Source organism: Condylostylus longicornis, unplaced genomic scaffold (genome assembly GCF_029603195.1).
Source record: "Condylostylus longicornis isolate FDR11 unplaced genomic scaffold, ASM2960319v2 ptg000223l, whole genome shotgun sequence".
Lineage (NCBI taxonomy): Eukaryota > Metazoa > Arthropoda > Insecta > Diptera > Dolichopodidae > Condylostylus > Condylostylus longicornis.
Genome location: NW_026578190.1, coordinates 1 through 258,461, shown reverse-complemented (window position 1 = coordinate 258,461; position 258,461 = coordinate 1). Strand labels below are relative to the sequence as shown.

Below are 258,461 nucleotides of genomic sequence, written 5' to 3'. Positions count from 1 at the left end.
TATTATTATTATTATTATTATTATTATTATTATTATTATTATTATTATTATTATTATTATTATTATTATTATTATTAATTATTATTATTATTATTATTAATTATTATTATTATATTATTATTATTATTATTATTATTATTATTATTATTATTATTATTATTATTATTATTATTATTATTATTATTATTATTATTATTATTATTATTATTATTATTATTATTATTATTATTATTATTATTATTATTATTATTATTATTATTATTATTATTATTATTATTATTATTATTATTATTATTATTATTATTATTATTATTATTATTATTATTATTATTATTATTATTATTATTATTATTATTATTATTATTATTATTATTATTATTATTATTATTATTATTATTATTATTATTATTATTATTATTATTATTATTATTATTATTATTATTATTATTATTATTATTATTATTATTATTATTATTATTATTATTATTATTATTATTATTATTATTATTATTATTATTATTATTATTATTATTATTATTATTATTATTATTATTATTATTATTATTATTATTATTATTATTATTATTATTATTATTATTATTATTATTATTATTATTATTATTATTATTATTATTATTATTATTATTATTATTTATTATTATTATTATTATTATTATTATTATTATTATTATTATTATTATTATTATTATTATTATTATTATTATTATTATTATTATTATTATTATTATTATTATTATTATTATTATTATTATTATTATTATTATTATTATTATTATTATTATTATTATTATTATTATTATTATTATTATTATTATTATTATTATTATTATTATTATTATTATTATTATTATTATTATTATTATTATTATTATTATTATTATTATTATTATTATTATTATTATTATTATTATTATTATTATTATTATTATTATTATTATTATTATTATTATTATTATTATTATTATTATTATTATTATTATTATTATTATTATTATTATTATTATTATTATTATTATTATTATTATTATTATTATTATTATTATTATTATTATTATTATTATATTATTTATTATTATTATTATTATTATTATTATTATTATTATTATTATTATTATTATTATTATTATTATTATTATTATTATTATTATTATTATTAATTATTATTATTATTATTATTATTATTATTATTTATTATTATTATTATTATTATTATTATTATTATTATTATTATTATTATTATTATTATTATTATATTATTATTATTATTATTATTATTATTATTATTATTATTATTATTATTATTTATTATTATTATTATTATTATTATTATTATTAATTATTATTATTATTATTATTATTATTATTATTATTATTGATTATTATTATTATTTATTATTATTATTATTATTATTATTATTTTATTATTATTATTATTATTATTATTATTATTATTATATTATTATTATTATTATTATTATTATTATTATTATTATTATTATTATTATTATTATTATTATTATTATTATTATTATTATTATTATTATTATTATTATTATTATTATTATTATTATTATTATTATTATTATTATTATTATTATTTATTATTATTATTATTATTATTATTATTATTATTATTATTATTATTATTATTATTATTATTATTATTATTATTATTATTATTATTATTATTATTAATTATTATTATTATTATTATTATTATTATTATTATTATTATTATTATTATTATTATTATTATTATTATTATTATTATTATTATTATTATTATTATTATTATTATTATTATTATTATTATTATTATTATTATTATTATTATTATTATTATTAATTATTATTATTATTATTATTACTATTATTATTATTATTATTATTATTATTATTATTATTACTATTATTATTTATTATTATTATTATTATTATTATTATTACTATTATTATTATTATTATTATTATTATTATTATTATTATTATTATTATTATTATTATTATTATTATTATTATTATTATTATTATTAATTATTATTATTATTATTATTATTATAATTATTATGCTTGTTGTTATTGTCATTATTATGGTTATTATAATTAGTATTATTAAGATTTTTATTATTATATAATATTATTATAGTAGGTATTGGGTGTCTTTGTGCTGGGAAAAAAAATCAGCCCATATCGCACGACCCTTTCACTTTCTTATTTCCTGGTATAGGTAGATGAGCTGTTAAAGTGTTTCATGACCCATGTACATATGAATGTACGAAGCTGAGGTGGTCGCCAGGTCAATGAACTACAAAGTAGGTCAAAGGTTGCAAAGTAAGTTGTTTACTTGTCCGATTTCAGCGTACTTGAGACTTTGATTTGATTTGTTTACATGTGAGTTTCCTTTGCCGGAGTTGTCCAGCAGATAAGGAAATTTAAATTAAATATTTTAAAAATAGTATTAGGTAATCAGAAATATCAGAAAGTACGTATTTTTAATTTTACCTTGATAGTAAAAAAGGAAAAAACTTGTTATATTTACATTGAGGTACCTATAATTTTTATTTTCCATCTACCTTAGTTCTTGTTATTGTAGCTAGTTGCTTGCACACCGCATTGTTTTTGTTTTTACTAGTTGTTTACTTGTCCGAGTTCAGCGTACTTGAGACCTTGCATGATTGATGTGTAAGTATGTCATGACCCTTTGATTGTTGTTGATTCGAGGAGTTGTATGGCGTTGGTATCGTCCAGCAAGTGTTAGTTAATGGCGTAAGTTGTTTTTAAGGTCGTAGACCTAGCTTTGAAGTAAAAAGTTCAGGAAGTTGGGAATAAAGAGAATGTTTTTATAAATAATGTTAACGGAATATCATGAAAAAATTAGTATTATTTTTATATAAGTACCATGTGTAAGAACACTACTACTACAACTTTTTTATGATTTTGAAGAAGAGTGTAGAAAAATGCAATAAGATAACATTCATTTATATCTTATGATTAATTACATCTTGTGTTGCTTTTCTTGTTTTGTTTTGCTTCTGTTGTTTAATTTTTCGCATTAAAAGGTAAAAAGAAATATGAAAATATTTCAATGCATTTTATGATGCATAACATACATATGTATTCATATATATGTAGTTACTTAAGGTTAAGTTTAGGAAATAGAAGGAATGAAATTCTTGTTCGATTCTTCGTAAAACAAGAAAAAAATGTTGAAGGCTTAAAAATAATATGTAAAGAATGATCTGGTTTTGATTGTTGTTTTTATAAAAGCAGAATGAAGAAAAAAAATAAAGCATCTTTTTAACTCATATATTAAAAATGTCGTATTTTTTAAATTTTCTGAGAGCCTGGTACTAAGTATATTGGTGTTATTTGTATGTTGAAAAACAACAAAAAAATAGATTTAAATGTTGTTCTTTTTTCTTATGGAAGCAACAGATTTCATAACATAAAAAGTTGAAATAAAATACAAATCTTTCATTTTACTTATTTTTATTTTCATTTTTAAACAAAAAAAATTAAATTCCTTAAATACTTAAATAATTAAAATTATTTATATTTTTGACAATTTTAAATTTTTATTATCTGTTGTTTTTATGATGAATTTCCCTGAATTCACCAAATGTAGGTAATTTTTATTTAATTTAAAAATCTTGACGTAATTGTTAGGCATGAAAATGTAATTATTTTGGGTTACAAACACCCAATATGTTTTTTTTGTATTTCTACTCAATTTTTCTTCTATGCCTTCTAAGGCATAGTTTTCATTTCGGTCCATTTGTTGAAACGTTAAGTATTTTTTAACAACCGTTTGACTGTTAAAAATACGTATGAGATCCATATCTTGATCCTTCTTTTCTTTTTGGGCCTGAAATTCATAAAACCCAATTGAAAAACAATCCAAAATTTGGATGCTGTCTTGTTGTTGTTGTTGATGATATTTTTGCTGTTGCTGTTTTTGTTGCGGTTGTTGTTGTTGTTGTTGATGATATTGTTGTTGTTGTTGTTGCGGTTTTTTTTGCTGTTGTTGTTGTTGATTCAGCTCTGCCTTTTGGTGACTCAACCTTTTCCGTTTTGGAGTATCATCAAAATTTGGCTTTCTTCATAGGTCAAGTCAAGCGATTCCATTTCTATTAGGTATTGATATATATTTTTTCTTGATAATAGAAATGCGACTGTTGAATATTTAGAAAATTCTGAGAGTATTTATACAAAAACTGAGTATATAAAATCTTCTATAATCAAATACAATTATATGCATTACAGTTTTTCAATTAGAAATCATAATTAATTTTATTACAAAATGACAGGATAATTTTTTTAAGATGATTAAAAATACAATGTTGCAAGTTTTCCTATTTTTAAAATAGTTTCAATACAAAGTTGTTAAAGGATTTTTCTTTAAATAGGATCTAAAGCCGAAAAAAAATTCTTAAACCATAATTTATGTATCACGATTAAACTATAATTTTGAAGTGTACAATGCCATTGATTGCACCGCATTTGGTGTTAATCTTTTCAATTAGAAATCATCATTTATTTTTATACATTTCAGATGATTAAACCTGAATATTTCCATTTTTAATGGATTCTAAGTCTAAGGTTTTGTTAGTCTTTGTCTAAGGTTTGATTTTGCTACAATGTAACAATTAGTTTATTTTATTATTAATATAATAAATTTGAATCCGTTTACAGCCAGTATACTTTTGTATTTTCGAATATGCGCGCAAATTTGTTTTAAAAAAATTTCTACAATCTTTTCAAGAAAATTTAAAGGCGTATACCATCGAAAGTGAAAACATATCCGTCATAAAATGGTTCAATATTCAAGGTCGCGTAATAAAATTTAAAGTTAAAGCAGCACCATCACAGCTAGAGCCAATTGATTGGTTCAAAAACGCAATTAAACAAGTTTTGAAATACATTCTTGAAGGAGTTGACCCCACAGATCAAATAGGATTGACATTTTGCGATGAAAGTTTTGAACACAGAGGACCGGGATGGGTGAAATTCCAGAAGGCGAGAGAGCTTAAATTTGAAGACGTGTGGAACATCATATCAAATATTTTTCAGAGTAACTCTGAAGGTTTAAGCTCTGATAAATTTTGTATAATAGCAACATGTGTTAAATTACCACAAGGAACCGGTAAAACTTTAAAACACACAAATTTGAATGACGAATGCAAACACCGTAGAGGAGTTATTACAATTTCAAACAGAGATAATTTATGCTTGCCTCGAGCTTTAATTGTAGCGATTCATCAAGTCGAAAAATCTGTAGATTATAAACAAATAATAAAAACTAATTCAAAATTGCAAACGAAAAAAGCCACAGAACTTATTGAAAATGCAGGTCTTACAATTCCTAGCAAAGGCTGCGGGGTCATCGAACTAAGCAAATTTCAAAAACATCTATCTAATTATAAAATAATAGTATATAAATATGGTACAAAAAGGAAAGATGTAATATTTGAAGGATTAGGATCTGGGAAAAAATTAAATCTTTTATTTCACAAAAACCATTACAACGTGATTACGTCACTTACAGCAGCATTCAGTTGTATATATTATTGTGAAGATTGTCATGTAGCGTATAATAACAAAAATGGACATAGATGTACTGGATCATGTCCGTGTTGTCAAAAATCACCACCATGTGATAAAAGTTTAAAAAATATTATGTGTAATGATTGTAACAGAAAACTTAATGGTCAAGAATGTTTTGATAACCACAAAAGTTCTAGTTCAACTACAATAAGTATTTGCGAACTAATACATAAATGTTTCAAATGTTTAAAGGTCTACAAAAAAGATAGACAACACATTTGTGGTGAATATTTTTGTAAAATATGCAATAAGTACGTGGAAAGTAACCATTTATGTTATATCCAACCAAATAAAAATCAACTAAATTTAAAAAATTTCTTGTTCATTTTTTATGATTTAGAAACAAAACAAGAAAAGATTTTTGAAGAAAAACTTGTAAAAAATAATAAAACAGTTATTAAACAACATGAAACAACTTTATGTGTTTTTGAGCAAAGGTGCGATCAGTGTATTGATATTGTATCTTTATATTTATGCGCAAATTGCAAAATTAGAAGAAAAATAATTGAAAAAGGAAATATTATAGAAACTTTTCTTAACTACATATTGGAAATGAAAAAAAAATTTAAAAATATTATAGTAACTGCACACAATGGACAAGCTTTCGATCATCAGTTTATTTTGAATTTTATTTTAGAAAAAACATCCTTACAAACTAAACTGGTAATGAGGGGTACAAAAGTAATAATGATGCTAATGGGAAATATAAAATTTATAGATTCGTTAAATTATTTTCCAATGGCTTTGTCGAAATTACCAAAAGCTTTTGATCTACAATTTAATATAAAAAAAGGGTATTTTCCGCATCTTTTTAACACAGCGAAAAATGAAAATTATATTGGGCAATTACTCTCTGTAGAATATTACAATCCAAACGACATGAAAGTAGATGAGCGTGAAACCTTCTTAAAATGGTATGAAGAAAATAAAAATGAAATGTTTAACATTAAAAAAGAAATTATTGAATACTGTGTCAATGATGTTACCATTTTAACACAATCTTGTTTAAAAGTCAGAGAAATGTTCTTGAAGCAGTGTAATGTTGAACCATTTCTAGAAGCAACAACAATTGCATCTGCATGCAATCTTGCATTTAGAAGAAATTTTTTAAAAGAGGACACAATTAGTTTAATTCCTAAACATGGATACAGAAACTCAGACAATCAATCAAAAGTGGCTATTCAATGGTTAGTATGGGATGAAGAATATCTGACCATTGGTGCAGTGGTTATGGCACCGGTCCTTTAACGGAAGGGTCTCGGGTTCAAACCCCAATCAGGTCACTATGAAAATTATATTCAATATTATTATAACTTAATATACAATACTAATAAATATTATACAGGTAATTTTCAAATATTCGTAATATTCGATATTAAAAAAAACTAAGAAAAATAAACAGTAGATATTAATAACCTCAAATAATTAATATAAATAAAACTACGGCAGGCTAGTCACCTACCTAGTTAAACTCTATGACGCTATGAAACTAGTGCATGAGAAATCATGCACTAGCCCTATGCTCCTTCTAGGAGTGAATAAGAAAAAAAAAAAAAAAATGGGAAGAAGAAAAAAGAAATATTAACATCAGACATACAGCAAAACAGAAAGAATCATTTGTTAACGGTATAAAAGTGGACGGTTTTTGTTCAGAAACTAATCAAGTTTTTTAATTTTACAGTTGTTATTATCATGGACACCCTACTTGTATACCACATAACCGAAATAACAGTTTGCAAGACGATTCAAATGATACAAAGAACACGAGGTATGAAAGAACTATTAAAAAAGCTGAAAGATTACGAAAATTAGGTTACGATGTTATTGAAATGCGGCAATGTGAATTTAATTCATTAATTAGTAAAGAAGAAGCAAGTTATTTAAAAAATCATCCGTTAGTGCAACATGCACCATTGAATCCTCGAGATGCTTTTTATAGAGGACGAACAGGAAATGTCTACAACTATTATAAATGTAAAGAGGAAGAAAAAATAAAATATATAGACATTTGCTCGTTATACCCTTGGGTTTGCAAGTACGGAAAATTTCCTATTGGTCACCCGCAAATTTATGTCGGGGAAAGTATTTGTTCTACTCTAAAACTAAATAACATGGACGGAATTCTTAAATGTAAAATTTTACCACCAACGAACTTACTACATCCCGTTCTCTCACTAAAACAAAACAACACGCTAATGTTTTCATTATGTCGAAGTTGTAGTGAAGAAAAATGGCTTGAAGAATGTTGTCCACATTCAGATGAAGAAAGAGCTTTAATAGGAACATGGGTAATTGACGAAGTTGTAAAAGCTATTCAAAAAGGTTATAAAATGTTAGAAATTTATGAAGTTTGGGAATACCAAACTACAAAATATGATAAAAACATGAATACACAGGGCTTATTTGCAAATATGATGAACAAATTTATTAAAATTAAACAAGAAGCTTCAGGCTGGCCATCTAAATGTGTCACTAATAACGAAAAAGAAAACTATGTTAAAGATTTTTTTGATAAAGAAGATATTCAAATGGAGCATGAAAAGGTTTCCAACAATCCTGGCTTAAGATCATTTGCCAAATTAATGTTAAATTCATTTCGGGGCAAATTTGGTCAAAGAGAAAATTTACAAAAAACATCAATCATTAACCAGCCTAGAGAATTGTACAACCTGTTAACAAACCCATCTATAGAAGTTTGTTATATTTTTCCGGTAAATGAAGAAAACATTATAGTTAATTGGCAGTACAAGGAAGAAGTAATGGATTCCTTACCGACAGTTAATGTGTGTATTGCTGCTTACACAACAACTCAGGCGCGATTAAAACTGTACAGTTACTTAGAAAAACTTCAAGAGAGAATCTTATATTACGATACTGATTCCGTAGTGTATATCAGTCGTGAAGGGGACTATGAACCTTCAGTAGGAGATTTTATTGGTGACATGACAGATGAGTTAGAATGTTATGGTGAAGATAGCTACATAACAGAATTTGTAAGCGGTGGCCCCAAAAATTACTCATTTAAAGTATATAGTACAAAAGATAAAGAAGAAAAAATTATATGTAAAGTTAAGGGTTTTTGTTTAAATTATGAAGCTTCCCAAAAAATTAATTTGAACACAATCAAAGAATCTGTGTTAAACCCGAAAGCAGACAACGAAATTTATATATTATCACAAAATATTGGGCGCAACAAAGAACACAAAGTACTATCGGTTCCGCAAATAAAAGTATATCAACCGAAATCAAAAAAACGCAACTTTGCTGTAGATGGTAGCTCCCTTCCTTACGGATATAAGAGGTTAAAACAAAACTAAATTTGTAAAAAAATAAAAATATAAAAATAAACTAAAAAATAAAAAACAAACAAAAGAATTACTTTCTCCAATTTTTATTATTGTACAAAGGTCGAAAAATAAAACTATGTATATAATATGTACTATGTTTTAAATAACACTATCCTTATTGATCCATGTATTATGATCGTCGCTGAACCCCAACCATTTTACGAAAACTTTATTTCCCTGTTTTTTAATAATTTTTCTACTAGGTAAGCATCAGGATATTTAACAGGAGTAAGTTCTTCCTTATAGAAACCACCAGAAATAGTATTGTCTTTATAGTCAACTAATAGATATGTAATGGGATATGTTTTATTTACTTTAGCGATTTTAAAAATCTCAGTAGACCAGTTAGGTTGATAACCTTTTTCAAAATGCTTTTTGTATTTATTTATCCTTACATAATCACCAATTTTATATTTACTTTTTTGTAAAATTTTAGGTTCTATATAGATATTTCTTAATAAATATTGTTCATTTTTCTTTGTAACTTCTTCAGGCGAAATTTTTATTTTCTTATGTTTTGTTGAATTATACTTCTGTATTAATGATGATAAAATATGTAACCATTTATAATTTCCATTTAAACTAAAGGTTTTCCACATCATATTTTTTAATGTTCTATTAAATCTTTCGACAATTGATGCTTTCATTTCGCTGAATGTGTGATAATGATTAATTGCTTTTTTTTTCATATAATTTTGGAATTTTGAATTAAAAAACTCCTTGCCTTCGTCAGATTGAATATTTTTGGGAATTGATTTTGATCTTTTAATTATTAATTTTAAAGAGTTTAAAACATTTTCAGCATTTTTTGTTTTTACAGGTTCTGCGTAAGCGTATTTTAAAAATATATCTATAGCTGTTAACATGTATTTATATCCTCTATTGAATTTAGCGTAGGGTATCATTTCAACTAAATCTTTTTGTCATGTATCATTTATTCCCTTTTGCTTGAATTTTCTTCTGAGATATCGTTTTCTAGCTGGTCTATGTATCTCCGATACTATTTGAGATTTTGACATTTTTTTTATACCAATCAATCAATTTTGCAACTTTAATTTTGTATTTTTTTCATTGTATAGCATTCACAAGTATCTGGTCCAGATGTAGTATCGTCGTACGCCCAAGGGCAAATAGTAAATTGTAATTTATATTTAAATGTTTTTAAGTAATTATTTAAATATAAAATTTGATTCTTATGTTCTTCCAAAATAAGAGAATCATATACATTTAAAAACTCGTTGACATCCATTTTTAAAATAAGAAAAATAAAAAGGATTCGATTATTTATATAAGCCGTTGCAGCTCAATAAAATGAACAAAGTCAGTATTTTTATATTTAAGCATGATTCAAATAAAAAACTTTAGTTTACATCAATTTATAATCGTAGCAGCATAACTGTAACGAATTTTCCAGTTTTACTAAAGAAATAAAATGGATACTCAATCACCTAGAGGGGATGGGGTTTCAATTATGTTCAATAATGAAGAAGAACCAATTCAGATACCAAATTCATTTTGCTGGAATTGCTATAAATGTCTTATGTTGTATATGGTACTTTTATGTTTGCTTTTTATTATTTTTACAATTACTCATGTTTTAAATAACACAAAAATAATGTAAATAAAAGAAATAATAAAATAAAATACAAGTAACATATTAGTCTAGTAGCATAGTGTTTTTATTTATTTCTAAATATTTTTTTATCTTTAATTTTTAAGTAAAAACGGAATTTCATAAAACAATCTAGAATAATTACATTGAAAGTTAAATCGATCTAATGGTATATAAATTTCACTTTTTAGTATGATTTCATTGTTTTCTACACATTGTCTTATATATTTCCTTACATAGTCTTTTACACCTTCTTCAGCCTTGTGGTTGTAATCCATTACCAAATGAATAAAATCAATTAGGATATGAAATTCATCCATCTCTTCGCTCCTTAACACGAAAGTTTGTACATTTTTTGTTTTTATTCCAAATTGTAGACAAGAGACCTTGTTATTTATAAATTTTTTTTTATACTTTGTTTGAAATTGCTGATAAAATTCCACCCAATCTCTATAATTTACAAAAATTTCCTTTTTTCCAATACGGTGTATTGAAATGGTTGCTTCTAATAATTCTACGTGGAATCCTATTACTACTTTTACAGTATGTGTTTGGTTTAAAAAATAGGTATACGCCAACAACATGTTTTAAGAAACACTGATTAAGTAGTGCTGATCTAGCTATCTGTTTTTAAACTGCATTTTAATTGAGACATTTCATCTTTTATATAACATGATTTCTAGAAACACATCTGTGAATATTCTGCTTTCCAAATATTTTGTGAAATTTTCTTAAAACTATTTGATCATTTTTAATATGGTTGCGTTTCTTAAATTCACGTAAAAAATTATTCATACTTATACCAAAACATCTATACCATGCATACACGCAACAGTATTCTCCACAAACTTCTGAAAAGGTGCTTTGTAATTGTTTGTCATTGAAAACAATACATTTATCTTTTAAAAAACTTAAAATTTCCTTTTTATTTGGTAAACCTCCATAAGAATCAAAGTATTCAACACAACCATATTTTGGAATATATATGACTAACCAATGTTCGCCAGGATCTTTTGCTTTATCAGTATTTATAATTATAAGGGAAGATCTTTCAAGGTTTTTTGGTATTTGATCTAAAGCAAATACACCTCTAAACTTTTTTCTTGTATATTTGTTGCAATTTAAATATTTTATAATATCTAAAGTATTCATAAATTTAATTCACTTAAATCATAAACTGTACTGTTTTCTTTAATGTAATGCGAAATAAAATCTTTTTTGATTTTTCCGTTGGGCAATATCACATTGAATTTTTTTAATATTTCTTTAAGTTCATAGCTTATATTGTCATTAATCAAAGTTCCAAACGAATAGTTTTCAAAATTTTCATATATTAATTCCTTAGTTGGAAATTTGTAAGAAAACTCCTTTACAATTTTTTTGCATTTTTCTTGAATCCCAACTAAGCAAATATCATTTACAAATAAGGTATTCTTGTCGTCACAACAAAACGTTATATCAACAAGTGCATAAGACGATGACATCATCTTGAATATTAAAACCATTTATGTAATTATTGTTTACATTTATTTCTATTTTTGTCAATTTCAACACTTGCATCAAATTCTCCATAGACAATAGCAGTCAATACAGATGATTGCGCTTTGGATAACCTTGAATCAATTCTAATTGTACCTTGATTAAATAGACCCTGACATATCTCATTTCCTGATGCATCTAGTGTCAAATCGAAAGCCAAGATGAAAAATCCACTACTAAACATAGATTTTGATATTTGATGTCCTTTGTCATTATGATAAATTCCTGTACCAGAAAGAAGTGTATGGTATGCACGAGTATGACAATTATTTTCATCTGAAAAACTTGTTTCAATTGCTGTGTTTGGTACTTGTACACCATTTACATACAATACAAACTGGGACATATCAAAATGTCGAAAATTATATGGATTTTTTGATCTTTTTCCAGAGTAGCCAACATTTTCTGTAAGGCAAAAAATTATGGTGTTGGGTAATTGCCCTATGAAGACATTATCAAGTGAAATAGTTGATGTATTAGAAGGAATTGTAAAACTTTTTACTTCAACACACTTGTAATTGTTAGATTTTTCTAGAACAGCATTATGGGCTAGTAGCACACTTGGGTTTATTGTTACGTGCTTCATAAATAATGTAGCTTCCAAAATTTTTAACTGAAATTCATCGTTAACTGAAGCGTCGTCTGCAAAAATATAAAAATCTGGTTTTTCAAGTGTTAAAGTAATTCTCACATCAACGTTGTTTATTAAAAGAGTCGATTGGTTAAACATATCCAAATGTAGTTTACCCATTAGCTCTACGATATTGCTGTTGTGATAAAGTTTTTGACGTTCTTTTGATTCATTATTATCTGGTTTTGCTATGTTTGGTTTATCTAAACACCATCCAGCACACTCTAAATGAGTAGTAGCGGCATCCGTACCATAATTTAATAATGATTCAATGTATGCTCTGTAATGATAATTTCCATCTGATGGGGTAATACTTTTTCCGTTGAATTGAACATTACACTGTTTTATTATTGAGTGTAGAAGATTATTCACTACACTTGGTTGGGGCAATGTTTTTCCGTCGGCACTTTTGTCGTTATTCCAATGGTTTCCATCTTTTTTAACAATTTGTACCTTTAATCTAAGATATGTAGAAGATAAATCTCTGTATGTATCACCATGACCTAATGAGACAAATTCAATAGTTGATGGATTTTCTAAAGAAGCAATAGGATTGTATGAAACTTCTTCAGATCTTAAAATACGAGATTGAATTGGCTTTGTTCTAAAAATATCCAATTCTGATTTCATACATTCAATCATAATTAATCAAAAATATCAACATTTTTTCTTTTGCTATTAACTTTTCGTCGCTTTGAAGCAAAATAGTTGATTTTTTTAATGAGGCGCCTTTTTATAGTTTTTCTTTTTCTTTTTCCAGATCCATACATTTCGTTTAATTTACGATCTGCTCCACGTCTCACATTTCTTAAAATTTCTTTACCCAGATCCTGAACTACTTCTCTTATATTTGCTCCAGTTGCAATATGAGATAGAGCATTCATACTGGAATTAATTGCTTCATTTTTCAATATATTAGCTCCGGAGACAAACAAAGGTTTCAAATATTTAAAAAGCCCCCCAAAAAAACTTAAGGGGCCGATATCATCAAGCCCTTTACCAGATTGATAATATAATAGAAAAGTAATATAATTTTTGCTTAATACCTTTTATTTATACTTTTTTATATATAAATGTAATACAATTTTTGTAGGAATATTACTATTGGAAAAATTTATTTCTTTACCATATTTATCACATAACATAATAGAAATATTATCAAAAAATTTATTTTAAACTGGAAATATTTTAACCACTTCACCAGTGTATTCAGTTGGTTCTCCAGATTTTATGTAACTTGAGTTCCTTGTAATATAATAAAAAATTTTCCATATAAGTTGAAGTTCACATTCCTTTTTTGTATATCCTGCATCCGGTTCTATATTTTGTATGAATGTAGGTAAAACAAAAGTTTTCTAATCACAATTGATTTGTTCTTTCCTATATGGAATATAAGTTGTACCTATGTTTTCATATTTTTTTTCTGTACTTCCAATTGTAATTGCAATTCTTTTTTCGACGTTTTCTCCGTAAATGGATGATACATAATCATTTACATACACTTGCGAAATTCCAACTTTCCGTTTTTCATCAAGGGCAAATTGTTTATTTAATTTATTAGTAAAAGCTGACAATGTGTTTTCAGGATAGTAGTTAATGGACGAGTCACTTATTAAAGTTACATAAAATTCATCATTTACCTGTAAGTTGTCCATGTGCTTGTCGATTTACTTTTACGTATGGGAAAATCAAACTGTGTTTGTGTGTCACCTGTTTTAGTAGATCGTAAAACACGTCTTTGAGAATTCCTTAAGTTTTCGGTATTTATAGTTTTTTCTTTTTTCAGAGGGGGACTAGGACTGTCTAAAGGAACTGTTATAATATCTCCATTTTCTGTTTCATACATCTGAAAATTTTGATTTCTGATAGACTTACGTTTTCTAAGACGTTCACCAGCTGATGCAGGAGAAAGCGCTGTCGTAAAAACATTTTCATGCAATTCATTATCAAATACATCGTCTGGTTCTTTTTCGAATATTTCCTCCTCGGGGAACTGTATTTTAGCATCCTCAAATTCCACAAAATTTGTTTGGGTGTCTGTGTTTTTAAAAGCAGTTTTTGGACGAGTTTGAGTACTCTTTGTTTCCGCAAGTTTGGGCACGTACGACTGTGCTGTAATGTTTTGGGGAACAGTTCTATTTTTGTTCCTTGTTTTAAACAGGTTTTGACGATATAAATACCACTTTTGCATATCAGTCAAATTTTTATTCAGTAGAATATTTTTCATCTTTTTATTTAACTCATTTAGCTCGACACCAGAATTTTGTTTTAGTTTTTCATAAATTTCAGGTTTTATTATTACCATTTTATTAAACATTGCGCTATTCATTTTAAGAAACTTCCTATTATTCCAGACAATATGGCTCCAAGAAGGCTTGGTAAAAATCCCTCTTTTTGAATAATTATTTTTCGTTTATTATTTATAGATTTTTTATTTGGAGGTTAACGCCCGTAACTCTTTTTTATACTTCCTTAGTTCATTCGTTATTTTTTTATTAAGATTGCAATTTCCTTTTAATATATTCAAAGCTATTTCACAAAATGTTTTTATTACTTCTGGTTCACAATGCTTAATTATTATTTTTTGAAACCTTGGTTTAGAATTTTTTAATAGGTGCAATATATGTCGATTGGTTTTCAAACGTCTCATATTCTTGTGCTAATTGCTCTAACTGATCTTTTGTACAAAAACATGAATTTAGACCAAATAAATCACTTCTTAATCTAAAAAGATCGTTGACTTCTTGAGTGAGATCTAATAATATATATACATATGGTTGTGATGTTACCTCATTATATACTTTTTCGAATTCTTTAACCTGATTCGGATATATTTGTCTGACCAAAGGTAATATTTGTGATTAATCTCTAGGGTTTTTGAAAAGTACTAAATATTTACAATTTAATGAAATATCTTTTGAAAATTTTCCTTGATGAAATAGATTTTGTGTTACAAAAATTACAGACAAATTTCTGTGATGTGAACCTCTAGTAAATAACTCACATATTCGTTTGTCCTGTGTACTTAACATCATATCGTCTAATACTATTAATATAGGTTCATGATTCTATATTTTTGGGAACAGCATTTTTATCAGGATTACACCAAATTATTTTTTCAACACAAGGTTTTATATTGTCTTTATTATTTTTTAATAGATTATGTATAAAAGTGGTTTTCCCACAGCACGATGGACAGGCCACCATCATTGTAAATGGGTGAAAAAACATAATGAAAATAAAAATTGATCTTGTAACCTACATATATTTATAACATAAACCATGTCAATTGGTCAAAATATTATATAAACCTAGTAACCTCTTCAGTAATTTTATTTTCATTTAAACTTTCATTGAGGACAGGCACTTGCTTTCAATATTAGCGGACAGATTTTTATTGTCGACCTTCAATTTGTACAAGGAAATGAAAAACACTATTTTATAAAAGAATTAGCTTTACTTGAAAAAGGAAGCATGATCCCAATGGTGTATTATTTTAAATCTCCATACTCTGAACACGAACTTACCCAAAAATCAAAATATAATGTTCAATATTGTGAAGATAATATAAATGGATTAAAGTGGAATAGCGGAAATATAGAATATTCACAAGTACCACATATTATTAAGCAAATTTTACAATCAGCTGAAAAGATTTATGTAAAGGGCATTCAAAAAAAGGTATTCTTACAACAGTTCATTGACAACTCCAAAATAGAATATTTAACAGAAAGTATGCCATCATTATTACAAATTGAAAACTATAAGTCTTTGCGCCCTATTGCTGCACATAATGGAATTAAAAAATTAAGATGTGCTGTAAAAAATGCAATAAACATTTACATACATTTGATAAAGGAAAAAATACTGAATTAACTACATAATAAAAATATGAAAACAAAAGTTCACTTTAACTTGAAATTAAAAATTCATTATATGTATGCATTGGATTTTGCTTACAGAATTGCTCGAAAAGGAATATACGAAAAGCTTGCACGAGATAGGAACCGGTTTCAAAGACGTATACAAATATTTGTATCTGCAATTCTAACCTGTAGTCATCGAAAAAAAATATTTAAAGAAAGATTCCAAGAACAAATACATATGTACTATATATAATTATATTAAACAAAAAGTAAAAAAAACGAGAAAAAAAATAGAGTTGTCCTTGTCAACTCTGTGATACCCGTACGAATTTGTTATCCTATGTGCGAATAACTAATGTGCCATAACTAACTATGGGGCAGACTATGACTTTAAGTTGTCGTATTACCATATTAATCTATGCAAAATTTCAGTACTTTGTGTTTTTCAAAATATTGGTTGTGCCAAACTACTCTGTTGTATGATGTTGTATGGCAGCTACCAGAAAGAGCCAAGAAATTTTAGCGAATTTTATCAAGCACATCGGCCCTACTAATATACTCACTTGTGTGAAATCTCAATATCACAGCTTTTATAGTTTCTGAGATATAGCTAAATAACTTTTGAAGTTGTATGGCAGGTACCAGAAGGAGCCAAGTAATTTCAACGAATTTTATGGGGCATATTGGCCCTACTAATATATTCGTTTGTGTGAAATTTCAATACCATAACTTTTATAGTTTCTGAGATATAGCCAAATAAATTTTGAAGTTGTATGGCAGCTACCCGAACCGGTACCCCGATCATGTCCAATTTAAATAGGGTTCTGGCACATACTACAATAAATCATTTGTGAAAATTTGGTGAACTTAGCTTAATTAGTTTTTGAGTTATCGTTCGGACGGAGGGACGGACGGACGGACAGACAAAGCTAAATCAACTCAGAATTTGACGCTGATCAAAAATATACACTTGAGTCTATATCTAACACCGTTATTTCTTAGCGTTACAAACGGTATGGCAAATTTAGTATACCCTTCGAACATACGTTCGTACGGGTATAAAAATGTGTTTTGTAATTTATAGGTATATACGTTCTATAGAACATTCTACTTTAAGAAAAATACAAATGCGTAATGTATTAACAACTAGACTTTTTTTTGGTTAACCAGTTTTTTTTTTTGTTTTTTTTTTTTTTTGTATTTAAGTACAATCAAAGAAAATGAAAACAAGAATTTGTTTTTATTTTCAACGCAACTATTTGCATCAACAACAACAAATTTCATGCATCTTGTTTTTCTTATGCAAAAGTAAGCAATAACACATTCCTTCTATTTCTTAATTATGCATAGTAAAACCAAAAACAATGCGGTGCGCAAGTAACTAGCTACAATAACAAGAACTAAGGTAGAAGGAAAATAACAATTATAGGTACCTCAATGTAAATATAACAATTTTTTTCCTTTTTTACTATCAAGGTAAAATTAAAAATACGTACTGATATTTCTGATTACCTAATACTATTTTTAAAATATTTAATTTAAATTTCTTTATCTGCTGGACAACTCCGGCAAAGGAAACTCACATGTAAACAAATCAAATCAAAGTCTCAAGTACGCTGAAATCGGACAAGTAAACAACTTGCTTTGCAACCTTTGACCTACTTTATAGTTCATTGACCTGGCGACCACCTCAGCTTCGTACATTCATATGTACATGGGTCATGACACACTTAAACAAGTCATCTACCTATACCAGGAAATAAACGACCCGTTATACAGGTCATGACACACTTTAACAGGTCATCTACCTATACCAGGAAATAAGAAAGTGAAAGTGGGTCGTGCGATATGGGCTGATTTTTTCCCAGCACAAAGACACCCAATACCTACTTATTATTATTGCTATTATTATTGTCATCACTATCATTATTATTATTGTTGTTGTTATTTTAATTATTATCGCCATTATTACTATTTTTATTATTGTTATTATCACTACTATTATTATTATTATTATTATTATTATTATTATTATCACTATTATTATTATCATGATTATAATTATTATATTTGTTGTTATTGTTATTATTATTTTTTGTTATTATGATTATTATTATTATTAATATTATCATTATTATTATTATTATCACTATTATTATTATTATCATTATTATTATTATATCAATATTATTCTTATTATTATCATTATTATAATTATTATTATTTTCATTATTATTATTATTAATATTATTATTATTTTTATTAATATTATTACTATTATTTTTATTATTATTATTATTATTATTATTATTATTATTATTATCATTATTATTATGATGTTTATCATTGTTATTATTATTTTTATTATTAATATTATTATTCTCATTATTATTTTTATTGTTATTATTGTTGTTATTATTATTATTATAATTATTATTATTGTTACTGTCATTATTATTGTTATTATAGTTACTATTATTAAAATTTTTATTAATATTATTTAATATTATTATTATTGCAAATTATTATTATCATCACTATCATTATTATTATTGTTGTTGTTATTTTTATTATTATCGCAATTATTACTATTATTATTATTATTATTATTATTATTATTATTATTACTATTATTATTATTATTGTTATTATTATTATTATTATTATTATTATTATTATTATTATCACTACTATTATTATTATTATTATTATTATTATTATTATTATTATTATTATTGTTAGCACTGTTATTATTATCATGATTATAATTATTATTTTTATTATTAAAATAAAAATTGGAAGATTGGAAAAAAATATATTTCTCTGGTGCATCCCATCAGGGATATCGCGGTGTATCGCGGCTTGTATCAGGGATGGCATGCCCCCATAGGAAGCTCGCAGATATGAGAAGGAAAGGCTAGAAAGGCTGAGGGCCTGCGGATCGGGTGTTGTGGCCAACTATCCCCAGAAGAGGAAGAGATAAGGAAGCAACACTCCTGATGCAGGGCCTTCACAAAAGAGGTCGATGAAGGACAATGTTAAGGGAAAGGTCCCTAGGAACATTCCACAACAAAACCCGAAAATGGTTTCTTACCGGGATGCAGTAGCACAGGTCAAGGTGACCATCACTCATAGATAGCACCCAGAGGAAAGACTATCTGAAGTTCAGATAGGGAAAATCAAAGCATCCATCATGGATGACATGGACAAAGTTGTGGATTTTCATCCACAATTCACTGCAACGTTGCAAAGGGATGGATGGATATCCGTAACATGCAATAATCAAAACACCAGGGAGTGGATAACCAGTGTCTGCAGGAAGATAAAGCTTTGGGACGGCTGCAACATCGTGGTACTGCATGGCGACGACATGCCCAAACAGCATGTCTGCTTCACCTAGGTGCCAAAGGACGAGACAACCGTCAGTCTCTCCAGGGACAAATTTCTAAGCAGGATTGGGAAGCGCAATCTCAGCCCCAAGATGAGTTCCTGGAGAGTGCTGAGGATGAATAAGGGAAAGTACGGGGGCTGCTCCATTACCTTCTCCGTGGATAATTCCTGATTGGAAAATCTACGGAAAGAGTTCCACCTTTTCCTGAACTCCTTCCGTGTTACCGTTCGGATTAAAGGAAGGAAATCTTCTCAAGGTGCTGGCGGCAGGACAGAACAATATAAAAAACCAACGCCCACCGCGACAACAACGAGCACTTCAGGCCAACCAAAAGAGTCAAAACTCATTGTTAAGTCTTACGTCGCTCCGAAGATGGCGGCAAGAGAAACGGAAGGACCGTCGACCAGCACGTCAAATGCAGGCATCCCGGGTGAACCAAAAAGGCTCATGCCCATTGGGAAGTCCGAAAGTGCTTCCCAATGAGCTTCAGCCTTTACATGAGTTAGGCCAAAGCCCATAGACAAAAGCCGGAGGAAATGATGTGGCTCTGAGGTGCATCCAAATAAACCTACAGCATGCTAGGGTATCTACTGATTTTCTAGCTCATAGATTTATGAAGAATCACCTCGATATCGCCCTTATCCAAGAGCCTTACATAGTGAAAGATCAAATTAAGGCTAACGTATCTTCCCATTGCAGATTACTGTTCTAAGGATCAAATAGCTGCGTTGGTGAAGTTGAAGTCTTCCGGGGGTTGGACAGAATTTATTGTGTGCTCATCCTATTATTAACATTTTCACTATTATTATTATTATTATTATTATTATTATTATTATTATTATTATTATTATTATTATTATCATTATTATTATTATCACTCCTATTATTATTATTATTATTATTACCACTATTATTATTATTATTTGTATTATCATCATTGTTGTTACTATTATTATCATTATTATATTATTATTATTATTATTTTTATTATTATTATTATAACTACTATTATTATTATTATTATTATTATCACTACTATTATTATTATTATTATTACCACTAATATTATTATTATTTGTATTATCATTATTATTATCACTCTTACTATTATTATTATTATTATTATTATTATTATTATTTTTATTATCACCGTTATCATAATTATTATTTATGTTATTGTCACTATCATTATTATTATTATTATTATTATTATTATTATTATTATTATTATTGTTATTATTTTTATTAGTTATATTATTATTATTACTATCACTATTATTATTATTGTTATTATTATTATCACTATTATTATTTAAGTTAATAAATCCGTTTCGGGGATATATTAAAAAAAATTACTTATTTTTATTTTTTTAAATTTTATTTCAAGTGACGTTAATTCGTCTTACAAAATTTGAGACTTAAACTAAATTTTAATTACAGACTATTTATATTATAAAATTCTTAATACTAATCCAACACGTTCCGTTGTGTCAGCGCTTTATTCCTGAGAAAATATTCGTTATATGATACACTTGTTTTCTTTCTGTCTGGTGAAAAGACGATGAGTCGGCGGTATACTTGATCGAAGCTTCTTTTATTCGATTTCATAATTTGATGTTTTTTATGTACACGCACAGTTTTTATGAAGGTACAATAATGTTGCGTGTACGGTGCAACGTGATTTTAGTATGGTAGTGTAATATGATACCTTCGTAACTCCTCCCCCTTTAAAGATCTGCATCCCGTAGATCAAAATTGGATGACAGTACAGGTGGGAGCTGCACTTGTAAGGTTGGAATTGTTACTTGCTTTGTTCGTTTCCTTGCTTGTAAGGTTATGAAAACACCGATGATACTGATGATTATAACGATGATAAGATCTGATGCGATGACATTTGGTCTCCTAAGAAAAGCTATTGCATCAATTGTGTGTTGTTAAGTTGAAGTTCATGCACGTAGTCCAGGTTGAGTTTTATGCCTTTTGTGGATATGTTGTGTTGGAATAGGGCAGGTAACACTTGTTTTGTTGTTACTGATGTGCTCACGAAGGTTCTGTCTTTGATTTGAATGCTCTCACTTTGGTGTTCTATGATGAAACTACCTTCCATATATCTGCTTATGGTGTTGCTTTTTAACAGGCCTTTGAAATTTGATAGGAATATTGTGTTTTCGTCTAGTTTCTCAATAACTTCTTCGTTGTTGAATAAGAGATCACATTCTGCGTCTTCTCCTTTTAGGAGTTAGTATATGCAAAATTTGTCATCTAATATACGGAGATTTTCTTGTTCACATATAGTTGCGTTGTTTAAGTTGTTGCATTTGCCTGTGATCCCGTAAACGTTATTGCTGACGAGAAGTTCTTTATATTCTAGGTGTACTTGTTGAGAATTCCTAATTGTTGATCTTGCCGTGATGTGCTCATAGTTTTCTGCACTAGTCTTCGGAAAGGACAATACATAAAGTATATTGTGACCATTTGTAAACACTTTTGGCTTGGCGCATTCTATGGCTTCTATTTCAGTGGCATATGGCAAGGAACTCATTTATTTTAATATAGTTCGTATTTCTACTTTATTAAATATGTTCGTATTAATGATATTCTTCTTTGCGAGTTGTGCAACCAGCACTATTTCGTTTAGAGTTTCTTTTATGAGACCCAGTTTGTTGAACATGATTTGACCAAACTGTATCGTTTTGTATTTTTTGTATCGTTTCATCATAGTTGGTCAGATCTACAACGTGCACCAGGTTGAAGTTTCCATCGAAAATTTTCCCAGGTCCTCTCCTGATGGTTGCTATTGCGCCTTTGTATTCGTAAATTCTCGGAAATGCATTGGTACTAATGATTATTATAAGTCTAAAAAGAAATTAGATTAGTCGTTAATGTTTTTAATAAGTGATTTGTGGATCTTTTTGCCGGAGGTCGTTGTAACGGTAACTCTGTTATTTTTTAGTACGGTTTCTTTTTTGATCATTGATTTGTGTTTTGCTTTTATCTGCTTATCCCGTACGTAAATCACTGGTCCAATTTTATAATTTGTTGGAGGTTCGCGTTTTTTATTTCCAGCAATTCGTTTCGTTTCTTGACTGCTCTTTATTCGGTCAGATACTTCGTTATTTATTTTTCTTCTAGTTTCCATTAATGTCTGATAATCGGCCTGCCTGATCTTCCGAAAAATACATCACTTGGCTTCATCTTCGTTATGGAATGTACGCTGTTGTTATAGCGGTCCACTGCTATGTTCACCACTTCTTTTTGTGAAATATCTGGGTATTCTTTGTGTAGGCGTCCTATTATTTCAACAATTGTTGAGTGAGCTCTTTCGATGGCTCCGTTAACTTCGCTCTTCTGCGATGGGGTGGTGTATATTTCAATTCCCAAATCTCTTATGTAGTTGGTTATAAGAGAGCTCACAAAACTTCTTTCGTTGTCCATCACAATCATTTCTGGAACAGTAAAGTAGTGTAGAATTTTGGTGAGTTTATCTCTCAAATGTATAACAGAACGGTCTTTTATATGAAAAAATTTCGCAAATTTCAAAAATTTGTCGATGCATGTGATATATTTTTCCCCGTGTATTTCCATGATGTCGACATGGAGTATTCGTGTCGGGTACTTCGGAATGGGTGTCTGCTGGAACTCTGGCTTTTTTGGTCTTCTATCGTATTTGCTAATGTTGCAAATGACACAACTCTTGGTATACCTTTTAATTAGACTGCTCATACGTGGGAAGTAAATTTTTTCCAGTATTTGCGTCTTGTTCTCTTCAGCATTTCTATGTGCTCTTTTATGTTCTTTCTTTATTAACTTGAATTGCCTGTTTTCCAATGTCACATTTTCGACTATTTTTTGTGTAATGCGGGCTTTATATTTACTGAAGTTTTCTTTGAATACTTGTTGCAAGGTTGTGAGCCAATTTTCGGGAATTTTTATACCATTCACAATGTTGGGATGAAAGTATTCCTTCATCCCAACATTGTGAATGTTGGGATGAATTGGAATTCTCCTGTCTATGATACTTAGAATGTGGTTGTTCATGCGCTATAATATTTTTGCCTTGTCTGATGATTAGTTGTTTGTTTTTTCAGCGACCACGTTTGTTTTCCAGGCTTGTAAATTTACCCATAGTTGTACTCCTCAATTTTTGCCTTCCATCTTTTGAGTTTTGCGTTGTGGTTGCGCTTTCCTAAAGAAAAGGTAAGCGGTTGGTGGTCTGTCAGTATTTTGATCTTATTTGCTCCATATAAGTAATTTCGCAAATTGTCAAGTGCCAGACAATTGCGAGCATCTCCTTCTGATTTGTAGCATAGTTCTCTTCTGTGCTGTTCAAAGACCTTGAAATATATGTCACAGGTTTGTCCTTTCCAATTTCGCGTTGTGAAAGTGCAGCGCCGATTGCCTTGTCGGACGCGGCTATAGTCAGGATAAATGGTTTATCGAAGTTCGGAAATATAAGGATGTCGGATGACGTTAGCAGTTCTTTTAGGGTGTTGAAGGCTTGCAGTTCTTCGCTGTTTAAACATACTTTTACTCTCCTTGATTGATTGGCTTTTACTTGTGCATTGACTCCTCGGGTTAGATTAGTTAATGGTTTTGCTACCTTGGCGAAGTCCCGGATAAATTTCGTGTAATATGAAGTTAAGCCTAGAAATGACTTAAGATCTTTTAGATTTTCAGGAGGTTTTATGTTTTTTATAGCCGCAACTTTCTTTGGATCTGGTTTCATGCCTTCACTCGTTACTAAATAGCCTAGGAACTCTGTTTTTTTCTTAAAAAATTTCGTTTTCTCGATATTTACTCTCAGGTTTGCTTTTTCGAGCTTTTCGAATATGGTTTTGATGTTTTTCAGATGTTCGTCTTCTGTCTTGCCAAAGATTATTACGTCATCGATGTAGACGTAACAGGTCTTACCAATTTGATCTTTCAAGACGTCGTCGATCATTCGCTGAAATATTGAATGGGCATTTCTTAGCCCGAGCGGAAGTCTTAAAAATTCGTATTTCCCGTTCATGGTGGAAAAAGCCGTCTTTGGTACGTCCTCCTTTTTCATCATTATCTGGTAGAAACCTGATGTAAGATCGATGGTTGTGAAGTATTTTAAATTGCCAAAGCTGGCCAGTGTGCTTGAAATATCGGGGATGGGATAAGTATCCGGTATAGTAACAGCATTCAACCTCTTGAAGTCAATTACTAGTCTGCATTGTTTTTTATTAAATTATTCCATTTATTATTCCATTCCATCTTCTAACAGTTGTTTTATTTGTTCGTCTACCTCTTTTCTCATGTTGGCTGGATACGGGTATGATTTCGTGTATACAGACTCCTTGGTAGAAGTTTTAATTTCTGCTTTCACCGCTGTATCGATAATTTCCTTGTCATTAATTGGTCCGAATATTTTTTTGTGTTCGTTCACAATTTTTCGAAGTTTTGCATTGATTTCTGAAGAAAGGTGATCTACTTTTACTTCTATATTGTTCACTTGACGTGATATTTTAGCTTTAAGTGGGATATTGATGTTGGGACTTATTGCTAAAATGTTGTCTTTCCGATTTATTATTGCCTGAACTTCTTTTAGTGTGTCGTCTCCAATAATTCCATCGAAGGTCTTCAAGCCTGGTAATACAAAAAATTCTGTGTAAGTGTTGTTACCAAATCTCTTGAAAAATTGTCCTCCCACTTTGTGCGTGATCGAAATGTCACCTGCGGCGGAGCTGATTTTGAAACGTTTATTTACTGTTCTGGCATTTGTGGCAACTTCGGGTTTGACGAAATTTTTATTTGCACCGGTATCAATCAAGAATTTCAACGTCTTCCCATCTATGTCCTGATATTCTAGGTACGGAATACTCGAGAGGCTTCCGTCATAAAATTTAACTCGGACGCTTTTTTACTCTTCGAACTCGGGATATTATATTTGTAATCGTTTTCTTCGTCATCGCTTTCCAAATTTTCACTGTAAGTTTCAACGTTAAATAATTTCTGATGTTTGTTAACGCTGAAGTTTCTTGAGCTTGGTTACCTTTTGAAAGCTTTCTCATAGTTGTTTGTTGGACGGTTCATATAGTTAACCTGTCTCGTTTGAATTGAAGTGTCCCCATCCATTTTTTTTGAGTTGTTTGGGTGGCCTTGGCGGGGGGACCTCTGCTTTTTCATGCTTCATATTATATGCTTTGTTCCTCTGCTGCGGTGTCAAAGGTTGTTCCTGATATGCCATTCGTTGAACCGATGTCATCAATTCTCGTCGTGGTCTTAAGTAAGAAATTTGGTTTGTTGGAACGGTTACTGGTTGGTAGCTACTTTTTTTGCGTATGTTAAAACTTCTGTAATTGTAGTTTTGTAGATCCAAACATGCCGAGTAGGCCTCAGGGAGTGTCTGTGAAGAAGCATCAGGTATTTTGACAATTCTCCGTTTAGTCCTCTGATGAACACGTCTAGTGCTCTGTTCCTTTGTGACTCTGCGAGGGCGTTGATTGCCTCTCTGGAGTAGTTCTCCGTCTTGATCTTGTTGACTATTAAAGAAAATTGATGGTTGACCTTTGCATAGAATTCGTCTACTGTACATCTGCCTTGCGTTAATACACTGAATTGGTGCTCTAACGTACGCAGGTCCCTTTTGTCTGCGTAGTATAAAGATAGGCAGTGCTTTATCTCCGTCCAATCTTCATCGAAGATGTTTTATGAAATAAGTGCTGCGTCGGCACTTCCTGTAATTTTACCTCTTATGGCTCGGAGAATAGCCCTGTAAATTGGTTTTTCCTTTACTAGTTGGTAGTCTTGTAGTACGTTCTCCACGCTATGTATCCATTAAACGTACTGGACTGCGTTCCCATCAAATATTTGTAGCTCTTTCACGCAGTCTGGCAGCCGGGAAATTTCTTTCAGGTCTGATTCGTTTCTAGGTGGTACCAACTTAGCTGGTGACTCTTGTGATACTAATGAAAGAGTTTTTTGCTGGGCTTCGACGTGTGCCAATCTGGCTTCCAATTTTTTCGACACTTCTATTTGAGCTTTTACGGCTCCAGTTATTTATTATAATTGCTTAAGCTGCTCTATGATTTGTTCCATTTCCATTTTTAATTTTAGTTAATTTTTGTAATTTGCTTATAAATTTTTAGTTTGGTTAATTTTTTTGGTAAGTTTTTATGTTGAACTTATTTATTCACAAAATCCTCTTTTTTTTCTTTTGAGTGTACTTGCACTGTTTAAGTAGTTTACTCGTCTTAATTCCTCCGGCGATATCTTATTTGAAGAATGCTACTCACAGGAAAAAGACGGATATTTTCATGCTAAGATTTAACTTAGGAATCTCGTTGTGCAACCGATGTTCCTCTCTTAGATCGCGCTGTGTTGTTCCATTCTGAACATTGATACTTGTAGACGTCCTACTAATGGCACAAACTTGATACAAAAAGGGTTTGCTGCAAAATTCCTATGCTATCTAGCTTAGAATTTTTGAAGTAACGGCTGTGTAGGTTTCGGTAAAGCACGCTTTATTGTTTCTTTCCTTTTATTATACTTCTCCGGATTTTCGCAATACACGTACTTTATAAATCGCGTTGGGTGCCAGTTAATAAATCCGTTACGGGGATTTATTAAAAAAAAATACTTATTTTTATTTTTTTAAATTTTATTTCAAGTGACGTCAATTCGTCTTACAAAATTTGAGACTAAAACTAAATTTTAATTACAGGCTATTTATATTATAAAATTCTTAATACTAATCCAACACGTTCCGTTGTGTCAGCGCTTTATTCCTGAGAAAATATTCGTTATATGATACACTTGTTTTCTTTCTGTCTGGTGAAAAGACGATGAGTCGGCGTTTTAATTGATCGAAGCTTCTTTTATTCGATTTCATAATTTGATGTTTTTTATGTACACGCGCAGTTTTTATGAAGGTACAATAATGTTGCGTGTGCGGTGCAACGTGATTTTGGTATGGTAGTGTAATATGATACCTTCGTAACTTTTATAATAGTTATAATTATTATTGTTATTATTATTATCACGATTATTATCACTATTATTACTATTATTATTATTATTATTTATATTATTATCACTATTATAACTATTGTTATTATTATCACTATTATTATATTTATTATTATTTTTATTATTATTATTATATCTATTATTATTATCATTATTATTATTATTATTATTATTATTATTATTATTATTATTATTATTATTATTATTATTATCACATTTATGATTATTATTATTATCACTATTATTATTGTTATTATTATTGTTATTATTATTATTATTATTATTATTATTATTATTACTATTATTACTATTATTATTATTATTTTTATTATTATTAATATTATTGTTATTATTATTATTATTATAGGTTTGCATTTAATGTTTCTGTTGACAGTTTGTTCTAAAATAAAAAAATAATTTACAAGACACGAAATTGAAAACTATGAATACGTTTAAATTACATTGATAAATAAAATGTCTAGAATTCATTACATAAATGTATTTATTATAAATATAAGTTCGGTATCTTTTTTTGAAGAAGATGTTGTTTGAAAATTGGTGGGGGGTTGGTGCATATGTACCAACCCCCCACCAATTTTTTGAAAATTTTTTCGCGCAAATGTTGCCTTTAATAATAATAAAAACAAAATTTATTAAAAGATAAGATTTCTTTCTTTTATCATAATATCAGAAACTTTTGAAGATGAAATTTGTTTTATTATGATAAAATAAATTTTACCTTTAAAAAATATAAGTAGTTCTAAAGCAAAGTCATAAAAACTTAAGAGCCGTCTATTTCGCTATTTTACGTGGATGGTAAGAAAAAAGTGGGTAGATAACTATCATATATTTTTATAATATAATTTTCGAGTAAGAAGAATTATTTGTCAATGCGTATCTCGCTATACCCGTACGAACGTATGTTCAAAGTGTATACTAAATTTGCCTTTTGACATAGACTCAAGTGTATGTTATTGTTCAGTATCGAATTCTGAGTCGATTTAGCTTTGTTTGTCCGTCCGCCCGTCCCAGCGATAACTCAAAAACTAATTGAGCTAAGTTCACCAAATTTTCACAAGTGATTTATTGTAATAAGTGCCAGAACCACATTTAAATTGGAAATGACCAGGGTACTAGTTCGGGTAGCTGCTATCCAACTTCAAAATTTATTTGGCTATATCTTAGAAACTATGAAAGTTGTGGTATTAAAATTTCATGCAAGTAAATATATTAGTAGGGCCAATGAGTTTTATAAAAGTCGTTAAAATTGTGTGGCTGCCATACAACATTTAAAATTATTTGGCTATATCTCAGAAACTATAAAAGCTGTTATATTGAAATTTTATGGTAGCGAATATATTAGTAGGACCAATGAGTTTGATATATATCGTTAAAATTGCTTGGCTCTTGTGGTAGAACCCATACAACTCCATAAGTTATTGCCATTATCTCAGGAATTATAGGGATTATAATATAAAAATCTCGTGAAAACAAGTGTATTATTAGACCTGTTATGTGTGATAAAAATCCTTGGATCGTTGTGGTAGCCGCCATACAATTTCAACAGTAGTTTGGCCATATCTTAAAAAAATTTTGAAAACACAGTACTGTAATTTTGTATTAAATTAATATGGTAATACGGCAACTTAAAGTCATAGTCTGTCCCATAGTCAGCTATAACATATTTATTCGCACATAGGATAACAAATTCGTATAAGTATCACAGAGTTGACACGGTCAACTCTATTTTTTCTCGTTTTTTTCTAAAATGAATACAAAATTTATTCACTTTGTTTTTAAAATTATTGAAATCAATAATTTGAGAAAAAATGTAAAAATCCAATTGAAAAAATTAGTACTGTTATTAGAAAAGTGGATTATCTGTTAGAAAATACTTATAATTCTGATTTTAAAGTGAATAAAAAGTAAGTAAGAAAGCGAGATACACGATCAGGCTGTTAAAACTTTTAATTGTAAAGAAAAGTGGTTATTTTATTCAAGTTTGATAAGCTTCCCTTTTAAATACTTTAAACATCTCCGAAAGACGTGTTTGTTATCATTTCGATATAATACAATATTATTATATCTTTGAAATATCAAAACTCCTTAACCCAAATATTTACGAAAAGGAAACTTGTTGAATATTCTACTTCACTTCTACAACGAAAAAAATTCCGGATCTATAAAAATTTTTCCTATCACAGACACACGAAGGTTTCGTTGCAACACATGGGGAAAATATTTTGGAAACAGTTTGTTAATATCTAAAATGTTTCGTCTTTTTCGGGATTCCAAACAAATTAATATCAATCTATACTTTTACAAAAATTTTCGAAAATACAAAAAAAAATTTTTTAAACAAAAAAACATCAGAAGATTACGTCCAATCTAAATCAAATCTAAAAGAAACTTAATCAAAAAGAAAATCATGATTATCGAAGCCTTAAAAGAGAACAATTAATTACCGTAGAGAAAAATCCAAAGAAATTATACAAATTAGAGTACTTTAATAATAGCGTACTTTAATAATAAATTAAATAAGTCTAATTTTGTAAATATGGTAATAATATTTTTATTATTCATAAGAAATAAGATGTTTTATAAATTTATGTTTTTGTAAATAAAATGAAATTTGAAAAATTTTTGTTTAAATAAAAGGTCTGTCTGGTACAAAACTTGAAAAAATTTTTAAAAGAAAAACAATGACGTAATTTGTCGCAAAAAAATTCTCATTTAAAAAAGAATAAACCGAACGGAAAAGTTGAAAAAACTTTTAAAAGCTTTATTAATAGGTGATAAACGTCAAATTTCAAAATATTTATTAAACATAAGCAAATATTTTTTGATTATGTAAAAAACCAAAAATTTTAATTTTAGATTATAAACGTATGAAACTTGAAAAAACCATTAGGAAATCTATTTTTTTTATTTTACTTTATTTTGAATTAAAAAGTTTTGAAAAAAAATTATTGTTAGTTTTTTTTTCTTTTTTTTCATTTTATTTGGAAGATTACAACTAAGCCATAAGCTTATCTAGTAATTTGAATATCTTATTAAATTCGCAAGTGCGGAATCGCTATCCGCTGATAGGTTCTCCAGATTTGATATTGTATTCTATCTGTTCCCGATGGTCTTGTTTTTTTCAGTTTCCTATAAAGTCTTCAGTCTTCAGTCAGACTGTGTTTTTGCATAATTGACGAGATTTCGCTATTCGTATGTGAGATTACTCTATTAGCTAACTTTATAATGTGGAATAAGATTTCTCTTTCCACACTTGATACTTTTAGATATACACCGTTATCACAGGTGTTCTTCACATACCATGGAGCATCAACACTTTTTCTAAGGATTTTATTCTGAATCCTTTGAATTATATTTAAGTTTGTTGTTTTAGCACAGCCCTATAACTGGATGCCATAAAGCTATGTAGGATTTATCATTTGATTATAGATTAACAGTTTGTTCTTTATTGTAACCTCCTTACTGCTAAAAAGCCAGTTTATATCTTTTTTTGCATTTATCTCATTTTTGCATTTATTTAATTTTTTTTTTCTTTCTTACATGCTGCTTCGATTTTCGTTTGCAGTTTAACGTTATACCCAGATATTTTGCTTTATTTAAATTAAGGATTGCATTGCTATTTAGATGGATTTTTACTTAGTCAAACATTATTTTTTTGGTGAAGTTGAAATGAACTGATTTTGATTCGTTTAATTGGATACTCCATATCTTCGTCCATTGAGAAAATTTGTCAATACTTTTCTGTAGTTTAAATGTGCTTTCCTCAATTTTGTTTCCATTTGCCAAAATGACAGTGTCTTCCGCAAAAGTAGCAATGTTGGTTCCTTCATCTTGTGGTGTATCATTCGTGTATAAGAGGTATAGAATCGGTCCCAGAACACTTCTCTGGGGAACTCCCGCTCTGATCTCTTTTAATTTTGAATCCTTATCACTCTGTTTGACGCAAGCGCTTCTATTCTCTAAATAAGATGTTAAAATATCACTGATGGGTTCTGTAAGATCACGTTTTATTTTATATAAAAGGCCCTCATGCCACACCTTATCAAAAGCCTTAGCAATGTCTAAAAATACTACTGAGCATAGTTGTTTTTTTTTTTAGTGAATCTTCAATCGTGTTTGTAATTCTTAGTATTTTGCGTGTAATCACATCATATCCTGGCGCTTTATGGTTTTTCAAGGTTTTAAGTTCTCTTTTGAGCTCATTTAATGTTATATTGTTGATTATCATTCTTTCAGAATTTATATGATGAGTATTTATGTTAAAATTCTGTGAAGGTTGTGAAGGAACTTCAAAAATTTTCTCTAAATATTCTGCAAATACTTCAGCTTTTTTAAGATCACTTTTTTCCCAGGTGTGAATCTTCATCGAAGATGTTTTATGAAATAAGTGCTGCGTCGGCACTTCCTGTAATTTTACCGGAGAATAGCCCTGTAAATTGGTTTTTCCTTTACTAGTTGGTAGTCTTGTAGTACGTTCTCCACGCTATGTATCCATTAAACGCACTGGACTGCGTTCCCATCAAATATTTGTAGCTCTTTCACGCAGTCTGGCAGCCGGGAAGTTTCTTTCAGGTCTGATTCGTTTCTAGGTGGTACCAACTTAGCTGGTGACTCTTGTGATACTAATGAAAGAGATTTTTGCTGGGCTTCGACTTGTGCCAATCTGGCTTCCAATTTTTTCGACACTTCTATTTGAGCTTTTACGGCTCCAATTAATTGCTTAAGCTGCTCTATGATTTGTTCCATTTCCATTTTTAATTTTAGTTAATTTTTGTAATTTGCTTATAAATTTTTAGTTTAGTTAATTTTTTTGGTAAGTTTTTATGTTGAACTTATTTATTCACAAAATCCTCTTTTTTTTCTTTTCGTACTTGCACTGATTAAGTAGTTTACTCGTCTTAATTCCTCCGGCGATATCTTATTTGAAGAATGCTACTCACAGGAAAAAGACGGATATTTTCATGCTAAGATTTAACTTAGGAATCTCGTTGTGCAACCGATGTTCCTCTCTTAGATCGCGCTGTGTTGTTCCATTCTGAACATTGATACTTGTAGACGTCCTACTAATGGCACAAACTTGATACAAAAAGGGTTTGCTGCAAAATTCGTATGCTATCTAGCTTAGAATTTTTGAAGTAACGGCTGTGTAGGTTTCGGTAAATCACGCTTTATTGTTTCTTTCCTTTTATTATACTTCTCCGGATTTTCGCAATACACGTACTTTATAAATCGCGTTGGGTGCCAGTTAATAATTCCGTTTCGGGGATTTATTAAAAAAAAATACTTATTTTTATTTTTTTAAATTTTATTTCAAGTGACGTCAATTCGTCTTACACAATTTGAGACTAAAACTAAATTTTAATTACAGGCTATTTATATTATAAAATTCTTAATACTAATCCAACACGTTCCGTTGTGTCAGCGCTTTATTCCTGAGAAAATATTCGTTATATGATACACTTGTTTTCTTTCTGTCTGGTGAAAAGACGATGAGTCGGCGTTTTAATTGATCGAAGCTTCTTTTATTCGATTTCATAATTTGATGTTTTTTATGTACACGCGCAGTTTTTATGAAGGTACAATAATATTGCGTGTGCGGTGCAACGTGATTTTAGTAATATGATTGCAACGTGATTTTGGTAGTGTAATATGATACCTTCGTAACTTTTATAATAGTTATAATTATTATTATTATTATTATTATTATTATTATCACGATTATTATCACTATTATTACTATTATTATTATTATTATTTATATTATTATCACTATTATAACTATTGTTATTATTATCACTATTATTATATTTATTATTATTTTTATTATTTTTATTATTATTATTATATCTATTATTATTATTATCATTATTATTATTATTATTATTATTATTATTATTATTATTATTATTATCACATTTATGATTATTATTATTATTATTATCACTATTATTATTGTTATTATTATTGTTATTATTATTATTATTATTATTATTACTATTATTACTATTATTATTATTATTTTTATTATTATTAATATTATTGTTATTATTATTATTATTATAGGTTTGCATTTAATGTTTCTGTTGACAGTTTGTTCTAAAATAAAAAAATAATTTACAAGACACGAAATTGAAAACTATGAATACGTTTAAATTACATTGATAAATAAAATGTCTAGAATTCATTACATAAATGTATTTATTATAAATATAAGTTCGGTATCTTTTTTTGAAGAAGATGTTGTTTGAAAATTGGTGGGGGGTTGGTGCATATGTACCAACCCCCCACCAATTTTTTGAAAATTTTTTCGCGCAAATGTTGCCTTTAATAATAATAAAAACAAAATTTATTAAAAGATAAGATTTCTTTCTTTTATCATAATATCAGAAACTTTTGAAGATGAAATTTGTTTTATTATGATAAAATAAATTTTACCTTTAAAAAATATAAGTAGTTCTAAAGCAAAGTCATAAAAACTTAAGAGCCGTCTATTTCGCTATTTTACGTGGATGGTAAGAAAACAGTGGGTAGATAACTATCATATATTTTTATAATATAATTTTCGAGTAAGAAGAATTATTTGTCAATGCGTATCTCGTTATACCCGTACGAACGTACGTTCAAAGTGTATACTAAATTTGCTTTTTGACATAGATTCAAGTGTATGTTATTGATCAGTATCGAATTCTGAGTCGATTTAGCTTTGTTTGTCCGTCCGCCCGTCCCAGCGATAACTCAAAAACTAATTGAGCTAAGTTCACCAAATTTTCACAAGTGATTTATTGTAATAAGTGCCAGAACCACATTTAAATTGGAAATGACCAGGGTACTAGTTCGGGTAGCTGCTATCCAACTTTAAAATTTATTTGGCTATATCTTAGAAACTATGAAAGTTGTGGTATTAAAATTTCATGCAAGATTTACTTGCATGAAATTTTAATATTATTTAATATATTAGTAGGGCCAATGTGTTTTATAAAAGTCGTTAAAATTGTGTGGCTGCCATACAACTTTAAAATTATTTGGCTATATCTCAGAAACTATAAAAGCTGTTATATTGAAATTTTATAGTAGCGAATATATTAGTAGGACCAATGAGTTTGATATATATCGTTAAAATTGCTTGGCTCTTGTGGTAGAACCCATACAACTCCATAAGTTATTGCCATTATCTCAGGAATTATTGGGATTATAATATAAAAATCTCGTGAAAACAAGTGTATTATTAGGCCTGTTATGTGTGATAAAAATCCTTGGATCGTTGTGGTAGCCGCCATACAATTTCAACAGTAGTTTGGCCATATCTTAAAAAAATATTGAAAACACAGTACTGTAATTTTGTATTAAATTAATATGGTAATACGGCAACTTAAAATCATAGTGTGTCCCATAGTCAGCTATAACATATTTATTCGCACATAGGATAACAAATTCGTATAAGTATCACAGAGTTGACACGGTCAACTCTATTTTTTCTCGTTTTTTTCTAAAATGAATACAAAATTTATTCACTTTGTTTTTAAAATTATTGAAATCAATAATTTGAGAAAAAATGTAAAAATCCAATTGAAAAAATTAGTACTGTTATTAGAAAAGTGGATTATCTGTTAGAAAATACTTATAATTCTGATTTTAAAGTGAATAAAAAGTAAGTAAGAAAGCGAGATACACGATCAGGCTGTTGAAAATTTTAATTATAAAGAAAAGTGGTTGTTTTATTCAAGTTTGATAAGCTTCCCTTTTAAATACTTTAAACATCTCCGAAAGACGTGTTTGTTATCATTTCGATATAATACAATATTATTATATCTTTGAAATATCAAAACTCCTTAACCCAAATATTCACGAAAAGCAAAACTTGTTGAATATTGTACTTCACTTCTACAACGAAAAAAATTCCGGATCTATAAAAATTTTCCCTATCACAGACACACAAAGGTTTCGTTGCAACACATGGGGAAAATATTTTGGAAACAGTTTGTTAATATCTAAAATGTTTCGTCTTTTTCGGGATTCCAAACAAATTAATATCAATCTATACTTTTACAAAAATTTTCGAAAATACAAAAAAAAATTTTTTAAACAAAAAAACATCAGAAGATTACGTCCAATCTAAATCAAATCTAAAAGAAACTTAATCAAAAAGAAAATCATGATTATGGAAGCCTTAAAAGAGAACAATTAATTACCGTAGAGAAAAATCGAAAGAAATTATACAAATTAGAGTACTTTAATAATAGCAAGTCTAATTTTGTAAATATGGTAATAATATTTTTATTATTCATAAGAAATAAGATGTTTTATAAATTTATGTTTTTGTAAATAAAATGAAATTTGAAAAATTTTTGTTTAAATAAAAGGTCTGTCTGGTACAAAACTTGAAAAAATTTTTAAAAGAAAAACAATGACGTAATTTGTCGCAAAAAAATTCTCATTTAAAAAAGAATAAACCGAACGGAAAAGTTGAAAAAACTTTTAAAAGCTTTATTAATAGGTGATAAACGTCAAATTTCAAAATATTTATTAAACATAAGCAAATATTTTTTGGTTATGTAAAAAACCAAAAATTTTAATTTTAGATTATAAACGTATGAAACTTGAAAAAACCATTAGGAAATCTATTTTTTTTATTTTACTTTATTTTGAATTAAAAAGTTTTGAAAAAAAATATTGTTAGTTTTTTTTTCTTTTTTTTCATTTTATTTGGAAGATTACAACTAAGCCATAAGCTTATCTAGTAATTTGAATATCTTATTAAATTCGCAAGTGCGGAATCGCTATCCACTGATAGGTTCTCCAGATTTGATGTTGTATTCTATCTGTTCCCGATGGTCTTGTTTTTTTCAGTTTCCTATAAAGTCTTCAGTCTTCAGTCAAACTGTGTTTTTGCATAATTGATGAGATTCCGCTATTCGTATGTGAGGTTACTCTATTAGCTAACTTTGTAATGTGGAATAAGATTTCTCTTTCCACACCAGATACTTTTAGATATACAGCGTTATCACAGGTGTTCTTCACATACCATGGAGCATCAACACTTTTTCTAAGGATTTTATTCTGAATCCTTTGAATTATATTTAAGTTTGTTGTTTTAGCACAGCCCTATAACTGGATGCCATAAAGCTATGTAGGATTTATCATTTGATTATAGATTAACAGTTTGTTCTTTATTGTAACCTCCTTACTGCTAAAAAGCCAGTTTATATCTTTTTTTGCATTTATCTTATTTTTGCATTTATTTAATTTTTTTTTTCTTTCTTACATGCTGCTTCGATTTTCGTTTGCAGTTTAACGTTATACCCAGATATTTTGCTTTATTTAAATTAAGGATTGCATTGCTATTTAGATGGATTTTTACTTAGTCAAACATTATTTTTTTGGTGAAGTTGAAATGAACTGATTTTGATTCGTTTAATTGGATACTCCATATCTTCGTCCATTGAGAAAATTTGTCAATACTTTTCTGTAGTTTAAATGTGCTTTCCTCAATTTTGTTTCCATTTGCCAAAATGACAGTGTCTTCCGCAAAAGTAGCAATGTTGGTTCCTTCATCTTGTGGTGTATCATTCGTGTATAAGAGGTATAGAATCGGTCCCAGAACACTTCTCTGGGGAACTCCCGCTCTGATCTCTTTTAATTTTGAATCCTTATCACTCTGTTTGACGCAAGCGCTTCTATTCTCTAAATAAGATGTTAAAATATCACTGATGGGTTCTGTAAGATCACGTTTTATTTTATATAAAAGGCCCTCATGCCACACCTTATCAAAAGCCTTAGCAATGTCTAAAAATACTACTGAGCATAGTTGTTTTTTTTTTTAGTGAATCTTCAATCGTGTTTGTAATTCTTAGTATTTTGCGTGTAATCACATCATATCCTGGCGCTTTATGGTTTTTCAAGGTTTTAAGTTCTCTTTTGAGCTCATTTAATGTTATATTGTTGATTATCATTCTTTCAGAATTTATATGATGAGTATTTATGTTAAAATTCTGTGAAGGTTGTGAAGGAACTTCAAAAATTTTCTCTAAATATTCTGCAAATACTTCAGCTTTTTTAAGATCACTTTTTTCCCAGGTGTGAATCTTCATCGAAGATGTTTTATGAAATAAGTGCTGTGTCGGCACTTCCTGTAATTTTACCGGAGAATAGCCCTGTAAATTGGTTTTTCCTTTACTAGTTGGTAGTCTTGTAGTACGTTCTCCACGCTATGTATCCATTAAACGCACTGGACTGCGTTCCCATCAAATATTTGTAGCTCTTTCACGCAGTCTGGCAGCCGGGAAGTTTCTTTCAGGTCTGATTCGTTTCTAGGTGGTACCAACTTAGCTGGTGACTCTTGTGATACTAATGAAAGAGTTTTTTGCTGGGCTTCGACTTGTGCCAATCTGGCTTCCAATTTTTTCGACACTTCTATTTGAGCTTTTACGGCTCCAATTAATTGCTTAAGCTGCTCTATGATTTGTTCCATTTCCATTTTTAATTTTAGTTAATTTTTGTAATTTGCTTATAAATTTTTAGTTTGGTTAATTTTTTTGGTAAGTTTTTATGTTGAACTTATTTATTCACAAAATCCTCTTTTTTTTCTTTTGAGTGTACTTGCACTGATTAAGTAGTTTACTCGTCTTAATTCCTCCGGCGATATCTTATTTGAAGAATGCTACTCACAGGAAAAAGACGGATATTTTCATGCTAAGATTTAACTTAGGAATCTCGTTGTGCAACCGATGTTCCTCTCTTAGATCGCGCTGTGTTGTTCCATTCTGAACATTGATACTTGTAGACGTCCTACTAATGGCACAAACTTGATACAAAAAGGGTTTGCTGCAAAATTCGTATGCTATCTAGCTTAGAATTTTTGAAGTAACGGCTGTGTAGGTTTCGGTAAATCACGCTTTATTGTTTCTTTCCTTTTATTATACTTCTCCGGATTTTCGCAATACACGTACTTTATAAATCGCGTTGGGTGCCAGTTAATAAATCCGTTTCGGGGATTTATTAAAAAAAAATACTTATTTTTATTTTTTTAAATTTTATTTCAAGTGACGTCAATTCGTCTTACACAATTTGAGACTAAAACTAAATTTTAATTACAGGCTATTTATATTATAAAATTCTTAATACTAATCCAACACGTTCCGTTGTGTCAGCGCTTTATTCCTGAGAAAATATTCGTTATATGATACACTTGTTTTCTTTCTGTCTGGTGAAAAGACGATGAGTCGGCGTTTTAATTGATCGAAGCTTCTTTTATTCGATTTCATAATTTGATGTTTTTTATGTACACACGCAGTTTTTATGAAGGTACAATAATATTGCGTGTGCGGTGCAACGTGATTTTAGTAATATGATTGCAACGTGATTTTGGTAGTGTAATATGATACCTTCGTAACTTTTATAATAGTTATAATTATTATTATTATTATTATTATTATTATTATTATTATCACGATTATTATCACTATTATTACTATTATTATTATTATTATTTATATTATTATCACTATTATAACTATTGTTATTATTATCACTATTATTATATTTATTATTATTTTTATTATTATTATTATATCTATTATTATTATCATTATTATTATTATTATTATTATTATTATTATTATTATTATTATTATTATTACATTTATGATTATTATTATTATTATCACTATTATTATTGTTATTATTATTGTTATTATTATTATTATTATTATTATTACTATTATTACTATTATTATTATTATTTTTATTATTATTAATATTATTGTTATTATTATTATTATTATAGGTTTGCATTTAATGTTTCTGTTGACAGTTTGTTCTAAAATAAAAAAATAATTTACAAGACACGAAATTGAAAACTATGAATACGTTTAAATTACATTGATAAATAAAATGTCTAGAATTCATTACATAAATGTATTTATTATAAATATAAGTTCGGTATCTTTTTTTGAAGAAGATGTTGTTTGAAAATTGGTGGTACATATGCACCAACCCCCCACCAATTTTTTGAAAATTTTTTCGCGCAAATGTTGCCTTTAATAATAATAAAAACAAAATTTATTAAAAGATAAGATTTCTTTCTTTTATCATAATATCAGAAACTTTTGAAGATGAAATTTGTTTTATTATGATAAAATAAATTTTACCTTTAAAAAATATAAGTAGTTCTAAAGCAAAGTCATAAAAACTTAAGAGCCGTCTATTTCGCTATTTTACGTGGATGGTAAGAAAACAGTGGGTAGATAACTATCATATATTTTTATAATATAATTTTCGAGTAAGAAGAATTATTTGTCAATGCGTATCTCGTTATACCCGTACGAACGTACGTTCAAAGTGTATACTAAATTTGCTTTTTGACATAGATTCAAGTGTATGTTATTGATCAGTATCGAATTCTGAGTCGATTTAGCTTTGTTTGTCCGTCCGCCCGTCCCAGCGATAACTCAAAAACTAATTGAGCTAAGTTCACCAAATTTTCACAAGTGATTTATTGTAATAAGTGCCAGAACCACATTTAAATTGGAAGTGACCAGGGTACTAGTTCGGGTAGCTGCTATCCAACTTTAAAATTTATTTGGCTATATCTTAGAAACTATGAAAGTTGTGGTATTAAAATTTCATGCAAGATTTACTTGCATGAAATTTTAATATTATTTAACATATTAGTAGGGCCAATGTGTTTTATAAAAGTCGTTAAAATTGTGTGGCTGCCATACAACTTTAAAATTATTTGGCTATATCTCAGAAACTATAAAAGCTGTTATATTGAAATTTTATAGTAGCGAATATATTAGTAGGACCAATGAGTTTGATATATATCGTTAAAATTGCTTGGCTCTTGTGGAAGAACCCATACAACTCCATAAGTTATTGCCATTATCTCAGGAATCATTGCGATTATAATATAAAAATCTCGTGAAAACAAGTGTATTATTAGGCCTGTTATGTGTGATAAAAATCCTTGGATCGTTGTGGTAGCCGCCATACAATTTCAACAGTAGTTTGGCCATATCTTAAAAAAATATTGAAAACACAGTACTGTAATTTTGTATTAAATTAATATGGTAATACGGCAACTTAAAATCATAGTGTGTCCCATAGTCAGCTATAACATATTTATTCGCACATAGGATAACAAATTCGTATAAGTATCACAGAGTTGACACGGTCAACTCTATTTTTTCTCGTTTTTTTCTAAAATGAATACAAAATTTATTCACTTTGTTTTTAAAATTATTGAAATCAATAATTTGAGAAAAAATGTAAAAATCCAATTGAAAAAATTAGTACTGTTATTAGAAAAGTGGATTATCTGTTAGAAAATACTTATAATTCTGATTTTAAAGTAAATAAAAAGTAAGTAAGAAAGCGAGATACACGATCAGGCTGTTGAAAATTTTAATTATAAAGAAAAGTGGTTGTTTTATTCAAGTTTGATAAGCTTCCCTTTTAAATACTTTAAACATCTCCGAAAGACGTGTTTGTTATCATTTCGATATAATACAATATTATTATATCTTTGAAATATCAAAACTCCTTAACCCAAATATTCACGAAAAGCAAAACTTGTTGAATATTGTACTTCACTTCTACAACGAAAAAAATTCCGGATTTATAAAAATTTTCCCTATCACAGACACACAAAGGTTTCGTTGCAACACATGGGGAAAATATTTTGGAAACAGTTTGTTAATATCTAAAATGTTTCGTCTTTTTCGGGATTCCAAACAAATTAATATCAATCTATACTTTTACAAAAATTTTCGAAAATACAAAAAAAAATTTTTTAAACAAAAAAACATCAGAAGATTACGTCCAATCTAAATCAAATCTAAAAGAAACTTAATCAAAAAGAAAATCATGATTATGGAAGCCTTAAAAGAGAACAATTAATTACCGTAGAGAAAAATCGAAAGAAATTATACAAATTAGAGTACTTTAATAATAGCAAGTCTAATTTTGTAAATATGGTAATAATATTTTTATTATTCATAAGAAATAAGATGTTTTATAAATTTATGTTTTTGTAAATAAAATGAAATTTGAAAAATTTTTGTTTAAATAAAAGGTCTGTCTGGTACAAAACTTGAAAAAATTTTTAAAAGAAAAACAATGACGTAATTTGTCGCAAAAAAATTCTCATTTAAAAAAGAATAAACCGAACGGAAAAGTTGAAAAAACTTTTAAAAGCTTTATTAATAGGTGATAAACGTCAAATTTCAAAATATTTATTAAACATAAGCAAATATTTTTTGGTTATGTAAAAAACCAAAAATTTTAATTTTAGATTATAAACGTATGAAACTTGAAAAAACCATTAGGAAATCTATTTTTTTTATTTTACTTTATTTTGAATTAAAAAGTTTTGAAAAAAAAATATTGTTAGTTTTTTTTTCTTTTTTTTTCATTTTATTTGGAAGATTACAACTAAGCCATAAGCTTATCTAGTAATTTGAATATCTTATTAAATTCGCAAGTGCGGAATCGCTATCCACTGATAGGTTCTCCAGATTTGATGTTGTATTCTATCTGTTCCCGATGGTCTTGTTTTTTTCAGTTTCCTATAAAGTCTTCAGTCTTCAGTCAAACTGTGTTTTTGCATAATTGATGAGATTCCGCTATTCGTATGTGAGGTTACTCTATTAGCTAACTTTGTAATGTGGAATAAGATTTCTCTTTCCACACCAGATACTTTTAGATATACAGCGTTATCACAGGTGTTCTTCACATACCATGGAGCATCAACACTTTTTCTAAGGATTTTATTCTGAATCCTTTGAATTATATTTAAGTTTCTGTTTTAGCACAGCCCTATAACTGGATGCCATAAAGCTATGTAGGATTTATCATTTGATTATAGATTAACAGTTTGTTCTTTATTGTAACCTCCTTACTGCTAAACAGCCAGTTTATATCTTTTTTTGCATTTATCTCATTTTTGCATTTATTTAATTTTTTTTTCTTTCTTACATGCTGCTTCGATTTTCGTTTGCAGTTTAACGTTATACCCAGATATTTTTCTTTATTTAAATTAAGGATTGCATTGCTATTTAGATGGATTTTTACTTAGTCAAACATTGTTTTTTTGGTGAAGTTGAAATGAACTGATTTTGATTCGTTTAATTGGATACTCCATATCTTCGTCCATTGAGAAAATTTGTCAATACTTTTCTGTAGTTTAAATTTGCTTTCCTCAATTTTGTTTCCATTTGCCAAAATGACAGTGTCTTCCGCAAAAGTAGCAATGTTGGTTCCTTCATCTTGTGGTGTATCATTCGTGTATAATTGGTATAGAATCGGTCCCAGAACACTTCTCTGGGGAACTCCCGCTCTGATCTCTTTTAATTTTGAATCCTTATCACTCTGTTTGACGCAAGCTCTTCTATTCTCTAAATAAGATGTTAAAATATCACTGATGGGTTCTGTAAGATCACGTTTTATTTTATACAAAAGGCCCTCATGCCACACCTTATCAAAAGCCTTAGCAATATCTAAAAATACTACTGAGCATAGTTGTTTTTTTTATTAGTGAATCTTCCATCGTGTTTGTAATTCTTAGTATTTTGCGTGTAATCAAATCATATCCTGGCGCTTTATGGTTTTTCAAGGTTTTAAGTTCTCTTTTTACCTCATTTAATGTTATATTGTTGATTATCATTCTTTCAGAATTTGTATGATGAATATTTATGTTAAAATTCTGTGAAGGTTGTGAAGGAACTTCAAAAATTTTCTCTAAATAATCTGCAAATACTTCAGCTTTTTTAAGATCACTTTTTTCCCAGGTGTGATCAGTTCTTTTTTTAGTGGAGCAGGATTTTTCGGTTTGTTGAATCATTTTCCATAAAAAGTAATTTCCATTTTTTTCAGATGATAGTTTGCTCAGCTTAGATGACAAACTTTCATTTTTTGCATCCCTTAATAACCTTTTGAATTTGTTACTTAAGTAATTCAATTTATTTTTAATTGAAAATTTAATTTGATTTACTCTTCTCATTTGCCAAATTCTTCTAGCTTTTTTTCCTTCATTTAATAGATTTTTACTTCAAGCGAATAATTTAATTGGTTGCTCATGTTTATGTTAGTTTCTGTAGTAAAGGTCTCCTAAGAGGAGCATTTAGATTAATAATAGCGTCTAAATCATTACTTAACCTTTCTCAATTTGTTGAATTGTACGTTAATCTGTTTGTTATGGGCTTATAAATGGTAGTTTAACTTATGGTCATTATTATTGGGGACTGATCGAACTTAGGTCAACGTTTCCTTTTCCGTCAATGTAATTATTTGGCAAATTTTTACTGATGAAAAAATCTACAACATCTGGTAATTGTTCTACATGTCTGTTCCAGCCTTGAACAGTGCTCTCCCTTTTGGAGTAGATCTTGATACCAAAAAGTATTTTTTGCATTGAACTTGCCTCCTATTATGAAATTATCGCTTAGTCCTTGGATCGTTTATTCTTAATCTTCGTATTTTAGGTTGTGTCTAGGGGGAATATATATTGATGAAATTTTATATTGCTTGTTTTTTGTTTTTATTTTACCAGATGAAATTATTGTTAGTGAAATTTTTTTTTAAATAAAATCTTTTGATATACATATGTATGTTCCGATACTTGCAAGAAAAACATGTTCCGATAGCTGTTAGATTTTCAAGTTTTATAAAGCTTTTAAAAATTTTAAATTACATTATAATAAATTACAGGTAACAAAATATTTTTCAGTTAAAACCAAAATAATAAATACATAACAAAATTGTTTTTGAAAAAGCAACATGACATATTTTCATAAAAAAATAAAATTTTTAAACAATATTTCTTAAAACTAGTAATATTTGACGAGTAAACTAGTAATATTTATCAACTAAATTCACAAAATTTTTTAATTTTCTTTTATAAGAGATTAAATTACATACTTATTTAAATTGTTAAAATCTTAACATTAGATTAGATTAGATCAACTTGATTAAATTATATTTGCCACAGGCAACAAAATAAAGTTTAAAGTTCTTACAAAATAAAAACACTTCGGCGGGTTAGAACTCCTTTTTTCTAATGCTTGTATCTATTTGTCTCTGATGTTTTGGTCCCTGTAAATGTAGGTATAGAATTTACGTTCTCCTTTTCTCGTAGACTATTGCTTCCGCATCCTTCGACGGAACACTTTCTAGTGGCATTTCTATTTATATGAACGTAATCAAATACACTATTATATTCAAAAAATTCTTCAATGGTGGATAATTTTAGAAAAATTAGGAGCAACCCTTTGAAGGAATCAGCAATGGAGGTTAAGAAAGCTTTAAAGGAGTGCAAGTTTCTGGACTTCAACATTAACTTGACGGTGCCGAATCCATCGGTTCCGAAACTGGTGTGTCTACCAAAAATTCACAAGGAAGGTGAGCAGTTCAGGAAGATCACATCCGCTAACGGCGCCCCAACATACAAAATTGCGAAATGGCTCGTGAAAAGATTTGAGGAAATGGATTTCCGTTTCTGTTCCTTTAAGAATAGAGAGGAATTTGTAGAAAAAACGAAAAGCTTAAAAATTGGTCCTGATGAATTAATGGTATCGTTCGATGTCAAAGTGCTCTTTCCCAATGTTCCAGTTAACGAAGCTCTTGAATATTTGAAAGTATGGTTATCAACACAAGCAGGAGAAACAGAAAATTGGAGGAACAAAGTCAGAGAATACCACAAATTAGCAAGACTTTGCATGGAGGAGAATTACTTCTAATTCAGAAACGAGATGTACAGAACAACGTCGGGAGTATCGATGAGCAATCCACTTTCACCATTTATCGCAGAATTATTTATGTCCAAATTAGAAAAAAGGATGGAGGAGGATTGTCTGATGCCGAGAGTATGAATGCGGTATGTTGATGACGTCTTCGCGATAGTGGACAAGGAAGAACTGGAGAATATAAACAGATGCATCAACAAATTACATAGAAACATTGAATTTACATTCGAAATTGAGGAAAATGAACGTATTAACAAACTCATTAGGAAGAAAACACGAAAAATTAAGCAGGAGAATATGAGCACATTGTTTAAACAGAACAGGATATTGGAAGAACAAAGAGCAACATGGGCATCTTTAAGTTATGATCATCACTGTACAAACTTGATAAATAAACATAGTTGGAAACACAATATTCGGACATCGGAAACCAATAGTAAATATCAACTTAGGAACTTGTTAAATTCGGCTAAGGATAAATTGAAGATACATGAAAAATGCCCTGTTACAACAAGACTTAAGGAACATTTAAGTGAAATAAAACGTGCAAGAATAGTAGGATTTAACAGGATTTTCGATTCTATGGTTGCAAAACACATTTATGAAACAGATCACACAATTACGGGAGATAAGTTAAAGGTATTAAAAGAAGCAAAAGCAAAACACAGGAAAGAAGTTCATGAAAGCATGCAGATATACAAATCAAACAAGGACTGCCTACTGAACATGGACGAAAGTAACGCGGCTACTTGGCTCTTTAAATTAAATATTTGACTAGTTTTAAGATTTAAAACAGGTATAAATTTAGTTTGTAATTAATAACCAAAAAAAAAAGAAAGAAAAAAAAATATAAATAAATAATAAAATTCTAGATTAAGTCAGGTAGATAATTATATTAAGTCAAGTATAATATTCCTAATTTTAATAGATTTTAATTTTTATTGTTTGTTGTCTTAATTAAAAAAAAATCAGCTTTGATAAAGTGCGTATGTAGCGCATGAAATATATTAGCAAAAATAAAAAAAGTATTTTATTCCGAATAAAAGGAGGTTTTCTATTTATACCAATAAAAAAAAGATACTATTATATTTTATTTAAATATGATTACAATAGAAACATTAAAAAGTACACCGAATCTTACTAATTTATTAAGTCATTTTTTCTTTTTAAATAAACTAGTACAATTTTTTCAAAATCCACCTTCTTTTTTACTAAATATTATAAACAAAATATAAAATTTAATTAATATAATTCATTAATCTTCATTTTACTTAAAAACACAAATAATAAGTATACTTTTTCACTAAATTAAATTAAAAAGAATGGACTAAAGAAATGAATAGTCTTTTTTCTGAACAAAAACTTTGGAAACACATACATATGCAAAAACATTAAGACATCTTGTACATTAAAGGAGTCTGTGTTTAATATCCAAAAACGTGATTTTATTGTGCCTATATACTTTCTAATTTTAGTTCTACGCATTATACAAGATGATTTTTAGTAAAATCAGCTATAACTTTCTAATTTTAGTTCTACGCAAAATATATTTTTAGATCTAAAAGATAATTAATTAATCAATTCATTAAAAAATTTAAAAAAAATTACATACGTTGCCGGCTAAATTTTCTGTTGGGTCGATTCAAATTTTATATGTACATGTTTTCTCAAAATCAAGTGTTCGTCATATATAATCAAATAACTTCGGGGAGACGATACATATATTTTTTCGATTATTTTAAATTTTCGATTTTTAATCAATATTGGCCGTGGGAATTGATCAAATTCAATTAATCGATCTTAGAAAGTAACCACCATAACTCTATAAACCTCAATTGTCAAATTTAGTTTGAATGTGGTTATTGATTTTTAGTGATATTGCAAAATTAAAAAATCAGAATAAAAGTATTAAATATGGAAACAAAACTCGAGGTAAGTTGCATTTACAAGAAAAGCCAAAGAAATCAATCAAGAATATTGAAAAGAAATCAATCATCATAAATTCACATTTAAGGTATCCAACCATATATCGAACTCCCATCTTCATGGAGATATGACAATAAATTCCACACGTCACAGCGAACAGCAACCAGGTGCACATAATTTCTACACTTTAGATGAACCAATAAAGGAGACAATAGTACTTATACATTATTCACTATTTTTCTTTTGTTATTTTAATCTTCTTTATAGTACCGTGATGTTAAGGCAGTGGGATTAAAATTTTATCATGTTTTGAGTCCGACAGAAAAATTTAGCATATTGAGAGATTGTATAAAAAAATATTTACTATAATACGTATAATTTTTCTTGTTTCGCGCAGGGGACCTATGGGGGCCGTTAGTTTTGTGTACGTTTATGGCTACAATATTACATGGTTCAGCTGATAATGTGCATGACAATGGTCCAGAGTTCGCTCAAATATTCCTAATTGTTTGGATAGGAGCTGCAGTAGTTACTTTGAATTCAAAACTTCTAGGTGGAAATATGTAACCCTAACAAATTCTGAATATTTTAACTAATATTAATAGCTTAAAAAATCATTTTCAGCTCATTTTTTCAGTCTGTGTGCGTGCTTGGTTATTGTTTGACACCTTTGGCAGTGGCTTTAACAATTTGTGCGGTGTTGCTTAAAGTAAATTCTTCGAAAGTCATTTTTGTTTTAAGACTCATAACAACAAGCATAGGCTTTTTTTGGGCTACATACGGTATTGACAATTAATTTAAGTCGGAAACGTTAATTGCGATGGAGTTCATAATATTTATAGTTTATCATAAGGTATTTCCTAAATTAGAACGGTTGCTGAAAATTTATGTACATATATGTACATATCAGGTGTTTTTATAGATTAACTGCGTATCAATTCTGCAAAATATTTAGTATATTTTGGGATATTTTTACTTTAATATTTGGTTTCGAATGAATTTGACAATCAAATATGGTATCAAACGAATTTACTTTTCTAATTTTTCTCAGATAACTTCATATCCAAAAAAAAAATATTCAAACCTTATTCTGAAACGAAATATTTACCATATACATATGTATGTAATAAACACGATAAGAGAAATGACATGCATTACGAAGTAGCGGAAAGATACGTTTAATGCAGATACCTATGTTGGTACCTTGCTGTCGAAAAGTTGAAAAAGGTAATCGTTAAATGTGTGTGTATATATGTATGTTTGCATATGTATGTGCAAGTAAAAAAAAAAGAAACATGTTTTGTTTTGGAATCCATTTATTGGAGCCTGAGGCCTCAAAGAAATAATAAGAAGAACAGATTTTAAAGATATTATAATCACAAAATAAGGGACAATTATTCTAATTATTTATATACCCCTTCTTCCTATGTCTGCAATTCTGATTTAGGGATTGATTATGTACATATGTATGTATGTATATGCAAAAATTATTAATTTTTTCAAAAATGAAAGTCCGAACCGCACCGTGAAGAGTTCTCAATTAAACAATTGTTTGTTTTAAGTGTTATATCCAACATAGCTGGGAAAAATTGAAGTGGGAGTGTTGCCCTTATTTATTATTTCTAAATTAATGTTTAAAATAAAATCGTATAAGCGCTCCGTTTGTTTGCATCACAATCAATGATCAAACTAGATTACTTGGCTGTGATCTCTGACACCAGGTTAACGACTTACGGCGGTGACGCAAGTCTGTCATGGGCCATAAAGTTCATGCACATAAACAGAATCCCGTCGTTTTCTTACTCCAGCTTTACTAATAATTTAGAGCAAAAAAATGGTTTAATATATCTTTTAACAAATATGCAGATTCTAGATCACGGCCGCTTCACTCATCTTCCTTTTCTGAGTGTGATGTGCAGTTGTTCGTGCTGTAAACATCTGTGGCTTGTCAATCCTCGATCTCCTGCTCTCTTGAGTTAACTAATCATCATTATGAGAGCTGTTGCGTTTCATATTCTGAAAAAATTTGGAGGCCCTGTATGGTTCGGACTTATCAATTACCTTCTGGTATCTGAGGGGGGACAAACCCCGCATTCCTTTCACAGAGTTTTTCTTCGGACGACGTTCCCTTACTGGGTTCACAAGAAGATTTAACCGGCTCATACGCAACCTTTTAGACATCCACCCGACATTAGGTCGCACAAATTACTCGTTGCCCCTAGGAAGTAACTCTTAGTTTTAGATCTCTTCTCGGCCTATCGGCATGGTTGACCTGCCAGGTACTGCATAATAGCAGCATCCGCCAACATCACTATCGAGTTCATCGATTCTACTCAACTCCTTCACCACGACAAAGTGAAGTTCCACCGAGGAAGAGGCCTTAATATTCCATTCAATCTATGAATTCGAATTTAGTGGAGTTTGTTGTAAGTACTACAAAAGTCACGTAGCGGGGTGGTCAGATAATTTTCATTGACATTAGTAAAGCTTTTGATGTTATTCCTCATCGAATTGTATGGGTGAAATTAAGAGTTATTGGATTTAATATCCGAAGTTTAAAGTGAGTTTGGTCGTACTTGTCAGATGGGTAATATCACATGTCTTTTCAATCGTCTTTGCTTTTTTAAGAGTGATTGCTTTTCGTGACACAAGTCGTTCTCACACAATAATATACTCTCACCCTTATTAATTCTCCACCATTTCCTTTTCTTTCCTCATTAAATAATGACGATTTTGCCAGGCCATCTGATATTCACATTTTGTGCGTTTAAATGTTGATAATTTTGGCTATTTCGGGCAATAAATTGTAAGATAATTGTTACGTAGCCTAAGCAATTCGTCTGACGTATATTAAAAATGTTTGTTTTTGAAAAAAAAAATTTTGGACATGTAGAAATTTTGGGAAAAATGGATAAAATTCGTGTATTCGAGACACTTGAGATTTTGTACCAGCTCCGGAACAAAAATTTTACCCATTTTCGATATTTTAACCAACAGTATGTGTATATTGTTGTCCATCTTTCTGAATTTCCCTGTATATAAACATATTTTAAAGTATGTACCTGGTCGCGGGTCGACGAACAGATTTGTCTCACAAACAGAAATTTTCTTAAATACAAGTTGGACTAAATTTCCTAGCCTAATTAAATATTTTTGTGATAGATTAACAATGTTTATGAACCAACTTGATTAGTAAAATTTGTTTATGAGCACAAATATAGCGCAGTTCTCGCTATATATCACGATATACTGTGTTTATGAAAAGGCCTAATAAATATTTTTATGCAACTGTTAAAAATATATTTGTATGTATCACGTTATCGTTTTGCAGTATTGTGTTTATGGAAATGCCTAATAATTTATAAGCCGAATAAAGTAGTTAATTCAATTTTAGTATGTATCTTCAAATTTATAAATTTAACTACCACACAATGAAGTCGTTGCAAAAAAATCGCATTGGGCGTTTCCACAAAATTATATGTTGGACATTTTGTTAATGTAAAATTATTTTTTAGCATCATTTATGTTTCTAGGCGATAGTCAGCCGCCAAATAGAAAAGTGCTCAGTGTTTACCCAATATTTCTATTTTATTTTATAATGTCCTGGTTAGTAATATCACATTCTTAAGGATTAAATATATATAAATTTAGAACTTAACTTAAAGAAGTTTTTGTTTTCAAATACATATATTTTACATTTAACTTTAGAAAATACTTTCATTTACGTATGTATATTTACAGCAAATCAAGGGCCTACGTTTCAAATTTAAAAATGATAGGTAAGCAAAAGCATAGAATGTAGGTGTTGCATTATGAATTAAAACTAGCGATGTTCTGTATTGTAAAAAACAGAGCATGTAGCGAAAAAATTGAGACTGCTTTATATACATATCATAAAAATACTTGCCAGAATTACTAAATCCCTAATTTTTACATTTTTTTAAGAAAAATGTATTCGGTTAAAAATAATTTTGATATAAGTAACCCAGCATTTACACGTACAAGTTACTTGCAAGAAAGTTGCAATACATACAAAAATTTTACTAACACATTGAAATATTTCTACTTGCTTGTTTACTTGCAGTTCAACTTGCAAGAAAATTTTGCTGCCAGTAATTTGAGCAAGTAATTTGACATATTGAGAAATTCACAAAAAAAAATTTGTTGTTTTGATTTTTTTTTTTTTTAATTTAAAATTTTTGAATTTTGTTTTGAAAAAATTAAACTTTGCAAACTGATGGTTTCTAAAATTTATAAAAAATTATATATATTGCTAGTTGTTTTCTTCTCAAAGACATTTTCAAAAATTAACTTGCTAAACGCCTACATCATAATAGCAAGTAATTTGACATTTCGAAAAACTAATTGACAATTAATATTATACAAACTTGCTTGCAAGTAACTCGCATGTGTAAATGCTGGGTAAAATATTTTTAAACATTTCTTAAAACAACAAAAAGGTAAAGGAAACGCAAAGGTGAAAACAACAAATTATTACAATTAAGCAACAAGTGTTTTGGAACCTCTTTTAGCATTTTTTTATTATAATTATTTAATTGAAATAAAATATATCTATTTTATTTGATACATAAAAGTATGTTAAAATTTTAATACTATGTGATATGTAGTAGCAGCATTTGAAAATGCTAGCTATTTAAGCCATCTTTACTAAATTTTTACAAGCTAATGTTTTTCTAAAACAAATATAACACAAAAAAAATTCAATGGTATTTTACTCGAAATGGCAAAAATGTAGATATGTTCTGACAGAAAACCCTAGAATTGGGCTTGATTCATTCTAAATCAAACTATTTTATAGATTTAGATGACTCATGCTACATTTTATTTTGCTGTATTCAACGAAGGGAAATATTAACAAAAAAGCTCACATAAAAAAAATTTACATTTAAATTAGGCCCAATATCTGCAACAAATATTAAGCAAATTTTAACTCAAAATTGTTTTTTTATATTTTGATTTCGAATGTTCCGAATATCTATGTATATTCTATATACATATGTATGTACATATATATTATCAGCTATATTATGAATTCCATTCGTGGAATTCTACGAATTGCGAAGCAAAGTATATCTACTAACAAGTAGTTCGACTCTCCGTTTACATCACACTAATGCAATCACTCACCAATATTTCTATACAAAAAATTCCCTCAGTTAAAAGAGTTAAGCAGTATACCTTCTTATTTTCATTTTTATGCACATAAGAATTTTTGGGAGAGGAAAAGAGTACGCAATAGATGTCAACCTGTTTTTTATACCCTGCACTTCGTGAAGGGTATATTAACTTTGGTATGGAGTTTGTAACTACTTGAAGGAGTCATCTGCGGTATGGACATATATATATATTCTTGCTCAGTGTAAAATTCTGCGTCGATTTAGACATGTCCGTCTGTCCGTCCGTCCGTCCGTCCGATCGCACGATAACTCAAAAACGAATAGTGCAATTGACACCAAACTTTCACAAGTTTTTTCTTTTGTGCCAAGGACGAGCCCTATTGTTATTGGACTAATTCGGACAACGGGTTCGGGTAGCTGCCATACAACTCAAAGAGTTTATTTTAAATATTTCAAAAACTAATAAAGCTATAAATATAAAATTTTGCATACATGTGTCCAATTATATTCAACACATGCTCTAAAAATTATAATGGGATAGCTGCACCGGTTCGGGTGGCTGCCATACAACTCCAACAGCAAATTTTTTATATTCGGCAAAATAATAAAGTCAGATTCATGAAACTTGGCAGTTGTATGTCGAGTTATAGGTCAGATATATTTCTGAAGTTTTGGTGGAATTGCTTTACAGGTTCGAGTAGGTCCCATACAAGTCTGAAAGCTTATTCTAAATTTTTGGAAAAATAATAAAGTCAGATTCATGAAACTTGGCAGTTGTGTGTCCGATTATAGATCAGATATATTTGTGAAGTTTTGATGGAATTGTTTGACAGGTTCAGGTACTTGCCATACAACTCCAAAAGCTAATTTTAAATATTTGGAAAAATTATAAAGTCAGATTCACGAAACTTGGCAGTCGGATGTCCAATTATAGGTCAGACATATCCGTGAAGTTTTGGTGGAATGACTTCACAGGTTCGAGTAATTGCTACACAATAACGAAAGGTGCAGGGTATAATTTAATCGGTTTATACCGACTGAAACGTTTTTACTTGTTTATAATATAATTTTGAAAGGCGACACTTTATTATTTGTTCCTATATAAAGTATAGGGAAAAATATTAAGAATTTTAAAAGCGACACAATAATTTCTGTAATTCATTCCAGTACAAGGTGGCAAAAAATGTGTATTCATATTATAAAAGCGAAGCGGAAAAAAAGTGTTTAAAAAAACTTATTATAATTTATATGAAAAATAATAAAAATAAATTTTAAAACGTATAATATTAAAAAAAAATTTAAGTAGTTGTGAAAAAAAAAATTTTTTTATAATAATGGGTGAACATTATTTGAAGTGCTTGGGATGTAATATTGTGTGTGAGGCAAAAAAGCCGACACGAAAATTTCATTTGTTGCTTTAAGATGTGGAGAGGTAAATATGTACTTTTGAAAATATTTTAAATTTTTAGTGTTAAGGATTTGTAATTAATAATTATTATTAATAAATAAATTATTTTTAAACTTTTTATTTTCATTTCAATCTTAAATTTAAAACATATTTCCTATGAATCGGTAACGATTATATTTCATAAAGTATTAATCAGTACGCATACACCTTTTTTTATACCCTGCACTTCGTGAAGGGTATATTAACTTTGGTATGGAGTTTGTAACTACTTGAAGGAGTCATCTGCGGTATGGACATATATATATATTCTTGCTCAGCGTAAAATTCTGCGTCGATTTAGACATGTCCGTCCGTCCGTCCGTCCGTCCGTCCGATCGCACGATAACTCAAAAACGAATAATGCAATCGACACCAAACTTTCACAAGTTGCTTCTTTTGTGCCAAGGACGAACCCTATTGCTATTGGACCAATTCGGACAACGGGTTCGGGTAGCTGCCATACAACTCAAAGAGTTTATTTTAATTATTTCAAAAACTAATAAAGGTACAAATATAAAAGTTTGTATACATGTGTCCAATTATATTCTACATATGCTCTAAAAATTTTAATGGGATAGCTGCACCGGTTCGGGTGGCTGCCATACAACTCCAGAAGCAAATTTTTTATATTCGGCAAAATAATAAAGTCAGATTCATGAAACTTGGCAGTTGTATGTCGAGTTATAGGTCAGATATATTTCTGAAGTTTTGGTGGAATTGCTTTACAGGTTCGAGTAGCTCCCATACAAGTCTAAAAGCTTATTCTTAATATTTGGAAAAATAATAAAGTCAGATTCATGAAACTTGGCAGTTGTGTGTCCGATTATGTATCAGATATATTTGTGAAGTTTTGATCGAATTGCTTGACAGGTTCAGGTACTTGCCATACAACTCCAAAAGCTTATTTTACATATTTGGAAAACTAATAAAGTCAGATTCATGAAACTTGAAAGTTGTGTGTCCGATTATAGATCAGATATATTTGTGAAGTTTTAGTGGAATTGCTTGACAGGTTCGGGTACTTGATATACAACTCCAAAAGCTTATTTTACATATTTGGAAAAATAATAAAGTCGGATTCATGAAACTTGGCAGTTGTATGTCGAGTTATAGGTCACATATATTTCTGAAGTTTTGGTGGAATTGCTTAACAGGTTCGAGTAGATCCCATACAAGTCTAAAAGCTAATTCTTTATATTTGGAAAAATAATAAAGTCAGATTCATGAAACTTGCCAGTTTTGTGTCCGATTATAGATCAGATATATTTGTGAAGTTTTGATGGAATTGCTTGGCAGATTCAGGTACTTACCATACAACTCCACAAGCTAATTTTAAGTATTTGGAAAAATTATAAGGTCAGATTCATGAAACTTGGCAGTCGGATGTCCAATTATAGGTCAGACATGTCCGTGAAGTTTCTATAGAATGATTTCACAGGTTCGAGTAATTGCTACACAATAACGAAAGGTGCAGGGTATAATTCAATCGGTTTATACCGACTGAAACGTTTTTACTTGTTTCTTTATAAGTTACTTTACTTCTATGTCACTACCTGATACTGTGTATGTACTCTTTTGCTTTCATACATTCGAATTTTTTACCTAAATTTTATAAAATGAAAAATAAATTTTGTTATTTAAAAATAACAAAATTTTTACCTAACTTAATTTAATTTTATTTTAGTTCAATGTTTTTGATACACTCGTTTGTTTACAATATTTTGTTTCTTTCTTGCCTACACAACTCTTATTGCCATCTATTTCTAAAGAAAATGGAATATTTTAAGAATTTGGAAGCAAGATGCAAATGAAAACTAACGGAATGGAACGAGTCGAATTACTTGTTAGTAGATATACTTTTTTGCGAACATAACTACGACGATAAAATATCGTACTTTATCCCGATAAAATAAAGCAAAACAAAAAAATAAAAAAGTGTTGACGATGGTCACGAACTGTTCTATGGTAATTTCACCATATAGTTCGATCATATAGTGACAGGACGGCCACTACGCAGACGCTCCGTTGTACTTCCCAACTCCTGGTAACGTTTTATGACATCATAGACAGTAATTTTTTTGTAACCAGTCGTCCTTATATTCTTAGCTGCCTTCATACCTGCTCTGTGTAAATTTTTAGTGTCGCTTTTTTACGCGATTCTTTTCTAGGCTAACAAAAAATAAAGTCACATTTAACAATTACTTGGGAAAAAATTGCACGACGAATGCAAATAATGAAACTAAATTGAAAAAAAAAAAACAGAATTATAACAAGAAAAATTAGTATTCCTAAAAGTACGGGAACTTTTCAGACACTCTGTATTTTTTTTGAGAGATTCAAAGATTTTAAATTCATATAAACTCATATTGTCATATGAAAAATTTAAAAATAAAGAATTCAAAGTTTGCCATGTACACGTTTTGTTTTAAATAAAATAAAATAATGCAATATTATCAGGTGATTTTTTTTTTGCAGACGAAGAAGAAGAAATACATTAAGAAGTAAGGAACCCAAGAAGAAGGATTAGAGATGTCTTGTAGGAGGTCCTATGCTATTTAATTCATTGGAAAGTTTAAATTATTTGATGGTAAATTACGTTCGTAGTAAAAATTATCGGCACAAGTTTTCGAATAATCATTTCTTGCAATATCTGAATTCGCCTCCATTAATTCAGTTATTTATTATTATTTTTGATTATTTACAAGCCTTTGATCTGGCACAATAGCGTACTAAGTACTCATTGTTCCAGATGAAAAACTCTAAACGAACTCGAGAGGTCGCGTACGTTTAAGTCTCCTAACAAAGTTTTGATTGTCAACCGACCGAGCCGCCTCGATATTGACATGATTGGACAAACGCATTTTATGATTGGCTGCTTGCTTTTTAATTTCGTCTGTGACACTTAGGATCGTGAGATCCCGGTGTATATCGGCATTACGGACATACCAAGGGGCGTTTACAATGTCCCGTAATACTCTATTTTGAAATCTTTGTATAGATTGGATATGAGTCTGCGCAGCGCAGCCCCATAACTGAATACCGTAAGCCCAGACAGGCTTAAATATTTGATTATATATCAAAACTTTGTTGTATATTGTCAATTTGGAACGCCTCCCCAAAAGCCATTCGAACTTTCTGTATTCCTCCTCTAGCTGAGATCTCTTTTTCTTTATGTGCTCCTTCCATCTGAGCTTCGTGTCCAACGTCATTCCCAAATACTTCGCTGTGTTTGCTGACGGAATCAAGACGCCATTTATTCGAACCGAAAATGAATTGTCAATTTTCCTATTAGTGAAATTTACGTGTACTGATTTCACCTCGTTAAGTTTTATATTCCACTTTCTAGTCCATTTTGAGATCTTATCACTGGCCCTTTGCAATTTTTGTGTAGATTCATTTTCATTTCGTCCTATTGCGATAACTGCTGTATCGTCAGCAAATGTAGCTGTTGTCACTCCTTCCGATTCAGGAATATCACACGTGTATAGCAAGTATAGTATCGGGCCCAATATACTCCCCTGTGGTACGCCCGACTTGATATCCCTAAGCGAAGAGTACTCCTCTTCCTGTTTAACTCGAAATACCCTATTAGTCAGGTAAGATTCGAGCAGGTCAACATACTGCCTTGGTAGTAATCGCCTAAGTTTTTTTATTAATCCACAATGCCAAACCTTATCGAAGGCCTGGGCTACGTCCAAAAATATGATAGACCATATTGTTTTTTCTTTCAGTGAATTTTCTATTAGGTCAGTTATTCTATGAATCTGATCTATGGTTGAGTGGTTGCGGCGAAAACCGAATTGATGATTCGGGATTAACCTTTTACTTTCAATTATAGGCTGGAGTCTTCTCAATAAACTCCACGCTCCGGCTGTCATGCGGGCAGAATATATCGGCCAAATGATCCACAAATGCATTTGCCTTGTCCTTGTCAGTTTTTGTCCACGTTCCATCTTTGTTTTTAATAGGAGCGAGATGTTTGATAGGTTGCTTCATTTTCTTTGTTGCCCTCCACAATGAGTAATTGGTTTTCTCACACGCCGTCAAATTTTGAACATAATCAGCAACCGAATCCTCTTTGTATTTTCTAATACAGCGTCTTAGTTGCTGCGATTCATGATCATATCTGATTTTATCAGCAGGATCACGCGTTTGCTGCCACCTTTTTCTCGCCCGCCTGCTTCATTTTACTTTTGCTAGTATATGTGGGGGATATTTAATGCCCCCCTTCCTAATAACGTTAATTTTGGAACTACTCCAAGCCGCATTTTGAATAATTTTAGTAAAGTTTTCGGCCTCCTCATCTATGTGCTGGGTCGTTTTATTCTTTTCCTTAGATCTATTTGACGTTCAATCTCTAAGCGAAATCTTGACCAATCTGTAGTTCCATTTGTCAGCGCAGGTTTCGCTCTTTTCATTACTATATTTTCCTTAAGTACAAGAATAACCACCGAATGATCGGAGTCAAGATCGTAGTTATCATGTACCTCGATGAAATTTTTCGCAATCCGTTTCGTCATGAAGAAATCTACTAAATCTGGACACTTATTAACATCGGTTGGCCAATACGTTGGCTTCGCAGTAGAATGAAAAAGGCACCCCGTGCCGCCAATTGCTGTCCTAAGTTCTCTTCCTCTAGTTGAAGTATGCCTTGAACCCCAATCAGTGTGCTTGGCGTTAAAGTCACCCCCCAATATAAATCTATCGCCCAGGTCTGTCAGAATGCATTGAAACATTTCTGCCGTAATTTTAAATCTAGGGTGACAATATAATGCAGTCACTCTAAATTTCTGCTTAGTCGAAGTGATCTGAACCGCTGTCATTTGCATTTCTTCAGTTTGCATCTGGTGGAGATCGCAATGCACCACATTTTCTTTTATTATTATCGCCGTTCCGCCCTTCGGTTTAATTCCAGGATGGTTCGAGTTGTAAATTCTATAACCTGGAAACCGAATCCTGCTTCTTAAGGTCATATGTGTTTCAGTTACGAGGCACACGTCTATATTCTGTGTATGCAGAAAGACTTCCAGCATGTCCTTTTTATTTGCAATACCATTGCAATTCCATGTTGCTATTTTAAAATTACCTCGTGCCATCATTTACCAGGTCTTTTGGTATTCGATTTTTTCCCTTCGCTCTCTAGAATTATCAATCTCTGAGAGATTTTGTCCATCATATCTAGCTTGTTCTGCATCATATTTTGCATTTTATACAAAACATTCACGTCACTGGCCCTTGTTTTATTGCTCGTGCCACCGTCATCAGTTTTCGTTTGGAGAACGTCCCTGTATGTTACATCTTTTGAGACTATTCTTGAGGTGAATTTCCTCGGTGGCCGTTCAGAATTCTTCAGGTTGTTGTTGCTGTTCAAATTTCTATGTTTTTGCAGTTCCTTAGCTACAAGGCATCCCCTATAGTTTGCTGGGTGGGCCTCCAAGCAATCGGATCACTTTGCTGCAGTACTCTTTGGCTTACTGCAATCTGATGTTAAGTGCCTGCCTGCACATTTAACGCAATTCGGTTCTCTCTGGCAAAATTTTTGTGTATGCCCATACCTTTGACACCTTTTACACTGCGGAATGATCCTGTCCTTTCGAAGTGCCTCTATCCTAATTTTCATCCTGTTTATGTAATCGATTTCATAAATTTTTTTCACCTCTTCTTCATTTGAGAATGTTAACATAAACAGCGGTAGAGGCACCATAATGTTTTTCCCATTTTCTTTCATTTTTTTAATTTTATTGGTTACATCTAAGATCTTGTAACCCCTAGAGCTTAGGTCTTCTTTTATGTCTTCCGGATTACAACTGGGGTGAAGATTTCTTACCATGACTTTTATTGATCTGGCCTGCTTGTTCTCATAGGTATGCCATTCTAGTCCAGATCCATTCATGGCCCTGGTAAGATTCCCGTAGTCCATTTCGGAATTTACAATAACCTTAAATTCATCATTTTAACCTTATAATTGATGTTCTTATTTTTAATGTTGATTCTATTTAATTATTGTCAATCACATTAGTTATGACTACTGGAGGCGGCTTAGAGTCTTTCGTGACATCGCCTCGACTTTAGAATCAGGAACATCCGCCTTCTCAGCGTTGGTTGTCACCTGAACCACTTCCGGAGACGATTCCGCTTTTCTTTTTTTACTGAACCTCTTTTGTTTTAGGATCCAATCCGTTTCTCTGGCGAGTTCCTCCTCATCTGTTGAGTAGGCGTCTAAGACTGACCTCACCTGCTTTGCTCGTGGTGCAGCCTCTTTTTCTTTATGACTGCCCACATTAGAGTTATTGTTTGTAATTTGCGTATGCTTCTCTTTCTTTAGCTTCTCATTTTCAGCCCTCAGTTGAAGAACCTCGCTTTTCAAAGCCACACAGAACTGTTCCAGTTGGCTAATCCTTTTGTGTATGTCAGCATTTTGATCATCACTTTCTTTGTCTTGAGCTTTACTCATTTTTATACCCTTATTGGTCTGTGGAGCTTGAATGTTCGGTAGTCCACTTTCTCTATTTCCATTCTTTTCTAAAATCCGCACATCAGATGTAGGTGGTGAACGCCGGGTTTTCGCGTTCCTCCTGAACGGATCAATCAAATGCAATAAATGGCTCTCCCCAGAATCCGTAGAGCCGACCTCCGAAGAGAGTGGATTCTCCAACGTAGTTGAATTACCACCTGGGGTACTAAATCCCTTTGTTTTGTCCATTGCACAAATGATTAAATTCTGCATTTTATACCTACTGCCAGGATTCAAAAACTGCCGTCCCTCAGGGATCAGACGCAGACCAGGGAGCCGCCTATTCTAAGTCAGACGCTTCTGGATTTACCGCCCGCGCGCTTCCTAACCAACGAAACCCGGATTAAGCGCCGAGTACTCGCTTTCACCCGCTCTCGTCAGCCTTACTAAGTAAGTTGCCCAGGAGACACCCGGCAGATAACTATGTTACCTACCTTCTAGGAGGTGAGAGTCGGATTTGGTGGCAGAGTTGATGTTTTCAGAGGGCATTTCCTAGCATTTTCAGCCTCACATGTTAGGAAAATGTGAGACTGACTAGGGCCCATGCCAACTTTTGTCCCCCTCAATTGAGATTTATTACTGACAATTGTATTACTAAAAATACAAAATCAACTTTATCTTAACTTATATATATTAATAATTATTTTAATTATATTAACTGAAAAACTACTTGTAAAATCACTATCGTGTGCTATCGTATACTAAAAAATACCCGATCGTACATCCATCTGGAAATCCCAAAAATAGATTTTTCATAACACGATAAACACTAGTTTACATGCAAATACATAACAAAAACAAGTAAAAACTTTTCAGTCAATAAAAATCGACCGAATAATACCCTGCACGTCAGCAATCTGAGTTTAAAATTTGTCTTTGAAATATCTAGAATTAGTTCTCATTGTTATATACCAAGTATTCGAATCTGACAAAGCACTATAGAAACTGCATGGATATGTCTGAACTATAATTGAACACACAACTGCCAACTTTCATGAATCTAACTCTATTATTTTTTGAATATTTTAGATTAACTTTTGGAGTTCAATGGAAGCTACTCAAACCTATTAGGTCATTCCATCAAAACTTCAGGGATATGTGTGGACTGATATAGGACACATGACTGCCAAGTTTCATGAATCTAACTCTATTATTTTCGCAAATCATCAAAATTTGTTTATGGAGTTCTTTGACAGCTAGCCGACAAGCGACCAACAATTGGACACACGACTGCCAAGTTTCATGAGTCTAACTTTATTATTTTTCCAAATATTTAAAATTAGCTTTTGTAGTTGTATGGCAGCTACCCGAACCAGCGCCGCCATTCCTTCAAAACTTTCAGAACTTATGTAGAGTGTAATTGGACACATCTTTGTAAAATTTGATAATGTTATCTTAATTAGTTTTTGAAATATTTAAAAAAACCTCTTTGAGTTGTACGGCAGCTATCCGAACCCGTTGTCCGGATTGGCTCAATTACGATAGCGGCCGTCGTTTGCGCAAAAGAAACAACTTGTGAAAGTTTGATGTCGATTGCTTTATTCGTTTTTGAGTTATCGTGCGATAGGACGGACGGAAGATTCCTTCAAGTGGTTACAAACTACATATCAAAGTGAATATACCCTTCACGATGTGCAGGGTATAAAAAAGCTCCTTTGAAATACGATAAATCATCCGATACAAAGCCGATAAATAAATTTCATAATACTAGCATTACAATAACTATCAAAAATATGGTGTATCGTGCAATATATTTTTTATACCTGTACGAACGGATGTTCGTATACTGGTATTACTAATACGGGTATACTAATTTTGCCTTACCGTTTGTAACGCTAAGAAATAATGCTCTGAGATATAGACTCAAGTGTATGTTTTTGATCAGGGTCGAATTATGAGTTGATTTAGCTTTGTCTGATTGAGCTAAGTCCACCACATTTTCCAAATGATTTACTGTAGTAAGTGCCGGAACCCTATTTAAATTGAGCATGATCGTGGTACTGGATCCTTTAGCTGCCATACAGCTTCAAAATTTATTTGGCTATATCTCAGAAACTATAAAAGCTGTAATATTGAAATTTCACGTAAGCGAATATATTAGTAGGGCGGATGTGTTTGATAAAATTCGTTAACATTGTTTGACTCCTTCTGGTAGCTGCCATACAACTTCAATAGTGGTTTGGCACACACAGTATTTTGAAAAACGCAGTACTGAAATTTTGCATAAATTAACATGGTAATATTGCAACTCGAACGCAGTCTGTCCCATAGTCAGTTATTGCATATTTATTCGCACACAGGATAACAAATTCGTACGGGGTATCATAGAGTCGACAAGGTGAACTCCATTTTTTCTTGTTTTATAATAAGGGCCAATATAAAAAATAATTTTTTTTTCGTTTTGGCAAATACACTTAATGGAAAAATTTTGCGTACACTGACCGTTCCTATATATTTTGCATTAAAAAAGGTCAATTATATTGTTTCGAAATTTTAATTTTTTTTTAATAATTTTTATAGAATTTAACATTTCATTTTACAAAAACAAATAACAAAAAAACAAAAAGAAAATTGCATACGAAAAACGAGCAAAAAAGTCTGCGTGCAGCATCTGAATTTTTACACCAATGTGACTTAATTCAGAATATTAGTATAAAGTTGAATTGCCTTTTCTTGCTAAAACTGCTTGTAGCCTTTTTTGGCACAAAATGAACCAGTTTTGAAGTTTCTTCAGTTGTGATTTTTCGCCATTCTTTTGTTATGACATCTTTCAACATTTTTTTAAAAACTTATGGTTCGTTTACGGACCTTACTCTCCAGCATATCTCATAAATATTCTATAGGATTGAGGTCGGGAGATTTGGGTGATGTATGCAATTAATTTCTGACATTATGCAATATCCACAACTTCAAAATTTCAGCGGAATGTTTAGGGTCATTGTAATGCTGAAAGAATATTCTTTCTGAAAACAGAATGTAACCAAATTTCTAAACACTATTCTTTGAATTTTCTTTTAAAATATCTGAATAATCCTCTTTTTTAATAATTGATTCTATAAAATTTAAGACTCCTACACCACTAGCTGCCATACAACCGAAACTTATTACTGCACCTCCTCCATGTTTTACTGTTGGAAGAAGAAATTTATTTTCTTAGGCGCGCTACCACATTTACTACACATCAACTGACGTCCTTTGATTTCAAAAATTCAAAATTTATGTTCATACGAAAATATAACTTTCTCCTAGAAGCTAGGGGGATTGTTAATATGCCTTCTCACGAATTCTATACGATTTAGAGGATTTACTCTATTAATGGCTTTCTACGTACCACTCGGCCTTTATAAGTAGCCTTTTTGCGAATTTTGCACACAGTATTACCGTAAATGTTCTTTTTAAATTTAAATTTAATATATGTGACTAAATCGCGTTTCTCCTTAGACGTCAATTAAGGTGGGCGACCAGAACGGGGCTTAGAGACTAGACAACCTGTTTCTTTAAAATTATTTTTTACTTTTTGTACAGACGAGTGGCTTCTCTTTATGATTTTGCCTATTTCTGTAAAATTTTTACTCACTTTCTCGTTTGTTTTGTTTAAATAAAATTTTTGAATAATTTTCAACTGCCAATTTCAAAAATTAACTTGGCGCAGTACTTCTGACTTTGAATCAATCTTATGTAACATTTAGTTCCTACAAACTCAACTGAAAGTACATTTCTGGGAATTCTCTTCTGAGAATCTGATACTGTACGCAGACTTTTTCTGCTCATTATACCCGTACGAACGTATGTTCGAAGGGTATACTAAATTTGCCTTACCGTTTGTAACGCTAAGAAATAACGGTGTTAGATATAGACTCAAGTGTATGATTTTCATCAGCATCAAATTCTGAGTTGATTTAGCTTTGTCTGTCCGTCCGTCCGTCCGTCCGTCCCAACGATAACTCAAAAACTAATTGAGCTAAGTTCACCAAATTTTCACAAATGATTTATTGTAGTAAGTGCCAGAACCCTATTTAAATTGGACATGATCGGGGTACCGGTTCGGGTAGCTGCCATACAACTTCAAAATTTATTTGGCTATATCTCAGAAACTATAAAAGCTATGGTATTGAAATTTCACACAAACGAATATATTAGTAGAGCCAATATGCCACATAAAAGTCGTTGAAATTACTTGGCTCCTTCTGGTACCTGCCATACAACTTCAAAAATTATTTGGCTATATTTCAGAAACTATTAAAGCTATGGTATTGAAATTTCACACAAACGAATATATTAGTAGGGCCAATATGCCACATAAAAGTCGTTGAAATTACCTGGCTCCTTCTGGTACCTGCCATACAACTTCAAAATTATTTGGCTATATCTCAGGAGCTCTAAAAGCTGTGATATTGAGATTTCACACAAGTGAATATATTAGTAGGGCCGATGTGCTTGATAAAATTCGCTAAAATTTCTTGGCTCTTTCTGGTAGCTGCCATACAACTTCAATAGTAGTTTGGCACAATCAGTATTTTGAAAAACACATAGTACTGAAATTTTGCATAAATTAATATGGTAATACGGCAACTTAAAGTCATAGTCTGCCCCATAATTAAATGGCACATTAGATATTCGCACATAGGATAACAAATTCGTACGGGTATCACAGAGTTGACAAGGTCAACTCTATTTTTTTTCTCGTTTTTCATATAAAATTTTATTTGTTTTTTTATTATTGTTTTGTTTTTTTTTTGTAATATGAAATGTTATATTTTGAAATATAAAATTCTATAACCATTAAAAAAAAATTTAAATTTCTAAACAATATAAATAATTTTTTTTAATGCAAAATATATAGGAACGCTCAGTGTATGCAGACTTTTTCTACTTAGTGTATGTAATACATACATACGCAGTGTATACAAATTACATTCCTTTTTTATTGTGTGAATATTGCCATAAACTACTTTAGTATTTTCAACGTTAAAGAAAGAATTTTTCAAAAAATTTTAAAAAGTTGCGGCGCAAATCGTTAACTGGTGCACCAAATGCAACGTACATAAAATGGAAGAAGTTTTTGGAAACTGACTTTGAAAATTCAAATTCCAATTGTTTACTTTTCTTACGTCAGACGTTTTTAAAACTTGGACTTCAATTCTAAAACAATACATTTTACTTCATATTATTTAATTATTTAGCAAATATTTTAATTTATATTGCACAGAATTATAAGATATAATAAAATAATTTCATTAACAAATTAAGTTATTGATTTCTTTAAGCCTTCAACTAAGGATAATCCTTAAAGTTTTAATATAGTCTTACAATGTTACTTTAATCTTACTTAAATCATTTTTTACTTTGAAACAGCATCGTAATACAATTCTGTCCTTTTTTTCTAAATATCCGTCTTTTACAAACTTTATAAAGTATTTGAGCATCAAGGATAACACTTATTGAACAAAAATGGGAGAAAATGACGTTCTCATTTTCTCAATGTTTAAAATTTTTTCAAGTTTTTCAAGTTACGTCAACAATAACTTTTTTTTTTCAAAACTTTTTCAATAAAAATAAAATAAAATAACCAAAATGACTTTCTATCACAAATGGTTTTTTCTAAGTATCACACTTTTATAAACCAAAATCAAAATTTTCAGTTTTTTTATAACCAAAAAATATTTGCTTATGTTTAATAAATACTTTGAAATTTGGCTTTTATCACATATTTGTGAAGTTTTTAATATTTTTCACGTTTTCTGTCTGGTTTATTTTTCTAATGAAAATTTTTTTTTTTTTGAGAAATTACGTCACTCTTTTTAAAGGTTTTTCGAGCTTATCTCAGACCTTATTATATTATACAAGCCAAATCCTATTGTTGCAAACATCGTGTTGTTTCGTTTATTATGCTCTTCATCTTCAGAAAAAAATCACATAAAAAATGAAAACGCAAAACAAAAATTATTTTGAATTCTTCCAGTATTTTTGGTATGTATGTCATATTATAAATTGTATACAGATTTGTTGTAAAACTTTTTTATTTTTCGTGTTATGCTTATTTTCTCATAAGTTTAATAAGCCTGTTACGCAGCAGAATTGATAACATACATTTTTGTACAATTTATTCTTAATATTTGTTAGGCGGCGATTTGCGTTAACATTTATACACAAGAACCACCAATACAAATCAATAAAATTTTATTATTGCCTCTTCCAAGCACAAATTATTATTTTTCCTTTTTTTTATATAAACTTCAACAACTTATAAAAAAACTAATTATAAAAAAAAAAAAAAACAATTTCCTCTTTTCTTTTCAATTCAAATTGTTAACAATTTATTGATTCCATTAGAAAATTTACTTCTCTTTGACTATGACTTTATATAAACTAAGTATATAATTTCAACATAAAATTTAAATGTGTAAATTCGACGCGACAGTTTTTCTAATACTATGTTCTCGATCTGGAATTTTCCATCCTATTTATAGATCCAGAAAAGATTTATCCAAACGGTTGTGCAACGGTGATGCACCCAGCCAGTCTCACTTTTTTGGTTCATTATTTTTTTTGTATATAGAACTGATGACGCAGTTCACTGAACTTAAAATTTGTTGTTGTAACTACTTTATATTATTATTTACTATTTTACCCCTTTTAATATATTTTTCATTCCATTCGCTCGTTGTTTTTTATTTCACTCCACCACGCTTGACAAATAGCTGAGATGATTTATTTTGATCGATTTAGCCATGCGGCAACACAGATCCAACTGAACAAAAGCTATTGAACGAATTTTTTTTGTCTGCAAAATGTCAATCTTTGATTTATAAAAATAAACAAGTGAAATATGATGTAGTGTTCAAATTTTTTTTTAGAAAACTGCTAAAAATGGTGAGCATAAGAAAATCTGTATGCATTGAGTCTTTGCTGAACATACGAATGTTTAAGTAACGCAGAGAATCTTTAGTTTTAAAGAAAAATTTAAAACAACTGTTCAGTACAACTAAGGTCAAATATAAAATAAATAGAATAAAAATTAACTGCATAAGAAAACCTTTATTTTTAGTCATTTTCACTAGTCATTGAGCCTTATTCTAGTTGTCGAAGTAGAGCGACAATTGTCGTCACGACTTGAATTTGATATTCTAAATGGCGATTACAGTGACACGTGTCGTGGAATAGCGGGAAAATGTGTTTCAGGTATATTCCAGTTGTCGTTGTAGAGCGACACATGTCGTAGTGAAACGACGTTTTTTGTCGAAATGTATTTAACAAGTGACAAGCGAGATGGATACACCAAAAATGTAAGTTTAAACAAAACAATTTAATAAAAATATAAAAAATAATAAATTTTGTAATTTAATACATAAATTAAACCATATAATATATAATTTAATTTTTATTTTTAACTTAAAAGTAACAACAAGGAAGCAATTTGAAGAATTGGGAAATTTTATGACGGAGAACGCCTTTATTGCGAAAGGCCTTAAATTTGCTGAGAATAGCTGCATAAGCAAATGCGAGTTTGATGCGAAATGGAACCAGCTAACAGAAAAGCTTAATAGCTTGGGTCCGCCCATTAGAAGTACTGCAGGATGGCAGAAGGTAATTTTAACATAAGTTTAATTTAAAATTTAATTAATTTATGTAAATTTCAGGTAATTTTCAATAAAGGAATCATGAGATGATCCCGGATTATTAGCATCCACATACCTGGTGCGCATTTTATGATCGCAAACCTTTAAGTCACATTATATTAAAATATTAAAATTGTTGTTTTTTTTTTCAATTTCATTACTCTCGGAGTCTGATGAATCCATAAACCATAATGCAAATGACGACATTTTTTATTTCCCTCGGATTAAAAATATAAATATATACACCGAATTTTTTTTTTTAGTTTGAACTTTACTCGCCAAAATTTCTTTTTAAAATGTATCAATTTCACTTGAAACGTTTCATTTTCGTTTATTTCTCGCAGTCACGTCACTCGACAACTAGAATACCACATTTCAAGTGATGTGACAGCGACAACGACAAATGTCACGTAAGTGACGCGACAACTAGAATAAGGCTCATTACTTATCTTAAATTTTAAATTTTTTTTAAATTTCCGTAATTAGGTGGATCAAAGACAAATTTTACAAAATCTGAGTTGTCTGAGTTTACGGATACTCTACTAGGTTTTTACTCTCAGTCAAAGTTTAAATTCTTAAACGTTTAAAAAAAGTCAATTAAGCGTCAAAATTGTAGATTTTTTTTTTTACATGCAGACAGTCTGACGTAGTAATTCAGTAAATAAATTTGATGTGTTGAGTGACTATCATTACGTTAAAAATAATATAAAAAATATTTTTATTGTTAATTTTTAATATGTAAGTATAAAATTATTTTAAATCTAAAAAATTTTTTTTGTTTTGACGTTTACGGATGATCAAAATTCAAAGTCAATTACGGGTAAAAAGTTTACTAGATTTCTGTCCGTAAAAGTTTTAGTTTCAGACAGTTTGCAGACTAAAATCAAAATTTTGACGTTAAAGAATTTGCGGAAAATAGACATCAACACAGTTATGAAAATTACTTCTAGTCACAAAAAATTAATTTTTATTTGCCTAGTTTTGAGGTTTCTTTACTTAAACCTTTTGAATGCACTTTTTTTAGGGACGTTTAGTCTATACATGTACCCATTTTGACTCTTGTCCTTAAATTTGCACAAAAAAGGGCATACATTTTTATTTTTTAATATTTCCGTAATAAAAACAATTACAGTTTCTTATATTTTCAAATTTTTCGCATTCGCTTTTGACTAACTAATTAGATAATTTATTATGGATCTCATTTTTAAAATATTGCCCAACCCAATAAAAAACTGAGTTTTATTGTAAACTTTACTTTTTAAATATGTAGTTTGATTCCAATTTTTTTCATGTTATTTCAGAGATTTTTGTTAGGTAATGCAACTAAAAGTTTGCAAGTCATACATTACTTTCCGTAAAAAAACTGCAGATAGAAAGTATACCTGACTAAAGGACGATTAAAGGAAAACTTATTTGAATTTTTTTTTTTAAATTTGATTTTGAACATAAGCATTTCAGAAATTAAAATATCTTTAACGCCAAAGATTCGCATTTGAAGAGTAATTTCATGAGTATCTTAGTGCGCGCAGGCAGTTGTTTCAATTATATTTCAAAGTTTATTGCACGAGTTATGAAAATGCAAAAGTTGGACCATTTTCGTAGTCGACATAGAGCTTATATCTCGAGAAGGACACCAAAAACACAATGTCGCTTGCTTTGTGTGCACCTGATTGTATTCTGCCACCCTGCTTCGGAAGTCTGGAACACCAAGTATATTAGATTAAGAAAATACAAATATTGTTCAACACTATACATTTTTCATGTAATAAAAATTGAAAAAATACACATATTTTGCTTCCACAATGCTTGGACAAGCCAACTATGACTCAGTTACCGCAAATTTTAGTTCATCCAGATAATTGTCTATTTGTTTTTCCAAAGCAAGAATGTGGCCAATATTGCAATTTTCATTCCCAATACATGTTACAATCAAAGGTAACTTATTCATTTGGACAACCTAAAATGGAATCCTACACAATCAATGCGCACTTCATGCATATCTAGATACCTGATAATTAGAATAAATAGAAATAATAGTTCTATTTCTCCCTAACCCTAATTTAGTTGCTTGGTCACTGGAGGTAGTAAAAGTAGGAATTAAAGTAGGAAATAAAGCTAAATCCATATTTTTATTGTGAGAAACCCTTAATAATGGCACTCCATCCCTATCAGTTATGAGAATTAAATACAAGTTGTTCACTCTAAAATTAGAAAAAATTCGGGTGATTAATTTTGTTTTAATTTTTTAGATTTATATTTACTGTATTACAAACGTACTTGTTTATCAAATTATTAAAAAATCTTTTTACGTCGTCAGTCATGATTTACTTTTTACAACCTGCTTTACTAATTACAAGTGAAAAAGCTGATGATAAGTTTCATAAAACTGATGATGATAAGTTGGTGAACTATCGATAGCTTTAACGAAAGTTTTTGTATATCGAAAATGGCGATATTTTAAAAGTCGATATAATAACAACTTCAAAAATAGTCGGGTATTTTTGATAATTCAGTTTCATTGTAGTTTGTAAAATTTTTGTCTAAATTTGGGGAGTTCTATAACCAATCTAAATTTTAGTAATTGTACATTAGTTTTTATCATGTTTTCCTTTCATTAACGAAATTTGAAAATTATTTTTTTCTAGTTTTTTGTGCTCATTTTGAATATGTATTGCAATTGCAAACATGAGGCGCTTTTATACCAGTATCAAACATGCTATTTAATCAAAATAGTGATGTTGCTATATAATCATCAAATAGACAGTTTGTCACCAAAAACTTTGCACAAATATATAATTGTAAAATGTTAATTCGAAAAGAAAATTAATAATTTTAAATATTTCATTTCTTTAAAATTTTCTTTAATTCTTGCGTGGATGCGTAAGATAAAAAGCAAAAGCATGTTTTCGTGTTAATTTGGTTGTTGATTATAATAAGTGCAAGGCGAATAATTTTCGTTGTTAATTCAGAACAACAGTGGAACGGCAAAATCAACTGTTTCCATGTAATGCCACACTAGTATAAAAACAGGTTATATAAAAAAAACACGCTAGTAATAAAATAGATATTTAGGCTATTTTGCCGTGGTCAGCTAAATTCAAGGCGGTTATTTTACTTTATTCCGAGCAATCCCATTTCAATGTGTATTTTATATAAATTTTGGCATTTCGCTTTCGAAAAATTGATATTGCTTCAATTTCAACTTAAATTGCAAAATACACAATAACTGATTTTCGGTTTAGTGTCAATATTGCCTACATCCAATGCCATATACTGGCATAGAGGTAGGCTAACGACAAGATAGCAGCAAAATAAAGCAAATAACGGTTTGACATATTCGTTTGGCTACGATTGCAGTTTTTAGCTGTGGGTTTGATCACAGACATTTTTATATTATAAGACATTATAACAGTTTATGGTCTGATACACCAGGGTGTAAGTATTGTGCTACTAAAAATGGGTATAAGTAGCAAAGATTAATTTTCCATTTTAGTATATTATGGTAAGTTGAGTTATAATACATACGATAGGAGAAATTTTAAAACCCGTCCAATATACTCAACCTTCTTAATTCCGAATTACTTAAGTTCTGCTCGGAATATTCGTAATAGAGTATTAATATCAATAGAAATTCAATATCATAAAAAATAGTAATCAATGTAAATTGCATTTTTAGTAAAAATACATGTCAAAAACCTACGAAAGAAATAATCGCACGTAACAAACAATTAAAAGGGAATGGTTGTTTTAAGCAATTAAAAGGGAAATTTTTCTCTAAAGTTACAAATTATCAATTTTATTTTTCCTCTTACGCAGCTATTATAAAGAAAAACGAATTTTTATTTAACGGCCATTTGTTCGTTAAAGTGTTGCCAACCAGAAAAAATACAGCGTGACAACTGGCGGTTCAGGGTTATTAAAAATGGAATCACAAAAGAACACGGCGTTTTTATTGTTGAGCAATACCTTGTAAATAACGAAAGTTTTTTGAACAAAATCATCTTCAGTGACGGGCCCATTTTCTTCTTGATGGCTTTGTTAATTGACAAAATTGTTGCATTTGAAGGTTCAGAAAATCCACAAGTAACTGTTGAGAAACAAATCTATCCACAACGAGTCACGTTTAATAGTGCTTGCTCACGCGATATGACAATCCACCTTTTTGTGCGCAAATTGCAAGATGTCGACGATATGTGGCTTCAACAAGACGGTTCCATATACCATACAGCCCGAGAAATAATTCAATTACTTCATGAGTCATTTCCTAGTCAAGTAATTTCCGTTTTGGTGATCAGAATTGGCCGGCACAATCATACGGTTTAACGCCGTTGGTTTTTTTCTTTAGGGGACTTTGAAACCTAAGGTTATGTCAATAAGCCAAAAAAGAATGGTGCGCGATGTCAGTGAAATTCAGCCATATTTATGTCAGACATTTAAATCATTCTTCCTAAATAAATGCAATCCTAGAAATAGTTTCGTTTATGAATGAAAATAGTTTTAATAGTGTTGTAGGTATACATAGACTGTATTTGAAAGCAGAATTTTCACTTGTTGAAGGGAAAAGTGCTACAATACAAACCATTGGTTTGACCCAACTTTATTTAAGTTCTAGTCAATTTGGTTTTTTGAAAGGAAGAAGTACTAAGGATGCTCTACTTAAATTTTATAGTGAAATTTATAGGGGAGTTAATAAGGATGGTTATAATTCGGCTTTATTTATCGATATTGCTAAAGCATTCGATGCAGTAGATCATATTTTATTGTTGGATAAGCTATGTGACGCTGGTTTTCGAGGTTGTTTCTACATCTGGCTGGAGTCATATTTATTTGAAAGGATGCAATGTGTTAGGGTAGGTGAGTCAGTGAGTGATTTGGCTATTTTACGGACCGGTGCTCCTTAGGGTTCCGTATTAGGACCTATTCTCTTCTTAGCTTTCAAAAATTCCGTGTTTTTTGCAAAATTTTATAGGTAAACCTACAGCTTTTGCTGAAGATAACTGTTTTTCTTACAATAGTCCTACAATTGTTGATTGTATCTCTGATATTAACAACGATTAAGAACTAGTTCGTAAGTGGTTTGCTTTCCATTGCCTGATTTTCAGCAGTAAAAACGAAATTATATTTTTTAATGACCTAAACAGTTTAGATATCTGTTTTTATTCTGAATGTCTTCGGCTTTTAATTTCTAGTGAAGGCCAATTGTTTAATCGCAGGGAAAATTTCTGTTCGAATTTCTTTATCATAGAAATTGTTAAAACTTTTAAACATTTGGGTGGAGTTCGAGTTGTGATCTCAAGGTGAACACATCGTAAAGATTGTTTTCTGAATAAAAGTTAAAGTAAAAAAATATATTATATGCATAATATATATGTATATATATATACCTAACAATAATACTAAATATTTGAAAATTTAGAATTAAATAATTACTTAATAAAATTATTAATTATTAATTTATAATTTTTAAGCAAAATAAGTGCAAACAAAAACAATAAAATGAAAAAAAATAAATAAAAACTTACATGAAAGAACATGTGAAAAAAATAAGAAAAACGTGCCATAGTAATGACATTGTTGTTACCATGCGAAATAAAAAAAAGCAAAATTCTCAACAAGAGACAAAACTCTTAAAAGCTGAGATATTAAGATTAAATGCATTAGTTTCACAACTACAAAAACAATTGCAAAACAATAATATACCAAGCAGTTCAAAGAACTCAACATATTATGAGGAATGTGATAATATTTCTATAAAATCATATTCAACATTATTTGATGATGATATGTGCAGTGATGATCAAAATCATTATGATAAAAATAAAAATAAAAGTAATAATAATAATAACACAAACAATCATGACCACATGCATAATAAAAAAATTGACAATTACATTGATAATCAAAATCAAAATTATAAGAATAATAATCATAATAATAATAATAACATCAATCATGCGCACATGAATAATGAAAAACAACAAAAAAAAATACCACCAATATATGTGTATGATAATCAAATTAAAAACAAAATATCAACTAATGATTTCAAAATAAGAAAAATTAATAAAAACAAATTTGTAATTTATAGTGAAAAATTAGAGCAATATAATAAAATCAAAACTGAACTAACAGAACTCAAAAAAGATTATTTCACTTTTACACCTATTGAAACTAAAAACAAAACATTAATCATAAGAGGACTAGATGCAGAAGATGAGCCATCTAAAATATTAGAAACATTGAACCACATTGGCATACCTGATGTTAAATTTGAAAGTGTTAAGCGTTTCGTTACAAAGCATTCGAAACAAAATCAATATAATACATCATTATTTATTGTTCAAATTTCACCATGCACAAAGATTAATGATGTAAGAAAAATAAGACATATAGAAAACAGAATAATTCAATGGGAAACACTAATAAAAAAATCTAAACTACCACAGTGTACAAAATGCCAGAGACTCGGACACGCAGCCGTAAATTGCAATCTTAAAATAAGGTGCGTAAAATGTGGAGCAAATCATGTACCAGAGAAATGTGAGATCCCAAAAAGGTCAGGAAATGAAAATGAAGCTAATAATACCAAACATAAATTAAAATGTGTTCTATGTAAAAAAGATGGACACCCAGCATCATACAGAGGTTGTGAAAAATATAAAGAGCTTGTTGCTAAAGCAAAAAACTCAAAAAGGAATTTGAATGTAAGTAAAATTCAAACAAATAATAATACATCTCAATTTGTGAAGCCAAATACAACATATGCAGCAATTACAAGAGTGGTGCAGAAGAATGAACTTGAAAATTCACGACAAACTGAACCTCCATGGACAGAATTGGTAAATGAAATTAAATCAATTAATAAAAGATTAAACATATTAGATAATAAAGTTTCAGAACAAAGTAAACAAATAGAAATCTTATTTAGTATTGTTAATGATAGAAATAAGTAGTATTAAAATAATTTCATTAAACATAAACTCTTTAATCTCTCACCAAAAAAGAATAGGATTAACATATTTTTTAGAAAAACATCAGCCTGATATTATGCTTTTAAATGAAACAAAATTGAACTATAGACATAAGCTACATTTCAAGGGTTATACTTTGATTCGGAATGATAGAAGGAATTCCAAGAGAGCTGGGGGAACTGCCATATTAATAAGAGAAGATATGAAACATAAAGAAATTAAAGGATCATTTTCTATGAATAATAGTATAGAAATATCGGCCGTTAATTTAAAAATTAATGCAAGTCAGAACTTATATATATTATCAGTATACTCAGCTAATAATGACAGAAATGAATTTAAAAAAGATTTACAAAAAATTTTTCATGAGTTAAAGTTAGGCAATAACAATAATTATTATGTTATAGCAGGAGACTTAAATGCTAAGCATCAAGATTGGGGAAACAGATACAATAATAGTAAGGGCAATATTTTGAAAAAATTCTTGTCTGAAAAAGATATCGAATATAAATGTAGGATGTATAATACTAAAGACCCAACATTTTCAAGAGCAAATTCGTTTCTAGATATTGCGTTAGTGGACACAAGACTGGGAATAATTACAAACGATTTTACGGAGAAATTAGAAACAATAGATTATGATAGTGATCATAAAGCAGTACTCATAGTCATAGAGAAAGAATATAATAGTAAATTCTACATCGAAAAATTATTGCATAAGTCTAGGCGAAACTATAATAAAATTATCTGGGAAAAATTTTATAAAAAACTTAAATTGTTGAATTCAAGCTTTATAATAGATAATAATAGAAGTCTAAATAATGAGGAAATAGAAAACTATTTAAATAAAATAGAAGAAATTATAAAAATGGCTATTGATTATAGTGTACCAAAAATTAAATTGAAAAGTTCATCCCTCAAATTTGAAAATAAATTAGTTAAAGAATTAATATCACGTAAAAATTTAATGATTAAAAAACTAAACTACTTAAGACGTACAAATATAACCAATAGAAACAATAATTTGATAAACCAATGTAAGTCACTAATAAAAAATTTACAGAAGTTGATAAAAGACAATATTAAAATCGAAATAAATAAATGTTGGACAAAAGAATTAGAATCTGTAAGACCATCTAGGAATATGTTTAATCAAATAAATAAATTATTTAGAAAAAAAGAAAATAGTCAAAACATAAACGATCTGAAAATTAAACAAGACCAAGAAAACCTACTAGAAGAAGCTGGTATTAAAAAAAATTCTTTGTATAAAGAAAACGGAAATTTTATAGTTACTAATAATCAAGAAAAAATGAATGTCTTAGCAAAATATTATGAAAAAGTACATCATGGAACTAGAAATAAAAATAACATAGCTCTTAATCGTCAAGTTAAAATAACTGAGAAGAAAATCAGGCAAAAATTGGAAAATAAAATCAATTCAAATGGTAGACACATCGAATTTAATAATAATAGGAAGGCTGATAGTGATAAACTAGACAATAAAATATTTACCACTTATAATGAAATAAAAAAAATTCTGAAGAATATAAATAATAAGAAATCTTATGGTATAGATGAAATACCTAATTTTATATTAAAAAAATTGCCAAAAGAAATTGTGATAAAGTATTGTATATTATTTAATAATATGATAAATAATAGTTACATAATTGAAAAGTGGAAAATATCAAAAGTCGTACCAATTAAAAAACCGGGAAAAGATCCACAAGATCCCCAAAGCTATAGACCTATAAATATGTTGCCAAATATTAGTAAAATATTCGAACAAGTAATTAAAATCAAATTAGATATAATCTTGGAAAAGGAAAATATCATACCAGAAAATCAATTTGGGTTTAGAACAAAGCACAGTACAACGCATGCAATTAACAAAATCACATCAGATATTTGCTGGAATCTAAATTCAAGAAAATGTGTAGGAGCATGTCTGATAGATCTTAAGACTGCATTTGATACATTGTGGATAGATGGTCTAATATATAAAATGACAAAATATAAATTCCCAGAAATAATAATACTCATAGTATATCAACTGATCACCAAAAAGAAGTTTGTGATAACAAGTAATAATGAAAACTCGGAAATGTTATACAATGTTACTTCTGGTCTACAACAAGGCACAGTGCTGGCTCCGATTTTATTTAATATCTTTATGTCAGATATATTTCGACATAAAGACTTTGAAATAAAAACAAATAGGGCAATAGCTTTCGCAGACGACATAGTGATTTACACAAGTGCCGACAAGTGTACTGAAGCACAAATAAAATTGCAAAATTTATACAATCACGTCGAAGAGTTTCTTTATGATTGGAATCTAATCATAAACGAGACAAAAAGCGAAACAATCCTGTTCAGACTAGGGCTAGAAAACTGTAATTATAACATTAAGAGATATTGGAGAAATTTTCAGATCAAAACTAAAAACAATGTAATAATCCCACACAAGAATGTAGTACGATATTTAGGTGTATACTTAACAAATAGATTAAATTACACGCAACACGTTGAAAATCAGTTAAAAAAAGCGAAATGTGCATTTTCAATGTGTAAAGGCTTATTTTATAATAAAAAAATAAGTTCGAAAGTCAAAATAATTGCTTATAAATCATTAATTAGACCTATAATAACATATGGTGCTCAAATTTGGTACAACATCAGCGCAGGAAATATGGAAAAAATTAGAAAAATGGAAAGATACATTTTGAGAGCTTGTCTTGGTAAAATTCGGGATCCGCAAACTGATTATAAACGTTATTACAGAACAAAATATATCTACGAAACAGCAAAAATTGAACGAATAGATCTGTTTATTATAAAAATAATCAAGAACCACTTTACAAAAACAAGAGAAATACAAGAAAACTCGCAGATTTGCCATATATATTATCCTAATGAAGAATATTTTAAACTAGCAATGAAAAATGGTATGATTCCACCAGAAACATTCATATATCTAGATGAAAATAAATATATTCAAAATAACGAGGGATTACCAATAATTTATCATATTAATAGAAGAATTACAGACCAGCGAATATTGTATAACCCTGGTAATATAGAAAATAATTTGTTAAAATACAACATAGACATAACAAATTTTGATGTAGTTTTTTTTGAAAAAAGTAATTTAATTGGATGGTGGAGAGATTAGGGATTATAATTTTTCCTTATAAATTCTTAGTTAATACAAAAATGAATTAGTTAAATTTTAGGTTAAAATTAGGTTTAGTTTTTAGATTAGGTTAGGTTTTTTTTATAAAAATTAAATATAAATCAATGAATTTTTTTTCCAATTTTTAATTCAATAATAAATAAAAACGATAATACAAAAAAACAACAACATTTAGATATATGTAAACGATTCACATTAAAATGAAAAAAAAAGAAAATAAAATTGTATTAAGTCCTCGCTTCCATGAGGCAGTAATCAAAGATTAAAAGAATAAAATGTATATTTCATGGCTTTATATGATAATGTAACATAAAATGAATAATAAAATAAAGCATTAAAAAAAAAAAAAAAAAAAATTAAACATTTGGGTCTTACTATGTAGCATAAGTTAAGATGGAAACAACATGTAGATAATTTGCACAGGAACCTTATGAACGTGATTAGGAATACTTTTCTTTTAAAACAGTATTGTTCACTTGCCGTTTTGAGGAGTGCATCCTTTGCTCTATTTAATTCTAAAATTTTGTATGGTGTTTCCTGCTATAGGGTGGTACCCATTTTAGTAAGATAAAAAAACTTTTAATAGTAAAGAAACACATAATTAGAGTAATTTGTGAGGAAAAATAGACGCTCTTCTAGCTCCCCTTTATTTGTAGGAATGAATATTCTCCCTCTAAGACAACTATATTTTTATAAGATATTGAATTTTTTTTTTATTGGCTTATTAGTTCTTTTACTTTTTACATATATCACTTAACGCCTTATTATATATTAGCATTAATATTTTAGAATTGTTGTTTTAAATTTTAAATCATAGGTTTTTTACTTAATTAGAAAATTTTTTGTTTTTTTCTTTTTATTAATGTTTTTTATTTTTAGCAACATCTACTCGTATATACTATTATTTTATATTTTTTTATCATAATTTTTTGTAAATTTCAAAGTGAAATTTTCTAAATTTGCATAATATTTTTTATAAATAAATACAAAGGGTTAATGTAAAATAAATTGTAACATATAAAATGAACCGAACAGTGTGTTTTTATCAGTTCATAACATGACATCGTGTAATAAAAGGATTAATTTTTTTAATCTTTCCTTTATTTGCAATCAACTTCAGTGCGAAAACAGATGTTGAAATTCATTTGATACCATGTTTCTAATTTAGTGCGGATTCGAACCAGCAAAAAATGGAAAATCTATTTTTGAGACATCAATTTTATTATTGAGTTTATTTTTTTTATTTGACAAACAACTTTTTGTATAAAAATCAAAGCAGAAAAAATTCAAACGAACAAGTTATTTTTGTTGATAAAAAAATTTTTTTTTGATAGCGATTTGACAAATAACTTTTTTTAATTTTTTTTGGTTTTGTATTAATAATATTAAGAAAAAAAAGGTAAGTTTTAAACAATAATTAGGTGGTTCATTACAAAAAGAAATGTCTTTAAACTTAAGCCAATATTATATTTTTATTTACAAACTGTGCTAATAAAATTTTGAATTTTCATTTCCAGCCGTTACCAATCTTATCCGAAGTATCGGTCATTTGTGATTGCCAATCGTCCGGAACTTATCGATTACCAGTTATTTTGATATCTAACGATAATCAACCGTTCGATATCTATTGACATCGTCAAAAGTAAGCGAACATCGACAGCGCCGAAATCTAAGGCCTTTTCATAAACGAAGTATATTACGATATAAAGCGAGAACTGCGCTATATTTGTGTTCATAAACAAATGTTGCTAATCAAGTTTTTTCATAAACACTGCTAACCTATAGCAAAAATATTTTAATTATCATGGCTAGCGCAGTTAAATCAGCTTTACTTTTTTTTACTTGTTTTTACGGTTTCGTTAGGAATTCGTCGTCTTATTTATTGTACTTAGAAATAACAAAATTTATTTTTATTTCAATTTTCTTCTTTTGTTTTTCTCAATTATAATTTTTCCTGAAATAGAATTTTCCACTATTTGGCCCAAAATAAATAAGTCTTTTTGTTAACATTTTTTTGCTCATGAACACAATACTGCAAATTCAAAATAGCAAAAGTTTTTATACAACTGCTAAATTAACATATTATATATGTATCACATTATTGTTTTGAAGTATTGTGTTTATGAAAATCTCTAAAATTTTCCAAAAATATTTTCAGCTTGGAGGCCTGATAGATATATATGACATTACTGAATATTGATATTTTAAACGAACGAATATTGCATAAATTAAAAAATATTCAAGGAATTTATATTGTAAAGAAATAAAAACACTTAAGTTAATTTTTTACAACGTAAGAGTATACATATGTATGTTAAAATTTTAAATTTTCAAAAAAAAAAAAAACAATCTTTAGTCAAAAAAAACACGTATGTATTTTTTAATAATAAGAATTTAAAATTGAGTTAAAATTGGATTCTGTCTTCTGTGCGATCGTCTGAATCTTATCAAGTATCAAGGATCGAGGTCTTGCATCACAACTAATTACTTTATTTTTTATTTAAATAAAACGATCGTTGTAATTGCGTAAATTTGGCTTCTCTATTTTTCAGTCATAATCTCTATATTTGAGTCATACTCAGGATTGGCAAATAGAAAATGCAAAATTTCAAATATTCTTCTTGCTATTCCTTTTGTTTCTATACAATTTATTAATTCTGTTGTTTATTGTCAAAATTCCTCAATTGGTAGATAATGAGATGTATGTATTTTATATCCTAAAAACAAATTTAAAGTACTTGCCCGAGTGCCCAGATTGGGTTACTTTTCGCCAATTGGGCAACCCTTTCCAAAAATTCCCTCTAAGAATATTTAAAAAGTAGCTTGCGACAAATTGAAAAATTGGTGTTTTTGGGCTAGAAGTTAATTCGTCAAAGATAACTTTAAGCAAGTATGTTTTATATTAAATAAAATATTGAAATTAAAATGTGTAAATCAAATTAACTGTGTTGTTGTTTAGCTCTTCTAAAATTCATTATTTTCGGTATTACCAACAATTCTTTTCAATTTCGCTTAAAAACTCCATTCTATTGAGAAAGTCAAAAGTAAAAATGTGAGACCTGGAGGAGTTTTGGAAACTTAATATGGGATTTTTGACGTTTTATACAAGTTGTATGTTATATAAATATCATTATATACATTTATAAATATAAATATCATATTTACATTTATAAATATCCATATCTATTATTTATAAATATACATATGTATGTACAGTAAGTCACATAATTCTTTGCAAAATGAAAAAATTTTGATTATTTTGAGTTTACTGGTATTTTAAACATAGTAAACTTTGATTTATTAAATTTTTCTTCAATATATGTACAGTGGAATCCGCTTATAGTCACTACTGTTTATAGTCATAATTCGGTTACAGTCAACAATTTCGTTGTCAACATCTTTTTTATTATATTTTCATGTATTTTCATTTGTTTACAGTCACAAACGTTTATAGTCACAAACGGTTATTGGATCGTATTTTTTGTGAACCATATTGCTTAATTCATATATTTGACGTCGCTTATAGTCACATACTCTGAACGCCTTTTTTTTTTAAATGGTAAGTAGTTTTACTACCTTCTTTACGGCAAATAGTTTAATTACAATATTTGTTGTCGAATTTGTAGCGGCAAATATTGTAACTTAAATATTTTTTTCTGTCATTTTTGTGTATGTACATACATAGGTACATTATTTCCACAACAAAAATTTGTCATTAATTTAATTTGTAATTCAAAAATTTAAAATAGTGTTTAAAATATGTACATAGAAAGGTAATAAATTTTATTTTTTTTTCTACTGACGCTTATAGGCATATGATGCTTATAGTCACATATTTTTATGAAATTTTTTGTGTGACTATAAGCGGACTCCACTGTATTTAAAAACAATATTTACACAAATTATTTCATTTTTTCATATCATTAAAAAAAAAATAATAACAAAAACATAACAAAAACATAATTCCTAGAAAAAATTAACTGGCACAAAATTCTTTGCAATTTATCACAAATATTTCAAAAAAGTCTCAAAAAATCAAAAATTATTACATCAATATTTAGTGTGGTGTCCCTTGGCTTCAATCACATCGTTTAACCTTTCTTTCATCGATCCAATCAATTTGGCAAGGTCATATTTCTCAGGTATTTTCGACCATTCCTCTTTTATATATAACTTTAGCTCATTTCTGTTTTTCGGGTTCCTTTTACCTACTTGTTTTTTTAAATATGCCCATAAATTTTCAATAGGGTTTAAGTCCGGGCTTTGAGCAGGAGTATCAATCACCCTATGGCAGTTATATAATAACCAGGTCCTCACAATATAGGATTTGTGCTTTGGGTCATTGTCTTGGTAAAATTTATATATTTTACCATTAGCATCCGTTAAGCCAAATCGTGTAGCACTGTTTACCAATTCGGTTCTTAAAATATCTAAATATTGGTGTTGATCCATCGTAGATTCAATAAATTTGATATCTCCTACCCCCCGACTTGATATACAACCCCATATCATAACCGACAATTTTCCAAACTTTACTGTCGGAATTATATTTTTACTATTTAATGCTTTTAGTGGTTGCCTCCATACCCTATTAGGCCCATCATTATAATACATCATTATTTTAGTCTCATCACAAAAGATGACGTCATCCCAGTAGGTATCACCATAGTTTATGTGTTTTTTGGCAAAATTTAATCGTCTTTCAACGTTCAAAACAGATAGTAATGGTTTTTTCAAAGCAGAACGAGATGAATATTTATGACGGTTTAAGGTTCCTCTTATGGTTTCACGGCTTACTTTCACATTTAATTCGTTTTCCATTTCAGAAGCTAATTTTCTTAATGATTTTCGAGGATCTTTCTCAATTTTTCTAATTAATTTTCTCTCACTTCTGGGTAATAATTTTCTTGGTCTACCATTTGATGATTTTAACTCCAAACGCCCTTCATTTTCAGCCCGATTTAAGATATTGTAAACTGTTCTCAACTTAATATTAAAATTAATTGATATTTCTTTAGCACTTTGACCTTTATAATAATTATAATAAACCAATTGGATCAAATTATCGGGAACCCTCTTTCCTGGCATTATAATTAAAAATTGCAACTTAAGTATTAAAAAATATGTCGATCTCTCAGCTTTCTTAACACTGAATGAATTGTATTTTTGAATTAATTTCTCTAGCAATAAGCAATTCAAAAATATAGCCGACATTATGTCGCCGAAACGGTTCTTTTTTTTTGGAAATTTAACTTTAACCAAATAATTTCAATAAATTGCAAACAATTTTGTGTCACTCAATTTTTGCAACGAATTTGGTTTTTATTATGTTTTTGTTATTATTTTTTTTTTAATCAGTTCAAACACTTAAGTTATTTGTTCTAAATAGTGCGCTGTAACAAATATATTGAAAAAAAAATTAAAAAGTATTAATTAACTGTATTTTAAATTGAACTTTCTGCGAAATATTAGTGAATTTTTCATTTTGCAAACAATTATGTGACTTACTGTATATAGGTATTTTTATTTTTACATGGACATTTGAGCTGTTGGAACATCAGGAATTGGGACAATATATTTACTGTACAACGAATAATAGGGACTCAACGAATAATAGCCTTTTCAATTGTTTTACTTTCGACAGAAATTTCAATATAAAGCATCAAAAATTATAAAGGCTTTCACATAATGTACGCTTTGTATGCTTTACACGACTTTACATTCTGTATACCTTATATGGAACGTCAAAGTGTATAAAATTTTTCAAATATAAAATAATAAATGAGTATACAAGTAATTTTCATAAATTCATAATTAATTCCATATTAAAAAACCAAGAAAAATAAACAATAAATATTAATAAGCTTAGATATTTTATATAAAGAAAAAACTACGGCAGGCTAGTCCCCTACCTAGTTAAAAACTCTATGAAGCAATGAAGCTGGAGAACGATGTCATGTACTAGCCCTATGCTTCTCCTAGGAGTAAAAAAGGAAATAAAATATGATTATTACAAAGACTCATTGCAAAAGGTAGAAAAATACAAAATACATACAATAACTTTTATATAAGAATTACATACATAAAAGTCCTTGTATTCAAAAATTTTTTTAAATATTTTATTCGAAAGTATTGACATTAAATGTGTTAAATTTATTCCTCTTTCATTTCCCTTAAGTGAAATATCAAGGGAAAATTTGCCCAGTAAAAAAAAAGGCGGACACTTCTTGATACTTGCATGAATAAAATTGACTACAATATGCTGCTGATTCTACATATTATTTGAATATTTAGTTAACCAGAAACTATTATATAGACTTAGAAATTCATAAAAAAAACTTGATAATTTTATTTTTCTACTTTTCAGCTTTTTAAATTCCACTTTTCAGTTTTTAAGAAAAATATACTGAAAATTACAAAATATACGAAAATTTTCAAGGTACAAAAAACAAATAGTAAAATTATAATTTCTGACTTGAACCAATATTCTTTTAAAAATTGGAAAATTAAAATTTCTCTTAAAAAATTTAATAAAATGCGTTTTTATGTGTGCGTGTATTTATGAAAAATATAAACACAAAAAAAAATATTTTTGTTAGAAATACACATCACCACATACTCGTAATAAATATATAATTCAAAAATTTTTAAAAACTTGGAATCATATTATTCCATTCTTATTATTTGATTTTCAAAATTAAAAAAAAAACACACTACGTTTTTCACACATAAATATTTGTTTTTTATCACCAAAATAAATTATTTACAAATCGAAAAGATTTCTTATTAAAAGTAGCTAACAAAATAAATAAAGTTGGATCAAATTTAAATGGTTTCTAAAGTAGCAATTTTCCAAGTGAGAATACTGCGCTAATAAAAACTGGAGGCGTTAATATAATGCTCGAATTCAAGGGCTGATTGCACCGCTTATTTTTAGCTTCATAGAAATTTGAAAAAATATGTAGTTTCAGAAATAGATGCTGCCAAAAAAACGATATTTTCACATTTGATGAGGAAAAAACTTACGAGGGGGTGGAGTTGGAAAAAATTGATATGTTATAAAATCTGCAAGGGTGTAGAGATTTCGCAAATGAGTCCACGGAAAGACGGAAACTATAAGTAATTATTTTCAAAATTTTTGAAGAGTCCTAAAAAAATGTAATAACAATAAATGAAAGACGAGGTGAGCCCTCCTAGTGGTGGGCCCGGTAATGGCGGAGGATAAAGGGGTGGTTGAAATGATCAAAGTTACGTTTGTGTCGTGGTCATGTCTCGCGGCGAACCTCTTGCTTTGTGAGTTTCAGCCCTATATCTATACGTCAGCTTAACAAAGGCGTCCCAAGCCAAGGTGGAACAGCATATGCCGATGACTGCGTGGCTAAGGGGGAGCTTAGTCGTTAGTATGCGGACTCTGGATTTCAGGCGCCCTCAAGTTTAAACGAGCCTTCCCATGGTATGCCGGGCTCTGCCATGGGTGACTATACTTTCCCGCGCTGCTCGTGGTAACAAAATGGAAAACGTAAATAATAACATCAACAACAACAACAACAACAACAAGAACAACAAGAACAACAACTGTGACATATACAACAACTGTAACAACAACAATAACAACAGCGACAATTAAAACAACAACAATAATACTAAGGACAACATTAATACAAACACAGTTAGTGCTCAAGGGTCTGCGGAACCAGAGCTTCTCACGACTGACGCAGAGGAGGAATTCCTTCTCACGCCAGTAGAGGAAAAGGCGGCGCCTCCGATGGAGACGGATAATCAGGATCCTCTTGGACCTATTATCCAACAAACTGAGGAGGACCTGAAAAGGTTGGACATCAGGGAAAAAAAAAAACAGTATTTCTCTGGTGCATCCAAGCGGCGTATCGCGGCTTGTATCAGGGATGGCATGTCCCCAGAGGAAGCTCGCAGATATGAGAAGGAAAGGCTAGAAAGGCTGAGGGCCTGCGGATCGGGTGTTGTGGCCAACCATCGCCAGAAGAGGGAAAGGTGAGAAATCAACACCCCTGATGCAGGGCCCTCAAAAAAGAGATCGATAAAGGGCAATGTTGAAGGAAAGGTCCTCGGGAACATTCCTCAACAAAACCCGAAAATGACTTCTTATTGGGATGCAGTAGCACAGGTCAAGGTGACCATCACTCATAAACTGCATCCAGAGGAAAGGCTATCCGAAGTCCAGATGGGGAAAATCAAAGTAAGCTATCATGGATGAAATGGATAAAGTTGTGGCTTCTCATCCACAATTCACTGCAGTGTTGCAAAGTGATGGATGGATATCCGTAACATGCAATAATCAAGACACCAGGGAGTGGGTAACCAGTGTCAGCAGGAAGATAAAGTCTTGGGACGGTTGCAAAATCGTGGTACTGGATGGCGACGACATGCCTAAACAGCATGTCTGCGTCACCTACGTGCCAAAAGACGAGACAACCGTCATTCTCTCCAGAGAAAGATTTCTAAGTAGGATAGAGAAGCAAAATCCCAGCCTCAATATGAGTTCCTGGAAGGTGCTCAGGATTGATAAGGAAAAGGAACAACTTTTCCGTGGTTGATTCCGGATTGGAAGATCTACGGAAAGCGAAGTTCCGACTTTTCCTGAACTTATTCCGTGTTACCGTTCGGGTTAAAGGAAGAAAATCCTCTCAAGGTGCTGGCGGCAGGGTAGTACCAAATAAAAGCCAACGTCCACCGCGACAACGACGAGAACGTCAGGCCAACAAAAACAAAGCAAAACTCATTGGAAAGTCTGAAGTCACTCGGAAAACGGCGGAAACGGAAAGACCATCGATCAGCGTGCCGGATACAAGCGTCCCGGGCGTACCAAAAGGGCCTAAGCCCATTGCGAAGCCCGGTACTGCTTCGATATTTGCTGTTGGAGCTTGCTAGGGCATTTACTGTTGTTCTAGCTCATAGATTTATGAAGGATCACCTCGATATCGCCCTGATCCAAGAGCCTTACATAGTGAAGGATCAGGTTAAGGGCCTAACAGGTGAACTATTGTACAATAATACATTTGGGGGCAGGCCTAGGGCTTGCATCTTGTTTAGTAAAAGGCTAACGTATTTTCCCATTTCAAATTATTGTTCTAAGGATCAGGTAGCTGCGTGGGTGAAGGTGAAGTCTTCCGGGGGTTGGACAGAGTTCATTGTGTGCTCATCCTACCTCCCGGGAGACTGTGCCCAACCAGACGAATATCTAGTGGACTTTTGTGGAAGGAGGAACTTCCAACGAATAATAGGAAGTGATGCCAATTCCCACCACACCGTCTGGGGAAGCAGTAATATAAACAAAAGAGGTGAGTGACTACTTGAATTTATACATAGCAATAAATTAATGGTTATGAATGAGGGCAATAGGCCGACATTCATAAATGCAATTAGGGAAGAGATCCTTGACATCACCCTTTGCACTGAGTTTATCGGCAATAGGGTTAGTGGATGGCATGTGTCAAATGAGACATCCATGTCAGATCATAGGCAGATTAGGTTTGATATTTTTATTTTATTTTATTTTATTTTGTTTTATTCTCAGTAGAGCAATAATAGCTCGTATAGAGTGTATGTTTTTACAATTTCAGAAATACAGTATATTAAATTTATGTAAATAAGATCAAGTTTAACTGTCAATATTCAAATGATAGAAAAATGGTAATCATAGCAAATTGTAATATATATATTTTGAAGTAACAAATTCAAAGAAAGAAAGTGCAAAAGAGAAAAAAGAATATATATATATGTATATATATATATATGTATATACTCGTATATAACCTAACCCACATTCAAAATTATCAGTATTTCTCTATTAACATATTCTTGCATTTTAGTTTAAACTGGTTTCTATTTAGCTGTTTTACATGAGCTGGTAGATCATTGTATGCTTTAATTACTGTTTTCATTATTGATTCTAAACCATTCAAATTTTTAGTAATAGGAAACCGTAAGTGACTAGCATATCTAGTTGAATAATCATGTATTTGATTAGTACTTACAATAATTGAATTTGATTTAATAAGATTTGCGTTCATGTTGTAAATTTGAAGCATCTGCATTAAGTTCTCTTGGTCTTCAACTTTTAGAATGTTAAATTTACGGTGCAATTCATTCGTAGGCGTTCTCCAATTTAACTCAAACAGGTTCTTTAATGCTTTGTTTTGTATTCTTTGCAGCATGTCAATATTTTTCAAGAAAGTGTTACCCCATATACCTAACCCGCATGTTAAAATGCTATGAAAAATGCTATAGAATACAGCCCTCTTTTTGTCATACGGAATTCGTTTCCCCAGGCTTCTAAACATACCTGTTATTCTACTTGTTTTCAATTTCAGCTCTTTTGTGTGTTCATTCCAGATCATCTCTTCTTCTATAACAACTCCAAGATATTTATATTTGTTCACTTTTTCTATTTTATGTCCCCTATATCTAATTTCTAAAGTTTCAGATTTACTTTTCATCAACATGTATTTGGTTTTTAACGGAATGACACTTAATTTATGTGAGCACATCCTGTGCTCAATTAACCCCAAATTCGAGCTGATTTTGTTTTGTAGATCTGCATAGCTTATTCCCTTATAGATTATAACTAGATCATCGCATATAAATATGATTTACCCTTTAATTTTATTGATGTAAAGTTACTGATGTAACACGAGAACAACGTCGGACCTAAAGAACTACCCTGAATTACTCCATAGTCAATCTTCCTAGTTTTACTTTTTATTGCATCATATTCAGTATATTGTCTTCTATTTTCAAAGTAATTTGCAAATCACATTAACTCCCTGCCTGTAATTCCACATTCGTATAAGATTTTTAACTGTATTTTACGATCCACTGAATCAAACGCCTTAGTTAATTCAAGGAATACCAATCCAACCTTGTAGTTCTTGCTAATTAAGTCTTGAATTTCAGTGATAACATCAAATAAAGCCGCATTAGTATTAGAGTTCTTAGTAAATCCGTATTGTCTATCGAAAATCAAGTTGTTATTGGTTAAATCTTTTGTTATCTGTGTGTTTACAAACATTTCTTATATTTTACTGAAGATATGTTAGAAGACAGCGAGATCGGTCTAAAATTATTAACATCATTTTTATCTCCAGATTTATATATAAATCTGGAGATAAAAATCATATGTATAACTTTTATAACTTTAAGTGCATCTGGCACCATAATTTCATTAATAGATGTGTTAATAAGTTCGGTTATAGGTTTAACTAATTCATTCCTACATGTTTTAAATAAACTATTAGAAATTCCGTCACATCCTGCTCTGTTTGTATTTGAGAAAGGTCCAATTAATTTCAATGTTTTTTTTTCTGTGATGTATTCAAATCTAAATCTACTCGTTGTTTTTATTCTGGGGTAGTAATTAGCCGAATCAAAGTTATTAGCCATTTCTTTTACAATAGTGCTGTATAAATAATTAAATCTATTAATTTTTTTGTTTTATCTTTTATATTTTTGCAACCAGTGTAGAATTCATTTTCTTTTTCAATAATAATATCATCATTAATTACTTCCTTTATGGTGTTCCAGATTTTTTGTGGATTATTCAAACATTTAGAAAATATCGTACTATCGTACTCTTTTTGTTTTTTTCTTTTAGTAGCAGTGAATTTATTCAACCAGCACCTATATTTGTTTTTATTCATTTCATTATCTTGGTTTTGTAACAGCTTTTTATGCCAATAATTCTCTTTTTCATCAATTCTCTGCATTCATTATCTATTCAAGGCTTACTATAAATTATTTAGGGACATTTAACTATAAATTTTAACGCTACATAGTAGGGAAGTCTAAATAAACTATTTTTAGCAACCTGTCGGTCTGTCGTTCTGACGGTCTGTCGGTCTGTCGGTCTGTCGGACTGTGTGTGCACGCGAGTTATGTCAGTAAATTCAAATAAAGTCAATTTGAAAGACGACACCTCATTTCTGTTGCCTTTCTTTTATAAAATTTAACAAAATTTTCCATTAACTTAAAATAATAAAAAAAAATTCTTTCCCATAAATCTCACAATTCTTATTTTCATATTTTGCATAATATCAAAAAAACTCACAATCAACAGTAATTACTTTCACAAATATGTTCACAACAGTACTTTTATTCACATATAAAAGTTAAAATATCAAATTACATACAAAAATAAAATTAACACACTTAAAGTAATTACTGCTGACTAAATAGTTTTATGCTTCCAAGTACCTTAGGTTTATAAATTCATTTTATATCAATTATTATTATTAAGTTTGTTTTCAAAAAGAAAAGTTCAGTTTTACTGTTAATCCTAAGATTAAAGTAAATTGAAATAAATAAATTAACTAACTTAGTCCTAAGATTAAATATTAAAGTAAAGTTAAATAAATAAGTAAAACAAAAATTTAAATTTTTGGTGTTTTTATTTTATTTTTTTTTATTACTGAAAAATAAAATAAATATAATTCGCGTGTATCTCAAGTTCGGCTGAACCGATTTTGATGAAATTTTATATGTAAGTTTATTTCCACCATGGCACGGATTGATGAACTTTTGGTCATATATCAGCCCTCGGGAACTGCATTTTTTAGCGGGCCTGTTTTACATTTTTGACCATTTTGAAGAAAGTATTCAACCGATTTACTTTAAATTTCATATATGAGCTTTGCTCGACCTCGACCGTACGCAACTAGACGTTTACTACGATCCAAATATACATTCTTGTGTATATAAAGAGAAATAATCAAACAATTTCATTGAAATTTAATACATGAATTCCTCGTATTAAAGCAATGAACATATAAATTTTTTGGAAAGATCAGGGCTCGAAAACTGATTTTCGGACCGATTTTACATTTCTCACCATTTTGAAGAAAATATTCAACCGATTTACTTAAAATTTCATATATGAGCTTTGCTCGACCGTCCGCGAAAACTACGCGGACATTTACTACGGGCCAAATATACATTTTTGTGCATATAAAGAGAAATAATCAACCGAAATTTAATATTTAAATTCTTCGTATTGAAACAATGAACATTTAAATTTTTTATAAAGATCAGCGCTCGGAAACTGATCTGAGGGCTGATTTTACATTTTTCACCATATCAACGGAACGAATTGATGGAATTTCTTGAAATTTAATACTTGAGTTCTGTTTGTTACCGAAACTAACTGACGAGCATTTCAAATTTACATTTTTCTAGTTACGTTAACTATAAGCTTACTAATGTCGTAACAATTGGAAAGAAGTATTTAACAGACATTTTTATAATATTCTGTAACACTTTCACATAACTGGACAATACACATTGCGGTCGGTTATGTGCTGACCACATCAGCTTTTTTTTATTTATGTTTTCTAGATAATTATCAAGAACGTTTAGGAAGTTTTTCACATTTTGCTTATCATTTATTGGTGGGCTATAAACTGCAGTAAGATATAGTGGATTTAAGGCGCATTTGATTGAGATTGAAAGAATATTGTTAATATTGTCATCCTCTAAAACCCATGTTTCAGTGAAAATAATTACGTGAATAGTTTCATTTATACAATCCAGAATATATTTAATATCATCTAATTTATTTTTTATTCTTCTAACATTAACATAGAAAATCTTGAAACTTTTGCGATTTTCAAATTTTACACTTTCTACTTCATTTGTTATCATAATTTTTGCATTGGTTGGTAGAGTCAAATCTAATTCATTATTTCTCATTAATAAAATTGAAATCTTTATCTGTTAAAATCTTTTGAATTTTACATTTGTCACTTATTCTAATATACACTCTACCATGTTTTACCCATGCAAATTTTACTTCACCCATCCTTTTAAGGTCTCTTGCTTTTTTAAATAGAAAACTGTAATACTTGGTTAGCTTTTCATTAACATAAACTGTTCCTGAATTAAAACCAGACGGATCCTGAAAAATTTTATCTGATGTAATTTTTTTTGTTCTTTTTGCTTTAAGAATTCTCCCTTTGATTTCGATATTTTTTACTTTAAAAACTATTTTAGGAGGCTCAACTGAATTTGCTGACTGGTGCGGCTCTAAATATGCATTCTTTATGTCATCTAACTTGAAACGTTCAGTTCATTCAACAAAACAATACCGTTGTTAGTGTTAATTCCTGATACTTCTAAGACTTTCGAATACTTTTCTTGCTTAATGTTTTCGATTGTGATAGAGTTTTTTTCGATTTCCGATCTAAGTATTTCATTTTCATTTCTCAAAACAATATTTTCATCAATAATTGTATCCATTGTTTGCTTAAACACTTGTACTACCTTTTGTAGTTCAGACAATTTATTTTCAATGATGTTTAATTTTTTTAGATCTGAAGGTTTGCTTTCATGTGATGTTAGTTGCACAATAATTTTATCTAACTTTTGGATCAATTGCATGTTATTTGCATCTATTTCTGAAGTACTGAGAACAGGTAGGCTCGGTGTCGATGTTAGTCCGATCGATTTTTTTTTCAGCCGCTTTTCATGGCACAGATTGCAAAGCCAAAATTTGCCCATATTTTGTTGAATTTAGAATTCTTCAATTGATGTTCCTCCGCATGTGTTATGAAACCAATTCTAACAATCACCATCACACTTTATTATTTAAAATTTTTTTTTACATTTCCCACAATTTATTTTACTAGCCATTTTGACAGTTTGACAGTTTTATCATGGTCTCCGGTGCCTGGCAGAAGAAATGTATCGGCTACCCCAATCCACAGATTGAAGTCAATTCGAAACACTCCTCATGGATGGGATTGGATCCATTCCTACTTTTGTCAGAACGGTGATGGATATCGAACTGGCCAGCGAGGCTCTTACGACGGCTATTACTATTGCCTACCGTGGGAGCTGCCGCGCTAAGCCGAGGTGGAGCAATATTAAGTGCACGTGGTGGAATGAAGAGCTTTCAAGGCTTAGACTAAAGACCAGAAAGCTATTCAATAAGGCAAAAGCGTCGGGTTCGTGGAAAGAGTATAAGGACTCACTCACAAAATACAATAAAGAAATTAGGAAAGCGAAGAGAATTTCATGGAGAGCGTTCTGCAAGGGCATTGATGAACTCTCCAGCAATGCGAGTCTTCATAGAGTGCTTTCCAAAAAGTATGCTAGCGAGTTGGGCCTAATGGAACGGCCTGATGGCTCCATGACTGAGAACGCAACGCAGACGTTGGAGCTTATGGCGCACTTTCCTGACTCGGAGATTCTTCGGAATCACTCAAATGCGGTCATTGAACCGACGGCATCCTGGCCCAGGAGGGATGACTGGCAACGATCCCGTCTGGTCTTCACGATGGGCAGGATTATATGGGTTGTTTTCTCTTTCAGGCCCTTCAAATCTCCAGGTGATGACGGGATATATCCTGCATTTTTGCAGAGGGGTTTCCAACATATCACAGTGAAGCGTGGGGTTACATCCCTCAGACATGGAGGATGGCTAAAGTGACTATATTCCGAAGGCGGTTGAGCGACCAAGCAACCACCCAAGGTCTTTCCGTCCAATCAGCCTTACTTCTTTTCTATTGAAAGTAATGGAAAAAGTGATTAATAGATTTATACGGACAATGTGCTGGGAAGCAAAATTTACGTTTTGTGAAGAGGTGGTGCGAAGGCGTTGGGTTAAATATAAATCCAAGGAAGAGCACTTTGGTCGCCTTCACCAGACGCAGAAGCAAGGATAGATTAACGAGCCCAATTCTGTTTGGTGAACGTATTAGTTACTCTAGGGAGGGGAAGTATCTGGGGGTAACCCTGATATCGAGAGGGAGAGGGAGAGTTATCGAGAGGGCTACAGTGGCCTTGTGGACGTGTAGGAGCTTCATTGGTGGGACCTGGGGAATCAGTCTCAGGATAGCACTGTGGCTATATTGTAGATTGTAGATTCTAAGGGAACCGAGTGGGACAGGAGCATCCCCCCAAGCCACCGCAGCCGTTTTTGACTTATTGTAGCCACCCCACTCTCCTGTCTATAATATCCCCGTCCCAATCATAAAGCCGGAGATATCCCTAAGGGAGTTGGACAAAAGTTCCCGAACACTTAGGGACCCATGTCCAAGACAATTGCGGCTCCGAACAGCCAGTGCCGGACAGTCGCAGAGAATGTGCACGGCGGTCTCATTGCCACCCTCACAAAATCTGCAAAGGGGGGGGGGGGGCCCGACTTCCCCAGCCTATGCAGGTGGTACTTCACCGGGCAGTGCCCCGTGAAGAAATTCGCAATAGTGCGAACCCGGCTCCTGCTCATCCCCAGCAACTCCGCGGCGAATCCGCCGGAGCACGCCGGAAGAAACACTTTCGCATGACGGCACCTTTTCGTGTCCCGCCAGTAACGGCCGCATTCCGCCGCGAGCAGGCAGACAAGCCTGGCTCCCACGGCGGAAGAACTCAGACCGCAGAAAGGCAGCGGCTGCACAGAGGCAGCCCCTGATCCCCTCCGCGCCAACTCATCGGCAACTTCGTTGCCCGCATGACCAGTATGGCCCGGCACCCAAATGAGCATCATTCTGTTCTCCGATGCCAATTCCCTAAGTGCAGCAAGGCAGCTCCAGACCAGCCTGGCTGTAACCTGAGCCGAACGGAGCGCCAGCAGTGCAGCCCTGCTGTCTGAGAACACATAGATGGTGCGGTTTCTATACCCCCTTTCCAAATTGATTCTCAGACAGATCTCTATTGCATGTATTTCGGCCTGGAACACTGTGCAATACGGGTCAAGGGTTGCATATATACGCGTGTCCGGGGGGACACCGTATACACCCGAACCCACACCCGACTCCGTTTTGACCCGTCCGCATACCACACGCTCGAACCCGACCTAAGTACCGGACCACCCCGATCCCACGTCTATCGATCGGGAAACAGAACCCTGTACCTGTGGTCGAAGTTGTACCGCGGCAGACAGGTATCTGACATGGTTATTCTTAGAATCGGATCGCCTTCAATGAAGTCTCTGTGAGTTCTGTGGGCCAACTTTAGCCCTGCCCCGTCCTCGCCAGAGAGAAGTCGGTAAGTCACCAGTCGAGCTTCCTTCAATATATGGAGGTGCAGTGGCGGCAATCCGATCATCACCTCCAATGCAGCGGTGGGAGCCGTCCGCATTGCCCCGGTCACTCCCAAGCAGGCCAGTCTCTGTAGCTTTTCCAGCTTGGTCCGCACACCCGCCTGCTGAGCCTTACGGCACCATACAATCGACGCATAGGTGACGATGGGCCTAGCAAGGGCCGCATATAGCCACAGCGCTATTCTGGGACTAATTCCCCAGGTCCCCCCGTTGAAGCTCCTACACGTCCACAAGGCCGCCGTAGCTCTCCCGATAACTCTATCGATATGGGTATACCAAGAGAAACGATCATCCAGGGTTACCCTCAGATACTTCACCTCCCTCGAGTAACTAATACGTTCACCAAACAGAATTGGGCTCGTTAATCTGTCCCTGCTTCTGCGTCTGGTGAAGGCGACCAAAGTGCTCTTGCTTGGATTTATATTTAACTCAACGCCTTTGCACCACCTTTCCACAACACGTAAATTTTGCTGTAGAAGATCAGAAATAGTGCTCTCAAATTTTCCCCGCACGACGAAGGCCACATCGTCAGCGTATCCCCAGACACGCGCCCCGGAGCCCCTGAGAGCAGCGATTAGATCATCCACTACAATGGACCACAGGAGGGGCGAAAGAACCCCGCCCTGCGGACATCCTTTTGCAGCGGAGATGAAGAGTATATCGTCAGCTATGGTGGACTTAATAATCCTATCCTGTAGCATCCGATTGACCCATCTGCTAGCCGTCGCATCAATCCCTCGTTTGTGCAACGACTCACAGATGACATGATATGGGGTGTTGTCAAAAGCTCCCTGTATATCAAGGAAGCAGCCAACTGCCACCTCCCGCGCTTCCAGTGAGTTTTCAAGGACCCCCACCAGACTCTGCAGAGCGAGTACAGTAGACCTTCCCGACTGATAGGCGTACTGAGATTCATGCAAGGGATTGCTTCCCAGTGCACCGTCCCGTATAAATCTATCAATCACTTTTTCCATTGCTTTCAATAGAAAAGAAGTAAGGCTGATTGGACGGAAAGACCTTGGGTGGTGGCTTGGTCGCTTACCCACCTTCGGAATATACGTCACTTTAGCCACCCTCCATGCCTGAGGGATGTAACCCCACGCATAGCTGGCATGAAAAATTTCCAACAGTGCTCTAGCGATATGTTGGAAACCCCTCTGCAAAAATGCAGGAGATATCCCGTCATCACCTGGAGATTTGAAGGGCCTGAAAGAGAAAACAACCCATATAATCCTGCCCATCGTGAAGACTAGACGGGATCTTTGCCAGTCATCCCTCCTGGGCCAGGATGCCCTCGGTTTGATGACCGCATTTGAGTGATTCCGAAGAATCTCCGAGTCAGGAGATTACGTTGACGCCATAAGCTCCAACGTCTGCTTTCCGTTCTCAATCATGGAGCCATCAGGCCGTTCCATTAGGCCCAACCCGCTAGCATACTTTTTGGAAAGCACCCTGTGAAGACGCGCACTGCTGGGGAGTTCATCAATGCCCTTGCAGAACGCCCTCCACGAGATTCTCTTCGCTTTCCTAATTTCTTTATTGTATTTTGTGAGTGAGTCCTTATACTCTTCCCACGAACCTGACGCCTTGGCCTTATTGAATAGCTTTCTGGTCTTTAGTCTAAGCCTTGAAAGCTCTTCATTCCACCACGGGCACTTCCTATTGCTCCGCCTCGGTTTAGCACGGCAGCTCCCGTGATAGGCATTAGTAATAGCCGCCGTCAGGGCCTCGCTGGCCAGTTCGATATCCATCACTGTTCTGACAGAAGCAGGAACGGATCTAATCCCATCCATGAGGAGTGTTTCGAATTGACTCCAATCTGTGGATTGGGGCACCCGATAAATTTCTTCTGCCAGGCCCCCGGAGACCATGATATCAAACCTAATCTGCCTATGATCGGACATGGATGTCTCATTTGAGACATGCCATCCACCAACCCTACTGCCGATAAATTCAGTGCAAAGGGTGATGTCAAGGATCTCTTCCCTAATTGCATTTATGAATATCGGCATATTGCCCTCATTCATAATCATTAATTTATTGCTATATATAAATTCAAGTAGGCACTCACCTCTTTTGTTTATATTGCTGCTTCCCCAGACGGTGTGGTGGGCATTAGCATCACTTCCTATTATAAGTTGGAAGTTCCTCCTTCCACAAAAGTCCACTAGATCCTTCAGTTGCTCGTCCGGGTGGGCACAGTCCCCCGGGAGGTAGGATGAACACACAATGAGCTCTGTCCAGCCCCCGCAGGACTTCACCTTCACCAACGCAGCTACCTGATCCTTAGAACAGTAATCTGGAATGGGAAAATACGTTAGCCTTTTACTAAACAAGATGCAAGCCCCAGTCCTGCCCCCAGTTGTATTATCATACAATAGCTCACCTGTTAGGCCCTTAACCTGATCCTTCACTATGTAAGGCTCTTGGATAAGGGCGATATCGAGGTGATCCTTCATAAATCTATGAGCCAGAACATCAGTAGATGCCCTAGCATGCTGTAGATTTATTTGGATGCACCTCACAGCCATATTATTGCCTCCGGCTATTGTCTATTGGCTTAGCCTTACCTCCCATTGCCGCTTTTTTACACATCTTGGTGGGCGCCTGCCCTGCCACAGCCTCTTTTGCCGTCCCAGGTGCCACGCTAGCCCCTCCAACAGCAAATACCGAAGCAGTTCCGAGCTTCCCAATGGGCTTGAGCCCTTTTGGTTCCCCCGGGACGCTTGTACTTGGCGTGCTGGTCGATGGTCCTTCCGTTTCCCTTGCCGCCATTTTCGGAGCGACTTCAGACTTTCCAATGTGTTTTGGCTCTTTTGGTTGGCCTGAAGTGCTCGTCGAAGAAGTTCAGGAAAAGTCGGAATTCCGCTTTCCGTAGATCTTCCAATCCGGAATCATCCACGGAATAGTGATGGAGCAGCCCCCGTCCTTTTCCTTATCCATCCTCAGCACTTTGCTTCCCTATCCTACTTAGAAATTTGTCCCTGGAGAGACTGACGGTTGTCTCGTGCTTTGGTACGTAGGTGACGCAAGCATGCTGTTTGGGCATGTCGCCGCCATCCAGTACCACGACATGGCAACCGTCCCAAGGCTTTATCTTCCTGCAGACACTGGTTATCCACTCCCTGGTGTTTTGATTGTTGCATGTTACGGATATCCATCCGTCCCTTTGCAACGCTGCAGTGAATTGTGGATGAGAGTCCACAACCCTATCCATTTCATCCATGATGGCTACTTTGATTTTCCTCATCTGGACTTCGGATAGCCTTTCCTCTGGATGCAGTCTATGAGTGATGGCCACCTTGATCTGTGCTACTGCATCCCGATAAGCAGTCATTTTCGGGTTTTGTTGAGGAATGTTCCCAGGAACCTTTTCCTCAACATTGCCCTTCATCGACCTCTTCTTTGAGGGCCCTGCATCAGGGGTGTTGCTTTCCGACCTTTCCCTATTTTAGGGATGGTCGGCCACAACAACCGATCCGCAGGCCTTCAGCTTTTCCAGCCTTTCCTTCTCATATCTGCGAGCTTCCTCTGGGGACATGCCATCCCTGATATAAGCCGCGATACGCCGCTTGGATGCACCAGAGAAATATTGTTTTTTTCCCCTGATGTCCAACCTTTTCAGGTCCTCCTCAGTTTTTTGGATAATAGGTCCAAGAGAATCCTGATTATCCGTCTCCATCGGAGGCGCCGCCTTTTCCTCCACTAGCGTGAGAAGGAGTTCCTCCTCTGCGTCAGTCAAGAGAAGCTCTGGTTCCGAAGACCCTTGAGCACTAAGTGGTTGTATGTTGTCCTTAGTATTGTTGTTGTTGTTGTAATTGTCACTGTTGTTATTGTTGTTGTTGTTTTCCATTTCTGGTCCCACGAGTAGCGCGGGAAAGTAAAGTCACCCCTGGCAGAGCCCGGCATACCATGGGAAGGCTCGTTTAAACTGGAGGGCGCCTGGTATCCAGAGTCCGCATACTAACGACTAAGCTCCCCCTTAGCCACGCAGTCATCGGCATATGCTGTTCCACCTTGACTTGGGACGCCTGTCGTCAGCTGACGTATAGATATAGGGCTGAAACTCACAAAGCAAGAGGCTCGCCGCGAGACATGACCACGACACGAACGTAACTTTGATCGTTTCAATCACCCCTTTATCCTCCGCCACTACCGGGGCCCACCACTAGGAGGTGACAGTGCGATTTTGGGCCCCCTGTGGCTATATACGGCCCTTGCTAGGCTATATACGGCTCCTACCGCTGCATTGGAGGTGATGATCGGGTTGCCGCCATTGCACCTCCATATATTGAAGGAAGCTCGGCTAGTGACTTGCCGACTTCTCTCTGGCGAGGACAGGGCAGGGCTAAAGTTGGCCCACAGAACTCACAGAGACTTCATTGAGAGCGATCGGATTCTAAGAATAACCATGTCGGATGCATGTCTGCCGCGGTTCAACTTCAACCACAGGTACAGGGTTCTGTTTCCCGATGGATAGGCGTGGAATCGGGGTGGCCCGGTACTTGAGTCGGGTTCTAGCGTGTGGTACGCGGACGGGTCCAAAACGGAATCGGGTGTGGGTTCGGGCGTATACGGTGTCCGCCCGGACACGCGTGTATATGGAACCCTTGACCCGTATTGCACGGTGTTCCAGGTCGAAATACATGCAATAGAGATCTGTCTGAGAATCAATTTAGAAAGGGGGTATAGAAACCGCACCATCTATGTGTTTTCGGATAGCAGGACTGCGCTGCTGGCGCTTCGTTCAACTCAGGCTACATCCAAGCTGGTCTGGGGCTGCCTTGCTCCACTTATGGAATTGCCATCGCAGAGCAGAGTCACGCACATTTGGGTGCCGGACCATAGTGGCAATGCGGGCAACGAAATTGCCGATGAGCTGGCACAGAGGGGATTTGCCAGCCTGCTCGCGGCGGAATGCGGCTGTCACTGCTTTGTGGTTGGGACGGGGATATTATAGGCCAGAGCGTGGGGAGGCTATAATAAGTCAAGAATGGCTAGTGTCTAATCTACAATGAAAGACGAAATTATCAATATCATTAGCATCAAATTCATCAGTATCATTTTTAAAATTATTTAAATATTTTTTAAAATCCTCAAAATATTAATATTTAATTTTTTTTTATTTTTTTTTACGTTTTTTTCCATTGTTTTTATGTTTATTTTGTGCCGAAAAGAAAAAAGCCCCTTTTTAATTTTCAATTTCCAAAAAACTTGATTTCGTTTTACGTAGTGACATCAAACCAAAAAATAATTCAATTCAGTATTTCTTAATTATTTCTGATTTAACATTATTTAAAAGAAAAAATTAGCTTAAAAAAAATGAATTCATCAGCTTACAAAAATAGAAGGGTATTGAATTATAGAGAAAAATTTTTAATTTAAAAATTCACAGCAACCTCAATTATTTTTTTATTTATTTAAGAGAAATAAACAAAAATATTAATTACGATTTATAAACAGTTTTTTAAAAAAGTTTATTAGAAATCAATATTTAGAATTACTTGTAATTAATGACGAATGTCATAAAGAAAGTGAACATCTTTTTTTCGAAAACAGACGTAAACGAAAACTTTCAATGTTAATGTGTACAAAAAAATATGAAAAAAGAATGTACCTAAAGTAGCAGCCTATTTGCAAACAATATTTTAAAGCCAAGTACAATATTTTTTTTTCATTTTCGAATGGAAAAACCTGATTATGTTTTGGTAGGTTTATTTACTAAACCGTCTTAGATAGAGCAATTTGGTTTTTAAGCAATAAAAATTTGTTATAAAGAAGTTTCGAATCGATGTAAATTCGGAGAAATATGTAAACTTTTCACATCCTTAGGTTCAAAATATGTGAAATGGTCAAATAGAGAAGAACAAAAAATTATTGTAGAAAATTTCAATAAAAGAGAAAACGTGTCCTACATTTGAATTATTATATGAAATATCATTCTCATTTGGTGAAGAATTTCTATGTGGTTCACCAGGAGATGTTATTTTTAATGATGATAATAAAAAATCATCGGTCGGCGTAATAGCATGACTATTGTTATAAACTCGATGAAACATTTCATAATAATCCCTAGTTCATTCTGTTATTGTCAGAATTTTTATTTTTAGCTTTAATCATTTTGTATGATTGTAAAAGATTATTGAACTTTTTTGTGCATTCATCTAACAAGAATGGGCAATTTGCATCAATAATTTTTTTTCTAAAAAAAATCCTTCACAATCCAGTTTTTTTTTTGCCTTCTTTGAAGTCCGGTTCATCATCAAGTCTTACTTATGCCATCAATTTTATTTTAGACTTATCCGAAAATTTTTTATTTTATAAATCACTGAAAAATAAAATTATTAATTATAAAACAACACAAAAATTCCAAGAAAAACGTTATATGTAATCCAGCAATTCCTCAATATACTTCATTCTTCTATAACGCTTCTTTTTTAATTTACAATACTTTTGCAGTAGTTATAAAAAAGTTTAAAACTTCCTTTAGAACTTTAAACAGAACTGACATTTTCGAACTTTCGGCTTTTTTTGTAGTGGAGGCTTATCGAATATGCTACTTTTGCAGGTTTTGTAGTTTTGATTTATTAAACGTGTTTTATATTTAGACCTAAGTTAAAATTGAATTAACGAAAATCCGCATTCAAAAGGATCCGCATTCAAAAGGATCCCTGTAGTTTTGGTGGAATTACTTGACAGGCTGGGGTAGTTGCCACACAACCCCAAAGGTTAATTCTAAATATTTGGAAAAATATTGAAGTTAAATTCATGGAGCTTGCAGTCGTGTGTCCAATTATAGGTCAGACATAATATCCCGTGAGGTTTCTATTGAGCGGTTTGACAAGTTCGAGTAATTGACTTTTAAAAATGAAAGCAAATTCTAAATATTTCAAAAACAGATTTTCAAACTCAGATTCTCCAAGTGCAGGATATTTTTTGGTTAGTTTATACCAACTAAACGTTTTTACTTGTTCTCTTTTGTTTTTGATTATTTATTTTTGTTCAACTTTGAATATGAACTAAAAAATATGAGTGGTTCAATTTGAAAACATATTTTATTTATGTATGTATAGTTTTAGCATAAATAAAGTATCTTTTTCGAATTAACACAAACATTTTTTTTTCATTTTAATTTTTTTTTGGAAATTAGAGATTCGGAAAATTATCAATTCATTGTCCAATTCCTTTAATGATTTTGATAGTTTTACCCTCAAATGCACCCGATCCTTTTTTTTATTTTCAGTTAATAGTTCCTAGCACCCTTACTACTTTCAAACCTGAATTCATTCATTTCGTGTATCGATACATGATTCTATGAAGGTAACATCGGGTGAAATCAAAAAGCAAACAAAAAATCCATGACTTCAATAATGCGCTTACGCCGTAAATTTTACAAAGTATAAAATTCCAAAAAGTTTAGTAAAAGCTCTTGACATTATACACTTTTTCTAACTGCGTTTCATACGTTGTGGAAAAGTAAAATAAAAGTAAATCGTCATATAAATGTTGCCAGAAATAACCGATAAAACAAACAAGCATATATTTTCAGCAATAAAGTTCTAGTTATCAATTTTTTTTCTTAAAATGCAACAAAAAAATGTTGTTTTTAATGATGTGGTAACGTTTGTTAAAAATTAACATATGCACAGAATTTTAAATTGAAATTTTCAAACAAACGTCAAAATATGTATTAATATTGTAAAAATTGTATTCCAAAATGTATCAAAAGCTTTATTAGTTTTTTTTTACAACGTAAGGTATTGAAAGCTCTGAGACGACACTACAACCGTAATGTCTTTACATCTAACAAGTCCCAATACTAAGAGAGAACCTTGAAAGCAAGACTTTATTTTATATGGGGTTTTTTTAAATTGAAGTGGCTATTTTTTGAGAAGAAATATTAAAATAAATTTACACTTATTATAAAGCAGGTAAAATTTCTAAAACATATTTCAAAAATCAATTAAATATATTAATATTTTCATTCATAATTACTTAAAATTCTTGAAATACATATAAAAAAGCGGAAAAACAACAAGCACAACCTTCGCCTTCAACATTTTATATGTTACTGAAAGCATTTCATTTTTTTAAGTGAACAGCTTTTTTTTCTCATTCGGTAAATTAATTCAAGATATGGGAAGTAACTGAGGTGTCGAGTTTACCTACACTTCCCTACTATGGAAAAGTGCATTCCTACCGAAAACTTGATATGCAAAATTTGTTGCCATCACATAACCTACCAATTGTATAACCAATACGGTCGGTAAAAAGTTGATTGGAAGTAGGTAGATACATGTTTATTTTAAATAACTTAAAAACTAACTGAAATTATTGGAAACAATTCTATAAGTAACGTATAAATAACCGAAATGAGATAATTCAAATTGTTTAAATGTGTCAACCTATATTACTTTTATTAGCATTTTTGTTAGCCAATACTACTTAACTTACCATATTGGGAAATACAAAATGGGCATGAAAATCATACGTCTTCTTTATTATTATTGAATCCTTCCTTATTAACATTTGAAACCATATTGAAATTTGAATTTTTTTTCATTTTTTTCGAAATATGACACGATCAGTGGAATTTAAAGAAAAAAACTGGAACGAAGCCAAAAATTCGTAATATTTCGTAAAAAAATTGAATATTGGGATTTGTTGGATGCAAAGACATTAACAACCGTATTAATACCGTACTTAAATCTTTTTTAAAGCATTATTGAAGTCACGGAATGTGACACCGCGTAAGCAAAAAGTTTTGCTTAAAACGTTGTTGCTGTAACATTTATGTTTAAATAGTCCATTCAACATCCTTTTATATATGCTATATTTTGTCTTTCTAGGTTTAGCTGATGAATGATACAATCAGATTTCTAATTATTTTTGAAAAATGTTATTTTTAATAAGAATAAAATTATTATTTTTAATAAGAATATAAATTGTTTAATAAGAATATAAATTATTTTTTATTTTTATATAATTTTTATATTATTTAACAAGAATATAAATTATTTTTTATTTTTATATAATTTTTTAATAAGAATTTTAATAAAAACAAATGGTCCAAGCCTAAAAATTAGGCTTGGACATAAATATGTGAAAATGCATATACATACTTAATTACATGTGTTACTTACGTCAGCTGAATTGGTGATTACTTTTTGATTATGTTGTATTATACTGAAATAAAAAATTATTAACACTGCCTTAACATCTTCGAAGTGTTTACTTTTTAACCTAATCCTATGATTGTTGTTTGAATTTTCAAATGTATTTGAAAAGGGTTAAGTTTAATTCTTATATTAACCCCTTTTCTTTCAATTCATCGTTAGGAAAATAAAATGTTGCACAGGAAAATATAATGGGGGTATGTATATAAATTTTTCTTGTTCTCAAGAACAAATATTGTCAATCTCTTTAATGTTTGGAATTACTAGCTTTATTTTTAATATTAAGAATTACTACACATCATTAATTTTGATTTTGATGTAATATGTTATAGAAGGATTTTTCTCATAGCAATTTTGCACATGGAAACAATTATAAAAACGATTTATTTATAAAGTATCAAATAATATAAGTAAAGAAAGAATGATTTTTCTAATAAACTTTTATTTTTATTTAAATAAGAAATTTAACATTCATTATGTTTTCCATTACATAGGTTCGTGGATATTAACAATACTAAATATTATAGAGTTAGAGTAATAAAAATTTTATACTAAAATAAACTTTTTTTGAAATTTACTTTTATCAATGTTGGTATCATTCATACATACATATACCAATTTATTTTAAATAAAAATTAAAGCAATAACAGCAAATCATTTTGAAAATAAAAACATATACTTATCAATTTTGTTTAAATGATTCCAATTGTAGTTTTTTTTGACAATGGTACGTTCTTTACATTTAAATATTATAAGTATGCTTTTATTGTAAAACTCATCCATTAAATTTACAATTCAGGTTTTTGTTTTGATATAAACACGTTTAATTTAAAACTTACCGTCAATAAATTTCATTAAGGGAATAATAAATAACTATTTAATTTTTAAAATCTACTTTTGAAGCACGATGAATTTTTTTCCGTTTTATTTCTTACTGCATCTACTAATTTTTTATTTATCTTTATCGGAGTTAGCGGATTTCTTGCCAATTGGAACTGCAGCTTTAACTCTGTAATGAAAAATTAGATTCTTAAAAAAAAATGTGTTTAAAAATGCAACTATAAAATAATGGCTAAGTAAAACTGATGAAGAGCTACTTTTCAGCTTTTCATTGCAAGAAGTATGCAAGATTAAAACATAGAACTAATTATTTCGAAAATTATGAAAATGTGTCAGTTTTCAAATGAAGCATTAGTTTTGTTGAAAACGAACATAAAATTTAACCATAAAGAAATGAATATGGCTAACTGAATAAAATGTTAAAAAACAAAGAAAAACAGAGGTCGTATTAGACATCGTGCCCTTACATAAAAGAATATCAAAAGACACTATCCAACAAAAAAGAAAGGTAATCTGATCACAAACACACAAGAATAACTGGAATGATATAGGGAGCATTCCAATGAAGCCAATGAATTGGGCCAAAAAACCCCGTAAAGAGAGTCAGTGGATTACAGCAATATCGGCAGCTACACTTCTCGAATCTATAATCGAGCAATTTTCAAGAATGCATAAATTGGAGGGATATCACTCTTGTCAACACGAGACGTGAGGTGCTACCGCTGGCTGTCATAAACGAAATCGAACCAAAAAATAAAGCACCAGATTCCGTAAGAACAGGAGCTGTATAGGGTTGTATAATCTAATGGGTGGAATAGCCTCCTCTACTGCACGTTCTTCGATTTCGATGTGTTATACTATAAGGCCGTCCCTAGAAAAATTATAAACATCATTAAGGACACACTGAAAAAAAATCTGATGTGGTCAGCACATAACCGACCGCAATGTGTATTGTCTAGTTAAGTGAAAGTGTTACAGAATATTATAAAAATGTCTGTTAAATACTTCTTTCCAATTTTTAGGGCATTAGTAAGCTTATAGTTAACATACCTAGAAAAATGTAAATTTACCTCTTAGTAGAGTTTCGCTTTGTGCTACCCGAATTCCCTGAAATGCTCGTCAGTTAGTTTCGGTAACACCCACTACTCAAATATCGAATTTCAGGAAGTTCCATCAATTCGTTCCGTAGATATGGTAAAAATTGTAAAATCGGCCCTCAGATCATGTTTATATGTTCATTGTTTTAATACCAGAAATTCATGTATTAAATTTCAATGAAATCGGTAGATTATTTCTCTTTATATACACAAAAATGTATATTTGGCCCGTAGCAAACGTCCAGTTGCTGATGCCTGATTTCTTCCAAAAGTTAGGAATTTTTGCGGACGGTCGAGCAAAGCTTATATATGAAATTTCAAGAAAATCGGTTGAATATTTTCTTCAAAATGTTCAGAAATGTAAAACAAGCCGCAATCCGTGCCATGGTGGAAGTAAACTTACATATAAAATTTTATCAAAATCGGTTCAGCAGAACTTGAGATACGCGCGTGCGCACACAGACCGACAGACCGACAGGTTGCTAAAAATAGTTTATTTACACTTCCCTACTATGGAGAAGTGCATTCCCACCGAAAACTCGATACGCAAAATTTGTTGCCATCACATAACCTACCTATTGTATACACAATATGGTCGGTAAAAAGGCATATCTAAAGTGGCTATAAATCATTTCGAAGGTCATATTTCTGCTTTGAAAATAAAATATTTCTAATCAAAGTACAAATAATTTTTATCTTTATATGATATAAAACATATTTCAATGCTTCTTATAGTCAACTAGCTATAATTGTTTCAATTATATGGATAAAATAAGGCTAAAACGGACATAAGGGTAGCTATTTTGACAATAGCGTTTTTGTTTTTAAAATAAAATGTAGCTGAATAAAAAATGTCTTGGTAAACACAAGTTTATAAGTATTCAAATAAAAACATTAACAAATGAGAAATGATTTATTTGTAATGTGCCATGGAAATGAAACCAAACTTGTTGCAACATACTAATACGTAAATATAGGTAAATATTGGCAATAAAATAGTTTTCACAGGTTCCTCTAAATAGTTATAACGATATGTACATACATACGTCATAAATTATATACTTAATATATGAAAGTGTAAATGAAGTACAGCTACCAAATAAATATTAATTATCTCAAAAATGTAATTATAAGTATTGCAAAGAGCTACTGACATATTTTTTTTTAATATTAAAATATACAGACATTAATATTATAAAGTAATATTAATGAGAAAATAAATATAAAGTAATATTAAAATATGAAATAAATGGTACACTTTTGAAATGCATTTTTATATTTAATAAAGTTGGGTCAAACCAATGGTTTGTATTGTAGCACTTTTCCCTTCAACAAGTGAAAATTCTGCTTTTAAATACAGTCTATGTATAGCTATCACACTATTAAAATTATTTTCATTCATATACAAAACTATTTCTAGGATTGCATATATTTAGGATGACGCATATATGCAGTCTTTGAAATAAACCAAAAATTAATATAAAAAGGGGTTAACATAATGCTCGGTTTTAAGGGTTAATTGTGTGAGTTAAGAAAAATAATTATATTTTTTAATTTCACGGAATTTACCGTTAGCTTTTTGCGTTTATAGAAATTTGGAAAAGCTTGCGGTTTCGGAAATATAAGGTGTCAAAAATTCAAATTTTACGAATTTCAAATGGTGATAACTTGAGAGGGGCTGGAGATGGAAAAAAATTTTCTTCTAACAAAATGAACTATTTATTAATATCTAAAAGCTCCTAAAATTTCAAGCTCTGGGGTCTAGAAGAAAAACGAAATCAAAAATTTGGCAAAAAAGGACTTTAAATAACGGTAAATTTGAGCGGCCATTTTGTTTTTCTTAAGTTGAACTATAGTATACCGCGCAAGGGGAAGCAAGCCACTGCCTTTCTGCGTTTGCAAAATTTCAAAAATGCTTATGGTTTCATTGCAACAAATAGTTAAAATAGGCCATTTTTAGGGTTTTGGGGGGGTATAACTTCTAGAGGGGGGGAGATAGGTAAAAATTTTGTTCTACGGAAATAAGTTTCTAGTGAAGATCTATGTAAATATTAAATTTCAGCTTTCTATCTTCAAAGGTGTAGAAGTTTTGTAAACAGACACACGGACAGACGGACGGACGGACGGACAGAGTGAAACTAATAAGCACTTTTTTCAAAAATTTTTTTGGAAAAGTGCTAAAAATGAATTTATTGTAGTCCGTTCAAAAATAATTTTTATTCTAACTATATAATTTTTTTTTCATAAACGGCTCAAAAGTATAACTAATTTGAAAACATTATATTTCTAAAACTACTATGAATTATATTCAAAATAAAAGTAAAGTGGTAGGAAATGCATTTATCGTATATATCAAAATGTATATTAAAATATTTCACTATAAAAATGGAATACTTTACTTTGAGAAGTGGAATAAAAAGTATATGTTCTTCGAAAATTATTCTACTAAAAAAAATTTTTGTTTTTTGGTTTTTACTGTGGAAGAAACAGCCAAGTTTATTTTTCTAATTAATTTTTTTTGTCTTCAAAAAATATTAAAATGCCATAGTTCACCCTTTTAAAAAAAACTATCTGGCTATAACTTTTAATATATTTTGGATTGGCAGTTGTTTCAGCATTGACATTTAAATTAATTTTTACAAATCCAATTCATAAATCGCAAAAAAGTAATGAAAATTTTTTTTTTCGTGTTGACAAGAGATTTTAGTGTATCTTTTGTACAGAATTAGATTATTTTTTCTGACAATTTTGGAACCAAAATGCTCTTACATATTCAGATGTGCAGACAAAAATAAACATACCAGAAAGTGAATCTGCGGGAGGCGCCCCCAAAGTCAACACCAGCAAAACTATACACTCTTTCAACTAGGCGACAGCCTAATTAAGGAAGTGCTCAAACTCAAATACTTGGTTAAAGATCCGAATATTTAATGGCTGTGTAAAATCGGTACTACTTTACGGCTTTGAAACATTGCTGGCGGACGTAGCGTATATCAATCACACACAGGTGCATGAATCAACAGATTCCTAAGAATAATATGTGGACGCACGTCACGGAGACCGAATAATACTATGACTAGGCAGGTATTATATTGGAACCAGCAGGGAAAAAGAAGCGGAGTAAACGCATAACATAGGGACGAACCACACTTAAGGACACCGAATCAAATGGAAAATGCTGGTCAGAGATAAAGCCTCTAGTTCAAAACAAAGTGCGATTCAAAGGATATGATACTAGGTATAAAAATTCATACTAATAGTTATGAATAAAGGAAATAAACGAATATAAAATGTTAAAGAAACAATAGAATAATTTGGTTTTAGTGCTTATTTTTGACATATGCAATCTTTTTTGTTCTTTTAACACTAAACATGTTTTTTAATAGTTCTGGAGACCATCCCTTGATTGATTTGTCCTATCTTCAATAAGCTTTGAAATATTTTATATTTCGAAAGTAAATTATCAAAAATTTTTAAAATATCTCACTTATATAATAAAATATCTCGTTTTATCACGTAAAGTTAGTACTTTATTACAGCAACTAAACTCTCGATTTTCTCTAACATTTTAATCAGAAAGGTGTTCTTCGTCTGTTGTCAAAACGTCAATGTTAGAACCTTTTTTCACGGCAATTCAGTAATACGGTAAATTTTTATAAGTAAAATATTTATATAAGATTTAAATTTTTAGGTAAAATTATACAAGGTTGTATGGGGTGTTTCGCATAAGATAGCAAATAATTTCAGGAATGGTTCTTTGATCAATTTTCAGTAAAAAATTGTATTTGTGGAGTGCAGATATACTCGTTTTCAAGCTACAGAGTGTTGAAAAAAAGGTACAAAATTTTTACTTCATATGAATAAATGTTTATGATTCCGGAACTATGCTTAGAGTAACAATGCCTATGAATAGAGTAACGCTTTAAGACTTGCTCATATACACCCTGTACACATGTATGTACACATTATTGATGTATATATTATTGATTTGTTATCTTTTGGAAAGGTCAAAGAAACAAAAACGGAAATTCTGAATTAAAGATTACAGAAAAACAGAGAAAACATTGAAAATACGCAACATTTAATGAAGGAACTAATTCCAAATTCAGCAGGTTGCAAGAATTTTTTAACCTAATTTTTACCTGATTTTTAAAACTTTAGTTTTTTTTCAAAAATCTAAATTTTGTATTCTAAAAATAAGAGTTTCTATTTTGCATTATTTTTTGTTATAAATAAATAGCATTTTTGGTTGTTATTCTGCTTGATATTGCATTCTATCAGGTATGGTAAAAAATGCAAAATCGACTGACACCCGATTTTTTCAAAAGTTAGAAGGAAAAAAGTTTTCATAACATTTGATATATAAGCGAATGAAGCTGAATTTTCAATGTCATGAAATTTCATGAATGAATGAATATGAACTCTGTTGAATATTTTCTTCAAAATGATCAAAAAGGTAAAACGGGCCCTCTAAATTTCAATGTAAAATTTCTTTAAATCGGTTCAGTCTAACTTGAGATCCAATAAGCAAAATTTGTTGCCATCACATCATCTACCTCATTGTATACAATGCGTTCGGTTAAAATTAAGCAATTCAGTTCAAGTTTGTAATATGTAGATGAAGATCGTAAAAAGGATTCAAATCAATTTTACTTTCAACAGACAAAACAATTAAAAAGGAAAAAGAGTAGCTTCATATATATACGATATTTAAAGATAGCCAACAACCATTCCACTTGTTAGACATTCATTAATGAATGTCTAGCAAGTTGCTAGTTTTATTTTTAAGAGAACTAGAGACTTGAAAACGAAAATAAAATATCTCTTGCATGGGTATCTCACGGTAGAATAATTATTTACAAGGATGCGAATAGCAAAATAATTCAATTATACAACGCAACTCTATATTTTAACTGAATTCCGTAATAAGCATTTAATAATTTATTCTCAGCTTACCCCTGGAATGCTCTGAAAATAATATATTTAAATGCACTTCGTCTACAAAATAAAATTCAAAACGATTCCATCGATATTATCTGCGTGACCCAAACCTGGTTAAAGGAAAATGAAAACAAATATTTTAATTTTGTAGATTTCTCGTCCGAATCAAAGTATATTTATTTCATAAGTAATTCGACTTATTAAAAGCCATTAGTTTTCGTTTACACTTATGCTATTCCCAAAATGTTTCATTTTTATTAAAAAATAGATGATAATAAAAAAGAAACAGGAAAAAGATAGTGTAGGCAAGAAAGAAACAAAATATTATAAACAAACAAGTGTATCAAAAATAACGAAAAAAAAATTAAATTAAGTTAAAAAAACTTTTGTAAAAATTTTAACAAAAACAAAATTTATTTTTCGCAAAATGTTATTTTCCATTTCTTAGAAGTTAGGAAGAAACATTAGAATGTATGGAAGCAATAGATATGAGTTTAAAATTTCATCTATTGTTACGAGTATATTGCATGTACATATATACATATGAATGTATTTGGTATAGTAAAAACACAGCATATATTAATTAGTGATAAAAAAAAAAAGAAATTTATAAAGAAAAAATGTGTATGCAAGTTAAGACACTATGATACACGCGCATAACATCAGACGCTGAGGTCAGCATACTTTTCATGAGAATATTGTTTAGCAATTTACCTGTGAAAACTTTATTTTTATAATTCCCACAACAAAAGCCTAACAAGCATTAACTTTATAATTTAGCCTTAACTTTATAATTGTAATATTACTTATGCTTATTAATGTAATATTATTATATGCTTAATAATCAATTATTTACTATAAATATGTTCAAAAATGGTAATTAAGTTCAGTTAAGTTTTGTTATTATAATTAAATACATTAACTCAATAAAATGGAGATCAGTCCAGAAAAATATTTTTTTACAAGAAGTTGAACTATAATTCCTTAAATGGCGTCCGAGTAGCATGGACCTGGAACTACAGAACGTTATCACCGTGGGAACATAATGAGTTAGTTGCAAACCATTCAAAAAACTGATACCAATCGTACCGCAGTAGGCTTACCGCAATTATCAACGCTCTAGGCTAAAACGGATCACTACGACGTATCCAACGAAAACCAATGCGAAGCATTCTACTCCTAACGTGAGTACAACTAAACCCAAGAATAAAAATTCTTCATTAAACTTTTACGAGTGACAAATATTTTTCAAGCTAAAAAGTAGCGAATCATTATTTACAAACAAATAAAAAAAAAAATAATAATAATATTAAATATGGAGAAAAAAATCGAAGAAATACAAAATGCAATAAGAGAGATGACCGGGGCTCTTAACGCTCAACTCAACATGATCAAAGCATTGCAAATTAAAATAGAATCATTAGAAAATACACGAAAACTAACGCAACAACCCTCCTCGTCAAGATCAGTAGGCCCAAAGACACAGTAGGATCTAAAAGACATTTGTAAATTGCCAGATGCAGTAAAGGAGCTGCAAGTGTTCGATGGAAATCCGACGCAGTACGTATCATGGGTTCATAGCGTCGAAAGCATACTGGCAGATTACGCAATCGTAAAGCACAAACCCATATATAGAGCAATACTACAGAACATTCGCCAGAAAATCCGAGGCAATGCGAATGGTGCTCTAATATCGCACAATATTTTTGACAACAGCTGCGATGAAATAAAGGCATGTTTCTCCCTTCATAAATACTGATAAACGAGATGTCAGGACACTGGTACAACTATCTAATCTAACTCAGAAGAACCTCACAATTGACGAATTCTATGCCAACGTCAGTCATCAGGTATCGCTGATAATCAATAAAATAAAAACCGAAAATTACACTATCGACACATTACAAGCACTAAGCGAAACATATCGGAACACTACCCTAGATGTGTTCATAAGAGGGTTAAACGGAGATCTATCAAGAATGCTCATCATTCAGCAACCTCAATCCTTACCAGAAGCGTATTCTTCTTGCCTCGAAATCCAGAATGCCAGCGTACGTAGTATACCGATACACAGTAAGGGCTCAACCAATAGAGTGGTAGCTCCAATCAATGCTCTTTCGAGGAAAAAACCGTCATTTAACCATCCACAGCCAATAAACGCTTACTACCAGCAGCCATACAACGGCAATAGATACGCATTCAGGGGAACGGACGAAGAGGCACCAGCCAGACCAAGCCAACCGAAACCGCCTGTCCCGATGGAAGTTGATCACTCGATACAAACAAAACAGGTGGACTATTCAAACCGGCCCAGTCAGACACAAGCTACATGAATCGTAAGTAGCAGAGATTTTATAACTTAGAAACTTCTGAAGATGCAGCACAATATGAAGAACAATTAAGAGCCAATTACGAGCACGAATCAGAGGAATCGGAATGCGAAGAAGAAGACGAATTAAATTTTATACTCCCAGCCTCTCGAGCATTTCATACATAGTATACAACACAGCCGACAACAAAACGCTCAAGTTTCTTGTAGATACTGGGGCAAACAAAAACTTCATAAGGCCAGAACACGCCAAGAAACCGAGGGCGACAGTACGCCCATTTACTATACGATCAGCTGGAGGAGATATTACTATTACACAAAAAGTCAGTGCGAGACTCTACAAACCGTACGGCAACAACACAAAATTAGATTTCTTCCTACTATCAGGACTAAAATCATTCGATGGGATCATCGGCGACGATATTTTGAAACAACTGGAGGCAATCATCGATCGCAAAGAAAACACGCTGAAAATATCGCCGAACATCACGATACCGCTAAGAGGCAAGAAATCGATCCAAGTCAACAATATCGAAACAAGGATGGATCATCTAAACAAAGAATCTAGGAACAAAGTCATCAGCCTTCTTAGCAAGTACCAGAAACTCTTCGGTCCTCTCAACGATCAAGAAACTATCGACACTCAGGTTCGAGCAGAAATCAAAACCTCGATTAGCGAACTAATCTATTCAAAAATTTACCCATACCCAGTAAACATGAGGAACGAGGTGAACAACCAAATTCAGAATCTTTTAGAGAATGGAATCATCAGGCCTTCAAAAAGTCTATACAACGCACCTATTTGGGTCGTCGAAAAGAAAAGGGACTCAACAGGAACAAGAAAGTACAGAATGGTCATAGATTTCAAAAGACTCAACGCGGTTACCATATCCGGCGCATATCCAATACCGGATATTACTCAAACTCCCTAAACGAGTTTAGGGAGCTCTAAATACTACATCACGATAGACCTAACTTCCGGTTTCCACCAGATCAAGATGAAGGACGAAGATATAATGAAAACCGCCTTCTCCACATTGAATGGTAAATTTGAATTTTCGCGGATCAAAAATGCACCCTCAATATTCCAGAGAATGGTCGAAGACGTATTAAAAGAATATATTGGGAAAATATGCTATGTATACATCGATGATGTGATGATATTCGGAGGAAAGACTGAGCACGAACATCTGAGAAACGTTGAACATCAGAAACAAAATTTTTAGGCTTCATCATCACGAGTGAAGGCATAAAAACAGATCCCGAAAAAATCATAGCAATACAAAAAATGAAGATACCGAAAACTTAAAGGAATTAAAAGGTTTCCTGGGGTTAGCATCATATTACAGGAGGTTTATCAGGGACTTCTCACAATTAGCTAAACCACTTACCAACCTTACCCGAGGTAAAAATGCCCAAGTAAAGGCCAATCAATCAAGGAAAATATTCTTTTCCTTATATTCGACGAAGAGGAACTCAGAGCATTCAAAGAATTGAAACAGGCCTTATCATCAACAGAGTTATTTGTACTCCCAGATTTTGAACAAATATAACACTCGGTGGAGTGTTGTCGCAAGGCAACATAGGCAAAAATCGTCCAATGTCATATGCGTCACGAGCACTCAACAACACAGAAGAAGCATACGCAACCAACGAGCGAGAACTATTAGCAATAGTCTGGGCTCTAGACAAGTTTAGGTGTTACCTCTATGGAGCAAAAAGGGTAAAGATTTTAACGGAGCACCAACCTTTAACGTTCAGCCTAGGCAACAGAAACAACAACGCCAAGCTTAAGAGATGGAAATCACGAATAGAGGAATACAACCACGAGTTAATATACAAACCAGGGGTCACAACACAGAAACTACAGTAACTGTGCACAGCGCAGAAGAGGACAGCAGCGATTTAATACCACATTGCGGAGCTCCACTTAAAAATCAGATCATCGTTTCACAAGGACCAATACCTTCTACCTACGAAAATGCTCATCTAAATTACCACCGCCGTTATACTGGTCTTCAGGATATCAGCAATACAAATCCATTAGAAGCATTAAAGAGAACAGTATCACCATCAATTGTCAATGATATTAAAATACCCGAAAATCGAATTCAATTGCTCTAGGACTTATATAAAAACCATCTGCAAGGATACAAAATTCGCATATCATAACGAATCGTGCAGGATATTAACAATAAGGAGAATAAGTACCAAATCATCAGCCATGAACATAAACGAGCACACAGGAACTGGAAGGAAAATAAGGAACAAATAATGGAGAAATACTACTTTCCGCAAATGGCTAGCCTAATTAAGAAGTACACATCCGAATGTGAAACATGTAACACCAGTAAATATGACCGCCATCCCAACAATCCATGGCTATCGGAAACACCTGTACCCAACTATCCATGTAAAATCCTACACATAGATCTGATACAAATAAATAAGGAAAAATTCATCAGTTGTATCGATAAATTCAGCAAATTTGCAAAATTCTTCAAAACAGATCAGCCTAGCACTTACGACAAAAAATTGGTGAAAATTATACATTACTACACAGTACCTCGAATGATAGTAATGGATAGAAAACCTAGCTTTTCAAGCCCTGTTATAGTCGATTATTTGAGGACATTGGGAATCGAGGTATACCTCACTCCAACGCAAAGAAGTGAAGCAAATGGTGCTGTAGAGCGAGTCCACTCAACAATAGAGGAAATATCCAGATGCCTACAACATGAACATCGAAATTTAATAATTTATTTAATTTATAATAATTGAAAGAATTCGTAAAAGCCAAAAAGACAAAATAAATAGAGAAAAGAATAAAAGGAAACAACCTAAATCATATGAACCTGGAAAAGTTATCTTCGTTGTCGATAAACAAATAAAGAGCAAGAACAAACCCCTTTATAAAAAGGAAATAATAGCTAGGAATAACAATGTTACGGTCACAACCGAAAGCGAAAGAATACGAGTCACAACCGAAAGCGGAAGCACACATAAAGAATTCTCCAAACTAACAAAACATTTTTCTCTTTTCAGCCTATTATTTAGGGTTTCAACAGCTTTACAAATATATGAGTTCAATTCACCCATCATGACTATAAAGGAAGGCGTGGGACGAATATTAAATGGAAATCTAAAATTAGTTCACAGGATCAACCTCACCAATTACGAGGCGTGCTACAAAGATCAAAAGTAGAAGCAAATCAGTTAAATTCCAGCAAGTTCACCAAAACGCAACTCACCTTCCAAATTCAACAAGCCGAAGATTTGATTCAAGAGCCGACGGAACACTCCGCTATAAGAAAACGGTCGATAAATTGGATTGGCAGCGCCTGGAAATGATTAGCAGGTAACCCTGATGCAACCGATTGGGATAAAATACTTAGAAGCTATAACAATTTGATCCAGAGCAACAATGAGCAACATCATATCAATCAAGTTCTAACAAATGCAACAAATCATATTCTGATGCAATATAATAGAATTATTCAAAGGTTCGATGAAAATTCAAAAGAAGCTAATTACCAAACACTTTTCATCCAAATTAATACGAGAAAGGAAGAAATAAAAGAAATCATAAGAGCAGTCCAATTAGCCAAAGGAAAAATAGTGAACACCAACTTATTAAATAAAAAGGAAATCAACCAATTGATTTCTGAAATGCAAACATTCCCTTTTTTCAATGCTATTGATGCAATCGAGTACGCTACACCAACAGTAGTAGTCAAAAACATGGCTCTACTCTACATATTATCACTACCCAAAACGAGCGGAGTTGAATATAGCTATATTAAAATCAGAGCCACCACTAAAAATAATAAGCATCTAACATACAAAAGTCTACTAACGGACCTCAAACAAAGTTTTGGCATTAGCAACGAATGTAACAAGTATAAAAACACCTTTATCTGCAAAATGGATCAAATAGAAGAATTACATGATTACCAATGCATCACCCAAATTTTGAGAAACAGCAACAATACTTGTGAGTACGAGTTCAACAGAAGGGAATCAGTCGAAGTAATCAATGACAATACGATATTCCTCAATAATTTCAATGGAGCAGTCAAAGCTAGCAGCACAACAAAAAACCTTAACGGTAACTTCGTCATAGAATTCTACAATGAAACAATTCAAATTAAAAAGGAGACCTATACCATCAACAAAGAATCGTCTCAAATCATTTTGCCACCTATAATGAGCGACAACCATTCCTCATAGAATTTTACAATGAAACAATTCAAATTAAAAAGGAGACCTATACCATCAACAAGTGGCCCCGGTAGCCGAGTGGTAACGCACTCGAGTATCAAAGTGGTATCCATTCCGGAGGGGTCGTGGGTTCAAATCCCGCGGTGGTCGCAATAATAATGATGAAGTTACTGAAAAAGTAGCTTCATACTACCACAGCGTCCACAATATAGCTAAAAATAATAGTAAGAACATTAGTATAACCTTAAAATGAAATATTTACCTATAAAAACTATATCCAATATTATAACCCCAAAAATATCCAATATAAATAATAAATTTCATAAATAATACTAAAATATAACCATATGACTGTCTGACATAACTTGACAACTGAGTGACATCTGACAATCTTCATCATGTGTGGATAATATTGTCTTGGTTATCCGCAATGGCAGCACGCAAAACAAATAAACACGACACGTTCCCTCTAGTGAACGATAGATGGCCAGGAAAACATTGTATTAACCATCGAGTAGATAGCTGCGGTAGACTAATCATCTGCTCAGTAAAATTTACTGATTCTCGAAACGGAAGCAGAGCCTCGGATAAGTAATATTGAGAAGGAAATGGCGCTAGTTGGGGTACACGCTAAGAAGACCACAAGCTGCGATATCGCGCCAAGCATTAGAGTGGAATCCACAATGGAAACGTAAAAGTTGGAAGCTAGCATAACATTCAATGCCACATTCACCTTAATTATCATTGCCATTTTACTAGCAGCACCTGTCTACAAAAACCAAAACCGGAAAAAATTTAACATCTCTTTAAAAACGTCAGAACTAGGAGAACTGGAATTAAAACTCCAACGAGTAAAATTGAGCTTCTGATCCACGTGGACGCGAATCTTAAAGGAGAGAAGAGTTAAGACACTATGATACACGCGCATAACATCAGACGCTGAGATCAACATAATTTTCATGAGAATATTGTTTAGTAATTTACCTGTGAAAACTTTATTTTTATAATTCCCAAAACAAATGCCTAACAAGCATTTTTAACTTTATAATTTAGCCTTAACTTTATAATTGTAATATTTTGCTTAATAATCAATTATTTACTATAAATATGTATGTTCAAAAATAGTAATTAAGTTCAGTTAAGTTTTGTTATTATAATTAAATATATTAACTCAATAAAACGGACATCAGTCCAGAAAAATATTTTTTTACAAGAAATTGAACTATAATTTCTTAACTTGCATATTGATTCATACTTTATGAAATATAATTATTAGTGACACGTATGCATGTGTATTCATAGGAAAATAAGATGCGTTTTAAATTCGTAGAGACAAGATAGAAAAAAAAATCTGATGTGGTCAGCACATAACCGACCGCATTGTGTATTGTCTAGTTAAATGAAAGTGTTACAGAATATTATAAAAATGTCTGTTAAATACTTCCTTCCAATTGTTACGACATTAGTAAGCTTATAGTTAACGTAACTAGAAAAATGTAAATTTGGCCCTTATTAGAGTTTCGCTTTGTGCTACCCGAACTCCCTGAAATGCTCGTCAGTTAGTTTCGGTAACAAAGGGTTCGGTAACAAATTCATATATCTAATTTCAAGAAATTCCATCAATTCGCTCCGTAGATATGGTGAAAAATGTTAAATCGGCCCGCAGATCAGTTTTCGAGCCCTGATCTTTCCAAAAAATTTACATTTTCATTGTTTTAATACGAGGAATTCAAATATTAAATTTCAATGAAATCGGTTGATTATTTCTGTTTATATCCACAAAAATGTATGTTTGGCCCGTAGTAAACGTTCAGTTGCTGATGCCTGATTTATTCCAAAAGTTAGGAATTTTCGCGGACGGTCGAGCAAAGCTCAAATATGTAATTTTAAGTAAATCGGTTGAATATTTTCTTCAAAATGGTGAAAAATGTAAAATCGGCCCGCAAATCAGTTTTCGAGCCCTGATATTTCCAAAAAATTTATATGTTAATTACTTTAATATGAGGAATTCATATATTAAATTTCAATGAAATCGGTTGATTATTTCTCTTTATATACACAAAAGTGTATGTTTGGCCCGTAGTAAACGTCGAGTTGCCGATGTCTGATCTTTCCAAAAAAATTTACATGTTCATTGTTTTAATACGAGGAATTCAAATATTAAATTTCAATGAAATCGGTTGATTATTTCTCTTTATATACATAAAAATGTATATTTGGCCCGTAGTAAACGTCCAGTTGCTGATGCCTGATTTGTTCCAAAAGCTAGGAATTTTCAAGGACGGTCGAGTAAAGCTCATATATGAAATTTCAAGTAAATCGGTTGAATATTTTCTTTAAAATGGTGAAAAATGTAAAATCGGCCCGCGAATCAGTTTTCGAGCCCTGATATTTCCAAAAAATTTATATGTTAATTGTTTTAATACGACGAATTTATATATTAAATTTCAATGAAATCGGTTGATTATTTCTCTTTATATACACAAAAATGCATATTTGGGCCGTAGTAAACGTCGAGTTGCCGACACCTGATTTCTTCCAAAACATAGGAATTTTCGCGGACGGTCGAGAAAAGCTTATATATGAAATTTCAAGTAAATCGGTTGAATATTTTCTTCAAAATGTTGAAAAATGTAAAACAGGCCCGCTAAAAAGTGCAGTTCCCGAGGCCTGATATATACCAAAAATTTATCAATCCGTGCCATGGTGGAAATAAACTTACATCAAATAAAATTTCATCAAAATCGGTTCAGCAGAACTTGAGATACACGCGTGCACACACAGACCGACAGACCGACAGACCGACGGACCGACAGGTTGCTAAAAATAGTTTATTTACACTTCCCTACTATGGAGAAGTGCATTCCGACCGAAAACTCGATATGCAAAATTTGTTGCCATCACATAACCTACCTATTGTTTACACAATACGGTCGGTAATAAATGATACGTTTTACGTTATTATTAGAAACACAAACCGAGAAATAAATAATATTTGAAAATTATAATGATCTCACATATTTTTGGTTCGGAAAATCGAAATAATTTTAACTTAAATAAATGTCAGCTTTTGTCAAAGACATCAGATGTTTTGTGGCATCTGAATAATAATGCTTCATTTGTTGTTGTTTTCAAAATTATGTTTCGTCACCAAGCTTTAAAAAATATACATACAGAATATAATATATGTATGTACGTATGTAATTAGAATTTTTATTGTTCCAAGCGAAAAACTGTAAAATGCTAAATTTTAATACATTCATATGTACATACATACATATATTTGAATACAATTATTATTTTGTTTTTGCGTAAACTTTTTATTTTTTTTAAAAATTACATTCATATGTACATACATATATTTCAATACAATTATTATTTTATTTTTGCCTAAACCTTTTCTTTATTTGAAAAATTTATTTCTATATGTTCACCCGCAGTTTTAAAAAAATAGGTATACACACATAATTATGTATGTTTATGCTTAAAATTTTATTTCTAATTTTTTGGACAAAAAATTTTAAAATGTTCAATTCTAATACATTCATGTACATACATATATTTGAATAAAAATATTATTTTATTTATGCCTAAACCTTTTCATTATTTGAAAAATTCTTTATGTATATTACCCCCATGATTTAATAATTATTATGTGTTTCTATATGCCAAACCACAGTTTTGAATATTATTCAATTCATATAGAAAGCTTAAAAAAATATTAGATGGGAAGCTTTAAAAAAAATATACATACATATTTATGTACTTAACTATTATAGGAATACTTTTTTGGAAATTTTCTTTAAAATTTTATAATAATATTTATCTGATATATATTAAAAAAAAAATAAAACAAAAAATTTAAACAAAATAAAAAAAAAAAATTTTAAAATAATCCAAAAAAAGAAAAATACGACAACATCAGCATCGATCTAAAAACCTTCTGGTTATAAGACTACCACGCTGCCCACCAGGCTACGCAGTACCTTGAATTTTTCTTTATAATTCTATATTTTATTCATATTTCGTATAACTCATCAAAAACCATCATATTTTACATTATATATATATAGCTACTTCTCAGGTACCAAAAAGTACGGGTACTTCTAGAAGGGCTAGAGACTTGGTACAAAAGGCATTAGATAGGGTTTTGCCCCTAGGGTCCCTTAAAAGCAAGAATTCCGCCCGCCCTCCCCCTTCACCCCCTACATGCATTGTGAGCGCTTTTTACAAAATGGTACTACATCCTGTAGGGGTAAGTTTTTATTTACTTTTGGTGGTATAAATATTGTATGTAAATTCATATTTGGAAGTGTGAGTTATAACAAAAAGTGTAATGTTTTAATAAAATCTACATTGTTTTATAATAAGTATGTACGTAAGCATTTAGTTATGTATTCTTTTCGCGATCTGCTGCAAAATGTATTAGTAAGCAAAACATAAGTGTACATTAAACTCCTTGACAATATATTTTTAGGGCAAAATTTTATAAGAAAATGTTATCCCATTGCATTAAACTTTTTACACATAGTGTATTTTCAAAAAAATATTTAGAACGGAAACACGCTGACATTGATTTGTAAGGGTGAAGCTTTTTCAATTTTAATTTAAAAAAAATAAAATTATCAATAAAAAAAGTTCATCTGGCAAATCGCATTTTTCAGGGGTCGAACTTGGGACTTTTTGCATAGAAATCGTATGCTATACGCATTACCCTATATACGTTAGCATTGGGTGTTAAATCATTCTACAGTGAGGCGTTTTATTCGCATGTATTATAAACTAAAAATACATGCATTCATGCATTTTAGTAGCGAACTATTTTATGCGTATACAGTAATTTATCGCTTAAAGTGTTTATTGTAAAAGGTATATTACAATTTTATGCGAAAGCGAGGTTCTAAAATAAATTACTCAAAAGGTATTAGATCTCAAAGGAACTAATTAATTGTTTAATTATGTGTTTTTTGGTAATTGTTTTTCAGAACTTTTCTTATTTTAACTTTTATCTTATTATTTATTAGGAAAGAAACATATCTATATGTATATTATGGGAGTGTTTTTGAAGAAAAAAAGGAAACTTAAAATATCTCAGCCACAGAATGGAACACAATTTCAAAACTACAGGCATAATACTTGCAAGGCTTGCAATGCAAGCACACACGAATAGTTTTATATATATTGCTGGTTATGTAAAATATATCTCCCACAATTTTTTCTATACTATATTAATTAAATTAATATGCTTCACAATGCATGAAATTACGTACATATGTGTATTTTATATTTTATATTTGTAATTAACTTCATTTGTTTTGTAGGCTTAATATTAATCTTCAGTGCTGCTTGTGCACTAAATGTTAAACTTCTGTGTTGAGTTTTCATTTCGTTTCATTATGGGATCTCATCGTTTTATATCGGTAGAGACAAAAAATAAGGCTCAAAAGTTTATGTTTTTAGAAATACTATATTTATGTTAATATTGTAAAATATGATTAAATCATATTTTGATGTCTTTTCCAAAAAAGAGATTCAGATACAAAAAATTAGTACTGTAAATGTATGATATGTTATTAAATACCGAAAGCTTATTTAAAAGAGATTTTTTTGATAATAGTATTTTTACCGACCGTATTGTGTAAACAATAGGTAGGTTATGTGATGGCAACAAATTTTGCATATCGAGTTTTCGGTGGGAACGTACTTCTCCATAGTAGGGAAGTGTAAATAAACTATTTTTAGCAACCTGTCGGTCTGTCGCTCTGTCCGTCCGTCGGTCTGTCGGTCTGTGTGTGCACGCGTGTATCTCAAGTTCGGCTGAACCGATTTTGATGAAATTTTATATGTAAGTTTGTTTCCACCATGGCACGGATCGATCAACTTTTGGTATATATCAGGCCTCGGGAACTGCACTTTTTAGCGGGCCTGTTTTACATTTTTGAACATTTTGAAGAAAATATTCAACCGATTTACTTGAAATTTTATATATAAGCTCAGCTCGACAGTCCGCAAAAATTCGTATGTTTTGGAAGAAATCAGGCATCGGCAACTAGACTTTTACTACGGGCCAAATATACATTTTTGTGTATATAAAGAGAAATAATCAACCGATTTCATTGAAATTTAATATATGAATTCCTCATATTAAAGCAATGAACATATAACTTTTTTGGAAAGATCAGGGCTCGAGAACTGATTTGCGGGCCGATTTTACATTTTTCACCATATCCACAGAACAAATTGATGGAATTTCTTGAAATTTGATATTTGAGTTTTGGTTGTTACCGAAACTAACTGGCGAGCATTTCAGGGAATTCGGGTAGCACAAAGCGAAACTCTACTAAGAGCCAAATTTACATTTTTCTTAGTATGTTAACTATAAGCTTACTAATGTTCTAAAAATTGGAAAGAAGTATTTAACAGACATTTTTATAATATTCTGTAACACTTTCATTTAACTAGACAATACACAATGCGGTCGGTTATGTGCTGACCACATCAGATTTTTTTAGATTAAATTAGAATTTTTAATAATAGTATACAAGATAAAGAATGGGCTGTACGCAAGATCCTTTTTTTGCAAATTTACATGTGTAGAGGGATGATAAGCACGAGATAACCAGCTTTTTTGGGATATTGGATACCATAAACTATGCAGATCAAGCTGTGAACAAAGCATAACTGAGAGACAGTTTGATGGGATCTCATCGTTTTATTTCGATAGAAACAAAAAACAAGGCCCAAAAGTTTATCTTTTTAGATATACTATATTTATATTAATATTACAAATGTTATTAAATCATATTTTGAATGTTTTCCATCAAAGCCTTTTCCAAAAAAGAGATTCCGGTACAAAAAGTTAGTACTACAAATGTAGTATATGTTATTAAATACCGAAAGCTTAGTTAAAATAGATTTCTTTAATAATAGTATTTTTTTAGATTAAATCAGATTTTTGATAATAGTGTACAAGACAAAAAATGAGTTGTACAGATCCTTGTTTGGCATATTAACATATGCAGAGGGATGACTATATGCAATAAATAAACGTAATAAAACAATTTTCTAAATCTCTAATTATTAGAGATTAATCATCATTATGAAGTCGATAGTCAAAGATTATATACCGTGATCATGCAATAATATAGTTTAATACTGTTTGTAAAACAATTAGTTTTTAAATCGCATTTTTCGCAAGTTTTTTAAACAAATTTAACACGTCTTATAGCCAAAACTATGAGATAGAGGAAAATGTTATATGAATGTTTTAACTTACATCCAGGTATAATAATTAATTTTAATGATATAGAAAACGTTATACAGTTCCGAAGCAGAAACGGAAGATATAAGAAAATTGTTATCAAAATTCGAATATCGCAGTGTATTTGGGTAGAATGAAATTTAGAAATTTGTATTTTGCAAAAGGTCGCTTATAGGTGCTGCTTAACTTTATTGTGTGGAGAAAGTTACGTCCGCTTAGGTACCCGCAAAATTAACAGAAAGCAAAAACGTGACAACGAATCGCGTTAGGAGTAATTTTTTCACATGATAAATATTGCTTTCCAAGCCTATTTACATTGGCAATGTCGATTATTTCTTATGCCAAAAATAGTATCAAACATTCAGCAAACAAGAAGATAATTTTATTTTTCTCAAAAAGTATCTGAATTTTATAACAGTTCCCAAAAACCAAGAGAACCTAAGTCAAATGTTATAGATTAAAAAGAAGGTTTAATTGCGATACAAGAAATAAATACGAGTTCTATGCACATGATGTGAGTACCTAAAGCAAATATGCTTATAAAAGTCAAAATTAATAATATAAGATTTGATTGACACTAATATCTGTTTAATATGTAAAAGAATGTAATATAATAACATTCTTCAACGTTCATATTAATAAATTCAAGTTTTCTTCTTACAAATTTGCCTATTACCATAGTAGACCTGGGTGGTAAATTTAACACAAGAAGAAGTAAAGCTAACACTTGCGTGTTTGCAATCGAAACGGAGAACGATTTATAATATGATGATATTGAAATCCATTTTGTCGATGACAATCTCATGAAACCGAATATGATTATACGTATGAATTTGCTACAGCGAGCTACTGTTAGCATACATAAATGCGACCTGAAAAGTTCTTTTTCAGGTTGCCTTTATGTCCAGATTGCACGACTGGGAGGTAAAATTAACACAAAAGAATCATGCGTGTTTCCAATCGGAATAGACCACGATTTATATGATGATATTGAAATTCATTCTATCTACGACAATTACATGAAATCGGATATGATTATAGGTATGAATTTGCTACAATAAGCCAGTGTCAACATACATACATAATGGCAACCTGAAAATTAAAAAAATTACTTCCGAAAATTATGATAAAGACACAAATTACGATGCATATTCGTGCTTTCCCGCTAAAATAAAAGTTGACGTAGAAGGTAAAAGAATCGAAGAATTAGAAGGCTTACAAAATCTAAAAAAGAAATAACTTGAATAAGTTGTGTCGTCAAAAACTACTTATCTGGAAGCCTACTATGTAACAAATTCGGATTCGAAAAGTTTTCAAAAGTGCTATTGGATGTGAAATTAATTAGTACCATCTATCAATTCAAGATGTCACTTTAGTTGACTTTTTTTCAAAAAAAAAAAAAATAATTTGTAATGGCTTTTGGCGTAAATATATTTCTTACACATATTCGCAACTTTAATGACTATTCAATAAGGCCAAAGCGTCAGGTTCGTGGGAAGAGTATAAGGACTCACTCACAAAATACAATAAAGAAATTAGGAAAGCGAAGAGAACCTCGTGGAGGGCGTTCTGCAAGGGCATTGATGAACTCCCCAGCAGTGCGCGTCTTCACAGGGTGCTTTCCAAAAAGTATGCTAGCAGGTTGGGCCTAATGGAACGTCCTGATGGCTCCATGACTGAGAACGGAAGGCAGACGTTGGAGCTTATGGCGTCAACGCACTTTCCTGACTCGGAGATTCTTCGGAATCACTCAAATGCCGTCATTGAACCGGGGGCACCCTGTCCCAGGAGGGATGACTGGCAACGATCCCGTCAAGTCTTCACGATGGGCAGGATTAGATGGGTTGTTTTCTCTTTCAGGCCCTTCAAATCTCCAGGTGATGACGGGATATATCCTGCATTTTTGCAGAGGGGTTTCCAACATATCGCTAGAGCACTGTTGGGAATTTTTCGCGCCAGCTATGCGTGGGGTTACGTCCCTCAGGCATGGAGGGTGGCTAAAGTGACGTATATTCCGAAGGTGGGTAAGCGACCAAGCAACCACCCAAGGTCTTTCCGTCCAATCAGCCTTACTTCTTTTCTATTGAAAGCAATGGAAAAAGTGATTGATAGATTTATACGGGACGGTGCACTGGGAAGCAATCCCTTGCATGAATCTCAATACGCCTATCAGTCGGGAAGGTCTACTGTACTCGCTCTGCAGAGTCTGGTGGGAGTCCTTGAAAACTCACTGGAGGTGCGGGAGGTAGCAGTTGGCTGCTTCCTTGATATAGAGGGAGCTTTTGACAACACCCCATATCATGTCATCTGTGAGTCGCTGCACAAACGAGGGATTGATGCGACGACTAGCAGATGGGTCAATCGGATGCTACAGGATAGGATTATTAAGTCCACCATAGCTGACGATATACTCTTCATCTCCGCTGCAAAAGGATGTCCGCAGGGCGGGGTTCTTTCGCCCCTCCTGTGGTCCATTGTAGTGGATGATCTAATAGCTGCTCTCAGGGGCTCCGGGGCGCGTGTCTGGGGATACGCTGACGATGTGGCCTTCGTCGTGCGGGGAAAATTTGAGAGCACTATTTCTGATCTTCTACAGCAAAATTTACGTGTTGTGGAAAGGTGGTGCAAAGGCGTTGAGTTAAATATAAATCCAAGCAAGAGCACTTTGGTCGCTTTCACCAGACGCAGAAGCAGGGACAGATTAACGAGCCCAATTCTGTTTGGCGAACGTATTAGTTACTCGAGGGAGGTGAAGTATCTGGGGGTAACCCTGGATGATCGTCTCTCTTGGAATACCCATATCGATAGAGTTATCGGGAGAGCTACGGCGGCCTTGTGGACGTGTAGGAGTTTCATCGGGGGGACCTGGGGAATTAGTCCCAGAATAGCACTGTGGCTATATACGGCCCTTGCTAGGCCCATCGTCACCTATGCGTCGATTGTATGGTGCCGTAAGGCTCAGCAGGCGGGTGTGCGGGCCAAGCTGGAAAAGCTACAGAGGCTGGCCTGCCTGGGAGTGACCGGGGCGATGCGGACGGCTCCCACCGCTGCATTGGAGGTGATGATCGGATTGCCGCCACTGCACCTCCATATATTGAAGGAAGCTCGGCTGGTGACTTACCGACTTCTCTCTGGCGAGGACGGGGCAGGGCTAAAGTTGGCCCACAGAACTCACAGAGACTTCATTGAGGGCGATCCGATTCTTAGGATAACCATGTCAGATACCTGTCTGCCGCGGTACAACTTCGACCACAAGTACAGGGTTCTGTTTCCTGATCGATGGACGTGGGATCGGGGTGGTCCGGTACTTAGGTCGGGTTCGAGCGTGTGGTATGCGGACGGGTCCAAAACGGAGTCGGGGGTGGGCTCGGGCGTATACGGTGTCCGCCCGGACACGCGTGTATATGCAACCCTTGACCCGTATTGCACAGTGTTCCAGGCCGAAATACATGCAATAGAAATCTGTCTGAGAATCAATTTGGAAAGGGGGTATAGAAACCGCACCATCTATGTGTTCTCGGACAGCAGGGCTGCACTGCTGGCCTTGCTGCACTTATGGAATTGGCATCGAAAAACAGAGTGATGCTCATTTGGGTGCCGGGCCATAGTGGCCATGCGGGCAACGAAGTTGCCGATGAGTTGGCGCGGAGGGGATCTGGGGCTGCCTTTGTGCAGCCGCTGCCTTTCTGTGGTCTGCCTTCTTCCGCCGTGGGGGCCAGGCTTGCCTGCCTACTCGCGGCGGAATGCAGTCGTCACTGGCGGGACACGAAAGGGTGCCGTCATGCGAAGGTGTTTGTTCCGGCGTGCTCCGGCGGATTCGCTGCGGAGTTGCTGGGGATGAGCAGGAGCCGGGTTCGCACTATAGCGAATTTCTTCACGGGGCACTGCCCGGTGAAATACCACCTGCACAGGCTGGGGAAGTCGGGCTCCCCCCTGTGCAGATTTTGTGGGGGTGGCGATGAGACCGCCGTGCACATTCTCTGCGACTGTCCGGCACTGGCTGTTCGGCGCCGCAATTGTCTTGGACATGGGTCTCTAAGTGTTCGGGAACTATTGTCCAACTCCCTTAGGGATATCGCCGGCTTTGTGATTGGGACGGCGATATTATAGACGGGAGAGTGGGGTGGCTACAATAAGTCAAAAATGGCTGCGGTGGCTTGGGGGGATGCTCCTGTCCCACTCGGTTCCCTTAGAATCTACGAAAATCTACGAACTTTAATGACTGGATCTTGTTTCGTCACGATAAAAGTTCCTTTACAACCGTGAATTCAATCATTTGAAATCAATTCGTCCTCCGATTCATGCGCTATAAAACGTCGCGACTTAGGATGTGGTTTGCTTTGCTATCACATAGTAATAAGACAATCGGGATAACCCCAAACAACAGGGTGATTATTTGATCAATTTCAAACAAACAATTGTTTGGTTGCAATATGAAAGTTGGATATACTAACATAATTTAAATATAAAATCAGGATTCATTTATGATAAAATTGGGTCAAACCAATGGTTTGTATTGTAGCACTTTTCCATTCAACGAGTATAAATGCTGCTTCTAAAAACAACCTACTACACTATTTAAATTATTACCGACCGTATTGTGTAAACAATAGGTAGGTTATGTGATGGCAACAAATTTTGCATATCGAGTTTTCGGTGGGAACGTACTTCTCCATAGTAGGGAAGTGTAAATAAACTATTTTTAGCAACCTGTCGGTCTGTCGGTCTGTGTACGCACGGGTGTATCTCAAGTTCGGCTGAACCGATTTCGATGAAATTTTATATGTAAGTTTGTTTCCACCATGGCACGGATCGATCAACTTTTGGTATATATCAGGCCTCGAGAACTGCACTTTTTAGCGGGCCTGTTTTACATTTTTGAACATTTTGAAGAAAATATTCAACCGATTTACTTGAAAATTTATATATAAGCTCAGCTCGACCGTCCGCAAATTCGTATGTTTTGGAAGAAATCAGGCATCGGCAACTAGACGTTTACTACGGGCCAAATATACATTTTTGTGTAAATAAAGAAAAATAATCAACCGATTTCATTGAAATTTAATATATGAACTCCTCGTATTAAAACAATGAACATATAAATTTTTTGGAAAGATCAGGGCTCGAAAACGGATTTGCGGGCCGATTTTACATTTTTCACCATTTTGAAGAAAGTATTCAACCGATTTACTTGAAATTTCATATATAAGCTTTGCTCGATCATACGCAAAAATTCCTAACTTTTGGAAGAAATCAGGCATCAGCAACTGGGCGTTTACTACGGGCCAAATATACATTTTTGTGTATATAAAGAGAAATAATCAACCGATTTCATTGAAATTTAATATATGAATTCCTCGTATTAAAACAATGAACATGTAAATTTTTTGGAAAGATCAGGCATCGGCAACTAGACGTTTACTACGGGATAAACATACACTTTTGTGTATATAAAGAGAAATAATCAACCGATTTTATTGAAATTTAATATATGAATTCCTCATATTGAAGCAATGAACATATAACTTTTTTGGAAAGATCAGGGCTCAAGAACTGATTTGCGGGCTGATTTTACATTTTTCACCATATCCACAGAACAAATTGATGGAATTTCTTGAAATTTGATATTTGAGTTCTAGTTGTTACCGAAACTAACTGGCGAGCATTTCAGGGAATTCGGGTAGCACAAAGCGAAACTTTACTAAGAGCCAAATTTACATTTTTCTAAGTATGTTAACTATAAGCTTACTAATGTCCTAAAAATTGGAAAGAAGTATTTAACAGACATTTTTATAATATTCTGTAACACTTTCACTTAACTAGGCAATATACAATGCGGTCGGTTATGTGCTGACCACATCAGATTTTTTTTTTCATATATGTATGAAACTATTTCATTAAGGATTGCATATAATTAGGATGAGCGATTTATACCCTTATTATGTTTGGCGAAGCAAATGACTAAGCGAGTCGAATAGATTAGGTGAATCGAATGATATTTTATACTATGATCAGCGAATGCTTTCATTTGCCAGGTCCAAAATATTGCTACCGTAAGACATCAGAAAACCAACCGAAAACAATAAGGTTAATATCACACATAATGTACATTTTTTTTGTTTGTTTTGCAAAAACAATTTAAATGCTCGAATTGTTTTTGGGTCGTTTTCTTCACGCTTAAATTAATATTAAACAACCAATATTTTTTACAATAATTTTTTACAATAATTATTGTAAAAAATATTGGTATATGTTTAGATTTTTCCTCTAAATGCTATAATATCCAAAAAAAAAGCACAAGTACATATGTATTATTTTGATTTTTGATTGCATTCGCCAAGTTTGTCACTCAGAATTTTCATTCGACAGATTATTCAAATTTAGACGAATCACTTAAAACAAACGAAGTGCAAAACCTTTCTGTGCCAGATGAACTTCCTGAAATTCATAGCAAAATGAATTGTATAAATTCATAGCAAAATGAATGAGCATTAAACTCAATCACTTACGAATTTGCTGAAGAAAATAATTCATTCTAGGATTGGCGCAAAGATCTTATGGCATTTAATAAATTAAAGGAAGATTTAATGTGTAAACGGTTCTGAAAATTTTCGAGTATGGAGTGTACACGTGATTACAAACGCACGCATAAGATGGCAATGTCGCAGTGGTATTTAAAAAAAAAGTTGAAGATGATAATCTACATCCGGTATATTACTTGAATAAGAAAACGGGTGACGCAAAACGTCACAAATTATACAAGCACAGAAATTTAAATTAATAGCAGACTGCAAGGCATTCGAAGGTACAATAAAAAAAAAAGATCTAACAACTAGGATTGCCTGATGGGTATTATTATTCGACTACTTCTTATTCGAACACTGAGCAGGCTACAAAATGCGCCATCTAGACACAAAATAATATATTGCATAAAAATATTAAAATAACTTACTATTTGCCGTTCCAGATAAAAAGAAAAATTATATAATAAAAGAAGTACACGAAAAGGAACACTTTCATCATAAAAAAATAAAAAATTAATGAAAAGGTCTTTTACATTACAGATTTGCAAGCACGTTTCAGCGAAATTATAGTTAAAAGAGATGTATTCTAGCTGACTGGAAAAAGTTTGAAGCTGAGGCAGTTCGATCCGATTCCCAAAAAAGAGCGTCGACTTAAAACATCTAATTTAGATCACTTAGGTTCGATGAAAATTACACGAAAACATTATAAGCGTATCCTTTCAATCATCAACTTATTTTCAAAGTTTCTACGATTGTTCTTCTTAAAAGTAAGGAATCTATTCAGAAAGACGAGTTAATAGGTGAAACGTTTGGGTACAAAATTACATTCTCTAAATGTTGGCATATCACGAGGAAACGAACAAATGAAAAAAAAACGCATTCAACAGTAATACCAGCCCTACCGAAACTAGCAATTAATCAACATGATAAATGGTATACCTACGCAAAACAGTTCATCAGTTCAACCTATGATCGTGCAATCAAAACTATACCGTTTGAGTTGTTGTAGGATGCCAAATGAAAAACCAGAAAGAAGTAAAAATTTTAGAAATAATTGAAGAAAAACTACCCCAGCAATTTTCCGATGCATGTCAAAATCAGCGAGATCAAGCAAAAAAAAGTTAAAAAGATGCAAGAAGGTAAACAAAATTTCAATAAGAAAGAAAATAGGTAAAGAAATACCAAATCAACGAATTAGTCGCAATATAGAGGGTTCAATTTGGTAGTTTTCAAAATTAAGCCTTTGTTCTTAGGTCCGTACAGGCTTATTGCCATCAAAGAAAGAAGATCATGAGGCTTGTAATATCACAGAAACTAGCGCGAAGAAAATAAAACCATAGAAAAACTTAGATAATGATACATGTTCAGAAGTTGAAGATTTTCATGAATCGTCGAGTGCAAGAGACCTCATTAAACAATTAATTTTCAGAAAATCAAAGTTCGGCACAATGTACTCTAGATCTCCAATCATGAGAAAATACTCATCATTAAGAAGTTGATGGCCAAAGAGTATACACTGGTACCGTGGCGGTGCAATAATACAATTACATATTATTTGTAAAATAATGCTTAAAATAATAATTTATAAAAGAAATAATTTTGTAAATCAAACAATTTATTAACTTCAATTGAATTTAGTAATTAAATAACTACCAAATTTAAAAAATTAAATAATGAAGTTCATTTTTGAAAACAAACATTAAGTTTTAGTAAAAATTCATAATAAAATATTCAGGGTGGGTCAGTAAAGGGTAAATGGGTAAAATTTTTTTTTGGAATCAGTTGACAAATTTCAACGGATTGCAAGATACAGAAGTTTTAACGCATTTTCACGAAATTTCTATTTTACTTTTTTACTTATAACTTCCGTTCCGAAAAAAATAAAAGCTTCAATAAATGTAATTCTATCTTTAAGTTTGATAAATCACTTTAATCTGGTTAAAATTAAAGTGACTAAAGCGATCAAGTTGGTAACCCGTCATTCGTTCATAATTCTTTAAAAGTAAATAAGGATATGAAAAAATATAGTTCAGGAAAAGTAACGTTTTAATTAATTTTTATCAACTTGAAAGGTTTTTGCAGAATAATTTAGCGTCTATTGCGCATACTAAATTATTTATTCTGCAGAAATCTATTAAGTTAATTTGAATTTGACTTTATGTGGACACTTCCATAAACACTACTAAAAACAGTCCTAATTTGGCTTATGATTGTATCTAAATTCAAGTTGACATCAAATCTTAGAATTGGTAAAAGTACAATACGAAACAAAAAATAATTTGGTAAAAATCATGTAGTTAATTATAGTTCGTTTCTTATCTTTAGATACTTACTTGTCTGTAATTTCCAAAAGTTTAAACCTTGCAATATCTAAATTTTGATCAATAATTTGTTTGTTTTGTTCGTAGATTTTTGGCAATGAAAAAATAGATATGTATGCTAAAATAATACTATTAATTTAATATTGTTAATGTATTTTTTTCAATCAATTATCATACCCAATATTACAAGGGTCATTCCATTAAACCAGGAGCCAACATACGTTAAGACCCACAATATAACACCAAATTTGAGTGAGTCCACTAGGTCTTCAACCAGAAACAGTCGCCTTATTTCGGTGATAAAAGCATTTAAATGAGCTACAAAAATGGTACATATATTCTGTACTTTCTCTTGTGACAAATTTATATCCCAATCAAGATACTCCCTGAAAAATAATATTTGGTTGAATAAAAATGTGTGACATAACAGTTAAGCTTAAATATGGTGGAAAATATCTATAGATTAAAAAGTCAAACGTGTAAATGTTAAATTTGTAAATTATTCAAGAGATATCGTGAGTAACATATACATAAGTATGTGTTTATTTTATAAAGGTTTTGTTTTTTTTTTAAATTATAACTCTGTATGAAAAAGCAAGATAGCACATATGTATGTTGTATATATGTTTATGTTCTTTATTATATACATATGTTTATGTTCTATATATGCATGTAATTAATTATAGGTTAACTTAAATAAAACTTAGAGACAATTTTGTGTATTGTATTTCAAAATTAAATTTTATTAATATCCGAATACTATCTTATAAATCATAATTATTTTCATATATTATTAAATTTTATAAGCATTATTTATTTATAATTATTACACATTTTATTTGTTTATTAATATAAGTACATTACATGCATACATATTAATATAAGTCCATAACAGAAAATTTGTAATTTACTTCCTATGATTAAGATGTGTATATAAATACATGCATTGATGCATATGTATATTATATACGCATATAATATACATATGCATATATGTATTCGATTTTTGTCATACATATAAAAGATTTTTTTTTGGTATCAAAGTTTAATTTATTTATGTATGTTAAATGTTAAAGCAATTAAACTTACTTGAATGGATGACCATCTGAAGTTTTTTGTACCGCGGCCAATAAATTTTTGTAAATTCGATAGGCAATTGTTCCAGAGAGTGAAATTAGTGCTGAATAAGCAATAACACTAATTACGGAATAACATGATATTGCCAACAATACAACCATACCTATACCAAAAACTAGGCTTGATTTTTTTACATCTCGCCAATAAATTAGTGATTCGACTGAAATAAAAAAAAATTATTTTAATAAAAAAATATTTTCATATACTGAGCTCAGAATTCAAATTACTATTCTTATTAAATCAAAAATTATTTTTACTTGTATAAAAATGATCAATTGTTTTCAAATGAAAGCAGCTGGTGATATATGTACAAATATTATCAAGAATGTGTCAATTTAAAAAAAATTAAATTGAATACACATAATTTATAGCACGGATTAATACATGATGGCCTATGATTTACCTGTTATATCACTTGAAATTTGAGCTTTATAACTCACGTTCTGATTTTTAAAATTTTTATTTACCATTGAAATCGTCTACTTGTAATGTCCACGTATTAATAAAAAAATAAGCATGCGTTATACGCTACAAGCAAGATGTGTGTAGTTTGTTTGAAGATACAAGTAGCAATATGAAGATATATGTAGGGTAAGTCCACTAAGTAAAAGAAACAACAATTTACTACACATATTTTCTAATAAAATAAAAAATTTGGAACTTAACTTGAATTTGAACAACAAAATTGTGTACAAAAAACATATGCATATATATTACCTACTTATATATTTCAAAATAGTCGGCACTTGGTAATAGTATTCCCGTTTTACATTTCAAATCGGTACCGCTCCACCTCATAGAAAAGCAGTAGATTTATTACAATGTATGAAAACAACACTCTTGATTACATAATTGGTTCAATCAACATTTTAAACTGTATATACATATTTTGTATGTACATACATATATACATACATATATTAAAAAAAAAATCAATTCATTTTTTTTTATTCAAAAATTCAAAAATGATATTATTAAAGTACTAATAATAAATTATTAATATTTTATTAATATCTAATAAAGTACTAGTAATATTTTAATTATCTGACCATTGGTGCAGTGGTTATGGCACCGGCCCTTTAAACGAAGGGTCTCGGGTTCAAACCCCGGTCAGGTCACTATGAAAATTATATTCAATATTATATAACTTAATATGCAAATACTAATAAAATATTATACAAGTAATTTTCAAATGTTCATAATATTCGATACTAAAGACTAAGAAAAATAAACAGTAAATATTAATAAACTGAAATATTTAATATAAATAAAAACTACGGTAGACTAGTCACCTACCTAGCTAACTCTCTATGACTATAGAAACTAGAGCATCATAGATATCATACATTAGCCAGACTCACTCCTAGGAGTGAAGAAGGAAAAAAAAAAAATATTTTAATTATATATGTATGTATCTATTAGTACTAAATTAATAAAAGATATATTGTTTATTTATTTTAACCTTTATTGCGTGCGAAGAAAAGAGTAATTATTTCATTCCTTATTCTAAACCATTAGAGGTAGGTTTAACCAAAAACCAAATTTAAAATAAAAAAAACTAAGGAGGCCGCATAAGGTTCAAATACCCATACATGTATCTTTTGTATTGTTATTGATGTGCAAATTCAATTTTTTTTATTTTAAATTCAGTTTTTATTTATCCCAAATTCAGTTTTTTTTATTTTCAAGTCGAATATTTGTTTATACATGTATACATAAATACGTACAAAAGTTAAAAAAATTAAATTAATAACACAAAAAAGCAATTGAATGAAAAGTAAATAATTAAACATAAATAACAAAAAAAAACTGTCAAATTCATTGTTTAATATACGTAATTCAAGTAAGACTATATTTAAGTGAGGTATTTTGATTTGTTTTTTACTTGAAAGTTATTACTATTTAAAAGGTCAAGTGATTGAAGTAATTGAATATTTTTAGGTAATTGAACTTTAAAGTAATTGTATATTTAAAATTTACCGCATAAAAACCCGCGGATTCTCAATGCAACTTCGTGGCCGCTGGTTCCCCTTCTTCGCAACATACTATATAATATAAATTACAAAACCCAATCCCATGTAAAAAGTTTGCTACACCTTCAAACAAATCAACTAAAAGAAGTTGTATAGTTATAGAACATACTTTGACATTGTTCAAAAAGCTCGATCATTTTTTAACAATTTTTTTTTTTCAAAATCAGCCTTCTAATTCAAGTTATTCCTAACAAAACTTTTTACTTTTTAAATGGTCATCTGATATTCATTTTTTATTTCATTTGTTTTCAGCAGTTTTTTTATGGGATTTCTTTTTGTATTTCTTTGTAATACGGGCATTTATAAAAAAAATTGTAATAGGTTTATAAAAAACTTGAATAAAAATTATTTTTTAGAAATAAAAATTTAAATTTTTTTAAATTGAGACAACTTATGAAAAAAGCGATAGATAGAGACAAAAAGTAGTAGGCACGACGACATCCCAAAAAAGGCTTTACAAATACTGTTAAGCAATAAAACAAAAACACGCTGAATTGGATCAACGAATTAGAAATACTAAAGGAATGAGCATCTTTGTTTGTATCTCGCTTACACTCCCTAAACAATCGTGAAAAAAGACATAGTGAAACGAAAAACTCCAGGTAAGTCTCTTTCTTTGCTCCGAGCACTGTCAAACTGAAATTAACATTAAATGCCAAATATTACTGTTTTTTTTTTCTTATAAAATTACGCGCTGCCATTCAAAATGTAAACAAGATTTTCCTTTTTTATTTACAAAATAGTGCAGTTTGTAAATAAAAAATCTTAAAATATTTAATAAGTGTAAAAAAAATAAAGTTATTAACTTATAAAAAAAACTATAACAAGTGAGCAAAAGAAAAAGATGTAAAGTTAATTGTTATTCCCATTTGCAAAATTTTTTTTTACACCATATATGTACATGCAAATTTTATTCATTTCAATAATTAAAAGAAATATTTATTCTATAGTGCTTTTATTAATTCATAATTTGTAATTTTATTAAGTTTTTAATTACATCGGGTAACATAATTTACTAGGACCCGATTTTTTTTAAGCAAAATGAGTTTGTGTTTGATAAAATTTAGCATACAATCAAATATTTCAAATTGATCTGTTTTTTGTATAATCACAGTTTTCTAAGAAATGATGAAATGAAATATATTTTTCTTTACAGAGTGAGGAAATTATACTGTTTCAGATCATTAAGGTTTATATGTGTTAATATTTATAGTTAATAATATTGTTTAGAATTGTTCAGTAAAGTTATCAAACAAAACTGATAACGTTAACTTATAAAAATGATTTTTTTTGTTTTTTCTTTTATTTAGATAAAAAAGCGATCATAGTTATTATAATTTTTCAAATTTTTTATCCAATATATAAGATAAATGACAGCTCTGTTCAATGGTATCTTTTTACCGATATTATATATACAATAGATATTATGTAATGTGATTTCAACAAATTTTGCATATCGAGTTTTCAATGGGAATATATTCTCCATGGTGGGGAAGTGAAAATAAACTATTTTTAGCAACCTGTCGGTCTGTGTGTGCACGCGTGTATCTCAAGTTCAGCTGAACCGATTTTGATGAAATTTTATATGTAAGTTTACTTCCACCATTGCACGGATGATCAACTTTTGGGATACGTCAAGCCTCGGGAACTGCACTTTTTAGAGGGCCTGTTTTACATTTTTCATCATTTTGAAGAAAAGATTCAACCGAATTACTTGAAATTTCATATATAAACTTACCTGGACCGTCCACGAAACCTCCTAACTTTTGGAAGAAATCAGGTATCAGCAACTAGACTTTTACTACGGGTCAAATATACATTTTCGCGTATTTAAATAGAAATAATCAACCGATTTCATTGAAATTTAATATCTACATTCTCCGTATTAAAACATAAAAATTTTTTGGAAAGATCAAGGCTCGAAAACTGATCTGCGGGCCGATTTTACATTTTTCACCATATCTACGGAACGCTTTGCTGGAATTTCTTGAAATTTGGCATTTGAGTTCTGGTTGCTACCGAAACTAACTGGCGAGCATTTCAGGGAATCCGGGTAGCACAAGGCGAAACTCTTGTAAGAGCCAAATTTACATTTTTCTAGGTATGATAACTATAAGCTTACTAAAGTCCTAAAAATTTGAAAGAAATATTTAACAGACATTTTTATAATATTTGCTTGTATTGTATTTATGTTAGGCAAAAGGCACGTGTGACGTGAATCGGTCAATTTTTTTTGCATTGTATTTTATTTATATTTGATCAGTTTTCGTTCGTTCTTTTTTGTATTGTGTGTAGCCATAAGTTATTTAGTATATTGTTCAATTTTATTTGTATTGAATTTGATTTATACTTAATGTATTGTATATTATATTGGGAAGGCAACTGATTCGGTCACTTTTATTTGTATAGCATAAAACTTCATTTACTTCAGGTGTCGTTTGTTATTATTTGTCATCAGTTTTTATTGTAATCATATTTAAATAAAATATTATGGTATATATTATTAACGTTATATAAAGAGAAATGCCCGGAAAGTGTTGCGTCGAAGGATGCAGAAGCAATAGTCTACAAGAAAAGGAGAACGTAAATGCTATACCTATAATTATCGGTATACCATTTGGCAAAGTAAATACTTTGCCAAAGAGCGAAAGAATCAGGGTTAGATGGATACAAGCATTAGGAAAAAGGGATTCAACACCATTTTTAATTTGTAAGAGCTTTAAATTTTATTCTGTTGCCTGTGGCAAATATAATTTAATCAGTTACCTACTAATTTTAAGATTTTAACAATTTAAATAAGTGGGTAATTTAATCCCTTATAAAAGAAAATTAAATAATTTAGTGTAATTTAGGTGAATTTATAGGTATATTTACATATATGATAAAATTTATAGCTTTTCTCATTAAATATTACTAGTTTTAAGAAAAATGTAATAAAAATTTTATTTTTTGTATGTAAATATGTAATGTAGGTAATTAAAAAAGTGAATTTAATTTTTTTTTAAACCATTATTGTATGTATTTACTATTTTTGTTTTACCTAAAAAATGTTTTGCTACCTGTAATTTATTATTCTAGTTTGTAAGAACATGAAATTTAATTTTGTTACTATTGAAATGAAATAAAATAAATTCTGTATATATTTTATCATTTTTATTTTTCATAACCATGAACATTTCTAATTTCGAAAATACCTAATATAAAATATATTTCTTAACAAAAAGTACGATAATCAATTTTCAATACACCGTATGAATGTATTAGTAAATTGTGTATTGTCAAGTCTTATATAAAGATGTCTGTGATACTATGATGTCCTCTTCTGCTTCAATCGTACATACTTGTAGCCTATTTGATGTCTATATAAATGTTATTTGCTATGAAGTCGGTTTCACTTAAGTCAAGAAGAAATTTTGCTTATTTGACTTTGAAAACGTCATTTTTGAATGTACAAACTGTAAAGTCAAGTAGTAAAGCTGGAATATAAACAAGGTATCGAAATAAAGCAATTTGTAAAGAAAAAAATACATGTTCGTACTAATTAATACTTTATGAAATATATTACCGACATGTGTATTCGATATACAGTGTTGATTTAGTAAAGCGTACAATATTTTATATCATTATTTATGGCATCAAAAATGAGTAAAATGTTTGTTTTGAACTAATTGTCAAAACTCAACTGTTTCCGAGATACAGAGATTATAACGAATTTTCACGAAATTTTTATGTGGCAAAGCTTTTTTGCTTATAACTTCTCTTATATTTTACTTCTGGAATCCTTAAACAGCTTAAGTCAATAAGTATTTATAGCAACAAGTTCGAAAGAGGTAAAACCTTGGGGAATTTCCTCTAAAATTTATATATTTAATTGAAAATCTTAAAATTTTATTTTTTTACCACAATAACGGTTGTTAAAAATGCAAACTTCTTTTCAGATAATTAGAGTACTTAAAATCAATAAAAATAAAAATAGTGACAATTTTTTACATTTTGTTGTGGTCCTTAAAATCTTGACATAGAAATGTTTTTTATGCTATATCTGCTGTAAAAAATTTTCTATCATTTTGGAGACTTAAATTAAAGCTTAAAAAAGTGGCCAAAATTCTGAAACAAAAAAAATTTAAAGTTTCTGAAACTTTCACACAAAATTATGGAGATTTACATAACAAAATTTTGGGAATTTTTTTAATGATATTTAATGTTACACTACTATTTACAATACTATTTAATAGATTATTAGCCATTAAAATACACTTTGTAGATTATCAGATATTGCCCAAAAAAAAACCCAATAGAAGAATTTCCCACAAAAATATAAATTTAAATACATTTGGTTATCCATGACCATATATTAATTGTATCATTATATTTGCCATGGGAAAGGTTCTTACATTTTTCATCATTTTGAAGAAAAGATTCAACCGAATTACTTGAAATTTCATATATAAACTTACCTGGACCGTCCACGAAACCTCCTAACTTTTGGAAGAAATCAGGTATCAGCAATTAGACTTTTACTACGGGTCAAATATACATTTTCGCGTATTTAAATAGAAATAATCAACCGATTTCATTGAAATTTAATATCTACATTCTCCGTATTAAAACATAAAAATTTTTTGGAAAGATCAGGGCTCGAAAACTGATCTGCGGGCCGATTTTACATTTTTCACCATATCTACGGAACGCTTTGCTGGAATTTCTTGAAATTTGGCATTTGAGTTCTGGTTGCTACCGAAACTAACTGGCGAGCATTTCAGGGAATCCGGGTAGCACAAGGCGAAACTCTTGTAAGAGCCAAATTTACATTTTTCTAGGTATGATAACTATAAGCTTACTAAAGTCCTAAAAATTTGAAAGAAATATTTAACAGACATTTTTATAATATTTGCTTGTATTGTATTTATGTTAGGCAAAAGGCACGTGTGACGTGAATCGGTCAATTTTTTTTGTATTGTATTTTATTTATATTTGATCAGTTTTCGTTCGTTCTTTTTTGTATTGTGTGTAGCCATAAGTTATTTAGTATATTGTTCAATTTTATTTGTATTGAATTTGATTTATACTTAATGTATTGTATATTATATTGGGAAGGCAACTGATTCGGTCACTTTTATTTGTATAGAATAAAACTTCATTTACTTCAGGTGTCGTTCGTTATTATTTGTATTCGGTCATGCATTGTGTAATATTTCTAATTTTATATGTATTGTGTAAGACTTCTCATACTACACTTAAAAAGAACGGTCGTGTTTCTTTTTACGCATTATAACAATAATACTAGCAATAATATTTACCAAACTTTAACTTTGCCACTGAATAATACAGAAAAACAATAAAAACAAAAACAATAATTAACTATTAAATTAGCAGTATTACTCACGATTTTATAACAAAATTTTATTTTTACTTTTTTGACCTACCTAAACTGCTTAGTGCATATTTCGTAAAAATAAAACAAAAAAAAAAAGTTTTTTGTAGAACAAAAGAAGAAAAAAATTGTTCTGAATTTGAATTTTTTGCAAACTTGAGTGATTACATATTTATATAATACATATAAATTACATAATTACATAATATGCAGTTTATTGTAATTAAAATTAAAAAAAAATAAAAAAGAGCTGATAATAATTCTAATAACTTTTTCTGCTTAATAAAAGTTGCCATATCACCTAAACTATATTGTACTTAAAATTTAAAGTAATTAAAAGTTAAAAGCTAGAGTAAAATAACTATCGAGATGAGTTTGATCTACTGTTGTGATAGTTCAATATGCTGTGTACCAGATGGATTTTGCAACAAAAGATTTCATGGGATCTGTTTGAGTGCTCCTAGAGGGTGGTACTCCTCTTTTCTGGCGCAGTATTTTGTGTGTGAGAGATGCATGGACCATCATTCTAAGCTGCGCGACTTGTTCAAAGAAATTAATGTATCTCTTAATAAGCAAAAAGATGAGTACACGGGACTGGCCGCGAAATGAACGGAAGTTATTAGAAGTAATTCGGCATCCTTCAATGTAATGGCCAAGGATTACGAAGTCCTCAACTGCACTTTAAGCAAACTACCCAGAAACGAGAAGGTATCATCAGTAGATCTAGAGGAATTACGAAAAAACTGGAGTTTTCCCTCAATGATAAACTTCACAAACTAAAGGATTCTAAAAGCACTTGCATGAAGTCTTTGAAGGAGTCAGTTAGTTTTCTTAAGGGTGACGTGAACAAATTATACGTTGAGGTAGATGCCAGCCTGGATACATTTTTTGACGCATATAAGTTTAACCAGACTTGTATAAGTTTAAATACGAAAGATGCCTGGTATCAGACCAACGAACCCTGCAGTAATGAGTCTTTTCTCAACAGTTACTCCATGGGCTGCTATTTTCAAGCCAATAGCTGGCAAAGGTGCATCATTGCAGGATGAATTGACCTATTCAGAGCCTGCTGCAAGTTCCAACAGGTCCGCCGCTGCTGAGACTAATTGCTCAAATGAAAAATCTTACACTAATTGCATGTGCTGACCATATCAGATATTTTTTTATTTCTTTGCGGGTAGGTTTCAATTGGAACAACTGTACAATCTTTCAATTTTCTTATTTAGGTATTCAAAAGGCACGTGTGACGTGAATCGGTAATTTTTTGTTTGTATTGTATTTTATTTATATTTGAAAATATGCCTGGTGTTTGACCAACGAACTCAAATGTGCTCAAATGAAAAATATAAATTTACTAATTGCTTAAATGAAAAATCTGCACCAATTGCATCAGGCTTTCCAAGCAACCAGCCGCTAGATCTTCCCTCAACTCTTTGCCTCGATGTTTGAACCTATTTTTTTCAAGATTTCCAGTGATCACCACAGTAAGTAGCCTTAAGTTGTTATTAATTAATAAATTTAAGTGCGATAATGTAACCATAGCTAATATCACCCCAAATAACTTAAAATATAAGCCCAAATACAAGTCTTTAAAATTTACTGTACCTTCTTCCATAGCTGATGACATAATTGGTCATAAGTTTTGGCATGTGAGTATTCAGTATTTTAGGGATTAAGACTCAATTGGAAGTGATGTTGGCTACGAAAAAACGAATACTTCAATGCACTCTAAACTTAAACCCATACTTACTAACCCATAATAATAAGAGGAACAGGTTCATTTCCAAAATAGTAAAAATATAGACAACTCCTCACGCACTGATTCTTCTCGCATAGGCAAGAATACTAGACAGCTTCTTTCCCGTAACAATGAACTTAAAGGAACAATAACAGTAGTAAAAAAAAGGAAAATAAAAAATATTAAAAATAATAGTAATAATAAACTTTTTTATTATAATGATAATAATAAAAATGATAATAATAAAAACAATAATAATAATAGTAAAAAAAAAATAAAGATAATAAGAATAATAGTAACAGTACTAATACTTATAGTAACAATAAAAATAACTTTAATCATAAAAATAACTATAATTATAATAATAACGATTATAATTACAATAATAGTAACAATGATAATAATAATAATAATAACAGTAATAATAAAAATAATAATAATGATAATGATAACAACGATAATAGTAATAATAATAGCAACATCTATAACGTTAGCAATAATAATGATAACAATAAAAATTATAACAATAGTAATAATAACAATAATAATAATAATAATAGTAATAATAATCGTAATACTAACATAAATCTCCATAGCAATAATATTACCAAGGATGAAATTAATGAAAAAGACCATAGCGATAATACAAATAATAAGAAAAACAAAAATATTGGCAATGGAACCAAATATATAAATTTCATTCAGAGTAACACATGACTGATTTTTTTAGTCCATATACAAATTTCGTACGGGAGGGCTGTTTCGCTGAGCGGTAAAATAATTAATTTGCTGTTTAAAGTTTAATTTTAATTTAAATTTAGTAAATAATTATATTAATTTTTTGTGTTATTAAACAAAATGAAGATTTATAATTTATATTTAATAAATTAGTAAGATTTTGTATGCTTTTTAAAGTTTTTATTGTAATCATATTTAAATAAAATATTATGGTATATATTATTAACGTTATATAAAGAGAAATGCCCGGAAAGTGTTGCGTCGAAGGATGCAGAAGCAATAGTCTACAAGAAAAGGAGAACGTAAATGCTATACCTATAATTATCGGTATACCATTTGGCAAAGTAAATACTTTGCCAAAGAGCGAAAGAATCAGGGTTAGATGGATACAAGCATTAGGAAAAAGGGATTCAACACCATTTTTAATTTGTAAGAGCTTTAAATTTTATTCTGTTGCCTGTGGCAAATATAATTTAATCAGTTACCTACTAATTTTAAGATTTTAACAATTTAAATAAGTGGGTAATTTAATCCCTTATAAAAGAAAATTAAATAATTTAGTGTAATTTAGGTGAATTTATAGGTATATTTACATATATGATAAAATTTATAGCTTTTCTCATTAAATATTACTAGTTTTAAGAAAAATGTAATAAAAATTTTATTTTTTGTATGTAAATATGTAATGTAGGTAATTAAAAAAGTGAATTTAATTTTTTTTTAAACCATTATTGTATGTATTTACTATTTTTGTTTTACCTAAAAAATGTTTTGCTACCTGTAATTTATTATTCTAGTTTGTAAGAACATGAAATTTAATTTTGTTACTATTGAAATGAAATAAAATAAATTCTGTATATATTTTATCATTTTTATTTTTCATAACCATGAACATTTCTAATTTCGAAAATACCTAATATAAAATATATTTCTTAACAAAAAGTACGATAATCAATTTTCAATACACCGTATGAATGTATTAGTAAATTGTGTATTGTCAAGTCTTATATAAAGATGTCTGTGATACTATGATGTCCTCTTCTGCTTCAATCGTACATACTTGTAGCCTATTTGATGTCTATATAAATGTTATTTGCTATGAAGTCGGTTTCACTTAAGTCAAGAAGAAATTTTGCTTATTTGACTTTGAAAACGTCATTTTTGAATGTACAAACTGTAAAGTCAAGTAGTAAAGCTGGAATATAAACAAGGTATCGAAATAAAGCAATTTGTAAAGAAAAAAATGCATGTTCGTACTAATTAATACTTTATGAAATATATTACCGACATGTGTATTCGATATACAGTGTTGATTTAGTAAAGCGTACAATATTTTATATCATTATTTATGGCATCAAAAATGAGTAAAATGTTTGTTTTGAACTAATTGTCAAAACTCAACTGTTTCCGAGATACAGAGATTATAACGAATTTTCACGAAATTTTTATGTGCCAAAGCTTTTTTGCTTATAACTTCTCTTATATTTTACTTCTGGAATCCTTAAACAGCTTAAGTCAATAAGTATTTATAGCAACAAGTTCGAAAGAGGTAAAACCTTGGGGAATTTCCTCTAAAATTTATATATTTAATTGAAAATCTTAAAATTTTATTTTTTTACCACAATAACGGTTGTTAAAAATGCAAACTTCTTTTCAGATAATTAGAGTACTTAAAATCAATAAAAATAAAAATAGTGACAATTTTTTACATTTTGTTGTGGTCCTTAAAATCTTGACATAGAAATGTTTTTTATGCTATATCTGCTGTAAAAAATTTTCTATCATTTTGGAGACTTAAATTAAAGCTTAAAAAAGTGGCCAAAATTCTGAAACAAAAAAATTTAAAGTTTCTGAAACTTTCACACAAAACTATGGAGATTTACATAACAAAATTTTGGGAATTTTTTTAATGATATTTAATGTTACACTACTATTTACAATACTATTTAATAGATTATTAGCCATTAAAATACACTTTGTAGATTATCAGATATTGCCAAAAAAAACCCAATAGAAGAATTTCCCACAAAAATATAAATTTAAATACATTTGGTTATCCATGACCATATATTAATTGTATCATTATATTTGCCATGGGAAAGGTTCCATTCAGTTAGGTATCAACTGATTTTTCAATTCATTTTCCGCTATATTCGTGCTTCCAATTTCCTAAAATCTTCATTAGAATTTTGTGATTTTTAAAAAAGATTTTAATTGTATAAATTTGATTGTAGAAATTACTCTCTATTGAATTCGTCTAAAATCAGAAGGGAAAATTTGGAAAACAAAATTAAAAAATCTGATGTGGTCAGCACATAACCGACCGCATTGTGTATTGTCTAGTTAAATGAAAGTGTTACAGAATATTATAAAAATGTCTGTTAATTACTTCTTTCCAATTTTTAGGACATTAGTAAGCTTATAGTTAACATACTAAGAAAAATGTAAATTTGGCTCTTAGTAGAGTTTCGCTTTGTGCTACCCGAATTCTCTGAAATGCTCGCCAGTTAGTTTCGGTGACAACCAGAACTCAAATATCAAATTTCAAGAAATTCCATCAATTTGTTCTGTGGATATGGTGAAAAATGTAAAATCGGCCCGCAAATCAGTTCTCGAGCCGTGATCTTTCCAAAAAAGTTATATGTTCATTGCTTTAATATGAGGAATTCATGTTAATTTCAATGAAATCGGTTGATTATTTCTCTTTATATACACAAAAGTGTATGTTTGGCCCGTAGTAAACGTCTAGTTGCCGATGCCTGATCTTTCCAAAAAATTTACATGTTCATTGTTTTAATACCAGAAATTCATGTATTAAATTCAGTGTTTGAAATTTTTCTTTAAATGAGATCTCATTCATAGTTTTTTAAAACGTCTCATAAAGAAAAATACTTTATCGTAAAAATATGGATTTCACCGCAAAATAAAAAACAGAAAACACATAATTTGATATAGCTTCTCATTTAAAGTAAACGTATTTTGTCATATAGACTTCTTACACAAACCAAATATAAACGAAAAACAAAAAGAAATAATCTACGAAATTTTTTGCAGCGATTTTTTTTGTTTTCTTTACATGATCTTTTAAATTATTTTAAAGCGATAAAGCGTTCTCTCATTAGTATAAAAAAGAAGAAAATAAAAAGAGTTCTGTTTTGCAACATCGTTTTAATTCGCTTATAAATTTCGCTGTAGAAGCTAAAATGCATAAGAAATATTTTTTAGTATTAAAAAGTGTAAGTCGATTTCTCCTTTTTCGTTATTTGATCTAGTGAACATAAAGCGGTTTTTTTTTTTGGATTATATTTTAGTGGACAAAATCAATATTTTTACAATATAGTATTTCTCTTTATGAGACGTATTTAAAAAATGTAAATGAGATCTCATTTTATAAACTCAGAATTTCACAAGCTGATGAAAGCTGTAAGTTTATTAAAAAATAGGTATCCATATTTTTAAAATATTGAAAAAATAATGAATATTGGATATTTAAGCTGTAAGCTGTATTGAAAAACTATGTTTTAAGTTGTATTAATAAAATTAATTGAATAATAAGTGTAGAATATGGCATCTCAGTAAATAGAACATAGAACTTATGGATTTTATGTTTTGTTTTGTATCTTTTTTTTGTTAAATAAAAAATATGAGTACTCAAAAATATTTTATTTTTTTAACTAGAAAACTTAAAATAAACATATTCCATTTGTTTTTGATAAACTTAATTAAACTTATAATACTCCAAGCAAAAATTATTATAATATTATAATAAATTATTATAATATGAAATTATTTATTCATATCAATATGAATTTGTATATTCGAAGTCGGAATTGCACCGTAACAAAATAATTTCTTCCAATTTTTCTCCTGACAAACGATTTCTATTATCGGAAAGAATTAATTTTAAGGAGGAAAAGCATCTTTCAACGCTTACTTGCGAAGCTGGAGTAGCGTGCACAATTTTTGCCAATTTTGATAATATTGATAATCCAGCACGCTTCATTTCCCAATAGTGTAAGATATTAACACCAAAATTTAATCTTTCAGGTGAAAAATTTTCAATTTCTTTATATGCTTGATTTCGTTCAACATTAATATCGATTCTTTCACCAGATATCGTTTGCTGTAAATATTCGGCCATTAAAAATTCTATATCATTTACGTCACACGCATTTGAAGAGCTTGAAAATTCAAAATTTGTTGATTGTTGTGAAGCAAACATATTAGGTGAACATGGTGATTCACTCAGTTGGGATTCCGATGTCGAATTTTCTAACCATACACTGTAATCATACACTTTTTTTAAATGCTCAATGGCTATTTGTTTATTTTCAAATTTTAAATAACAGTTAAATCGCGGGTCTAAATATAAACAAGCTAACATCGTCTTATTTTCTAAAAGATCCTTTTCTCTTTTTTCTATAATTTTTAATAGTGTTTTTGATAATGTATGGTGATTTTGCTTAACTTTTACCTTCATCTCAATCCAAATTTTATAAAAATCACCCATTGGAAGTTGCTTTTTCTATAGTGCCATTGTTGCTTGCTTTACAGGCTCGCACACCTCAATAAATTCTTTTGCAAACTCCCAATTTTCAGTATCATTGAGATCAGAATATATATCTTGATGACGAATGCAGTAATCTTTTAATTCCAGTAATCGTGAAACCATGTCAAATGATGAGTTCCACCTTGTAGAAATGTCTATTATTTTGTTATTATTTTTGGCTGTTTCAATTTATTTTGATTAATGAGACCTCTGTGTGTTGGCGTACGTAACTTTATTGCTAAATTATGTAGTATACTAATTTTTTCTTTCAGTTGCAAGTCTTTTAGCAAATCAGTTATACAAAGTTGAATTGTATGAGCTGCACAACGAACGGTATTTACTAAAAAGTGCTGCTTCCAAGGGAAACTTATATTATGTAATTTTGTATTATTTTCATCGTCTATTCGGATATTGTTATTGTCTTCTTCTTCTTCGCCATCAAAATCATCCAATTCGTCACTCACTGTTTCCAAATTTAAAAGAAAACTTGCTTTAAGCATATTCCTTCCATTGTCTGTTGTGATTGAATACACTTGATCTATAGTTAGTTCATATTTTTTCAAATTTTCTAAAATTATATTTTTAATATACTCAGCGGTATGGCTTTCATGCATTTCAACCATTCCTATAGTATATATCTCAATTTCAGTGCCGTTAATAATTTGTATATTTATACCGAGAACAGATCCGTTAAGTCTTGTAACCTCATCAAATTTCAAGCAAAATAATTTATTTTTCAAATTTAAAGTTATATTTTTTCTTAACATTGAGGTCGACAAGGTTATTTCTTTTTTTAAATTTGTTACATTCATTGTAACATTTAATTCTTTCAGCATAGGACCCACTAATTGTCGAAATGCTTGCAAATTAATCAAATTAAATGAACAGCCACCATTAACTATCAAATCAACAAACGCTTTTTTTATTTCACTTCGGTCAACCTCATATTTTATGACTTGCTTTTTTGATGTTTTTTCGTTTTCTTTTAAATTTTTCAACTCTTCTAGAAGCATTACTTCATGGATTTCTGGATGTACCAGCTGAAGGTGTCTACGTAAATTTTGTGCTTTGTTAGACAATTTCTTTGTGCATTTATTGCACGTATTTTGCTTGGTTTCATCATCAAAGTCGAAATATTTTCTTAAAATGCGATTTTTCTGTCTGCCCATTGTATTTATTTTATGTGTATTTAATATTTTGTAATTCCGTAAAAACAGCAAGAAATAAAAGAATGTGTTTCTGATAAGTAAGAAAAAAAGCAAGAAACAAACCTTTACTCACAAAGCTATTAAAATAAATGAAAACCTTCAACTAAATAAAAAATTACAATCGCTTTACAATATACACAAAATGTCTCATAAACGTCTCATAAAATAACGGTTCATATTTTACTGATTGGTTTTCTGATTCTGTTTCTTTTGGACTTTATTAAAAAATTTTTCAATGGTATCACGCCAATTGAATAAAATATTAAAATCTCTCTTATAATTTCGTCTCAAAATAATAAATACCATTGAAAACAAAAAAAAGAATAAACTTTGGTAATTAGACTATTTCAAAATAAAAAAAATAAAAGAAATTTTGCAACAGACGAAATGAGAATTAAGCAAATTCTTTTCCTCTTTATTCACGAGATTTTTTTCTTCTTTTCAATTTTACTTCCCCTACTGTAACAACAATATCAAGTGAGAAAAATGATATATTTTTAACACGGAATACTATTTAAATGGTAAAAAGCTCTTAAAAAATAGAATAAAAAACAAACAAGTTGTTTTTCGCTGCGGCTGTATATTCGCTTCATTATTTTATTTGGGTATTGTATCATACGCAACAAAATGTGAGCGATCAATAAGTAATAAAATTTCAAACACTGATTAAATTTCAATGAAATCGGTTGATTATTTCTCTTTATATACACAAAAATGTATATTTGGCCCGTAGTAAACGCCCAGTTGCTGATGTCTGATTTCTTCTAAAAGTTAGGAATTTTTGCGTAAGATCGAGCAAAGCTTATATATGAAATTTCAAGTAAATCGGTTGAATACTTTCTCCAAAATGGTGAAAAATGTAAAATCGGCCCGCAGATCCGTTTTCGAGCCCTGATCTTTCCAAAAAATTTATATGTTCATTGTTTTAATACGAGGAGTTCATATATTAAATTTCAATGAAATCGGTTGATTATTTCTCTTTATATACACAAAAATGTATATTTGGCCTGTAGTAAACGTCTAGTTGCCGATGCCTGATTTCTTCCAAAAAATACGAATTTTTGCGGACGGTCGAGCTGAGCTTATATATAAAATTTCAAGTAAATCGGTTGAATATTTTCTTCAAAATGTTAAAAAATGTAGAACAGGCCCGCTAAAAAGTGCAGTTCCCCAGATCTGATATATACCAAAAGTTGATCGATCCGTGCCATGGTGGAAACAAACTCACATATAAAATTTCATCAAAATCGGTTCAGCCGAACTTGAAATACACGCGTGCACACACAGACCGACAGACCGACAGACGGACAGACCGACAGGTTGCTAAAAATAGTTTATTTACACTTCCCTACTATGGAGAAGTGTAAATAAACTATTTTTATTTACACTTCTACGTTCCCACCGAAAACTCGATATGCAAAATTTGTTGCCATCACATATCTTACCTATTGTTTACACAATACGGTCGGTAAAAAGAGAAGAGCAAGTAAGTTATTTCCTTTATGTAAGCCATTCATCCGTATCAATTTTCTTTATTTTTATATCAGTTATTTCTTTTACCGTGCTTGGCGAAAATGAAATTGAACATTTTAACACCGCTTCTGTTCAAATTTCAAAGAAAGCCATTGTGAAAATTCAAATAAACAAGTGCCAGCAAAAGACAGTATTAAAACTAAATTTATGAGAGTAAAGCAAAATTTAAATTTTTTAAACCCGTAAATACTCAGATTTTCAAAGTTTTCTTCGAACTTTTGAAACATTTCATTCCTCCTATAAATGAAGAAGCCATAAGAGCTTTCAGGAAATTTAGGACCAAAAAAGTTGCATTTAGTTTCTAAAAAAAATTTACGCAAAAGCCATTCGTGTTCAGTCATTCAACTTCGAAAAGAAATAAAGTTGGGTTAAACCCATTTTGTAAATTGTATTGCAGCACTTTTCCCTTCAACAAGTGAAAATACTGCTTTTAAAACAATCTAGTTATATGATACATTATTAACCCTTAACGGTCCAGAGGTATTTCAAGTTTACTTTACGCCAGGTCCAAGCTATTTTCTACAGGAAGAGGAAATGCGGGCTTAACATGTTTAAAACAATTATAGAGAAGAAAATATTTAGATTTTAGTGGAAATTTTTCAATACATATCCAAAAATGATTTAAATTTTATATTCTTTTAGGGAATTATACTTTGTGAAGCAACCTCCGACATGTATTCCCGGTTTACGGATGCAAGTATTACAATAAGATCTTGTTTCTCGTCTTTCGCCTTTTACCTATCGGTTCGAGCAGACTATGCAGTCTTTTTTAGTCCCACTGAGAATGATATGGAGCTTTCCATCGAGTCGCTGAAGACCTTGTTCAGCATTAGCGCGTCCTCGAGGTGTTTGCAACATATTAAAGTCACTAAAGGACATTTCCTAAACAGAAAATTGGTAAAGTACTTTTGGAAATATTCGCACTTACGTGGTATAACAGTTTTGCCAGCGATATGTATGTATGAATTTGAGTATGATGTTTTGATCAAAAACATTAACTGCAAACGTAAGTGCAAATATTTCCAAAAGTACTTTACCAATTTTCTGTTTAGGAAATCCCAAACATTCCATCTTTTAAATTTATGAAAATATGAAAATTATTTAAAGAATATGCAATTATTTATTAGTTTTTACTGTTTCGTAAATTTTAAAGATGGATTGTTTGACATTTCCTAAACAGAAAATTGGTAAAGTACTTTTGGAAATATTTGCACTTACATGGTATCACAGTTTTGCCAGCGATATGTATGTATGAATTTGAATATGATGTTTTGATCAAAAACATTAACTGCAAAAAGAAAGTGTTATTGAAAACTACAATTATCTAGGTAAAAACCTAGAAATATTAATGAAGCAAACTAATGTTTGATTAAGATTTGTAGCAATTACGTATCTCGCAGTATTAAAATATGTAAAAGATATAGAGACATATTATAATTATCCATGAATAAATAAATTTACGTGAATTATCATTTGAATTCAAACAGTTTTTCGTACTTTTCTCCATTGAATCAAAAATTCATATACATGTATGCATGTGAAAATTTTGTTTAAAAATAGATATTAAAGCTCAAAGGTTTCTGGAATACAAAGATTTTACAAAAAACAGCGAAATTTCAAAATAAAACCTTTTTTAAAACTTCAAATAATCGCATCTAATTTATAATTATACACAGCGTACATAGTTTATAACGATATGCAGAAGACAATTTTTGTAAAATACATAAACGTGCTACTCGAAAGAAGTAGTTTCTTTTATATTTACAAAGATTGTCTTCTGTATATTAGTACAGACACTATATATATATGTATAATGATAACTTTCTAAATCAAAGGAAAATAAACGAAAAACGATTTGACTAAAAGCATTTCATAATTTGAAAAATTTTTTGCTGAACTATTGAAATAAAACAAGTAAAAACGTTTCAGTCGGTATAAACCGATTGAATAATACCCTGCACCTTTCGTTATTGTGTAGCAATTACTCGAACCTGTGAAGTCATTCTATAGAAACTTCACGGATATGTCTGACCTATAATTGGACATCCGACTGCCAAGTTTCATGAATCTGACTTTATAATTTTTCCAAATATTTAAAATTAGCTTTTGGAGTTGTATGGCAAGTACCTGAACCTGTCAAACAATTCCATCAAAACTTCACAAATATATCTGATCTACAATCGGACACACAACTGCCAAGTATCATGAATCTGACTTTATTATTTTTCCAAATATTTAAAATATGCTTTTGGAGTTGTTTGGCAAGTCCCCGAACCTGTCAAGCAATTCCACTAAAACTTCACAAATATATATGATCTATAATCGGACACACAACTGCCAAGTTCCATGGATCTGACTTTATTATTTTTCCAAATATTAAGAATAAGCTTTAAGACTTGTATGGGAGCTACTCGAACCTGTCAAGCAATCCCATTAAAACTTTAGAAATATGTCTGACCTATAATTGGACACACAACTGCCAAGTTTCATTAATCTGACTTTATTATTTTTCCAAATATTTAAAATTAGCTTCTGGAGTTGTATGGCAGGTACCCGAACCTGTCAAGCAATTCCTCTAAAACTTCACAAATATATCTGATCTATAATCGGACATCCAACTGCCAAGTTTCATGAATCTGACTTTATTATTTTTCCAAATATTTAAAATTAGCTTCTGGAGTTGTATGGCAGGTACCCGAACCTGTAAAGCAATTCCTCTAAAACTTCAGAAGTATATTTGACCTATAATTGGACACATGACTGCCAAGTTTCATGAATCTGACTTTATTATTTTGCCGAATATAAAAAATTTGCTGTTGGAGTTGTATGGCAGCCACCCGAACCGGTGCAGCTATCCCATTATAATTTTTAGAGCATGTGTAGAATATAATTGGACACATGTATACAAAGTTTTATATTTATAGCTTTATTAGTTTTTGAAATATTTAAAATAAACTCTTTGAGTTGTATGGCAGCTACCCGAACCCGTTGTCCGAATTAGTCCAATAACAATAGGGCTCGTCCTTGGCACAAAAGAAAAAACTTGTGAAAGTTTGGTGTCGATTGCATTATTCGTTTTTGAGTTATCGTGCGAACGGACGGACGGACGGACGGACGGACGGACGGACGGACGGACAGACGGACATGTCTAAATCGACGCAGAATTTTACGCTGAGCAAGAATATATATATATGTCCATACCGCAGATGACTCCTTCAAGTAGTTACAAACTCCATACCAAAGTTAATATACCCTTCACGAAGTGCAGGGTATAAAAAACATCGAATTTTTCGAAAATTATGGTGTTTGAAATATGTAAATCATAGCTTGTAAAAGGAGTTTTATTTAACGATCCCACTTCTGTTGAAAATAATTCTACAACCAAACAATGCGGACATAGGATCGCTTTCACAAAGTCTTAGTACTTAAAATCTGTACCAACATCTTTTTAAAAAAAAAGATTTACGTTAAATTAGGCGCAACTTATAACGTAAAGGATTTTACATTGCAACTATCTAATTGTTTCTTGTGTTAATATTATTGTATATGTTCTTAATTTCTAAATATTAATAAAAAGTACTTTTATTTTGTAAAAGGAATTTCCGTCTTGAAAGATAAAAATTTTTGACTCTCACTTGCACTTACATCAGACTAAAAAAACGTATCTTAAAAAAAAGGCAAAACAATGAAGCCAAAAATTTCAGGCAAGTTTCTTTTTCAAGCCCGAGTATTAGCAAATTAAAATTTACATTTTAATGGCAAGGAAAATTTTTTTTTAGGAAAGTCGACGGCGCTAATAGAAAAAGGGTGATTTTATTTAATAAATTAGCGTGGTTTAAATGAAAAGCTATAAAAACTATTAAAAAAGTGTTAAATGAAGTCGAAGCAAATAAAGTCGATGGTTTGTAATGTAGCACTTCTCCCTTCAACAAGTGAAAATGCTTTTAAAAACAACCTAGCTATGTGTTACATGACCGTTAGATAAGCAATGCATGTTTAAGATTGCATGATCTTTAGGGTGAGCAATGCATGCTATATTTCAAATAAAACAAAAAATACAAAGAGGCGTTAACATAATGCTCGAACTTAGAAGTTAATTGCGTGAGTTAAGAAAAATAATTATATTATTTGATAAACACTTCATAAATTTCAGACTCCTACAACTTAGGGTTTAAAAAAAAAACAAATATTGGAAAAAACCGGGCTTACGATAACGGTCAATTCTAGCAGCCACTTTATTTGTTTAATATTTAATTAAAAAAATCGCGGTAGAAAATGCCCGACACTATATTTGTTAACAAAATTTAAAAAATGTTTATGATTTCTTTAAAGTATGTAGTTAAAAATGGCATTTTTGGGTTTTTGAGGGGCTATAACTTTTAAAGGGGGCAGATAGGTAAATATTTTCCTCTACGAAATAAATTTCTAGCAAAGATCTCTGTGCGTGTGAAATTTCAGCTATATCTTCAAGGATATAAAAGTTTTGTTAAGAAACTAATAAACTAAAAGACAGAATGAAACTAATAAGTACCTTTTTCAAAATTTTTTTTTGGAAAAGCGCTAAAAAGGACTATTATTATATAAAAACTAAAAAAAAAATTTTATTAAATCGAAAATAAAATTAAATTGTTTGAGAAAAAGTGCGTAATTCTAAATTGTTATTTTATTTGAAAAAAAATGGAAGCGTCCCAACATACATACGTGATTTTTTTAATTTACTATTTACCCAAAATAAAATATTTGCGCTATTTATTAACTTTTAGTTCATGATTCGTAAATTTATTATGTTTTTAACTCGTGAAGCGTTTTTTATACGCATACGAACGCATGTTCATAGAGTATACTAAATTTGCCTTATCGTTTGTAACGCTAAGAAATAATAGTCTGAGATATAGACATAAAATGTATGATATAAACATGCCTTTCCATCTTTCCGTTCGTCCGCCCGTCCCAACGATAACTCAAAAACTAAGCTTACCAAATTTTCACAAATGATTTATATTGTTGAATTACAGGACGCTATTTAATTTGGATTTGATCAAGGAAGGGGTTCGGGTAGTTGCCCTACAACTCTATAAGTTATTTGAGTTTATCTCAGTAATTAATTATGCTATAATATTTTATGTATGATAAAAACAGCAGAAATCTTTTGACTCCTTGTCCAGAGTTCTGAGGTCACTAGATTATAACTTGGAAAGTGTTGAAGTTACGGTACGGAAATTTAGCAAAAACAGATATGGTAAGATGGCCATTTGTTTTTGTGAGAACTATTAAGATATCAATAGTGCTTTTGATAGCTGCCATGCAACATCTAACCTAGATCTCAGAAATTATACAACTTGCAATATTGAAATTTTCCACAAGAAAATATTTTATTGGGTCTCTTATATTTGACAAAACTGGTTGAAATTTTTTAATTTTTGGTGGTAAATGCCATACAACTTCGAAAGGCATTTATTGCTGTATTATGGAAACTATTTAAATTGCAGTGCTGAAACTTTGCATAAAAGAATAAACCAGAATTACGTAGGGAACACTGGCAATCAACAAAGCACTTAAAATTATTCATTCGTACGGGTGTCACAGAGTTGACGCGTTCAACTCTACCTATTCTGGTTTATGTTTGAAATTTCTTCGGACGAAGAAATGCAGTTTCAACAACTTCCGGCTTTTTATAGAATCAAGTTCTTTTTTATACATATTCAGTGTTACCATATAAACCAATACATTACAAAAGAGTTTTACTGAAAATGATGGCTACATCACCAAATTCCTTTGTTCAAGATTTTAAGATATAGCCAAATAACTCCTCCAAGTTGTCAAGTCAAAGATATATATATATATATGTAAATACAAAGATATATAACACTTATAAAGGGAATATGAGTAGTGTTTTCTGTAAACAAAATTACAGCTGAACGTACAACTAGTAAGACATGGCTGAGTGTCATTAGTGAAGAACAAAAATACGGTCGAAATATAACAAAATTATCACAGCGGCTCTAAATGTTCAGTGATTGACCAAGCATCAAGCAATATTTTAGGCTCTAATAAAAACATTAAGTTCATTTGTAATAATTGGGTCATTTTATATGTACAAAATGTATTATGTATGGTGCTACGTACCATTGAGAGTTCGACACAAAAAACAAAAATTATCTGAGTGAATACAAAAATGAATTTGAAAATATGTTAGAAAAAGTGTACAAAACAGAAACGCAAACAAAATCTATCCAGAAATAAAACTTACTATTCCACTGGTTATTAAACCAAGTAATCAACAAAATTGTAACAACACGCGCATGGATTTAAATACGAAGTATTTTTTAATGTCATGGAATGTACCGTTAGCTTTTAGCGCTTACAAAAATTTGAAAAAACTTGCGGTTTCGGAAATATAAGGCGCCAAAAATTAAAATTTTACAAATTTCAAGAGGCGATAACTTGAGAGGGGGTGGAGATGGAAAAAAAATTTGTTTGAACAAAATAAACAATTTGTTATTGTCTAAAAGCTATTTCAGGCCCCTACAACCTGGAGTTTAGAAGAAAAGCGTCATCAAAAATTTGGGAAAAACGAATTTTAAATAACGGTAAATTTGAAGGGCCATTTTGTTTTTTCAAAGTTCAAATATTTTTGCGCTTGAAAAATTTCAAATGCTTACGATTCAAATGAAAAATGCTTACGGTTTCACTGTAATAAATGTTTTAGTGGGTATAACTTCTATTGTGGGGAGATAGGTAAAAATTTTCTTCTATGGAAATAAGTTTCTAGTAAAGATCTATGTACGCATTAAATTTCAGTTTTCTATTTTCAAGAGTTTAGAAGTTTTGTAGACATGTCCACGGACGGATGGACAAAGTAAAACTAATAAGCACTTTTTTTTTAATTTTTTTTTGAAAAGTGCTAAAAATGTATGAGTTAAAAAAATATGGAGAGGAAAGATATAATGCAATTGAAAAACATTTTTATGTCAGCCTCGACAACGACTTTCCGTATATAATTGTTAATAGTAATACAAGGCCTTTGAAGTTTATTATAGATTCTGGAGCCACCCGTAACATATTCCATAATAAATACAAATTTCTGCCAACCAAATATTTACAGCTTAGTAACGTCTTATTGAAAACGGTTCATGAAGAAGTTAAAATAACTCAAAAAACTACTAGGTATACCATTATTTAAGGAACTCGGTGACCTTAACATAGGAGTAGAATTTTATGCATTTCCGATGCATAAAACTTACGACGGAATAATAGGAAACAACATTTTATTACCACTTCAAACGAAAATGGATTATGAAAAAACAACTTCATAATTATAAAGTATAGGAGCATAAAATTACATTTTATAACTTAAAAACGAAGGAGCATCACAAATTACTAATTCCGATACAGCGAAGGGAAGGGTTAGCTTATCTAAAGGAGCAGAAGTTCTTGGATAGCACTGTCACTCTTTATGAGGGAATTTATAATGTAGAAAATTACAAAATTAGGGAAAATTTCAATATTCACATTGGTACCGAAATTTTAATTAATATAAACCCTATTGGAAACCAAATAGTAAATTCAAAAAATTTTAACATTACCAAAGAAGTTGAACACAAAAATTTATTTTACAAAATAAGAACTGAACACCTTAGCAATCAGGAGAAAAGAGCACTACATAAAATTATAAGATTCTCCAAAATATTTTACAACAAGCATCCAATTCGTAGAATGAATAACGTACCAATCTTTGTAAGATCGTATACCACAGAACCATAGAGTGAAAGTAAATAAGTAAATGTCCGATATGTTGAAGAAGGGTATCATAAGGCACTTCGCCTTATTCGGCCCTCGTTTGGATCGTCCCCAAGAAGCCGGATGGCAGCGGGAAGACTAAATGGCGACTTATCGATTATCATAAGCTGACAGGTATCCTATCCACAACATAGATGACATACTCGGATAAGGGGTTTCATCAAGTAGAAATTTATGAAAACGATTTCCACAAGACGGCTTTTAGTGTCGAAGATGGGCAATATGAGTTTGTAAGTATGCCATTCGGGCTGAAAACAACTCCGGTAAATTTTCAAATATTGAAAGAAGACTGGATGAAGTAAATTTAGCATGAACAGAATTACAGCACGAACGAAAAAGAGTCGTGTCGTGTGGGCCCCAAAATATTTTCGCAAATATACAGGGTGTCCGCGACTCTATGGTATTCCCGAAGCAAGGTGATAGAATACATACAGACGAACATAAAACACCTAGTGACATTTTTCGTTTTGGGCTCTTGTTCTCGAGTTATGGAGCCTCAAAGTTGGAACATGCAAAAACCGTTTGATTTTATGGGGTCTCAAAGTTGGAACATGCAAAAACCGTCAGTGAAATTGGAAAATCAAAAAATAAAAATATTAAATAAAACACTTTAAGACATAATCAAAATTTTCCACAATTCAATAATAAAATACTATTTTTTAATCTAATTACGGAAAGTGAAAAAAAAAATATAATTTTGGATCTCAATAAAAATGCGATCTCAGACTTAGACAAAATTCAGTTAAATATTCATTGAAATAAAATATTTGACTGATATACGTTAATAAAACAGCCACTTGCGAATATTATTAATAACGTACTTACAAAGGTAGTATTTCCGGATTCTGATCCTAAGAATCAGACACTTAATTAATAATAAAATTGCCTTTGACCAGGATTATGGTTTCTTAGAAAATAGTTCAAAAGAATCAGCTATTCCATTAGAAGAAATTTATGATTTATAGAATAAAGGATATTTTGTTGAATGTCTGTTTGAAACGCAAATTTGAATTAATTTTTTAGTATAAAAACAAAACAAAATGAACTATTTTTTAGTTCAATTTGTTAGGGCAAATGTAGCAAATCGTTTGTGACACCAGAGTTTGTTTTATTATTGAGTTTTGTTTATTTAAAAATGTGTAAATATTTGCTCATATATCCCTGAGAAGCCTAATGTTATTCGTTCTAAATGTTCCGATATTAAATATTTACCAATTTAATAAAAAATTTGATCTAGAAATATAAGATGATGTCTGACATGCTGATGAACGAAAAAGAATATAAGAATTAACAGCACTAATATCAACGAGTTGAAGAAAGATTGCCATTGGGTAACGTTGTGTCCAATTCATCTACTCCACATTTCACATTGATATAATCTGATATTATCAAGGGTAAATTTGAAGATAATTCTACATACTTAATGTAATACATAATAGACAGCAGTAAAACAGCTTTGTTTTTTTTTTCGGAATGAAAGACAGCAACGTCATGTCCTTAGTAAAGCCATACATTTAAGATTTAATCACTTTTTCCCGTTGGTGGGACTTCTTTTTTATTTTTCCTTAAATGTAAGTTGGTGCCGTTTCAGCTACTCAGCTAATTCAACAGATGTGAACCAGTTTTCCGTACAGATGTGACCGTAATATTTCTGTTGGTCCCCTCAATAAATTTACAAAGCCGCAAAACAGACTGCGTCGGAATTGAAGTTTTTTTTTCTTCATCTGAAACAGTTATTGCATCATTGCTCTTTCCACTATATACGTTATATAGGTATTTGCTAAATAATTGGTTCTAGCATCTGTTAAGGCTAATAATATCTTTATATCATATTTCGCTGGTTTATTGGACATGTACATTTTAACACCACATTTGCCCCAAAAAAACACCAAAATCTCGTCAACACACGCTGTAACACAATATTTTTGGGGATTTTCTATTACCTTCTGAAATATATTTGAAATTGCTGCTGCTAAACGATCGAATTTTGAGTTTCCTTTTCTTTTCTCTATGTAATCAAAACGTAAGGCTGAGAGCAAGGTTTGAAATCAATTTTTAGAAATAGTTGCTCGAAATACTTCTCTACCATATACATTTGTCGGAAATAAAATATTTAAATACTCACGATTTCATTTAAAAAGAGAAGAATAAATTAGAAGTTCTAAAAACGCTTTTAATTCAATTATGTCGATCTTTAAAGTCAAATTTTTTAACTTTTATATTAGAGTATAATAATCATTATACGTAGAGTATATTATATTAATGATTTCGTCTTTAAAAATTAGTGACGAAAATTGGTACTCATTCTTCAGCGTAGATGTTATTGTAGAGTAACGAGTTAGAGGAAGACGAACTGTAGTGTGGACAGGTGTTCTCACAAAACGACTTGCTTAAATTGCACTCCATTTATAGTCATTTTTTCCATAAAAAAGGTTTTGAATTTCGGTGGTTGTTTAAAACTTCGATGTTTAGTTTCGGCATTATTGCTACTATCATCAATATTTTCTGATAACGGTTCGTCTTTGGAATCATATTCTTCTTCACAGTCACTTTCATGTTCGGCTGTAATTATAAACTCGGATCGACGTCGTTATCAGAAAAATCATCTAAAATATCGCTTATCTTTTCATTATCCAAAAATGTCTTTCGTTTCCTTATGGCAGTATAAAAACAAAATCTAAAAATAATCAGTACTTTATACTTAACGTAAAAAATCTTCAATGTATAACTGTGTATTGCTCCACACCTAACGTAAATTTATCTCTTTAGAATACTTACCAATAAGCACATGTGACAAGAGAAAAAAACTTAATCTCAGATCTGACGTAAATTTTATCCTTTATCCTCTCTTTTACACGGTTACACTTCACTTAACGCATCGCACTGAATACTACCATGTAAATAAGAAAAAATACTTTTTTCATATGTAGCAGCATACTTTTTTTGGTTATGTAGCGTTCAAGTAGTAAATTTCACGTGTCATATCATAGTAGATTAAAGGTTATTCAATACTGGATTAAGAAATAATGTTTTCTTATTGAATTGCCGAGAATATTTTGAAAAATGTAAGCTTGTATATATTTTAAATAACAATTTCAAATCGAAAGTAAATCTAAAAAGTACGGAAAATATACACAATTCATTACACTAAAAATAGAAAACTATTCAAATTGCCTAATTCAGAACCACAAAAACACAAAAAACAGTTCGACTCTCCGTTTACATCACACTAATGCAATCACTCACCAATATTATTACGAGAAATTCCTTTAATTAAGAGTTAAGCAATATACCTTCTTATTTTCATTTTTATACAAATAAGCATTTTTGGGAGAGGGAAAAATTACGCAATAGATGTCTACCTGTTTTTTTATAATGTATTTTTAACAGCGGGAGTTATTTATTTTTCTTTTATTTTTGTATTAAGAATTTTAAAGGCGGGAATTTTATTTTTGTTACTTATTCCAGTATATGGTGGCAAAAAAGGTGTATTCATATTATAAAAGCGAAGCGGAAAAAAAGTGTTTAAAAAAATTACTATAATTTATACAATATAATTTTGAAGCATAATAAAAATAAATTTTAAAAAGACGTATAATATTAAAAAAAAATTTAAATAGTTGTGAAAAAAAAATATTTTTCAGTTTTTTATAAACCATCCAAGAATTTCATGGACAATTTAAAGAATTTAGAAAACACTTTTATTAAACTTTTTAATGATATTTGTACAGAAAAAAATTTAGAATGTAAAATATATGAACACTTAAAAAATAATTTCAACTATGAATGTTGTGAGTAGTCCGACAAAACATATTTCATTAAATGTATATTACCAAGCATTTACACGTACAAGTTACTTGCAAGAAAGTTGCAATACATACAAAAATTTTACTAACACATTGAAATATTTCTACTTGCTTGTTTACTTGCAGTTCAACTTGCAAGAAAATTTTGCTGCCAGTAATTTGAGCAAGTAATTTGACATATTAAGAAATTCACAAAAAAAAATTTGTTGTTTTGATTTTTTTTTAATTTAAAATTTTTGAATTTTGTTTTGAAAAAATTAAACTTAGCAAACTTATGGTTTCTAAAATTTATAAACAATTATATATATTGCTAGTTGTTTTCTTCTCAAAGACATTTTCAAAAATTAACTTGCTAAACGCCTACGTCATAATAGCAAGTAATTTGACATTTCGAAAAACTAATTGACAATTAATATTATACAAACTTGCTTGCAAGTAACTTGTATGTGTAAATGCTGGGTTAGAATCATAATTTACCACATAATAAAAAGTTTTAATAAAACTGTAATAAATAATTATTAATAAATAAAATAAATAAATTATCTTTAAATTTTTTATTTTTATTTCAATCTTAATAAATTTAGAACATATTTCCCATGAATCGGTAATAATTATATTTCATAAAGTATTACCTAGTATGCATACACCATTTTTATACCCTGCACTTCGTGAAGGGTATATTAACTTTGGTATGGAGTTTGTAACTATTTGAAGGAGTCATCTGCGGTATGGACATATATATATATTCTCGCTTAGCGTAAAATTCTGCGTCGATTTAGACATGTCCGTCCGTCCGTCCGATCGCACGATAACTCAAAAACGAATAATGCAATCGACACCAAACTTTCACAAGTTGCTTCTTTTGTGCCAAGGACGAACCCTATTGCTATTGGACCAATTCGGACAACGGGTTCGGGTAGTTGCCATACAACTCAAAGAGTTTATTTTAATTATTTCAAAAACTAATAAAGGTACAAATATAAAATTTTGTATACATGTGTCCAATTATATTCTACATATGCTCTAAAAATTTTAATGGGATAGCTGCACCGGTTCGGGTGGCTGCCATACAACTCCAGAAGCTAATTTTAAATATTTGGAAAAATAATAAAGTCAGATTAATGTAACTTGGCAGTCATGTGTTCAATTATGGGTCAAATATATTTCTGAAGTTTTAGTGGAATTGCTTGACAGGTTCGAGTAGCTCCCATACAAGTCTAAAAGCTTATTCTTAATATTTGGAAAAATAATAAAGTCAGATTCATGAAACTTGGCAGTTGTGTGTCCGATTATGTATCAGATATATTTGTGAAGTTTTGATCGAATTGCTTGACAGGTTCAGGTACTTGCCATACAACTCCAAAAGCTTATTTTACATATTTGGAAAACTAATAAAGTCAGATTCATGAAACTTGAAAGTTGTGTGTCCGATTATAGATCAGATATATTTGTGAAGTTTTAGTGGAATTGCTTGACAGGTTCGGGTACTTGATATACAACTCCAAAAGCTTATTTTACATATTTGGAAAAATAATAAAGTCGGATTCATGAAACTTGGCAGTTGTATGTCGAGTTATAGGTCACATATATTTCTGAAATTTTGGTGGAATTTCTTAACAGGTTCGAGTAGCTCCCATACAAGTCTAAAAGCTAATTCTTTATATTTGGAAAAATAATAAAGTCAGATTCATGAAACTTGGCAGTCGGATGTCCAATTATAGGTCAGACATGTCCGTGAAGTTTCTATAGAATGATTTCACAGGTTCGAGTAATTGCTACACAATAACGAAAGGTGCAGGGTATAATTCAATCGGTTTATACCGACTGAAACGTTTTTACTTGTTTCTTTATAAATTACTTTATTTCTATGCCACTACCTGATACTGTGTATCTACTGTAACAGGTACATGCATGTGTACATTCATGAAATTTCAAACTCTTTTGATTTCATACATTCGAATTTTGTACCTAACTTTAATGAAAAATAAATTATTTTTCTTATTATATTTTGTTATTATCAAAATAAAAATAACAAAATTTTTACCTAACTTAATTTAATGTTATTTCAGTTTAATGTTTTTGATACACTCGTTTGTTTACAATATTTTGCTTCTTTTTTGCCTACACAACTCTTATTATCATCTATTTTTAAGAAAAAATGGAATATTTCAAGAATTTGGAAGCAAGATGCAAACGAAAACTAACGGAATGGAACGAGTCGAATTACTTATTAATAGATATGCTTTGATTAATGGAGTCACGGAGTGTCTTGCTTCCAATGCTACCAAATTATAACCTATTTTAAGTTATTATTTAAATGTCATCTTTCTTTTTTAATTTTAACACTTTATTGATTTTTTATACTATTGCGGATTCGCTTGTTAAAGACAATTAACAGCTTCATGGAGTTTCAAAACTTTTGAGTTATTTGGTATTTCATTCAACGCAAGATAAAACTCAGGTGGGTTAGAAAATTTTTAATATTCAAATTTATTTGAAAAATAGTCTTTGTAATATTTAAAAAGTGAACTTTTGAATTCTTGTGCTAAAGTATAATTTCCATTGCTATTATTATTTGGAAGAGATAGGCCATATTATTTGTTTGATAAGACAGAGAAGGCAGGAGCATAAATTTTCGTTTGTAGTCACATTTATTCTTATTTAATTGTAACTAAGTTCGGAAAATATTAAAAATATGGCTTATCTCCTAAGTTTCACTTGAAATTACTTACATAAACTTGCAGGTTATGCATTTACTGCTCTTAAAAATATTGTTAAACTTCTTTTGCAAATACATACATACATATATTAGTTTTCAAGTTAAAACATACGGCATATGAAAACATTTGTTACGTACACATATTAAAAAATTATAGAACAAAAAGCTGAAGAATGTAAGAATAAAAAATACAGGAAAAAGCTTACTTCATATTACAATATTTGGTTAAATTTTACATGGGTAAAGTTCCATAAATTAAATTTATACAAAATTACACAATTTGTAAACATTTTGATTTTAATCAAATTCCTAGAATGAATTTTGAATCTGCATACATAAATATAAAGCTCTGCATTAAAGAATGTTTTTGAAAATACCTGCTTGAATGTACATATGTAGGTACTAACCATGGATCTAATAATACATGAATAGCTAGAGCTCATGTATTTCTCAACAAAAAACGAAGCCAACATAAAATGCACTCATTAAATATGATGCAGTGCATCTACATTTAACTTTCGTTTTCGTAAAAGTGAAAAATATTTAAATTTAGAATATTTTTGTGAATATTACGAAGAAAAATTTTCTGAAAATTAAATTTCATTTTCTTTTCCGGTCAATAATTTAATGTAATACACATGAGACATTATTAACGTATAAACAGAAATATTATATAAACATAATTTGCTTTAATTTTGAAGCAATAGTTATGTATGTATGTAATAATTATGTATTCTAACTACAGTAAAACACGGTTAAGTGGAAATCGATCAGCCAAGAAAATTTTGTCCACTAAAGCGTGTTTTCCACTTATACGAATTCGACTTAAAAAATTACCTCCGATGTCAAAGAATGTATTTAAATTCTTCCCTTTTTTGTTTAAATTTATAAAAATGTAGCTTGCTTAGGTTTTTTTCCTTACAAATTCAAATTAATTTTAGTTATTTCTCAACACTCAAAATTTGACAATGACAGAAACTAAAATATTTTGTGTAGCTACATAGTGTTGCTTTTCTTATTTTGTAGTTGAGAGTGTAGTTTTTCATTTTTGACATTTATACTAAATAAAAACAGGGATGTGCAGTTAACCGAATAAATTTACATATTAAGTATCACATGAGGGAAAAAATATATGTGCAGATAAGCGTGTTGTGCACTTATCCGAATTCCACTTAAACGAATTTTTTTATATGAAAAAATCGAAAAAAGTACAAGCCACGAAAATTTGATGCAATTAAGCGTGAAATCCACTTAAGCGTGATCCACTTAACCGTGTTTTACTGTATATTCATAATTCCTAATCATATTTTCAAATCGTTTATGGCAAAACTTTTGTTGTAAAAAATAGAAACAAAAAAGTAGCATACATATTTAATGTTGGCTTCAAAAATTATTTGCCGGCTATCCATGTATTATTAGATCCATGGTACTTACATACATAATATGTATGCATGTTCTGTATCAATTTCAGAAATGTTTCATCCATATTAATTAAATCACGTCAAGCTGAATATTTTTACTGAAAAATTTGAAAAAAAAAAAAAAACGAAATGATTTGATTGAAAATCACGTAATAAATGAAAAGGAATAAATTAAATTAATATCTTGAAAAAAAATCAATGAAATCAAATTCTTTCTAGTTGTATATTTCTTTATACCAAGTATTGTCAAATCAGTAACAGGAGCATATTTATTTTGTTTTTTTTATTTGGCCTCTATTATAAAATATGTACATATGTGTTTTACATATAACGTAAGAAAGATAGGTTAAAAAATTTTTTAAATTAAAAATTAAAAATATTTATTAATTTGAAATATCTGTAAAAAAATCAAATTTAAACAAAACATATTAATTTTTTTCTCTTTTATAAATGTATTTTATAAATTGAAATTAAAAACATGTAGGTATGTGTTTTAATAACATAATGCACACGTAAATGAAATTTTTTATTATGAAATTACCGAATATTACCGGTTGAAATATTGCAATTTTAGTTAACATTTCTAAACAATATCAATGATAGTAATATATGTATACATACATATGTATATACTTTCATGACTCTAAAACGGTATAATTTTTAACAAATTTTAATTAAGATAATGGTTATAACTTGCTAATATATGTAGATGGTATGTTCTAACATTCTTCTTTATTAATTAATTGAGCTCAAATACCAATCATACTAAAACAATATATTTTATATATAATTATTCAAACTAATATTTTATTTTCCTTTCTGCATCATAAATTTTTTTGATTACCAAATCTGCACTCTATAAAGAGAAATATAAACAAAACAATTCACTTTTAAAAGAAAAATATTAATTACAAACAAAATATGTAATATAAACATCTGGGATTAAATAAATTACCACATAATTTTTTTTGTATTTTGAATTAAAATATGTATTATGAACGGAACAAAATATTAGGACGAAGTACTATCTGATAAAACAGTTGGAATGAAATAGTCTTCATTAATAATTGCAATCCACTTTCTTTTCATTTCATCATTCTTAGGAAAAAAGGTCCATTTTAAATATCATATGTAAGCATATTTTATTAAACACAAACTAATTTTCCTCCCGATGCAATTATGTCACCCGAAAAAAATTTTAATTTAAAAGAAAGTAAAAACAAATGTTTTCTTTCCAAAATAAAAAACTCAATAAATTTACAAATTATGGATTAAACTTAACACTATCAAATAAATATTTATTCTTATTCCAAAATAATTAATATTCAGATGAATATGGCGGAAAACATCCTTTTGTTTTCTTAAATATAATAACTATTAGGAACATCTTTTTCTTTTTGCAAAATAATTTGTTTTTTTCTCCATATGATATACATATATATTTTTAAAGTTTATAAAACAACAGCCTTTTATTCAACACTTTTTTTTTAAATATTTTATAAATTTTCATTCACAAATTGCACTAATTTAAAAAAAGACAACACCAAACTTATTTTTTTTTACTTTTTGGGCCATTACTTTTCCATTAAAAAAAACAACAATTAGCATTAAATGTCAACTTCAATTTTACAATGTTTGGAACAAAGTGAGTGATTTGTAAGAAGTTTTTGGCTTCACAGTGTTTTGCAAGATACAACTTTTTAGGGAGTGCAAGCAAGATAGAAATGGCTTTTATAACAAAAATATTTAATTTTTACGTAAAATTTCGTTACTTATAGATATTTGCAATCTAATGTTTGCAGACTTTGCGTTTTGAAATATGTATTTTTTGCATGTTTTTTAAATACATTTAACATGTTTTATTGCCAAAACTGTGAGAGATAGAGAAAGAAAAAATAATAACAAAAATGTTCAAGAAATTTTGAGTTTTTCAAAAAACAATTCTAAAAAAAAAATTAAAAATTCTGACTTTGACTTTGAGCTTTATCTCGAAATGCTTTATGGCTCAAATAAACCAAAAATAAAAAGCAATCAATCGCCTATAAAACGAGCTATAAGCATTTATTTATATACAGCAAAAATCTGGTACCTTTTTTTAACAGACTCTAAATCGAAAACGAATATACCTACACCCCCATTCCACCACAAAAATCTGCTTTTGAAATGTCAATTTCAAATTTACTGAAACTTTAATATTCATTTGTACATATTTAGCTACTTACATACATATCCTCACTAGTTTCGGAGATAATGTCACAAATTTATAACATTTACAAATTTTTTAAAAAAATTGGAAAGTCTGACTTACAATTATGTTTAAAATGTTTTTATTTATCAATAAAGAATAAAATTTTTCAGAAATTCGGTCTTGTACTTAAAATTTAATGCTATGTTTTTTCTTATTAATGACAGAATAAATTTGATGCTTACATCAAATATTACTGAAGTTTTTTTACAGTTCTACAATAAAAAACGGCCTACTTTTTTCAGTATAGATACAAAAACGCCCTTTATTTGTAGAACTTTATAAGACTTGCAAACTTAAACTCAACCTTATCCTGATGCTCTTTAGTTTTTCCCTGAAAATCCCTTCAAAGCTCCGACCTCTATTTTTCAATTTTTTGTTCTAAGGTCATAAAAATTCTATTCCCAAACAATGCTAGTCAGTGTCCTGTTGCCAAATGAAAATAAATCTTTGTAATATTTAAAAATTGAACTTTTGAATTCTTGTGCTAAAGTATAATTTCCATTGCTATTATTATTTGTAAGAAGAATATTATTGCTATATTATTTGTTTGATATGACAGAGTAGACAGGAATGTAAATTTTCGTTTGTAGTGACATTTATTCTTATTTAAATAATCGTTTTAATTGTAACTAAGTTTGTAAAATATTAAAAATATCTTATAGGCTTATCTTCTAAGTTTCACTTAAAATTACTTACGTAAACTTGTATGTTATGAATTGTACTTACTGGTCTTAAAAGTATTCTTTAACTTCTTTTGCAAATGTTTATATTAGTTTTCAAGTTAAAAAATACGGCATATAAAAACATATTTTGTTACGTAATTCAAAAAATTTTAAAACAAAAAATCGAGAAATGTAAGAATAAAAAATTGAGGAAAAAGCTTATTTCATTATGTATGTTATTTGTGTACCTTAGGGTTTCTGTCACAAAAGAAAATTTAAAAGGACTACTTACACACATATGCATGTACATACATATGTGCATTTCAACACATTTTAATATTGGGTTCATGCTCGAATACTATTTCTGTTAAAGACATACAATATTGGGCAAAGTTGTACATGGGTAAAGTTCCATAAATGAAATTTAAACAAAGTCCATATTAACTTACATACATACATACATATATAGATAGATGTATGCATTATGTGCATATGCACATATTTGCATAACATTTTGATTTTAATCAAACTCTTTGAATGAATTTTAAATCCACATTCATAAGTATGAAATTCTGCATACCATCGAAATTTTGCCATAATGTTTCACACTTTATTAAAATTAAAATTTTAAAGCAATCAAATTAAACATTTCCTTAAGATGATAAAATTAAAAAAAAATATTAATTAAATGTCGCACTTGCAAATAATTTACAAAAATGTTTATTGTATATTATTTTTTAAATCGTTTACAAAAATTTGACATTCAAGGTTTGCTTTTGATTATTATAAATATGAGATAAAAAACCATTGTAATAAACCTAAATGGTTTCTCGTCATCTGTTATTTTTGTTCAGCTGAAATAAAGAGTGTTTTGTTTGAATTTAGTTTTGTGTGTGTGAATTTAAGTGATTGACTTATAAGTATTTAGCATATCTATGGCTATTTAAACGAAATACATATGTATATAAATATATGGATATATGCAAACAAGCAGTTATAGCTAGAAATATGTATGTTAGCATAATTTGTATAATTATGCAATAATCAATTATTAGAATTTCTAGAAAAGATGACATAGTGAAAAGTCTGTTGAGTTAAGCAGTCAGATATTTGTTTTTATTATGTACATATGTATATACATACATATTTCATTTACTTGGGCAAAATTGTTTTTGATATCGTAATTTCACATAATCACATATGTAAATGTACAAAAGCATGTATTTCTTGAAAGTAAAAATAAATAAAAAAGGAGAAAAATCGCCTGAGGTTATTATATGTTTCTGTATATACATATACATACATATGAGTGTATGACATACATATATATATACATATACATAATAAAAATTTACTAAGAAAAATTTACATTTATACATAATAGATGTTTTCCATAGATGTCTGTATTTTAAAAAATGGGGAATATGTTTCACTTTTTTAATTTTATATTTTTCAACATAAGGTTTTTTACAGGAAGTCTAACAAAACATTCAAATTTTTGCTCACTTACATTCCTCTCTATTCAATTTTATTTGCAAAAGGGCTTTGAAATCATCAATGGTCAATGATCCCGCCATTTTGGATCTTTATATAATTTTAAAATATTATAAAGATCCAAATTGCTGTTAAATACTGATTATCTTTTCTTCTATATAATTCTTTTAAGTATTTATCTTGGCATAAAAGAACTGAAAATAATTATTTCCTTGTATATGTTTGATTTTCAACTTAAATAAAATAAAGAAAACTACACGATAGTATTTAACTGCACGAGGCCGAAACCCAGACTAAATAATTTGAAAATTTTTAAATATAAATATTCCAAATTAAAAATAAAATTAAAAATAAATTTTTCATGCGGTTGAAAATTTTCGTGAGTGAATTCACAAATAAAAAATATATAGAAAATTAGCTGTATATAAAGTAAATACATATATGTATACAAAAATGTACGTATTTACCTATGTACAAATGCATATTTATATATGTATATATAAATTAAAAATAATATTTCCTGTGTTTTTCCCGGTTTTAATAACCTGTGGGGATACATTATTTGTTCATTTGTGATCAGTGGAAAATTCTTTATACCAATTTATTTTTATTAAGAGTTTGTTTTTTTTAAAGTTTGAATGCAATGCTGAAATTTTAATACTTTTCCGAAGGAAATATTATTGTTTTAACGATAAAAGCCAAAACAAAAATTAACCATGCCCTAGTTTAACTTTTTTTAGCTTTTGTTTTAGTTTCTACTATTAGTTGACAAACTCTCTCTATTATACCTTGTTCAATTAGCCAATAAGTATGGTCTATTCATCCAATAACTTTCAAATAAATTAAGGTAAATAATAATATAAAACAATTAGTTTAAATTTATCAAAACCATAAAGTTTTAAATTTTACACCGTAAAGTTTTAACAGTGACATTTTAATAAACAAAGTTTAAATTTTAAAAGCAAGAATTTTATTTTGAATCAATATTTTGAATCAAATTTTGGATAAAAAGCCTTAAAATATGTAAAATACGTATATGTAATGTATAAAACCAGCTAATATGAAATAATATATTGTAAACTTTTACGGCACAAGTTGATGGTACAAAGTAATTTACGATATACCTATTATGTATATGTACATACATAATGTATACAGAGTGTTTCGTAAAAGATGGCAAATAATTTCAGAGATGATTTTTTGATAAATTTCAGCAAAAAATTGTGTGGGTTTTTGTGCTGCTACGTATATAAGTAACTTCGGAATCATGCGACATAGGGCACCATCGGGGGCAATCGATTGCTCTTTTTTTTCGGTCTAACAATAAATAAATAAAGGCAATTGCTGTCGTTTTATGCCCTCTTCCTGCAAATAAAGGGAAGAGGGCATAAAACGATAGCAAAGGAGGAGTACATTCGGCGGCCGAAATAACAGAATCAAAAAATGTATTTACTATTATATATTTGTAAAACTAAATCTCAAGTTTTGGCTCCATAAAATTTCTCCATGAATGGAATTTTCCTAAATGCTGAAAATTTTTTTAGGTTTAAAGAAATATTATAAAAAAATTTAATTGTTTTGTTAATTTACAATTTTTTAGAATAAAATTTCGTACAATAAAGCTAATATAATTAATTGAAAATCCATAAACATGTACATAACAATTTAAAAAAATGCATACATCTGCAATACAATTTGTAAAAACTGCTCGAGAATTTGACAGTAATAAAAGAGTAGTAAGAAAAAAGGTTCTAATAGAAATATTTTTTTTTTTTATTATTCGTTATTAAAATAAGATTTTTTGGTATATTTTTTGACAAATCGACAATTACTGTTACTTTTTTGCTTCGATAGCTCGGCCGATGGGTGATAGAGTTATAAAAAACTTTTTATTTTATTAAAATATAATATTGATTATCGTATATATGATTAACGTATATTAACGTATTTTAGACAGAAGAAATAAATCATTGTATCGTGCTTTACGTGTAACAGATTTGCTGCAGCTCAAAGAAAGCGGGAATGCATAAAAAATTTGCCTATATAGAAATAATATTTTCAATAAGAATTATTTGGTTAGAAAATTTTAGCTCTACAGGTGGACCAGGTTGAAGTGTTGTGCACAAATTATCAGACAAACAGCCACAATGAAACTAATAAACACGTTTTGTTAGGACCTTTTGGTAAATGTGTCAAAAAATTATTGTTGTTTTGTAGCCAAATTTTCTTAGAATCTAAATAAAAACTAATGTCTTTATATCTAACAAGTCCCAATGCTAAGAGAACTCTTTAGCCATACTTATTTTATATGGGTTTTTTTTTTAAATCGAAGTGACTATTTTTTGACAAGAAATATTAAAATAAATTCTCTCTTATTATAAAGCACGTAAAATTTCGAAAATATATTTGAAAAATCAAGAAAATATATTAATATTTTCATTCATAATTATTTTAAAATTCTTGAAACAGCGGAAAAACAACAAGCACAACCTTCGCCTTCAACGTTTTATATGTTACTGAAAGCATTTCTAAATTTGATTGTATCTAAAATACAATCAAATATTATTTTTTAAATAAAAATTTTACATACACTTCTAAATTTTACCTCTATTTTTGAGAAAAATTTTTAAAACTTAATATATTACTTAAGTAAAAAAATATTTAAAAGGTTTTGGAAAAGACAATAATATATTTTTATGACCGGATTTGAATATCTTTCTTATTTTTGAAATAAATAGTATCTTAGCAAATGACTCAAAAACTCCGATTGTAAAATGACAAGTAGTAGGTACAGATATCCGTAAATTTTTGTCCGTTTGCGCTTACTATTACGATTCATACACAGGCAGGGCCATTTTATAAATAGATTGCTCTTGTTTACCTGATAATAAAATATGAAAGAAGAGCACAACGAAATTTTTGAAGCACTCAATATAACATGTTTGAAATAGTTTTAAAATAATTATTTAAAAAAAAAATGATTGGAAGTGGGTACATGAATATTTATTTTTAATAACTTAAAAACTAACTGAAATTATTTAAAATAATTGTATAAGAAACGTATAAATAACCGAAATGAGATAATTCAAATTGTTGAAATGTGTCAACCTATGTTACTTTTTTTTAACATTTTTGTTAGCCGACACTACTCAACTTACCTTATTGGGAAATACAAAATGTGCATGAAAAATCATACATCCTTCCTCATTAATATTTGAAACCATACTGAAATATGAATTTGAAATTTTTTTCCATTTTGTCTTTCCTCCTACCTTTTTTTATTTTTCGTGTAATAGAATTTAAAATGGGAAGCTTTTTAAAATATGTGTATAATATCCTGAGATTTTTTAAAATATTAAACTCTTTTTTACGTAAAAAAAAAAAATAATAAAAAATATGACACGATCAGTGGCATTTAAAGAAAAAAAAATCTGATGTGGTCAGCACATAACCGACCGTAATGTGAATTGTCTAGTTAAGTGAAAGTGTTACAGAATATTACAAAAATGTCTGTTAAATGCTTCCTTCCAATTTTTAGAACATTAGTGAGCTTATAGTTAACATACCTAGAAAAATGTAAATTTGGCTCTTAGTAGAATTTCGCTTTGTGCTACTCGAATTCACTGAAATGCTCGACAGTTAGTTCCGATAACAACCAGAACTCAAATATCAAATTTCAAGAAATTCCAGCAATTCGTTCCGTAGATATGGTGAAAAATGTAAAATCGGCCCGCATATCAGTTTTCGAGCCCTGATCTTTCCAAAAAATTTATATGTTCATTGTTTCAATACTAAGAATTTAAATATTAAATTTCAAAGAAATCGGTTGATTATTTCTCTTTATATACGCAAAAATGAATATTCGGCCCGTAGTAAACGTCCAGTTGCTGACATCTGATTTCTTCCAAAATTTAGGAGGTTTCGTGGACGGTCGAGCTGAGCTTTTGAAGAAAATATTCAACCGATTTGCTTGAAATTTCATATATAAGAATTTCAAGCAAATCGGTTGAATATTTTCTTCAAAATGTTCAAAAATGTAAAACAGGCCCGCTAAAAAGTGCAGTTCCTGAGGCCTGATATATCCCAAAAGTTGATTAAACCGTGCCATGGTGGAAATAAACTTATACATATATAAAATTTCAACAAAATCGGTTCAGCAGAACTTGAGATTTACGCGTGCACACATAGACTGACAGACCGACAGACCGACAGGTTGCTAAAAATAGTTTACTTAGACTTCCCTACTATGAAGAAGTACATTCCCACCGAAAGCTCGATATGCAAAATTTGTTGCCATCACATAACCTACCTATTGTTTACACAATACGGTCGGTAAAAAGGAACGAAGCCAAAAGTTCGTAATATTTCGTAAAAAAAATGAGTATTTGGACATTATGTCAATCGTGATCCATGCTTATATTTTTATTAATATTTTTAAAAAGGAGTTTAATTAATGTCTTTATATCTAACAAGTCCCAATACTCAATTTTTTTTACGAAATATTACGAATTTTTGGCTTCGTTGCTGGTTTTTTCTTTAAATGCCACTGATCGTGTCATATTTTTTATTATTTTTTTCTTTTTTGTTAAGTAAAAAAGAGTTTAATATTTTAAAAAATATCAGGATATTATACACATTTTTTAAAAAGCTTCCCATTTAAATTCTATTGCACGAAAAAGAAAGAAAGGTAGGAGGGAAGATAAAATGAAAAAAAATTTGAAATTCACATTTCAGTATGGTTTCTAATGTTAATGAGGAAGGATGTATATTTTTTCATGCACATTTTGTATTTCCCAATAAGGTAAGTTGAGTAGTGTCGGCTAACAAAAATGTTATTAAAAGTAATATAGGTTGACACATTTCAACAATTTGAATTATCTCATTTCGGTTATTTATACGTTTCTTATAAAATTGTTTCAAATAATTTCAGTTAGTTTTTAAGTTATTAAAAATAAATATGTATGTTCCTACTTCCAGTAAATTTTTTTTAAATAATTATTTTAAAACTGTTTCAAACATGTTATATTGAGTGCTTCAAAAATTTTGCTGTGCACTTTTTCCATATTTTATTAGCAGGTAAACAAGAGCAATCTATTTATAAAATGTCCCTGCATGTGTATGTGTGACCTATCTTAATTCTAAACGGGAAGAATATTACATAAAGAACAAAAATTTTAAAATACCTGTTATTTTACAGTCGGAATTTTTGAGTCATTTGGTAAAATATCATTTATTTCAAAAATAAAAAAATATTCAAATCCGGTCATAAAAATATATGATTGTTTTTTCCAAACATTTTAAATATTTTTTTTTCTAAGGCAATTGATATAAATGATAGTAAGTTTTTAATATTTTTTCAAATAAAAATAGAGGTAAAATTTTGAAGTTTATGTAAAATTTGTATTTAACAAATAATATTTGATTGTATTTTAGATATTATTTTCTAATTCCCTCTTCAAATTTTTTCTTTACTATGTATTTATATCAATATTTATGAATTATCTTTCATTAATTATATTTTCAACTTGACACCACAGTTACTCCCCATATCTTGAGTTAACTTACCCTATGAGAAAAAAAAGCTGTTCACTTAAAAAAAATGAAATGCTTTCAGTAACATATAAAATGTTGAAGGCGAAGGTTGTGCTTGTTGTTTTTCCGCTTTTTTGTATGTATTTCAAGAATTTTAAAATAATTATCAATGAAAATATTAATATATTTTTTTCATTTTTCAAATATATTTTCTAAATTTTACCTGCTTTATAGTAAGTGTGAATTTATTTTAATATTTCTTCTCAAAAAATAGCCACTTCGATTTAAAAAAAACCCATATCAAATAAGGTCGTGCTTTCAAGTTTCTCTCTGAGCATTGGGACTTGTTAGATATAAAGACATTAGTTTAATATTTTAAAAAATCTCGTGATATTTTACACATTTTTTAAAAAACTTCCTATTTAAATTCTATTGCACGAAAAAGAGAGAAAGGTAGGAGGAAAGAAAAAATGAAAAAAAAATTCAAATTCATATTTCAGTATGGTTTCAAATGTTAATGATTAAGGATGTATGATTTTTCATGCACATTTTGTATTTCCCAATAAGGTAAGTTGAGTAGTGTCGGCTAACAAAAATTTTAGTAAAAGAAATATAGGTTGACACATTTCAGCAATTTGAATTATCTCATTTCGGTTATTTATACGTTACTTATAAAATTGTTTCAAATAATTTCAGTTAGTTTTTAAGTTATTAAAAATAAATATGTATGTACCTACTTCCAATAAATTTTTTTTTAATAATTATTTTAAAACTATTTCAAACATGTTACATTTTTTATTAATATTGGTTATTAATTCCTTTTTCAAGAAAAAAAAAATGTTCGTGTGAATGAGCGAGGGGAATTCGGCAGAGTTAGAGCATTAAAGAAAATCGGATTGAAAGAATTGTGTCTTAAAAAATATTTTACTGTAATTTTAATAAGAAAAATTATTGTTTTTTTTAAAGATAGGTATGTATGTTCTAACAATAATGCATCGAAGAATAGTGTAAGCAACAGTGAAATACAATTTTTTTTATGTAAATATATATTCTTACTATGAAATTTTAAAAATTGATTATTCAAAGAGAAATAGAATATTTTTTTATGTAAATATCAATTCTTTATATATCATTATTCTATATATCATTAGAAGCTAATATGAATTAACTTGAAAAAGTAATAATCAAAGTTATACATTATAACCAATAGTATCATTTAAGTTGTTGCGTATGGATTTTTTTGTAATTTATGTTCTAAACTTATTTATTAGTTCAATGTATCTAAGTGATTTTGGTATAAACTTTATTATTAAATAATTAGACTAGAGAGTAAGATGAGGTTTTAATATAAACTTTATTCTAGACTAGAAAGTAAAATGAGTGAAAATAAAAATTTAACGAGTGAAGTGAAGTTTGGAAAACAAATTTCATTTGTACTATTTGATGCCAAGAAAGGGGAATCTGAAACAACTACGGTTATCATCACATTTTCCATAAGTTTTCACATTCAAGTGCGAAAGAATTTAAATCGCGTGGCTTTATGCGTCAAAAAATGCTGGCAACCATAATTGCATGTGATCAATTTACATGAAACTAATTCAAGATATATAAAAAATTCTAAAAAATTTTAAAATTAATATCAAAAATAAAAATTATGAGAATATCAAAATATAAACTACGTTTAGTCAATTGTTGTATTTGTTTTAGAATATATACATGTAGAATTCTCTGTAAGTATGAACTATCAACCTACAGATTATGTCTTGAAGTATTTAACTTACCTCTTGGATGTAAGCAGTTTGGTTTAAACCAAATATCTGTAAATATATGATTATCTTTTTAAAACAAATTTATTACTTTAAAATAATTTGTTAAAATATTTATTGCAAAAAGTAAGTTACGCATTAATAATTTATCATATTTGGGATCTGTTGTGTAAACTTCTTATTTCTTACCAAGCAGAACTCAAATTAGTGTCGCAAAAAAACAAATAGTTTTGAGTAGTTAATTCAATTTTTTAAATTAATAAATAATTTTATTTCCAACTTTTAACACTTATATTCATAAAATTTGCATTTTCACCATATACATATATTATGTATAAATGTACATAAGTTTATATATAGTGCTTATTAGTTTGACTCTGGTCATCCGTAGACTTGCTTACAAAACTTCTATACCTTTAAAGATAGAAAGCTGAAATTTCATATGTACATACAGAAACTTATTTATGTATGTACCTATATGTGTAATATACGAGTATTAGAGAGCCAAAAAACAAGAATAAAAATTAACAGACGCATTGAAAAAATTTAATTGTAAATGTAATTGAACAAAATAAAAAAGAAATAAAGAACTAATAACCTTTTTATGTATAGTAAATTCGCCAACTTGTAGTATTTTCTTTTATATTTATCATCTTTAAAGTAAACTGTATACTAAAATTCATACTTTTTCATACTTTTTGACGAATTCACCATACGTTATAAGTTCATAAATTCAATATTTTATGTAATATTTCTTGAAATTATTTTCTTTTTTAGTGCATTGGCTTTAGAAATTTGTGTTCTTTTTAGCGCTTTTCCAAAAATTTTTTGAAAACAGTGCTTGTTAGTTTGTTTCTGTTTGTCCGTCTGCCCATGTGTCTGTTTACAAAACACTACACTCTTTAAGAAAAAGGGTTTAAATTTTATATAGAAATTGATCTTTGCTCGAAACTTATTTTCGTATAAGAAAATTTTTACCCATCTCTCTCCTCTCTAAAAGTTATAGCCCCTCAGAAACGCAGAAAATCAGTGGCTGCCTTCTTCCTTCACGGCATACCACATTTGAACTTTAAAAAAACAAAATGACCTTTAAAATTTACCGTTATTAAAAATCCATTTCTTCTGATAGAAAGCTGATTTTACTTTGATAAAGTGCGTATATAGCCCACGAAATATATTAGCAAAAATAAAAAATATTTTATTCAGAATAAAAGAGAGATTTCTTTTCATACACCTAAAAAAATAAAAAGAAAATTTGTATTCCGGAAAAATTATCAACCATTGAAGAAATTTTTTGAATAAGCTCTTCTTTTAAATTAAATTTTTAATTTTTTTAAAATGTTTAATTTTTCATTTTTTATTTCTATTTTACATACACTCTTTACCTTCCAATATTGTGAACATAATACTCTGCAACGAATTAGAAATACTAAGGGAGGGAAAATATTAATACAGGAAAGCGAGTCGGAAGAATTTAAAACAACAAGTGGAGTAAGGCAAGGAGGTACTTTATCGGCGTTAGTATTTAACATGGTACTGCAGTATGCAATTAGTAAACTTGATTTAGGGGGATATATTTTTATAAGAACGCATCAAATTATTGCCTATGCCGATGACATTGCAATAGTTGGTAGACGAGTTGATGATATGAAAGCAGCTTTCTTATTGCTGGAAAAGGAGGTGAGAAAAGTTTAACTACAAATAAATGAGGAAAAGATGAAATATGTGAAAATGTCCAGAAATGCAGCTAAGAGACAACCGCAAGATATTTGTATGCAGGGATATCACTTCGAAGGAGTTGAAACCTTCAATTATCACGGAGTAGTTCTATCCAATGATAATAGTATTAAAAGTTGCATACAGAATCGAATTAGAGCGGGTAATAGATGCTGTTATGCCAAAAAAAAAATGATACAATCAAGATTATTATCGAAAAATGTAAAACTGCAGATATATCAAACATTGATTCAACCTGTTGTAACGTAAAATTTCAAGTAAATCGGTTGAATATTTTCTTCAAAATGTTCAAAAATGTAAAACAGGCCCGCTAAAAAGTGCAGTTCCCGAAGCCTGATATATACCAAAAGTTGACCGTGCCATGGTGGAAATCAACTTACATATAAAATTTCATCAAAATCGGTTCAGCCGAACTTGAGATACACGCGTGCAAACACAGACCGACAGACCGAACGACCGACAGACCCACAGACCGACAGGTTGCTAAAAATAGTTTATTTACACTTCCCTAGTATTTGTTGCCATCACATAACCTACCTATTGTTTACACAATACAATCAGTGATAAATAGTATACACAAAGTTATTCATAGTCATACATATTCATAGCATAGTCATATATATTCAATAGTAAAAATATAGCACCAAATTTTTTTTTATTCACTGTATTATCATTTGTTACTCTCAATTATCTCAGATATGTTGTCTGACATGGCGGTACAAAAAATGCGGAAAGTTGAAAGTTGTGTTGAAATTTAAATTTTTGATATGTTGTTAAAAAAACTCAAAATTTCATTAGGTTTTAGTCAACTTTTCGTATAGAAAATTTAAAATGAAAATGGGCAAAAATCATCAATTTTCAGAAATGCTATTTCAAGATATTTACACATAAGTAAATAATGTCCAAATATTTACGTATAAGAATTCTTGCACCTTATTATTACTTGTAATTTTTGTTGTTGTTCCTTTTCATTGTATTCTCTTCTTTTACCACAGACATCTACATTCTCAAGACATAAGGTGTATTCAAAGTTGGTCATCATACTTTTTGTTGAGAAATATATTCTTATATTAGGTATTTTCAAATAAATGGAAATGTTCATGGTGGTTTTGGATGTTTGAAAACAAAAAACGATTAAATACAAAAAATATGCAGAAATTATTTTATTTCGTTTAAATATTAACAAAATTAAATTTTTTGTTCTTACAAACTAGTTACTTATTCCAGGTAACAAATTACATTATAATAAATTATAGGTAACAAAATATTTTTCAGTTAAAACCAAAATAATAAATACATAACAAAATTGTTTTTGAATAAAGTACATAACATATTTAGATAAAAAAATAAAATTTTTAATCAATTTTTCTTAAAACTAGTAAATTTTATAACAAAAATGTATTCAACTAAATTCACAAAATTTTTTAATTTTCTTTTATAAGAGATTAAATTACATACTTATTTAAATTGTTAGAATCTTAACATTAGATGGTACTTGATTAAATTATATTTGCCACAGGCAACAAAATAAAATTTGAAATTCTTTCAAATTAAAAACACTTCGGTGGTGTAGAACTCCTTTTTCCTAATGCTTGTATCCATTTATCCCTGATGACTTCGTTCTTTGGCAAAGTAAATGTAGGTATAGCATTTACGTTCTCCTTTTCTCGTAGACTATTATATTTTATTTAAATATGATTACAATAGAAACATTAAAAAGTACACCAAATCTTACTAATTTATTAAGTCATTTTTTCTATTTAAATAAACTTGGGTAATTTTTTCAAAATCCAATTTCTTTTTTACTAAATATTAAAAACAAAATATAAAATTAATATAACTTATAAATCTTCATTTTATTTAAAAACACAAATAATAAGTATAATTTTTTCACTAAATTGGAATGAAAATTAAATGTTAAACAGCAAATGAATTATTTTACCGCTTAGCGACACAGTCTTTCCGTACGATATACGTTTATATATGGAACGTTTATATATGGACTAAAGAAATGAATAGTCTTTTTATACCCGTACGAACGTATGTTCGACAGGTGTACTAAATTTACCTTACCGTTTGTAACGCTAAGAAATAACGGCGTTAGATATAGACTCAAGTGTATGTTTTTGATCAGCGTCAAATTCTGAGTTGATTTAGCTTTGTCTGTCAGTCCGTCCCAACGATAACTCAAAAACTAATTGAGCTAAGCTCACCAAATTTTCACAAATGATTTATTGTAGTTAGTGCCAGAACCCTATTTAAATTGGACATGATCAGGGTACCGGTTCGGGTAGCTGCCATACAACTTCAAAATTTATTTGGCTATATCTCAGAAACTATAAAAGTTGTGGTATTGAAATTTCACACAAACGAATATATTAGTAGGGCCAATGTGTCTCATAAAAGTCGTTGAAATTATTTGGCTCCTTCTGGTACCTGCCATACAACTTCAAAAGTTATTTGACTATATTTCAGAAACTATTAAAGCTATGGTATTGAAATTTCACACAAACGAATATAGTAGTAGGGCCAATGTGTCTCATAAAAGTCATTGAAATTACTTGGCTCCTTCTGGTACCTGCCATACAACTTCCAAAGTTATTTGGCTATATCTCAGAATCTATAAAAGCTGTGATATTGAGATTTCACACATGTGAATATATTAGTAGGGCCGATGTGATTGATAAAATTCGCTAAAATTTCTTGGCTCTTTCTGGTAGCTGCCATACAACTTCAAAAGTAGTTTGGCACAACCAGTATTTTGTAAAACACATAGTACTGAAATTTTGCATAAATTAATATGGTAATACGGCAACTTAAATTCATAGTCTGCCCCATAGTTAGTTATGGCACATTAGTTATTCGCATATAGGATAACAAATTCGTACGGGTATCACAGAGTTGACAAGGTCAACTCTATTTTTTTTCTCGTTTCTGAATAAAAAACTTTGGATACACACATATGCAAAAACATTAAGATGCTTGTACATTATAGGAGTCTATGCTTAAACGAATTAGGCAAATTGTTGTTGTATTTTATTTGCTTTTTATCTTAGTTTAAAATATTCTAATAACCCTTGTTTGTCATATACCATTCTAATTTAAATTATAGGTGTGTGTATGATCATGTAGGTGTTAGATGGGAATAAATTGCATGAAATATAATGCGGAATCCTATGTAGGGTTAAATGTCGGATCATTTTATAATTTTTTTTGTAATGATCTGATTCTTGTGTTGTCCGTTCTTCTATTGGAAATTTTGAATCGAAATTTCTAGTTATACTATACATCATATGATGATACCGGAATTTTGGTATGATTTTTTTTGATTTGTATGTATTGATGCATGGAATTTTTTTCTTGATTGCAATTTTGCCAAGAAAAAAGTAACCTAGATCATTTAGTAAGGAGATCCATTTCAAAGTGGTTCGGTTGAAGAAAGAAAAAAAGGAAAAAAAAAAAAATAATTTTTTGAAGAAATAAAGTGAATATAAATAAACAAGTAACAACAAAAAAAAGAAAAACCACACATTTTTAATGTGTTTATTTTATTTCAAAATAAAATTTAAATTTTAAATAAGTTCGTTTTTTTTAAATATATAAAAGGTTGGTTTACTGACAAAACATAAAATATGGTACTAGAAAAAAAAGAATAATATTGGAATTTTAAATGAAAAAAAAACGGGATTTAAATGAAATGAAATAAAAAAAAATCTAGAGTTTATTAAACAGAAAAAAAACAATACTAAACTAGAGTACAATAATATTATAAAAACTAACTTATCTAAAAAACTCTGATGTAGCCAGCACATAACCGATCGCATTATGTATTGTCTAGTTAAATGAAAGTATTGCAGAATATTATAAAAATGTCTGTTAAATACTTCTTTCCAATTTTTAGTACATTAGTAAGCTTATAGTTAACATACTTAGAAAAATGTAAATTTGGCTCTTAGTAGAGTTTCGCTTTGTGCTACCCGGATTTCCTGAAATGCTCGCCAGTTAGTTTCGGTAACAAGCAAAACTCAAATATTAAATTTCAAGAAATTCAAGAATATGGTGAAAAATCTAAAATCGGCACGCAGATTAGTTTTCGAGCCCTGATCTTCCCAAAAAATTTACATGTTCATTGTTTTAATACGAGGAATTCATATATTAAATTTCAATAAAATCGGTTAATTATTTCTCTTTATATACACAAAAATGTATATTTGGCCCGTAGTAAACGTCTAGTTGCCGATGCCTGATTTCTTCCAAAACATAGGAATTTTCGCGGACGGTCGAGCTGAGCTGAGCATATATATAAAATTTCAAGTAAATCGGTTGAACATTTTGTTCAAAATGTTCAAAAACGTAAAACAGGCCCGCTAAAAAATGCAGTTCCCGAGGCCTAATATATACCAAAAGTTGATCAATCCGTGCCATGGTGGAAATAAACTTACATATAAAATATCATCAAAATCGGTTCAGCCGAACTTGAGATACACGCGTCCACACACAGGCCGACAGGTTGCTAAAAATAGTTTATTTACACTTCCCTAGTATGGAAAAGTACGTTCCCACCAAAAACTCGATATGCAAAATTTGTTGCCATCACATAACTTACCTATTGTTTACACAATACGGTCTACTAACTATAAACGGTAAACTAACTATATTTTTGCCTCCGAAATATGTTTTATTAACTATAGCGAAGTATTTTTTATAAATGAATTTTTATTTGATATGGCTTCGGAGACAATTTTGGGAAAGCTAATTATAATACAACAGGTTTTGATAAGATGCACATTAAATAGAGTGACGTCATTGATATTTGTTGTATTCTCAATTCAATATTTCTTTTTTAAAGTATTTGTATTCTGTTTTTGTAATTATGCAGTTAGATAAATCAATAAATGTCAGGGACGGTTTGAAGGTGCATTATTTTTCTAATATGGGTAAAACCGTGGTGAATTATAATTATGTGAATTATAATTAGGCAATGTTTTGTATTTGAATGTACAAAGTTTGAATGTTGAATGATTTGAAGATATTAATAAATTCGTATCCTTTTGATATTCATTTGGTCGCTTTAGTAGAAATTTTGTTGAAGGAAGATGAAAATCCTTTTTATAGCATTCATGTGTATGACTCGTATCTCTTGAATTTTGATGTTCCTTATGGTGGCTGCGCTACATATATTAAGACGGGAATTAGTAGTAATTTTGTGCAAAGCGAAGTTTTTAACTCTTCCACTTTTTGGTGATTAACTTAGTAAATTTAGGAATCAACGTTATGGCAATTTATCGACACCATAAAACGCGTGTGGGAGATTTTATTGATAAATTTGACGAGGTTACTCAGAAATACTGTTGATCTATTATTCTTGGAGATATTAATATTAATTATTAAGCGTGGCTGTGCTGAGGTGGATTATTATACTAATACACTTTTAATCAATGGATATATTATTTATAATAAATTGTCGACTGATTTTGTAACTAGAATGGCTTTGGGCATGATAATTGATCATATGATTTCGCATTTAAATAAGTAATGTACAATTTTCATGTTTGGTAAACGTGCATGTCAGATCATTAATTGTTATTGTCAAGGGTCGATTTTAGACCAAATATAAAGAATGAAAAATGCCACAGGAGGATAATAGACTATAAGAAAGTAGCGATTCCTGACATCTGGATAGGTCTTGCATTTATTGATAACTTTGAAATTCTTGTGGAGCGCCTAAAACAGATAATTGGAAGTTATACCAGAAATATACCTGTAAGAAATAAAAAGAGACATGAATGGATAACTAATGAGATTATACAAGCAATAGAGATTCGTGATTCATATTTCAAATATTTCAAAAAATATCAAGATGATCTACACGTTCGAGCTTTGTACGAGGATGCTAAAATTACTGTTAGAAAGCTGGTTGACGATGCAAAAGCAAAGTTTTATTTAGAAGAACTTTCAAGGGATCCTAATAATAGTACAGCTCTTTTGGCTATTTATAAAAGGATTATGTTTAATACTAACAAAAATCCAGGGACGAACAATGCCACTATCGGGCCCTTAATATGAAAGAAGTGATATTCCAGCAGATTCAGTCAATCACGAGTATATGAACAACTTTAAGCCAACAATTTTTTCTAGTTCTTATATGTGGCATACTGACATGGATGCGATCGAATTTCGGCAAAGTTTATTACGAAATTTTGCGGATCTTTGAGTGAAATTTATAAATAGGTCTTTTAAGACATCTTGTTCCCGAGAATCACTGACGAGAGCCATTGTAACTCCAGTTCACAAGGCTGGTGCCAGAAATGTTTGTTCGAACCATAGACCAATCTCAGTATTACCTTCACTATTGAAAATTTTTGAAATTATCGTGAAAAACTGTCTACGTATTTCTTGAGAAACAAAGTTGTTTTTCATGGGGAACAATATGGCTTTGAAACAAACTCCAACACTACTGCGGCATGTTTCTGGTTAACCTTCTGGTTATCAGACTACCACGCTAACCACTAGACTAAGCAGTACCTTGCATTTGCTTTAATGACTCTTTATTTTATTCACATTTTGTATAAATCTTCAAAAACCACCCTATTTTACATTATTTATGCATATATAGCTACGTCTCAGGTGTTAGAAGTAGGGGCACTTCTAGAAGGCCTAGAGGCATTAGACAAAAGGCATTAGATAGAGTTTTGCCTCTAGAGTCCCAGAAAACTTTTTCTGTGTTCTGACATTGGAACTTTTTAGTCCTGGAATAGCCCTATTGCAAAATTTCTAAAAAATATTTTGTACATATAACAAAAGCACGTTTTTTTTATGCTTTGTGTTATTAGAAAAACAAACCAAGAAATGAATGATATATTTTACGTTATTATTAGAAACACAAACCGAGAAATAAATAATATTTGAAAATATAATGATCTCACATATTTTTGGTTCAAAAAATCGAAATAAACTTAAATAAGTCATATTTTATATTCATTCATTGATATTTTCATATTTATTTTGAACGGTCGTGCTCTTTTTTATACCGTTGCTTTATTTTTTACGAGTTTGAATTTTATTTCATCTATAATTTAAAATAATAAAATTTCAAATAAATAAAAATAATAAACATGAAAACCAAAAACATTAACAATTTAATTTTAACAACATAGTAATAACAACAATAAAAAAAAATATTTTGTAACCGTCACAGTAACTTTTCTTTAATTTGTAATAAGCATTAACTGCTGAGTAAACATTTTAAAATATTTTCCAATATCAATTTCAATAAAAAAATAAATTATAATATGTCCACAAAAATAATTAGGTGACTTGAGGTAAAATGTTCCTGTGCCAACTGCAGGAATAATGATGAAAAACTAGAAACTATGAAATGCAAAGGTTTTTGTAACGATGATTTTAGGGCACTTGTGTTGGATTGGAGAGGAATTGGCATCTTTCCAGACCATGTCACAATTTCACCTGCGACGACTGATTGCAGCTTATTAGCCACAAAGGACAATCAGATGGAAGTCCTCAACAAAGCAATAAAAGTAATTGGAAACACTAATAACGTACTGACAGATCTTTTTCAAAGGATTGATGACGCGAATAGTTTAGATGGTAGTCCGCTTAATAAAACTCATGAAGTAAACTCCTATTTCAAGGACGAAGTTTTATTAAAATTGGCAGAAATTAAGTCAATGATTTCAAGTTCAAGAATCTTTAAATGCGAGACCAACTACCAACAACTAATGGACTCCAGGAATGCAGGTATAGAATTATTGAAGGAGGAGATGAGTGCACTTAAGAGTGATCTAGGGAAGCTCTGTGTCAAGATTGAGGTAGGCCTTGACACTTTTTCGGTATAATCAGACCTACATCAGCCTGAATACAAGGGGGGCTTGGTGCCAAATCTGTGATCCTATGAGTTACAAGTCCTTCCTGGGTTCTACTGTGACCCCATAGTCAGATATGCTTAAAAAAACTTAAGAAGAAAATACATCTTCAAATCCCTCAGCTGTCGCCATCACTACTATGCCATCTACTTCTGTCGCCTGTCAAACGTTCCTCAAATTCCTCATCCATTTGTTCAACTCTATACTTTTCAAAACTTCCAGGAAGTACCCGTATAAGTTATCTTAGAGCGGTAATAAAAAAACAGTTTAATTGTGATTATATAGACATTGTCAACATTACTCCAAAAAGCTTATGATATAAACCAAAATACAAATCCTTTAAAGTTGCTTTACCTTCTGCCACGGCTGTTGACATAATTGACCATAAGTCTTAGCACAATGGTACAGTTATCCAGCTTTTTAAGGATTATGGCTCAGCTAGGAATAATGTTGCCAATCAAAATAAAAAATTAGTTAGCAAGATGTCTAGAAAATCTATACTTACCGATTTATTTAATTGCAGAAAAAGTAATAAACAAGCACGTATAAGTATAATAATAGTAACTTTAATAGTAACAATAATAATATAAAATATAAGATCAAGAACAAAAATAACAATAATATTAATAATAATAATAATGATAATAATAATAATAATAATAATAATAATAATAATAGTAATAATAATAATAATAATAATAATAACTATAATAATAGTTTTAATGATGATAATCATAATAGTATTAATGATAATAATAATAATAATAATAATAATAATAATAATAATAATAATAATAATAATAACAATAATAATGTTAATAACGATAATGATATCAATAATAATAATCATATTAATAACAACAACAACAATGTTCATTATGATAATAATGTTAATAACAGTGACAACAATAACAAAGATAATAATAACAATAATATGGCAAATAATTATGGCAATAATAATAGCAGAAACTACCCCAATTTCGTTCATGGAGGTACTTTCACTGGTTCTACTTCTGTACGAATGTTCAAACAAGTGGTACTTTAAGTAGCTCAGCTATTCCTGTTAAATTGCCTTTAGCGGCCATAAATCAAAATCTTACTAACCCACTCCTTCCACTCGTTAATCGTATGACAAAAAAATGGGTTGAAGAGAATGACAGTATCTATGTATTATCGCGATTTAGAGATCAGGTTGTTAAGTTTGAAAATTTTCATTCAGGGCGAGGGACTTCCGGCTGATTATGCACATTTATCCAAATTGTTCAAAAAATATCACGAGACTCTAAATGTATCATCTCTTGAAGTAGATAAAGACTTGGAGACATACCAAAATCATATGAAAAGTTGATGGGTTGACTACACGCAGCGAATGAGAACTCAAATTACCGCTTTTTGCGTTGCTCCGACTAAGCAAAACTTTAACAACTCTAAGTTGTTTGATAAAGCTTATTAGTCTTAAGGAAAGATAGACTGTCTGCTGTCTCTAGTAATGTAAACATACCTAAGGGTGGAGGAGTTCTTTTTGCTTTGAAAAACTTCTTTAACGCTTCTGAAATTAATTTACCTCAATTCCCATCCTTAGCGATTTGTTTTGTCAAAAATTCTTTGTTTTTTATTTGTTGTTACATTCATCCCAACAATTCTTGTGATATTTATCATAGTTTAGTGGAGGCTGTTGATTATATTTCGTCTATGGCTAGTACAGAAGATGATATAATTATATGTGGTGATTTTAATTTACCGCATATTTTGTAAATATCGGACGATGAAGAAAATTACATGACGCCAGTTTTTTTATTTTTTAATGCTGAAGCAACATTTATTGACGGTTTTAATTCCTATAATTTACAACAAATTTCTAAAACTCTTAATTTCAGCGGTAGTATGCTTGATCTTGTTTTCACAACCTACTGGGTTAATGCTTTTCACTCTAATATTTGTACGCCTTTAACTAAAATTGACAATTATCATCTTCTGATAAGCCCTATATATAACTACGCAGCCCCATGTCCTCGCAGCCTAATATATCATTTAGATATAATTTTGCTAGAGCTGATTTTATAGGTCTAAATGATTATTTCTTTACGGTGGATTTTGAGTCATTACTTTGTAATATCCCTATTGACGAAGCAGTGAGGAAATTTTACGGTGTCATTTTACATGGCTTTGGCATGTATATTCCAAAAACGCGGAATGTGAATACAAACTCAAGTCCAGCAGGGTTCTTAAATGAGTTGAAAAAATTGATAAAAGAATAAAGCATGAAGAAAATATGTTGAATCTGATAGTTCGGAATCCTGTTTTGTTTTCGTTAATTTATTTGATTCATTTAAACATTCGTCCGAAGTTAGTTGTGATAATTATTTCGGGAATTGCTCTTTGGAATTAGCAAAATCCCAAGTCTTTTTGTTAATTCTAAAAGAAAATCTGATCAGTTTCCGAACTTTATGTCTTTCAATAATCAGTCGACGAATGATTCACAAATAATTTCAAATTTGTTTGAAAAATTTTTCTCTAGTGCTTACTCAAATAATCTTTTTAATGTAAACCCTGAAAATTTCGAATACTTTCGTAACTACATTGGTCGACCCTTTCCAGAAATAATTCTTTCGTCAGCTAAAGTTTGCTTTTATTTGGAAGCCTTAAACAATTATTGCTCTCCGGGCCCTGATAATATTGCCGAATTGTTTTAAAGCAATGTTCCAATCAGAACCAATTTCAACCTTATTTACGCCATCAAAATCTGAAGGTACTTTTCCTAGATGTTGGAAAACCTCTTTCATACGACCGGTACACAAAAAGGGAGACATCGGAAATTACCGTCCGATATCTAAGCTCTCTAGCATCCCAAAAGTATTTGAGTTAATGGTCTATGAAGTAATTAACAATTATTTTCAGAGTTGGTGGTGACAAATCAACATGGAATCCACGGTCACCAATCTAGTCGAATGTAGCTCTAAATTTTTAAATACAATGGAATCCGGTTCCCAGATGTATGTTATATACACTGATCTGAACAAAGCTTTTGATTAACTACCACATAACGTACTTCTTTTTAAGCTAATGAAGTTATTTTTCGGAAATATGGAGTTATTTTTCGTTCTTGCACCTTTAATTATTTTGTTGCAAATTCGGGTCTACCTCATGGGTGACCTATATTCATTTGTAAATTGGTGCGATTCTAACTTCCATTAAAGATTTTTAGTTCCATTAAAGATCTGGGGGTTTTATTTAATGATAAATTGACTTTTAGACAACACTATAACGCCATGAAAAATAAAGCTAATTCTGTTTTAGGCTGCGTTAAGCGTTTTTCAAAGGAGTTTAATGATCCCCACCTTATAAAATGCTTTTTTTCATTCATTTATTCATTTCTTTATTTAGTATAATAATAACTATTTACAATTAACACTAAGGTATTTACAATATCACATTAAATTTTCATATTTACAAAAATTGTTTTTATTATTTTATGCGACTAAGTATAAGTATATTCATTAAAGAGCAAACTTTTCTAATATGTGTCGAATTAAGTTTCTTTTAAATATTTTAAAATTATTGACTGTTATTAAAAAAGACTGAAAATTATTGACTGAATAATTGAAATTAACTTTAAATTTGTAGGTAATTCATTAAACAATTTTAAGCCTTTATACATCAACATATTTTGCGTTTTGGTTTTTATATAAATATTTAATCTAAAATCCAAGAATCTTCTTGAGTAATAATTTTGTGCATTTTCAACATAAATTAATCTATTAGTTAAATAACTTGGCATCATTTAATTTTTTATTTTGAACACCGTCTTCAATACATTCATTTTAACCCGCTGCGACACACTCATCCATTTCAAAGTTTCCAACGTAAATGCTTTGGAAGAAAATCTATTTAATTTTAATATTAAGTAAAAAGTATTGATGAACAGAATTCAAAATGAGGTTTCAACATTACATTAAAAACTCTAATTGCGCTCATCAACGTTAAATTTTTTTTTATTTTTGAAAAAAATCCTAACTTTTTACTAATTTTTTTACTATCTATAACTATCCCTAAATATTTATTCTCATTAACAACTTTAATAGCTGTTGAATTAATTTTTATCTCATTATTTAATACACAGTTAATTACCATACATTTAGTTTTTTAATAATTACAAACCACTTGTTTAATTGTTCCAAATCATCTTAATTTTATATACATAAACATTCATCAATTTTCTTACCCACCACATAAATTAATGCATCATCAGCAAATAACGCCAAATTTCCCGTTCTTGTTACCTTCTCCATATCGTTTACATTAAAAACAATAAAACGCCCAGAATAGTGCCTTGGGGAACTCCTAAAGAAACTTCTATGGGATCAGATATTTCTCCACCAACTTTTGTCCTTTCTGTCTTTTAAATAAGATTGGAACCACTTTAATTCAATACCATCAATGCCATTTTTTTCAGCTTTTAAATTAAAATATTTCGGTCAACTGCTTCAAACGCACGTCGTAAGTCCAAAAAAACTGCTGCTACAACCTTGCTGTCGTCAATCGTAATCTTCCAGTTTGTTACTACAAGATTAATCAAAGATTCACAACTGTGGCGTTTCCTAAATGCAGACTGATGTTGAAAAATGAGATCATGTTTTTCGAAGTACTCTTCCAATTGGTTAAATATAGCCATTTCAAGAATTTTAGATGATATTGAAATCATGTTGATTGGACGTAATTCGTTGCAAGTTTGGTATTCTTTACCTTCTCAATAGACACCATCATAGATTCTTTTAAACAGTCGGGAAAAATTCCCGAACGTAGAAATTCATTTATAATTGATAGGAAATTTTACCCAATAAAATCAAAAGAATCCCTTAACATTTTCACACCACATAAATCCATATCTTTTTTATTGTTTAATGTTTTTAGCATTAATATTAAGTCATATAGTGCTAACTGTCTAAGTCATATAGTGGTAACTGTGGTATCGATCTGTTTATCTGACTTACACTTTCAACAAAAAATTCATTAAATGTGTTTGCAATTTTACGATTATTTGTACATATTGCATTTCCAAAAATTACCTCTTTTATTTTACTTTGAGATATCAAGTTCATTTTTATATTTATTCCTTAAAAGTTTATATTTGTACCACTCATTATGCCCACAAACTATTGTTGCTATTTTGTATTGCATTATCTTTTTATTTTTCAAAATCCCTAATTCATTTGGATACCACTCACAAACCTTATCTGCTTTATTTTTGGTAATAATGAACTCGCTAACAATATTTTTTAAATTACTATTAAAAATTTGAGCTTTAATGTTGCAATCTAAGTAATAGGTTGTCATTATTTCACTAGTAATTTTTTTTTGTACCTATAAATCTGGTTCTATTGTATTTTAAATATTTAATCTGCGTTTTTTTACATTAGATTTTATATAATCTTTAATATCAATTAGTATAGTTTCATGATCACTAATCTTGGTATTTTCATTTATTTTACATTTATACTGTATTGGTCATTTACTAACACGTAGTCTATTAGTGTTTTGGAAACTTTTGATTTCCTCGTGAACTCACAATTTTTTTTAAATCCAGTATCGGTAATAATTTCATTAATTTTACTTTTCATATTATCATTCGATTTCCAATTAATATTAAAATCACCAATTATGATTGCTTTATAATTCACTTCGGAAAGTTCCTCGATATACGAAGTAAAATGCTAGTAAAATTCATCATTTGCACTCATATAACCTTGTGATCTGTATATCACAGCTAAATATAGTATTGTGTTGCCTTTGTAAAGTTTCAATACAAGCCACCAAATTTTTAAGCCTATTGAAACTGATTTAACAACGTCAAAAGACCACTCTTTCTTGAAATAAATTAACACTCCACCAGCGTGACGGGAAGATGTATTCGCTCTATTACTATTCAAGGGATATTATAATTATTTACTTTTATGAAATCGTCTGAATCGTTATCAGATAAATGAGTTTCACTAAGGCAAATGAATTCGAAGTCTCTATTTAATATCGTAAATTCCAATTCATTAAAATGATTGAAAACACCCTGTATATTAAGATAAGCACTTATTTTAATTAGTTATTATATTAATTATAATTATTGTCTTTAATTGCTAAAAACTTATTCTATTTTTTCCTATATTAAGTTTTATTTTATATATTGGGCAATTCAGACTTTTAGTGCTATGTTCTACATCAATGTTTAATTAGTTAAGCTCTTTTCTTGTTCTACAACAATTTAGACATCCAATCGCGTCTTTGGTATAATTCTTTGCTATATGATTTGTTTCACCACAATTGTAGCAACAGGAACCTATATTACACTTAGAAGCTGAATGATTATATCCTAAACAATTATAACATCTCATGACATCAAGTTTTTCATATACTTTGCAACGATTCCATTTTATGTTCACTTTACCGTCTTCTACAAATTTTTTGAACGCGCAACCAGTGGTCGAAGTGGGATACTCAAAGTGGTGGGATGGTAAAAAAAAAATAAAAAAAAAAAAATTATTTTAGTTATTTTTTAAAAAAATAACTAAACAAAATTTACCAAACTTTGGAAAATTAAATCAGCTAAAAATTGAATCAAAAACTGTGCAAATTGTTACCAAAGAAATGCATAGACTACTATGTAGTAACGAAAATTTCATTAATAGAAAAAAATTATACGTTACTATTTGAAATTGGTTAAAAAAATATTTTAATTAAAAAAATTTTTAAAATTCATTAGAAAATTTTCTTAAATTTTAAAAAACATGTTCCGGAACGCATTTTTCTCTCCTATTAAGTAGTGAGATGGATTTCCAATTATTTAAAAGTACTGGGATGGCATCCCACTCCATTCCGCTTCACTTCGAGCACTGCGCGCAACCATCAATTTCAATTATCGAACTATATACTTTTCCAGATTTATACACTTTTACACATTTAATTGTTTTTATCTCAATATTGTTTTGTGCTTTAATTGCACCTTCAATTTCATTTGATACCAACTTTACTCATACTTAATATTCTTCATGCATAATTTTATTTCATTTTGTAATTCACTCAATTTTTTATATATACTTTCTAATTTCGCTGCACTCATCACATGAATATTTTATAGTTTTATTAGTGTTTAAACAGTGCTGATCAGCTGTTGTAAGTTTAGCACATTTAATATGAATTGCACCACCACATCCAAACGCACATAAAATAAAATTCTCAGAAGTTTTAATGTTTTTTACAGTTTTTCTCAATGCAAATTACACTCATTTTTATTTTGTTCTGATTTTGCAGTATGTAAATTTCATTCTAATATAGGAAAATTATTTTCCTTTTTACTAAAATGTCTATTTAAACTGCAATAAAACTCCAACATAAAATAAAAGTTTATAATATAATTGGATAATAAAAATTTAAATCAAACAATTTAAATTATTATTTACTATATAATTTATTAAAACAAATTTTGCCTTTTATAACACAACATGAATGTACAAGTCAGGTTTGGTTTCCTTCTTACCGTAACCAATGAAAACTTAAAATAAACAACATAACCAAAAACAATAAACTTAACTTAAGTAAGCAAAACAAACTTAAACAAACTTAATGTTAGGCGTTTTCGGAATAACAGAATTTTCAATCTGCCTTATCATCGCACTAATTGTGGGAAGAATGACCCTATTTCTAGATTGTTAGCGCTTGTAAATAAATAAATTTCGTGTGAAGAGTTAGCAATAACGAAAATCCAATTTAAAAACGTCCTTTTCACAAAATTACATTAGCTGTACAGTTTGTAAGGTAATTAGCTTTTAATATAATATCTTCTATAGGCGTAAATATTATATATATAAAATTTTATATACCTTGACTTCAATAATGCTTTAAAAAAGATTTAAGTACAGCATGGTATAAAGAAAACATGGTAGTATATTCAGAGTTTCAATTTTTGTATTTTCTGCGCATCTACGTCATCTGCATGGTAGAAATTTTTTTAGGTTATGTACAATTACATTGTTTAATAGGAAAATATGAGTTTCTCATAAAAGACCTATTTTGTTTTTGAAAAAATAAAAGATGAAGCTATTTTAGTTTTTTTGAAATTTTTATTCTTATTCAATGTCAATAATATTAAAATTTCTTTTTTATATTTGAATCTAATTCTACATCATTTGCCAGCATCAATAGATTATTTAGATAATTAACGTTGACCCTTGATAATTTAGAATTATAGTTTACGAATATTTGGTTAAGTTTCTGTAATTTCTCCATAAAGTTTTCGTTAGGTTTGTGTAACATTCCTTCGGATACCATATCAGTCCAAGTGAAACTGGTAGTTGGGTTTTGTTCACAATAGTTTTCTATTAAATTTGGAATATTTTTTTTGAGCGATCGAATAATATATCCTCCAATATGTTCGAGTCCATCAAATTCTAAATCATTCAATTCTTCAATTGTATCATTTACAGTAAATGATACAGTCTGTTAGTCTGTTAAATCTGAAAGCATCCTATTTGCTAAGAGATTTTCACAATCATCGATTTCAATTTCTTCGTTGTTACTATTCGGAATTGAATACCCTTCATCAACATTCATTTTAAAAGCTGCTTCCCGATCTTCTTCTACATTTGCAGATTGAGATATGATTGATTCATTTCGGCCCAGCAAATAGTTTCTAAGACGATACTTAAATTGTAATGCGCAAATTTTCTGCGGGACTGCGTCATCCTTCAATTTTTTACTATTTTTTGGCGAATAATTTAGCAGTTCATGCTGTAAGTTTCGCCGATAATGTTCTTGTACAAAATGTTTACTACATATGTACGAACTTTGGATATTAAATTTATCTTTCCTTCCACATTTTTGTATCCATATTGTTGCGATTTCCTTATTTTTTGGAAATCGAAAAAATTTCGTTTCCTTGAACGATGAATCATTCATATTTCTTTTTAATTTCTTATCGCTGTTGCTATTGCAATTAAAAACCGCGCAAATAACCATTATTAATTGTATTTTTTATATTATTAATTTTACTCTAACTATACGGCCGTCACTTTTCTATTAAATATATTTTTGTTTACATTTTTTGCCATGCACGTGACGTAACACATTTAAAAAGAGATAGCAACAGACATGCGCAATATATTACCATGTTTTTCTTTATACCATGTAAGTACAGTATTAATACGGTTGTAGTACTGTCTCAGAGCTTTCAATACCTTTACATTGTAAAAAAAATTACTAAAGCTTTTCGTACATTTTGGAATACAATTTTTACCATATCAATACAACTTTGACGTTTATTTGAAAATTTCAATTTAAAGTTCTGTGTAAATGTTCATTTTTATAAAACATTACCACATCATTGCAGCATTTTTATGCTGCATTTTAAAAAAAAACTTGATAACTAGAACTTTATTGCTGAAAATATATGCTAGTTTATTTAATGGGTTATTTCTGGCAACATTTATATGACAAGGTAATGTCTTTACATTTACAAGTCCCAATACTCAATTTCTTTTACAAAATATTACGAACTTTTGGCTTCGCTCCGATTTTTTGCTTTAAATGCTACTGATCGTGTCATATTTCTAATTATTTTTTTCTTTTTTTTACATAAAAAAGAGTTTAATATTTTAAAAAATCTCAGGATAATGTCTTTATATGTAACAAGTCCCAATACTCAATTTTTTTTACGAAATATCACGAATTTTTGGCTTCGTTGCTGTTTTTTCTTTAAATGCCACTGATCGTGTCATATTTTTTATTATTTTTTTCTTTTTTTTACGTAAAAAAGAGTTTAATATTTTAAAAAATCTCAGGATATTATACACATTTTTTAAAAAGCTTCCCGTTTAAATTCTATTGCACGAAAAAGAAAGAAAGGTAGGAGGAAAGAAAAAATGATAAAAAATTTGAAATTCATATTTCAATATGGTTTCAAATGTTAATGAGGAAGGATGTACGATTTTTCATGCACATTTTGTATTTCCCAATAAGGTAAGTTGAGTAGTGTCGGCTAACAAAAATGTTAGTAAAAGTAATATAGGTTAACACATTTCAACAATTTGAATTATCTCATTTCGGTTATTTATACGTTACTTATAAAATTGTTTCAAATAATTTCAGTTAGTTTTTAAGTTATTAAAAATAAATATGTATGTACCTACTTCCAATCAATTTTTTTTTAAATAATTATTTTAAAACTATTTCAAACATGTTACATTGAGAGCTTAAAAAATTTTGTTGTGCTCTTCTTTCATATTTTATTAGCAGGTAGACAAGAGCAATCTATTTATAAAATGGCCCTGCCTGTGTATGAATCTTTCTCAAAAATAGAGGTAAAATTTAGAAGTGTATATAAAATTTGTATTTAAAAAATAATATTTGATTGTATTTTAGATATTATTTTCTAATTCCCTCTTCGAATTTTTTCTTTACTATGTATTCATATCAGTATTTAATAATTATCTTTCATTAATTATATTTTCAACTTGACACCACAGTTGGTTCCCATATCTTGAGTTAACTTACCCTATGAGGAAAAAAAACTGTCCACTTAAAAATAATGAAATGCTTTTAGTAACATATAAAACGTTGAAGGCGAAGTTTGTGCTTGTTGTTTTTTGCGCTGTTTTATATGTATTTCAAGAATTTTAAAATAACTATGAATGAAAATATTAATATATTTTTCTGAAATATATTTTCGAAATTTTATCTGCTTTATAATAAGTGTGAATTTATTTTAATATTTCTTCTCAAAAAATAGCCACTTCGATTTAAAAAAATCCATACAAAATAAGGTCGTGTTTTCAAGTTTCTCTCTAAGCATAACTTAGAAATTAGGTAGAAATAGAAAACAGTTTATAATATAAATTTCTATTTCTACCTAATTTGTAAGTTAAGTAATTGTACGTACATGTGGAAGTTAAGGAATTGTAAATGTTTGAACTAAACATGATAATAAATGTCAGCTTTTATCAAAGACATATTTTGTGGCATCTGAATATTAATGTTTCATTTGTTATTGTTTTGAATATTATGAATATATTTTGAATATTTTTGAATATATCTAAAATGCTAAATTCTAATACATTCATATATACATAACGTAGATATATTTGAATAAAATTATCATTTTGTTTTTGCCTAAATCTTTTCTTTATTTGAAAAATTTAATTCTATATGTTCACCTACAATTTTGAATATTATGTTTCGTTAGAAGCTTTGAACAAACATAATTATGTATGTTTGTACTTAAAAATTTATTTTTTATTGCTTAAACGAAAAATTTTAAAATTTTCAATTCTAATACATACATACATATGTACATACATATATTTGAATAAAATTATTATTTTGTTTATGCCTTAACCTTTTCTTTATTTGAAAAATAAATTCTTTATGTTTACTCCAATGATTTAATAAATATTTGCTTAAAATTTATTTCTATATGCCAAACTACAGTTTTGAATATTATTCAATTCATAGAAAGCTTAACAGAAAAATTCGTTAAAAAGCTTTGAAAAAAATACTTTTTGGAAATTTTACTTAAACTTTTATAATAAAATTTATTGGTTATATATAAAAACAAAAACAAAAAAATTAAACAAAATAAAATGAAAAAAAAATTAAAATAATCCAAAAAAATGGAAAAATCGTATTCATGCAAACATCGATCTAATAACCTTTTGGTTACCTTGAATTTGCTTTTATAATTCTTTATTTCACTCATATTTTGTATAACTCTTCAAAAACTATCCAGAAAAAGCATGAATTTCACCCACCCTCCGCCATCGGCTCCCAAAAGATGTACTACATCTCGTAGGTGTAAATTTTATTTACTTTTGGTACTAGAAATATTATATATAAATTAAATTTTTGGAAGTGTAAGGAATGACAGAAATGGATCATGTTAATCTTTGTTAATAAAATTGTTAGAGTTACAAAATGTATTAGTAAGCAGAACATAAGTGTATATTAAATTTCTAGAATATTTTTTAAGACAAAATTTCTTAATTTTTTTTTTTCTACTAGGTAAATAAATCTCGAAAGACAAAGAAGGACGGCTCTATCTGCCTTTTTCCTTCGACAGTGGGGGAGCCTGACTCCTACCCTAAAAAATCACCTAAATTCTGAACGGATAAAACTGGTCCTATAGACCAACTATTACCTCCGCGCTAACTTGGTTTTTCCGTGCAGGAATTAAATACCTTCCATAAGGAAATTGGTATTTCGTGTTAAGTCGAATGGTCTTGTTCGTTTATGTCTTTCTGTCATAACGCCGAGCTGCTTCCATATTTACATGCTGTTCTAGACGAGCCCTATGCTTTGTAGCACAACTCCTGATTTCATCCACAACCAAAGGAATTCCTAAGTCCCTGTGGATATCACTGTTACGTATATACCATGGCGCATAGACCATGCCCCGTAGAACTTTATTCTGGAAAGTTTGAATTTTGTTAATGTGAGTCTTCTTGGCACAACCCCACAGCTGAATGCCATATCGCCGTATTGGTTTAATGATTTGGTTATAAATTAATATCTTATTATCAATTGCCAAATTGGACTTGCGACCTAGGAGCCAATCATTTTCTCTATATTTATTTTCTAATTCTATGTGTTTCTTCTTTATATGCTCTTTACACCTTAGCTTGACATCTAAAGTCATTCCTAGGTATTTTGCTGAGTTATGGATCGCTACGTTCAACTTCACCCACCAATCTCTAGTCCACTGGCTTATTTTGTTAATTGCCTCCTGTAATTTTTTTGTCGAATCGTCAATGTTCGCTCCTATTGCCAATATTGCAATATCGTCAGCAAAAGTGGCTATCGTAGCATTTTCTATTTGTGGCAAATCACTCGTGTAAAGCAGGTACAACGTTGGGCCCAATATACTGCCTTGAGGCACACCTGCCTTTATTTCTCTTAGCGTGGAGCATTTAGCATCTTGTTTAATTCTAAATAATCTATCAGCTAAGTAAGATTTCAAAATTTCTACAAATGCAGATGGTAACATTTGCCCTAACTTAAGAATAAGGCCTCTGTGCTACACCTTGTCGAATGCCTGTGCTACGTCTAGAAACATAGTAGAGCAGATTTCCTTATTTTCCAAGCTTTTTTCTATAATATTAGTTATTCCATGGACCTGATCTATTGTAGAAAGGTTTCTTCTAAAACCAAATTGATGGTTCAGTATTAGGCCCCTATTTTCCATTATTGGCTTCAATCTCCTTAATAACAGCTTTTCAAAAAGCTTAGACATCATTGGTAACAGTGAAATGGGCCTGTAAGACTTTGTTTCCCTCAAGGATATCCCGGGTTTCAGCACCATAGTTACCTCCGCGACTTTCTAAGCACAAGGAACATACCTTTAATCCATAGCTGCATTTATGATTTTCGTCACATGTTCCAATGCCTCGTCTGGTAGCTCTCCCAGTACTTCCGCAGTAATAAGATCAAAACCTGGCGATTTTTTCAACTTCAGGGATCTTATCTCTTCCGCAACCTCTAATTGAGCAAGTGGAACTATGCTGTCTGCTTCATTTGCGATAGATTCTACCAAACCCACATCTGAGGTTATTCCGTTGGCGGGAATATGTTTTCCAAGTGATCAGCAAACAATTCGGCCTTCTCTATATTGCTCCTCGCCCAACTGCTATTTGCTTTTATCAGTGGCGGAGCGTGCCTAATCGGCCTCTTTTTGCTCCTTGCCGCCTTCCATAGGGAGTAATTCGTTTCCCTCGTAGCTGACAAGTTCTTTATATAATTTTCGTATGTTGCCGATTTAAATTCTTGGATTTTTCTCTTAAGCACCTGGGAAAGTCTGTTTAAAACAGTTTTATCATCAGGGTGACGCGAACGTTGCCATCTTCGTCTGGTCCTTCTCTTTTCACCTACTAAATCAGTTATTTCTCGAGGATAGCTATTTGCTGTCGGTTTGTACTTTGACATTTTTGTATTGTTCCATGCAGCTCTTTGTATGATTTTAATAATCTCTCTTGATTTAATCTCTCTTGATTGTATATTAATATTTACGTCAATATTGTTTATTATTTCGTATTTAAAGCTCACTCAATCTAAATAATGTTTTAGTTATTTTTTCACTTAGTTTTAATATGACAGCAGAGTGATCCAAATTAAAATCATAGTTATCTTCAAGGCTTAGAAAGTTTTCTGATATTTTTTTGGTTATAAAAAAGTCAGTAACATCAGGAATCTTGTTAGTGTCAGTAGGCCAATAAGTAGGAGTGCCAGTGGAGTGATACCAACAACCTAGCTCTTGAATAGCTTTTCTTAGCTCTCTTCCTCTAGTTGAGGTGATTCTAGAACCCCAATCTGTATGTTGGGCATAATAGTCACCTCGTATTAGATATCTGTGTCCATGCTTGTACCTGAGATCTTTGAAAGTATTTTACTTAATGCTGCAATTTGTTGGACAGTATACAGCACCAACACTAGAGTCCTGTTTAGTCGATTTAATTTTCATCGAAATAAGCTGAATATCAGCCGTTTCTTGAATTCTTCGTTATGTTCTATACTTTCTTTTATTAGTATTGCACTACCTCCTCTTGGCTGATTGCTGGGATGTACCGTTTTATAGCAATCATAGCCCCTTATTTTAAGGGTCGTATAATACGTCAATGAGCCCCCGACAACAAACAAATATCTATATTTCTCGTTTTGAGAAAGACCTTCAATTCTTGTTTCTTATTAAGAACACCATTAGCATTCCAAGTTACTATACGTACCTCATTTACGTACATCTTTTCTTAACTTCTTCGGTGTCCCCGTATACACCTCAGTGTATGCATTTTCTATTTTTAATAATCTTTTAGAGATCTCGTCAATTCTAATCAACATACTATGCATCATTTGCATAATGTCTGCGTCAGTTCTTTTTATTTGTGAGGTTTTCTTCTCAAGTTCCTTCATTTTCTTTTTTTGTGGGTTTTTGCTTTGAAGCGCTTGTGAATAAGATGCTCCCTTTAACACCTTACTAGGTGCCGTCATTCTGTCTATTTTTGGAGTTCTTTGTTCATTAAATTTAACTTAGTTTTGTTTTGTGTTATTCTTTTTCAATCTTCTTTTTTGCAATTCTTTTGCAACCAAACAGCCTGGATAGCTAGCAGGGTGTGCCTCTTCGCAGTTCGCACATTTGGACTGAAAACTATCCTTCTTGTTGCACTCCGACGTCATATGATTACCAGCACATTTTACACATCTAGCCTCTCTTTGGAAAAACTTTTGTGTGTCCAAATCTCTGGCATCTCTTGCATTGAGGAATGGATTTGCTGCTTTTAAGAGCTTCAATTTTTACTCTCATGTGCTGTAAATATTCTATTTTATAGATCTTGATTATCTCTTCCGAATGGTCAAAAGATAACATAAAGAGCGGAAGTTTTACTGAAATATATTTTTCATTTTCCTTCTTCCTTTTGATTTTATTTACAACATCTAGACATTTAAAGCCTTTGCTAATAAGCTCTTTTTTATATCCTCTGGCTCACATGATGGATGGAGATTTCTAGCCATAACTTTAACTGGCCTCGTCAGTTTATTCTCATACGTGTGCCACTCCAGTATAGCCTTATTTATAGCTTTTGTTAGTAATCTGTATTCATTTTCCACATTTATTTTTAATTGTTCATTATTCATCATATTGGCTTTAACGTTTATTCTCTCTTCTTTTAATATCTTAACTATGTGGGAGTAGTTCTTAATGTTGCTCAATATAACCGGAGGAGGCTTGTGCTTTTTGAATTTTCAGCCTTCATTTTAGGGCTGGTTTCATTATTTTTTTTACTGTCGTCTCTGAATTTGTTTCAGGAGGCTTTTCCATTTTTCGCTTCTTTGCATTATTCTGTTTTAGGATCCAGTCAGTTTCTCTTTCCAGTTCTTCCTCGTCGGTTTCATATACGATAACTTCCGCATCTTTGTTTTTCTTTTCGGTTAATGCAGATTTTATTTGATTTTTTAAATCTACATTTCCTGCCTGTAATTTGCAGATCTCGTTTTGTAGCACCTTACAAAGACTCTCCAACTCGGTTATTCTCGAGTCCTGAGTATCCAATTTATTCTCTTGTATAAGATGCATTTTCATATTACTCTCTTGGGTTTTTATTTTGTGGTCTTCCGCAAACTTATTATATTAGACTTTCTCAGAGTTATCATCCTTAACTCTGTCCTTTTTCTCTGCAATCTTTTATTTTTCAAATAAAAATAGCAGGAAAATTTTGAAGCGTATATTAAATTTGTATTGGTATAATAATATTTAATTGTATTTTAGATATTATTTTCAAATTTCCTGTTCATATTTTTTTATTTGAAATTATTCTTTCATTCATTTTTTTTTAACTTGACACTACAATCACTTTCCATATTTTAAATTATTTTACCCAATGAGAATAAGAAAAAAGGCACTTCACTTAAAAATAATGAAATGCTTTCACTACCCTAAAAAATATTAAAGGTAAAGATTGTACTTCTAGGTTTTTTTGCATGTATTTTAAGAATTTTAAATAATTATGAATGAAAATATTATTATATTTATTCAATATTAGAAAAATTACTCGGAATTTTACTAGCTTTATAATAAGTGTTAATTTTTTTTGTTATTTCTTCTCAAAAAATAGCCATTTCGTTTTTCAAAAACCCATATAAAACATGGTCGTACTTTCAAGTTTCTCTTTTAGTACTGGTACTTGTTGGATATTATGACATTAAATAGTTGATAAACATTAAATCTTATTAATATTAGTCTAAAAAAGATTTCAAACGCTTGCAGAAGAAATAAGGTACAAAAAGGAAACAAAAAATACTATGTAGAAAAATAAAAAATAAGTAAAAACGTTTCAGTCGGTATAAACCGATTGAATTATACCCTGCACCTTTCGTTATTGTATAGCAATTACTCGAACCTGTAAAACCTTTCTATAGAAATTTCACGGATATGTCTGACCTATAATTGGAAATTAAAGTTTTTAGCTTTATTAGTTTTTGAAATATTTAAAACAAACTCTTCGAGTTGCATGGCAGCTACCCGAACCCGTTGTCCGAATTAGTCCAATTACAATAGGGTTCGTCCTTGGCACAAAAGAAAGAACTGTTTGGTGTCGATTGCATTATTCGTTTTTGAGTTATCGTGCGATCGGACGGACGGACGGGCGGACGGACATGTCTAAACCGACGCAGAATTTGAGGCTGAGCAAGAATATATATATATGTCCATACCGCAGATGACTCTTTCAAGTAGTTACAAACTCCATACCAAAATTAATATATCCTTTACGAAATGCAGGGTATAAAAAACAAGTAAAGACGTTTCAGTCGGTATAAACCGATTGAATTATACTGCACCTTTCGTTGTTGTAGAGCAATTACTCAAACATAACTTATAATTGGACACACAACTGCCAAGTTTCATTAATCTGACTTTATTATTTTTCCAAATATTTAAAATTAGCTTTTGGAGTTTTATGGGAACTACTCGAACTTCACGAAGTGCAGGGTATAAAAACGAACAAAATATGTATGTAGATATTCTCAATTCTGTACTTATTATATCGTATTGGTACCGGATAAAATGTATGCGGTATATATATTATTACAATTATTTTTAATTTTGTTATTAATTTGTTATTAAGTAGTTATACATTTTCCGCAAACTAAATTAAATCAGCAAAGAAATTAGTGCATAAATCATAAAATTGACACTCAAAGAATAGAGTGAAATATTTCTATTACTTTGTTATCCTTGTTCTTATTTATGATGTTAAGTAGCCAAATGGCTCTGCGTCGATTACATGCACTTATATTATTTATATTAAGTTAGAATAAGAAAAAAAATATTTATGTGATGTGCGTGTTTCTATTTCATGTACTAATTATCATTCATTTCTTCTGCAGATATGTATGTTTTGCAAATTTTAAGGTGAACTTAAAATTTTTAAAAATTCTAATGTACATTAATGTTATTAAGATAAATAAAACAAGGTGATAGAAAATAACAAAAAAAAATTTAATACGTTACGCTATACAAATTCAATATCACAGTTTAAGTAAACACAAACTTATAATTTTTTACTTAAAAAGAACTCATTTCTATATACCGTTGAATACGTACAGTACCTGTATTAATAAGCAATAACATGCTTATCTTTTATAATTAACGTGTTCCGTTTTACTTTTATACATATGTACTACTTATCACAGTAGTACAATATTATAACGTCTACGAAGTACATATTATAACGTGTTAGTAAGTTTATATGTAGCTCAAAACAGTATAAAAGCGGTTTTCCTCAGCGAAATGTCAAAATGTCATGTAGAATATACATAATATATAAATATAACCGTTCAAAATGAAGTTAAATTACCGCTCCGAATTTTTCCGTTGGCCTTAAAATATCCTAAAATCTCGCTGGTGCTTTTTTCGACATCTTCTGTTTACATATGCGTGCGGTTTTATATGCAAAATACTGGTGGCCTTCTATCAACTTACGCAAATTTGCGTAAGTTGATTTGCGATTTGTAAGTGGTTTGGCACTGTGTAACAAAATTGCATCGTAAAACATTTAAACTGCTAGCATATTCTAGAATTTTAGAATTTTTTGTTTTTAACATTTCTGACAATTTTTTCAAAGTAAACATTTGACTTATTTAAAAATAGTCATACATTTAAATATATGTATGATATTACGGAGGCGATTATTGTTAATTTACTAAACAGATATACATAGATAGCAAAAGACTTTTATACAGGTTAAAATTTAAATATTGTTCTTGCTCAGTAAACCATTTTACTTATTATAACCCAAGTTTGTAAGCCTATAGATGAGAAGTTCAGTCACATAAAAATGAAACTGGAAAGGAGCAAAGTCGGGAAAAGAGAAGCGAAACTAATTTGGCATAGTGCTATTTTGCTACCTTCTTAAATTGGAATGGTTTTCTATTTAATTTATATAAGACCTATAGTTTTAATTTTTAATTACAAAAATTTAGTTAATTACAGTAAATTTGAAATGCAAAGCTTTTTTAATTTAACAAAGCAAAATAAATGTAAAACTTACATTGTTTAGTTTTATTTTTTCAAAAACTAAAACTTTCGCAATAAGATTAGTAAACAAAATGGCAAGTGAATGAAAAGTAAAATGCGAGAATTGTTTAGCGAATGTAGCACTACATAGTAGGCCCTCTGAATACTTAAATTTCCGTTCCATTCTTGTTCTTACCTAGCAATAGAAAATGTCCCCCGTTTTAGTTTTGTTTTTACACTTATTACATGTAAAGAATATAACGCGCAAATGGCGAGTATTTTGCTTCAATAAGAATGTATTTTTACAGGTCGTTATTATATTTACATATATCAAACATACAGAATATTGGACATACAGATTACAGAACTTTATAAAATTTAAGTTCATGTTCATTTCAATATATTACTCAGTGATTGATTACTGTTGGTGTATGGATGTAATCTTTTATATTTTGCAAGTCAACAAATAATAATAATAATCTAATTTAATTTTTAATTTTCTTTTCTTCATTAAAATAAATATTATATATATATAGCTACTTCTCAGGTGGTATATATAGGTACTTCTCAGACATGGGACAAAAGGCATTAGGTAGAGTTTTGCCTCTAGGGTACCAGAAAAATCTGACATTGGAACTTTTTAGCCCCGAAATAGCTCTATTTTAAGATTTTCTGAAAAAATTTTTGTATAACAAAAGCACGTTTTTCTTTTATACTTTTTATAATTAGAAACACAAACCAAGAAATAAATGATACGTTTTACGTTATTTTTATTATTAGAAACACAAACCGAGAAATAAATAATATTTGAAAATATAATGATCTCACATATTTTTGTTGCGGATAAACGAATTAATCTTAACGTAAATAAATGTCAGCTTTTATCAGACATCAGATGTTTTGTGACATCTGAATATTAATATTTCATTTGTTATTGTTTTGAACATTACGTTTCGTCAGCAAGCTTTAAAAAAATATATCTACATACAGAATATATGTATGTACGTATGTAGTTAGAATTTTATTTTTATTGTTCCAAACGGAAAACTGTAAAATGCTAAATTTTAATAAATTTATATATACATACATATATTTGAATAAAATTATTATTTTGTTTTTGCCTAAACCTTTTCTTTATTTAAAAAAATTACATTCATATGTACATATATATATTTGAATACAATTATTATTTTATTTTAACCTAAACCTTTTCTTTATTTGAGAAATTTATTTCTATATGTTCACTCGCAGTTTTAAAAAAACTAGTTATACATTCATAATAACGTGTGTTTGTGTTAATAATTTTATTTCTAATTTTTCCAACAGCAAAATTTCAAAATTTTCGAGTCTAATACATTCATATGTACATACGTTCATATGTTGGAACGAAAAATTTTAAAATCTTCAATTCTAATCCATTCATATATACATACATACACACATGTATTCATATATACATACATACATATATTTTTACATACATAAATTATTATTTTGTTTTTGTTTCTTTTTTAATTTTCGATTCTAATACATTCGTATGTACATACGTTCATATGTTGGAACGAAAAGTTTCAAAATCTTCAATTCTAATCCATTCATATATACATACACACATTTATTCCTACATACATACATACATATATATGAATAAAATTATTATTTTGTTTTTGACTAAACCTTTTCTTTATTTGAAAAATTAATTTTTGTATGTTTACTCCCATGATTTAATAATTATGCGTTTAAAATTTATTTCTATATATTCTACAGTTTTGAATATTATTAAATTCATACAGAAAGCTTAAAAAAAATTACTCAGGAAGCTTTAAAAAAAAATATACATACATACATATTTATGTACTTAAAATTTTTGCGAATTTTTCCAAACTATTATAAGAATATTTTTTTGGAAATTTTCTTTAAACTTTTATAATAACATTTATCTGTTATATATTAATTAAAAAAAAATTTATCTGTTATATATTATCTGTTATATATTAAAAAAAAATAAAACACAACATTTAAATAAAAAAAAATTTTTTAAAATAATCCAAAAAAATAAAAACACGACAACATCCAGGCAAGCATTGATCCAATTACCTTCTGGCTATGAGACTACCACGCTAACCACTAGGCTAGGCAGTACCTTGAATTTTCCTTTATAATTCTATATTTTATTCATATTTCGTATAACTCTTCAAAAACCATCCTATTTTACATTATATATATATAGCTATTTTTAAGGGGGTAAAAAGTACGGATACTTCTAGAAGGGCTAGAGACATGGGGCAAAGAGCATTAGATAGAGTTTTGCCTCTAGGGTCCCAGAAAAAGCAAGAATTCCACCCGTCCGCCCTCCCCCTTCACCCACTCCAAAGATGTTTTGGTCCATTTTTGTACAAAATGGTACTACATCCTTATGGGGGTAATGTTTGTATAATTTGGATGGCATATATATTGGAAATAAGCTAAATTCTATAAGTGTGAGTTATAACAAGAAAACAAAAAATTAATAATATCTACATATAGTTTTATAGCATGTACGATTACATACACATTTACTTATATACATATGTATTCTTTTTGCGATTTGCTACTAAGGTATAATCAATTATACTAAGGTACAATCGGAAAGTAATCGATACAGCATTGATATGCAATCATGTAAAAGACCTGTATGAAAATGTTTTAACAAAGTTTGGTGCCCAAAAATGTCAAAAATACGCATAGAAATCGTATGCAATACGTATTACCCTATATACGTTAGAATTGGTGTTAACTCATTTTACAGTCACGCGTTTTATTCGCGTGTTTTATAAACTTCAAATACATACGTGCATGAATTGTAGTTTATAATTAACAATAATTTATAGCTTAAAGTGTTTAATGTGAAAGGTATTTTACGATTTTATGCGACATAACTCAAAGTGAAGTTTTAAAATAAATTACTCAAAAGGTATTAGATTTCAAAGGAACTAATTATTTGTTTAATTATGTATTTTTGGGTAATTATTTCTCAGAACTTTTTTATTTTAAGTTTTAAGTTTTATCTTATTATTTATCAGGAAAAAACATATCTATATGTATATTATGGGTGTGTTTTTGAAGAAATAAAGTAAACTTAAAATATCTCAGCCACAGAATGGAACACAATTTCAAAACTGCAGGCATAATACTTGCAAGGCTTGCAATGCAAGCACACACGACTAGTTTATGTATATAATGTATACCCATTCAACTTTAAAAACGTTGAGTCCCAATAAGCTTGTTTCAAAACATTTATCAAACATAAGCAAATATTTTTGGTTATACAAAAACCGAAAATTTCGATTTTTGATCACAAAAGTGTGAAACTTAGAAAAAAAAATTATGAATCCACTTTGTTTATTTTATTTTTATTTAAAAAGAAAAACTTATTGTTGATAAGAAATTTTTTTTTTAACCTTCTGTCATAACCAAGAAAAACATGTTATTATTATATCACAAAAGTGAATTTGGTACTTTGATGGAAATTTTTCCAGGCTTCATGTACATGCAAAAAATAATGTTTTCTTATGATTTAGTTTAAGTTTCTCAATCACTACGCGATATGAATATGTCTTACAACAACCCTGTGGACCATCGATTTACAAACTTCTTCAAATATTTGTATTTAAGACAAATATTCGTATTCTATTACAGCATCTGCAGTTAAAAGTTGATTATTTTTAAGGTTATTCCATAACGTATCAGTAATATTATCAACATCTACATTACCTGAACATTATTTGCAGCTTCTAAATTTTTTTTGAAGTTTTCAAGTTTGTAAAGGATTCGTGCGATTACCACGACAAAAAATTGTAATCAAAAGTAATCTTCAAGCTTTAGGCATCATATGAGCTACTGCATAACTAAGTTATACCCTTCATTAAAATCACTAATTAAACCACAACAAAACTACTACTACACTATTTTTTTTTCGAAGAATTGGTTTTTCCTTAAATTTTTTTGAAATTTTCAAAGAACATATTAAAAATGAAAGACTAATTAAAAAAAGACATATCAAAGACTAATTAAAAAATTTAGAAAGACCGGCTCAATAAGTAATCTTGAAAAGTTTGTCCGTTCTTTACCAAGTCATTCAACACAAAACATTGAAGCAGTTCGAGAGAATTTTACTTAGAGTCCAGGAATATCAATTCTGGTCAAGAATTGGATATTTAGAGAAGTTTTTTACAGTATATTCTCACTAAACATTTGCAACTTCCTGTCTATAAAGTTCAATTGACTCAAAAATTGAAACCTATTGACCATGCACAGCGAAGGGAGTCAAAATTTTCTTTTAACAAAGTTATCTCGATGACTTTGTTAATCGATAAAGTTATCGCATTCGGGGTTCAGCCAATCCACAAGTGATTGTTGAGAAACAAATACATCCACATCATGTCACAGTTTAGTGCTGATTTTGGGTTGGAGCTATCGCGGACCATTTTTCTTCGAAAATGCAGTTGGTCAAACAATAACACCTAATCACGGGCTATCACGACGTGATAACCATTTTCTTGTTGCGAAATTGCAAGCTATGAATATAGACGGGATGTGGTTGTATAGGACGGAGCCACATACATGCTACACAGCCCGAGAAATAATTCAATGAGTCATTTCCTGTTCGTGTAATTTCCCGTTTTGGTGATCAGAATTGGCCGTCCAAAATATGTGATTTAACGTCGTTAGATTTTGAGGGCTTTTGAAGTCTATGGTTTATGTCAGAAGCCAACGACCACTCACGCTATGAAAGAAGAAATTAAGTGCTGTATCAAAAAAAATCAACGACATTTGTTCAAAATAATCATGGAAAGTTTTAACAAAAGAGTTCGAATGTGCCAGTAAAGTCGTGGAGGCCATTTACCTTATATGCTGTTCCATACCTAACCCCATATTGTATTTTATATAGTCAAATCTCCATCCGCTCAAAATACTGAAATATCACTCAAATATTACGAACCCAAACAAATATCATTCATACTGAAAATCCTATAAGAATAAAAATAATACAAGTATTGTTGTTTTAGATTACCCACTAAAATTGTAATAATTTCAATGAAAAATTTAGTCGTCACTTTCTTTATTTTTTTAATTTTTTCTTTTCTTTCTTTTAATAATTTTTCGTCTATCCTATTTCCAAACATAATTTATTGCTTGATCTCTTACATTAATGTGAACGAAAGACCCACTTAAAATCGTTTATGTTGCATTTTAATTTTTTTTATACCCGTACGAACGTATGTTTGAAGTGTATACTGAATTTGCCTTACCGTTTGTAACGCTAAGAAATAACGGTCTTAGATATAGACTTAAGCGTATGTTTTTGATCAACGTCAAATTCTGAGTTGATTTGGCTTTGTGTGTCCTTCCGCCCGTTCGTCCGTCCCAACGATAACTTAGAAACTAATTGAGCTAAGTTCACCAAATTTTCACAAATGATTTATTGTAATAAGTGCCAGAACCTTATTTAAATTTGACATGATCGGGGTTCCGGTTCGGGTAGCTGCCTTACAACTTCAAAATTTATTTGGCTATATCTCAGAAACTATAAAAAAATCCGTAGTATTGAAATTTCACACAAATGAATATAATAGTAGGGCCAATGTGTTTGATAAAAGTCGTTCAAATTACTTGGCTCCTTCTGGTACCTGCCATACAACTTCAAAAATTATTTGGCTATATTTCAGAAACTATAAAAGCTATAGCGCCAATGTGTTTGGTAAAAGTCCTTGAAATTACTTGGCTCCTTCTGGTACCTGTCATACAATTTCAAAAGCTATTTGGCTATATCCCAGAAACTATAAAAGCTATGGTATTGAAATTTCACACAAGCGAATGTATTAGTAGGGTCAGTGTGTTTGATAAAGTATTTTGAAAAACACATGATACTGGAATTTTGCATAAATTAATATGGTAATACGGCAACATAAAGTCATAGTCTGTCACATAAAGTCATAGTCTGTCACATTATGTTTAAACCTAACATCATACAATAAAAAATGAGTAATGAAATGACTTATGATTAACATTTTGTTTGTATATTAAGTAAGTATTTCAAATATTTTCAAATTATTATACGTTAAGTGTTATTTTAGAGATAAGCAAAATTAACAAGAATTTTGTAATGTGTTCTAAATTAAGAAAATGTTTTTTTGTATTGTTTAATTTTTGTAATTTTAAAAACGTTTTTAAATTTTTTTAAAAATCAATAAAATTAGTTTACTTGTTACAAATAAAGCGATCAGTCGATCGAGTGAAAGTTAAACTGCTTATCTTTTTATTCAGTATTATTATTTTATTCTGTGCAGCGCCTTTGTACGCTATTGACGCAAAATCGGTAGGATAAATAAAAAAGGTGTTAAAGATGAAAATAAACAGTTGAATAATAAAAGGTTACACAGTATAAAAGTTAACTCAAAAGTGTAGCGAAATAACTACATGTCTAAATAATAACAAAAACTAAAACTTTAAAATTTTTGAAATTCTTACTAGTGTAACTTAGTTACTTTACCGACATTCCCATTTCCATTTTTGGAACTAATAATAATAAAACATAAATAATAACAGTGACTTTTAAGAATAAACACAAATAAAAGAATAATAAAAAAAACATAACACAAAAAGAAAACAAATAAGCATCATGGAAACAGAAAAGAATACAGAAATAAGAATATTGGTCCATCTCAGTTTGATCGTTCGAAAGAAACCAACAAATACACTGCCACTACCAAAGGCAACGGTACCTCATTATCCAACCTCACGGGCGAGACCGAGTACACTGGAATTGACGCTAACGTTGGATCCGATGAGGTGTACAGCGGACCTCCCAGAAGAAGTAAGCTAGAGAGGAGTTATATAAGTTTTTAGATTTAGTCGAAAATACTTATAATACCGTTAATAGCGCCAAAATAGTAAAATTATTTTGATCAATAGAATTAAGGCTAAATTAACAGATAGAACTATAGAGGTTGTTGAAATAAACAACCTATAACTGGCTTGAAATTAAAAAATAGATATTTCTAACAGATAATTTCGGCGAAACGAAAACTGCTTTGCAACTTTTCGAAGAACTGCAGAGCGTAAAATTTAAAACAACAAAAAAATAGTTTTGCATAGCTTAAGTAATAAAATAAAAGATGGGCCAAATGCGGTGGCCATTATCCAAGCCAATAATCAAATTGGGTTGCGAATATTTAAGGAAAAATTACCTACACCAATGCGTTCAATACTTTTTAGCCGCAACCCAATCTCATTAGAAGATGCTATTGCGCAATTATGCGGATTTGAACCCGTATAACTTCAATAATAACAGAATTTCCAATTCAAATAAAATTTTCTATAAATATAATAGATCAATTAAAGCAATATTAATAACAACAATAGTAAACATTGTAATACTAATCCTAGTATTACTAACTCAATAAAAAAAAATCTGATGCGATCAGCACATAACCGACCGCAATGTGTATTGTCTGGTTAAATGAAAGTGTTACAGAATATTATAAAAGTGTCTGTTAAAAACTTCTTTCCAATTTTTAGGACATTAATTAACATACCTAGAAAAGTGTAAATTTGGCTCTTAGTTTGTTTTCTGCTACCCGAATTTTCAGAAATTCCCGCCAGTTAGTTTCGGTAACAATCAGAACTCAAAAATCAAATTTCAAGAAATTCCATCAATTCGTTCCGTAGATATGGTGAAAAATGTAAAATCGGCTTGCAGATCAGTTTTCGAGCCCTGATCTTTCCAAAAAATTTATATGTTCATTATTTTAGTACGAAGAATTTAAATATTAAATTTCAATGAAATGGGTTGATTAGTTTTCTTTATATACGCAAAAATGTACATTTGGCCCGTAGTAAACGTCCAGTTGCTGACACCTGATTTTTTCCAAAAGTTAAGAGGTTTCGCGGACGCTCGAGCTATGCATATATATGAAATTTCATGTAAATCGGTTGAATATTTTCTTCAAAATGGTGAAAAATGTAAAACAGGTCCGTTAAAAAGTGCAGTTTCCGAGTCCTGATATATACCAAAAGTTGATCAATCCGTGCCATGGTCGAAATAATTTTACATATAAAATTTCGTCAAAATCCGTTCAGCCGAATTTGAGACACACGCGTGCAAGTTATATATCCGACCAATGAGATTTTATCCAGAATAATAGAACTAAACGCTATTAGTCTTAAAAGTAATAAAATATAAAATTTATTATTTGATTCTTAAAATTTCAACTTAAACAATTTCATGACTTATTTAAATTCAAGCATAAGAGTCATAATTTCTGATTCCTTCTTTTTTATTATTCTTATTATTATTTCTTAAGTACTTGACCTATCCTAATTTTGAACAAAGTATTAAAATATAAAAAACTAAATTTCAACACATTTATTTTTCAAGTTCATTAACTGAAATATTAAATTACATGAAAACGCAAACATGAAATTATTTTTTTTCGTTCATTAAAATTGAAGGATCATATTACAAAACGACAAAATAAAACTTTGTTTCACAATTTCCTTCTCAAGTGCAACAAACAAAATTTATTGCATTTGAAAAGAAGAATATTACATAAATTATATTTTTTTTTCTTGTTTTAATAAATTAATGTTACTATGTAAGAAATTGAACAAAAATCGATTTGATTTTTGAATACAGTGGAATCCGCTTATAGTCACTACTGTTTATAGTCATAATTCGGTTACAGTCAACAATTTCATTGTCAATATCTTGTTTATTATATTTTCATGTATTTTCATTTGTTTATAGTCACAAACGTTTATAGTCACATACGGTTATTGGATCGTATTTTTTGTGAACCATATTGCTTAATTAATATATTTGACGTCGCTTATAGGCACATACTCTGAACGCTTTTTTTTTAAACCGGTAAGTAGTTTTACTACCTACTTTACGGCAAATAGTTTAATTACAATATTTGTTGTCGAATTTGTAGCGGCAAATATTGTAACTTAAATATTTTTTTCTGTCACTTTTGTGTATGTACATACATAGGTACATTATTTCCACCAGAAAAATTTGTCGTTAATTTAATTTGCAATTCAAAAAGACGATTTTTATTTATGTACATAATCACATAAGTACTTAATTTAAAATTAATTTTAAAAAAAAAATAAAGTTTTGAGTTTTATTTATAAATTTTTTTTTTCTACTGACGCTAATAGGCATATGATGCTTATAGTCACACATTTTTATGAAATTTTTTGTGTGACTATAAGCGGACTCCACTGTACTTTTATAATAAGATTTTAGAAAGTAAAAAGTCTAGTTTAAGTTTTGGTTTCATTGAGTTTAGTAATAAAAGATTAAATGAAAGAATAAAATAAACTCTTTTTATTTGTTTCTTTTTCTAATACTTAAAAAAGTAGCATACAAAACTTGCATGCACAGACCGACAGACAAAATAGTTTACTTACACTTCCCTACTATGGAGAAGTGCATTCCCACCGAAAACTCGATATGAAAAATTTGTTGCCATCACATAACCTACCTATTGTTTACACAATACGGTCGGTAATTACAGAAAGAAACCAAATTACTCTAATAACCAAAGAAATTTCAATTTTGATAATAGCGCTGGAAAAAATTTACATTATAATAGTCGTGTAAATTATTTCCCCAATAACAATTATAATTCTAACGGTTCTACTAACCGTAATTTTAACTACAAATTATTGTAATAATTCTAGAAGTAATGTAGATCCATCACCGTCAACAATTCAGGGAGCGAACAATTTGGAGATTAAGGGTGCAAATTGTTCAAAGACTTGTACTTGTGGTGAAGTTATTAAACGGACTGGCTTCGAAAGTTTTCAAATATCTGCCTTGGGATCAAAGTCCAACCAAAATTACCTTATATAAAAATTCAATCAAAATTTAGACCTTTACGACTTATGATAGATACTGGTGCTTCGATGAGCATTATCAATTCAAAAGTTTGTAATCCTGTTTTCAAAACTAAAATTAGCTCAATTAAAATTAAGACCTTAAGTAATACTCTTGGACCAATTATCCAACAAACTAAGGAGGACCTGTAAAGGTTGGATATTAGGGAAAAAAAAAACAATATTTTTCTGGTGCATCATAGCGACGTATCGCAGCATACATCAGGGATGCCACGACCCCAGAAGAAGCTCGCAGATATGAGAAGAAAAGGCTAGAAAGGCTGAGGGCCTGCGGATCGGTTGTTGTGCCGACCATCCCCAGAAGAGGGGAAGGTCAGAAAGCAACATCCCTGATGCAGGGCCCTCAAAAAAGAGGTCGATGAAGGGCAACGTTTGGGAAAGGTTCCTGGGAACATTCCACAACAGAACCCGAAAATGACTTCTCATCGACATGCAGTAGCACAAATCAAGGTGTCCATCATCCATAGACTGCATCCAGAGGAAAGACTATCCGAAGTCCAGATGGGGAAAATCAAAGTAGCCATCATGGATGAAATGGATAAAGTTGTATGTTCTCATTCACAATTCACTGGAGCGTTGCAAAGGGATGGATGGATATCCGTCACATGCAATAATCAAAACACCAGGGAGTGGATAACCAGTGTCTTCAGTAAGATAAGACCTTGGGAGGGCTGCAACATCGTGGTACTGGATGGCGCCGACATGTCTAAACAGCATGTCTGCATCAACTACGTGCCAAAGGACGAGACAACCGTCAATCTCTCTAGGGAGAAATTGCTAAGCAGGATAGGATAGCAAAATACCAGCCTCAAGATGAGTTCCTAGAGTGTGCTGAAGATGGATAAGGAAAAGAACAGGGGCTGCTCCATCAAGTTCTCCTTGGATGATTTCAGCTTGGAAGATCTACGGAAAGCAGAGTTCCGACGTTTCCTGAACTTCTTCCGTGTAACCGCTCGGTTTAAAGGAAGGAAATCCTCCCAAGGTGGCGGCTGGGCAGTACAATTTGAAAAACCTCCGAAAATCCGAACCTCAGAAGTCGCTTCAAAAATGCCGGCAAGGCAAATGGAAGGACCATAAACCAGCACGCCAAATACAAGCGTCCCATTCCAGACTATTTCTCCAAGGATCAAGTAGTTGCGTTGCTGAAGGTGAAGTCTTTCGGGGGTTGGACAGAGTTTATTGTGTGCTCATCCTACCTCCCGGGAGTCTGTGCCCATCCAGACGAACAACTGAAAAACCTAGTGGAGTTTTGTAGAACGAGGAACTTCCAACTGATAATAGGAAGTGATGCCAATGCCCCACCACACCGTCTGGAGAAGCAGTGATATAAATAAAAGAGGTGAATGCCTACTTGAATTTATGTATAGCAATAAGGTAATGATTATGTATCAAGGGCAATAAGCCGACCTTCATAAGTGCAATAAGGAAAGAGGTCCTTGACATGATCTTTTGCATTGAATTTGTCGGAAGTAGGGATGATGGATGCCATGTCTCAAATGAGACATCCATGTCTGACCATAAGCAGATTAGGTTTGATATCATGGTTTCCGGGGGCCTGGCAGAAGAAATATATCGGATGCCGCAGTCCACAGATTGGAGTCAATTCGAAACGCTCCTCATGGATGGGATTAGATCTATTATTATTTCTGTCAGAACGGTGATGGATATCGAACTACCCGGCGAGGCCCTGACGATGACTGTCACTAATGCCTACCATGGGAGGTGCATCGGGTTTGTGGGAGGAGTATAGGGACTCACTTACGAAATACAATAAAGAAATTAGGAAAGCGAAGAGACGTTCGTGGACGACGTTCTGCAAAGTATGTTACCGGGTTGAGCCTTATGGAACAGGCTGATGATTCCACGACTGAGAACGGAAAGCAAACGTTGAAGCTTATGGGCTCCACGCACTTTCCTGACTCATTTAGGTGCCGGTCACAGTGGCTATGCAACAAGGTTGTCGATGGGCTAATGCGGAGGGTATCTGGGGCTGCCTTTGTGCAGCCGCTGCTCTTCTGTGGTCTGCTTTCTTTCGCCGTGAAAGAAATCTTGCTTGCCTGCTCGCGGCGGAATGCAGCCTTCACTCGCGGGGCACAAAATGTTGCCGTCATGCGAAGGTATTTCTTTCGGCGTGCTCCAGCGGATTCACCGCAGAGTTGCTGGGAATGAACACGAGCCGGGTTCACGCTATTGCGAATTTCTTCACGGGGCACTGCTCAGTTAAGTAGCACCTGCATAGGCTGGTTAAGTCCGGCTCTTCTGTGCAGATGACGAGACCGCCGTGCAAATCCTGTCCGACGCCGGACTTTGGGAACTTCTGTACAACTCCCTTGGAGATAGTTCCGGATAGTTACAATTTGGGATATCACCAAATTGAAATAGAGAAAGAAGACATTGAAAAAGCATAAAATGCCCCTGCGATTTTGTAGGTAAACAAACCTCCGTTTACCTAAATGATATAATTATTTTTAGCATTAGTAAGGAAGAACACTTTGATTGATTGTTTACAAAAAATTTTAAAAAGACTTCAATTTATGAAACATGAAAACAAAGAAATGTCAGAACCGGGAAAATAAAACCCAACCCTAATAAAATTGAAGCAGTTAATAAATTCCTAGGACCACCAAACAAATAAAAAGCTTTCTTGGTTTGGTGAGTTACTATAGAAAATTCATAAAACCTATGACTGTTTGTTTGAAAAAGGGGAAACTAATAAATGTTAATAAGTCTGAATATAAAGAAGCTTTTAATCAACTGAAACTTTTGATCAGTACAGATCCGATTTTAATGTACCCCGATTTTGCCAAAAAATTTTTTTTAACTACTGAAGCTGGTAATACTGCTCTTGGAGCAGTACTCTCCCAAGACAATCGTCCCATATGTCTTTTTTTTTTTTATTGGTATGAAAAGGAAACTTCCTTTTATTCGGAATAAAATACTTTTTTTATTTTTTGCTAATATATTTCGTGCGCTACATACGCACTTTATCAAAGCTGATTTTCTTCTAATTAAGACAACAAACAATAAAAATTGAAACCTATTAAAATTAGGAATATTATACCTGACTTAACATAATCTACCTGACTTAATCTAGAATTTGATTATTTATTTATATTTTTGTTTCTTCTTTTTTTTGTTATTAATGACAAACTAAATTTATACCTGTTTTAAACCTTAAACTAGTCAAATATTTAATTTAAAGAGCCAAGTAGCCGCGTTACTTTCGTCCGTGTTCAGTAGGCAGTCCTTGTTTGATTTGTATATCTGCATGCTTTCATGAACTTCTCTCCTGTGTTTTCCTTTTACCTCTTTTAATACCTTTAAGATATCTTCCGTGATTGTGTGATCCGTTTCATAAATGTGTTTTGCAACCATAGAATCGAAAATCCGGTTAAATCCTACTATTCTTGCACGTTTTATTTCACTTAAATGTTCCTTAAGTCTTGTTGTAACGGGTCTCTTCGTTTGTCCTATGTAAAATTTATTGCTATTATTACAATTGATTTTGTACACACCGCATCTTTTATGTATCTTAAATTTATCCTTAGCAGAATTTAACAAACTCTCAAATTGATATTTACTATTGGTTTCCGATGTCCGAATATTGTGTTTCCTTAGTTGTTTATTTATCAAGTTTGTACAGTGATGATCATAACTTAAAGATGCCCATGTTGTTCTTTGTTCTTCCAATATCCTGTTCTGTTTAAACAATGTGCTCATATTCTCCTGCTCAATTTTTCGTTTTTTCTTCCTAATGAATTTGTTAATACGTTCAGTAGAATAACCGTTCAAGTTTATTTCTGATCTATAGTCGTGTCTGTCCATCAGTGTGGTTAGCATTCTATGGATCATAGAGTTGAACGCCGCCATTTCATGTTTCGTTGAATGGTACGAGTCCTTTGGAATGCATCTTTGTGTTGTTGTTTTCTTCCTATATATCTTGAATCCAATTTTTTCAGATTTTCTTTTCACCAGTATGTCCAAAAAAGGTAACACTCCATTTTCCTCAATTTCGAATGTAAATTGAGGAAAATGAAAGTAAAAGAATACCACAAATTAGCAAGACTTTGCATATGTTTTGCATCTCGTACCCTCAATGAACGTGAGACCGAGTATTCGACTAATGAAAAGGAAATATATGCTATAGTTTAGGCTACTAAATACTTCCGCCAGTATTTATACGGTTCCAAATTTTTAATTCGCACTGATCATTAGCCTCCACAATGGCTTCACAATTTAACGGAACCTAATAGTAAATTACAGAGATGGAAAATTAAATAAGAGGGGTTTAATTTTGATATTGAATATTTGCAAGGGAAAGAAAATCATGTCGCTGACGCTTTCTCGCAAATGGAATTAAATTTTCAATTTAGGTGAAAATGATGTTGAAGATGCGTTTTTCACCCGAGCTACTATTCACTCAGCTGATGAAGAATTTTCTATAATTTCTATAAGACACAACTAAATATTGAAAAGGGAAATTCAAAAAATATAAAACAAACTAAAAAGTATTGTCGAACATGAAGAATAATTAAAAGTAACAATTTCAATAAAGAAAATTTCATGAACATTTTTAAAGATCACATACTAACCAAGGATATTTTTGGTGTGATGATTGATGACATCATTGTTATTAATATTTTCCAAATTGAAATGCTGTAAACTTTTGAAAGATGTAAAAAAAAGAATTGAACTACAAGAAATTATTTTGCTGCAGCATTCCAAATCAAACCATAGAGGAATTAATGGTTTTAACCTCAATTTAAAAAAAAATTTTATTATCCTAAATTTAAAATTGAAACTCAGAAAGTAATAAATAACTGTCATGTCTAAAAATAGAATGTCATGTGAAACCCCAAATAGAGCATTGCAATTGGTGCATATAGACTTGTCGTTTCATAGCAAGGGCAAACTTAACATTTATCGACAAGTTTACAAAACATGCCCAAATTATACCCATTATATCCAAGAAATTGGATTGATCTGAAAAATGGGTTTTTGTAATATATTGCTTCCTTTGGAAAACCCATTAAAATCATAACGGGTCAAGAAACAGGTCTCAAGAGCGTAAATTTTCAAAATTTTGTGAAAAATGAAGGTGTAGACAATCACTTTGTAACAGCTTATAATAAAACCAGCAACGCAGATATCGCAAGGATTCATCGAATGAACATCTTCGCATCTTGAGTGGGGTTAATTTCAGTAAATTTAGTGTTCAGTAAATAAATAACAAGAAATTTCAGTAAATAAATTTAATCTTAAAAGAAAAAAGAGAAACCTACTAATTACCTAAAACTAAATAGAATAACCAAATTACAACCCTATCACAAAAAAGTAGATATTACCTATTCTAATAGAATTAAAATAAATAAAGAATCTCTACTACGCTATTTTAATCAATTTAAAAGAAAACTTAAATTTGAAAGTTAAAATTAGTTATTATTCTGACAATCATTTATTTACTTTATTTTTCTTTTAGGTACCTTAAGACTTTTACTTATCCTTATTAAACTACTATTAAACTACTTACGTTTTACTTTGGCATTGTATGAAATTCATGTAAACCCTATACCAACGGGTAATGGTTATATTCTTTTTCAAAAATCAGATGTAAAAATAATTCATATTTTTAAGCGCATAATGCATGTGGATAACCTTTCCTCATATGAAGAAAGTATTCATTAAATAGAATTTAACGTTATACGGTTGCATGAACAAACCGAAATACCTAATTCTCTTCTTCATAATTTAAAACAATTAAAGGAAGATTTCAATAGTATCATACCGCATTCTTGGCCGGAACCATGGATAACAGTGATAGAATTTAAATTCAAGAACACTTTGATCTTGTTGAAAAGAATAACGGTCAAATAATAAATAATTTAAACGATCAAGTGTCTATAAATAAACAAACTTCAGACCAGGTTAAAGGCATAACTAACCATGTAAATCTAGCCCAAAATCAAATTAACAATGAAGTTGATTAAATTAGAAATAACATAGCTTAAATAAAATTAATGAAGATCTAAAACTTTTTATAATAAAAACAGTAATAAACGAAAATATAAAGTTGCTAACTAAACCAATTTCTCATATTAAAGAAATTATTCTTACAAGCAAATTGGAAATTTTATCAAAAAATATTACAATACGAGAAAAAATAAAAGATCAAAACATTACAAGATGGTACACATTGGAGATGGTAAACAAACGTTACTACCTATGCTACAACTGGTATTCTTGTTTTCATAGCATTTTCTATCGTAATAAAAATTCAATGGAGAAAACCCAGTGTAGAAAATTCAAAAACAAACATTGTACTAAAAAGTATTCGCCAGGAATCTTAAACGGGGAGTAGTTACATCTTCATCCATTCAAAAAACTGGATCCCATACAAATGTCATTCATACTGAAAACCCTTATAAGAATTAAAATAATACAAGTATTGTTCTTTTAGATTACCCACTAAAATTTAAATAAATTCAATGACAAAGTTCAATCGTCACTTTCTTTCTTTTTGTAAGTTTTTTTTTCTTTCTTTTAATAATTTTTAGCACTTTTCCAAACTTTTTTTGAAAAAAAGTGCTTATTAGTTTCACTCCGTCCCTCCGTCCGTCCGTGGACACTTTTTTTGTTTACAAAACTTCTACACCCTTAAAGATAGAAAGTTGAAATTTAATACGCACATAGATCTTTTTTAGAAGCTTATTTCCGTAGAACAAAATTTTTACCTATCTCCCCCCTCTAGAAGTTATACCCCCTAAAATGGCCTTTTTTAACTATTTGTTGCGATAAAACCGTAAGTATTTTTGAAATTTTGCAAACGCAGAAAGGCAGTGGCTTGCTTCTTCTATCGTAACATACTATAGGTAAAGTTTAGAAAAATAAAGTGGCCGTTAAAATTTACCGTTATCTAAAGTCTTTTTTTTTCCAAATTTTTGATGTCGTTTTTCTTTTAGACCCCAGCCTGTAGAAGCTTAAAATTGTAGGGCATTTTAGACTTTAACAAATAGTTCATTTCGTTAGAAGAAAATTTTTTTTCATCTCCACCCTCTCTCAAGTTATCGCCTTTTGAAATTTGTAAAATTTGAATTTTTGACGCTTTATATTTCCGAAACCACAAGTTTTATCAAATTTCTATAAACGCAAAAAGCTAACGGTAAATTCCATGATATAAAAAAATATAATTGTTTTTCTTAACTCATTAATTAACTCTTAAAATTGAGCATTATGTTAACCTCTCTTTAAATTAATTTTTGCTTGCATAAATGAAAGCAAAAAGACTGCATAAATCGTTCATCCTGTGTTGACATATTTCTCAGAATTCCCTTCAAGATTATACATTTTGGTGACCCCTACGTGATCTGGTTATCGTTAATACAGCACAATAAGCATCGTGTATTTAAGGAGTCAGATCAGCATCAAATAATCATAACAAAAGAAGTAGTCGCTACTATTTACGAGGAGTAAAATGGAGTCAGCAGGTGCAAGTCAAAGCAAAATTATTAAGCAATTGAAGGAAGTGAACGGTAAATATACGAAGTTACTCGAGAAAAGGAAGACCGAAAAGTTAGTCCAAGACAAATTGGAAAAATTAGAGCACTTATGGGCATTGTTTGAAAAAGGTGATGATGATATCAGAGCCAAGTACGAAAAAGAAAAAGGTCATTTATATTCTATAGAAGAGTGTTAAAAAAATGTACAGAATTTTTACGGAAAAACCAAGACAGAATTTGATCAGAAATTTTAAGACTTAAAATTAGACGAACTAGGTGTTCTTGAAATCAAAGATGTTGTGCAAAAGTCTGAGCATGTTGTTGATAATCCAGGATTACAAAAGTTAATTTGGATTTGTATCAAAACAGCAGCGATTAAATTACATGTTACAAAACCTTGAAACGCAAAATCAGCCAGATAATTATTACAAAAACTTATTAGACGAGTTAAAAAATTTATGGCAAGAAATAAAAAATGACGATATCGAAATTTTTGGTATGATAAGAAATCCAGAAGAAGCTGGATATGAAGTTGTAAAAGTGCTTGAATTGGAAATAGAAGTGCCAAATATGATAATAAGTTTACAGGAAAACGTCAAATTGCAACCTCAAGATCCAGTTAGTCAAGCAACCAAGGAGGTGATTAGTAACATCACTAAAAAATACTGAGAAAATGTGGTATTTAAAATTAATTTAACGGGAGAAGCAGAAAGATTTATAAGACATCTTACAATAACATATGCAAATTACTCTGTAGCTTGGAAGCTATTAGAAGAGAGGTACAATAATACAAGGTTATTAGTAACAAATATTTTGGATAAGCTAATAGGACAACCAAGTCTTGTACCTGGGTCAAGTAAGTATTTAACACAACACAAGAATGTATTATGATGTTAGAAAATTTAGAATTGGAAGTTTACAATAATTGGGATCCAATTCTATTACATATTTTAATGAAGAAACTTGACAAAGACGCTCATGTGCTATATGAGCAATCTTTACAATGTACCAAAGACTAACAGAGTCTTCAAGAATTCCTCACTTTTATTCAAGCAAGATTTCAAGCGCTAGAAGCTATAGGTGACAGTAGAGACAAGTCACCAAGGCTTACAACAGAGACAGCTTACCTAACAACAGGAGTCATCTTAAATAGCAATGTTGGATGTTTAGTATGTAAGGAGAAACATTCAGTAATTAACTGTTCAAAGTTTTTAGAAATGACGCCCCAAGAAAAAGGGTTATGTGCAAAGGGTTATGTTTGCTTCAAGAAAGGGCACTTTTGGAAAAAATGTGTTTTGAGTAACTGTAGAAAAGGTCAGCAAAAGCACAACACATTGATTCATAGAAAAAACAGAAGAGAATTCGAAGAAAAAATTAAAAAAATGGAATAAATATTCGTCACATACGACATCATTTATGATTTTGGCATTAGTATTCTTGCCATTAGTAGTATTGGGATCTTCAGTACCTTATCAAATCACACAACTTAACAATAGTGTTGTATACTTTGAAAAACTAGGAGAGGAATTTTTTTTTTTTTTTTCCTTTGTTCACTCCTAGAAGGAGCATAGGGCTAGTGCATGATTTCTCATGCACTAGTTTCATAGCGTCATAGGGTTTAACTAGGTAGGTGACTAGCCTGCCGTAGTTTTTATTTATATTAATTATTTGAGGTTATTAATATTTACTGTTTATTTTTCTTAGTTTTTTTTTTTTTTTTTTTAATATTTCGAATATTAGGAATATTTGAAAATTACTTGTATAATATTTTTATTAGTATTGTATATTAAGTTATAATAATATTGAATATAATTTTTATAGTGACCTGACCGGGGTTTGAACCCGAGACCCTTCGGTTAAAGGACCGGTGTCATAACCACTGCACCAATGGTCAGATAGGAGAGGAATAACTTATTGGAATTAACTGGAATTCAGTAGCATACCACAATGTGAGTGATTATTGGAATTACAACACAGCCATTGTAAAAGGTATAAACCAAATGACAACTATAGCAGACACAATGAATAAAAATATCAATGTTAATATTAGATAGGTTCAAACATAAGATTCAAGAACTGCAGGAAAGAAATCAACTCTTGTTCTCAACCACATGCAGTCAGCAGCGAGGATTAGTCAACATAATAGGCAACATTGCAAATAAATTATTTGGAGTTCTAGACGATGAATACGCAGAAAAAATAGAAAAAAATTGTGGGAGAATTTGAGAACAAACAAGCAAAATACTTTCATATTATCCAAAATCAAACTTCAATCATTGAGGCCACAGTTAATTTATTTAAAAAGAGTCAGATTAACAGATTGCAGCAATTAAACGTTATTGATGAAGAAACATGAAGTAAAGCGTACATTACAACATTTAATGTCTAGTGAGCAAAATGAAAAGCTTCAAAAAGTATTTTTAATGTTGAGTCAATACATGACTCTATTAATTAACGAGTTCAAAAAAATTCAATCAACTATTTTAAATATTATTCATTATGTTCATCATGAAATATTCAACACACTGATATTAAAGCCTCATCAGCTCGTTGAGTATTTAGGAGAATTACAAAAGGTCATTCCAGCAGAATTGCAGGTGCTGACAATAACACAGGTGTATGGAATAACAGGAGTAAAATCAAAAGTAAGCAACGGCTCTGTTATATTCACGTTAAGTATTCCTTTAATAAGATCATTGGAATTAGAAATATTTAAAATTGTTTCATTTCCAACGAGAATAAACAACTTATTTGTTAATATAGAGTCTGATAATGAATTTTTGATGAAAACTCTTCATAAGGATTTAGCATATAGCTTATCAACAGCAGAATGGCATAATTGTATTTCGTATAACAATGAAAATTATCAATGTAAGCAACTCCGGCCTCTTTTCATCAAAGATTGAAAAGAAATAGAATGTGAATTCAATTTAATAGTACAATCATCAAGAAAATTCATGGTTGTACTCGTTAGATAGTAATATTTTATTTTTATTTTTTATTATTTTTTATTTCAATGCATCTGATGCCTTAGAGATTTCTCTCATAAAAAGGCCTTATAACGAAAGTATGCTAAAACTATACAAAACAATAGGAGTTTTAATACATTGTAAAATTTAAGTAGTTCATGTTTTAATAAGGTAAGTTAGAATAAGCAGATGTAAATGCATAAAATAGTAAGGTTTTGAATTTAAAAATTATAACAAAAGTGATGATGATAAGATAACGTATAAGTACAAATATAATTCAAGAAATCAATAAACTATTTTATAAAAATTATTTTGTTAAGCGACATAGTTATTTAAAAATGTTTTATGTCAATTTTTTTTTATTTTAATTTATGAGTAGTTAGTGATTTTAGAGTGATGTCTAAATTATTATATAACTAAACCGCTCTGTATAATGATGTTGAAGTACCGTAATTTGTTGTAATTTTGAAATCCAGGTGAATAAGGTTTTTGTTTCTAGTGTTGAAGTTGTGTTTATTTTTCCTTTTTTCTAACGCTGTTGTCGTATGTATTTGAAATGTTTCAATTTTGTGAATTAGTAGCATTAAATTTAATTTTATTAGGTCTTGTATCATTAAAATATTGTATGTTTTATGTATAATATTGAGTTCTTTACAGCCAGTTGAGGTTATATAAGTTTTTTATGGCCTTGTGCTGTATTACTTGAAGGTTTTCGATATATTTAAAGTAAGCTGCTCCCCATATTTTGATACCGTAACTTAAATGACTGTCAAAAAGTGCGTAGTCTATAGTTTTTTTGACACTAGTGGGTATACAATATGAAATTTTGGCAAATATTCCAGCTACCGAGCTTAATTTTTTGTTCATGTTAATAATGTGAGTGTCCCACTTTAGCCTAGAGTCAATCCAGAATCCAAAGTACTTGTATTCAGTGACCCGTTCCAGTTTATGAGATTTAATGTGTACTGTAATCGCTGGAGGTGTTTGGTGAATTACCATAAACTTGGATCTGCTCGGATTCATGGTTAATTTCTGCGACGTCATCCAATCATTGATGATACCCAGCTCTTTATTCATTACATATTCTAGGTTCTGAAAGTTAGTGGCGTGGAACACAAGGCAGATATCATCGGCGAACAGGTAGGCATCAGTATTGTCACACAGTTGTAAGATGTCCTGTATGTACAGTGGCACACCGTACCTTACGTTTTCTAAACTGCTTCTAAAATTGTTTAGTTCTGTGTACTGCCATCGATCACTTAAATAGGAACTAAACCACTTATATGCCACACCTTTAACACCATAACTATATAGTTTTTTCAAGAATATTTGGAAGTCAATTGTGTCGAAAACCTTTTTAAGATCAATGAACAACAGTGATTCAATTTTGCCCACATCTTTCAACTTCTGCATCTTATTTATCATATCAAATAGGCTCGTTTCAGTAGAACATTTTTTCCTGAAACCATATTGTCTATTTGATAATAAGGTTCACCATCTTCTAGGAACTGGTTAAGTTGGATATATACTGCTCTTTCTGTTATTTTTGCTAATATGGGCAGTAGACATATTGGCCGATAATTACTTACGTCATCCTTATTACCTGATTTATAAATTGGCAGAACTCTCCCTATTTTTAGCAGTTTTGGGACTGTACCATCCCTGAAAGATTTATTGACCAGAATGACAATGGGTTCGCACAAGTGTTTATTACATGCCTTCAGCATATTGGTGTTCATGTTGAAAGGATCAATTGACCTTGAGTTATTCAAGTTTTTTATAATGTTACATATATCTGTTTTGTCGACTTGTTTGAATTTGAAACATTTATCTGTTTTTTTAGAGCTAAAAAAACAGAGTCTTGACGGGTTCGCGCTAAATATTCACCAATTTTTGCAAAGTGAGTGTTAAGTTCACTAATTTTTATATTTTTATATTTGTCATTCAGGTCATTTAGCAGGTATTGGTCCTGGTCTTTTTTATTACCGTTGTATAGAACCTCTTTGATGCAACTCCAGGTTTTTCCAGTGTTATTTTTACTTTTTTCAAAAATTTTCTGAAAATATAGTTTCTTCTTGTTTCTACGTAGGCTGGTAACCTTGTTTCCGTAGTAATTGTACAAACGTCGTAAGTCTGCGTTTACGGGGTTTCGAATTAGTTTGTTATACCAAAAAGTTTTTATGCTAACTATTTCAATTAACTCCTGGTCAATGCAAGGAGCCTTATTTTTGTTTTTTATAGTCTTTTAAATTGACTTATTGATGTCTTTTCTACCTTGCCGGTGATATAATTAATTACAAGGATCACAATTTTTCGTTGCGTTGAAAGAAATTGGCTCATTTTGCAATATCTAATACAATTTTTCAGTATCCATACAATTGGCTTTCAACCCATCCCTATTGTGAGATACTCCATACTTCCTACTTATTGGTACACTTCGATCACTATTGCATAGTGGTCTAATACGTCAAGATTGACATAAGACAATGACAGTTTTTCGTTAAGGTTTTTTGTCTAAAATTGATCAATACAAGTGTCCGATACGTGTTCGTTATGTTATCTTCGTTGCAAATGTACAAAGAATTCATTGACATAATGTTTTTATATGTAGTTTTGTAAGTATTATTTTCAAATAAATTTTAGTTAAAATCACCCACAGCATACGGTTTTTTATTGCTGTTCGTTTTGCTCAGACATTTGACTAATTCTTCGCGAAAATTTGTTTAAGAGATAATTTAGAAATCCTCCATTTTATCCTTAAGACTACGCGCATTCAGATATAATATTTTGAAGGAATCATTGGCGTCAAATTTTATTTGACGGGGGGACAAAAGTTGGCATGGGCCCTAGTCAGTCTCACATTTTCGTAACATGTGAGGCTGAAAATGCTAGGAAATGCCCTCTGAAAACATCAGCTTTGCCAACAAATCCGACTCTTACCTCCTAGAAGGTAGGTAACATAGTTATCTGCCGGGTGTCTCCTGGGCAACGTACTTAGTAAGGCTGACGAGAGCGGGTGAAAGCGAGTACTCGGCGCTTAATCCGGGTTTCGTTGGTTAGGAAGCGCGCGGGCGGTAAATCCAGAAGCGTCTGACCTAGAATAGGCGGCTCCCTAGTCTGCGTCTGATCCCTGAGGGACGGCAGTTTTTGAATCCTGGCAGTAGATGACACCACCTACATCTGATGTGCGGATTTTAGAAAAGAATAGAAATAGAGAAGGTGGACTACCTAACATTCAAGCTCCACAGACAAATAAGGGTATAAACATGAGTAAAGCTCAAGACAAAGAAAGTGATGATCAGAATGCTGACATACACAAAGCCAACTGGAACAGCTCTGTGTGGCTTTGAAAAGCGAGGTTCTTCAACTGAGGGCTGAAAATGAGAAACTAAAGAAAGAGAACCATACGCAAATTACAAACAATAAGTCTAATGTGGGCAGTCATAAAGAAAAAGAGGCTGCACCACGAGCAAAGCAGGTGAGGTCAGTCTTAGACGCCTACTCAACAGATGAGGAGGAACTCGCCAGAGAAACGGATTGGATCCTAAAACAAAAGAGGTCCAGTAAAAAAGAAAAGCGGAATCGTCTCCGGAAATGGTTCAGGTGACAACCAACACTGAGAAAGCGGATGTTCCTGATTCTAAAAGTCGAGGCGATGTCACGAAAGACTCTAAGCCGCCCCCAGTAGTCATAAGTAATTTGGTTGACTATAATAAAATAGATTCAACATTAAAAAATAAGGACATCAATTATAAGGTTAAAATGATGAACAACAATCAATTTAAGCTTATTGTAAATTCCGAAATGGACTACAGGAATCTTACCGGGGCCGTGCATTGATCTGGACTAGAATAGCATACCTATGAAAACAAGCAGGCCAGACCAATAAAAGTTATGGTAAGAGGTCTTCACCCCAGTTGTAAACCGGAAGATATAAGGGAAGACCTAAGCTCTAGGGGTTACAAGATCTTAGATGTAACCACTAAAATTAAAAAAATTAAAGAAAATGGGAAAAACATTATGGGGCCTCTACCGCTGTTTATGTTAACATTCTCAAATGAAGAAGAGATGAAAAAAATTTATGAAATCGATTACATAAACAGGATGAAAGTTAGGATAGAGGCACTTCGAAAGGACAGGACCATTCCGCAGTGCAAAAGGTGTCAAAGGTATAGGCATACATAAAAATTTTGCCAGAGAGAACCGAATTGTGTTAAATGTGCAGGCAGGCACTTAACATCAGATTGCAGTAAGCCAAAGAGTACTGCAGCAAAGTGTTCCAATTGCTTGGAGGTCCACCCAGCAAACTATAGGGGATGCCTTGTAGCTAAGGAACTGCAAAAACATAGAAATTTGTACAGCAACAACAACCTGAAGAATTCTGAACGGCCACCGAGGAAATTCACCTCGAGAATAGTCTCAAAAGATGTAACATACAGGGACAGATGTAACAGATATAAAATGCAAAATATGATGCAGAACATGCTAGATATGATGGACAAAAACTCTCAGAGATTGAGTATTTTAGAGAGCGAAGGGAAAAAATCGACTACCAAAAGACCTCGTAAATGATGGCGCGAGGTAATTTTAAAATAGCAACATGGAATTGCAATGGTATTGCAAATAAAAAGGACATGCTTGAAGTTTTTCTGCATACACAGAATATAGACGTGTGCCTCGTAACTGAAACACATATAACCTTAAGAGGCAGGATTCGGTTTCCAGGTTATAGAATTTACAACTCGACCCATCCTGGAAATATAGCGAAGGGCGGAACGGCGATAATAATAAAAGAAAATGTGGTGCATTGCGATCTGCACCAGATGCAAACCGAGGGAATGCAAATGACAGCGGTTCAGGTCACTTCGACTAAGCAGAAATTTAGAGTGGCTGCATTATATTGTCATCCTAGATTTAAAATTACAGCAGAAATGTTTCAATGCGTTTTGACAGACCTGGGCGATAGATTTATATTGGGGGGTGACTTTAACGCCAAGCACATTGATTGGGGTTCAAGGCATACTTCAACTAGAAGAAGAGAACTTAGGACAGCAATTGGCGGCACGGGGTACCTTTTTCATTCTACCGCGAAGCTAACGTATTGGCCAACCGATGTTAATAAGTGTCCAGATTTAATAGATTTTTTCATAACGAAACGGATTGCGAAAAATTTCATCAAGATACATGATAACTACGATCTTGACTCCGATCATTCGGTGGTTATTCTTGTACTTAAGGAAAATATAGTTATGAAAAGAGTGAAACCTGCGCTGACAAATGGAACTACAGATTGGTCAAGATTTCGCTTAGAGATTGAACGACAAATAGATCTAAGGAAAAGAATAAGAACGACCCAGCACATAGATGAGGAGGCCGAAAACTTTACTAAAATTATTCAAAATGCGGCTTGGAATAGTTCCAAAATTAACGTTATTAGGAGGGCGGGCATTAACAAGCAAAAGTAAAACGAAGCATGCGGGCGAGAAAAAGGTGGCAGCAAACGCGTGATCCTGCTGATAAAACCAGATATAATCATGAATCGCAGCAACTAAAACGCTGTATTAGAAAATACAAAGAGGATTCGGTTGCTGATTATGTTCAAAATTTGACGGCGTGTGAGAAAACCAATTACTCACTGTGGAGGGCAACAAAGAAAATGAAGCAACCTATCAAACATCTCGCTCCTATTAAAAACAAAGATGGAACGTGGGCAAAAACTGACAAGGACAAGGCAAATGCGTTTGCGGATCATTTGGCCGATATATTCTGCATGACAGCCGGAGCGTGTATGAAAATGAGGAATCTGCTTTTGTTGGGGATAGCGTGACTATTCCAATTGTCAAGGAAAGAGAGGTCATAGAAGAAATCAGGACTCTTAAACTTAAAAAGGCCCCACGGTTTGACCTAATAACGGCCGATATTTTGAAAGAATTACCCAAAAGGGGTATAACGATGCTTCCGCGCCTAATAAATGCGTGTATAAGGTTCAATTACGTGCCTGAAATTTAGAAAGTTGCAGAAATAATCATGCTGCACAAACCTGGCAAACCTATAGACAAGGCGACTTCTTATAGACCAATCTCATTGTTCCCTATGATTTCAAAACTGCTAGAGAAACTTTTATTGAGAAGACTCCAGCCTATAAATGAAAGTAAAAGGTTAATCCCGAATCATCAATTTGGTTTTCGCCGGAACCACTCAACCATAGATCAGATTCATAGAATAACTGACCTAATAGAAAATTCACTGGAAGAAAAAACAATATGTTCTATTATATTTTTGGACGTAGCCCAGGCCTTCGATAAGGTTTGGCATTGTGGATTAATAAAAAAACTTAGGCGATTACCAAGGCAGTATGTTGACCTGCTCGAATCTTACCTGACTAATAGGGTATTTCGAGTTAAACAGGAAGAGGAGTACTCTTCGCTTAGGGATATCAAGTCGGGGGTACCACAGGGGAGTACATTGGGCCCGATGTTATACTTGCTATACACGTGTGATATTCCTGAAACGGAAGGAGTGACAACAGCTACATTTGCTGACGATACAGCAGTTATTGCAATAGGACGAAATGAAAATGAATCTACACAAAAGTTGCAAAGGGCTAGTGATGAGATCTCAGAATGGACTAGAAAGTGAAATATAAACCTTAACGAGGTGAAATCAGTACACGTAAATTTCACTAATAGGAAAATTGACAATTCATTTTCGGTTCGAATAAATGGCGTCTTGATTCCGTCCGCAAACACAGCGAAGTATTTGGGAATGACGTTGGACGCGAAGCTCAGATGGAAGGAGCACATAAAGAAAAAGAGATCTCAACTAGAGGAGGAATACAGAAAGATCGAATGGCTTTTGGGGAGGCGTTCCAAATTGACAATATACAACGAAGTTTTGATATATAATCAAATATTTAAGCCTGCCTGGGCTTACGGTATTCAGTTATGGGGCTGCGCTGCGCAGACTCATATCCAATCTATACAAAGATTTCAAAATAGAGTATTACGGACTATTGTGCCAGATCAAATGCTTGTAAATAATCAAAAAGGTTAGAGCAAAATTAATGGTTAGTCGTTTTCGACTAGTTTTATAGTTTATTTTGAGGAGCGTGTTTTTTAGTGGATTAAAGTTCCACACTACTGCTTTTCGTCTGGCAGTGTCTTTCAAGATTTTTCACCCTTCCTCTCGGTAAAAAAAAAAAAAAAAAAAAAAATTTATTTTAATAAAATTATTAAAGTATTTATTGCTTGGGTGAACTGATAATAAATTGTTCGTTCTAATAATAGATTTCATTTAGTGTGTTTATATTGTGCAAGTGAATTATTTTGCTTTTTGCATCCTTGCGAATCAATATTTTACCATCAGCTCCCATGCAAATGAAATTTTATTTTCCCTTTTCAGGTCTCGAGCTCTTTTAAATAGTAAGGCACTCATTACTAAAAACTGGATGTTTAGTGCTATCATTAAGTATCATTCATGTGTGAAGATATTTTTTTTCCTTCTTTAATGTTTTGTAATTTGACAGCAAAAAGATTTGAGAATCCTTTTTCATAAACTCTATAATGGTGGGAGCAGAGCCCGATATATTCTGCATGACAGCCGGAGCGTGTATGAAAATGAGGAATCTGCTTTTGTTGGGGATAGCGTGACTATTCCAATTGTCAAGGAAAGAGAGGTCATAGAAGAAATCAGGACTCTTAAACTTAAAAAGGCCCCACGATTTGACCTAATAACGGCCGATATTTTGAAAGAATTACCCAAAAGGGGTATAACGATGCTTCCGCGCCTAATAAATGCGTGTATAAGGTTCAATTACGTGCCTGAAATTTAGAAAGTTGCAGAAATAATCATGCTGCACAAACCTGGCAAACCTATAGACAAGGCGACTTCTTATAGACCAATCTCATTGTTCCCTATGATTTCAAAACTGCTAGAGAAACTTTTATTGAGAAGACTCCAGCCTATAAATGAAAGTAAAAGGTTAATCCCGAATCATCAATTTGGTTTTCGCCGGAACCACTCAACCATAGATCAGATTCATAGAATAACTGACCTAATAGAAAATTCACTGGAAGAAAAAACAATATGTTCTATTATATTTTTGGACGTAGCCCAGGCCTTCGATAAGGTTTGGCATTGTGGATTAATAAAAAAACTTAGGCGATTACCAAGGCAGTATGTTGACCTGCTCGAATCTTACCTGACTAATAGGGTATTTCGAGTTAAACAGGAAGAGGAGTACTCTTCGCTTAGGGATATCAAGTCGGGGGTACCACAGGGGAGTACATTGGGCCCGATGTTATACTTGCTATACACGTGTGATATTCCTGAAACGGAAGGAGTGACAACAGCTACATTTGCTGACGATACAGCAGTTATTGCAATAGGACGAAATGAAAATGAATCTACACAAAAGTTGCAAAGGGCTAGTGATGAGATCTCAGAATGGACTAGAAAGTGAAATATAAACCTTAACGAGGTGAAATCAGTACACGTAAATTTCACTAATAGGAAAATTGACAATTCATTTTCGGTTCGAATAAATGGCGTCTTGATTCCGTCCGCAAACACAGCGAAGTATTTGGGAATGACGTTGGACGCGAAGCTCAGATGGAAGGAGCACATAAAGAAAAAGAGATCTCAACTAGAGGAGGAATACAGAAAGATCGAATGGCTTTTGGGGAGGCGTTCCAAATTGACAATATACAACAAAGTTTTGATATATAATCAAATATTTAAGCCTGCCTGGGCTTACGGTATTCAGTTATGGGGCTGCGCTGCGCAGACTCATATCCAATCTATACAAAGATTTCAAAATAGAGTATTACGGACTATTGTGCCAGATCAAATGCTTGTAAATAATCAAAAAGGTTAGAGCAAAATTAATGGTTAGTCGTTTTCGACTAGTTTTATAGTTTATTTTGAGGAGCGTGTTTTTTAGTGGATTAAAGTTCCACACTACTGCTTTTCGTCTGGCAGTGTCTTTCAAGATTTTTCACCCTTCCTCTCGGTAAAAAAAAAAAAAAAAAAAAAAATTTATTTTAATAAAATTATTAAAGTATTTATTGCTTGGGTGAACTGATAATAAATTGTTCGTTCTAATAATAGATTTCATTTAGTGTGTTTATATTGTGCAAGTGAATTATTTTGCTTTTTGCATCCTTGCGAATCAATATTTTACCATCAGCTACCCATGCAAATGAAATTTTATTTTCCCTTTTCAGGTCTCGAGCTCTTTTAAATAGTAAGGCACTCATTACTAAAAACTGGATGTTTAGTGCTATCATTAAGTATCATTCATGTGTGAAGATATTTTTTTTCCTTCTTTAATGTTTTGTAATTTGACAGCAAAAAGATTTGAGAATCCTTTTTCATAAACTCTATAATGGTGGGAGCAGAGCCCGGGAATTTAAATTTATCATTATTTTGCGAAATACATCTTTTACTAAGTTCATATTAGGATCGACATTCAAATTGCTCAAAATATTGTTAACAATAACGTTTTGATCCTCATTTTCATTTTTTGTAACACCGCAAACCTGTATCGTATTGCTTAATTTTCATTGGTTGGTTTCATGAATTTTAGTTTCAAGTTTGTCTAATTTTGTTTTTATAATTTCTATTTCTATATTATTTTGAGAAAAATTCAATGTTGTGCGGCGCCTTTTTTGCGAAACCGTTTTTATATCGTTGATTATTTTAAACGTTTCAAACGTTTAAAATAATCGACGGCAGCTTCAGTAACTCATTTCACGTACGATCTCAAGTGCAATAACAAATTGACTTTGCTATGTTCAGCCAAGTATATTTTAAGCTGTTAAATATAACCGATTCATTTTCTCTCGAGTATGGTAAAATCAAACAACATATTATACAAACCTTGAAGGAATAAGAGAACAACTACGAAGAAATTTCCAATCGTGATACACATGAGTATATTATAAGTTATTTGGCAATTGGTTTCTGCATCATGATCGTTACAGCATATGCGGTCAAAAAATATAAAATTAAACAATAGTCTAAAGCAGTAACAGTAACAGAAAATGATCTTAAGGTTTAATGTGCAAGCAATCAACGCGGGGAGAATGTTTAAGACGCAACAACAACAAATAGTTATAAATTCACAGGTCATTTTTAGAAATTTACTATTTACTTAATTTTGTATTTTTATACTTTTAAAAATTAACATTGAAAGATAAGAATAATAAAATGTGTTTATAATAGGAATATTTTGCTAGTAACATTTTATAATCATATATTTGTATAATATATTGTCTACAATATGGTAAGGGTATAACAATAATTATTATGTATTACTAATAGTAAAGATAATTAAAATTGTAAAAGATTGTAAAAATAAAAACGGTTTAAAAATACATTTATCTGTTGCGACCTTCATAAAGAAAATTTTCATTTTTGTTTATGTTTCAAAAATTAAGTTTAACAGATGTCTTTGTATAATATAATTTTGAATTTGTATTGTTTCATATTGTAAATAAAATGTTCTTTGTAATTTAAATAAAAATGATGATAATGTAAAGCAGTGATGAGTAACCTTTTTTTAAATTGGGCTATATTAGAAAAAGCAATCGTTTCCCTGGCCGCAGTTATAGCAAATTTATTTTCTAGTTTCATTAAGAAGTAAGTTTAATTTCAGTAATAAGTAATTTCAAGGCTTTTTGTAGTTATTTTTAAATGTTTATTGAATGTATCTTAGATATTATAATTATTTTCTTAAACTTAACATATTATTATAAAAATAGTGATTGAAAAATTATAATAAGAAAAAATAAAAATAAGTATTAAAAGTTTTAATCAGAAATTTGACACTGCTTCTTGTCGACAAGTTTAGAAATATTTGCGGGCGTATTAGAAACTGCGACAAGTAAACAGCTTACCAACCTTTCATCATTCAGTCGATTTCGAGCTGAGTTTTTAATAATTTTCATTTTTGAAAAAAGCTGTTCGGAAAAAAACTTCCGAAAAGACTACCCATCTTTCTTGCATGATCTGATAATATTGGGAATTTTTCGGCGGGGAAGTACGATTTATGAAAATCATGAGACTAATTTCTCGAAATTTATTTTGAAGGTCGATTTTAGATTGCAATTCAATAAGCTCTGAGATCTGAGAACACATTGAGCATACTGCGAAATGCCAACAATTAACTAAAAAAAATATTGTCTTTGCGAAATCTTTCTTTTAAACAATAAGTAAATAAGTGAAACAAACTTAAATTTTTTTTAAGTCGCAAAAAAAATTTGTCGAGCCGCAAAAGAACATCAGTCGGGCTGGTTGCTCATCAGTGATGTAAACCAAATAGTTTAGCAATAAATTAGAGTAGGGATATTTCTGATTTTAAATTTAGTATATAAGTATTGATACAACCTCATCTATATTTCGAGGAGGATTTTGTATTGTTTAATCATTATGGGTTTTTCACGTATATCAATAATAACTATCTTATCTATGGGTAAATTAACTGATCTTATTCATATTATCTCGAAGATATTTGGCGCGCGTAACTTGACATTCGCGCTTAAAAAGAAGTGAAAACGTGAACATATTATTTTTCTACTTTTCATCTCTTCAAATTCTATAAGAGACAGAGCTTTTGAATGGCAAATTTTTATTTTTCAGTTTTTACGAAAAATACACTGAAAATTACAAAATGTTTACATACATATGTATGTATGCATATTCAAGGAGTAGTCTATACAAGTAGGTACAAAAACCAAATAGAAAAATTGTAATTTCTGATTTGACCAATATTCTTTTTAAAAGACTGAAAAATGAAAATTTCTGTTAAAAAAAAATTGAATAAAAAGCGTTTTTATGTGGGCGTATATTATATATATAAAGCTACTTCTCAGGTGGTAAAAAGTACGGGTACTTCTAGAAGGGCTAGAGATATTAGGACAAAAGGCATTAGATAGAGTTTTGCCTCTAGGGTCCCAGAAAAATCTGACATTGGAACTTTTTAGCCCCGAAACAGCTCTATTTTAAGATTTTCTGAAAAAATTTTTGTATAATAAAAGCACGTTTTTCTTTTATACTTTTTATAATTAGAAACACAAACCAAGAAATAAATGATACGCTTTACGTTATTTTTATTATTAGAAACACAAACCGAGAAATAAATAATATTTGAAAATATAATGATCTCACATATTTCTGGTTCGGATAATTGAATTAATCTTAACGTAAATAAATGTCAGCTTTTATCAGACATTAGATGTTTTGTGACATCTGAATATTAATATTTCATTTGTTATTGTTTTGAACATTACGTTTCGTCAGCAAGCTTTAAAAAAATATATGTACATACAGAATATATGTATGTACGTATGTAGTTAGAATTTTATTTTTATTGTTCCAAACGGAAAATTTTAAAATGCTAAATACATACATGCAGAAACCTTTTTTTTATTTGAAAAATTACATTCATATGTACATATATATATTTGAATACAATTATTATTTTATTTTAACCTAAACCTTTTCTTTATTTGAGAAATTTATTTCTATATGCTCACCCGCAGTTTTAAAAAAACTAGGTATACATTCATAATATCGTGTGTTTGTATTAATAATTTTATTTCTAATTGTCCCAACAGCAAAATTTCAAAATTTACCATTCTAATACATTCATATGTACATACGTTCATATGTTGGAACGAAAAATATTAAAATCTTCATTTCTAAAACTTTCATATATACATACGTACATATATTCATATATACATGTACACATATTTGAATAAAATTATTATTTTGTTTTTGACTAAACCTTTTCTTTATTTGAGAAATTAATTTTTGTATGTTTAACCCCATGATATAATAATTATGCGTTTAAAATTTATTTCTATATATTCTACAGTTTTCAATATTATTAAATTCATATAGAAAGCTTAAAAAAATTACTCAGGAAGCTTTAAAAAAAAATATACTTACATACATATTTATGTACTTAAAATTTTTGCGAATTTTTCCAAACTATTGTAAGAATATTTTTTTGGAAATTTTCTTTAAACTTTTATAATAGTATTTATATGTTATATATTAAAAAAAAATAAAACACAAAATTTAAACAAAATAAAAAAAAATTTTGTTAAAATAATCCAAAAAAAATAAAAATACGACAACATCCAGGCAAGCATTGATCCAATAACCTTCTGGCTATGAGACTACCACGCTAACCACTAGGCTGCGCAGTACCTTGAACTTCCCTTAATAATTCTATTTTTTATTCATATTTCGTATAACTCATCAAAAACCATCATATTTTACATTATATATATTTAGCTACTTCTCAGGTGGTAAAAAGTACGGGTACTTCTAGAAGGGCTAGAGACATGGGACAAAAGGCATTAGGTAGAATTTTGCCTCTAGGGTCCCAGAAAAAGCAAGAATTCTTCCCGCCCTCCCCCTTCACCCCCTCCCAAGATGTTTTGTAACCGTTTTTTACAAAATAGTACTACATCCTATAGGGGTAATTTTTTACTTACTTTTGGAAGTATTAATATTGTATATAAATTCATTTTTGGAAGTGTGAGTTATAACAAAAAGTGAAAACTTTCTTAAGAAAATTGTAAAGTTTTAATTATCAATAAAAGAAGTTCATCTGGCAAATCGCATTTTTCAGGGTTCGAACCTGGGACTTTTTGCATAGAAATCGTATGCTATACGCATTACCCTATATACGTTAGTATTGGTGGTAACTCATTTCACAAACACGCGTTTAATTCGCATGTATTAAAACTGCAAATACACACATGCATGCATTTTAATAGTGAATTATTTTATGCGTATATAGTAATTTATCTCTTAAAGTGCTTATTGTAAAAAGTATTTTAAGATTTTATGCGACATAACTCAAATCGAGGTTCTAAAATAAATTACTCAAAGGTATTAGATCTCAAAGGAACTAATTATTTGCTTAATTAGGTATTTTTTGGTAATTATTTTTCAGAACTTTTCTTATTTTAGGTTTTATCTTATTATTTATTAGAAAAAAGCATATCTGTATGTATCTATATTACGGGTGTGTTTTTGAAGAAATAAAGTAAACTTAAAATATCTCAGCCACAGAATGGAACACAATTTCAAAACTACAGGCATAATACTTGCAAGGCTTGCAATGCAAGCACACACGACTAGTTATATATATAGCCATTTTTCAGGTGTCAAAAAGTACGGGTACTTCTAGATGGGCTAGAGACATGGGATAAAAGGCATTAGATAGGGTTTTGCCTCTAGGGTCCCAGAAAAATCTGACATTGAAACTTTTGAGCCCCGAAATAGCTCTATTTTAAGATTTTCTGAAAAAATTTTTGTATAACAAAAGCACGTTTTTCTTTTATACTTTATATTACTAGAGACGCAAACCAACAAATAAAATTACTTTTTATTATTGGAAACACAAACCGAGAACGAGAAATAAATAGTGTTCGAAAATATAATGATCTCACATATTTTAAGTTCGCAAAATCGAAATAAACTTAAATAAATGTCAGCTTTTATGAGACATCAGATGTTTTGTGGCATCTGAATATTAATGCTTCATTTGTTATTGTTTTGAATATTATGTTTCGTCAGCAAGCTTTAAAAAATATACATACAGAATATATGTATGTACGTATGTAATACATTCATATGTACATACATATATTTGAATAAAATTATTATTTTATTTTTGCCCAAACCTTTTCTTTATTTGCAAAATTTATTTCTATATATTACCCCCATGATTTAATAATTATGTTTTTCTATATGCCAAACCCCAGTTTTGAATATTATTCCAATTTTGAATATTATTCCAAGCTTTCTATATGCTTAAAAGAATTAGTTAGGAAGCTTTAAAAGAAATATACATACATATTTATGCACTTAACTATTATAACAATGTTTTTTTGGAAATTTTCTTTAAACTTTTGTAATAATATTTATCTGTTATATATTAAAAAAAATAAAACAAAAAATTTAAACAAAATAAAAAAAAAAATTTAAAATAATCCAGAAAAAGAAAAATACTACAACCCGCTAGGCAAGCATTGATCCAATAACATTCTGGCTATCAGACTACCACGCTACCCACTAGGCTACGCAGTACCTTGAATTTCCCTTTATAATTCTATATTTTGTTCACATTTCGTATAACTCTTCAAAAACCATCCTATTTTACATTATATATATAGCTACTGTTATATATATATAGCTAATAAGGTTTTGTCTTATTAGCTATATAATATAATTATAAAAGCATTAATTTCACCCGCCCTCCCCCTTCACCCCCCTCCCAAGGTGCTTTGTAACCGTTTTTTACAAAATGGTACTACATCCTGGTATAAATATTGTATGTAAATTCATATTTGGAAGTGCGAGTTATAACAAAAAGTGATCACTTTTTTAAGCAAATTGTAATGTTTTAATAAAATCTACATTGTTTTATAATAAGTATGTATGTACCCATTTAGTTATGTATTCTTTCCGCGATCTGTTGCAAAATGTATTAGTAAGCAAAACATAAGTGTACATTAAACTTCTTGACAATATATTTTTAGGACAAAATTTTAAAAGAAAATGTTATTTTATTGTATTAAACTTTTTACAAATAGGGTATTTTCAAAAATATATTTAGAATGGAAACTCGCTGATATTGATTTGTAAGGGAGAAGCTTTTTTAAATTCGTTTTAAACAAAAATAAAATTATCAATAAATTATCAATAAAAAAAAGTTCATCTAGGAAATCGCATTTTTCAGGGCTCGAATCTGGGACTTTTTGCATAGAAATCGTATTCTATACACATAACACTTTACACGTTAGCATTCTTTTTAACTCATTCTACAGTCATGCGTTTTATTCGCATTACTTTAAGAGGACTGACTAAAGAACCTAATTATTTGTTTAATTATGTATTTTTTAGTAATTATTTTTCGGAACTTTTCTTATTTTAAGTTTTATCTTATTATTTATTAAGAAAAAACATATATGTATATTACGGGTGTGTTTTTGAAGAAAAAAAGTAAACTTAAAATATCTCAGCCACAGAATGGAACACAATTTCAAAACTACAGGCATAATACTTGCAAGGCTTGCAATGCAAGCACGCACGACTAGTTTATGATAAATACAAACACAAATACAATAATATTTTTCTTAGAACTTCACATACCACACACTCATAATAAATATATAAGTATGTAATTCAAAAATTTTCCAAAATTTAAAAATTTTTAAAATATTTAAATCATATTCAGTTCATACATATGATTTGATTTTCAAAATTTTTTTTTTTAATAGAACACTTTGTTTTTTTCATTATTTAAATTTTTTTTCATTATTAAATATACTGACATTGCGTTAATATGCACACATTTTATCATAGTATGTGCCAACATTAACACAGATATTTGTTTTTCATTAACAAAAGAAATTATTTACAAATCGAAGAGATTTCTTATTAAAAGTAGCTAAAAAAGTTAATAAAGTTGGTTCAAACTAATGGCTTACTAACTAATTCAATTTTTTCTTATTTCATAGTTAATTCAATTTTTGTCTTATTTTGAATCTTTTACAAAAAGCAAAATTTCATTTAAATTAAAAAAAAAAACAAAATTTACTTATTTTTAATAACAGTGAAATGGCTGGATTTCCGTCAATGTCTGAATGCGTGGCTTGATAGTTCGTGTATCAAGCCACGCATTTGGTTTGAGTTAAAATAATTTTACTTTTGGCTGAAGGCTAAAGCGAAGACCAATAAATATTTATACTGACATACATATATGGTACATTTTTGTCTTAAGTTTTCATTCAATACAAATTAAATTGGCACTTTTGTTAACATTCTATAGTATTTTGTCAACGACAGTGAAAAATTAAAATTGTTCGGAGGCCCAGAAACAGATCATCAATTTCAACGGTTAAATAATTTCTTTTATCACACATAACATCGAACATAAACATCACATCAAATCGAAATTTGGCTTGAAACAAAATTTAATTATAAAATAAAAATCAAATATCAGTTATCATATTACATATTCCTGTATATGTTTTTAATGAAAACGATAAAAATTTTTACATTTTTACAGTAGGCGTGCTTGTGGTACGACTAAAATGCAAATAAAATCTAGGTGCGTCTAGTTCACAATGGATGGCTTCCTGATTTGTGTTCGATCCCAGAGGGACGGCAGTAGGAAAGAACTGGTTGGGTCAATGACCATATATCTTACAATCAAATATGACATGTCCAATATAAAGGCTATAAATGTAGAGACCACGACTATCGGCGAGAGCTTGGCTGAATATTCAGAGAAGTCGCAAGTGGAAAAGAAGGATCACTTATTGAAATTAATGAACCCGTTTGGCAAGTGCTCAAGGGTTGTAAGTGTCACCCTATTAGCGACAGCAGAATCCAGCTTCAATTGGCACCGAAAAAGACAAAGTAGATGCAGTCGTGTGTGAAACAGATGAGGAAGAGTTAGTTAGAGAAACTGATTGGATTTTTAAAACCAAAAGAAACTTAAAGAAGAGAAAAGCTAAAAGTTCACCAGAAATGAACAGCACTAAAGTATTGAGATTTCCGTCAATGAAAAATCCTCAGTTTAAAAAACGTAAATCTCCACCAGTAAAAGTGAGAAATGTAACTAATTACACGCACTTCAAAGAGGAAATTATTGACGTGAAGGTAAACGTGATGAGTAATTATCAACTAAAAATAAATGTTAAAAAAAAAAAATAATTACAGACAATTAATTAAAGCTGTTAATAGAGCCAAATTGGAATCGTCAGAAATCTATGTACATCCATCATGATATTAAGTACATCCTCAGGATATTAATTGTGAACTTATCCAAAGGGATTTAAACACGTAGATTTTATAAATAAAGTTAGAAAATGAAAGAAAATAATGTGAATACTATTAAAAATTTTTGGTGCAGTGGTTATGGCACCGGCCCTTTAACCGAAAGGTCTCGGGTTCAAACCCCGGTCAGGTCACTATAAAAATTATATTCAATATTATTATAACTTAATATACAATACTAATAAATATTATACAAGTAATTTTCAAATAATCGTAATATTCGATATTAAAAAAAAAAAAAAAAAAAACTAAGAAAAATAAACAGTAAATATTAATAACCTCAAATAATTTATATAAATAAAACTACGGCAGGCTAGTCACCTACCTAGTTAAACTCTATAACGCTATGAAACTATTGCATGAGAAATCATGCACTAGCCCTATGCTCCTTCTAGGAGTGAATAAAGGAAAAAAAAAAAACAAAAACTATTAAAAATTTAGTGATGCACCTAAACAGGTCCTGGGTAATCATAAAAGAAACACAAAAATGATATTAATGCTTTTGCATCAAACAAAATAAAAAGGTGTACCAAACTCACAAGTACCTTCCGAAATTGCAAAATATTATCTAAGCAAAAGACCTAGGAAAGGCATGAAAACTAAAGAAATTGACAATAATGCAATGGAAATATTTAAACAAATTCCTAAACAGGATAAAATTTGCCAAGCAGTAAAGATGCCTAAATCGAATAAGGCCCCAGATTTTAATCTCGTTACTGCTGATACATTAAGAAAATTGCCAATGGCCACTGATATTTTTGATGAAAAAGTGATAAATGCTGCATTGAATCTGAGGTATGTTCCTGGTGCTTGAAAGATATTAGTCACCAATGATATTAAAACTTTTTAAGAGATTGTTGCTAACAAGTCTGATGCCGATAATAGAAAATAAGAAATTGATTCCAATTTGATTTTAGAAGAAAGCATGCCAAGTACACAGAATAAGAAGTATTGCAAAAAAGGTGTAAGAAGAAAGTGAATTATGCTCCATAACATTTATGGACGTTACAAAGGTGTTCTACAAGATTTAATACTACATCTTAATATGAAAACTAAAAAAATTGAGTCATATTTATCTGACAGGCTTTTTCGTATCAAACAGGACGAGGAGTACTTTACGCTTTGGGAAATTAGGAATGAAGTGTTTGAGGCAGTATTCTGGTTCCTATATTATACGTGCTTTATACAAGCGGTTTGCCAGATTTAGAGAGTGTTACTGTGGTTAAATTTGCAGATGGTAATATTGGCAGGAGGATATATGTTAATGACAGATACATGGAAAATAAAGCTAACTGAAAGTAAATTTGCATACATGCAAATTTTAAAACAAAATTTTAGTAAATTCACCATAATTGAACTAATCAATCTAAAATACAGCGAAGTACCTAGGTTCGACTGATGCCAAGCTCAGATAAAAAGAACACGTAAAGAAGAAAAGAGTAGAATTAGAAAACAAATATAGAGACCTACGACTGCGGAGCCAATTAAAAGTTATTGGCTGCTAGGTCGTAGGTCTAGATTTACAACAAACAAGAATGAAAGTGTTTATATATAACCAAATGGTAAATCCTATAAGTAGGCTTACAGCTTTGGGGTTGTGATAAGCAAATACACATCAAACATATACAAACTTTTCAGAAGAAGGTCCTTTGTGAAGTTTATTTGCCTTACCGTTTGTAACACTAAGAAATGATGGTCTGAGATATAGACTCAAGTGTATGTTTTTGATCTGCTTCGAATTCTGAGTCGATTTAGCTGATTCATTATAGTAAATGCCAGAGCTCTTTTAAATTGGATATAATTGGAGTTCGGATAGTGGCCATGCAACATTAAAACTTATTTGACTATATCTTAGAAGCTATAAAAGTTATATTATTAAAATTTTTCACAAGCAAATATATAAGGAGGACCGAGTTGTTTGATGAGAGCAGTGGAGATTGCTTGGCTCCTTCTGGTAGCTGTCACACAATTTCAAAAGTTGTTTGGGTATATATCAGAAACTATATAAGCTATGATATTGAAATTTCACACAAGCGAATATATTAGTGAGGCCAATGCGTTTGATAAAATTCGTTGAAATTGCTAGGCTTTTTCTCAATAGTAGTTTGGCCATATCGTAAAAAATATTGAAATCACAGTACTAAAATTTTGCATAAATTAATATGGTAATATGGCAACTTAAAGTCATAGTCAGTCCTATGGTCAGCTATGGCATATTTATTCGCAAATAGGATAACTAATTCGTACGGGTATAACGTTTTTCGTACGTTTTGTTGAAGACCTTTTCCTTCCCTTGTCTTTCTTTCTCTCTCCTTCTCTACATTTAATATTATTTTCCTTCTCCCTTTTTCTCCTTCTTCGCTCCCTCTTCCTTTCCACTTTTCTATCTTCGTCTCCCTCTATTCTTCTCCCAATCTCCTTCATCCTTTTTCTCTAACTTTAATCTTCTTTTCCCCCTCCCTCTTCTTCTATTTTTTAGTTCATCTCCCTCTATCTTTTATCTTGCTTACTCTCCACCTTACTCTATATTTCTCTTTCATCAATTCACCTCAATTCATCTCCTTCTCCCTCCATCTCTTTACCTCTCTCTCTCTTTCTACCGTTCTCTCAAACTCTTTGAGTTTCAATTCCACTTATAAGATTGTATAAACAAAGGACAATTAGAGTTCGAAGGATATTGCATTGTGAAGAGTATTTGTACAAAATTTGAAAGAGATTGAATATTAATAAGTCTGCAAATTTAATTATAAAATTTGACGCAAACAGACATACACGAAAGCAATTTTTCATGTGTAATAAATAGAAAAACAGATACAAACAACTTATAGGAACAATTATCCTCTATTATACAACACTCTTTTTAAAAAAAGTTATACATTTAATATAATAGTAATAAAAACAAAGATTTCGATTTAAGTAATAGTTCAATAGCACAATTGTTTTCTTGGTATTATTTTAATTTTTGAGATTTCTTTGGTATTTTAGTTTATAGTTAGCATTAAATTTACTTATTTATTTATTTATTCATGGTTTGGTTACATGTACATCTTTAATTTTTTAAAGTAAAAACGTTTCAGTCGGTATAAACTGATTGAATTATACCCTGCACCTTTCGTTATTGTATAGCAATTACTCGAACCTGTGAAATCATTCTATAGAAACTTCACGGATATGTCTGACCTATAATTGGGCATCCGACTGCCAAGTTTCATGAATCTGACTTTATAATTTTTCCAAATTTGGAAATGTATGGCATGTACCTGAACCTGTCAAGCAATTCCATCAAAACTCCACAAATATATATGATCTATAATCGGACACACAACTGCCAAGTTTCATGAATCTGACTTTATTATTTTTCCAAATATTAAGAATAAGCTTTTAGACTTGTAAGGGAGCTACTCGAACATGTCAAACAATTCCACCAAAACTTCAGAAATATATCTGACCTATAACTCGACACACAACTGCCAAGTTTCATTAATCTGACTTTATTATTTTTCCAAATATTTAAAATAAGCTTTTGGAGTTGTATGGCAGGTACCCGAACCTGTCAAGCAATTCCGCTAAAACTTCACAAATATATCTGATCTATAATCGGATACACAACTGCCAAGTTTCATGAATGCGACTCTATTATTTTTCCAAATATTTAAAATAAGCTTTTAGACTTGTATGGGAGCTACTCGAACCTGTCAAGTAATTCCACCAAAACTTCAGAAATATATGTGGCCTATAACTCGACACACAATTGCCAAGTTTCATGAATCTGACTTTATTATTTTTCCGAATATAAAAAATTTTCTGTTGGAGTTGTATTGCAGCCACCCGAACCGGTGCGGCTATCCCATTATAATTTTTAGAGCATGTGTAGAATATAATTGGACACACGTATACAAAACTTTTTATTTATAGCTTTATTAGTTTTTGAAATATTTAAAATAAATTCTTTGAGTTGTATGGCAGCTCCCCGAACCCGTTCTCCGAATTAGTCCAATAACAATAGGGTTCGTCCTTGGCACAAAAGAAAAAACTTGTGAAAGTTTGGTGTCGATTGCATTATTCGTTTTTGAGTTATCGTGCGATCGGACGGACGGACGGACGGACGGACATGTCTAAATCGACTCAGAATTTTACGCTGAGCAAGAATATATATATATGTCCATACCGCAGATGACTCCTTCAAGTAGTTACAAACTCCATACCAAAGTTAATATACCCTTCACGAAGTGCTTGATTATGGTCGGAACAAATGTTAACAATTGTAATAAGTATGTCAATAGCTAAAAAATTAAATTATTCTCTATTAGTAAAAAACCTAAAATTTTAAGTGGAGATAGTATTTTTATACTCTGCACGTGAAGGGTATATTAACTTTGGTATGGGGGTTGTAACTACTTGAAGGAGTCATCTGCGATATGGACATATATATGTATATATTCTTGCTCAGCCTCAAATTCTGCGTCGATTTAGGCATGTCTGTCCGTCCGATCGCACGATAACTCAAAAACGAATAACGCAATCGACACGAACCTTTCACAAGTTTTTTCTTTTGTGCCAAGGACGAACACTATTGTTATTGGACTAATTCGAACAACAGTTTCGGGTACCTGCCATACAGCTCAAAGAGTTTATTTTAAATATTTCAAATACAAATAAAGCTATAAATGTAAAATTTTGTATACATGTGTCCAATTATATTCTACACATGCTCTAAAAATTATAATGGGATAGCTGCACCGGTTCGGATGGCTGCCATACAACTCCAACAGCAAATTTTTTATATTCGCAAAATAATAAAGTCAGATTCATGAAACTTGGCAGTCATGTGTCCAATATAGGTCAAATACATTTCTGAAGTTCTAGAGGAATTGCTTTACAGGTTCGGGTACCTGCCATGCAACTCCAAAAGCTAATATTAAATATTTGGAAAAATAATAAAGTGAGATTCATGAAACTTGGCAGTTGTGTGTCGTGTTAAAGGTCAAATATATTTCTGAAATTTTGGTGGAATTGGTTGACAGGTTCGAATAGCTCCCATACAAGTCTAAAAGCTTATTTTAAATATTTGGAAAAAGAATAAAGTCAGATTCATGAAACTTGGCAGTTGTGTGTCCGATTATAGATCAGATATATTTGTGAAGTTTTGATGGAATTGCTTGACAGGTTCAGATACTTGCCATGCAATTCCAAAAGCTAATTTTAAATATTTGAAAAAATTAAAAAGTCAGATTCATGAAACTTGGCAGTCGGATGTCCAATTATAGGTCAGACATATCCGTGAAGTTTCTATAGAATGATTTCACAGGTTCGAGTAATTGCTACACAATAACGAAAGGTGTAGGGTATAATTCAATCGGTTTATACCGACTGAAACGTTTTTACTTGTTTTAAATTAATCTTCAATGCTAATATTATGTTAATTTTTATGAGGAAACGTTAAAAAACTATTTTAAACATTAATTCTGAGTTATTTTCTTTTGTGGTATTTTTTCTTTATGTTTCTGTTGTTTAGAATTTGCTTAATGTTATCTTTTAAACTATTCAAAATTACATAACTGTAGATTATAAATATTACTATATTATTATATTAATATATTGTAATATTAATATTAATATATTGTAAATATTTGAAAATTAAATAAATAATAGAAATACTCAAATGCAAACTCGAGTTAAAAATAGCAATACTAGGAATGTCCGTCCATTAACGTGAGCTGTTCGCAATTGCATTTATAGGGATATCTTTTTAGGGAAAAATTAATAAAAATTTGCAAAATAAAATAAATATCATTTTTATTATTTAGAAAACAACATCAATTAATTTTAAAACTATCATTTGATATATGTGTAAAATTATTTGATAAGATTAAGTGTAGTAAGTAAGTGTAAAAGAAAAAAACTTTAAACTACGTGATAACTCAAGACCAATTTAAATTTGCAAATGAAAATAAACAAAAAATGTATAAGTAGACTTGTATAATCCATAATGACTTTTCTTATATAAAATTATTTACTGAAGTGTAATACTTTTGTATATGAAATTATATTTTAATTTAAGGATATAGAAAATAATACAAATAATTTTTTTTCGAAAAATCCTTCGGATCTATCTTTATATTTTAGGTGAGATTTGTTCACATATAGGTGTACGCTGTAAAGCATTCAATAACATTGTTCATTTTGTTTCAAAACTCAGAAATTTTCAAAAACTTATTTAAAATTGATCGGCAAAAATTTTTGCAACAAAACTTAATAATTAAAGCCGTTTTTTTGGTATAACACTAATTAGTTGAATTTTTTCTTTTTGGTTTTGATAATCTGATTTATTATACCTTTTCGTGGAACGAAATTGGGCATATACAGTAGCATGCGAAAAAATAGCAGCATGGTGAAACATTCTGCGTTAAAAAATTCCAATTTAATATAAAACCCACATGTTAAGTAGTATACATTTTTGTTTTTATAATAATAATTTAATTTCAATATAACAAAAAACACAAAATATATCAGTCTAAGGACAATAGTCTCATAAAAATTGAAAAATAATGTTTAAAAAAATTTCGCGTACTTTCGGGTATATTTGATATTTGAAATAGTAATAAGTTATTTGGTATGATATGTCCTATTGCGTTAACCACAAATATACATAAATGAAAAAATTGTACTCACCAAAGCCAAATTTATAAAATATTTCTTCAACTTGAATCATTTGAGTTTTTTCTGGAATCAAAAGTTCTAAAGATTGTGAATTCTTCTTAACATTAAGATTTTCAGGTAAACTTGCATCTTGGAATATTTCATTTCTTGGACCTGCAAAGTCAGCAAGTAAATCTTCAGACGAAATAAACTTTTCATTATCATTTCTTTTGGGAGAACCATATCCTGAATTATTTCGAAAATCATTTTGATCATCATTGTATTTCATTTTTTGTGTCATAGTGTTTAATGAGTTTTTTAAGTCGCCTTCCTGCTCTTTCAATATATTATCATCATTTTTATTAATGGAATTTTCTAGACTTTTCAAACAAAACTTGTTTTCATTAAAAATGATATCATTGTGCGGATCTATAAGTTTATTATCAACCTCTTTAACATTAAGCTGGGACGAGTGATTGTTGTCGTTAATATTATCCGGAATTTTACAATTGAATTCAATATCATTCACCTTTTCGCATACTTTAATATCATCTTGAAAGTGTTGTTTTATATAGTTAATATTATAGTGATCAACAAGATGATTTCCATAATCATTCTCAGAAGATTGTAATATTGAGGTGCTATTTAATTCATTTTCTTCGTTTTTCGTAGCAGCTATTCTATATACCGTATGGTTTTCTAAAGTGGCGCCATTTTTACGATAACTCAAATCCTCATCATCATTTTTGGAAGCAGTATCGACAGATTGATGATTCGTAGAATTCATACTTTTACTTAAAAAAAAAGTTAAAATTTCTTTTAGAAATATTTCTTTTAAAATTATTTAAAATATAGTTTTGAAATATGTAAATTTGTATCTTAATTTTTTTTTTCAAAAGTCAATAAAATTTTATCAAAATTTAAATTTTTTCGTACATATTAAAATATAATTGATTCAAATATTTTTAGTTCAAAAAATATTCTGACTTTAATAATAAAAGTCTTTAGAACAATAATTTTTCATGATCCTGCGCTCATTTAATACAACATAAACGAAGGAAAAGTAGGACGGTAAAAATAGTGACAAAAGGGATAACGTTTGAAAAGCAAATCTTTTTTGATTTCAGCAGTATTTCGTTTTTTAAAATTTCACTAGTATCAATATTTAGTCAATTTTTCCATTTATATAATTTTTTTCTGAAGTGATTTTAAAATATTCTTTAAATAGAAAAAAACTAATGTAAATCTCTATAGGTTGTCCTTTAAACTCACCTGTAGGTTCTTAAGCGTTTTTCTTGTAAGTCCTTATAAGTTGAATATATATTAGTTAATAAAATTTTCGTATATGCATAATTATAAGCTTACTGGTATTAATTCACATGCATGAGTACATGGAAGCTTATATTTTGTATCTTAAAAAGCTGAAGCAGAAAGCTTCGTGGAAAAATATTCTAAATATCCATTCCTATATATTCATGTATATACATATATTAACGTTCTGAGTCTGTGCAATTTTTTATTTTTTTTTAAAGTACATAATTTAAAAATGTTACGCTAATCGACAAATTATATTACATCATTTGCAGAATTTTTATAAAAAATCTTTTTTTTTTTCTTGTAATTTAACGATTCTGTAAGGATTAAAAATGGGAAAAATATGCAAAATTTGTATTTGAAAAATCCCTGTTCCTTTTGTGTAAGTACATAAATATACTCTGCTAATTAGTGGGTTGCCAACTTCCTTTATCTTTAATACTAAAAGTAGTATTTCGTAAATACTAGGTAACCCGATATTCTGATTAGTATTGTGTAACAATGGGCCTCGCTAGTGCTCTATTTGAAAATTTCATAACAGTAAACTTTAAATTGGTCAAATGAGAAAACCAACCAAAATATTATTAGAATATATCCAGTTTAATATAGAGTGGTGCCGCTCCATTTGTTATCTATTTTCTCACTTAGGGTTAATGACAACAGAGTGATTGTAATTCAAATTAAAATAATCCTCTAAATTCAAAAAAATTGCCAAAATCATTTTGGATGTAAAAAAATAAAAAAATCCGGGAATTTGTTGGCATCAGTAGGCCAATAATTCGGATTGCCAATAAAATGATAGGAACTCTCCAATTCTATCTCTAGTTGAGATCAATCTAGAGCCTCAATATACATGTTTGGTATTATAGTCAAAGATATAAGAACCTACTTCCACCCGCTTATAGGATAGCACAACCTCCTCCTCAATGGTTACCAAGGTGAGTTGCCTTATAGCATCTATAACCCAGTGCATCCAAATCCTGCCCCAAGTTCGTTTCTGACAACAGATATCCATCGATATTTTTAGCTCTTAGAAAAACCTTCAATTCGGGCTTCTTACTTAGAATACCATCAGCGCACAAATTCGTATTTTATTTACTAATATTTTTCGGAAATCGCTTCGGCGTAGCTAGATATAGTTTAGTATATCTATTCTCCATAATAGTTAGTCGCATTGAGATTTCTTCCATTCTTTTTATCATGCCTGTTTATAATATCCGTCAACTTTCTTAGGTTTTTGAAATTTGAACAATACCATTTAATTTGTCAATTTAATATCATACGATGCAAAAACTTTCTTCGGTTGGAGGATTGGGGAGTAGAAATACCCACAGTAGACTTGTGGTACGGTTGTTGTTGAAACTGATGATAATCTAGAGAGGAAGAAAATTAATTCTGTACTTGTAGGTAACCTGGATAAGAATTATGTAGTCAAAATTCCTTCTGAAATAAAACCTAAAATTGAAATAGTGCACATTGGCACACAGTACTCAGAAGTTGAGTTAATAACCACATTGAAAGCGCAAAACCATCATCTTGAAGCGAGTGAAATGAAAATTATTAAGATATATAAAGTACAAAGGCAGGGTGAAGAGAAATATAATGCGATTGTCGAAGTTGATAAAGAATCTTTTCCTAAAGCTTTGCAAAATGAAAAAGTTTCTACAGGATGGGAACGTTGCAAAGTATTTGACGCGTTGAGAGTGATTCGGTGTTTTAAGTGTCATGGATTCAATCACAAGACGGCTGAATGCAAAAATTAAGAGAAGTGTGCTAATTGTTTAGGTAAACACAAAAACCGTGAGTGCAAAAAGGAGAAAGTTAATAAATGTATTAACTGCTCAGCTGCGAATGAGAGGTTAAAACTAAACCTTGATGCTACTCATGAAACACTAAGCAAAAAATGTCCAGTTTATTTAAATAAATTAAACATGCTAAAAAAGAAAATTGGATATTAGCAATTACTGCTAAATGAAGTTGATCCAACTAGCAATGCTGTACTTAAAACTCGTCAACATACCCACCTATTTGATTCAGTTGAAAAAATAAATACATCAGTATAAAGTGTCAAAATTTCCAAAAAAAATTGCTTATTAGAAAACCGGTTAATGAAAGCAAACCTAAAAAATAAAACAGCTGGAAATGTTAGTTAATTAGCCAGAAGCTCACTCTTAATGTTCAACAAAAAAGTGCTGAATACATGCTTTTCGAAAATAAAGCGTAAATGTATGTATATGAATAACAATAATAATAACAAAAAAATTAATGGTAATAATAATAATAACAAAAAAACGATATCGTCAATAACAATACGAATAATAATAACAACAATAATTACAGTAATAATAATAGTGATTTTGCATGCAATATGGTTGTGAATGGTAGTAGTATTAGGAATTTCAATGTTTCAAATTCTGATCCAATAACTAATACTATAAGTACGTCAGCTAATAATAATTTGGAAAAGTATTCCAATTGGATACAAGGTGAAACACTTAATCCATGCATTCAAACAAAACCAAGTGTTACTGCAAATGATAATATAAAATCCAGCTATATCAGTCCGTTATTCACACCAATTGCAAAATTAACACTAAAAGCGCTTGAGCAAGATGATAGCATGTATGTACTTTCGTGTTTGAGAGATCATAGAAGATACAATAATGTAAGACTTTACTTAGCATACATATTTCATCAAAATGATGTATGTGTCGATGATATAACACCTATAATTGTAATATTTTGCTTAATAATCAATTATTTGCTATAAATATGTTCAAAAATAGTAATTAAGTTCATTTAAGTTTTGTTATTATAACTAAATACATTAACTCAATAAAACGGACATCAGCCCAGAAAAATATTTTTTTTTACAAGAAATTGAACTATAATTTCCTAGAGCGTTGATAATAGTAGGCTTACCGCAATTATCAACGCTCTAGGCTAAAACGGATCACTACGACGTATAAAACGGAAACCAATGCGAAGCATTCCACTTCTAACGTGAGTACTACTAAGACCAAGAATAAAAATTTTTCATTAAACTTTTACGAGTGACAAATTTTTTTCGAGCTAAAAAGTAGTGAATCATTATTTACAAAAAATAAAAAAATAATAATAACGAATATGGAGAAAAAAATCGAAGAAATACAAAATGCAATGAGAGAGATGACCGGGGCTCTCAGCGCCGAACTCAACATGATCAAAGCATTGCAAATTAAAATAGAATTATTAGAAAATACAAAAAAACCAACGCAACAACCCTCTCAGAAAAAACAAAAATACAAAAAAACCAACGCAACAACGCAGCCTCTCGAACATTCCATACATAGTATACAACACAGCCGACAGCAAAATGCTCAAGTTGCTTGTAGATACTGGGGCAAACAAAAACTTCATAAAGCCAGAACACGCCAAGAAACCAAGGCCCACAGTACGCCCGTTTACTATACGATC

General features: G+C 30.4%; 3 protein-coding genes and 1 long non-coding RNA gene across 7 annotated transcripts; 2 read left to right on the top strand and 2 right to left on the bottom strand.

Annotated features, from left to right (window-relative positions):
• The first annotated feature begins 47,580 nt into the window (after window positions 1-47,580).
• On the top strand, window positions 47,581-51,349 carry LOC129616481 (protein YIPF6). The gene is made up of 6 exons (XM_055532130.1): window positions 47,581-47,697; window positions 47,780-47,905; window positions 47,959-48,037; window positions 48,089-48,254; window positions 48,316-48,473; window positions 51,207-51,349. Exons 1-6 carry the CDS (start codon window positions 47,680-47,682, stop codon window positions 51,317-51,319), a joined length of 660 nt encoding a protein of 219 aa, XP_055388105.1. The 5' UTR covers window positions 47,581-47,679; the 3' UTR covers window positions 51,320-51,349.
• A 16,016-nt stretch (window positions 51,350-67,365) lies between these two features.
• Window positions 67,366-69,733, top strand: LOC129616483 (uncharacterized). Its single transcript, XR_008697550.1, has 3 exons — window positions 67,366-68,076; window positions 68,190-68,377; window positions 68,431-69,733. It is a non-coding gene; the product is annotated as an uncharacterized LOC129616483 (long non-coding RNA).
• A 153-nt stretch (window positions 69,734-69,886) lies between these two features.
• LOC129616482 (ragulator complex protein LAMTOR3 homolog) lies at window positions 69,887-70,844 on the bottom strand. Of its 2 annotated transcripts, XR_008697549.1 has the most exons (4): window positions 70,687-70,844; window positions 70,418-70,610; window positions 70,163-70,366; window positions 69,887-70,107 (listed from the first exon to the last, which is right to left on the bottom strand). XR_008697549.1 is itself a non-coding variant. In XM_055532131.1 (3 exons), exons 1-3 carry the CDS (start codon window positions 70,728-70,730, stop codon window positions 70,229-70,231), a joined length of 375 nt encoding a protein of 124 aa, XP_055388106.1. In that variant the 5' UTR covers window positions 70,731-70,844; the 3' UTR covers window positions 70,145-70,228. The 2 variants fall into 2 exon arrangements, 1 of the variants encoding a protein (XP_055388106.1); XM_055532131.1 differs by lacking the exon at window positions 69,887-70,107 and having other exon boundaries at window positions 70,145-70,366.
• A 34,426-nt stretch (window positions 70,845-105,270) lies between these two features.
• LOC129616479 (reticulon-3-like) lies at window positions 105,271-255,110 on the bottom strand. Of its 3 annotated transcripts, none has more exons than XM_055532127.1 (7): window positions 254,964-255,109; window positions 253,725-254,485; window positions 180,131-180,166; window positions 135,447-135,654; window positions 134,535-134,743; window positions 134,370-134,475; window positions 105,271-105,832 (listed from the first exon to the last, which is right to left on the bottom strand). In XM_055532127.1, the coding sequence occupies exons 2-7, from the start codon at window positions 254,476-254,478 to the stop codon at window positions 105,775-105,777; spliced, it is 1,371 nt and encodes a 456-aa protein (XP_055388102.1). In that variant the 5' UTR covers window positions 254,479-254,485; window positions 254,964-255,109; the 3' UTR covers window positions 105,271-105,774. The 3 variants fall into 3 exon arrangements, with proteins under 3 accessions (XP_055388102.1, XP_055388103.1, XP_055388104.1); XM_055532128.1 differs by lacking the exon at window positions 254,964-255,109 and adding an exon at window positions 254,628-254,763; XM_055532129.1 differs by lacking the exon at window positions 105,271-105,832 and having other exon boundaries at window positions 134,366-134,475; window positions 254,964-255,110.
• Between the last annotated feature and the right edge of the window lie 3,351 nt (window positions 255,111-258,461).

Bases quoted from the DNA above. Each gene is read 5' to 3' on its own strand.
- LOC129616481 (XM_055532130.1), top strand. The intron at 48,255-48,315 runs GTAACCCTAACA...AATCATTTTCAG, and splicing joins AAACTTCTAGGTGGAAATAT to CTCATTTTTTCAGTCTGTGT. The intron at 48,474-51,206 runs GTATTGACAATT...ATTATTTTTTAG, and splicing joins CTTTTTTTGGGCTACATACG to CATCATTTATGTTTCTAGGC.
- LOC129616482 (XM_055532131.1), bottom strand. From the start codon at position 70,730: ATGACTGACGACGTAAAAAGATTTTTTAATAATTTGATAAACAA. The intron at 70,611-70,686 runs GTACGTTTGTAA...TTCTAATTTTAG, and splicing joins TTTAATAATTTGATAAACAA to AGTGAACAACTTGTATTTAA. The intron at 70,367-70,417 runs GTATCTAGATAT...ATTCCATTTTAG, and splicing joins CTATTTATTCTAATTATCAG to GTTGTCCAAATGAATAAGTT.
- LOC129616479 (XM_055532127.1), bottom strand. From the start codon at position 254,478: ATGAATTCTACGAATCATCAATCTGTCGATACTGCTTCCAAAAATGAT. The intron at 135,655-180,130 runs GTAAGTTAAATA...TTTTTATTTCAG, and splicing joins AAACTGCTTACATCCAAGAG to TCGAATCACTAATTTATTGG. The intron at 105,833-134,369 runs GTAAGTATCTAA...TTTTCATTACAG, and splicing joins CTTTTGGAAATTACAGACAA to AGTTAAAGCTGCAGTTCCAA.